Genomic DNA, 246,386 nt, shown 5'->3' with positions numbered 1-246,386 from the left:
CATTAAAAAATAATTTGTTAGTGAACACCAAAAGACACTCAACTGACCAACTATAAAAACTGAAAAGAAATGGAAATAAAACCTGTAAATAGGAGTCTTAAGTATGACTTAAAGCAACCAGGCAAAACAAAGGATCAGCACTGCAAGAATAAAACATTTCATCATTTCAGCAGGTGACAGCCTTGAGCTCAGACAGTTAAACACAGTCAAATCTAACCTAGGCTGAATTTACTGTCATGACATACTGCACTGCCATAGAAATCTGCTGGGGTGGTGTGTCTTCAACAACATAGCCAGGATTCATCCACTGTATCAAAGTTTGCTCATATTTCAAATCCTTTTGCTCTCTAGATATTTTTCTTTTTTTTTTCCTGCTTCTTTATTTATTGGACTACAATTAATTTAGGGAGTTTAAGTTCCAAGTTTTCTCTCTGATTATTTATCAAGGATGGCTACAACATATGCTTCTTCTAACAGCTGTGTTGTGCACAGTGCACACCAAGATTTTACCATTCCAGGAGTAAACTCTCATTAAAAGCACTAATCAGAAACCTAGTTTTTCCAGGCCAGAAAGAACAAGCTTTTATGTTTTGCAGAAGTTTCTCTAGCAGATATTTTCACTATGCCAAAATACGAGGATACAGTAGTGTCTGTAGTAGGACACAGTCTAAGTCTGGAAGTCAACTCTTTGAAAGAAAGACCAGTCATCTATTTAAGCTGTTTTGAGTTGCACTCCCAGAAACGTGGGCCTATAAAAGGCATTTGTCTGTTCTGAAACCATTTCCTTCCATTTTTGCATGAAGACCATACACAGAGACCTAGTGGCAATACCTTCCCCCATTAATTTCTTAGCTGGTATTGATTTAAACATAGGGATAGACAGTCAGTGTGAACTGGCACAGCTCTGAAAACTTCAAATGGAAAACTTGAATGCATAGGATAATTTCAGAAGAATAACCTTTAATTCCTATGGAAGTTTAAATTTTAAACTCTGCAGGATTTCCCCCCAAATATAATTGAATTTGTATGTGTTAAAAGAGAAAACAGGTATAGGTTGACCAGAGGTCTAGATTAGATCTGGCAATGACTTGTGATGAGTCCTAAATGCCTAATCAATTTATATATGCCTATATCATATTTTCTGTTACAATCTCTGCTCAGAGCCAAACCACAAATCATGCTGTATGTGGATACTTTGTCACGTGTAGGCATACCACGCTCTCAGACAAAAGCAGATGAATCAGGAACTGCTTCTTTCCAAGGCAGGAAAAGATTTATGTATTGTGGATATGTCGACACTTTGCAAATAAGAAAAACAACACATCTTCAAATAATTCAGACATAAGGAGGGGGAGAACTCCATGGAGTAGTAAATAATATTTCTCATTTTATTCAGTTCTCATTGTTCAGTTGTAAGGTGATATTTAAATACTGCCTCCCAGAGTGAAAAAAGGAATGCCATGCCATTGTATTGCTGCCTAGTGTTCATAAACAGGCTATTTCTAAAGAATCAACACCTACAACTGCCATGCTTCTGACAGAAACTAATTTGTCTGAGCTATGCTTATACCTCTTTCATACCTTTATTAAACTAAATAATTTCCATTTATGTAAGCCAGTAGCTTTGGGTTTATGTCATGCAGCAGATGTAATCAGGCTCTAATTATGTCTAGACTTAGTTTGAATGCTTGCTGCCTGTTTGCTTGGAAACTTGATAATAATATACTACCTTGCTCATTGTCCTACCCACATTGTATCTTCAGTGCAGAATTGCTCTGAAATTCCTTGCAGAACTAGGGTCAGTTCTCACCAATATTCTGTCAGGGAAAAGAATATTTATACACTTAAATAAGTATGCAACATGGTACATATACTAAATATATATACATAAAGTATAAGTTTATACTTATAGAAAATTGATATCCTCAAAAATCTTACTGTTCACAGAATAGACATGTTTTTCTATTACCAGAACAGAACCAGAACTGGAGAAACCCTACATCAAAGGTTGCTCATAACCCACAGTAGCTCAAACTTTATAGATTTGTTTTTGACATCATTCTTCTAAGTGATGCCTGTTATCATATTCATATAATGGTGTCTATAAGTTTGTTTTGTAAAAATTACCAGAAATCTGATCTTTACCCAGGTTCAGTTAAAATCTAACATCATTTATGAGGACAAGTCACTTCCAGATAGTCTTCTTTTCTCTCCACAAAAACTTTTAAGCGTAAAGCTTTCCAGATCAGAATAAGAGAGTTTGTTTCCCTGTCCATCAGGAGAATGTGATACACTGGAAAAAAACAGCCACAAGCAGTACATAAACCATGCAGGGTTTTTTGGGTTGATTTGCTGGGTTTGCTGTTTTGCGGTGGACTGGTTTGGGTTTTTTGTAGAGGTGAACTGCAGTGAAACATTACTAACTCAACAATAAAATAGGTAATTTTAGGAAAAACAAGGATTAAAACATTAACATTCAGAGAGGAATGTAAACCTTGCTCTGAAAGTCATGGTCAAGAAGGCCAGTAGTCACGGGATGAAATACATGTGCCTCTTGGAAACATTTTGTGTTGCTGGCCGAATAAACAGGTTGCCTATGGAGACATTTCTTTTGCTTCTGAAGCAGAACTTCTTTATTCTGCCATCTGTAACACTTCCCTAGTAGGTGATGGGTAATATCCATAAATCAAGGCTCAGAAAAGGTCTGGAGCTGAGTGTACGATCATAGGTGGCAGCACTGCCATGCCCTGGAGGTTATCACTCACTCCCACGGTCGTCTATGCAGGCAACCTTTCACACAGATAATTTTTGTTCCAAAAACTACAGACAAGGGAGACTATAAAACATGCTTCACTATGAGACAACCAAGTATTCTTTGTGGAAGGAAGTTAAATAAAACATTACAGAAAAGCATTTTAAAATAAGGTTTCTCAATGTTATAGAAGTATTTTGTAAGTAAAGATGAAAATGAACAAAGTAAAAATCACTCTTTTACATTTTTTCTCTTTTAAAACTGCATCTTTTCTGGAAATAGAAAGTTTTAAATTTAGGATTTGTAGTATTCAGAAAGACCTTGGTCACTGGACCAGAATTCTTCACTTTACAAAAATGATTGTATAACAGACGACAGATGTGGGGAGGTGTGTTTTGGAGGAAGACGCATGACACGAAGCATGCAGATGACACAGTCTGCAATTATCCTTCCACCTTCTGCCACCTGGCACGTCTTCCAGGGATATTGGATAAGGGTTCTTTCTCAAAAGGTTACTCTCCCAGATGACTCTTTGCCAAGTATGATCAGAGCCTTCCCCAAAGCAGGCTACTCCATGGATTGATTTTCAGGACTGTAAACTCCCATTGAGACAGTCAGTTTGATACAGATCTACTGCAAACATCATCTTCAAGATCGTTTTTGTTTTGGCAGTGTCACCCTGAAAAGTCTTTATTTATAGAAATATATTGTTGACAGGTTTTGAAGTCAAAAATGTTGGAGAAATTAAGTGTTTCATGTTGCTTCATACTCAAGTCGAGGTAAAGAAGATGCCACCTCACTGATAATCTTGTGAATGTAGAAATTAGAAAGAGAAACCCTTAGTCTTCCATAACGGTTGACATTCATAATCTCTCTGAATTAAAAAAATTGCCTTTGGCATACTTTGTGACCAAAGTTTTCAATGAAATAAATCATAACCCATCACCCTGTATGGATATCAACCCTCATATGAACTCTAAATTACACATGTGTTACAAAATCACTCTGGGCTACTTCATTCACTAAACATAAATCTGAGATAATCATTACAGTAAAAACAGCAAAGTGACTAGTGGCCACAAGAAAATACATGAGCTGAATACATAAATTAAAATGTTGTCTAAGTGCACTATCAACAGCAGACCTGTCCAGGTCCAGGTATATCACACAGGACACTACAGTATCTAGTTTCTTTCATTTTTCCTTTTATTCTTCCTTTCCCTAACTGTAACTCTACTGTAATTCTAACACCACTATCCACCCCAATATAAAGCGTAGGATATTAAATCTGAACACAGTGCTGAACACTGCTCACAGGCAATGAGAGTTGGTAATGAGGATTTGATGTCCATCTAAGACCCAGCAGCCTTGCACAGTCAGTCCAACCCCATCCCAATCTGCAAAGCCTCTGACACAGGGATTCACTGCCTTCCAAGACAGGACCTCACTTTAGCCATGCCTACTGTTTTCTCTCCACTTGTGAGCAGAGCTCTCCTATCCCTCTACCTTTCCTGTGCCAAAAGGTAAGCATCCATGTGCAGCTGACTGAAAAACTACTTCCCTAAAGGATAAGGAATGAAGTCTTCCATTCAGGCATTCTCCTCCCTTCTCCAAATTAACCCTATTTCTTACCCTATTAACAGCTGCATAGAGGTGCAAAGACTTAAGCAACACTCCAGGTGTTTGGATTGAGGTGACTTGCATCTGATTCCCTAATGAGTACCCGGTTTCAGAATTTCTATGCTGAGTACCCATTTTTCATAATTTAAGGTAATGCAGGCAACAGAGTTACACATGTAAAATGTTTAGGGAATTTTCTAAACATACATACATCAGTGAGTCATGAAACATTGTTCATGCTGATAGCAAAAACATGTATCTAAAATCTGCGGGAATAAGGAAAGTAACGACATTTCAAACAATGCAGGAGGCTTGCCTGCCTTACTAGGAATAAAGTATGAAGCACTTAAAATTTATCTCACCTTCTGACCAGTCTTATTTTGAGCATGGGTCTTAAGTGGACTTTCTTTTCCAGTTCCTCTCCCTCTCCAATACCAAAAAAGCCCAGCAAGATGAACTCTTCTCAGTCATTAGCTGTAAGGTACCAAATTTATTATGGTAACAGCTAATCAGAGCCCTTTAGTGGTATGAATCCTAAAAAGGCCTTGATAGGACCACTGTATAGAATATCTGTCCTGGAAGGAGTCTATACTGTAGAACATGGCTGGATAGTTCAGTGAAGCTAGCTATCTGACATGTCATGCATGTCTGGGAAGCTCACAAAAGCTAACAGAATGTGGTAGCCGTGGCCCCGGCAGCTGACTGAAAGAAGGTGGCTCTCTTCACTGAGATCCTGCACGAAGCAACATTCAGTGGGTTACAAGGGCAGAATCAGACTTCAAAATATTTTTCTGAAAGTTTTTTTAAATGATTGAAACATTTTAAATATGAAGCCCTAAACTGACTTTTTCCTTTCAATGGGCATTTTGCCCTCTCCTATCTTACAGAGGTTTGATCCAGTTCCACTGGAGACTACTGATGAAACTGGAAACATATAACTAAATACAGTGGACACTGGATTAGGACTTCATTTGCCATCATTCACATACTATCCAGTAACTGGATAACTGGAAGTAACAACTTCCCTCTTACTGAGAAATTAACCCATCATTTCAAGGATGTCTCAGTGATCTCCTCTGTTATCTCATATTGCCATATCTGTGCATAATACTTCATACTATTTGCAGCTGCCAAGAAGATTTCATACCATCCTGCTGAAAATTGTCCACTTTACTCATACATGAACTCATCAGTGGTTAACTGAACTCTGATGAGTACAGAACGTTACAGCAAGTTCTTCAGCAACGCAGTAGTTAGTGAGCACACCAAGCCTGTTCTTTCCTATAAACAACTTTTCCTTAGTTTATTTTCAGACACACAGCTGTCAGATCCCCAAATAATTAAAAAAGCATTTGGAGGTCTGTGCTGGACACTGCTGGTGACAGCTCCCAGTTGTAACACAGAATAAATCTGTTCTACAGGCATAAAACCTTTCTCTTAGGCCAAATCAAGACTATCTAGCAAATACATGCAGCAGCTGGGATCAGACAGTCCATACACTCCTACTAGAACTAGGAAACACACCCTTTTGAACATGCTGTAAACAGCGTACAAGGCATAAAATTGATTTATTTTTTTTTCTAAAAATACAATTTTTTCTAATAAAAAAGAAAGGAAAAATAAGGCAATTGCATATTTCAAGCACCAGTCAAGTTGTCTGTACTTCTGGAAAACATGTTTATTAAAATGAAGAGTAAGATAGGATAGGACCAGAGAGGGTCCCTTTCCAAAGGGAAACCTGGAAAAAATAATTCAACCAATGTGATTACTGGGGAATTGTTAGAGGCTATTTACATCAAAGAAAGCAATGCTTTTCTGGCTCACGCCTAGGGACCTAGCCGCATTTCCCAGCATCTAGCACACCCAGGCAATGTTTGTGTCATCGGATATACCCAGTGGCAGGCAACTGCATTTTTGGTCCCTTATCAATATGACGGGTGACTCTTAAAATGCCACCCTCAGAATGCTGTAGTAATAGTCATGCTGACTCTGTACAACTGTGGGAGATGCTCCTAAGGAAAGTTAAAAGGTCATCTGCATAGCTAATGGTTTAAATGTTACCTGCACTATGTTGATGTAATGCCAGGAACTATGATGTTAAAGCATTCACCATATTCTGCAAGCTGATTGATACCAGTATAAATTTGATAATGCTGACAGTTTAGATTACGTTAACACAAACTGCAAATAAAGAGCAGCCAGCATGGTATTCAGGGGGAGGGAAGGCAACAAGGCACACAGTTCTTATCAGAATACTGAGAAAAGAATTAGGAAAAAACCCCTTTGGATGATCTGCATCTGTGCCTATCTATCCCTTTGAAATACTGGAACGCATGTTTCCTTACCACAGAGGAGAATGTTAATAGAGAGGTAGCGACTGGATGGAAATAACCTGAAGTGATGTATGTGCAGATCAGGGTGGTGAGTCACGACTCCCTCGAGCAGGAGCATTTAGTCCATGAGGTGCATAAATAACATACTTCGAAAACTGCAAATGGCAGGTTGTAACCTTGTTTTATTTGGCTGTCCTAACTTCAACTGGGGTTTAATAGATCCAATTTTTCAATTTCAGACCATTAGAGAGAAGAAGAAAAGGAGGTTGTAATTTTTTTGTCTTGACTACCTCATGATCTTTTCAGCACATAAAGGTCACCTACAGCAGATATCAATAATCACATTCTTTACAGTTTCCTTAAAGTTCATCATTTTAGTTAACCACTTCACAGGTTACTAAACCAAACCAAATTACTGCTCAGCAAGAGTGAATTGGTGCCTTTCCTATATAATTTTATGTGTTCCCTCTGAGTCTTCTCTGCCTCAAGGCATTCAAGCATTTGGCACAAGGTTTGAAACATGAACTGACTGCAAAGGGCTAGAATTATCTGGAGGTTTCAAAAGTACAATTTTAGATAGATTTCTCCTGGAATGGTTGAACATGGCACACACAGCCTTTTTATCTGAAAGAGAAAATTCTGGGAGTCAAAATGATGTAACTGGTCTCTTTGAATGACTGGGCATGGAAATTTATCCCACATTTTCAGCAGTACATTTGAATTCAGGATATTGGTCAGAACTAGCACCTAATTCCTGAAGGCAATATGGGTTTACAACTCTGACTGATGTCCCTCAGAGCTGCAGGGTCTCACAACCTTTATTAGGCAGCCACATGAAATTACAGACCGCTTTTCAAAATGCAGTCCACCACTTCTTTGAGTCTTTCTCATGGAAAGCACAGACACCATGTCCATATCCATTTACTGTACTTAACAAGAAGAGTAATGAAGGTTTGAGTAAGATTCTTTTAAAAACAGGAAATGTTATGGAAATCTCTTTATTAGTTTGCTTTCACAAAGTCTGATTTTTTCCAAGGCCTTAAAGAAGGTAATTTTCAGCAAAAAATACATACCATCTAGGATTCTTGGCATTAATTTGATTTGATTTTTTAACTTACATGCTTACAATTTAAAGACACTGTGTTTCCATGTATGAGAGAAGGTTAGCACATACATCACTTGAGGTGCATGTTGTAAGACAGTCCAGAACACCCATAAAAATAAATGCAGATATAACAGTTCATAAGTGGCAACAGCCATGCAACACCAGTTTCTTACTCAAATTATTGCCCTGTTCTTGCTGGAACTACAGATGAATTTCAGATGTCTTTGATAACTTCCTTATCACTGTTTCTTAAGCTTCAGCATATAGGAAGCAGCAAATAAAACACAGGGTTTTAGGCTTCCACATAGCATGTCTAGAACAGAAAGCAGATGGGAAAATGGTCCTCCAGCATCTACAGTGGGGGGAAAGTACTTGCCCTCCTTCTCAGAACTTGATGAAAGCTAGCAAGGTCTCTTGTGTTTTCTTGGCTAGAGTATCTTCTGGAGGTTTACAGTAGATCTATTGCTTGATCTGAATATTAAGATTTCACATTTCTCCAGTACTGAATGAACCAATGCTTGTATTTCTGGGAATGAGGAATCCCCACATATTTAACCCTACTTAAACATGTATTACTAATGACTGCCCATGAAATGGAAAACTTGCCAATTCACGCTTCAACAGTAGTTGTGTGAGAGTGTATGTGGAAGTTACAATGTTTCCTATCAATCAGCTGTAAATTGAGGTCTTTTATATTTCAATGAATCTTATTTTTGTGCAGTGAAAATCTATCTTGCGAATAACATGAACTTTTTCCCACCTAAAGTTATTTCAGTTGGTCTCACAACAAAGACATTTTCCATCTCTATTTCACAGAGTGTAAGCTACTACTAGTATGTTAAAATATTTTCTTCGAGAATCCAGTGCCTGCAAACATATTGATGATTATTTGTACAGGTATTATGTGCTGAATATTGTGCAGGTATTATGCCTTGGATAGCAGGGAATCAAGATTTGTATTTGCACCCATTTTGAACTTTTTAAAAATAGGTAAATACATCAGTTAAACTCTACTTTATTCATTCTGTATTTTTGAATGTCTAGGGCTCTTTTACCATGTAGAAACTTAATAAAATACATGTTCATAAATGCCACTTATAACCACTGCAGTTCATTTAGAATATTGGTAATTTCAATGAGTGAAATGAAGAAACATTAAGCTAGTGTGGGGTTTTATGTCACTTTAGGTAGATTGAAATCTTGGAAACTGAATGCCACCATAGTTCTGATTATTTTCTTTTTCAGTTCGGTGACTATTAGATGAGCACTACATTGAAAAATTAATTTTAAAATGCCAATGTGAATAAAGTAATAAAGGATGATGGAGCTAGTTTTTTTTCAGTGATATCCAGTGATAGGACAAGGGACAATGGGTGTAAACTGGAACATAGGAGGTTCCACGTTAACATCAGGAAGAACTTCTTTACTGTGAGAGTGACAGAGCACTGGAACAGGTTGCCCAGGGGGGTTGTGGAGTCTCCTACGTTGGAGATATTCAAGGCCTGCCTGGACAAGTTCCTGTGTGATGTACTCTAGGTTACCCTGCTCTTGTGGGGGGGTTGGACTAGATGATCTTTCGAGGTCCCTTCCAACCCTTGGGATTCTGTGATATTAAAGGTATTACAATAAAGAGTAAACATACTAAAACTGCACAGTGAAACTATGTATTTTACTAAAGTCTAATATGACACAAGATTAAAACAGTTCCTCAGTTAATGGTAAGCTTCCCTTGTTTAAGCTGCTCTTAATATTCCAGCAACATTGCATTGATGATTCACCCATAATTATGTATCTGTTAGTCATGACACAAAAATATTGTTGTACTTATTTGGACCCAATGGCAAACGATTTTAATTGTGCAATACAACATTTTGTATTGTACTGGTTCTTCATCAGGGCTATTTTAACACACAAGCTACACTTTCATGTTCAGCTGCAGCTATTACAGCTTAGCCTGTGGTTATACATTTCACCAAATAAAAAAGCTCCCACAGACTTACTGTGTGGGTATCTTCTGGAGTACATTACAGGAACTCAATCTGTCTGAGATCACTGTGAGTTCACACTTCAGTAATAGTCACAACATTGCGAACAGGAAACAAGCTCCCCTTGGGTATTTGGAAACACTAGGGGGAAGCAGCATTCCAGTGATATCATGAACTGCATCTTTCTAAAGGGTGGCCAGATAACACTGTAGCAAGTCTTCTAGATATCTCTTGTCTTGCCTTAATACTTCCTAGGCTAAATTTCTCATTCATGTTCCTATGATGGTGGACACTGAAATAAAATAAATTCTTCCAGATCTGATGAAAGAAATTCTGAGAGGGAAAAACTGGGGAAACAGAATGCTTTCTAAGATGAACCTCAGACTAAATAACCTGGAGTAACAGTTCAAGCCTATTGCTTTGAGCAGAAACTCATCCACCTTACCAAGTGTCCTGCTACAGTCAAAAGTACCAAGTGCCACTGATACAGAAGACTTTAAAAAACCATCTCATCTTCATCCAGAGTGGTCCACACTGAAAAAGAAAAGCAGTTTATGTACCAGTTGAAAGCCCTTGACTTTACCTGTGACCTTGTAAAGGTTACAGGTGAGGCTTGAGCTTCTTAAACACCTTCTTCTGAGGTGTTTCTTAAGATGTCTAACCTAAAACTTTCAAACTGGTCCATCTTGATCCACTAACTCCCTTCCCATTTTCCTACAGAATAACTGTTTTCTGATTCTGCTGAAGCATATTTAGGCCTTAAAAGTTGTATTATTTTGGTAACATTAACTTGCTTCTGACTTTTCACAAGTTGTTCACCTTTTCCCAGGAGATCTTCTGCAGAGCAGGGCTGTTCACAGTAAAGGCAGCCATGGCCCAGAGTGACAGCTGTCCTGATGATACCCTTCCATTCTCTTTTGCTCTTCAGCAGCAGCTCTTAGCCACATGTTCATCCACAAGAATTGAAATGGTAGTCAGCTGTGCCTGGAGAAGGACATACTTTTTTTTGTCTAGCTATATACTTCAGATCAGTGCCAGCCCACACTGAGAATTCACCTCTATTTCCTCTGCAGTGGTCTACTTGGCTGGAGATTACTATTTTCCTACATAGTAAGCAGCCTCCTGAATTCAACATGCTCTAGTGACAAGCTTTTCAAGATAAACACTTTTAAGTTATACTTTATCAGTTTGAGTCCTAGCTTTTTTTCTCGAATGGTACAGCTATAGTCCAAAACAGTTTTCTCTCTCTCTGCTATCTCTACACTCTCAGTTTGAAACACCCAGAATTAAGCTCATGCAAGCTTCTCACTATTTCTTTGGAAAAGCAATTCTGAAATCAGCTATCCATTCTCCTTCACACTGATTTTGAAGCAGTTAACACACATTTCAGACATGGATAACAAGGCAGAGCATGAGGAAAAAGTGTATCTCCTACTCAGGACTGCTGGGTTGCCATGCACATCCTGGTGTTTACAGCTCCAAGGAGGCTGCTGGCTGGCCATAGATCCAGCAGTAAGATGATCCAGCTACTGTACTTCTGACTTTTGCAAACTATGAGCAGCAGGGGATATTGCGCAAGTGCAGGACCTTTGCCTTACTGAACACCAGCCTGTTTGTCTGCTGCTCCACAACCTTTCACCTACTTTGACTATTTTGGCCATGCCAGGAGCCCTTGGCAGCTCTGCAGCTCAGCTCCTGCATCGGGTAACAGAAAGATGAGAACAGGAAGATATGACCCTTGTTTGTAATGCTATTTCTGTCTCTCTTTTTCCAAACAGAGGGACATATAAATATTTAGAAAATAGAAGTGTTAGAAGATCAAAATATCAATCCAGTTGCATAAATACAGACCCATATGCAGGTGGAGGGTGTGCACTTTACCCACGTTACTGCTCGAAATTTCGCAAAGTGCTATGAATACAGCTCATGCCCTTAAGTCATCAAACCTTACATTCAAAACTTCGTAGCACTACCATTAATTTCCATCCTGACTTACTGCTACTCCTTAGTCATCATTTACTCTTCATTACAAAAGACAAATTAGAAATTACCTTGTCCCTAGTAGAAAATGTGAGTTAGGTTTTCCAAGGGAAAAACCTCCAATAACCTTGCCTGTTCACCTGTTCCCCAAACCATCCCTCCTAACCATTTCAACTTAGTCTGAATAGATAATCAAACCTCCTACAAACTGGGTACAAACTGGCAGATGGTTTAAGGAGAAGATACTCAGATGTTAGTCCACACTGAGGAAAAGGCAGGGGAAACTGAGCCAAGACTCATTCTATTAGAGAGCAGCAGCCCCACCAGTTGTCGTCACACATACTCTGGCTGGTCAGGACAGGACACCCACTCCAGCACAGCACGTTGCATCACCAGTGCTTGTTGGCAGGTGGATTAGGAAGAAGAGCCTTAAATTTGTGTCCTCATAGAGAATAAACAGGGTAAAATAAGCCAAGACACTACTAGACATCAGCAACTGTGGTCTGGTTAGCCAGGATATAGCTCTGACCTAAGTACAGCACGTTATGTCTCTGCAGTGGCGAGGACATAAGGACCATTGAGAAGGGATACAGCTAATTGAGATGGATAGCAACTAGGAGATAGATGGACAGGAATCCTGCTTTCATTCATTTCCACTCTCCTGGACCCAGCCATTGTGCCAAAAAGCAGCTCTATTTTTCCTAAGGAGAGTTGGAAAAACATTAATGAATCCTGAATATACTGTTCATATACCATGAATCCTGATATACTGTTACCTTTGTACCTAAAACTTAGCTGTCTTGCCCAATATTCAGGACATTCTTAGCAATTATTTCCAAGATATATCATTTATATTTACAAAAAAATAAAGTTATGTTATTCAGAACCTACTGCAACACATAACCCATCATAAAAAGAATAAGAAGCAAATTTGCATGATGAAGCAGATATGCTTCTTCCAGAAGCTTGTTGTAGTAATGAAATTGTTAGTTGAGCTGCTGCTATGTAAAATTCTTGTTTTCATTTGAAAAGCTTCCAAGTTTGGAGTAACTGGAGCCTTGCCCTTTTAATAATTGAGGAATGCAAACCACTTCCTATATTTTCTGCAACTACAATTGTCTTGTTTGTTCAGAGGTAAACTGAATATCTGAGATTTTCGTTCACCCCTTATGGCATATAAGTACCAGGAAAGCTACAAAAAGGCAAGCTGCTATAAAGAAAATGAATGTAAAGGACATGAATGATTACTAGTAGACTTTATCCCTATTCATAACAAGTTACTTATATTAAGCGGAGTCAGCACACCATCAGATTAAAATAAATTATCTCAACAAGAACAGAAATAGTGACCTTATAAACTAGAATAACTGCCTCTGAGGAGAACACTCTTGATTCAGATTTTATTGCTAAGCATTAATCTTGAGATTCTTGCTTGCCATTGACTAGCAGCTTCAGGAAGAACATGAAACAAAACAGAAGCTGTCCTACACATGCTCCATAATTCAAACAAATTTGTGTGCTAGTTCTACTCCCGTGCATCATCTGCAACTTGCAGGCAAACAAAGTTAAAACAATCAAAAGCAAACCCCAAAGTCTATTCCCAAATTTTCAACTCCTGGCAAGCACACAAAAAAGTCAAAATTGTTACTTTTGTTATTATTAGATTTTGCTTCATTTTGATTCATTTCTGCCAACATTCAATCACTGTGGTAAAATATATCCAATGGAACAGTAACAGAGTAAGTATCCCAATAAAATAATAAAACAGGGAGCAATAAAGTAATAATACAGAAAGTACAGTTGAAGTAGAAATGTAAGCAGATATAATGACTAGGAAGGCAAAAATAAGACAAAGCTCAAAAAAATCTAATGACAAGTTAAAGTGTTTCCCTACTAAACTAAGTTATGTGGATTTATGATTAGGCATGTATATTCCTTCCCATGAGAAAAGACACACATATTTGTGTGTATGTAGAAACATACGCATATAAAAATTGTCCTGAGTTGTATGCAAATATTAAGGCTATATTATTTTGTATTGGTGCTTTACTGACACATGCTCCTGCTATTATTGACCAAGATTTGGAATGTCAGGAAGTCCTTTGCTGACACTAGCTCCACTCTTCGATGCATTATGCCTTCAGTGAAGTGTACTTGGCAGGACTGACAGGCAGCACCGGAGACCAAAGCTCCCCTCCATGGAGGATCAAAGGTGTGCTGGCTTTCCCCAGCTCAGCTTGAAAACAAGCTGTTCAGCCGGTCACCTCCTGGGTCAGCTGTAGGCAGTAAAAAAAGAGGGTCACACAGCGATCTGGGACCCGTGCGTCACCGAAGCAGCTGTCTCCGGATCTCTGGTCGCGATTAATGCGGGTCACCAATGACCTACTTGTCAAGCATCCCGAACCCCGTGGCTAGGATCTAATCTCGCTCCTTCTGCACCTCCACATACCCTCTGCGCCCACCCTGGCCTTTGGGCAACTTCACCACTAGCACCTCCTGCACCGAGTGCCATGAGAATGTTTCCTTTCGGTTAACCAACAACACCAGCGCTCCCCTCAGCGTCAGGACCCCCGTCGCCATTGACTTCCCCAGGCTGCGCCACCCCCAGTAGCCAATGAGGCGCGGAGGGAGAGCGGCCCCCTCAGGCCCTGGCAAGCCCGGCCGCCGCTGACATTGTCCATTCCTGGCCCGGTAAACAAGGTCACTACCGGGTCGCACACCGGCTGCCCCCGGCTCCCCTGCCAGCTGCCGGCGGGGACTGGGCACGGCAGCGGAGGGGGAGGACCGGCACGGGACAGAACGGGGGGGAGAGGGGGGGGGCGGGGGAATAGATGGGGGTAAATAACCGGGAATCCCAGCCAACGGGTGTCACGAGCCGCCCCGCCCGCGGAATGTTCCCTTAGGGGCGGGAGGGAGGAGAGGGGGCGTGTCCTACCGGAGGCCCGCCCCTCGGGGGCTGTAAATAGAGGCTGCACGTGAAGCCAGTAGCCACAGGTGAGGGAACAGTGGGACTTCACTGAGCACCTACTGGGCTGAGCACCTACTGGGCTGAGCACCTACTGGGCTGAGCACCTACTGGGCTGAGCACCTACTGGGCTGAGCACCCGTCAACCGGATAAACACCGATCGACCGCTTATCGGACACCCACTCACCCGACCGACTGATTGACCGAGGGGCCGCTTATCGGACCCCCACCCGCGGACAGACAGACAGGCTGAGTGACTGACGGACAGAGCCACCTCCCGGGAGCGATGAAGACCGCCCGGATCGCCCTGCGCACTGCCGTTCCGCTGGCAGGGACCAGCGGTGTCAGCAGCAGCCGCGCCGTGCCGCGGGAAGTGGAGCAGTTTTCCCGCTTCTCCCCGTCCCCGCTCTCCATCAAGCAGCTGCTGGACTTCGGTGAGCGGCGGGACGAGACGGGGTGGGTCGGGTCGGGTCGGGGCTTGTTTACCAGCCCAGCGACGGAGCTCAGGGAGGGGAGCGGCGGGACCGAGCCCGCTGGGGACCTGCCCGCACCGGGGGAGGTGGCGGCGGGGAGGCAGATCGCCTGAAGCACCTGCCGGCCCGTTGCTGGGCGATGGTGCGCTGTGACTGCCAGGGTCAAAGCTGAGGATACGCTGCATCTCTATTTTCGGTGGTGTTAATGGGATGGGGGAGGAGGGAGGGGGACCAAGGGTTCATTAGCTAAGGGGTGTTTTCGTGTTCAGCGGTACACGTTAGCAGGGAGGGAGGTGTCATTAGTCTTGTCTTGCTGGAGTGAACAAGCTGTACCCAGGTCTGATTACTGCTTTGGCAGCTGTGAGGTCTGTGCTCGCATGACATTTTCAGACGTCACCCTGAAGAAGCCCTTGTTTACAAAGCCTGGAGTGCCTTTTCTAGAGGATTAAAAATAAGTCCTGGGTCTAAATGGGAAATGTACACAGATTGATGTCTTGCTGTCATGCGAATAACGCTTGGCACAAACATAAATGCATGCTTAGGAGAACTGGCCTAACAGCATGATGACTGCAGAGGAATTTAGTCCTGAACTCTGTGGAAAGACAACGATTTGTAGTTGTATCTGGAAATTTATAAACTTTTTTTTTTTTTTAATTCTTATTATTTTGGATTTATTCATAGGCTCAACTAATGGGTGTGAGAGAACTTCTTTTGCATTTTTGCGACAAGAACTTCCTGTGAGGTTTGCAAACATACTGAGAGAAATTGATTTTCTTCCTGATAAATTACTAAGCACTCCATCAGTACAATTAGTAAAAAGCTGGTAAGTAAGAGCTACTTGAATTCAACCTGTAAAATAACATAGCTTGGGGAATTTTGTTGTCACAGACTTTTCTGAAGAGTAGAAGACAATAACAAAATATACTAGAAATGCAGTTCCTTCATCCAGGTTGAATTGCTAACTGTTGCATACTGTCCTTTTCTGGCATAGTAAAATTAAATTGAAAATTAGATTGTTATTTTTTAATATTTTTCTTTTTTTAAACTATTAATTTGTAATAGCTGGTAGAGCAAATCTCACTTCTTGCCCTTTAAAAAGGGAGACAAGAAAAGGTGTTCTGTTTTCCCATAGCATTATAGACCCTCAGAGCTAAAGAGAAATGGGAAAGCAGGCTATATACATATTTGGTTCTCTCACTGATGTAATTACTAACAGAACTTCCATTTCACAGCATAGTGCCTTTGCCTGTGCAGGAGGTGATTGGAGTTCAGTGCTGTTGGCGCAGTGGTTGAATCTGATTCAACCTTGCTTTACTGGCATAAAGGACAAAATTATTAGAGTGAGATCTAGAAAACGTACTTAATCTAGTAAACAGCTGTGCCTTTGCAGCATGCGTCAAGGCTGTCAGATGTTAGTACAAGAAGCTCAAGTACTTAGTGTGTGCCAAAGCTGATCAGATATGGGAAAAAAAAAATAATTGGCTTAGGTGGTTTCTGATCCATGTTGTCATTTGAATCTCCTTTTGAAACACTTTCCTTCTCAAGAACTGTAAGGGGATCTTGCATACCTAAAGTGACGGTTTAGATTCCTGTGAGTAGCAAGCAGAAGAGACTTTTGAAACTTCTAGGGTTCAGGCAGTCAAGAAGTGTTTGGCTGTGATTCCATACTTGCATGAAACTTTGATACTTCGAAGATACTTGAAACTTCAAGGTGCTTTGTTAAAAGTAACAATTTGGACAAGACAAAAGTCCCTAGACTAATAAAAATCAAAGTAATAGCATGTGTTTCTTGTGTTCTTTTTTAATAGGTATATGCAAAGCCTAAAGGAGCTGATTGAGTTCCATCAGAAAAACCCAGATGACCAAAAAGTCCTATCTGAGTAAGCTTTTCATTTGCTTCTTTGAACTTTTGATCTTACATTCCACTTTTACAGTGTAGTCAGTTTAGATCTAGACAGCTGTCATGACCTGAATTTGATAATCTGTCAGGAAGTGCTAGACAGAACACGCTGATTTAAATTTGTGATAATTTTCAGCAGTATTGTAAACAAGTATGACCCATTGCAGCTTCATTTCAAGGGCATACTGCTCCTTGAACTCTCATGACATAGAAGTATCAATGAGAATATCTGATGTCACTTCTCTGCTTCTTAGCAAGACATCAGCTAGGATTTTATCCCTTTTCTCAGATTCTCCTCTGCTTAAACTATTATCAATAGTAAACAGGCAGTGAATTTGATGTGGAAAATGAGAACACATTTTGCATGAAAAATATTAAACTCTTACGGGTTAGGTCAGCAAGGAATTACTGCCAAAATAATGAAAAAAATAGACTGTATTTTAATATTAAGGTAGTTGTGCACTTACCTGTCCTGCTGCTGGATTAGATAATGACATTGTACAAATCTTGCCATAGAATAGTCATAGAATAATGTTCTGAAAAGATCTCTTTTTGACCTAGTTTTATAGATACATTAATTAGAGTCCGAAACAGACATCATGATGTGGTTCCTACAATGGCACAAGGAGTCATTGAATACAAAGATACTTTTAAAGTCGATCCTGTCACCAATCAAAACATCCAGTATTTTTTGGATCGTTTTTACATGAGCCGTATTTCCATTCGGATGCTGATGAACCAACACAGTAAGTAGAAATTTTTACCTGAGGAAAATCTTCACCCTAATGAGAAACATGTTAACGTAAACATTTCTTAAAACTGTTGATCTGCCACAGATGATTTTGTGGGACAGTAAGAAGTTTGGAACTAAATCTATGACAAAAATAATGGGAAAGTCTTTAGTCTAGAAAATAAGTTAATCGTAATGGCTTTTGTGTAATATGTAGGCACCTCATTCTTTACATATGAAAAGCCTTTAGATACCGAACTACAGAAAAGTCAACCATGTTTGCTAATAGTAGATACAATTTTTAGCTCACAAAAGGCATAAACAACACTCAGAATCTTATGTGATCATATGCTCTGATCACACTGTATTAGTCTAAATTTAAGGCTTCTTTTTTTTCTAATATGATATTGTTTTCATCTCAAACAGCCCTTCTTTTTGATGATAAATCCGGCTCAGGGCACCCAAGGCACATTGGAAGTATTGATCCTTGCTGTGATGTTGTTGAAGTAGTAAATGGTATGTATTCTCAGATCCTTAATATTTCTGTTCATGATCAGTATTTATACCTGATTGCCAGCAGTTTAGGTAACCAATTATGTGTTGTACAGGATGTGGACCTGTTTTTATTGAAACAGGTGAAAGCAGTCTATCAAAACACAAGCTTTTATAGGATAGAATTTAAAATACAAACTAGCAGTAAAAATGTGTTGGAATAAGGCCTAGCAAGTGACAGGTGAGGTAGGACTTATCTGTGGCGTTGAGATTGGCATCACCTACTGATAACTCTAACAGATGCATCTGTTATCTATTAATTTGTACTGAGGATTTGCCCATGCTGCACACGTGTTCTCAGTTTTGAATGTACACAGCAGTTGCAATGTTCTTAGTCCTTTGAGACACAGGCTTAGAGGCTGTAACATCTTAGCAGCTAATGCAGTTAAAAAAATCATACTTTGTCGTGTATTAAAATGAATTTCTACTGTGTTTGATACTACAGTTGATATCTTTATTTAAATATTTCAGATGCTTATGAAAGTGCCAAGATGTTGTGTGACCAGTATTACTTAACATCTCCAGAAATGAAGCTTAATCAAGTGAATGGTAAGATGAGAGCTTTTGTGTCTGTTCTCCTATCAGCAGCCAAACCACTGCTTTTGTTAAATCTAAAGGCTCTCATTTTTATAGACATAATGGAACATACCAGTTGATCTGCTGTGGGCTAGTTCCTCTTCATTCTCTCTTACACCTCATTTACTCTCCTGCATTGAAACTCAAATGTCATAGTATCTTAAATACTAGATTTCTTGAGTTGGTGTTTATGAATTTGAGAGAAGTAAGACTAACCTGTACTTAAAGTAAGTTGTTAGAGAGTAGCTTTGTATCTGGAGTGAGAAAGGTGAGGCTACTGACTGAAATGCTGGTTCTTGTCCAGCCTGCCTGCATGTGTCTGATCTTGGGTGTTCTGTTTAACCTCTGAAATCCCCTGTGTATAAAAGGGAGTTAATATGTGATTTTTTTTTCAGTTTATTTGAAAAGAAAGTGTTATTAAGCAAGTGGCAATTCAGCCTAAACACTGTTCTAAGTTGTTTGCTCATTTGTGTGGACAGGGAACAAAATTGAAGTCTCTTTATCTTGCTTGTTTTGTCATACAACTTGTATCCAAGTCTAGCGTACAAAAGTTGGATACAATACAGAAAAATTCCATCACCCTTTTAAGTCTTGCTTGTATGTTTCCCTTTCTCTAGGAAAACACCCAGGAGAACCAATTAACATTGTATATGTTCCATCTCATCTTTTTCACATGCTTTTTGAACTCTTTAAGGTATGTTGGTATAAACTATTCCTTCCCTAGTAGAGTGAGCTGGAGAATGAATACTTAACCTTTAGCTAGATCTGAATGAAGTAAAGCTTTGCATAGGACAATGAGTTTTCTAATTTTTTATTTGGGGAATAACTTTGACAGTTGAGAGAAATTAGTTTGTAGGGGAGTATTTGGATGCTTTCATGTGATGGTAAATGGGATGGAGTACAAGAGAGACAGTAAAAGTGGGACATGAAGTTGTGTTCACTGCTAGTCACCAGCATTTAGAGATTAAATCTCTAAATCTGCAGATTTGCCCTTGTGCCTTTTTTGTTTGAGTGGATGATGTATCTTGAAGCAGTTAAAAGGTCTCAATTAATGGGGGATCAACATGGGGTATGGAATTCTAGCAGCCAGCCTATAGCAACTTCTGAACTCTGCTCTTTAGAAACTTGGTGACTTTTAAACATACTATGTTATTTATTTTACATTGGCTGAATTATGTTGGGCAAGATGAGTATGATCTTCCAGGCATAGTAGAGTCTTGGCTATGCTTAGTTACTTTTAGGTGTGGTATCACCTCTCTTCTGTTCTGCTAAAATGCTAAGTGTATTCCTTGGAAATTAGGCCCTGATAAGAATAGGGAATAACTGTTCTCAGCCTATACGTAAAAATGGTATGCTTTTAAGTGTATAGATTATCAACATTCTCTGATAATAGTGACCTTCTTCTCCATAGAATTCAATGAGGGCAACTGTTGAATTCCAAGAAGACAGTCCTTCCCTTTCTCCAGTTGAAGTGACAGTTGTTCTAGGACAAGAAGATCTGGCAATTAAGGTATTTTGTTGCCCTACTATCATATGGGTTTAATGTAATCTTTGATTGCATAAGCTGCAGAAAATTCTATTAAAAGAACTTCCAGCCTTTGACAACAGATCAAAGGTAGTATGCGTGAGCATTCTGGCCATAGCCTCCATTTAGTGCAATTAGCTAAATGAAAAATAATATGCTACAATAACAAACGTTTGCATTTGTTACTATTGGAAAGGTTTGTTCAAATAATAGCATTTTATATATCATTCTTAGTATATGATTGTAGTTAACTTTACTCTCTCCTAAATCAGATCTCAGACAGAGGAGGTGGTGTTCCAGTAAGGAAAATTGAGCAGCTGTTCAGCTACATGTATTCCACAGCACCAAGGCCGAAAATGGATGATGATCGAAATACCCCTCTTGTAAGATATTTTCAGTATTCACATTGCTAATAAGGCTGTTAAGTGTTGGACAGACTATTAGGTTAAGGGATAATGAAATGCTATGTTCACCCTACTGCTTTCTGGGATATGCAAAGATTAATGGGCCTCATAAATATGAGTTAATGCTTTCTGAAACAGGTTTTTAATATCTAGCTTAGTGGAAAAAAATGTGCTTTGAAAGGTATAAACAAAGAAAAGCATTCCAATCTGAGTCTAACCCTGTATTCTAGTAACAATTTATTTGGTCTTCACTCCCACTTGCTCTTTGAACTTACAAGTTATGCTAGCTTTATGAAGCCAACACAACTGGAATAGGCTTAGACTGTTGTCTGTCTGATTGGCAAAAGGAGTTTGCAACTAGTAATCTACTAGGAGTTTGCTACTAGTATTAGGAAAAATGGAGAAGGGATAATACAGAATGTAATGTGTAAAAGTGGGACATATAGATAAACCCTCCCTCCTTCATGGAGATTTATTGGGGCTTTTTTGGTTGATTTTGTTTACATTTTCTGTTGTGTTTTTTTGTTTTTCTTGTGGTTTTGATTTTTTTAATGGTCAGTTTCAATATTCTGTACAAATTGATTAAATATTTCTTTCCTCTTTTAAGAGGAAGTGAAAATGACTTTGTAATAGTTTAAGATCTCTGAATGCTTTCCCGCTGTTTAAAAATAAATTGTCTTATACTTTATTTTTAGGCTGGCTTTGGGTACGGGTTGCCAATTTCTCGTCTGTATGCTAAATACTTTCAAGGAGATCTAAATCTTTACTCGATATGTGGTTATGGAACAGATGCTATCATCTACTTGAAGGTATGTGTTTATTTTGGTTAAATAAACAATAAATACCATTAATGCAGTGAGGTAACTACTCAGTATCATTTTGCGGTAAACAAGTTATCTGCATACGAGTAGAAAAGTTCTCATTTTCATTAAGCATTGCCATTGTACAGCAGTGTAACTACTGTCTAGAATTAAAGAGGTCACTTGGCTTTAACTAGTCTACTTGAAAAGCTATGAATGAGAGTCCCCTCAGTTTTTAGGTTGTATTCCAGGAACCAGTATTTAACTAATCTTAATACAGATTACTGGGGGAAAAGTAAAGTAACAAAAAGGTGTGAACAACAGATCTGATTTCTTTATGTGGACATTCTGGTTGTCAGAGTAAACTAATCCTTAAAGAGTCTAGCACCTGGTTCTATTCAACATCTGCCAGGCGGCCTGTATATGGGATTCAGGTATCAGTAATCTTGAATACGTGGCACATAACATGCACTGCTGCTTTTATAGTAATCTGGAAAAAATGACTACATACTCTTTTCAATTCTCTGTGCTTACTCATGGGAAAAACATGCTTTGAATTTCTTCTAGTAAACAACATATTTCCCAACACACTGAAGCAGTGCAAAAGGAAGAGAGAGTTCAGCTATATATGTGTTGCATTTCTATGTATGAGTTTCCCAATAGAATATGATTATTATTCTAAAATAAGGAAGTAGGGAAGGAACATATTTTAAAGTTTCTCCAGAATTTTGTAAATTGAAGATCTCTTCCTCATCTTTCAGGACTATCTTGAAAACAGGTTTCAGGGAAACTCTAAAGCCTATAAATATGATTTGATGTTACTGAATTTGTCCTTATCCGAAGCAGACATAGTTACTGAAACACAAACTACTGCATCTATTGTAGAAACATTTGTGTAAATAAGTTCTGTTTTGTAGAGTCAGTGGCTTATCACTTGAAACATAACTGCATGAATCTTTACCAAGTGGCACTATTGAGAGGCAGAAACCAAGTAACTTTTTTCCTTTTTGATTTTTTTAGGCCCTATCAACAGAATCAGTAGAAAAACTGCCAGTTTTTAACAAATCATCTTCAAAGCGTTACCAGGCTACGTCAGAGGCAGATGACTGGTGTGTCCCAAGTAAAGACCCAAAGAATTTATCAAAACAGAGTGCAGCTGTTTGAAGAGAAGTTGGTATCCAGGCACCTGAAGGGATCAAGCTGGCTTCTCAAAAAAGACTAGTGTTTGGAAGTACTCATCTACTTCCAAACAAGCAAATTCTTCAGTTTTAGGACTGGCAGAAGATAAAGATAAGGCTGTTACAGCTTAGGCTGTATGCTCTGAATGTCAAATCCTTCTGCAGCCTTCAGGCTGAAGAAAATAGGAGCATGTGTCTTTGAAGATCTGTGTATAGAGGAAAAACAGACTATATTTTTAACTATGATCAAAAACTTGATGTGGTAGAGGTGTGCAATTTTTCAAGTCCTTTTTAATGCTTGAATACTGATAAATGTCAGTTGTGCTGGTGTATATTTTTCTCCTAGAATAGTTGTCAGCAATTCATCTTATTTTAAAACTTCTCAGGTAGACAACACCTATGCTTTAAAGATGTATTTACGACGTTTGGAAAGGCTAAGACCCACTTAACGTGGCAGTCTTGTAGCGACATACAAACAGCATTCAAATACAGCCTGACTGGAAGAGAGGGAGGGAGGAAGTGTTTTCCATGTATATTGAAGTCCTGTTTTTTAGAAAAACCCAAACAAACATAATAGTTCTCATGTGACACCTTGCTCTGAGAGTTACATCACCAGAGGTTTCTTTTATGTTAAGCTGTTCAGGCAAAATTAGCCATGGAAGTCTCCTATGCATAAGATAACGAAGAAGGAAATCAGGATAATTTTGAAAAGTACTGGAAAGGAATGCTACTTGGTTATAGAAGCTGTAAGTTTAGGCTACATCTAGCTTATATTCCTGCACTCCAGAAAGCATGTGCCAAGTAAGTCAGGATTTTCTAAGAGCTGAAGTCAGAGATGCAAGTTGAATGGAAAGGTTTTGGTGATCTGTATTATGGAAGCATGATGTGGGAAATGGCATGTTTAAAACATGGTCTTGTGGTTCCTTTTTGTCTTGCTGTTAGAAGTTCAGTGGCTTGGGACACTAAGCTAAAATCTGCCTGTTGTATTTGTGGTCCAATACAAATTTGACACTAGCTCAAAGAAGTACATGGGGCTTCTGCACCCTGAAAGCTGCAAGGAGTGGAAGAGGTCTGTTTGAAAGGTTTTCAGGACAGGTACTGTTGAATTAGAATTCTATTCTAAGAACTGTTCATTGCCGTAGAAAGAGCTTAGGAAATACAAGTTTCGAAAGGTGAACAGCACTGAAAACAACAGAATAATTCTCATGAACAGCAAAACAATGGGGAATTGTCACAGGAGCAGTGCCAGTGGGAGAGAGCTATTAGGGAAATATTCCATTCTCAATAAGCTGCTTCGTTTCCCATCTTTGTGCATTTTCTCCCTTGTAACAACAGAAGTTAAACTATTGGACATTGTCAAACTGGCCAGTCAAAGTTTATCAGGGCTGTATAATATTACTTGAAATTTTTTTTTACTAATTAGCATATTACCTTAAGTGAATATGAGCCTTTGCAAGAAGCTGCATCCTGTTCTGTCAGGTGACAGTCTTCTAAAACAGATTTGTATTTGTTGGACAGAAAGCCACTCCATACTCTTTTATCTACTGTGAATAGCAAATATTTTTAAAAGGAATGTTAAAGATAACATTTAGAAGTATTGGTGATAACTAATGAGTGTAATGACTTCAGTACTGCATCAAGGCTGTTTTTATCCCAGGGAATAAGCTGCTGTCACTAAAAGTCACCAGATCATTTCTGAGCTCAGCTCAGTATATGAAATGGATGATATAAATTAAATACCTTTGTCTAGAATATACAGGTGTGAAAAAGCTGCCTTAACTGCCATGGTATACCTGAGTATTTGAATTGGAATCAAGGTCACGAAAAGATACCTAGGTAGTCATGGTTGTCAAGTAAACTCAAATTACACCTCTGTCTGCACCCTGTAATGCTTAAACATGAGTTGAGGTCTCATGGTATACTGTCTATCTGTAGCATAGCTGCAGCTACTCCAGGTCGGTGCTGGAGCATCTGCTTCAAAGCAGATGAGGCACATGGGTGCTGTAAACGCCTCTGTAATGTTGCTTGCAGTGAAGTTGCAGAACACATTCATGGTGCAGACAGAGGTGTGTATAGCACTTAAGAAACTCACATGGAATCTCTGGTATTAAAAATTTCTTAAGGGCTACCTACCTAAATACTACAGAACCTTTTTCAGCATTTACTGAATTTTTATTCCTGGAAGTAGAGTTGTAGCCTTAAGCCTTTTACTTGGATGTAGATGTTGAAATAATTTTATAATAAAATCTTTGAAATGGTTTTTTGTCTTTATTTTCTTCTCAGAAATGTAGTGCAAGCAAAGGCCTTTTAATTTTAAGCCTTAACAAGAGTTAAGCAAATCAACTTTTACACTGTGTCAATAGGTGTAGCGGGAGAAACACTGAAACAAAGGTCTGCTTGTGCTTAGTGTTGTCTGTTGAGTTTACAAAGTGATTATGATCAGTGCACCACCTCACACATGACCTTATTCTTTCTAATGAGGATAACACTGATCATCAGAGATGAGAACTGAGAATCTTCAGTGCACACTCTATCTTAACTACCTGCTGTTGTTCAACTGTAAAGAATGTGAAAAATCATGACTGTTATTTTTGTTTTATATAACGGAAGGGCAGTCATCATCAAGTCTCTAAATCTTTCCACAGACTAGATGAAAGCCTCTCATCCAGCTCTGAAGCAATGGTACAACTGGCTTTTATCAGCTGATTTGTCAGACAATGGCACTTAGCAGATGCAATGGACTGTGCCATGATAAAACAGTCCTGTTCAACTGGTGCTTTATCAGAAGTGTGCTTGCCTGGGAATGTCCTGTATAAAACTTAATTTTAAGATGACAGAATAACTGTAAAACTGGGTGTACATACTTCACCTGAGAGAGGAGAGGTAAAAACCAGTCAGACTCTGAGTGTCTGGCAGTAATCTACAAGTGACATCCTCATGTACTGAGTTTCTTAGTGATTTTTCACCTGTATGAACAGGGGAGTGAATCAGATGGGGTAAACTTTAAGTATTTTGCAATTGCAGAAATGCACCACTCTGACATACCCATGTACGTCAGGTGTGTTGAGATAAACCTAGAACTAAAGTATACAAGGGATACCAGCAAGCTTACTGTGGAGAACAACTACCTGCTGTGTCTTCCCCATCCACCTTTATTGTCCTGCAGACCATGGAGACAGGACTAGCACATTTTACCTTGGGGTTTTACAAGCAGAAATACATACATATGCATTCTTCACCTTACCCGTGGCAGGCTTGGTAGTCACACATGCTGTATGTGTGAGCCAGGCATGCTGTGGGTGCAGCAGGGATGTACCCAACTTGCTGTGTTGCCCGATGTCAAGCACTTTGCCTAGGAGGCAATGTGTGGTGTCTCCACAGCACAATCCTCACAGGCCATCAGTTCCAGCCAAGCTGCTAGAGTCCAGAAGGTACCAGAGGTTGAAATGGTCTTTTTTTTCCCCCAGTGAGTGACAGAGATCATGTACCCAGCTCCTGATTCAGCAAAGCACCAGAAGTACAGGGCTGGATTGCTTCTAGCACATCAGAGGTTCACTGAAATCAGCGAGTTTACTCAATGGCTAAAAGGCATTCTGGTTTCATAGGAGATAAGCAGATGTTGCTTTTCCTTCCCTTTCCCCCTTGATCAGGACCTTACAAAGCCAGGTTCCTGATGTCAACAGAAACCATGCCAAAGCACCCTATGTTTTCTCTTCCAGATCATTAGCTTAAACACGTACACTGATTTTGCTACTGTGCCTTGGGCACACATCCAGATTAATCTCCCTGGAGCCTTGATACGCAGTTGTTCATTATGGTCTTTTTCCTGTCACTTAACCAAGCCTTTGAATACACCAGACTTTGCCCTTAGCATGCAATAATGTCCTTCCCAGAGCATTATTACAAAACAAGATTTGCTGCCTTGGGTAAGAAACACTAATGGACTGGGAAAATAGGGTTTTGTTGAGGTTTTGTTAATTTTGCTTGGGTTTTCCTTTTTCCTTTATGGTAGCGATGATGGCTTAGAGAACCAGGTTGTAACACCCAAGAATTGTCTGCCCTTACATTGTTGGGCAGTGTTGGCAAACAGAAGGTAGAAATTCGAGTTTAAGGTGCCTCAGCTCAGCTAATCTAGGGGGTTGGAATGGTGAAGAGGAAGGGGCACACTTCTGGGTTAACATCTTCGGTTAATGCAACATCTTTGCATTCCCCTGCACAAAAGCTGACAACAGAATTTTAGATGCCTATATTATATCAATACTGTATTACAGGCCCTATGGTATGCCGGGATGCACATTCAAGGCAGAATGACTGAGTTGGTGCCTTGCACGATGCTGCTCCTCTTTGCAAAGGAGTCAACAAAGAGAAAGCAGGACATCCCACCAAGCAGCCTCAGTGCTTTTTCTCTCCACTCACCTCACAGGGAGGAAAGGGCAGAAAATCTCCATGGGCAGTCTCAGTTCTTCCCTGCAATTTTGAATGTTGGATGGCACAGCAAGAGCTGGAACACAGTCCTGGGTGTTCAGAATATTCTGAGGCTTCTTCATGAGTAATTTTTTTTTTTAAATGAGTAGAAAAATATGTATGGGGTATCAGGAGCTGCTCCTCATCAAGTCTCCTCAATATTCCTTCTGCAGCTACGAAAGAGAACCAAAACAGAGTGCAACAAATTCACCCATATAGAATTTGCACAGATTTTCCTCTGTTACTCCCTTGATTTGCAGTGCATAGCAAGAAGAGGCAAGAAAAGAAAGGACTACCTTATTTCCTGCTGCATGAGAGACCTCAAAGGATGAGCCTTACGCTGCCTTCTGGGAGTCATGTCCAGTTGAAAAACTGGGCAGACTATAGATGAGGAAAATGCATCAAGAGGAGTGACCACCATTCCCACGATTTGGCACTGCAGAGCATCCTCCTGGAAGGTGACAGAGAATTTCTAGTTTAGGATGGCCATACATTAATATGATACATTGAGAAATGCCCTGCCTGAAAGACTCAAATAAGAAAATCAAGTAAAAAAAAAAAGACAATTCTTTTCATTGTTGTTTATGGTTTGGACTTTATGTACTATATTGCATTAGGGGACTGCACCTGAAACCCAAGAGCCTTGGCATGAGGTTTGGCACACCAAGTGCAACACTTTATCATGACACTATGTATGTGTCTGTATGTATGTGCTGAGGTGAGAGTTGGATATCTAAACACCCTTTCTCATGACCAGAGTCAGATACCTAGATATCTATCTAGAGGACCCCAGAAAGCTGTCACCACCTCCTGAAGCAGACACCTATTTCTGGCCAACTGAATAGCTCTCCTGTCTTCAGTGGCAGGGATCAACTGACCATAATGGGACCCCAGAAACTTGTGGTACATGGAAGCACCCGTGTTTAGATGGCTTTAGCAGTAAACTGGCTCCAAGCTAATTCAGCTACCTAAAAATAGACACCCAATGCTATATGAGGAGCCCTGGATGTATTCTTGTCTTTCTCTCATCTGTACCTCCAGAAGACCAGCGATCTTCACAGGTCCTTTGTCAGGTCTGCCAGTTCCATGCAAATACTTTGAAAGGCCATGCTTTACTTTCTCAAGTATCACTGAACATCTGTGTTTACGTAAACATCTCAAGTCCCCTTACTAGTTCTGGGTGCTTGTGCGAGGCTAGGAATACAGAGCCCAAAACAACATCACTGCTGTGTCATAGCTAATGGAACTTCTCCTGCAGAAAACGCCAGTGGGATCATTGCAGATGAACCCTGCTGGCTGCTGGCACAAGCTATGTCAGCCTGGAGCTGCCTCTGGGAAGCTAGTCACCAGTGGTTGCATTTCCAAGCGTTGCAGGTCTGTCTGAGTTTGGGGTCACGGGACTGCAGGAGACAGCATGAGGCTCATCTCTTGGGGCCTTGAGCCACACTTACTCCACCTGGGACACCCAAATACAACTATTGGGTAGACTTTTTACATAAAATTATGAGCTATCTCTAACTCATGCTACCTGTTAAACACCATGAGGCATAGCAAGAAATCAGAGGCATTGAGAGCTCTTTCCTGAGTGTTTATTCTTATGAGTGTTTTTCCCTCCCTAGCAGTTTTACCATCCACAATGTTGCTGGTTGATTTGTAACAAATTAACTGGGAAACAGGGTGGAATACCTGGCAGGGATACTTGCCTTTCCTCCAATCACTGTAGTGTGCCCTAGGATCAGTAACGTGCATTGCAAAGGGTATTGGTGACTCAGAGTCACTCCCCTTCTTACAAAGGGTATTACTGGAGGAATTCAACCTTCCTGCAGGGGTGGATAAGATGGTTTATACCGCTCTAGGTATTTACAGATATGTGTAATTGCTTCACAGACACTAGAAAGCCTGTTTGTTCAGGCATAAAACTTCATTTGTGTTGACACAGAAGCACTTGTTTGTGCTTAGTTAGGCCCTGTTATAAAACCCTCTGAACCCACTGCACAACTTTCCCTTGCTACTAATCAGCTTTGCCTCAGGTTTTACATAAATACACAATGAAGAAAGCTTCATTAAAACTCAGACCAAGGACACTCTTACATTTTTTATTATCCATGTTACTTATGGGGCTGCCCAGAAGCTTTCTGCTGATCCAAATCTCTTTATGTGCTTTGCCTCCATGGCCTTGCCCTCCTGTTCCTCTGTTCTTCCTACTCCTGATACTGGTGCCAGGCTGTGCCTGCTCTGAGCATACCTTCTGTAGCTGAAGGACAGGGACAGTACTTTGGAGGCATGTCACATTTCCAAAAACTTTTGATGATTTTTTAAGGACACCTGATGATCAGTTCACTTGAAGGAGAAAATAAAAGTAAAAATCACAGCACCTTCTGCATATTCCCAGGCTTCTGCCCTTTGAACAGCCACATCCATGTCAGAACAGCTGGAAAAAAATAGCAAAATTATTCACCGGAGTGCCATAAATTAATGCAGGCAGACCTTGAGAATTATATTACAGAGACTAGTATTCATGGCTGACTGAAAAGATGTTTTCATCCTTCTCCTTTGCTCTTCAGCAGAATGATATTCTCCACCTGTAAGTATTGATGTTACAGGAGATGATGTGTCTTGACTTTAAATCTGCGCTACTGCAATCAAACCAAACAGTGAAGAACTGCAGATCACCCCATTTCTTCTTGGGAATGAGCACACACATTGCTATAGGAAATGAGCGTTTTGGGGGAGAAGGTCTGTCCTCAAACAGCACACTCCTTCAGAGGGGACTGTTTCATTTCATAAGAACAGAAAGAAGATTCCAGCAAAGCTGTTGATAATTAAAGGCTAAAATAAATGCTCTTCACAGTTTCTTTAAGGGATAATAACACTGGAGGGTTTGGTGTTTTTTTAAATGTAAACATTTCTATCAGAACAGCAGTATATTGGTGTACATTCTGTTAAACTTTCACTTTTTTTTTTGTAATCATACATTCAGAAGCAGTTCTTGTTCTCATTTTTACAGAATATGGGTATGGAATACAGAATATATGTAATGGATCAATAGGTCTTCTAGAAGCATGTATGAGAACTTCTGATGTAATTCACTGTTCTGTAATGTGCTTCTAACATATGCTAACACTTTATTTTCTTTTTCAAGCAATAAAAAAGGTGTAATATAATGTGGGATCAACATATTACCCAGTGTAAATGATAAATATTAGAGTAGTTATAATTCATCTTTAGACTCATACCATATCCACTGAAATCTGTGACAAGCTTCCCATTGACATCAGTGAACTGTGGACAAAGCCAACATGGTTTGAGCTGCTGATCAGTACAGAAGACACATAACACCTGAAGATGTCTGGAAGACAACAAGCAAATTACTTTTTAACTCTTTCAGAGTGCAAGACCAGACAAGAGGTGGCCTCACTATGCTACTCACCATGCGGTCTGCAATATAGCATGCGTTGTGCTGGAGATATTTATGATCAAGTGACACAGCTGGGGAAGAAGAGGTATGTGACATACATTTAGATATTCAAGACACATTGAACAGAAACGTGTATATGAACATACATCCAATTTAAAGGTACTGAACTGGCTGACAGCCCCTGCTTCAGCCCCATCCAATGCAGCGCAAACCTTATACTGGAAAACCTTGAGCTCCAAACACCCCACACCAAAGGAAGGTCAACTCTCAGGCTTTCTGTACAAGCCAGGTGAGATCAGAAGCCCATTCACACTGTGGAATGGTGGTACAGAGATGCCATTGTCTCTGAGACGTGTGTCCCTGCTCAGCAAAGCTGGCAATGTGTCCTTGCGTCCGTGGCCACTGAGAGCTTGTCGGGGATATAGGGGCTTTGCCCACAACTGGAGACAGAAGGACAGGACTCTTCTAACAGCACACAACAGTGACCAGCCACAGCTTGTGCTCATTTCACATAGCTGAGGCTGTTTTAAAAACAGGATTAAGAGTGTCCAAACCCTGAACAATGAGAGCCCGCTTCAGTATGGCTGGAAGATTATTCCAGCTGTTTGAGGCTGGGAGCCTACGAAACCAAAGCTTGCCTCCCATAGTCAGTGAAGCTCCAGACGCGTGGATGTGAATAGCTTGGTTTAAGCAGAGGGCAGATAGGCAGCTAGTGCTACATAAAAGGCCACAAAACAACGTTGTAAATAAGGAGTGAATTATTATAAACCTTAAAAATACCCTTCAGGAAACCCGTGGCAGCAGCTCAGTTGCTAGCTGCTGGCTCTTTTGTTCCCATTACAGCTTCTCGGCCTTTTATTTATCTTTATTTTTTTGTAAGGACACACACTGGCCGAGTATCCAGCAAGGCCTCCTCCACCCAAAGCAGGCGGCTGCAGGAAGCAGAGGTGTATCTTGGCATTGTTCTGGCAGCCTCTGGAGCCAGACGCAGGGAACCACGGGGACATCATGTTCCCCGCCCGCTGCACCGGGAGCTTAAAAACATGTTTATGTCGAGTCAGCAAGAGCCGCCCACGCGGGTCACGCCACTGCTCTCCCTCGTTTTCAAGGCTGATGGAAGGGGCAGCGTCAAAGTTCAAGCCCACGTTCCAGTCTGTTGCAGGCGCTGCTGGATTCTGCTCCTGCCCGCCTGGATCCGCTCACCTGCACTAGTGCACCCAGGTCACCCGAAAATGAACGGGAGCCAGGGCTGTCCCTCTGCCCTTCTCCCTGCCCTGCGTTGGAAAGGGCAGCTCTCCCTGCGCTTGAGAAGGTGCCAGCCACCCGGCAGGACTTGGTGCCATGTAATAGAAAACCCTCCCACACTCACACCACGTCTGGGAGACAGCAGATAGTGTGTCCCAGTCAGCTGCAAAACGAGTTCCCTCCTGCGTGATCATCCCCAGACAGCATGTTCCCTCTGCAAAGGTCTTGAGAGGATGGCAAAGGGACAAGAAGGTTGTTAGGAGGACGCTGAGTGCATGGCTCAGGTATGCCCCTAAAGGACAGAGATGAGTGCTACATTAAGTGCCCAGCAAGAAGGAGCCACGACGGTGATAGCACAGTGTGCCAGGTACCAGTGGAGTTTCAGCCAGCTGGAAAGAAAAGCAGGAGAGTTGGGTTACAGAGGCGCCCAGCTCCCCACAGCCATATTAGGGTGTCTCAGCCATCTCCATCCAGAGCTTGCTAATGCCATGTGCCTGCCTGGGATGGGGATGTGTACTCTCCTGTAAAGGTCCCTCTGAGTGTCCTCAGCTGCCCCTGAGAAGTGCAAAAGAAAATGGTTGGGTTTGAAGTCTGAACATGCAGTCACTGTAGTGGGAAGCTGCTCTCCATCGAGTGGCTGCCATACTGGTGGCTTAGGAGTCCTTTGTGCCAGGGGTCTTTGGGTGTACCAGGGGGTGAAGGCACACGGGATTGTTGGCTGTGCCCAAATAGAGAGTCTTGTGTTAAAAAGAACAATCATCAGCTTCAAGTAGCAGAAGTCACAGTTCACATCCCTCAAAATGCTGATTCTCATTGTTAAATAAAGGGAGCTTAATGTTTTTGGTTTACACTGCATTTGTTTGGGTTTTTTTTCTAGTTTGCTTTGGACTTCAGCTCCAGACATGCATGACCACTCTCCCAGGTTTATTGAGACACTCACTTTTCCCCATGTGAAAAAATGATGATATTGCTTCTAATTCTAATGCCACTTCTCTTTCTCCCTCAGTTCATACCCACCACTGCTTGGACCAGCTGAGCTCCTATGTCTCACCTGCACAGATCCTGCCACATCTGCCAATTTCCACCCAGCCAGGCTGCACTGGTTTGTCCAGGGCAGAGTGCAAACAACACTCCAGCAGCACAAAAAGAAGCTGCCAGAGATAAATGGCTTTGTAGACAGGGCCTTTGCTGATAAAGCTCAGATATTTAGAGGGTTCTTGTGTCAATAGGAGCCAAGCTCCTACAATAGGAGCTGGTTTGTACTTCCTCCCACACCACTGGAGGATGCAGAATTTGATTTCAGGGGCAGCTGGGAGGGCAAGGAGTCTCCCATGTTTCTGTGTATAGGGTAGGAACCTCCCACCATGCTGGCAAGTGAAATGTGTGAGCACAGCTTGCCTCAGCAAGCTCAGCAAGCTCAGCAAGGCGAGGCACACTGCCTGCCCCCCGATCCATCCAGCGTTTGGATTTCATCCACCTGCCATATGAGTGAGGGGCATTTGATTGAAGGCTTTGTTTCAGTAGGTTGGGAAATCCACACGTAGTGGAGTGTGGCACAGACCCACAGAACCACAGGGGAGCAGAAAGAGGTAGTGGCTCCTCCATTCTTGCTAAAAGAGGGTGCTGTGGCAGATGAGCAGTAGCACCATGTCACATGCCAGAGGCTACACAGCCAGGAGGGAAGGACGCACTGCTCTCATGCTCATCCTCAGGATAATCCAGTGTTACACAGCTCCAAGCACTGCCACTGGCGCTTGCCACCTTCCTCTCCCAAAGCTGCTGGCATTTGACACCTTCCCAAAGCTGAGCACCTCAGTACTGCTGCACACATCCAGAGAAACAGCAAAATAATACGCAAATATTATTCTAAACAGCAGGGCTGGGAAGGACCAAAAGTTCCTGTGTTAACCCCTCCAAACCGTTGCTAAATTAATGCAGTAAAAACAGCAAGGCAGCTGGGTCTCAGTTTTAGACTGGAATGCTGCTATTTAATCTTTAAGGTCCTTTCCAACTCTAACCATTCTATATTCTAGGATATTCTGCAGGTCACAGCAGGCTCAATTAGATTCCTTTAACATCAGGGCAATGCTGTGGTACATACTGTGTGCCATCTACCCAAGAGCTGCAAATTACGCTATCAGTGTATTGACATATAAAAAGACAAACGTTACAGTTAAAAAAGTATTAGTTCCTTTCTTCGCAGCTGATCGAAGCTCCTTTAGTTGAGAAGAGTGACTTTGTTCATGTCTTGCTGCTCATGTGTGTTCAGCCTTGTAATACCTAAAGAGGGCCTACAGAAAATCTGGAGAGGAACTTTTTACAAAGATATGTAGTCATAGGACAAGGGGGAATGGCTTTAAACTGAAGGAGGGTAGATTTAGGTTAACTATTAGGAAAAAATTATTTACTGTGAGGGTGTTGAGGCACTGGCACAGGCTGCCCAGAGAAGTTGTGGCTGCTCCATCCCTGGCAGTGTTCAAGGCCAGGTTGGATGGGGCTTTGAGGAACCTGCTCTAGTAGAAAGTGTCCCTGACCATGCCAGGGAAGTTGGAACTGGATGAGCTTTAAGGTCCCAAACAAAAGCTACCAAAAACTGCTCTAAGGTGGGAGAGAAAGAAAGAAATCACTAAAATTCTGTGTCTTTGGTGGAAGGAAGGGCAGGGCTGTGGGAGAAATGGACTCAGATGACAGACTGTGGTCCAGATTTACACAAAGGTGTAGTTCAGAGCTGCTGACACCAAGAGGTGTGCTCACCACAGACAAGAGGCAGAAAGCATGGCCCTGAGTTCAGGGCAGCCATACACCTTTTCTGCAGCAGTGAACTTGGAAACAGCAAGATAAACTCACAGAAGGGTTGGCTCAGCTTTGGGAGGTAGATGTAATTCAGCAGACTTGGCTCCAGCTGGGTTTTTATGGACAGTTTTACTCTGCATGGATGTTAAAATACCTGTACTACTTTATGTCATGAAATGTCTTTGCCCTGACCACAGTGATGTCTCTTTGTCTGCGCTCTCCAGTGTGCTGTGCACTTGCAATCAGCCCAGGCACTGCCCTGCCCTTCAGCAGTGCCTGCTTTTTTGTACTGTGTGAACCAGTGCCCATATATTTATAGGGCACACAATTCTGTCCCCTCCTTTATAGCATGTTATTATGAAGTAGACTGCCGGTATTGCTGCTCTTTTGTTCCTGCACCTTTTTCCTCAGATCTTAACAGTTATTTGTTCTTATTCCCTGACCAATTAGTCATTTTTATGGGGTTACCAGGAAAGGGGAAAGATCCCTATTTTTGACCAGAATTGTATGGATTCAACCCCCTTCCCTCCCACAAATAAACAGCAAGCTTATGGCTATAGTGAGGTAGTGCAACTTCCCGCTGACAGTTCCTACTGACATAATCTAATTCAGTGCTAACTGAAGTACCAATAGCCTTAGCTGCCATATCAATTGCACTGTTACAAGGTTGAAATGAGGTGTGATTCTAGCACTAGGCAAAAGGGTGATACCAGCATTCCCAGCTAGCCCCAGCCTGAAACAGAACTGAACAGTTCACCAGTGGTGTAAAAATCATCCCACGCCCTGCTACCTTTGTTTCAAACACCTTAATTGTAACGTAGCAGCACTCCACAGGCTGCCTGTGCAACGTAAAGGACAGCACGCAGCTGCCGCTTGCTCAGAAAATGTTAACTGCACTAAAATCAAAGAGGTCATTGGAATGCGTAATACCCATTGTCACCTTTCCACTTTGTGTCTTTTGAAGCTTAAGATGCATTTGGAGAAATAGTCAGAAACAAATTTCTGAGCAGCCAACCAATTTCACCTGACAGTTGCTGTATATAGCAATCTTTTCTGACCCACTCCTCTGCTGTACCACAGGTCCCTGCCGTTCTACAAATAGAAACTGTGGAAGATCTTTCTACTACTTTAGTATAATTCATGGGAAGGTTGAGGTGTCAGATGCTAGCCTGGCTTTGGCATCTCTGCTAATAGCATGTTCTACACTGTCATTTAGTAGAATAGCAAACCCTAGGGAGTACCATGAAATTCTACTGCCATATCCTGAAAGTAAATGGAAATATTGCTATGTCTGACCCATCTATATCTTGCAGCATTTTAGAAAAGCAACAGCAGCCATTCATGATTCCTGCAGACCTTATAGTGCACTGAAAAGCTGGCATGCCTCTTTGGCTTCTTTGAGTTTAATAAAGTTATATAATAACATTGGCCATCCCAGACTGTTTCAATCTTCTTTTCAGTCTTAAAGATTGAACTCTTGCATGTTTAATTTAAACATACTTGTCCCATGAGCAAAATCTGCTGCCAAAAGCATTAAAAGTATTTTCAAAATATAGTCCTCAAATACGAATGAGCTGGGGCCCTGTGATCACTTTAATTGCACCAGCAGTGGTTGCAGCTAAAAGTAAAGCTGCCACCTGTCATGGCAGACCAGATCTTTTCCCCTACCCCACAGTATTTGTTTGTGTTCCTAACATTTAATGAAAATGGTTGTCAGTGTTGCTCAGCCTGGGAGGTTGATAAAAATTCATGATCACAGCAGTTAACTTGGTTCTGTCAAAACTGGTGTATAGGCTGTAAGATACTGTCCCATAGAGAGAAGAAAAATGTTTTTTCATGATGGGAAGTGGTTTTGAATTAAGTAAGAGTGTGTTGATGCCAAAACACTTGTGGGAAATTCTTAGTTTCAGCCCTAATAGGCTGATTTGGGTTGAAAACCTCCAGCTGAAACCAGATCAAAGATTTTGACTGGGATCTCTTTGCAAGTCTTACACATGCACACACACACACATGCACACATGTGCCAGTGTGTACACATCTAACTGCCAGAATCAAAATGGGCATTTCCACACCATTCTGCTTTCATGTAGTCCGGAGTTTTGGTCCAAAACTTACAAGATGATGTAGCCTCATCATCCTCCCTGCAGCCCTAGGAACAATGCCATGCAACAGCATGGAAAGGGCTCAGGCAACCCATCCCCTTTCTCTGCTGTCTTTTCAAAAGCTAAGGGCAGAAAGACTAAGGCAGGCTGCCTGTGCCAGGTGGTCCCAAGGCCCTGCATTTTGGTCTGGGCTTTGAACCCAGATTTTATAATGTAAATTTATCTTAATGCAGTTCACTATCAATCAGAGAAACAAGGAACCAGAATCCCTTCGTGCTGAAGATCCCAAGGCTGAGTATTGCTGCCATTTGGGCAAGCAGTGGTCACTCATCAGGGAGGTTGGTTTTGCTATAGAGGTGAGTGACATTGATTATTGAATATGAACTTAAAATAGCAATAATTAGCACATTAACAAAACATGTATCACACTTTGGGACCAGTCTGTATGTGGACAGTTATCAATACTTATTCAAAGCCATCTTTGTGGAGAGACCTACTTATCACATCTCTATGCCTTGTGCAACGCTTATGTTCTTGATACTATTGCACAAATTAGAAGGCAGCTGAGAATATAACCTTCCCCTGCTGCCACCAGCAGCACTGGGAAACTAGCCTGTCTCAGGGACTAATGGTTAATGTTTTAAAACGCATTGGATGGAGGCTGAGCAGGAACTGGTCAACATTTACTATTTCCTCTTCCAATGAGTGGATGCTTTGGACTCTCTGGCTCCTATTCTTGGCATTAGGCTGGCAGGACAAGCTGAAGTCTTGGTGAGCTGAACCCACTATGCTGCTTTAGGCTCACTGTCCTGGTATCTACAGGAGACCAAATATGAATAGAAGTTTAAAGGTTTTGCAGGACAATACAGTCCTGAACACAGATTTAAGTTTCACCTACATATTCTCTCTGGATAAATTACTGGAGTTTTAAGCCAAGGTGGATCCAATCAGACATCAGGGGCTAAGTTTAGAATTACTGCTAAAAGCACTTTATAAAGCAGATGTCCATACTTCCATAAACAGCTGAATTATGGCTCTGCACTGGCCCACAGAGTATCCCTACCATCATAGATGTGTATCCTGGGTTCAGCAGTAGGAGTCATTTTTTCTCCTTAGTAGCTGGTGCAGTGCTGAGTTTTTGACTTTCAGTCTGGGAACAATACTGATAACACCAATGTTTCTAGTTGTTGCTCAGTAATGCTTACTCTGACCAAGGACTTTGTGAGTCTCATGCTCTGCCAGGGAGGAGGGGAAGCTGGGAGGAAGAAGAGACAGGACACCTGACCCAAACTAACCAAAGAGGTATTCCATACCACAGCACATCATGCCCACTGTATAAACTGGGGGCATTTACCCAGAAGGGCTGGATTGCTGCTCAGGTCGGACTGAGTATTGGTCAGCGGGTGGTGAGTGGTTGTATTCTCTTCCCTTGTTATTTCCTTTATCATTATTATTGCTGGTGGTAGCAGCAGTAATTTGTGTTATACCTTAGTTACTGGGCTGTTCATATCTCAACCTGTGGGAGTTACATTCTTTTGATTCTCCTCCCCATCCCTCTGGGAGCTGGGGGAGAAAGGGGGGGAGTTAGCAAGTGGCTGCATGGTTCTGAGTTACCAGCTGGGCTTAAACCACAACAGTTCTTCTTGGTGCCCGACATAGGGCACAAAGGGTTGAGATAACGACAGATCTGACCAGAGCATGTCTAATTGTATTTGTGATAAGCATTCATTGTTTTGGATTAACAGTAACTCATCACAATGCTGATTTATTGGCTCTCAAAAGTTGTTGCAGTTGATCTCGGAGTTTCAGCCAGTATTTGCTGTTTTAGAGTATATCAGCTGGGGGCCTTGGTCTAAGGCTCTTGTTTACCTGTACTTTATGGTAATGACTTGTAATACAATAGACTCATTGATCATAAAACTGATCTGGCTTGTGTTCCCAGTGTGGTCACCACCTCTATACTGTGGGAGGTATATAATGTGTTTAGCAATTACACACTTTTTTTTTCCTCCTCAGGTGGTCAGCCTATGAAAGAGACATTCCCCCAGCTCCCGGAAGGATGGGGTTATATTCTACACAGCTGCTCACCACTTGCTGACCGATACCCAGCCTGACCTGAGCAGCAATTCAGCCTTTCCAGGTAACTGCCCCCAGTTTATGTAGTGGGCATGGTGTGCTGGGGTATGGAATACCTCTTTGGTTAGTTTGGGTCAGGTGTCCTGTCTCTGTTTCCTCCCGGCTTCCCCTCTTCCCTGGCAGAGCATGAGACTCACAAAGTCCTTGGTCAGAGTAAACATTACTGAGCAACAACTAAACCCATTGGTGTTATCAGCGCTGTTCCAAGGCTGAAAGTCAAAAACACAGCGCTGCACCAGCTACTAAGAAGGAGAAAAATGACTGCTACTGCTGAAGCCAGGACAATGTGATAACTTCTTTTGTCAAGAATGCATGTAGCTTAAGAACATCTCTTCATAGACACCTCTTAAAAACACAAGGACAAAAGACCATAATCTTATTGCTATCTATTGATAAATCAATTCTTTGTACCTATCTGTGCTTTAAATACTCTGATCATCTGTTAAATGCAGTGGAAATGTCTCAAATATGACTACATCTCTACTAAAAAGCCAAATGGCAAAAAGCCACGGAAGACACCAAACAAACCTGAAAACAATGTTCTGTCATTTTAGGTCATGACTAGGTTCAAACGTGCAGTGTAGGGGTGACATCCCAGCCTCTAATTATTTACACCTGCAGCTACTCAATCTGGTGCAGCTTTGAATACATAAAAGCATAATCAGGAGTTATATGACAGTATGAAATTTCAAGGCATCTGCACTAAGCCAGAATAAGACTGTGCACTCCATAAATTTAATAAATGATGAGCTTATTATTAAGTACCATGCCTTAGGTGAGCAACTTGATCCACTGTGTGGGAATAGGGTATAGTAAGAGAAAAAATGCTAAAAGGTAAGAACAATAAGGTTTGCTTGCTGTTGGTCTTTCTAACTCCAACAACAAAAGCAATTAAAGTGCATCAATCAGGTCTTTTATCTGTGATAGGGATGTTCTCCAGTGTTTTTAACAGCTTGCAAATTCCTATGACTATAATCAGTTTGATCCCACTGTGCTCCCTGTCAGATACCACAATGGCTATAATCTGGCACCTGCTTGGTACAAAGCTTGGAAGTGAGGCTGGGTGCCCACAGAATGAAAATTAAGTGTGTTCACTGCAGAGGGGGAGGATCAGTGAGAATTTAGGAACACTGGTGACAGCCTTTTTTCTTCTCTCACAGCAAGAGAGTCCTGACTACGACAGATCAGAAAATGCTGCTATTGTTCTTCCTTAAACCTCCCTCTTCCAGATGCAGAATTTCACTTCCAGAAGCATCCAGCATGGGGATGTGTTCCAAATAAAATCAGCTACCTCCATCTGTCTCATTGTCAGATTGTTCATAAAGCAACACTTTCTTGCCTTGACCAGTTTGAGCTTCGTCTTCCTTGTGCTTTACATAGGTACAGCACCTAGGAAAGCAGTGGGTTTAGATAACCTAAGGTTTTTTTGTTCTTCTGAATTCTGTTTTTCCTCATTGCAGAATTCAGTGATTCACATCCACCTGGAACTGCCTGGATTATTCGGTAGAAAACAAGCCCCAGATCCTGATTGTTGTCCCTGGTAAACTACTGTAGTGTCTCTGATAGAGATATCTTTGCAACACTATAGAAATCCTTCATCAGTTTAGTGAACTAAAAGGACCTATATTAAAACTTCATTCATACAAAAAAGCATTTTCCCATGGTCTGTGTTGTCTTTGAAATTCTCTGTTAGAAACTGAAACCGTTAAATAGCAACCTACATTGCTGCATGGCTAGACATAAACAGACCCATGCATTGGGTCCTCTCCTAACACACTGTACAAGCTTTGATTCATGAAAACTGAGATGAAAAGAAGGAGAAGTGATTTATAACACTAAATAATCTGCATATTTCTTCAAGTGCTGTTACTGCCAGTTTGTAAGACACAAAGCTACTGAGCAGCTTAACTGCTCTTGTCCAGTTGGGAAGAGCCTGAAGTGCTGTGGGCTCTCTTGGAAAGAGATAATAATAATGAGGACTGACAGCTTCACAGCCAGAGATGCTATGAGAAGGCAGGAGTTAGTGGCTCCCAATGGTGGCCGTGGCTCACCTCCCATTTAACAAAGCCCTGAATTGTCAGGGTCTAAAAAAAAGTGGAACAGCTCAGAATGATTGTATCAAACTAAAAAAAGGAAGAAGAATGGGGTTTATCTGTAGGTCAGATCACACACTTGCCTTTGATACGGGATACTTGGTGTATGAACTGCCACTGCCCTATATTTCATCCCCCTGGAATGGAGACAGTAGCTTGGTTGAGAGTAACGTTTTCCTGCTGAAGCAGGGAAACCAGCCCTGGCAGGTCCAAAAGCCTCCAGGACTGCAAATCAGGGGGACAGGCAGGTCTATCACAGCACTGCCAACACATCTGCATCTTGTTAACACTTTCCAATTAGGGTGGTATTCCTCTCACCTGCACTTAGCTACCCAAAAATGAGGTGTATAGTCCATGTTAGCATGCTAGGTTCCTTTTAAAGTCACTAAAGAGAAGGTCCATGTTCCTTCCAAATCCAGTCCAACACTGAGGGATATGTGGATGCTGTTCAGGTTGCAGGAGCAAGTCCATTTTACTTCTATTTCTTGGCACCAGGATATGAATTTATCATCAGTCAGTGAGAGTAGAAACAGAGACAGCATCTGCTAAAAGCTACCCAAGCATGAATATCAACATACAGAAATTTCAGTGCTGCAGATTTCAATCCTATTCATATACTAAGATTGATAATGGAAAAAATTCTTACAATTAAAAAGGGTATTATTATGACAAAGGTTTATAAGATACAGACAGGTGAAGTGAGCAGTGAACTAACATAGAGTTGAGAGTCAGTCCACAGGAAAATATGGAAATTACTGAAATCCTGTCTGTGGTCACAGTTCAAAGCAGTTTGCCCATGTATTTCTGGGAAAGCATTTCCATTACTCTAATAAATGCTCTATGTTTTGACAATACCCTTTCTAATTACAGTGAAACAGTATCAAAGGTTGTGCAGATTGAATCTAATGCTATCTAGCAGGCAGTGGAATAAATACCAAAGGAAGCAGCAGTAACATTTAAGCCAGGAAGTAAAAAAAAGCATGGAAGTATGTGTCCCTGTTTTTGTTTGGAGCAGGGGCCTTCCCCAGCACAACCAGCATCCTGCAGCTGCAATTCCTCGGTGCTGGGAAAGAGCAGCTCCAAGGAGAGTCAGTAAACCCCAGCCCAGCTTCAGGCTGGCCTGCAACTGTCAGAAGTGAAGGGTTGTCAAAAGTCAGGCTTGTGCCTGGATCTCCAGCACCCCACAGAGGCACATGGATCCAAGAAGGGAGATGCCAGTGCCCACTCTGCTGCAGCTCAGTAGATGATTCCTTCTGGTTCCAGCAGCAAATATTTCTTCATGGACAGGGGGATGGAGAGCAAAGGAACGCTTCTGTGGCACCTTTCTGACAGTATTGCCCGAATAGCACATCTGCATAAATGCATGAGTGACCGTGGTGAATTGCTGCACACAGTGAACAGAGAATCATAGAAATCCTTGTGCCGCTGTAAAAGAACACAGCTTGTTTTAGGGCAATAATGCTGTTTTCCTTCCCTCCCTTCTTCCTGCCCACATGCAGCCCTTGGTAGAACAAGGTAAAAAGCACAACTATCCTGCCGCTTGGAGGCACATCAAGCACTAGGGACTTGGTTTAGCCAAAAGCCAGCACAAAATTCTGATGCTTGCCTCAAAGATTTAGTGATAAGTTAAAGACCACAATGAAAACTTTAGGTTTGGTATGTCTTATATCCAGTAGTTGGAGGTGGGGGTCCCTCTGTGGTGTTAGTTCTGACCTGAATGCTCAGGGTTTGTGCCTGTGGATGAGTTAATCCTCTAAACCTCACTGTAGGCAGTGGGGCACTGTAATGCCAGCATTACTGATGCGTTCTCTGTGGCTGTGAACGCAAAGTACCTTTGGTGTTACTCATTGCCCCAGCAGCCTTTTAGTGTAAGTAAAATTGCATTCCCATAAGCAGAAAAGTGCAGATGCTTGCAAATGATGTTGAAATAAAAGCAGCAAACAGTAAATATGCGTGACTACGTGTGGCTTGATCTTATTTTATAATGTTGCTACTTGACAGATCTGGTCACACATATTGTCTGATGCACTTCATGAATGGAAAAGTATGGATTTGTGTCAACAAAAAGTTTTGTTCAGCTTTGTGTCAAATTCAGCAAATAGCTTTGACAAGTAAAATGAAAACCCCACAAAGAAATTGGGCAAGTGTGGAGTTTTACAAATAGGAATTTTCCAATATTTCAGATTTTTTTTTTAAGACAAATTCTTGTTGTTGTAGTTAAGGTGAAAACAAGACATTTCACTTTCAATTTTGTGTTCCCCCAGAATGATTTTTTTCCTTTTTCTTTTTTTTTTTTTTTTTTAATAAATCAGATCCCCAAAAGCCTCATAGTTCCTCAGATGACATAAGTCTGCATTATAATATGGATGGAGTTCCCTAAATGTCACTGGAAATGTATAGGAGATATTGGTTCATGTAACTTCAGCACTGATTTGAAAATTTCAAAAAGGCCTGGTGTAATAAAAAGGTAGATTTAAGCTAGAATATTGGGACTGTGAGGATTTCTGAATTAAAGGGATAGTTATGTCAAAGTGTGAAGTTTGTCCCACAGTTTTGCCTTTTGACAGCAAACATCTTTTCCTCTTTGATCTCTTATTTTTCATTTAACTTCTCTCTTGCACTTGCAGCTAACCAGTCCTGCTTACAGAAACCCAACCCATGCAACAGAACCTAAAGATGCATGGTCATGCCAGGGTAACATGGCACTTTTACAGCATTTGCTGATTTAAAAAAATATAAATATACAGATCAGAAGAAAGACCAAGGACAGCCAGAACCTTTGCACTTGCTGAGGGCAGGGACTGCTGAGCTCCTGCACCACTGCTGACAGGGGGTGTCCATAGGATGCAATGCAATGAAAATTTCTCAAAACCACATCTTTTGTGAGTGAGTGATACACTTTTGTCAAGTGAGTGGTATTGAATGAGCAAGTCCTGAACTCCCTGAGGGGCTCTTCTCTTTCAAAGGCATTCTCACTTTTCTGTGGTGGGAGATGGAGAATACAAATAATGAGCTTGGATTTTACTTGGCTGCAACTGCTTAAGAGCTTACCTCAAAGACGTCATCAGGTATGGCTGCTTTCCACTTTGATGTTGATTTGATATGCTCATAGCTATTGACAACAACCTCCACAGCTCTGGGGTGGGAATGACAGGCTTGTAGCACCTATAGGAAGGATGGATAAAGATTGAGTACCACCAAGGAGCCCGGATACTTGGCACTGTGCAGTGGCATACTGAGGCAGACACTGCCAAACAATTACAAGCAGATAAGGCTGGAGATTCAAAAGACACAAGCCCTGTCTACACTAAGTGCAAGTACAGCAAGAAACCCAGGCTAATGCAGTGAACCCCGATTTAACACCATACACAAGTACTGACTTAGGTCTCCAGAGCAGTGTAGCTTGCTGACAGTGTGTGCTTCATTACCCAGATCTGGGGTTAACTTGTTCATAGCTGGGTTGAGTGAGTCAACACCAGACAACGCCATGCACAAAATCCTTCCTTCAGGTCATGCAGCCCAGGAACAGAAAAAAATCCCATCATGTGAAACAAAAATGTGTTGTTACAGGAAAATTTAAAAGAAGATTGGGAGATAAGACAGCTCAGAAGTAAGGCTTCCAAGCCACACAAGGCCCTGAAACAACTGCTTTGCCCAGTAACTTTAGCTCAGTAGGGAAAAAATACCAAGTCTGTTGTCACTCACACTGAGGGAGTATCAGTTTGCATTCACACCATACGATGCACAGTTTTGTCTGACATGGTCGCCAGGCTTTCACAAGCAAAACTGCAGAACGTCCCTCTGGGATAAATATCATCCTGCATATTTTACAGATGGGCAAATGATGGTTTGGAGGGGACACCCACTCCATGCAACAGGAGAAAGGTGGTGGCAGGAAGAGGACACCCCAGACCTGGTTCTTAAACAAGCTCTAAGGGACTAAGCATTGCTAACTGTTACAGATGGGGCAGCTCATACTGCACTTAAGACAGCGCAATCAGAAGTCTGGTGTTTTGTTCAAAGGTTTCTGGTTGCCCAGCTTGTTAAAGCTACATATGCAGCAGAGGAGATGCAAAATGTTGCTCAGGGCACTGGAAAACAGACACTAAGTCCTGACTATAACAAGCTTGCTTAGTTGTCTGATATCAGACTGTTGGCCTCTTCTGTCAGTGCCTTGGGCTTTGCAGATGTTTAGAAATGCTCTGAGAGGGATCCTGAAGATTTTTTGTTTTGTTTTTTTTTTTTTAATCTTTTTCATAAACTGTGAGCCCAGGACCAGCATTTCCCCTTAATTTCTGATACTTCCTAGGAATAAGCCAAAGCTTTGCTGAAATCCATTTAATATTAAATAGATTTGAATAGACTTTTAAAGGTCAGAAGTGACAAACTGAATCAACTATTCTGATTTCCAGTCTTTGGTAGAGGCCATGAAATACATATTTTGTATAACCCAGTTAAGCCTGTGTGAAGCCAGGTTTGGCAAAGGCATATAGGTTTTCTGAAATGAGAAAGTGAATCAGCTCTGAAAAATTGGGGTTGAACTGGCATTTAAAGTTTGGGATGTCAGTCTGGTTAAGAATAAAAATGGGATCTGGGTCTGGTTTCTGGCATTGGCAACTGTAATTTCACTTCAGTTAAATGACACCACTCTTACAATGGGTTGCCTCACGAGGTTTTGGCCATTCTGGCCAAGTTTACATAACTCCAGAAAATCCAGATAGCACCAAACCCTGAAGTCTGGATCTCTCATCACATTTCTGTTGAAGACATCACCTCTCTCCATATCCCTACTGTTCAAAGCCATCCTTAACCTTGTGGAATTGCAGAGGATATATCCTAGCTGCACCATGGTTCAGTAGCAGCTGGTAGCAGATGTCAGGCTGGGCAGCCGGCCGCACAGATGTCACTTTAATGATATACTGTAGGGGTGCACAGCCATTGACATCCATGATGTTTGCTTCTGCTCCTGCCTCCAGCAGCATATTCAGCAGGACATGATCACAGTTCCAGGCAGCTTTGTGGAGCGGTGATTTGAAATCCTCATCACGAGTGTTCACTTCAGCCTTATAGTCTAAAAGCATCCGACAGATTAGGTGGTGATCCTGGCTGTATATCTGATCCTTATAGTGAAGGGCCCAATAGGCGGCACAGGCCAGGGGAGTCTCCATGTAGGCATTGAGAGCATCAATTTGTGCTCCTTGTTCCATGTAGAAGGCCACAAGCTCTGGGACACCCAAACGTGCAACAACGTGTAGAGGAGTCTCCTCATCTTGGTTGTTAGTTTTTATGTTCACATTTGCTCCTGCCAAAGAAAGATGATGGGAAAAAAATTAAGGCAATGAAATCCTGGTTTAGCTATGTCTCTGCTTGAGCCGTGCTACCCAAGGAGAAGGTGAGGGTGGGCAAGTGGCAGGAAAGACACGTGGAAATGCATATAGCTAGGGACATGGATTCTGCATTTCTTATGTCTACAGAAAAACCTTATAAACTTCAGGTTCCTGGATCCAGCTTCAGATGCGATAGCTTGGTCCAGAGCTGGCAGAAGACCTCATCTGAGCAGTCTATTTTGGAGCATGAAGGTCCAAATCTCTGCATAAAATGCTTTTTTCCCTACGAATTAAGAGCTGAAAGAAAAAGGAGACCTTTACTCTTGCTCCAGAGCTCTGCTCTATACCATGAGCATGTTTCCTGAAGCACCTCGGTAACTGCACACCTGGAAGAAAGGACATTTTATGGTAGACCGTAGGTGATGTAAAAACTCCATTGCCGAGATCCCCATCTTTGGTCTGGCTGCTGTATCCCAGCGGCTCGGAGGGGGCACTGGTGGGACCGCGGTGTCTGCGCCGAGCGGCTGCTGCAGCTGAGCCAACAGCACCATCTGCTGAGCACTGCGGCGGGGCACGGCCGGGGCCGTCGCTCCCAGCTGCTGCCGCTGGCCTCAAGAAACGCAAATTACTGAGGGAATAATCATAGAATCATAGAATGGTTTGGGCTGGAAGGGACCTTAAAGATCATCCAGCTCCAACCCCCCTGCCTTAGGCAGGGACACCTCCCACCAGACCAGGTTGCCCCAAGCCCCTGTGTCCAACCTGACCTTGAACACTGCCAGGGATGGGGAATCCTGTAACACTGAACAGTGCCTTTTAGGAAAGAAGGAAAGCTGGTGAGACCCCACTCCCCAGAGCAAAGCAGGACCATTGGCAGTGTACAGCAGCAGCGGGCCAGAAGGCTAGAGGGGGGTGAGGGGCTTCGTCTGAGGTGGAGGGTGCTGAAGGTGACACAGTGATCAAGGGCTCCTTCAACATGAAGCCCTGGCAAACCATCAGTAAGGTACTCATGCAAAATCAAATGCTCACTGTATGGCCAGCCCTCTTCTCTCTGGGCTGATGAAAGCCTTCACATACCCAAACTTATAGTAAGATTAAGGACTGGGAAGAAGGAGGAGTCAGAAATTACATTTGGGGTGGAATTATTAATGATGTTAAACCATGCTGAGTGTTAAGTCGCGTTGGTTGTTCATGAGAGAGTATTGGCAATCTAAGTTTGGAGATGGTAAACAAACATGGGATCAGTTTTGTTTGGCTGGCGTGTTGCCCAAACCAGAAGTGGTTAAACTGTACTGCCTGAATTGATCTAGTGTGACACCTCAGAGTGGTCAATGCAGGGCGGGACATGTGTCTTAGAGACTTTGTTGGAAAGACATTGAACAAGCCCCTGCTTTGGCAGTTCGGTGGTGCTGCCATGTGAATGTGCAGCCTGCCACACTGTGCTCCAGACCTGTCCCATTTTGTTTGAAGTCTCCATATGTTGCTCTTGCGGAAATTCAAGTTTATTGAGTGCTTTGAGACAAAGCGTGGTTTGTAAAGTATTATTATTCTGTTATTGATGGGTGGGTAGAGAAAGCCTACAGAATACATCATTTCATTTGCATTCATCATATGCTACAATTTATAAGAGTACATTTGACTTTTAAGCTTTTCCATGGTAGAAAACTCAACTCCTGCTGTCGGGACTGTTTGCTTTGGGCACAATACAGCTGGCAGCATTTATTTTCCTTTCTATCAAACAAAATAATATGTAACTTTCCAGCAGAAGAAAAGTGACATGGTTGATAATTTGGGACTTCAGATTACCTTGCCCACAAAGCATAGTTTGGGGCTCTGCATCTCAGGAAAAGCCTTCAATAACAACATATGTAGCAAAACACCCCAAAACAAAACCATTTGTATTTCCCATGGCACAGTGTCCTGAGTCAGCATCCTTGAGTTAAGGAAATAGTGTGAGACACCAATATGTTTATCAAGGAATTACGTGTATTCATAATTTCATTTGTTATGGACGACCTGCAGTGCAATGTACCTTACATTGGGAAAACAAAAATTTTACGTATATTTGCCTTTTTTTCCCCCCCTGTTATCCCTGCACAGATGGAGGACTTTGGCTACTGACACATGAAAAGACAGTGTGAAAAACTGCATCCAGTTTTTCAAGGCCAGGTCTCAAAAGAACAAATGTTTGGAATAATTTTACTGAAATCAAGGAAATTTGGACAAGAAAGGAGAGCGGCACACTTTCATGTGAAAATATCTGAGTAGTTTTCACTGAGATAAAGAAAACAGGAATAAAACAGAGAAATAGAAACTCCCTGTTTCAGAGGAGCTCTTCTGTTGAGGGACTGAGCAAGCAGTGGGCTGGAGGCACTGATAAGGGAAATTGATCCTGGAGTAAGGGTCAGTGGCCAGGGAGAGGGAAGGAGAAATGGGGTTAGGAATTAGAATGGGAGAAACTTCCTCTGATCAAAGAGATGGAGAAAAAGAGTCTAAGATGAAGACATGGGTCAGCTGTAGATGGAAAGGATAACTGCACATGTCCTTTGACAAACTGGCTCCTAAGAGAAACCACACATCATGCCCACCATCTCTGGCCATGCCAAAAGAGATGCTCCAGAGCTTTACCTTACCTCTCAAAATGAGCTGCTGGGCACAAGGCATGGATAGTCGTGTCGTACAGAAGTGCAAGGGTGCCAGTCCACTCATTGAAAAGCAGTTCAGCTTAGCTCCATGGTTGCAAAGGATCTTGAGACATTCAACGTTTGCCATTTCACATGCTATGTGGATTGCAGCTTTTCCATTAGGCCGGCAGTTGATTGTAGCTTTGTGATTGAGGAGGACCAAAAGACTCTCCAGATGTCCATACATGACAGCTAGATGAAGTCCAGTTGCCCAGGATATTTTCAGTTTGTAGCTAGGCAGCCAGTACCCTGTACAAAGCAAAAATGTGTTACCATCCTTGGCACAGACTTGACTTTGGGCTATCCACCTACTGAGAAGAATTCAGGAGGAAGGAAGAGTTGGAGTTTTGCTTTAACTTACTGTAATTTCACCAGCTACAGCATGGTGCGCACAAAGTTCTCTCAAGCAAAATGTCATTTTCATTAAGCATTTTAACTATGTATGCCAAATAGCCTGCCTTTTGGGGGAGTAATTCTCATCTAGATGTACTCTGAAGGCAACTTTTGTTTTTCTTGTGACCTGTGTAAACTGAAAAGATTGAAAAAGGATGCTTAGAGGAATTGAAATGCCACCAGATAAAAAGTATGCAGGAAATGGGGTCTTTGGCATGCCAAAAGCTGAACAAAGATGGCATTGGAATAAGAAGGCATCATTTACTTAGGCCAGTGACTCAACATATAGCTCATCCTATGGTTTCTGAGTGGGAAACAGATAGCAGGATCTTGCATGTCAGGAGCTGGATTCAGAGCTCCAGTGATATATTGCACACAGATGACCCTGGCAATGTGGCTGCAGCTATATCACAGACCTGCTGCCAACTACTGCCCCTGAGGAGCATGAAATGAAGAATTTGGATGCTGATTTAAATTAGGTCGAAGAGCCAAATAGAAGCGGTGATACTTTAGCATGAAATTTGGCTCCAAAATATTTGGATTTTTCTCCAAAGATGTCACAATTATCTTTTTATTTATAAACAGGTGTAAAACCAAATAACACTTAAATATTTATTCCCAAAATAGGACTATATGCTTAATGACTGCACAGAGACAGTCTCAGAAATGATTACTATCACAATTTGTTAAAAAAGCCCAAAAAACAACACAATAATAATGTGCAGAAGGGCAGGAGAAATCTAAAAGTTCTTCTTTTCTCTCTCTTTTTTATTTATTTATTATTTTTTTTTTAGCTATGGCAGCTGTATCTTAGCTAGAATATGCCTATAAAACTTTCTGGGTTTGGTTTATCTATTCCTCCTTGGAAATGTGCCTGGGTGAATACTGTTACCATGTAAAAGGCAGGAAAAAACCACTAAAGATGTATAATGAGCTCACATAAATTCATACCCTCATTTTTGAATCTCTAGTTATATTTAGTTTTTTAACCTTCATGTCTTATACATACAGTTTTTACAGTGTTCATGTGTGTTTTATTGGACAGAAGATGGAGAGGAAGGAAAAAGGCAGGTCAAAACAAAGTGCTGGTGGCAGGGAGAAACTTGGGTTAAAGGGTTTTTTTCCTCCTAGTTAAATTGCAGGTATATTCTGAGATAGATGCCAGTAATGCAGTTCTTGTATGCCTCTGAAAAATGCTGTATTTCCACTGAAAGGTTACAGATATAACAGCAGCTGTACATCCTGCTCTGTCATGGCTACAATGACTTGTTCCTGGTCTATGTAAGCATTTACTGCTGCCACTGTGTGAGATGTCAGGGGTGAGAAACTGTCTACAGACCATGACATTCACTCTAGGACTGAATTCTGGGGATTACCAAACTCAGTCCCCAAGGAACCCATGCCTTGAATAGCAACAGCAGGCAGTCCTGGGGCACCTGAGTGCCCAAGAAGGGTGACAACCTCTTCTGCAACCACTCAACCCCTCTCAACCCACTGACTATGCAGGTTACACTGCAGCTCCAGTAAGACAACGTTTTCATCATATGCCCCCAAACTGTGCACAAAGGAGGTGGGCTACATTCCAGAATCTATGCACATAGCAGAACAAGTTTCTTGAACCACCTCTCTATCTGAATTCACATGTAGTAGTCCCCCTTGTTACTGGCAAGCTGTGGACCATTGCTGGCTTATCCCTCAGAGAGCTGGGCCTCACATTTATGGCCAGATGTTAGTCATGACACCAGGAAAGTGGTCCTCATAAGCCAAGTTACCACTTTACATAGCCACAGTATTCCTGCCAGAGACCACCATTTATTTCCTTTGCCTGTGCTCGCGCAGGTGAGCTGTGATCTGACATGCTGAGTGTGCATCTCTTATGTCCTCTGCCCAAACCTACAGACACCTCTGAGCCTAGAGGGACAGGGACCAGGCACTGAACAGGAAGCAGACATGGCTCCAAGGGAGGGCTCATTCAGCTTGCCTGTTTCTTTGGTTAGAAACACAAAGAAGCTATGGTGCATGATGCATGCAAGATCAGTGTCCTTGGGAGCTCCCAGACTTTTTGGAAGAGAGGAAGCAAAGCCACTCTGTCACCCAGGGCATCTCTTGTCCATGTCATTGCTTGAGGGCTACAGCAAAGCTCTGGCTGTTTGAAAGGTGAGAAGATGGGCTTAATTTTTCTCCCCATTTCCTCCTCAAGAAAATTCCCTTTTCATATCACCCCTATCTAGTGTGATCCAAATTTATCCAGGATTCAGAATAAAAACTTGCATAAGACTTGATATGGTGCCTCCTGCCTTTCAGACAAAGTGAATATAATGCTGTGATTTAGGCCATAATGTGCATTTACCTCTCTACTTTTTGGAGAAAGGAGACACTTCTCCAAAAGAGACAGGTTAATGATTACAGTCAAACGATCTACAATTTAAAACCTATGCATTCATCCTGTAGTCTCAAACCACAACGAGAATGCATCTCAGCCTGCTGAGGACAGAAGAAAAGGTCTTTTAAGATATATTCATCACTGTCTGGCTTAGTTCAGACAGTCCCCAAGGGAAGTACATTGTGACTGCATCATTCCCATCCTAATGAGATCAAATGAACAAGAGCCATCATTAAGTTAGAGGTAAACACAGAAAAGGAGAAGAGGTGGGATGCTGTTCTTTCTTTATGCCACAGACAAGGAAGTGCATTTGCTGTGCTGTTGGCGCTGGGGCTATTTATCATCACATATGATTAACTTCTGGCAGAGGCTGATCATTGCTGTATTCTACCGTGCTAGCGAGTAGGACATGAAGTATGTTCATTTTAGCGAAGAGCAAACTTGGTTTATTGCTTTCAGTTGTAAATTTTTGGTAACTCAACCAGTGTCTGGCTGAGAACTGGTCTGGGGCTTTTACATTCCAAAACAGATGTCTTTCCTGATTGTGTTTTTTCAGATGATTTTTCTGTTTTGATAAATCAGTACATCCTCATTTTCTGGCACCTTGAAAAATAAATCCCCTCCCTTCCAGCAATATCCAAGGTGCACAGGGTTTCATTCCCTCTCCTGAGCTAGGGAGAACTCACTGTACTACTACTGTAAATTGAAAATGGAAGACATTGAATTTTTATATTTCTAAATCACCTGTAATGTGACTGGCTACATGCAAGAAATGAATATACCATGCCTGGCCTGCATGGGTCTATTCTGGGCTTTGCAACTGAGTTCTCTGTGAAGAAATAGCACAAAGCTTCTCTTTCTGGGTTCCCCTGGAGCTGCAGCAGCTGCCTTAGTGGCACAGAGGCTCAGGCTGCTCTGTGGCCTGCCCTCTGCTATGTCTGGTGGGTACAGCTGATAAGCTCCCCTGCTGCAGTGACTGCAGCTCTATGAACCTACTGAGACATTACTGCCTGTGAATCATCTTACTCTGCTTCTCAGCTTCTCAGGAGAGAGAAAAGGCCACAGTTTCTTAAAAATCAATCAAACCCACCTACTTCCTGGCTGGTGAATGCTGCCTCGTTTACCTTGTTTGTAGGATGCCAGAATCAGGTTTTCATCTTCCACTTCAAACACTGTGTCCACGTCTATTTTCTTTTGGCTCAAGAGCTCTTCCAGTGTTTCAAAATCATTGCACTTCAGGGCTTCAAGAAAAGCCTTTTTCACCAACTTTGCAGCTGCAGCTCGAGTAACTCTCCTCTCCATATTCTCTTGCTCCTTGTATGTCTCCTCCAGATCCATTTCCAAACGTATTTGTGCTGTGAAGAGGGATACACTGAGGTCTCTACAGCACAGTTGCATGCTGAAGTTCCCAAAGACCTGAAGGTAATTTTATCACTCAGTCATGCTGATCTGCTTGTTCTATTTATATGAGGAGCAAAATGCCACTCTTAGATATCACCACACTCTTTTTATGAAAGCGAGGACAGACACACTAGCAATAACACCACAATAAGAGTTATTTCCATGGGCTTTAGACACATTAAGCTTCATTAACCACATGGTTACCCTCTGCTCCTGCCATACACTTACATTAAAAGGCATTAGCCCTGGGTGTTGTTTCTCAGCTGGAGAAGCACTCAGATTTCCTTTCAGTTACCATTGCTGATTTATTGACTGCAATGGAATGTGATGCTCTGCCTGTAGATGCCTTTTAGCTAGTGCATTTCAGAAAAAAGAAACTAAAAATCCCCCAGGCACATTTCCATGGGAGGTACCCACCTTTCCCCAGGACAGCATTCCACATGCTAGCCCTGGTTTCATACCTTCAGCCATCAGGTAGGGCACCACAGGAGCCCTCCACAGGTCTCACAGATACCCTGATCTGTAAAGCCCCAAGGGAGCATTATATTGATCTAGCCGGGTTGCCTTAATACCCTTAGCAGCAGGATTTCCTTAGTTTGCTCAGGGGTTGCAAGCAGTGCTCCTAGGAAGGAGAATCATAGAATAGTTAGGGTTGGAAAGGACCTTAAGATCATCTAGCTGTACAGCCATGTTGGGGTAGATGATCTCACACACCGCAGGGGGCTTATATATGAATTAACTTAGGTGCAAGCACAGGAGGCTGCATGGGTCCATAGGGTCTTCTTCCTCTGCCCACCCTTCATCTAAACTGAGATCTCTCTCATAACTGTATCACCCACTGAACACTTCCCCTCCCTCCCTTTCCTTGCTGTCTCTGCCAGTCCTGTCCTGCATTGACAGTAGTCTACGAAGATGCAAATCCACACATGGCTAGCATGAGCTTCTGCCATGTGTCACATACAAGTGGTTCACACCTGCACCCACCTGAGCTGCTGGATGAGACAGTAGCTATAAGACTTGCAACCCTTCATTTAAATTACCCAATGTTGTGATTTAAGCCCTGCCGGCATCTCAGAATCATGTAGCTGCTTGCTCACTCCCCCCTTTCTCCCGCAGCTCAGGAGGGACGGGGAGGAGAATTGAAAGCATGTATTTCCCACAGGTTGAGATAAGAACAGTCTAGTAACTAAGGTGTAACACAAACCACTGCTGCTACCACCAGTAATAATAAGGGAAATAACAAGGGAAGAGAATACAACCACTCACCACCCGCTGACTGATACCCAGCCCGACCCAAGCAGTGATCCAGCCCTTCCGGGTAACTGTCCCCAGTTTATATAGTGGGCATGATGAGCATGGTACGGAATACCTCTTTGGCTTGTTTGAGTCAGGTGTCCTGTCTCTGCTTTCTTCCGGCCTCCCCTCCTCCAGACTCAGAAAGTCCTTGGTCAGAGTAAACATTACTGAGCAGCAACTAGAACCATCGGTGTTATCAGCACTGCACCAGCTACTAAGAAGGAGAAAAATGGCTGCTACTGCTGAACTCAGGACACCCAACAAAGCAGATGCCACCACAGCCATTAAGAAGAAATTTATATTCATATTTATTCTTCCTGGGAGTTTGGCTGCAAGTGGGCTGATTGGGAAGAGTGAGCCAGGTGATACTGGAAGTCAGAGTAAACTGTGTGTTCATAGGGCCAGGCTTCTTGGGCAGCCCCATGAGGATGGGGTGGGTCCCCTGTCCATGGAAATGGACACCAGCTCTCTCCTAGAACCAGTGTTTAGCAAATGTGACTCCACCCCATGCTTTAAAAAAGTCCTGATGCTAGTCTGGCATGAGCACAAGGGACAAGGTTTGAACTGCAGATCTTAGAGGCTTCTTGTTACCTGCACCTTTTTCTCAAACCACTATATTCCTGAGAAGTCACGGATGCAGAAGGCACTGGTATGTGGCTGCAATCAATTGTTCACCTCAGGTACACTTTTTGATTTGAAATGGACTAGCTTTTCATGTATCATCTTTACAAACAGTATTAGATGACACAAGGACATTCAATCTAGCTGAAAGGATCATGCCAGTACATCCCATGCTGATCTTCTTCCTGAAGGTTGAGATGGCCAAGCATGTTGCTGTTAACAGATTACTGTACATCTGCTGATCCATTCCACTTGCTCTTGGCTGACAAGGAAGGTGAAGTAATTTGTGATGGCTTGGCCCTCAGTGGAAGAGAAAGCTGATTAAAAATACCTTACATCCATCATGTTCCAAAAGCATGCACAGGAACAGCACCTCAGACCAAATGAAGCACTAAAACTTGCTAACCTTAGCAGTTTGCATGGCCCTGGTCTGATTCACTGAATTCTTTTTTTAACTTTAATGAGCTTAAAAGAGAGAAAAGAAACAATTAATATATACCTTTATAGTTAGTGTTTCCCTGTAAGCTTCATTTGCATCTAATCTTGAAAAACATATTCACATGAGTGCACCGGTGATTTCAGCACAATATACAAGCATGAGGGTTTATGTTTTACATTGGCAAACAATCTCAAAAAGTTAGATTGACTTTTTAAAGCATGACAGAAAAATGTCTATTAATTTTCCCCACTTATGGTCAAAATATATTTAAGAATACATAAATACTGCAAGTTATTGGTGGGGCGAAGGGACCAGTTTTTACTATGTATCTACATTTTTGCTGTGCAAGTTCCTGCGTACTTCTCCCCCACTATAACACAAGGTGGCAGTCTGATTTTGAAAGTTAAAACTGATGTCATCCAAGCCCCAAGGCTGCCAAATTCTGTACATCTCATTGTGAAACAATAGCTCATCCCTTGTTTTATATAAACAACAGTGCTAGTATTTATGATATTTATAGGTTAGGCTTGAGGCCACTGTGATGGGCAGTGTGCACTCACACGCTGTATCCACTAAGAAAACCTGGTTAGCACATTTAGAATCAATTGCTTAAATTACACAGCTAATGCAAACACACAGCTTTACTGGGGAGACAACTGCTGCCCCATGCTTTCCTTCTGCTCCCCACAGTGCCATACAACACTCTTCTGTGCACAGGGCAAGCCACAGGCACACAAACACCTGCACTTCGTGGGGACAGGATGGATCTGCCCCTGGGAAGTGGTTACAGCAGGTGAGAACCAAGTGTGAAGGGGCACAGCAAGCAAGAGAAGAGCAGACAACACTCTTGGGGTGCAGGCTGCTTTCCAATTCAGGCGATGGGACTGTCATCAGCAGTTTCAGATGGGTTGCTGAGGAACCTCTCCATCAGAGTTATCACAGGCTTTTTCCAAAACCCACCAAAGTCAAGGGAAGTATTTGCACTTATTTCAGTGGGCCATGCCCTGTATTAACTTGGACATCAAGCAGCAGAGCTGAGCCAGGGAAAGCTGCCTGAGGGCGATTGCACGGACACTATCAGAGTGGTATGTGAGAAGGAAAATCGCTTGTTCTGTGAGCAGAAGTCAAAGACAGCCTCAAGGAGAAAATGAGAAAAGATGCACTGGCAGGCTGTGCAGAGTGTGTCTCCTGAGGAGCCAGGGTCCCTCCATTAGCACTTGCTGATATACAGCAAGTCTCTTGGCAGCTGCGTAACTCACATCAGTGCTGGGAACAGAGTTTTGGAGGTGAAAACCAACACCCTGAACTCTGTCCTGGGCTTAGGCAGAAAGCCAGCAAATGGAGAAATGCTCCAAAAGAATGGTGGTGATGCAGCTGGAGCAGTGGGGTTCTTCTGAGCTGCAGTGAAGAAAGCCTAGCTGCCTCCTGCCAACCAGCTTCTTTGCAGCAACCTGTCCCAAAGGCCTTCAGTCACTGGTAGGGGTGGGTATGGAAAGCAGTACCTGCAGCATTATCAGGGCTGTTACAAAGGTTCTCCCCTGCAATTACAGAGGGGACCTTGTAATATTGCCTGCAACCTCCAGCTGGCCTTGCAGCAGTCATCAGGACATCCAGCTAATGAGGTTTCAACTTTGCCTTTTCCTTCCCACAGCAGGTCACTGGCTGAAATGATGTGGAGAAATGAACCCACTAACTGGATTGCTTAAGGAATAGCCACACAGCTCCTGTGATATAAGGAAAGCAAGTGCCTGGAAAACAGGGTTACAGTACTTTTAGCTTAATTTAGGACTCAGAGAACAACGTGTTGTAAGTCTGTGGAGTGATAACAGAATTGAATAGCCCTACTAACATGAGTGAATTATTTCTCCCTGTCCTTCTACCTATCAGTTAGTTTGGAGACAGTGCCTCCCAAACACTTGCTGGCTTCGGATACTCCTTGTCTGTCCATCCTGTGTTGCTTGCAATAATTTTTGTGCAAAGGTCATACTGTTCTAAAACTTTGTCAGCTATCAGAAAGTTATAGATATGGTTGGTTTCAGCTAGTTTTGTGATTACTGAGGCATCCAACTGTGCCAGAGGTGAAAAGTACATTGTGAGGAAGACTGCTTACTTCATCTTGAAGACCCTTGCCCACGACCACCAAAGGGCACTGCACAAGTGCCCAAAGGAGGAGACTCATGATAATGAGTTCCTAGAACTAATTGTAATAGCCCCAAAGTTCTCTTGGGAATCTAATGAATATGCATGTTTGTGTATAATAAATATCTGCTCGCTTATCCCCTCTGTGTGCAAGTTAGGAGGAGCGGTCCCCCTTGCATCCGGTGCTGTAATAAATACACCTGCCTTATAACTGTCCTTGAGTTGTAGAGTCTGATACTGTGCATCACCTGTGTGAAGCAGTCTGTCCTGTTCTGAAGCCTTACATGTTAAGGAGGGAAAGATACTGAGCATCAGATCTGTGGGCCTGAAGTAAAAACGGATCCTTGAATTAATCCCACACTTCAATCTCTTCTGAACAGTTCATATCTTCTAAAAACACTGCTGCAGCAGGGATCACAATCCCCTCGTTTTGTTGTTGCCCTTACAGTGCCTTCAGCATCAGGCCAAGTCTACCACACTGCTGCCCACTCTGTGGGCAATATCCCTGTGTTGCCAAGTATATTCCTTGTTTCTTCTCCACAGCTCTCAGCTCCTAAACTGAATTAAGCACAGCTCTCCTACTTATTCATATCACACATCTTTTTTGCTAATACTAATATTGACATTTTTCACTGCTGTACATCTTTCTGCCTGCTTTAGCCATTACTACATTTTATCTGATTTTCTATTTCCAGGATGCTGACTGTAACTGTGAAGATTACATAAATGCTTCCTGCTTTATATCTTAGTAGGAAAAAAGCTCTTTAGCTATGCCAGGTGCAGGCTGCTTTCTCCAGGTGCTTACCTGTAAATCATCATTTCAGTAAAAGACCTCTCTATAAATTCATCCCCGTGGCTGGTTTACTTGAAACCTTCTTAGTATCGTTAGTTTGGAATCCTACTGTCATTCATTACTGCATTATTTCACTTTTGTTCTCATTTGCTAGGGATGGGAAAAAATAGTCCCAGCTTCTCAAAGGCATTTAGACATAAAACCCTCGCATCACTGGAAGTCAAATTCCTAGGAGCTGGGAATCTATGTATCTGTGGGAGTCAGTGCCTTTTGGTTTTGTTTTCAGTATAATTTAGAAATATGGATCAACTGAGGTGCTTAAACCTTAAGGAATATGCATGTTACAAAACCAAAAGTTTAACACAACACTCCTGAATTTTGTTCTCACGGAATTTCACAACTGAAGACTTCATTGCAAAAGCTTAGCCCATCCTTTCACAGGCTTCATTTTGACTTTTGTGCCTACTATTGCCATCTTCAGCCCCAGGGATCCATTTCTTCATTCCTGCACACTATCCCAGCTCCTACTGTCAGTGTATTTATTAGGATGTCCAGAAGACCAGGGCTGGATTAGCTACTGATGTTAGAGTATTAGTTATTGAATTTATGATGTTTTAAAATAAGGAATAATCTCTCAAAAATTGCTACTAAGTTACTAGTTCGTTCTCCTATAAAAGCCATTCACAAAATGCAGTTACTTTGCAAAACATTTAAAACAAGCACCATCTTTACTGACCCACAATGCTCATAAGGTTTGCTTTGATTCCAAAGGCAAGAGTGTTGTAAATAGGATGCATGTACACAGACAGAAATTCAAATCAGGTAGACAGTATTTTCAAGGCATGGAAAAAACCAAATCTTGTTTATCTATGCTTAGTGGAATATTCTCATGGTTTTTGAAGCTTGATGTCACAATATCTGATAGCATTTAAAACAGTGGAATTTTGCAACCAAACTTAAGATGTGAATGTCTTCCACTTCTTTCCTCTGATGAAGTGAGGCATGGACTATGGGTTTAAATGAAGCCTGTGGAAAGCAGTTCTTTAAAGACAAATGTTCCTTCACAGCAGCAAGACAGAAATAATTCATTGCTCATAGAAAGAGCCCTGCTGGCAGCTGAGTCTCTCCTACCCTCTCTCATGGCCGGCTGCCTGCTGCTTGGCTGTGCTCCCTGGCAGGGCTGGCCAGGGCTGAACTCTGAGAGTTGGCCAAAGATGAGACATTCTCATCAGGCTCTTCCCAGCGACTTTTGCCTTGCCTGCTAAAGTGAAATTTGTGCAGAGATGGGATATGTGAGCTGATTCATATATATCAAATATGTACCAAATAAAGTGACAGGGGGTTTAAGATAGGCAAACGGCCAAAGTGTGAAAGGATCTCCAGTTTTGCAACTGCTCTAAATTGCCAGTCTTTCTTTGATCAAAATACCAATGTATGAAGGAATACAAATGCATTCAGCAGATGATGTGCTGGTATTCTTTGAACAGCCATCAAGCAGCCAGCTGTTTGGGGGTCTAGGGATTAAACTACTCCTGCTCTGAAGGACTGAAGCTGAAGCAATGCCAAAATAAAGCATGCAGAAGAATCAGCTGAAAGGATGGAATGTGTGGGGGAGAAGACATGGTACCATGAAATCAGCAATGCATCACAAACGAGGCTGGATGCGGGAATGAGGAAGATAGGGACAGTGCAGGTCTGTGGTGGCTCCACAATCATTCTGAACTGGTATGCCTGCATCAGTGGGTTTGATTAATGTTTTCAGTCCCTGCTGTTGCTGGTGGTTCCTACCCTTTCCTGATAAATCCATCACTGATACAGAGTGGTTGCTTGTTACTCGTCTAAGCAATATAAGCTGTTCAGCTTGCTCCTTTAGAGCATTGCCATCTACCTTCCCTGAATGTGACAGACCAAGTCCTTAGGTGTAGAACTGACAATATAGCTATGTTAATCTAAATCAGAATGTGCATATTAGATGCTGAGTTTATTGATACCATGCTGTGTAAATCTTTTTCCAGCTGCAGGAACTCCAGGTCTTATTGACAGACATTCAAAATTTGCATGAATGAGAATGACAAAAGGCTGGCTTGTCCTTGATGCTGTTGTGGGGAATGCAGAGCAAAGGGGGGTGGGATACATTTCTCCATCAGAGTGGAGTCTGTATGAACAAATTCTTACTTCATGGAAAAGGGATTTAATATGTTGATTCACCTGAGTCCATTAGTATAAAAGCCAAGAAAACAAAAGCAAGTATTTCCGTTTAAGTTTAGAGTTGCCTTGATTTACACCAGTTATTATTTATGTATATATAAAACAACAGAAGGTATTGCTTTATTCACACTAAATTACACCAGTTGTTACTCCAGCGAAAGAAAATAACTAATGTTACCATTTACCTCCTGAGCTTCTGGATGACTGAACCAGTAATATATGGTAAAATTATCAACATCTTGCAGCTATTTATATTTTGTTTCTCTGCATATCGGTGTTTTTAACATTATAGAGAATACCTATTGTACAATTATATTCACCTTAATAAGGTCTGAGTTCATTTACTAGATCTGTATAGGAAAATGTGCTTGCAGTATCAAAAGCATTTTATTTCCGTTTAAAAATCTGTTGCCATAGTGACCAATCACAACTTTCTCAGTAGCTTTGTCTAGGAATTGGATGTAAGCTTAATTTTTGCTGGTTTGTTTTTTCTCCTACATTCTCTAGCCAAGTCCTCATTTAACTCATTTTTATTATTTTTATAGCCTGTCCTTTTCCAGCCATATTCTCAATTATATCAGTAAAAGTTCTGACTGAGTTAAAAATAAAGATCATGACTTGGGCTCTTCCTTTTAAGTAATTATGTAAGAAACAGGAAAATACAATGCTGCACACTGGGGGCTTTCTTTATCATCAGCAGATCACCCTGACCTAATATAAGAAAGCATCCTGAAGCATAAGTCGTGGGAATCTGATACCTTTTAGTATCAACGTAAAAGTCATGTCAAACGTAAAGTGAATTGCTTCTTAAACTGAAAACCATTTGGAGAAAAGCCTTGATATTTCAAGAAGACTCTTTAAAACCAAATCTTTTAAAACTATTCAACCCACTTGTCACTCTGTTGCAGCCCAAATCTTGTCAATAATGTACCTCCTACTAAGAAATGATAACTTAAAGTGATGGTTTCATTCCTGCTTGAATTATGCTATCTTCTCCAAGAGAACAGGCTAAAGAGCCTGCACATCACTGTATCTTCTTGAGGCTGGTGGAAGATTATTGCATGGGGAAATGCATAAGAACATTTCTGAAGGAAATATAAGTAGACAGGGGAGATGCAGTTACTCATTTTGCCATCATCTTTCCCAAGATCAGATTTTCCTTTCCTTCAGAGGCACAGAGAAGCATAAAAAACTATGCAAAAATAGACACAAGAGAGTGAGATAGTTTTGAAGATGATGTGACTCTTGAGCATCACAGCACTCAGGTCAAACAAGAGAATATTTTTCCTCCCTTGTCCAAATATCAGTACCTACAGTGTAGATATCTGACTCTTGAGCTGGTCAGATTGTCTCCTGGGAGAATCTGTGGAGATGCCTGTAGGGTGCAACTTCACTTGTCTGAGGATTAGAAGTACTCTAGAAATATTAATTTTCCTCCAGAAAGTAAGCCAAATATAATATGGGTTCCTTATAACATCTGTAGGAGGGTACTTTTAAAAGTGAATTATAGATGTTTGTCAAAGGCAGAATTTAATCAATACTTAGTTCAACCAGTTGATTTTTAGAACATGTTTAGTAAATTTATGCAGAAAGGAAAGTTAATCAGCAAATAAGGTATGTGCCATGGTGATATTAAAAATGAATTTCAAATACTATGAAGAAATAGAACATTATTGTTTTTTCTTATATTAGTTAAATTTTACTTATCTAACACTTGAATCAAACTTCCAAAATCAAACATAATCTGTTGTACTTTCAGCAGGCTACACTTTTTTCCTTAATCTAGCGAACTGCTCATCACTGAGCCAATGGGAATTACACTGAAAGAACTAGTCACCACACAAATATGCCTGATTCCTGGAGGAGAGGCATGCAGAAGAAATCAGACAATTCTCTTGTGTAAAAAAATCTTACTTTTCCTTCTAAGGTCTTATTTAAAATGACCCAGTAAAATCCCCACATCCTCCCCATAAAACACAAGACTTCAAGGGGTTGTAGGACTCAGAGCAAAACTAACTCTCAACACAAAACTTCAAGGAAGCAGCAAGCAAGAGCCAGTTGTGTGAGTATCCAGCTGAGGATGTTTTCTGTGCTCTGGCTGGGACAGCCTAAGTGCCCATGGTTGCATCTGATGGGCTGTGCAGAGAAGCCCTTAGGCTAGCCAGATGCTGGCTGACTCATCTGTCCATACTTCCTTAGAGCTTTGTAAAGTACTTACTTCGGTAACACTGCATAACTCTTAAAGCCCCTCTCTGCCTTAAGGAAGAATGCTGAAAGTTTCAACCATGTGCAGTTTTATTGAATTACAAAATTATGACACTAGATTACAAGAGAACATTCAGTCAACAACTTTTGAAGCTACTAGCATGAAAAAAACCACCAAAACCAAACCAAAACAAAACACCCAAACCCACTTATATGGATAATAGAATTAAAAAAATCAGAATATACATATTGGGATGAGACCTCAGTAGTAGATCACGATAATCTTATATAACAGGTGGTACTGGAGTACTCTACAGCCTTCTGATCTTTGTATGCAAGTTTTCTGAAAGATTAACGTAAATTAACTTATTTCTTGTTCATTGTGCTGATATTTATAAGTCAAATTAATGTGATCAAAATTTAAAATACAACATGTTCTGCACTGTGTGTACCTTCACATTGGGATCAGAAAGTTTAAGCTTCCCTCAAAGATGCTAATAAAAGGTTTAAAATATATTTGTTGCTTCTTTCTTCATATTAAATAGAAATTTGCTTTTTGCTTTTAGAACTCAAATTTATGCTCATGGTAGAGCAAAAGGTGAACAATAGAAAGAAATTCATGTAACGTCTCCTAAAACCTGTTGGCAGTCAGAATATAATAGTTTTAATACCACATAGCTCAATCTGTCTACCTGCTGCAGAGTTGCTGGGACCAGACAGCCAGGGCACTCCAAGGAGATGGGGAGAAATAATTTGTGTCTCTGGGTGCCAAGCGCACAACACTCTGCTCTGGGCATCTTCTAGGTCCTGTTTGTGTTTTCCTTGTGATGAAATTAGGCAGAAAACACAAGTCTAGCTTATTTTCTATAATGTCCATCACAGCCTAATGGATTCATGTACAACCTGCTCTTCAGCTGAACTAGGTTGCGAGCAAGATGAATGTCTACACCTGGCTGTGCTCTACAGCATCCCATGGGTGCCTTCTCTATCTACCACTCACATGTTGCCTCCTCCACAGAAGAGTGCAAAAATGGAAGGGATGACGGGGTGTGGGTGGTTTTGGATGCTACAAAGTCTCTGGATCCACCAAAGCCACATTCTTTGCTCTTTGGCATGTTTGCAGAGGAGGAGCTATGATGTAGCAACTCCCAGTGATTTCAGTGAGTGCTGGACTAGTTCCTAGAGTGTTTTTCAAGTTATCTGTTTGCAGTTTATGCTTAACAGTAAAATAGCTTACGAATCCACATGAATAATACCTTTATATATTAATATGAATTATACCTATAAATATGAATTGTATATATGAATATGAATTATACCTATTATGTATATAAATGATATCTTTTTTGTCAGCAACGTGGATTGTGTGTGCCCTCAGCAAGTTTGCTGATAACACCAAGCTATGTGGTTCAGTTGATACTCTAGAGGGAAGGAATGCCATCCAGAGGGACCCTTACTCACTTGTGAGGTGGGCTGATGCCAACCTTATGCAGTTTAACCATGCCAAGTGCAAAGTCCTACATCTGACTTGGAGCAATCCCAGGCACAGCTACAGGTTGGGCAGAGAAGAGATTCAGAGCAGCCCTGCGGAGAAGGACTTGGGGGTGCTGGTCCATGAGAAAATGAACATGAGCCAGCTTCAGTGTGCACTCACAGCCCAGAAAGCCAACCATATCCTGGGCTGCATCAAAAGGAGAGTGACCAGCAGGTTGAAGGAGGTGATCCTGCCCCTCTATTCTGCTCTCGTGAGACCTCACTTGGAGTATTGTGTGCAGTTCTGGTGTCCTCAACATAAAAAGGACATGGAACTGTTGGAACAAGTCCAGAGGAGGGCCACGAGGATGATCAGGGACTGGAGCACCTCCTGTATGAAGACAGGCTGAGAAAGTTGGGGCTGTTCAGCCTGGAGAAGGCTGCATGGAGACTTCATAGTAGCCTTCCAGTATCTGAAGGGGGCCTACAGGGATGCTGGGGACGGACTCTTCATTAGGGACTGTAGTGACAGGACAAGGGGTGATGGGTTTAATCTTAAACAGGGGAAGTTCAGATTGGATATAAGGAAGAAGTTCTTTACTGTAAGGGTGGTGAGGTACTGGAATGGGTTGCCCAGGGAGGTTGTGAATGCTCCATCCCTGGCAGTGTTCAAGGGCAGGCTGGACAGAGCCTTGGGTGACACAGTCTAGGGTGAAGTGGCCCAGCCCATGGCAGGGGGGTTGAAACTTCATGATCCTAGGGTCCTTTCCAACCATAACTATTCTATGATTCTATGACTCTATATGGTTATATGCTGTTATAACAGTGTATACCCACGTATATACTGTTATAACTAAAGTATTTTCAAAGGTAAATATTAAGAACATAACTGTGAAGAGGTGAACTGTCTCTACTTAGCTGTATAACTGCAGGAATTTCTTGGCTTTTTCAGTCTTACTGTGACTATAATTTAGACAGCCTCTTTTAGCGGCATAATATTGTTTTCAGTTCACTTTTATAAAGTAAAACTTAGTGGAAGGATTTTACACTTTATTTGCATCTTAATTCCAGTGGAAGGTGGGATAATCGTACTCTGTGTAGGGATCAGACCTTAGGTTCATACTCTGTATTATTCAGTTTTCTGTCCCACCCAGTATACCCAAAGGATGAGATAATAGGGGTTTTTGTATGTATATTTTAGGGGTGGGGGGTTTGTACAGTATATTTAGTTTTCACATCAGTTTTACCAGAACAGTTTGAAAATTCAGAAAACAAATTCAGACACGGACAAAAACAATCAAACACCACCTATGTAAAGTTCTTCCCACTGAAAGCAATGATAAGGGTATGTTACTCCCCTTGCTTGTGTTTACATAGGCTCGTGGGCTGGGTTTGCAACAACCCAGTTTAACTGCCAAATACCTTTCAGGACTGTAATTACCCAGTGCTGCCAGAAAATGTGAGCAAAGTTGATTCTGTTATTCCTCATGCACTGACTCTTCTGTCTTACTGTCTTGGCCTCCAAACTACTTCCCCTGTTAGGGATAATTCCCCTGCTAAAGTAAATGGCTGCTAGTTGCAAGGCTGCTCTCAGATTTGTAAACACCTTGCTCTGTACACTGGTAATAAAATGAGTGGTGTGGATGCATGTCTCATTTTATCTGTATATATGATCTCCTCACCACAGCAACTTTGACTTCTTTTTGCATCTGTGATTGCCACGCTGGTGACCTCAGTTCAACCTCCCTGAGCACCTTTATAGCACCCCTTACTTCTTCCTATGGGACCACAGCTAAGCATGAAGCTGAATATGAAGCAACCTACACGAGTGTGGCTCAACTACCTACATGAACACAGGGTGATGAGGCCAAATGGAACTACCAAAACCCTAATGCCATCTCACCTGGAGATAAGGATATTAATTTGGGTGTCTCTGCTGCTCCTCTGAAACTGAAATATTCCAGCCACATGTAGCATATAGTCCCAGTCCACTTGTACAGTTTCAGGCTGTAGCCAGCATCCCTCCAATGCAGCAGTAGGAAGTTCTTTCCACAGCATTAGAACTGATGATTACTCCACTAGAACAGCCTGATTTGAAGGTCTTCTTACCTTTGACTCATGTAAGAGCCTCCATAGCCAACATCTATGCTCATGTATTTGAAGCAACTCAACACCCACAGCAGGACTTGGAGCTATGAAATAAGGTTGAATTAATCTTGTTAGACTAGGTTTACACTAATGTAAATCTTAACATAGGCTGGGGTTTACATGTAGGATATTCCAGAAAGTGAGAAACGAGGTGTAGGAAACATACTTAATGAAGAAATGTGCACTTCTGTGTTGGTTCTAGACTTCCATTTCCTCTCGTTTTCTTTATGCTTCATTGTGCTAATACAATTCAAGCCCACATTTTATTTACAAATAAGATTCTTAATCACTCTTGTATTTCGTGTAGCACAATACTTCATAGCACAGTGTGTCCAGAAGTTTTGCTTGTTACTGTATTTATGTCAAGGCTATTTCCTCCCAGTCTTTGTGTTAAATTATTTTGAAAGTCATTGAAGTTCTAAATCTCACTTTGTATCTTTTTACTGAGATATTATATCCTGAAAATTCAGCTTTTGATGTTTCTTTTCTGGGAAATGTCCCTGATATTTGCAATGCATAAATAAATAGGGGCAGCACAGAGTAATGCTTAGTTGAGCATTTTCCTCTCAGTCCTTTTCTGTGTTACTGGGTTGCTCCACTTCAGTGAGAGGCTGTGATGGCACCAGTATGTCCTCCCTACCACAGCAGCCAGCAATGAGCATTCTGTGTTGCAAAACTAATGCTGCAATTGAAAATCAGTGCTGGATACCTGCTTGTAAGCTTGTGTTGGACTGTACTTCACCTCCTACCCCATAACACAACTATGCACAGTGCTTTGCCTCATATATGTGCCAATGCTCACAGCAGTGGAGCTAAGCCTACAAGAGTCTTTGGCAGTGGTTAGTACTTGAGAGTGGTTCAAATCTCAGCATTGAGGATGTTGCCCTTTTATCTGCAAGGGCACTAAAGTAGTGCACACAGGCTGGTCTGAGACTTGGAGAAATTGTTATGTATCACCTGAGAGACCTACTGTACAGAAGAGTGGTGATGACAGGAACATGTCCCTCCTTTACTTGTGTTTGAACTCGGGAACCTCCTTCGTTTCATACACAGATTTAATCCTTCAAAAGCCATGTGGCTCTCTCCCTCTTAGAATGATCTTTATCAATCATGGTGTTTGATACGAAGAAGAATTTCACCTGCAAGACTTAAGCATTTTATTGCTCAGGCATACCACTGGCTCAGCATACTTCTGGGAAAAGTCAGTGTTATTCACTTTATGCTTGTGACAAGGCTGAGCCATGGCAGTGAAATCAAAGCCATCGGTAATATTCTGCACACCCAGCACACTGTCAGCAGCAAAGGGCACATTAGCTGAAGGGACCTCTCTGACTTTCGATTTAGCCTGGCATCTCTCCAGGTTAGCAATTCTGCCACCTATAAAATAATTAAAGCAACTCCCTTCACTTTTGCTTCCAGCTGCAGCAAGAAGCACTGCTGCATAAAGGGCAATAAACAAGAGCTGAGCTAGGACAGCCTTGCTCGGGGCTATTTTTAACAGTGACATATTCTGGCATCTTGTCTTTGCTGAGAACCTTTGCATTACCTCACACCATCATGAAATAACCAAAATATGCTCACAGACTTACTTGGACACCCAAATTTATGCAGATGCCTCTGGGCTGCTCGTGGCTGACAGTGATGGGGTTTTTAGTTAGCTCTGCAAAGGCCAGGTAGAGACATTTGCTTGCTTTGAAGTAGGACAAGCCTGAAAGCCAGACTGCTTCTGCAAGAGCCTTTTCAACACCCTCACCAACAAATCTATTGATGTCATTTTGACACAGTTTTCTCAGCAGTTGAGAAAATCAATATACCTTGCTGTCTCTGCAGGAATGTTTTTACCTTTCCTTTGTAAAAGGCACTCTGCATCTGTATTCTTGAACCCCTTGAAGTACTGTCTCTTTATTAGGCAACTGTGGTGAACTCCAGTTTTCTAGCTAGATGGTGACACTGTATGTATAGTAGTAGGGTGTGAGCAGGGAATTTGCCTTGCCTTGCAGCAGATGCTCAGCAGCTGTAGAAATCTCTGCTCCCTTCATTTGAACAGGGAGCTGAGAAATGGTTTTTAACTCTAGCAGAGCTGAAGAATGAAAGGTTTAAGAAATTGCTGAGGTCTTTGAGAAAGCCATCTGCAATTTCCCTTTGATCAGATAATAGAATTAAAGTGGTTTTAGGCCACAGCCTTTGTAGACAATCTTGTAATTTCTATGATTGGCAGCTTGTGAAGCTTTTTCCCCCATCTTTCAGTATGCAAACCACAGGCTTTGCTTGTGATTCTGCCTTGTTTTGTGGTAAGCAGCTTTCTTGCCTGCCAGTTTTTATTTTTACCTGAAGCTGATGCAGCACCTGCATGTCAGCAGCAATCTGAGGGATGTGCCCTTTTCATTAAGCCAGTCCTAAGATTTGCACTTGGCAAGACTGATGAATTTGGTTTAAGATATCATCAGACCCTCTTTGAAACTGTCGACACTGTGTTCACTTCTGCTTCTTTCTGCAGTTAAACTATAGCAACACTGAGGTTGGTCTCTAGTTGCTTCCACATGCCTGCTTTGTCTTAATGCCCACATGTCCTTTTCTGAATTTGATTCAGTATTTGTCAAGCAGGTCTGGGTCAATGAGTGCTGTTTGACTCCTTGCCAGTTGTTGATCAGATTTGTTCTCAATGCCCTCCCTAGTTTGAGTCCCACAATGCCCTCCATGGGCTGAAGGGTCTAGTTAATACTATCATGTCTGCATTGTAGGCTTCTGCATTTAGTCAGGCCAGCCACCCCACAGTGCTCTAGAGTAGTGATCTGATCTTTAATCTTCAGTGTTAATACATAGTAAATACCCTGGCAATGCAGATATTGATGAATTTACTCCAGATTCACATTGGTATAAGAGAGAGAAAAATCTGGACTAAAAGAGAGTTTCAGCTTTTTAGAAGTTTGTTTGGTAAAATACATTATGTTTCATTAATGACTCAAGCATGATGCATTTTGAAATAGTTTGTTGTGAAATCCAAACCTGTGTGTACATATCTTCTGTATCTTACCTCTTAAAAAACAGATGCTGATACATGATAGAGAAGCACATGTAAATGGCATATCTTTCAGAAGAGACAGATAAAAAAGTTTTTAGTAGGAAAAATCCCCTTTACCTTCAGTCATTTAAATGTTACATTTTATTTTCCCAGCAAGTTGTCTCTCCTCCCTCTATATGAGCTGGGAGAGAGGGAGGGAGATTAGGCATCTACAGAATGCTATTTGTCCTGCTTCAGCATGCTTCCCCAGATGCAATAAATCTCCCCCTTGTACATGTTTACAGAAGGCTTCTTTCCTTTCCTTGCCTGTAGAGGAGTCTAAATAGCTAAATGAGAGTAAGACTTACCCTGTCTCCCTCCTCTGCTCACTGCCTCTGCTCCCAGGCTTTGTACATATCCCTCCATGGCTGATTACGTGTACACAAGCCATTCCTGCTTTTAGTCATTATTCTATGTGGCAGAAAGTAATTCCCAGGTCTCTCCTGAGTGCCCCAAAGGCAAAGAGCTCAGGAGAATTCATAACAGACCCAATTGCAGCCAGTGGGCTGTTTTCCAGCATTGCTGCAGCCATTCAGCCAGGCCACGGGGTGCTGGGGAGGGGAAAATCAACAGATGCTAGCAGTGCCAATGGGCAGACCCCAGGCTGGCTGGGATTGTGCTGAGGAGGTAAGCTGCTAAGAAACCCAGGCTCTTTCTTCAGTCAAGGGTGACTTGATGAGCTGAGACTCCATCTACCTTCAGGCATCCACACAGCAGATTTCTGCACTTGAATTAGTTACTGTAGGTTCCTTTGCAGAGAAATGGCCACTTCTTAGGGAAGATTTCTTGATCTATTTTAGGCACCTTGCATGTGGATTGCTATCTTAAAGGAACTTTTCCTGCCCTGACTATACAGGGTGCCTGGGTAGCTTGACGTCAGCAAAGCATATCGTAAAGCACAACTCAGTTCAAGGGAAGACAGGAAAGTACTTGGAAGATAAATCTGTTATGTCTTACTAAATATGTAAAGATCATATGAAGTTGAAAATAATTAGTAACTGGGAAAGAAACTTGGGGATTTATGCAACTTGACCCCCATTTCTTTACTCTTCCCTATGCTCCTGTCTACTGCATCCATTGGCTGTTGAGCTAGATGAACCCTTGGTCTGACACAGTAGGGGCATTCTAGCAATCTTATGACTAGCTCTGATTTCTCCATCTTCTCTCTAGACATTTACATTTTAGCAGATGAACTGCACCCACCTCACACTAAAATTGAGACCCAGACAGCAAGCAGTATGTGCTCTTGCAAATTAAACTGTGGTGTAAATAAATAAATGAAAAATGCTACGCCAGCAAAGCAGTGCTACAGCAAGCTGAGATAAGAAATCATCCTTGTGTAAGCTGGCAGAATTTGGGGGTATTTGATCATGGGTCAGTTTACACAACACCAAGCTGGCTAGTGACAGACAGGGTACCCCTGTCTCACAAACGGGAAAGGATCTTTGCACAGGAGGTTAGCCAGGTTCATTGAAAGAGCTTTAAACTAGATTTGAAGGGGGAGAGGGATCAAACCAAGCTGGCTAGAGACAAGCCTGGGGGCAGCATGTGGATGTTTGAGGGACAGCATGCTAGGGAAGTCCTTTGTTCTGCCATCTCAGTGGAAGTAGGGGATGGAAATCCACATGGCAGCAAAGACACAAGGGTTATTGATGTGTTAGAAACAACGGAAGCACCTGAGAATGGTCATGTAGGAATTAGGTCTTTTTCCCCTCTTCATTCCCCCCCACCCCCCCACCCCAGGGAAACATAGTGACAAAGGATGAGGAAAGGCTGTGGTACGTAATGCCAGGAAGATTATGGAGCAGATTATTCTGAGTGCCATCATGCAGCCATGTACATGACAACCAGTCAGGGTTGGTTTATGAATGGCAGGTCCTGCTTGTCTAACCTGATCTGTGACGAGGTTATCCACTTAGTGAATGAGGGAAAGGTTGTGGATGTTCTCTACCAAGACTTTAGCAAAGCCTTTGAGACTATTTCCCACAGCACTGTTACGGAGAAACTGGCTTCTCATGGCTTGGATGGGTGTACTCTCCACTGGGTAACAGGACAGGCTGGATGGCTACGCCTGGAGTGCTGGTGAATGGAGATAAACACAGTTGGTGTGGTGCTCCCCAGGGCTCAGGACTGGGGCCAGTTGTGATTAATGTCTTTATCAATGACCTGGACAAGGAGAACAGATGGACCCTTAGTAAATTTGCAGATGATACTAAGTTTTACAATTGTTCATAGAGAAGGCAAAGCCCATGGCTATAGGAGGATTGGAAGCATTATAAAACGCTAGCATCTGAGCAGTGTCTACTGAACTTTATCATCCCAAATATCCACAAACTTTGAACACTGCTACCCACCCACCCCACCACGTACTTCTAGGATTGAAGCAGACTTCATTAGTGAGATTTGTACACACAGGCAAAACAAATGGAGAAACTAAGAATTCCCTCCCCCCAAGAAAACTCTCAGCTACCTAATACACTAAAGTAACCAAGGACCAGAAAGAGGAAAAGAGGTATTCCAAAACTGACAGGGAGAGGCATTTTAGAGTGCCTCCTCTTCCACAACACACTTTACTTGACATGTTACCAAGTGTGGAGAATCTGCCTGGCCTCAAGACCAAGCGTAAGAAGAGCAGGGAAGCGCTTTTTAGTGATTTCTCAAGTCTTTCAGAAAAGCTCAAAGGAATGGAGCCTCGGAGGTGTGGGCATTCACTGTGCAGAAGAGGGAAAGATAACTGCTGAGGCAGGGTATCAACCCACCAAAACCTGTTCTCCAGAAAAGCAGAAACCACATGGAGGCCCGTGCTGCAGCTGTTGCCAAAGCAGCTTGTTGCATGGAGGAGCCCCAGAGCCCCGAAGAGCTCTGTTCCTTCACGGAGAGGAACACTGTTGGCAGGACCGCAGCAGTGAGAGCAGTCACCATTCCCAAAGCGGCCCCGAGCCTACAGAGCCGGCTTCGCAGGGCAGGTTACGCGCTTCCGCCGCCGGCGCGGGAGGGCCGGGCGGCTGTGCTCGGGGAGGCGGGCTGGGGGCGGTGTGCGCAGCGCCGTGCCCCGGGGCGGGACGGGACGGGACGGGACGGGACGGGACCCAGCGGAGCGGGCAGCGCGGCGCGGGGCTGCGGGCGGCCATGGGGAAGCTGCTGGCGGTGGCTCTCGTCGGGATAGCGGCAGCCTTGGTGGTGGAGCGGCTGCTCTCCTTTCGGTGAGCCGGACGGGGCGCGGCGCGGCGGGGGGAGCTGCGGTCCCGGGTGAAGCGGTCGATCACACGGGGTGCGGGCAGCCGGGACCGGACCCCGAGCGGCATGGGCTGCGGGGTGTCGGAGCTGCGACCCCCTGTCACAGCGGCGCGGGATACCCGCACGGGTGCACCCCTCCTCGGCACTTCGGCTCTTTATCTGGGACGTAACTTCAGCGAGGGGCTGCTCTTCCACAGACATGGTTATGGCCAAAGGGGAAGGGTTCATCATCAGTATCATCGCCATCACTGCTAGCATGAAGGGAAACGGCTTTCTCCAGAGAAAACTAGGAACTTGCTGAGCAGTGCTTTTCTCGTCCTCTGTCAGGCATAAACTAACTTCAGGAGCATTTGTCCAGTGGAAATTCCTGTTGTGATAACAGGCATGTGAAATCCTCCCCAGGAAGATGCTGGTGAGAGGGTGCCTTGGGGCAGGGGGCTGGTACCTCTGGTTTTGCAGAGGACTGTGCCAGACCTGGTATCTGCAAGCTGACCTCATCTCCTGCTGACTAGCGAAACAGTACGTGGAAATCAGATTGCCATAAACCTGCGATTTTCTCTTGAAGCTGACCTCTGGATAACAATAGCTCCTGTGTACATGAGGTTTCCGCTGGAGGAGCATGGAATTCTGTGATTGTGACTTGGGACCTCACTTGCTGTGAGCTAAAATACCCAGCTGTATCATGCTCCATATCATATACCTCATATCATGAGGTGTGAATGTGAACACTGTTAGAGCAGCTTCTGTCCTGAAAGCTACTAAATACATCACTGGTTGTTTCAGGCCAGAAAAGTGATGATGAGGTATTGTGTTGAAAGGCAGCTATGCCATTATAATTTTGCTCATGTCCACAAGGACTCCAAATGCCTGACTTCAAAGCAATGACATCCAGTTAATTGGTCTTTGGGTAGATAGTAGTTACAGCTAATTAGAGAAGGAGGGCTATACTTCTTGGACCCAGGTGCTTGGCATGGATGTATCTGCATGTTGCATGAAATCCACCTCAAGCATTCGTGATAACCACAGTGGTAACAGGACCTCTGGAGTTGCGCAAGCTGGAAAACACACCCCAAGCTGTAGTGGTGTGAGCCATTTCAAAGCGCTGTGAAGAGCAGGGGCCTCACGTCCCCTCCAAATCAAATGAACAAATGCAATATTTGGAATCTGATAAAGCAGATAGAAACAGGATCCCCATGTCTCCATAGCTCTCTTGAGTTTTTACTGTGTTGTGTTTTCAGCAAACTGCAGCATCACAGCTGTCTTCAGGCGGTTGTAGAGTTTGGAAACACACAACTTCAGATCACACAGTACTCTAAGATCATTTAACACAGTCTTGGGAGGAGAAACTGTGAGTAGTGTTAACTCCTGCCAGGCCTCTGTTACCCATCCCCCAGAAGGCAGGAAGCCAGCAAAGATCCCGTGCTGTTCCTTCTGAGATTGGTGTATTGGGTCTGTATAGTACAACGGGAATCCCTGAAATGAAAAAAAAAGCTTGAAGAATTGATACAGATCTCTTGCAACTTAGTTCTTCCTATACTGGGTTGGTTTATGCATCTATTATACTGTTGATAGCTACCAGATGCACTGGAGTAGGGTGTGTGCAGCAGAAAACAGGTGAAGTTCTATGTGTTGCAAACTGAAACTGCACTGATTCCTGCTTGGGCATTTTATATTTCTAACTCTTCTTCGAAGAAAGGTTTGAGCTAATTTGTAAATCTTGAATGTGAATTACACTGTGTTTCTGTTTTTCAGTATGCATGTGGTGTTATTGTTCATATCTAGGTATGTATATTTATGCACACAGTGTTACCATTTCATAATGCTGAGTACTGATACAGCTCAGCTTGCACGCAAGGTTCAAAACTGCAGCATGCTTCTAGAAAGATGCTGATGGTTTGAAAATAGCTGGGAGCAAAAGCAAAAGTAGGAGGTGATTTTCATTCCTGTCAGGGGAAAAAGCCCTCAGAGATCCAGGACTGGTTAGGCTAGAGGAGAGGAAAGCTGAAAGAGAACGAGGTCTTTGAATATGCAACAGGTTGCTGCTGAAAGAAAGGGTCTGTGCCCCACGAAGCAGGACAGTGAGTGGAGACTGAAACTGGAAAGAGGAACTGGGTGGGAAAAGGTGCTATGCACTGGGGTGCACCAAGTAGCAAAATTCCTGCTTTTTTTGGACTTGCATGCCCCACAGTTTGCAGGTTCGCTGTGGTTTTGGCATGGCCGGTTAGTTATCTAGGCCATCTGGCCTGGGAGCTGAGGCTGTCTGAGCTAGATAAACTGTCACATTTTGGAAAAGCCTCTGTATATGCTGTAGGCTTGTAACCAGCGTCCTTTTGAATTACTCTCATTCCAGCCCATAAAGTGTTTTGCTGGGAATGCTGTCGGGATATCATCATCCCTCATTGGCTGCTGGCTGAGTTCCTGCTGTGCTTTTGGCTCTGGGTGGCTTGCAGTCTGCCCAGGAAAAGCTGGAGCAAATAGGAAAGGGAAAAGCCCTAAGCAGGCAGCGGTGCAAACTCAGGGCATGATCACCCCAAGCCACCCTTGGGGCCCAGTAGGTTTGGCTGTGCTGGGGGAGATGAGGGGGGAGCTGATATCCCCTCTGTGCTGCCTGTGGGCTGGGAGCCAGTGTACTTCTCTGTCAGGGCTCCTGAGCTGTGGGAGAGGACTTGGGAGAGTTTAACTTGGCTCCTTTCCCTTGCTGTCCTCTGCCCTTTTTACCCTTTTTCTTCCTTTTTTTGTGGCCTTAAGAACCTGTGTCCATGGTACAGCACTGAAGCAATTTACAATTCATAATTAAGCCATTAAAAACCATTCAGGGCTGACATACCATACAGTGCTCAGCTGTATCACATATTTTTCATACCACAAACTGATACTGCTCTTTATGTTTATGCCTAAAACTATAACATAAACATGGCTATGTTTTGCTATGGGATCTTTGCATTCAGAATTTCCTGTGGTTGGAGCAAGTACAGCCTCAACACGTGTGTATGATAGGCATGCGAAGGAACAACTGTGTTTAGTTTAAATGCTTTCTTTTTTTTGGGGAAAAAAAAGGAAGAAATATTCTAGTATGCTAGCTTGACATTTTTACATAGAAATACAACATGTTTTCTTATGGCACTGCAGATCAGCATGGTCAAACACAGCAGTCCTGGTGGTGAGGTGCCTTTCATGTAGAATTGCCAATGACTTGAAGGAGATGGAGAAATAGAAACTCATGTGTAGTTACCTGTCTCTATCTTCTTGTCTAGTAAAGGATGAGCCGGCAGTCAGATTTTGTGGACATTTAGCACTGCTGAAGGTTGATGCGCTGTGTGGGTACCAGGAGAGAAGAGAATGGAGCAGGGTTAATTACTGAAAGTCGTACTACCAACCAAGTCCTAGCTGTTGTTGCTGCCTTGCAGCAATGCTATCGTTACGTTTGAATGTGGACTAAGAAATGAAGAAAGTGCAACTGCTGGTGGCCCTGGTCACCAAAAATAGCCAGTGGGTTGGGGTAGATGGTTGCCCTCTGCTCATCTGAAATGCTGGTTCTAACTGTGGGGTGCTGCTATATTTAGGTGTCTGAAACCTGAAGAAAGAGTGGCTATGTTATTTTATCATTTGAACCACAGGGGTCTTGAAAGACTGTTCCTGAAGCTCACAAACAAAGTCAAGTTCCTGAAGTTACTCAGCATAGGAGAACCACTTAGTCCCTGGACGTGTGTAGCCATCACAGTGATTTGGAGCAATTGCTGTTGTCAGTTCTGGGTTTTGCTTATTCGGTGTTTTACTGGCTGTTTTGTTGCCATGATATGGCAGACATTAAAACTAGGTAAAGCTACGCTAGGAACATTACCTGTTCTAAAACTGGCTGTGTGCTCTTAACCCTGCTCTTTCCTCTTGCAGGAACAGGCTCAATGCCTCACGGGAAATAGCCCCAATCACCCTCCCAAACTGCCGGCTCATTAAAGGGATTGGTAAGTGCTGAAAATAACTGAGTGCATTGCTTTTGTCCAGCCTTATTTTGCAACTGCTTCTGAAAGCCAGCTTCCAAGCCTGATCCTCAAAAGAAAGTGCTAATTTGGCTTTCATTTGTTACTTGGACTTTGAGGTAGGGAGAAACTGCGGGAAGAAAATTGTATTGAAAGCTTAGCTAGTTTGGTATAGCACTTCTTGCCTTTGGTGTTAGCATTTCTGCTCCACGTCTTTGCAAATGAGTACCTTGCACACACTTCTCCCTTGCTAAGGCACTCAGGAAATTATTATGCTTTAGGTGAGGGTGTGCTAGCTCTTCAGGCGGGCACCTACAGGTGGCTGTCAGCTGGTGACAGATTGAAGCCAGGACATGCTGCAAGGGTAGAAGCTTTTGGAAGCGGACTCAGGCATGTGCTGAAGGAGAGGCTGGTAAATGCCAACCAGAATCCCCTGCCTTAGCGCCTCATTTTGCAGAGATTTAGGAGCAGACTGGTGCCACCCCATGCAAACAGCAGGCAGGAGCTCGGTGCAGTTGCGCAATGCAGCTGTGTGGTTTCTAAGAGCAAGGGGTCATATTTGACTTCTTAGTATGGTTTGCGAAGAGGTTTAACACAGTGGCTGAAATGTTGACTTTGTACTGTGGGTCATGTGTTCAGCACACAGCAATGTTTCTAGTTTGCATTTTCTTTTCCTTTAGGATAACCAGAGTATGAAATTGATAGTTTCACAGTTGATAACTTATTTGTGTCTCCCTTTCCTCCAAATTATAATTTTTGAGCTTAACACAGGTTTAATAGCTGGGGGTTTTCTCTTCCTTAATGATTTTTCTCAGATGTCTTGAATTCTGTTGAAATTTGCCTGGATTTTGCATGGGTCATGGGGTGAGATTTGCCTTTGAGCTTGCTGAGTACTGTGTTGATTTCATGAATCCTGCTTCTTCCTTATGTCAGGTATCAAACATCTTTGCAAAGTCAAATTACTGCCATGAATGAGCATGAGTAGAGTTCATTTGCCTGAGGTAGTGCGATGAAGAAATTGCATTTGAAAAAATGTTCCAGGTCTTCTAGATTGAGCTATAATTTACTCATACAAGAGAATGAAAAATTATGGTGATTAATATAAAAATCATTTCTGAGTAATTTGCTTAAGCATATCACTATTGCAGTCTTTACAAGACTTTTTTGCAACTTGACTGTCCTGTTGAGGAAAGAAGGAAAGCTGGAAATCACTAATACAGTTGTGTTTAGTTTCCAGACAGTTTCTCATTTTTGGTGACTGGCATTTACATGGAGGTGAGATGAATTCTGAGAACCTGGCTGTGCTCAGAGGGGGCAGTGGATCAATTTACAGAGCTTAATTTCTGCTTCTTGCTGGGCTCTCATGGCAGTGTTTCATCATATGGGGCTCTGCACCTTGCCTTGCCTTTGCTCTGTTGTTTGCTGCTCCTCAGAAAAGTTAAAATGCCAAAAAATAATTAAGTGGAAAGACAAATAATGAAGGATTTGTGGAAACTTAAGAGTTGCATGTTCATGCAAATGTCTTCCAAAATTCATTTACTGTGGGTGAAGGGGGTTGCATTACCCAAGGAGACCAAGAAGCCCTGAGGTTTGGATGCTGCCTAGGTAGCACTATTCAGACGAGGGGTTTTGCTGTACTCAGCTATGTAAGGTTGCTCCTGTGGGTGACTTTGTGTAAAGATATCTTTCTGCATGGATATCTTGGCCTCCTGGGCCTTTTTCTTTAATAAAGAAATCTGTCTTTATATTTAAAACAGTCCTTCTGAACTGTTAAATGGGACATAGGTAATGAGCTGCATCAGCTCTGAACAAAATAATCTTGCAGTATCCATTTTGTATATAAAGGAACAGGAATCTGGTACAGCCTAGTACAATTAAGTTAAAAGCAATGCATCCATAGTAAAGCAAGCAAACTCAGAGTAGGTGGAAAAATTCTCTAGTGTACCCTTTTCTGTCTGCACAATTCCATCCTTTCTGGATCTCTATTTATTAAGACTCTGATTTGTTCTGCTTTTTGAATGTTGTGCAGTGTATGCACAGATTCAAACACTGGACAAACCAATTAAAAGTTGCAGCTTGTCCTAACCCTCATTTCACAAATAGGTAGGAAACAGGTAGTATTTGTAGAATGAACAGTATCTTCTGAATTTTACTGGTGTCTAATCATGTTACTGGTTAATAATAAAATAACTGTACGAACTCCGAAAGTTGAAGAAGCTACTATAAAGATTGCTATAAATACTTGCATCTTAGAGCAGTTCATGGGATGTAGGTGAAAGTCATTTGCTTTTGGACAAGAAATCCAGGTTGGTTTATTGTTAGATGCACCTGTGGAATACATCATACTAAGATAAAATAAAGTAATTTCTGTGGTAGGCAGTAATTTTTCTTGGTATCTTTTTTTTTAAACATCTCAGATAATCCCATGGATTATACCTCAGTGGTACAATTTTGCAGTACAATGTAAATAACGGATACCTCATCAATCAGGTCTTGGTTCTCTTGTCCCATATAGTGCCTGACACAGCAGCTGAGAGCCCTCCCAGAATGGGGCCCACAGGGAGAGCCTGGGAGCTTCCCTGTGTCCGACTGTGTGTCTCCCTCCCTCCTAGCTGCCTCGGCAGTGCCAGCTCAGTAGGATTGAGCTGAATCAGCGTTTCACTGCTCTTCCAACAGTGCTTGCTCTCTTCCCCACATACCAGGACATGGCTGAGAAGTGGCCAAAATGTACTTTGCTGGGCAGTTTCTTTCAGAGTAGCTGGGTGCAGGGCTCTGGTTATCCCCCTTCCACCAGAAACTTGTGGGTTTTAAGTATCTGCTCCCAATTAGCCTGCTCATCCTTCCGCTTGACAGCCTCACTAATTCAGTAGCCATAAATGATTATATCTCTGTTTATTCACTCACCAGAGTGCTCTGCTAGTAAAAGCTATCTATCCAGCTTATGTCACCATGGCAGTTGAGCATCTCAGCATTTATTTATATTGTTATCTTTGCAGCAGTCCTGAGAAGTGGGGAATTGCTGCTGATCCCATATTATAAATGAGCCCAGACTTGGAGAGACCAAGAGCTGGGGCAAAGAAAAGGAGCTTTTTTGCCGAAGCCAAGGTGTGAGCTAAGCTGAAAAAAACCCAACTCAAATTCAAACTTTTAGTTGGAAAATGCAGGTTCTGAGTGTCTCTGGGCACATCAGTGCACTTGTCTGTCTCCTGCCCTAGCCCAGTCACAATTCAGGACCCAAACCCAGGTCAGCTCCCACCCAAAATGCATCTTCAGACCTTTGCTCTTCCGAAGGCAGAGATGCTCTGCTTTTTAGTGTAGTGGGGTGGAGTAGTGGTTTGCTGAGGCTGAGGAGGAGTTAGCCCTGTCCCTGTCCCTACAGCAAAAGTCATGACACCACATCTCCCCAGAGCTGAGCTGGGAAGGACTTGCCTGGATGGGCGAATTTGGGGATCTGGTTCCTCTGCACAAGGGCTGTTTGTCTGTCCCAGGATGAATTACAGCCTGGCAGAATTAGTGTGGGATAAGTAAGGGCTGCATAAAAGCTAATAGTAAACCAGCTCAAATTTGAAGACACTTCCTTGGGAGGAGGTGCTGAGGTGCTCCATGACCAAGCAGGGGAGGGCATGAAGAGATGGGACAGGCTGGGTGGAAAACCCTTGTGCTGGTGGCTCTGTTAAAGAAAACAGGCAGAACAGTTTCATCCTTGAAGCAATGCTCTGGGTGGGTTTAATCCAGCCACTGTCTGGAAGGTGCTTGTGAGGAATGCTGTTTGTGTTCGTGATTTGGAGAAGAGAGGGTAGGCTTCTCAGGGAAGTGGCAAAAATGGAGGATGGCAAATGTACTTCAGCACCAGACTAAAAACTCTGTGTAAAATGGTGTAGAAGGCCTAAAGTTGTTCTAGTGTTCTTATTGAAGAATTTTATATTTTATAGCTTATTGTTCATAGTTTATATTTTATATTTTATTTTATAAATGTAATTTAATTTTTAAAATTTAATTTACTTTTATTTTCTTTATTTTATATTCCTAGCAGGGAAAACTATTACAGGAACTACAGGAACTGACAATGTTGGAAATTATTACCTGCAATTAAAAGTGTGGTCTAATTGTTGAAGCCCTTAGCTAGCTGTTAAAGATATAGTAGGTTCTGAGTCACTTGAGAGCTTTAACTGAATATTTGGCAATCCATCTTAGTGAAATTTCTCAGCTCAGCCAGGAGAATTAGTGTGTGCAATTCCCAGAGCCACCTTATGCAAGCGTGTAGGCTGAGTGATGGGTATGATCCTACCCTGGAAATCTCATCCTCTGTACTGCTTGCTTCAGAACACTATTGTCAAAAGGGGGTGATTCATCCCACGCTGCCACAGGGCACATGGAGCTGGCTGAGAGACTGGGCACCATGGAGGTACCCCTAAACCCCAGAAAGAGGTGAACCCCAGTACTGTTTCCTGATCTGTATGCTGCTGCCTTCTGCTGCCACTTCTTATGCGATGTAATCTTTTCCACTGAACTTCATCACTTTAGTGATTTCAGAAAGGGATGTTCATGAGAGCTGGAATTGTACTAAAAAGGTGTTTTTTCAACGGCAAATACTTAATGTTGTCTGAAAAATCCTGCTTATCCCTGTCTTGCAGAATGTGGTTCAGAAGACATTGACATACTTCCTAATGGACTGGCTTTCATCAGCTCTGTAAGTGCCCATGCCCCCTCCCCATGCATGGACTCTTCTACAAGACTGTCTGGCTCCATAGGAACAGCCCAAAACTGTGTGACCTTAGGTGGCATTTCTTGACTCACCTTAGCTTGGCTTCTGCTTGAGCAAGTTCACTTCTTAAGTGGTGGTGGTGGCTCTGACACATGTAGCCTATTGTGCTGGCTTAATTGTTCATGTAACCTTGAATTCCTTCCATGTTGCTTCCTTGAAATCTCCCTTGTTAGGATGTGTTAACTCGCTACCTTTAAAAAAAATGGATTTTGTGTATTAATTTGTTTGTTCCCAAAGTTTTCTTTTTAGCCTCCTGGAAGTAGGTTTTCAAGCTTTTCTTTGCAATCAGGATGGCTAGCAATTCCTTTCTAAAACAAAAGCTAATGTTTTGAGTTACATGTTCCAGTCATAACCCAGGGAATGATAATGTTGCAAAGCTCATGCCAGAAATTTGTGAGCTGTCATGATGATGCTGTTCCCCATGGCTTTACCATGCTGGATGCAGTTGGTGGTGCCGTACTTCCACTTTGGCACACAGGAGTACCCACCCAGGTGCTTGGTGGTGCCTTGGGCATGGCACACTGTGCCCTCCACAGAGCTTGCTCCCTCTGTGCTGCAGTTCAAGGCTCACCAATGAGAGCAGAGCCAGTCCCTCTACCTCCATCACATCATGGTGTGCTGAAGCAGAGGGACATCCTGGTGCATGCTTGCAAGCCCAAACAAGACTCCAGCGTTTTCATCCCTGTGATGCTTCCCATTACCTTTGATCCAGGAATTATATTGATTTTACAGGGCTTGAAATACCCAGGAATAAAGAGCTTTGCACCAGACAAGCCAGGCGAAATAATTTTGATGGATTTGAATGAAGACAATCCCAGAGCAGTGGAACTGAGAATCAGCCGAGGGTTTGATCTGGCATCCTTTAATCCTCATGGAATTAGCACCTATGTAGACAAAGGTAAAGAAATCTTGAGGTGGTGGCAATTCTCAGCCTAAAGAGCACAGGCAGAAATCCCTTTGCAACCTTGCACTGCACCCCAATATCCTGTGCTTGCTGGGAGAGAAGAAGGTTTTGGGGCTTTTCATCTTTGCTGGGCTCTTTTCTAGATGTTGGCTACTAAAGCAAACACTTTTGAACGTAACCTAAAGCTGTCTGAGACAGAAGGATGTCCTGTATACTGAAAGGAAAGAAAACGTGGGTTGAGTTTGAGGGCTTGAAAGCAACACAAACTTTATTTTACCAGTTTACATCTGTCTTACCCTGGGGTCAAGGGTTTTGTGGAGACACGTGCTTCACTGATGAGTAGTGATCAGAATGAAGACTTCTGTGGCTAAACAGTAAACTATCAATTCTCTGTACGTTATCAGAATCCCTGATGCTCTGTGGCTAAGCCATGTTCTCCTCTCCAAGACATGTTTTCCTATGGCAGGCTCTGACTGCCAATAAGATACCCTTCATGCTCTCCTCCCTCTCATTTCCCCTGCCCTGTCCTTCACTGGGTATTTTAGCAGAGTAGCTAGAAGTGTGCAGACATTAAGAGAAAGAGAACCACTGCTGCAGCTTCACCTGTGTGCCTGCACAGCCACTCTTCCAGGGAAGGTGGTGGAGAAATCAGTGGTGGCTAATTTAGAGTCTCACCAGAAGGGCTGGGCAGAAGAACTACAGCCTTACACAGGGTATGGGAGCAGGATGGTCCTTCAGCTTTCTCAAGAGATGAGGTAAATAAACCAAAGAGCCCAAAGGGTCTGGGCTACAAGCCCTCCTTCCCAGCTGACTGACGCTATTTCATGCAGCCACTCACTGTGGTGCATCAGATTGTAAAACTTAGTGGCTTGGGTGTGAGGATGAAGCCATGATTTCTTTCTTCCTTGGTAGAAATAGCAAATGTAGTTTACACAGCAGTTCCCCCTAGAGTGAGCCCAGAGGAAGAGTATCTGGACATCTGGGTCCAGTTGCAGAGGCATCCTGCAGTACTTTGGTACTTGTCCTTCCTTTGAAGAGCCCTGAGACAAGTGCACCAGACCCAACATGTGCTGTGTATGAGACTGCTTCAGGGCTGTGTGCTCAGCCATACAGACTGTTGCAGAGAATTCAGCTGTTTCCATTTCTCTCTTTAAGACGACACCGTGTACCTCTTTGTTGTGAACCATCCCCATCAGAAGAGCACAGTAGAATTGTTTAAATATGTGGAAGATGACAATTCTCTTGTGCACCTGAAAACCATTCAACATGACCTTCTGACAAGGTACTGGAGCCAAATACTGTCTTCCCCCAGAAGAACAAGGCTGCTTTGGTAAAACCCAAAGCAGAATGATTTTACTTTTAGGGTATTATTACTATGAGGTGTTTTCTCTTTAACCAGCTTTCCTGTTTCTCTTATTGATTACTTCTTATCTGTGTAGTTGAAAAATGTGTTTCTCCAATCTCTTCTGTGAATGAGATTTTTAGTAGTTGTATCACTAAATCAGCTGTAAGTGCCACTGTGATTGATGCAGTGACTCAGCTTGGGATCCATTTCACCTTCTGTCATGTAACCCACTCTCAGGTCATTGCAGATATGACTCTTCAGATATTCTATTATTCTGAATTTGCCACACTGTGAAAACAAACATGCTTTTAACTTTTTGTTTTGTGGCACACAAAATTTATTGTAAAATAAACAGAGCCTGATAGATGAAGTTCTCACAACTCCTACCTGTTCTCTGGTTCCCGGTTGAATGTAATCAAAAGAGAGAAGAATTTTCGTGGATTTATGGACAGGTAGCCAAATTTCTAGCTGATGCCCTATAGTCCTGTTCAGGTCTTAGCCCTGCAGAGTCCTGGGTCATATAAAGCAAAATAGAAGTAAAAAGGATGTAAATATATATATGTCTATATAAAGCATCTGTAATTACAGCCCCTTTACGTCTATAGGATGACCATGTTTCCCATGGCTGGAATCTGGGCAGTCCTAAAATGCTCCTTCATACCTCTCACTTCATTCTTTTATTGATTTTTCTCCCTCCCTTCTTATTTCTTTTAGCGTGAATGATGTGGTAGCTGTGGGACCAGACAGCTTCTATGCTACCAATGACCACTACTTCTCCGACTTCATCTTGATGTTCTTGGAGATGTTCTTGGGTTTAACTTGGTCAAACGTTGTTTACTACAGTCCTAAAGAAGTGAAAGAAGTAGCAGCTGGATTTTATTCAGCCAATGGAATTAACATTTCACCTGACAGAAAGTAAGTTTCTGCTTACCTTAGGTTTGGTTTGATCACGCAAAAGAATCCTGAAATCCTAGTCTGTACATGCGGTACCTCTGTGGTCAAGTGTATGAAGTGGCTCATGTAAGGCAGGGCACTACCTGTACAATGTAAGTGATACGGAGGGTTTGTAGAACAGAAGTCGTGTGTCTCAGGCTTCAACTAGCGGCAGTGTTTGCTGCTGTGCAGGGTGGTTTATATGCAGTAAGGTCAAAGGTTGCTGCATTTGAACCAGCCAATACAGCAGTTTGTGTATATTGCTTTCAAGGTTTAACAAAGCAGGGTTTGTGCCAAGTGGGAGCTCTCCACAGTGTTAATGTCTGCATGACTGAGAAGTACCCTGTGTTGTGGTGTTGATAGGTGATTGGAATTAAAACCCCAGCATATTTGTGGATCTCACGATCCAAGGCCTGCTTCAGAGTTGTAATGGAAGAACTGGCACAGTGTGAAGCTACAATAGTGTCTCAGCAGGTTGGCTTCAGTTCAGTGCCCTGTGGCCTGCTCACAATATCTGTTGCTGCATGGGAGCTGAGAGCTGGTATTCCACATGGGAAGAGCTGGGCTTGCACAGGAGGATCTGGCTGGTTTTGGTGTCTCCTTACTCATACACATTGCTAAGAGGTGCTTTCTTTTGAAGGTTCATCTACATTGCAGATGTATTCGATCATAATGTCCATGTTATGGAAAAACATGCAAACTGGAATTTAACCCAGGTGAAGGTAAGGTGCTGCTGTTCCATTAATAAAAAGGCATATGTAAATTTTGGACAGATCAGTCTCCATGAGCGCTTTCAGTCTGATCATGTGTGCAGTTCTGGTCTGGGTGGCTCCTGCTGTGGGTTTGCAGAGGTGCTGTGTGCCCCATTAAAGAGCTTCAGGTCTTCCTGAACTCACACCAACAACCAGAGAGGGATCTTCAGATGTGCTTATAGATCTGCAGAGAGAGGCTGGCTAAGTCAGTGTGGGTCAGACCACAAAGCTCTGACTGACACAAGTGTAGGTGTGAATGAGGCAATGGGGGAGCAGCAAGCAGGTTTCTCATGGCACAGAAAGGGGGATGAAGCTTTCCGCAGGAAAAGTAGCACTTGAGGGGGGAGAAAATATTTCTTAAAAGCTCAAGTCTAAGCTATGTCAGATGAGAGTCTTGGGCAAATCTGTTGGTCATATTGCAGTTTACTTCCAGGACCTCTGGTAGCTTTAACTTCCTTCTTTTTCTTGTTTTGCCTCTGTGTTGGATAGAAGCTGCAGCTGGACACTCTGGTCGATAACTTGTCTGTTGACCCATCCACTGGAGACATCTGGATAGGATGTCATCCCAATGGGATGAAACTCTTCTACTACGATCCTGAAAATCTGCCTGCTTCTGAGGTGCCTTTTGTGAAACATCGCTGGTCTCTCGGCTATGACTGTGCCAGAAAGTTGCTTTGTTCGAATCACCCTGGTGTAACTTAACCCTGCATTATACAGAGAAGTGCCTGCCCAGCCTTTGTGAAAGCAAAGACCCAGCTGTCCTCTGGCTTATAGCTTCTGCTCTCAAGTGGAAAGCCAAAACAACATTTACCCACTAACAAACACCCATTCAGATCCTTAGGAGACAACGGAATAATTTCCACACAGTAGCTGAGTCGCTCTGGACTGGCTGCTTTCTGTGCGGCTGTGGCTGTGCAATCACATTTAGATGAACAGTAATTACCGAGCCAGCTTGTCTTTCCAAACAAAAAGTAGTTGAGTGAGTGCAAAGCATGACCAGAAACGTTCACACTGGAATGATTTATCTGTGCAAGTGTGGCTCATCAGTAGGTGACACTGTAATTCTTCTTTCCTTCTGAAATCAATGAGGTACTGGTATCAGAGTGCTAGTACAGGAAGCTGGTTGGTACCTGTTTGATCTCAGCCTTGTCTGAGGCCTCCCATAAGACACATTTCAAAGCCATCGTTTTCCATAGCAGTAGATTTATGGTATCAGGCAGTTGTTTACTCTCTGGAAAAAGTGTGAAAATAAGAAGGTATTAAGTAACTCTTAGGCTGGGAAAACACATTCCTAGTGTCCTGCTTACATACCGAGGTGGAGTCTCTGTTGCACAACCACTTAAAATAATAATCAGTGTTCAGGGACCATGCTTCACTGGAGCAGAATTGTGTCCCTGTAATAGAGGTCACTTGGCTGCAGTTAGCAGCAGCTGGTCAATGTAACCCATGTCTTTAAGTTAACATACCAATGTTCCCTCCATTCTTGGAGAATTCTCACCTGCAGCTGTCTCAGCAGCTGTATCCCCCTCTTCTGGCAGGTCCTGCGCATCCAGAACATCCTCTCGGAAGAGCCTGTGGTGACACGCATCTATGCCGACAATGGCTCCGTGCTGCAGGGAAGCTCTGTGGCATCCGTCTATGAGGGAAAACTGCTCATTGGCACAGTCTTCCACAGAGCTCTCTACTGTGAGCTATAGCTCGCTGCGGTAAGATCTGCTGAAGTGGGAAGGATTTAGTTCCTTGGGAACTCACTTAGTCTCTGCTAGACTTGCTAACAACAAGACTGTTCCAATAAAGGTAACTAGAGTCACGGAAATGTATCTTAGTCTTCCTCTCCCAAATGAGAGTTTTATGCAATAGTCGAGGAAACTGAAGGTGAGGAATTAGCTTATTTGTGCAATGGGAAGGACCCCATGCCAACAACAAAGGGTAACCTTGAAATTCAAGTTCAGATGACAGATGGCTAAACTGTCAGACACTGAATTATCTGTTGCTACTGGAGTTGTGGATTTGGTTTGTTTGTTGGTTTTTTCCCCCCAGAGAAAACTGATTTGGTAAATGAGAATTGCTGACTACCAGTGCGGTGTGCTTTGTTGTCACTGACCGCTGGCCTGGCATGGTGCTGAGGGTTCTTCTTCCAAATCCTCCTGTCAGCTTTTCCTAATGTTTCTGAACAAATTGGAAGGAGAATAAATGTTTCTTCAGTTTCATTTCTTCCCCCTTCAAGGTATTTTCTACCATCACTTCAGTTCCATCAATTTGACTTAATCCTACTGCAAAAGAAAAGGGTGCCGCTTGGGAGTGGTTTCTTACTGAGCCTCCCAAAGGGAGTTTGAAAAAGCCCATTTTTCTTAAAGAGTGGGGAACAACTCCCAAGCTTCTTCAGTAAAAGTGCATGCTCAGTTACTGGCGTCTGTCACAGCACAGGGAGCATTTCTGGGTGCTTTGCCACAGTGACAACCCCCGAGTGTTGGTTACATGTGTTCCGTTTAACCTCCCATCCACATGGAGCTGATTCCCACTGTGCTTCTGTGCATCAGGTACCCACTGCACATTTATCCAGCAGCACTTACTGACAGCATTGTGCACTGCTAGAAGACCTCTCCAGGGTTCCATCAGCTGGTGATTTTAGAATGGTGTTAGTTAGCAATCACTTGTAATAGACTGAATTGTGTGTGTTTTGAAGCTGGAAATTGGCTTTGTGCTGTCCAGTGCTCACAGCAAGACTCCAGTCTGGCCAAGGCCCTTGTTTGAGCCACCACTTGGTTTTGTTGCATTAGTATAGACACCCTTACCCACAGAGTAGCTCCTGCTGCTCTTGTTCATCCTCTGAGTTCCCAACTCTGGTTCTGTGAGACACCATAGAATCGTAGAATGGTTTGGGTTGGACCTTAAGATCATCGAGTTCCAACCCCCTGCCATGGGCAGGGACACCTCACAGTAAACCATGTCACCCAAGGCTCTGTCCAGCCTGGCCTTGAACACTGCCAGGCGTGGAGCATTTACCACTTTTTTGGGCAACCCATTCCAGTGCCTCACCACCCTAACAGTAAAGAACTTCTTCCTTATATCCAATCTAAACTTCTGCTGTTTAAGTTTGAACCCGTTACCCCTTGTCCTATCACTACAGTCCCTAATGAATAGTCCCTCCCCAGCATCCCTGTAGGCCCCCTGCAGATACTGGAATGCTGCTATGATGCTGACGTCTGGCTAAAGTCTTGGTGTCATCGGTGGTGGCTCCCCTGATGGAGTCGCTGCTGTGCTGCCTGCGCTGGCACCTCTCAGAGGCTTGGCTGCCTCTCTGAATGGTGTCACTGGACAGACCTTCCACAGGAGCACCATTCCCTCTGCATCCTTCCTCCCTGCTGTTCTTTTACCCCTGGTTGGAGAAAAAAGCCATGCTGCTTGTGAAGTGTGAGCCCAGGAGGGGAAAGAGCCAGTTCCTGGGTGCTGATTGATGTTCTAGCTTTGCAGTTTCCTCCTGCAATGTGCCTTCACCATCAGCCACAGCACCTTCTGATCATGGGAAGTCCAGTACTTGGAAAATGCAAGAGTGCTTCTGCCTACAAGATAAATAACCTGCAAATAGCCTGTTCTGCAGCAGCTTGAACACAGAGACAGGAACCAGAGTATGTGCTAACCATCACCTGTGTCTGAGTCTTCTGGCTGAGAGGAGGCATGACTGTGGGCTACGGTTTGGGTGAGCAGTAGCCCTGAACAGTGTGTGCTGACACCTTTTGGCTCCTGTGTCATGCCTTTCGAATACAAGCAAGCCTAATGCCTTTCATCCACTGGTATAGAGGAGTTCCTGCTCATTCTGCTAGGCAAAGGGACAGCTCTAAGCAGAACAAGGAGTCAGTGCCAGAGCTCGTGGCTGGGGCTGCATTCCTGTGTGAGAGGGACAGTGCCATCCCCTTCCTCTGCACAGCTGCAGTGAGCTGTGGGTCTTGCCACATCACCTCCCATATCTGGAGAGTATCTGCTCCAGACAGAACCCCTGCATGCTGCTGGCTCACAGGCACAGGCACTGGTGTACGGCACGTCCCTTGTTCTGAGAGGTTCAAGAGCAGAGCCAGTGGCGTGTCGGCTTGATCACTGCATCCTTCCTGATGGCAGCAGCTTCCCACTGCTGCTGTGCCTGGCAGCTCTCACCCTGCACAAGAGTGATGCTGGTATTTGTGGGGTTCTGACTACAAATAGCACGCGCTACAGGGGTCTAGTGCTGGCTAGAGGGGGGAGACTTGAGCATTAGGGTTAACCATGCAGCCAAGTGAGCCAAGTGACCTTGCCTCTTGGGCAAGGCCCTGCATTAGCAGGTCTGTACTCAGTGTTTGTAGCTCCCTTCCAAAATGCCCACGTTATCATGGGGACCTGAGTGCTGCCCAGGGTTCACTGTGTGCCTATGAAGACTGGTGACAAGGACTCATCTGTTCAGATCATGGTTTCAAGTCTTTTGCTAACCATGACATGCAGACAGCCCTTCCACAGAGCTGAGATGGCCCTGAATGAGGAGGGCTTTTGTCTCATGGCTTTGCTGGACCTGCTTTTGGCATCAGCTGACTGCATTAAGCACTTGAAATCAGAATTTACCATAGCTCTGGCTTTGCTGCTCCTTCCTTAGCAACTTCTCTCCCTGCAGGACATTTCCAGCTTGCCTGAGAAGTAGTATAATCTGTGTTCAGCCTCGAGGAACAGATCTTATTCCTAGAGCCCAAGCAGAAAAGGTGCCCTGAGGAAGCTCTCACAGTAAGGAGAGAATGGGCTATTAACTTGTTTGTAATTAGCCATCGTACACTAGCATTTTAGAATAACTATTAGGCTGTTGCCACTATTTGTTCTCAAGTAAATCAAGTGACCCCTTCTAAAGAACTTGCAGCAGTGGCAGTAACAGCTGAAATACCAGCTGGTCACTCCACTGGTCCTGGGTTTACTCTCTGGTTGTAGAAACGTAACAACCAGCATTTCCCTCAGCAGTGGTAGAAGTAACCCATCAAAACATCAATTTCACATTTTCCAGTAGCTTCGAACATCTTCAGATGAGCAAATCTACACGTTGGATCTTTCAACCGTCTACTTTTTTGTTGGGTTTTGGCCTTTCAGAAAATCATGTTTTCATTCATCACTGGATTTTCATCTTTTCCCTCTTTTTTAAACCATTCCTGTACTGGAAGTTTTCCCAGCAGTCTGCCTGCAAACAGAAACATATACAAGCGATTGGCCTTTTCCTAAGGTGTTAGAGAAGAGAGAGATCATAGGTAGGACTTAGTACCTGCTGCCAATGTAATTTTTACTAATAGCAAAACTTTTAATAGTAGTATTTTTAAAATTATTTTGATAATTTTCATAGTAATAATTGTTGAATTTTGAATTGTAACCTGAGGCAAGTAGCTCAGGAGCCTGTTGCCAGCCTTTGAGGGTGTCCCAGCCTCACAGTGCACAAGTGGGAGTTGAAGCTCAGCCAGCACGCATTAAGGTGGTGCTGGGCAGGACACAGACAGCAAGCATGCATTCTGCAGCAACATCAGTGCTGGGTATAGCTTCTACCCCTGAGCATGAAATCACCACTTGGTGAAACTCACCATCAAGCAGTCTCAGTGCGGAAACGGTAATGGAGGAAGATGCACCTCAAGCCTGGCCTCACAATGACAAGGTGACCTGCACAGGGTAAATCTGGGTTTGCAGCCTGGAGGAAAGCATAACCCATCATCTTTTACAAGCTGCCTGGAGCAGTTCTGGCCATTTCAGACACCAAACTGCAGGAATCTGAGACCACTTTGCACAAACAATGGGGACATATGTATAGATAGCTCCAGGCTTAGGAAGCTGCTGAGCAGGCACATTACAAGTCAGTCGTGGACTTACAGCCTCTTAACATACCTATTTTAATTAAGATATAATTAAGGTGGTACCCATATTAGCAGAATGTTAGGTTTCTGACTCGGCCGCTGGGAAACAGAGACTGGGTTAGAGAGATTAAGTGCAGAGTATTTGGCCTAGATTCTGCCAGATGCAAATCCACTGAAATGACAACACAAATTGGACAGTCTGTGCCCTCTGCTTTCTCCAATTTAATGCTTTAATAAAATCAAATAAACAGACATATTAAACATGCTTAGCAGAAGAACTGCTGTTCCTTGAATGTATAAAATGGCCATTATACCTAACCTACACTTAAGTGTAAAACGTTTTTATATACCATAACTGTATACCATAATATATAACTAATCCAGGTCTTTTGAACAGGCAAACATGGACCAGCATCCGTGTGAAGGCAGCCTATTTTTACTGCACACTACTTTTCATCTGCAGATGAAGAGAGAAGGCCATGCCCTTTCCCTACTGTATTTTCCTTTTTACTACTTTTTACATAATTGCAGGTTGTAAATGAGACCCATTTGGAGGCCTGTGAATGGTGCCAATTTAGCCAAGAGCTAGGATTAAACTAATCTTCAGCACTGAGCAGAAGTAAGGAAAGAACAAGCAGGGCAAGGTCCATATCCCCTTTTACCCCCCCCCCACAAAACCCATGCAGCAACAGCTGGCCAGTTGTGCTCACCAGTGTTATTTCTCCTGGCATGACCAGGGGCAGAAAAGGGAGGACTCGATACAAATTCTAATAAAGATTCCAGATTTCTCATTTTATTGCATTCGTTGTCTAACAACAACACTCATTGGCAAGAAATTTATTTACACTAACAAATTAACTTGAAACCACAAGGCTTTGTTGTTTGTATTTAAACTGTAAGAAAACAAAGGGCCACCATGATGGTTTGCTTTGATGTGTCCCAATAACTAATATTAACCAAAGTTATTTTGGGGAAAACGCAACAATCTAGAGAAGGTCATATCAACCAAGCACAAGAGAACAAGCTCAGACATGGCACTACTGTGTCTTCCATGCAGATGATCAGACACCAAGATGTACAAAGAAAAAGTTCAGGATAACATGCACCTCTATACACCTGACCTCTTTAAAAAGACAAATGAAAAAGGAAAAAAATCTGAAGCGCAACCACTTCTTCAACCATGTAAAAAGAAACAATATAAGAAGCCAATTTTTACAGTGAGCACAGTGCATGTGAGTCTTTTAGCTGCCTGGTCTCCTAGCAGTATGTCTAATACTTGTCAGTGACCAGTGAGTTACCATTGCAACATGACTGGAAAATAGGAAAGCAGTTGTTCAGATGGTGTGTATGGGAAAGTATAGCCAGAAGAGGTTCACCGTGCACTCCCCACTTCCAAATGGGCTGATGGCTCCTTATGTCTGGTACCCTGGGATCCCCCTTCCTTCGGGTGCTTCTGCACCGGTACCTGAACCCACTCCACTGGTGTCGGTGACAAAGGTCCCACTGAAAACCTGGCAGGAGGGTGAGGGTCCTGGGTTATGTGGGTTGGACCCAACCTCAGGAGCTGTGAGCCTTCCTCACCCCCCTCCATAAAAAGCAACCTAACTCAGCAGACACTGTGGCTTGTTCTTAACACAGTCCAAACTTCCCAAAGAATCAGGCAGCTCAAGGCAGTGCCGCCAAGCCTTGCAGCAAGGTGTGCATTTTTTAAACCACCCCTTCATGCCAACCTCAAAAGTACCAGTTAGTACTGCTGGTCAGTAACAGAAAACTCGTTTTATAATGAGGGACTGACTGGAAGGCTCAATGTCATGCTGAAGATGTCACAGCTTTGAAAAATCACTTTTACAGGTGGAAAAAGTGCAGCAAGATCCATACAGGAGGTTAACAAGAGGGACTGTGTGATGTGCATATGACCCACACTCCATTGTGGTGAATGTGTTAAGTCACCTCAGGTGTCACTTGCAATCCTGTTCAAAAATGAGCTGCTGAAAGAACTCCAACAGAAATCAAAGTTAGGGCTTCAAATATAAAAAAGGGTTTCCTTCCTAGAATACTGACACTCCAATGAATCAGTCCTGCCAACCTGCAACCCCCCAAAACCACCCCAAAGCCAGCATGCAGAAGGACCTGCAGAGGACCATCCTGTGTGTGCTCTTAGCAAACCTTTAAAATCCTCTGATACACAAAATACATAAAACCCCACAAGTGAGCAAAGCTGCCAGCACAGACAGGGGTGAGAAAAATAGTGAGACTGAGGGGTAGTGCTTTGCTCCTCCAAGCTTGCAGATGGTGCCAGGGCCCACCTTGTCCTGCATAGACCTATGTCCCCCATGACGCACAGCTGCCCCTGTGCTAACTGCTACTAGGGTAGTGGGAATCTGTGTGAATGTCCATGTACGTGCCTTTCTGTGGACACACGCAAAATCATACATAGTTATTTAAAGAGGGAATCAAGCAAATCACTTAAAGATTTCTAGAAGGCCTGAGTTCATTATTTTCAATTACTAATGTAACTAAGCCAACACCATCTAACTGCACTGTGCACTCTGCCCATTTCGACTGTTAAAGACTGACAATTAAATACATGCTGCCTTATCAAATGTCTAGTTTTTCAGTGTTTTGGACCATGACATAGCTTTCCTGAAGTTTTCAAGTGAGGGAGAGCACAGAATGAGGGAAGTGCAAGTAAAAGCTTCCACCCCTCTATCATTTAACTTGATGATATTGCAGGGGACAAGGGCACACCTAAAGAGAGCAAGATCAGGTTTTACTTTTGCCTTGACAGTGTTTTATCTCTGTAAACACACAGCTAAGAAATCAACACAAGAGTTAATCCTTGCAAACTTCCCCTAAATTTCAGCACTGACAGACAGTACAGAGTGCAATGCAAATGCTGTAAAGAACTACAGCTGTAGGTGTGCAACCCTTTTCTTTTGATTTTCAGTGTTGGTACCTGAAATGGTACTTGTTGGCTGTACCCAACTAAATCATAATCCTCGTCTTTCCTACTGCAGCACTGGATTCTGCACTATTAACAGTGGCATTTCTTTCTCTGATTTAAAAGTAGAACACAATTCATTCTCAGAAATCACACATTTTTCATCTCTTACTTGCTAGCATGTGAGCCAGGAGGTGATAGTGGAGCAGCTCAGGAGGACAAGAGGCTTTGATGGAAGCAATGAAGTATGAGGAACCCAATGCTCAGTGTTGAGCACCTCTGAATGTCAATGAGAGTCGAGGACTGGCAAGCTTCAGAGGATAGCTGCTCAGTAATTCTAGTAACAGCTTGATTCTTGTGGTATCCCTGCAGCAGACCACAGTCATAGCACAGTAGATGCCTTTGCAACAGTGGGCAATACTCTGCACTGCAATGAACAGGTTCAGCTCCTTCCCCACACCCTCATTCTGATCTGCTTGGGCTGACTGAAACCGAATTGGGAGTTTTAACAGAAGTTGCGTAGGTGCAGCACCCCAATGTATGGGAAAATACAAGCTGGAAGCGTGTAATGTCAGTATGTCTAGCTGACTTGGACAGAGCAAGCAGCCACCACTCTCGCCATGATTTCAGTGTAAACACTAGGATTTTTAGGTCTAAAGTAACCTGCAGTGTTGTATCTTCTATTTGCTATTTTTCAGAGTTCCATTTTTGCTAACTCTTCTTTCTTCACCCTTTCAGAAGCTCGATATATTCACAACCTGGCAACACCACAACAATGGGCAGAAGTAGAGCTTACAGAACTGGCCTGCCATTGTAACCAGGGTAGTGTTAATTTCCTGTGCTCAGCTGGGTGTAAAATAAGACACAGACACATGCAGAAACACCACAGTGCCTGCACAGAAGCTTAAGGGTGGCCAGGCAAGCCAGCATACTAAAAATTGCTTTAGCTCTGCAAATAAACACACAAAAGTAGGCAACAGTTACATCTGCAGGTGAGCCAAAAGAGAAAGTCCTTCCAGTCATTTAGTACAGAATATTTGTTTCTTCTTATTATGCCAAAACCTTGCATTAGTCTGACTGAACAATGGTTTACCAAAAAAATGATGAGGCATCCATATATTTTGTTTCATATATGTCATTACACAATACAAAGGGGAAAAATGCAACACAACTTTAAAGGTCCTATAGAACAGTAACAAAAGTTTCAAACTGAGCGTTGCATTTGTTATCCAGTGACACTTCTGCACATCCCAACAATGAGTTACCGTACTTAATAAAAGAAACCACATAAATCTCTTTTATCACAGAAAGAAGAGCAAAACTCCTGACATTGCTTGGCTTGCTTAGTTTATGTGTTGGTCTAAATGCATTTTATGGTTTTATATTAAATTTAAACTACTAGGTTTGTGTTTTGTTTTTTTTTTTTTAAGTTAGGTTTTTGTTGGTTGGTTGGTTTATTTTTGTCTGAGAATAACCAAATAACATTACCACAAAGTAATTAAACCCCCCTGGATACATAAAGGACTTAAGTCGAATTACTTATTCTGTAGAGCAAAAACACGACTTACAAAAAGATTAACAAGGTCCTGTTCTAAGCAGCAAGAATGAAAAGTGGATGTATAATGCCAAGCAATCTGCTCAGGTTTCTAAGTAAACAAAGAACATAAAACAGGGTCACCACCTTAGATACTATATACAAGCACTTAAACATTACGACAATGTAAACATAATTTAAAAGGAAAATTACCATTGAATGCATTTATCAACATTGTACTTAAAATATTAGATTTCCAGTTTCTTCCAGATAACTTCTCTTACTCAAATATAAATTGATAACCTCCTAAAATAAGAGAATGCTAGTTTTACCAGGCTATTAAATAGTTGTACAATTTGTCTCCTATGGAGTGCAGAGAGATTCATTGCAATGTGGAATTCTTGTTAGAAGGTATACTTTTCTGCTGGTGGTCTATCTCATCTCAATAAATATATCATAAGCCTTAGAAATATCAGGAAGTTATCTTTTCTGGCAATTTAATTTTTAGATCTGAATAAAATATACATCAGAAACTTGCAGAAATTTGATTTGGAAGGAAAAATAAAGCTAATGTTAAGTAGATCTGTTGTGTATTAATTTTGAATGAACTAGGCTCTCTCAGTTTACAGACCACTTTACACATCAAAGAAATTATTAGGCTCAAAAAGAAACTTAACTATAAACATTGCACCCCAACTGTTTCAAATCTGATCTTCAGAGAACTTTACAGACACAAATCTAAATGCCTTAAAGTACAGAGCAGAAGAGAAGCTAAGCCAAACTAAACCAAACATTTTCTTCAAAAGAATTCAGTATTTGCATTTTTTAGGCCAGCAGACAAAATTTTAAGTTCAAGATTTTAACTTTGCATCAGTATCTTCAACAATTTAAGGATTGACATGACTAGGTGAAGACTGCAACATCTACAATGTGTGTAAGGGAGGTGACTGTATTCCCAACTGTAAATGCTGTGACAGTTAGCTTCCACTATAAAGCAGCAACATAATACCTCTAGCTTCTCATTGTGGATATTTGCCTGTTGTCTGTCTATTCTTCTGAAGAAATATGAAGTATTTTAATACTGCTCTTAAGAGGCAGTAACTCCATGCAGTGTGAGCTATACACTGCTTCTGTCATAGCCAAAACTACACAGCAGGCTTTGCTGCTGGCCTCATATACCAGGAAAACAGGAAACTCTGAAAGATGTAATATGACCACTGCTAAGCCATCAAAACATTCTACAGCCTATGCCCATAAATTCAGGTTTTGGTGGGAATATTCTTTAAACACATCAATCAAAACAGGAATATATGGCAGGCTTTGGCTTTAGTAACCATCACCTCTGTGGCAGCATTGATCTTACCAGCAATGTACTACATTTAATTTTAACCAGAATCTCTTGTCTTCCTCTTCTTAAAGTGCACTTCTGTAAAAACTGAGTATCTTCAGCAGACTTATTTGATAATAATTTCCAACAACAGCTTCATAACAGCACAGCACAAAGCTTATTCTCCCAATGCTTGTTGGAGAATGAATCTGAATATGTGGTGTTTTTTCTGGAAAAAGACAAACCTGAAACAAAATAAGCCCAGTTTCCCATTCAAAACACATGAAAAAGAAAGCAGAGTGTACTATAAGAAAGTTGCCTACACACTGGGAGCACAATGAAATTTATACAGATATATGAGCTGTGCTCTAGTTAGAAATTCATCCTTGCTCAGATATCTAAAGGATAAATGTTATCCTCAGATTTCTGTGTAAACCCACATAATCATTTAAGGCTTTGCCTCCTTCCTGGATTAACTATAGTACAGTTAACAGAAAGAGTTTCACCTCCTGTCTTTTACCCAGGGGGAATATTGACTCTCCTGTCTTTATCTCCAGTGTATAAGAAGTTACTGAACAGTTGTGTTTCCAGAGCAGTGTCACTTCAAGGTATTGACACAAGACGGAACTTACTCCAGTAGACGGAACTGAGTATCCAACCGCTGTAAAGAAGCTGAACTTCCAGTTAGTAAGTTAAATCAACTCTTATCAGACAGAGCACAACTCCTGTTACCCAGCTGAAGCAACGTTCACCAGTCGTTTTGACTGGACGTCCTATTCAGAAGAGGTGAAGCAGTGGACCATGCTCCTCGGCATCATGCTTGTTACTGAAGTGACCAAACACATAGAGCTCAATAGAGAAGAGTAGTTTGGAAGGGAACACCGCCACACAAATATGAAATCTGTTAGCTGTGAACAACAACAAAACAAACCGAGGGGCTGGGGCCGTTTCACATGGCAACAGCAATGAGCGTGAACTGGATATGCAGGAAAATAAAACTACACAATATAAATTTCCCAAGTCATTCTATGTATAGCCCCATTTCTCTGTACACACTGTTGGGTAATGAATACAAGAAAGCTGAAGGGGCACCAGCGTGGATGTGATTTTCTCTTCCCTTGAAGTACCTCCACTTTCCTAACACAGCAGCACTTCTGCTTATCACTGCTCATTAGTGCCCTCTGTTGCATCTGATGAAGTCTTGTCTGTTTTCTTCGATTTCCTCTGCAGTTGCTCTTGTTCCTTCTTTCGAAGCTTTTCCCTTTGCTTTTCCATTTTCTCTTGAGCTTTGCGAGCTTTTTCCAAGGATGCTTTCATTTCCTTCAGCTTTTTCTTTACAATTGCTCTATCCTGGGAAGATGTCATACCAAGAGCCTGAGGTGGGCAAAATAAAATCAACAACAGTTGATCAATAAAAGACAAATAAATTAATATGAATTAATCTATCACATTTTTTTCCATATTCTAAGAATAACCTTTCTTAGGTAGAAGACTGTTAACAACTAAGCAAATTTGGGACAGACTCAGTTACATTACTGATGAGTAAGACACTTCTGTACTGCTTTCCATGCCTTTCACTTCTAGAATATTAAAGAATCCTATTTCATTGCCACCAAAAATTTTATTGATCGAATGAGGCAAATAAAGGTTCAACTATCTGCCTGAGGTCATCTAAGCCTACACAGAACAAGACTTCCCAATTCTCACTGTTATGCCTTAGTCAAGATTTCACTTGTTCTCTTCTAAAGCCCCCTGGTTAGTGAAATGCCAGCAAAAAAAATCTGAAAGGAAACACAAAACCTGGACCTTCAGATCTGATGAGCTTCCCACAACTCCTTCCTGTACTTATTTTTCTCAAAAGCAGGCTCATATTTTCACTACATGAAACAAAACTGGTTTAAATTCTAACATAGTACAATAGCTGTCAGCTTATACCTCCAGTTTCCCACTAATCCACTCTGCAGTTGCTACTTCTGATGTATGCCCATTTACTACCCTCTCTGAATCATCCCTTTACAAAACGGCTGGAAGAGAAATACATGCATGCAAATACCACTTCTACACATGCAAATATAGGTACTTTATGTACACCCAGAGTTTGGACAAAACAAATGCCCTCTATTCCTGAAGCTTCTGAATCCATATGGTAATTTCTTAAAAGTGTTGCTGTGGCTTTATGCTCTGAATAGTTACTCCCTGTAAGATAAACTGAAGGGACAACAATTACTACAGTTAGTCTTGAAGTCCAGACAGCCATTTACCTTGAGCTTACTCCCATCCAGCTGAAGAAGATGCTCCCCGTTAATGTTCTGGGCACTGAATTCTGAAACATACTGCTCAAGGTTCAGGCTCATTAACCAGTGGGACACCTGCTGCACACTCCACTCCTGAACAGCACGACTCTGATACTGACTGTGCTTAGGAGACTGGCCATCGTCAAGGATCTGTGACAAAAACATGCTGCATTATTATTGAAAGGTAACACAATGAGTATCAACATTTCTGTGTACAAACCGCCAGCATCACAGCAGAAGTATCTGTGCTATCTTTACACCACAGTAATAACTATTTCACACTGCTTTATCACATCTGTATCTAACTAGCCATCTAACAATTGGTACAATGTACCCAAAAAGTCTTCTATCTATAAATAGAAGAAGATAAAGGAACTGGCATTCCTTTTAACCCAAACAGGAACTGAAATGGCCAGGTGGCACAATTCAGAACAGGTATGCTTCCATTCCCTCACAAGATTTTTATCCTTCAAATTAGAACATTTCTAAAGGATGCATTGATATCTGCGTTCCACTTCCTGGGCTCATTCACAGACCTTTATGATGTTTTTAAGCTTTAAAGCAAGAAATTCAGGGACAGGGAACCTCAGAAACCAACTCTACAGTTCAAAGTGATGACATCAAACAGCCAGCAAGACTGATACTATCTATGGAAGACCATGAGATGACACAGAGCAGTGGTAAGGAACACAAAGCAATTCCAAAGCCTGGCCCTGTTCTCATCACGTGTCACTGCTGCTGCAGAGGAGAGCATGAACACAGCGCCAAGAGGGGCAGGTGGGGCATCAGCTGCTGGGGCAGCCCCACGTTCCTGACCTGCCACTCTGTTTCACCCAGAGGTATATCAGTGGGGTCTGAAACAAAAGCTACTGTGTCCCAGCCACGGTCAGAAAGCAGCTGTTAGGGGCTGCAGCAGCTGCCTGCTGTTACAGCAGCTTTTACACTGGGTTAGATGATGCTGGGAGCTCTATCAGCTTCTGGCTGACCAGTTCTCAGGGCTGGGGAAAAGACAGTTCAAGCACTATCTTTTCCTTCTCTTATTGCCAGCAGGGGCTCAGTGCAGCTGATTCTTGGCCTGGTGGATTTGCTCTGACACAAACCCTCCTCCCCCTTCCAACATAAGTGCAAAATCTGCAATTTGCTTTGGCCTTGACATCTCCTAGTAGAAAGGAGAGGGGAACTCAAGACAAGCAGAGAGGAGCCAGTGACATCTGCATGTTCTGCTCGAACAAGGGGGTTTGCCACACAACGCCATAAAACAAGGAATGTGTATCTGCAAATGATGTGGTATATTGGCACGCGATGGTCACACGATTCACCACAACAGCACGCTAATATCTCACCTCATCATCAATCATATCCAGGCTCTGAGTGAGGGAGCAACAAAGAAATGGGAAAGAAAAGCATTATAGAAACAAAATACAGAACATGTAACAGCATGTAAAAGTTCAGGCAAGGGCAGCACCAAGATTTGCAAACAGATATGGCTACTCAAAACCAAAGAGATTTCTTTAAAATAAATCACTTCCAGAAGCAGAGAGGTTATGTTGAAAGCTCAGCACAAATGATTTGGCAGCTAAACCTGAGACTGTGTCAGTGAAACCCCTTTAGAGTTTCTACGCTTGACATGCTAGAACCGGTGGGAATCCTCCTGATGACTCCAACTCCAAGAGCAAAAGATCCTTAATTAGAGGAGAAAAACCTTTTCATTTTTTTTTTGCATCTCCTTCAAATAATTATGATCTGCCAGAGAAGCCTGAGTGAAGGAGTGCTTGCAGCAATAGGCTAAGAAAGGCTGAGGGGCAATGCTGGCCTAATCCCCTGCCAGAGTGGTTGTGGAAGCTCCCACTGCAGCTCTTGCTGAAGATGCTGCCTGATTCAGAGGCTGCAATTTGGCACAGAATAGGATGGGGAAAACACATTCATTTTTATAGACCTGCTCAGGCTCAGTATTTTAGAAGTGATAAAGTAGAGAGCTGAACAAGCAAAATGAAAGCATTTTCAAGCTTTTAGCTCAATACCACTGGGAGCAGAGCACTGTCACATTAAAATACGTAATATAAGGAGAATGAAACACGGTAAGAGAATGAAATGTACTACTGAGATAGTATTAAAACTAAATAAAGTCTAAAAGACAACTTTGTAGTTTTCAGCAATTCACAGAATACAGAATTCATAGAATTCACTCTATATAGGAGTGTTTACATTCTCCTATGATATAAATTTTTCCCCTTTATTACCTGCAGGAAGTAACCTCTGAAGAATATTTGGGTTTATATACTTGCATGTTGTCAAATGGGGTTGCATGGAGCAGCTCTCATTCTTTAAATCCATGAAAAACACATAGGCACTAACAGAACAAACCTATCTATCATACAAAAAAAGAGACATATGTACTTCAAGTTTCTCCTCTCTAGTAAAAAACCCTGGCTGCAGCCTCACACAAAAATGTGAAGCTCTTAAGGAGTAAAAGGAGAAAGACACAGGTTTCCTGAGTCCAAAAGACATGTCAGCTACTGTCAAATTGTGCAACTTCACCAACAACTGAGCTACAAAACTAGTATCTTAAGAAAAATATTTTCAATATATTATATTCAGCTCAATTATGTCACCAATTTCCAAGGTTAGGAATGCTTTTTCACATTAACATTGTTTGAAAAAACTCTGGTTTGAAGTAACTGAATTCAAATCCACTGTGCAAAGCAAGCACAAAGAATGCAAAGTGGATTAACACATATACATTCTAACCAATGTACATACATTCAGGTACAGTAACACACATATTATTTTAATGTATAAGGGTAAAAATTAGCCTAGGTGAAAGTGCCTGACATCTCAACTATATTTACCAAACTATACTATATGTTTATCATCTCAAAACTGTCTCAACTATATCTAGTGTAGTGTATGTTTATATCTATCTACGGGTCCACATGTACATACTTTGAATGTAGGGAAAACATACTGAAATGTGTGAGGATATAGCATCTCTTAGGAAACAAATTGCATTCTCCTTTCATACAGTAATACCATAGGACCTTTATCTCAAATCATAATTATATGAACAAGAAAAATAATAATCTAGAAACCAACATTAATTTTCTTCTCACATTCTATTGCCTAGAAAATATTCCTTTATTATTTGAGTAATTAGGAAGCAAAATGCTAATGGAAAGGAAACAACTGTTTCACACCTTAATTTCATTAGCATACCTCATCTGACGACAGTGCTAAGGAGTGTGAGAAACCTGGGGGTTTAGGTTCTGCTCCTAAACCACTCAAATCAGCTGAACTTGTACTGCTGGGACTGAAGTCATCGTTGAACGTGAAATTCTGTGGAGAAAAACATGAATGGGTTTGAATGAAGGCACGATCTCATATGAATATCTAAAAGGGAAATTTGCTTTCTGTCTTCCAGGTTGGCATAGTTCAGGAGTGATTTAATTTACCAGACCAGTTATAATACACATGAGGAAGCCTAATCTTTAGTATTGTTAATATTTATAGAATACACTGTGTGCTTCAAGAGACACTTTTGCCAGGTTAATGAGTCAATGAATAGCACAGGAGTCTGAAAATAATTTCCAGACTCCCTCTTAAGATGCTGGCTCTCATCCTGGAACTGAATTACTGCTTCCGTGGGTTAATCACTAGCATTTTACTGTCCTCCAAATATTTAGGACAAGTGTAGCACAGGCAGTAGCACAAAGAGTAGGACAGAGGATTAATTAGCTGAGAGAAGTGAAAACTGCTACTGAGAAAACAAAGAGAATATTCTGTGAATCCATTTCTGAGTCCAAGTAATTGCCTAGAAAAGTGAAAGGAACCTCCCTCTTTGCCTATTCCTTTAGAAAAAAAAGAAATTGAAAGTATAAGAGGTCTTTGGACATCCAGTGTTATTTACTGAACTAACAACCATAAAACAAACATCACACCTTACAGGAAAGAACAACAAAAGAATGTATGTGTTTTTCAGGAATGTAGCAAAATTACCACCAGAAGAAGAAAAAAATTAACAAGTATTTCATATTAGAGTGAGAACCATAAAGAAAACCAAATCTCTGTATCTCAAAAAATAAGGACACTTTTAACTTGAATACACACTTTATGACAGAGAGACCTCTAATGTCCACTCTAATCTAACAGCTAAATGAATATAAAATTCAATTCACCTTTGACATTCAATTTCAATAAAAGGATCCAAACATAAAAACCAAAAACAACACTAAAAATGTTATCTTTCTATCCCCTCCCCGAAGATATTTCCTGAAAACCAGAAGTCTTTTAGAAATATCAAGTGCTGGTCCTCGTAATGTTGATGGAAATCCAACCAAATACTGGTACCACGCTGTGCTTTAAAAATCTGAATAGCAGTACAGGAACTGTTAATTTAGAGCCTGCAAACTTTACAGAGAACATCAAAATGTTTTTGTAATCAGTTTTCTCACACCTACATTGAGAATTTCTGTTCTGTTTTTCTGAACTCTTTATAGAGGAGAAGAAAATCAGAGCAGCTTCCTTAATATGCAAACTTTTAGCCCCCACAGTGTTCTTAGGCCAGGAGTTCAACAGCTCTACCTCCTGTTGTGTGAAGAACATCTTTTTCTAAGCACTTCGATTTTATTTTCACCTCTATTTTGTGCAAGCTTCAGCTTTACAATGAATTTAAGTTTTTAAAATTTAGTTTTCTGCAGGAAAAACACAGGATAGCCAAGGCCTGCTAATGATTATGATAGCAGGACAATCTGCCCCAAACCCCTCAACCTAATACTAACTGTAAAAGGAGGTGCTTTTTCCCCATTTGAAAACTGGTGAAATTTGAAAGTTACTTTTATACAATGCTTGTTTAAAGGCACAAATAGGATTTACATGTCTAATCCTCATCTTTCTTTTTCAAAACAAACTGGGTAACTGACTACTTTGTCCTTAAATTTCAGCAATTTCACCTGTGGCCTTCTCTATCAGTCTGACTTGGACTGGTGAGCCCTGTGTTGCTCTCCCCACCAGATAACGTAAGCACAGCTATGACCTTACGCACCATGGTGGACAGCAGAAGTTAAGGTATCAACAGCTTGTAGCATCATAAGAGTACAAAATGCCTGTGCAAATTACTATTATGCACATGCATGTACTGGCAGAAGACAGAGAAATTAGTTTTCTGATTCATATTCCTCTACATAAAGTTGAGAACCATATCTGTTTCTTTTTACCAGACCAATATAAAAAGTCAATTCCTGCAAGTTGTAAGAAGATAAAGGCAGAAGAGTATTTTCCAGAAGTGAAAATAAACATGAAAAAGCTAAGTATATTACTAGAACTAAGGGTTATTTAAGGAGTTATCATGCTGAAACATTCATGCACATAGAAAGGAATCACACAGATGTATTAAATTGCAATAGTTCATGTTTACAGTTCAAGCATCTTCATATAGAGAATTAAATCCAACGTCCAGCATGCATGACAAACAGATTTCATTACTGGGGGAAAAAAGGCAGATGACTGACGGCATAGAGCATTTCTTCATTTGCAAACATCTCATCTGAACATGGGTAGGTACTCCCACAATCAGTCCTGAAGAATGCAGAAAATATCCATAACTGAATACACAAATCTAGCATTTGTTCAGTGGATCCAAATGCTAATTTCCACTGGCACCACTTGCTTTTGTTATGATACAGCACACCACAGTTAGTTTACTGAATTAATGTGCATTAAGACAGAGTTAAAAGGTAGAATGGGGAATGGTACAATGACAGAGATGTTCTGTTTGGATGCGCTTTTACGGTACAATGAACACCATGCTCTGTTTATTGTAGTAGTCACATATTGGCTTGTTCTTTTTCCAGGAACATGAAGCCAATTATGCCACTCAACACAGTGGGAATAAGGTAGTTTTTATTTTCTACCTTTGACCCTTTTTTAGCTGGACTTATATTTTCAGAAGAAGGTTCAGTTGAGCTGGCAGATGATGGCAGGTTGCTAGAAGAATGGGATCCCTTGCCACTCTCTCCATACCACGTGAATGGTACACAGTGTGGGAGAGAGGAGGATTGATCTGCTACAGATCTAGCATTTGCTGATTTCTGCAGCATCTCTCTGATGGTCCTGTTTAAGGGAAAGAAGCAGGAATATGTGTTATATTATAAAATAAAATAAAATAAAATAAAACAAAATGCTAGAAGCAGTTAATTGTGAAAAGAGTGACATTCCTTGTAACTGTGACTAAAGAACTGAGTGGCACATGGCTGGCAGGGGCATGCCTGAAATCCCTCTTTTAGCAGAAGAAAAATGTGGATTCATCTGGTTCAGTTTTTTAACTTAAGCTCTCTTAGTCAGCATGCACATAGCAAATGGAGACCGACACCAGCTGAAAACGCCTGTACTCCCACCGTTCAGATGTGAACCTGCTCCACTCAAGAAGCCACATGTTATGCTGGAACTCTTCTGAGCCCCAGTGGTAACTCAGCATAATTAGATTAGACTCAGCACTGACCCAAGTGGGTCCTGACTCCCAGAGAATGTCTGGCCTGGATTTTGAGCATAGGCAGAATGAATCAGGTGCTTCTGTATCCATCTATGGGAATGCACCTTTGTTACAACAGCTAAATACTGATAAAAATACTATTATCTTGAATTTAAAGTTATTAAATATTAAAAATATTAATACAGAAGGAAGAAAGAAACACCTTTGTGATATTATCAGCTCCTCTGCAGTAACAAGGATTGCAGTGGATAATGTGATCAAGGCAAAGGAAACAGTTATAAAATAAAATAAAGGTCTAAATTATTCACTACATATATGTCAACAGTACAGTATGTAAATTAAAAATAACTATGCAAGGTGTCTGCCTCAAAGAACTTCTGCATATGTCATATTCTCCTTTTATTTATATTAATGTATCTGTTACTGTTTCAGATCACTGTACTTCTACTGCTCTTATCAGCCACCAGTAAACTGCACGTATGTAAATCTCCCCTCAACTTCTATCTTCTGGAAGCTTCTAAATCATTATTATCACAATCACTAGACTTCTTTATATTGTGAAGCCTCTTTTTTGTATGGATGACACTGAGGTTGTCAAAGGGCCCTCACCCATGGAAGCAGAAGAATCCTTCCTCCCTTTTAGCTACGTAAGGAAAGGTAGATGTATCTGACCCAGCGCCATACTCCTTCCTTATCCTCTAATCTTGCTTAAAAGTAGAAAGAAAACACAAATGATGCTGCCCAAATCACCTAGCTTCAGGCAGGGGGATATAGGTTTCTTACTTAAATGGGTAATTTTCTATATATGCAACATTAGTGGTAGTCTTAGGAAGTAACTGAGGATTTTATTCACAAATCGTGAGTGCTACTTTTTGGTAATGGCAAAATAACACATGCAACATCCATCTGACAGTGTGATTAATTCTACCTCAACCAGTCACTGTAATGGACATAATTATAACAGGATGCTATCTTTTATCATCACCATCCTTCTTTCAAAGAGCTTGTATAGCACTGGACTGTAAAGAAAACATCCTCCTATTTCTTCTGAGGCAAATTTTGTGGAGTTACTAACAAAGGAAGTGACAACGGGTGTTTAAAAAGCTGTACTGAAATAACAACTTTCCAGTTTACAGAGGCACAGTGAGAATTACAAATGCTCATGAATTTTGACTTTGAAAACAGTATTAAAGTTTGCTTTCAGTAACTGTATCCAAATCCAGAAATATTAAGAAACAATATAAATAACTGGTTTATTAAATGGTCTACTAAGCAATTGACCTCTACACTGAGATCTGTTTTCTCTAAGTAATATACCTGTGCAGTCTCACAAATATCTGTAACACACTACATTGCTATAAGGAATATAATCAAGTTCAAGTATACAAACAAGTATATACTCATTTTCCCCACCCTGTAGCTTGGTATTTAAACGCTATATGATACCTAATACCCTGCTAAGGGCACTAGCTGCCTTACAGCTACACAGGGGGGGAGAGAATTTGCTTTAACAAATCTCTCCCTGTCACTAAGGACATCCAGCAGCAAACACCAGTAACTCCAGGTCACACTGCAAGCAGACACACCAGTGGAACCAAGTGGAATAGATTTTCTGACACTAGCACAGAGGCAATGACTGCTGACTAAGATCGCTGAAGATCCTGCCAGATTTGCAGGATACAAATGTACAGATGTATGCTGAGACAGAACACGGCACTTCAGTAGTGTGCCTGAGGGATTAAGTCAGAAGTCTAAGGCTTCTTTGCTTTTCTGATTTGCTGGAGCTACACAATGTACTTGTCACTGTGTCTCCATATATTAGACTGTCAGCAAAACTCCACAAATTGCTACATACTGGCTTTCTACCACAATGATTTTCTGAGTAGCATTCAAAGTTTGCTCTCTTCTGATAGCTCTTTTATCACTAGGTTTTATTTTGCACTGTTTTATGCGCAGATTGTTTCTGAGTTGCTCTGTTCTTTCTAGACTTTTGGAATGTATTAAGTTAGTGCTCCTGATACTAACTTGTTATTTCATACCTGGAACCAGCTATCACCCCTGTAGCTATGATATTGTTAAATTCACCAGTATGTGAGGAGAGTAAAAATTTACATTAGCTTTTGCAGAGAAGATTGCTTCCTGCCATTTTGAACATTCATTTATTCAGAGTCCAGACACTGGTGATGTGGTCTCATCAGATTTCACAAGGTATTAAAAATTCCTTCCCTAAGAGTTGGTGATATGACAAATGCATTCAGCATTTTTTGCTATCTATTTTCAATTCATGATGTTCACTTTCAGAACCTCCTGAAAGCATGCCCGATGTGAGTGCTGTGAAGCTGCAGTGAACAGCTGCTGCCCAGCCTTGCTCTGGGCGCTTTCAAAAAAATATGTGGATTTGTGTCAACATTTCTGGTTCATGGGCCCTATTAACTGAATGTGCATCCTGTGGGCCAGCTCCGATAACCTATTTCTGCAAATCCCATTAGCGAATGCAGCAGCAGTAGTGACGCCACGATATTATAATCCTCCAAGTATTTTTAGATTGTATGTTAGCCTTTCGTTAGTTAAGACATGTGGGTTTGTAAGCTCAGAAGGTTATCACAAAGCTTAACACTTATTTATATGAAGTCAGTGGGACTGTTAGTGTTCCCATCTGCTAGGATGATTAGGTTTTTTCAGTGTTACTGGCATATCATTTCATACATCCTCAGTGTTTTACCCATACCTACTGCAGTAGGTCACCCTAATAGCTTCTTTCTCTTTCCGCTTCTTGCCCTTGTTTGAACTCCTTCTCAAGGGAGCCCTACAACAATATTAGAGAACATCAGGAAACTTCTTTGAAATCTTACTTTCAACCCTTTTAATGAAAAAAAGAAGCATTTCAAATAAAAAGATGCTTACCCAAGATCTGCAAGTTTTCGCTTTAGTTTCTCTGTATGCCCTAGAATAGGGCTAGTTGTTCTTGCTGCCTGAGCACATGTGGCACCATCTAGGATACATTTGTACACGGAAGAACGTACATTATTATTAATTGCTACTGACAGCCATTCCATTTTCCATCCAGAACAGTTGTGTATTTTTTCATAATTAGATATGCATACATGTACACACATGTGTGAGTACAATTTAATCAGGTGAATTATTCTCATGTTTAAGAAGATAGTGTGAAGTGGAATAAAAATAAATAAATATTTTCAGAATTTTTAAAATACACACAAATCTTATTTTCATTGAAGAAAATGAAAAGCTAATTTTGGCCGAGTCTGAATGGATAAGTAGTAAGTCAAACAATATAAAAGATGTACAGGCAAATATTACAGTAAATCCATTCTGAAACTCAGCAGTAGCCACTTAAGTTTCCTTTTACATAATTCATTTGGTATGTGTGATTTACTTCCAAAATGACTCCTGAAACCCTTTGTTGAACTTCAGAGCCAAGAGTACCTTTTATGATGGACACGCTAGGTAACAGTTATCTGCTTAGCTTGAACATCATTGTTAAAATTAACATCTAACTTGAAATCCAACCATTCTGAATTAAAAAAGCATGAAAAGTAGATTAGTTAATAAATTTGCCCTGAGATGTCTAGCAATTTTTGATCTCTTCTACAAACACTTAACAGCCTAAAGAGGAAACAGCCTGCAGTACCTATAGAGTCAAAACAATGAATCTGAGTCTGCAAAACATCCTGTGAAATCTATATGGCAGCTAAAAGAAAACACACAGCAGCTGAAAAATTCAGACACAGTTTCTGTGATCCTTAAACACTGAGTGTCCCCAAATACTCTAGAGGAAGGTCAGTCATTCATGTCACTTGCAGTTTGGTGACTTTTACAATGTGATCTCAGATGTACAGTGACTTTCAACTGAAAGCACTGCTGGGTTTGTGGATTTAACCTATTGTAGCTGATATAAATTAAGCCTTCAGAATTAATCCAAAATACTGCAGCGCTATCGCATAGTCAACTATGTGTACAGAACTTCATATGGTGCTTTGGGAATAATATTTGGCCAAGTTTTCATTCAAGTAAAAAATTTAATGTGCAACTGCTTCAAACATCACAGGAAAAGCAGGAAAATAAGGCTATACCCACACTCTAAAAGCCACACTGTTTTTACCAACGCCTTATATTAAAAAAACCATTCAAGAACAACTGACAAGTAAGCTCATGCCAAAAAAAAACCAAAAAAAGGGTAATACGAAGAGTGACAAAAGCAAGGAGAAGTCTCCTGAGATGAAACCCATTCCCTAGGGAGGCTGAGGAGCTCACTTTGCATCAGCCCTGCACTTTGCTTTATTTTCACACTAACTCTTTACAGGGAAGTGGGGCTTTGGGTCAGGGGTCAGTGGGCTTTTTTGAGGAACTTCTTAATGACAGTAAACGAAACTCCAAGGTCTGCTCCTTTTGTGGTGGGCAAATAATGAAAGCATTTAGTAGCTGGAGGTTTTGCTGCTGTAGTAGAAGAAACAGTCGGGAAAGCTCAGAAGGGACACATATTGCTACCTGCTATGGCAAATTTCTATTTGGGCTCTTGCATCACTATGCTCCCAGTCATATGCAGCTTGGCCCAGCTGGGTCCTTTGAATAATGACAATTTGCTGGGGAAAATATTCATGCTGGCTATGGGATACAGTGGAAGATAGATAGGCTGGGTCCCAAAATCAGCCTCAGTGGCAGAGTAGATTTGAATCTACAGGGTCTTGCACACACAGAATCATAGAATGGTCTGCATTGGAAGGGATCTTAAAAATCATCTAGTCCCAACCTCCCTGCCATGGGTACACCTTCCACTAGATCAAGTTGCTCAAAGCCCCATCCAACCTGGTCTTGAACACTGCCAGGGATGGGGCAGTCACAGCTTCTTCTGGGCAACCTGCGCCAGTGCCTCATCACCTTTACAGTAAAGAATTTCTTCCTAATCATAGAATCATAGAATAGTTAGTGTCTAATCTAAATCTACCCTCCTTCAGTTTAAAGCCATTCCCCCTTGTTCTATCACTACATGCCCTTGTAAAAAGTCCCTCTCCGGATTTCTGTGCCCACCTGGGATGGGCACATCTTCCCTGATTCCTTCTAGCTCTTCTAAGAGGGTGAGGGAGAGTCAGTTCCTCACAACAAATGATGAAGAAGCTGTTTAATACATCACTTTCGGACTCACAGAGCTGGTGTAAGCAACCTGTGGCTCACGGATGCGAAAGAAGACTAGCTATAACTTTCTCCCCCAGTGTCACAAGAACTGCATCCAGCCTCAGATCAGCACAGCATTGCCATAGGGGTCACCACAGCTGCCTTGGCAAAGGTGCTGCTGCACCAAGCAGGCAGAACTGAAGAAAATAATCACACACATACATGAAAAAGTTGTGCTTAAAAGACAAATAAGCAAAATTCCTCATCATTTTGCAATGAAACTGATCACATGCCACTTCAGCTCTTCCTCCAATACTGCAGGATTTCATAAGGAAGAAACAACAGACAAGTGTGAGCTCACTAACACCCACTTTTGCTAATGAGAGATTAATCAGTGGACACACACATGTCCACAGATATTCTCTCTTTCCATGTTAAAAAAACCCCTTCCTGAACACACAGAACAAACACAACAGCCGTTTTTATTTTCTGGCCTGTTAAGAGATTGACAGCCAAATTAAAAATCATAGAATCAACCCTAACCCTAACCCTAACCCATTCCAGTGTCTCACCACCCTTACAGTAAAGAATTCCTTCCTTATATCCAATCTAAACTTCCCCTGTTTACGTTTTAACCCGTTACCCCTTGTCCTATCACTACAGTCCCTAATGAATAGTCCCTCCCCAGCATCCTTGTAGGCCCCCTTCAGATACTGGAAGGCTGCTATGAGGTCTCCACGCAGCCTTCTCTTCTCCAGGCTGAACAGGCCCAACTTTCTCAGCCTGTCTTCATACGGGAGGTGCTCCAGTCCCTGATCATCCTTGTGCCCCTGCTCTGGACTTGTTCCAACAGTTCCATGTCTTTTTTATGTTGAGGACATTAGAAAAATTAAAAACAATTAAAACAGCATTGCTACAACAGCTGTTGCCACACAACTGCTTGCAGGATATTTATTTTTGTAGGACTTACTGAATGCAAATTTTCCTTTAGAAACTAAATTGCTCTGATTAATTTTCATGTACTCGTCAGAATTTGATACACCCAAAAGCACTGGCTGTTTACTTAACTGTCACAGTAGGGAAAGCATGACGTGATATTTAGACAGAGATTATTTTTCAAACCTAAAATGGAAAGAGTGACACAGTGAGTGGACTATAATACCCTATTCCTTACACTACAAGGCTGGGCTCCACTAAATTGTTATCAAGATATTTTTCATACACTGGTTGGAAATGAAGGATTTACAGCTCCACTGATTAACCAATCATACACTCAAGCTGACGTTTGGAAAGCCACATTCTTATGTTCACACCCTTATTTTTACTTGCAAAACTCAAATACTGACTTCAACTTTGATTCATTAAGAATTATACTATTGGGTACAGTTAAGAGCAGCAATTTCAGAAACCATGTACTAGCCTGTATTAACCTATCCCAAATTCAAAAAACTTGATTAATCTGTACTTTAAGAATCTGTGTGAAAGCTATGTAGGAAGGTGAAGAAAAACAAGTTATAAATAATGGCAAGTCTTTTCAGACACACACAGACAAACAAAAATCCTCAATAAATTGTTCTTTCCAGTTAATTTAAGTAAGGTAAAGTCTGTTATCAACCTATCCAGACCTATTCCCACAGTCCTGACTCATAAACAATTTTTATCACATATTTTGACTGATGTGACAGTTTGAGAATACAAGGTGCATAGCTAAGAATGCCGAAGCTGTGTAAAATGCTGTTTTTCACTTCACAAGGCATCTGAAAAGGAGGGCTCGGTATTCTGTGCTGTATCTTATTGTTAATGCCTTTAATAAACAGTGCCTGAGATGTGCACCTGAGCTGGGTAGGACTGCATGATGTTTTATCCAGCTTAAACTGAATTAAATAAATAACGATGGGGCCACCCCCCCAACAAATTCCTTTGTATTTTTTTCTGTAAATGGAGTCTCCAGACATTAACCTCTTGTCTGATCTCAGACTACGCTGCCTCTCAGCAATTAAAAGCCACAATCTGTTATTCTTGCTTTACACTCCTTTCCCCACCCTCCAAAAAAATCACCTAGCAGTGCCAAAATCACATAATTTGAACTAAGTACACTGTGTTAAGCATGTTTCTAATATAGAAAAGTTCCAAGGTCCAATAATTTTGTTGTTTTGGGTTATTTTTCAAACGAAATATGAGATTTTTCTTAAAGGCAACTTCCCCCTAGCTTTTTCAGCAATTTCTAACAAAGACAAAGCAAAACAAAACAGAAGAGGAAGGAAGCAGTTCCCGATCTCATTTTAAACTTTGTTCTCTTCTTTTACCATCATACAAGGTCATTTGTAATTTTCTGACCTCCAGATAGGCAACAGAAGTTACAAGATGATGGCCCTCTAGTTGCTAAGGTCCTACCACACAACAAAAGTTCACAAAGTAGATTGGAGCAAAACAATGCATCAATTTATTGTAAAAAACAGTAATACCTTTTTCCTGTGTAATATTCCTGCCAGATGGGTGATGCAAAGGAGATGCTTCAGAGCTGTGCCCAGATATTGAAGGAGAGGAAAGTGGAGTGTCCCCCCGAGCATGTGGGGAAAGAACACCTCCTTTGTGGTGCTGTCCTTCTTCTTGGTTTTCAGTTAGGTTGTCAAGTGAGATTGTTGCACTGCTAGCCACGGGGGAGAGGGAGGAAGCACCAGAATCTGATGCTGGTGAGGATGCTCTCATACATAAGGGCAGTGGTGATTTTGAAATGTGCATGGGACTACTGTAACTGTTTGATGGCTGTTGGCATAAGAGATTATAAAGCAGGTTATACCATTTAGTAACCAATCAGAGCAAGGTTTACTTTGAACATGCAGTTATTTTATTCATTATTTAGCCTTCTATTTGTATGAAACGCTTTAGCAATTCATGTTGTTACCTTTCGATATCACACACTGTTGTTTATTGGTATTTGCTTTCAGACAGAAGTCAGAATAGGACAAAACAGCAAGCGAACTGTTAACAAATTAACAAGTAGAGAAATGCACAATTCGAGTTCCTTTCACCTCCTGCATACAGGAAAAGACTCACTCTGTATTATAAAGCACACATGAATCAGAAAGCCCAGGATTCCTGTTGAAGAAACGAACATAAAAAACCCCAAAAACCAGGTGTGCTAACTCAAAGAAGACCAGACTCACACATCACTCAAGGACATTCAGACCATATTGTCCACAGAGGAATAAATACTGCCTGTGCTACAGTGAAAGGACAGAAGATGAAATAACTTATGGGGGAAATCTAGCACACCATAGGAAGCCTGAAAGAGAGGGTAGAGTCCTTCTCACCTTTCGTTCAAGGCTGTCCTCTCCATCAGTTGAACTGATGCTATCATACAGCCTTGTTCTAGAAGGCCTCTGACGCTTGTTCTTCACTGAAAGCTGAGCTCGAGTCTTCAGAGCTTTGGAGTCCAGTCTCTCCGTTTCTGGCACTGCTTCATTGAAATCTGTATGGAAACATGATTTGAAGCTATTTAACAGAAGAGTCTTTGACAACTTTTTCCTAACACGGGACCAACAGCAAATATTTAAAAATTCAAGAAATGATTCCCACTGCTATATGTAACCACACAAAACCAGCTGTGCTAGCCCAGAAAGCAGGTCCACTTGGATTCCCACAGAAGAACTTGCATGTGTATGGTCTGCAGAGAGTTCTCCTCTATCAGGGCATAAAGTGAAGGAATCCTCATCGTACTGCTCTTTGATGGACATTTCCCAGTATGTGGATGAAGATACCAATTTAAACTCAGGGGACTAATTCATTTCATTTATCCCTAAGCCTGCCCTTTTAAGCCACCTGAGGTGGAGGGACTGGATGGCCATTTTTTCCCACAGATTCCCCACAGAGCATTTTCCTTATTACTTCACCAGTTTTGTTGCTATTCCTCAAATTACAGAATAAATATATAGAGCAGTCCTCAGGCTGCCCTACTTTTTAACACAATCAGAATGGCTTACAAATTTATGGAATATGACTCATTCTCTCCTATACTGACTGTCCCCAGAAATAGCCTTGTCTAATACATGCAAAAGATGAGCAAGTGTATCTGCAGTTAGTAGCACACAGAGAGTGACACAGGTAGTATCAAAATAATCAGATAATCATTTGTGATTGGACTGATTTACAGGCAGCCTTTCACAGGATTACAAAAAATGTGTTAAATTAATTCCTTTGGACCTACAGTGAAACAGATTGCTTACTCTACCACTCTATCCCTCTCAGGAAGGGGAGAAAGTCCAATCCTCCACTGGATTCTGAGGTTGTCTGTTGTTCAAAGTTCTACATGACCTCAATTGCTCACCCCAATCCTTCTGTAAGTAAAAGTATCTCTTCCTTAGCACCTGGCACTCATTTCTTACTTCCTCCCTTGCCACACTGTCCTCAGAACCTTTTATTTTCTCTTGCAGATTCTTCTCTTGCATGCAGTTCCTTCAAACTCTTAAAATTTACATAAACCCTGGTAAACTTAAGTAAGACATCTCTGTCAGCACCAACCATCGTGGTCCCTCATACAAATGGATTGATCTAAGTGACCTAACACAAATAGGTCACTGAGCTCAAACAGATCACTCAGGGCACTCTGTTGCCTCCTTGCACTCAGATCACATTAGAAGACAATCTGCCAAGCCCCTTTCCTTAGGCAGGAGTCTAGAGAACACGATCATTACTGTGATTATCACCATCTACTACAGTTGTCTGGTTTCAGCTTTCCATCAGCAACATGTTTTGATAAAATCATTAGCAAGGAAGAACCTGCAAGTACTGAAAAAAATTTTCAATGCAACCAGCTGTTAAGTGATGCTGCACAAAATTTATGACAGTGAAAATGAAATGAAAATAATCCATCCAAAACGTTTACGAAAGGCATCCCAAATCACCGCTGCTCAAGGCAGGAATGGGAAGGCCATCATCTGTACAGGAGTGAAGGGACTCTGGTTCTCCCTGCTTAGAAAAATTACTATACTGTGTGGAGCAGGACATGGACTGTTAGATCTGTCATTATCCTGGTCTAACTGCAGTAAGGCACCAGTAATTATCCCAACAAAACCCAACAAAATGTCACCAGAAGTTTTGGGTGAAAGCCAGGAGATACACTCTTCTTAACTTCTGTAATTTCTGAACATCTGGGGTTTGCACAGATGTTGTTTTCTACCATATATGGTTAACAGAATGAAATGGGGGGAAAAATACCCAAAACCACAGTGCTCCAGTATTTTTATATACCATCAGAAAAGAGCTGGACACTCACTCTCATGCTTATTCACTGCTGCCTTTGTACATATAACTTTCTGCTAGAAAAATCCCCAAAACCTATTTCTTTGGTTTTGAAGGGAAAGCAGCTCCAAATCTTTCCCTTTTCATCTACTGTCCAAATACTGTTATGTCATTCATGAAAACTGGAGAAATATTTCATATAAAAAATAGAACAATAAAATCATCTTGCCTAAATTCAAAGCCAACCTATTTCTGAATTCTTGTGAGCAAAGTATACTAAACACTTCATATACGGCTTGCCTCTACAAACAGAGCTAATGCAACTGCACTTTACTCAGCCATCAATCATCCACTCGAATGAAATCTGAGTATTTCAGCGAGTTTAACATTGCACAAAGCTGCAGTAAGACAAAACATATTTTAAAAGGCGTTTTTGCAGTTTACAGCAGACAAGGAATAGATTCTTTATGGTTTTCACTTTTTCTCTTTTAATCCTCATAGTACAAATCAAACCAGAATCCATCAAACTTACTTCTCTGGAGTATTCACAACACACTAATTAGAAGCCAATCTTACAAGCATTTTTGCTTTAAACAACTATAACCAGAGTAATCTCAGCCTCACTGAAGCCAGTAAAAAACACTGACCAACTTGAGCAAACCTGGAATTCTTCTCAGTGCTTCCCACATCATCCTGACCTTCAGTCTCAGAAAATGTCATTTCACCAAGAGTGGAAGCAACTCAGTGACTTTCCACCACCCAAATGAAGAGCTCTTGCTCTTCCTCTTGCCATCACAAACCACTGGCTCAGAGTCCTGCAGGATTTGGACTGCAGCTTGCTCATTCAAATGACTGACCCAATAGACACGATCCAATTTCAGACGGACACTCTGACCTCTTTCCCTGTTGGTCATTTTCTACTGTTCCAGTCCATCAGTATGCACAGACAGAAGTGTGTAAATGCTCAACCAGGGAAATGTAAGAAGCAGAACCAGATGGCTGGACAAAGGCATGGATGGTGTGGGGTCTGCCATATCAGCAGTAATGATCTGTCAGTTCAGCTCAAACTGTCTCTTGATATCACAGCCGCATGTTGAGCTAGTATGCCTGCAAATAACTGAGGGGTAACACTTCTTCAAGCCCATTTTTATTTTTGCAGATTTATGTCGTCTTAAAGCACTGCAAAGACTTCCAGTACCATGTTCTGCTTTTCTTCCTTGTGTATGAGTTAAATTCTACATTCAGATGACACTACAGAATCATTAGCATTATCTGACTTGTAATTATGCTTCCATTGCAAGTACTTCATATGATAACTGCATGCTGTCATGACTTGAACTGCTTGTATTTGCTCTTTCAGATGTACACACTTCCATACATCCCTTCCTTTCACTTCTGAAATTATGCAAACTACCGACACAGCACTGCAAATGGTTACTCACACAAGTGGTCAAACAAAATACCACCTGGGCTCCCTCCTCCACTGAGCTGGGCTGCTTGCACTCAATGGCTACTCTCTGTTGTGCTGCAAGTACGTGACCATGGTTTGACCTTGCAAAATGCAACTCTCTCAGCATTCAGCAGGGGTTTCCCTCCTTCACACACCACAGCTGCATTTAAACTGGGCTCCCATCATTGGGTCATGTGGATCTGGACTCGAGCCACAGCCCATGAACAGACTTCCCTGCTTGCCCTGAGAGCTGCCTCACCACCATGAGCTTTCCTGGGATCCCAGTTGACCCTGATTTCCATCACTGGACCTGCACTGCTTGCTATGCTTGGGTGCACTGAGACTGGGCTGCTCTTGGGTGGTCTCCCCCAAAGCCACATGTGCTGTCACCCTCAGTCCTAGCTCCCTCTTCTGCAGAGAGCTGCTGGCCCTCGCTGTTCCCCAGCACAAACATGCACCCTGCATGTTTCCCTAGGAATCTTGCAACCCACTGGGAAGCCTTACAAATCTCCCACATAAAGTCCTAACAGGTTTTATATTGCTCTCAGAGATGAGGTAAATCACACTTCCTTTCAGCAGGTATTTTGTCACTTGACTCCAATGGGCTTCCATCTGAATTATTTCAATACCACTGTGGAGCAGGAAACAGCTCACCTGTCCTCTTACTGTTTTTCCATTTACAGGCTGATAGACTTTAAAATCTCCTCCTGTGAACTGATGCATCCCTGGGTTTCCCAAGGCACCCAGAAAGTATAGCCATCAGAGCAGCTTGAACAGGCATTTACACAGAGATGAGCAAATACCGTCAAAGTCAGCATCAGCACTGTGCTATTTAGATTTCAGATCACTGACTTCTTCCAGTAAACAGCTTGATTCTCTACTGCAGACACAGCTCATAATCACTAAACCAGAAAACTACAATGACTTTATTTATTTTTCTGGAATCTCAGAATAAATCATCTATTTGTAAAAGAAACACAGTCCTTAAGCTTCTATAGCATTCCCTAGCAAAGGAAAGGAAGAACTCTGTGTGTGCCACAATGGTTTTGATTTCCTAACTTCCACTGACATTACTGGCAACCCCTCAAACTCAGTATGAAGTTACATTACAGCCTGAGGAGTCATACAGTCTGGCACAATGCTAAACACGGCTGGAGCACTGCAGCATCAGGGACAGCTATGCTCATACATATGCAACTGTCAAGTCACATCCATTATTTCTTCCCAAAATTTATTACCATGCAAAAATGTAATAAAAACCTCAGATCACACTGAAGTAAAAAACATACTTGGTATCATTTTAATCAAAATATGTGTTTCTTATATAACCTGATTTTTTGAGGGAAGACAGACATGCAAACTTCAGAACAAAAATTAGGGGATGGGGCTGTGTACATGCAGTCCCACCCCACAATCCTAATTCCAAGGCCTAATAAAGCAGTGTGTGTTACACTAGATAGACAAAAGCCAGGAAAGAGACTGGAGCACTTGTGCGGATGTCACAGAATGCACAACACAATGCACCTGGAGGAACTCTGCTCACTCTCCAAAGACATCATGGACATCTCCCTGCCCTTTATAGCTCCTCTGCAAACATCCATGGGTTGATTACTAAACACACAAACTATTTGTCACTGGTATTATTAAACAATGGTAAGTCTTTTTCTTAAAAGGCTCACACAAGGGTGATATGGAGACACAGGCTCTTTGTCTGCAGAGCAAGTATCACTGCATTACAGTCTGACACAGACTTCAGAGACTCTGATAGAGAATTTACTGCAAAAGTATATGGAAGTCAAATACTGCTACAGAATATTTAGGGATTTATTTAGCAGAGATTTAATGCTGTACAAAGAATTTTCAAAGTTTGAGAAAAAATGTTACAATTTATTATTTTTTTTACATGTAGAAATTCCTGAATTTCAGCTCTGGAGCCATAGATGTGTGTTGACATTGTTACAATGGTAAGTGTAAACATGAGTTTTGTGAGTCAGGTAAAGAAAACACACTTTCCTCTCCTGATGCAAATTAATGAAAGGGGTTTTGTTCATAGCATTGCTAAGTATTAAATATTTTGTAACAATTACTGAGTCTCTTTGTGGCAGAAATAAAGACTTTCTTGTCATCCTGACCATTCAGGAGGTTTTAGTATAATAAAGACTTGCTAGAAAGAAAGAGCTCTTGGAAACCAACTCAAGGTCTGCAGATCACCTAAATACTGTTTCAGCAGGACTAGCCCTTTTTTTTTTTTACACATATTTTGTTGAAAATGTAATTCATGTCAATTGGTTTGCAGAGCGATATTGTTTGGGTCCACACATGAAATAACTGCTGAAACATCAATTTTATTATAACACCTCTGTGCTTGATAGAAATTAATTTTGCTGTTAATGTAATGCCTTTTTTTTATTTTAACCAGAGAAATAAGAAATATTATTGTTTATTTAAAATCAAACTGTATAGGAATAGAGTCTGGTGGTTCCCTGTCAGAATCCCAACACCTCCGATACCTCATTCCACAGATGTTACCAAACAGACAGTAAGTACTGCTCTTGTTCCAAACAATTTTATTCCACAGCTGTGGACCTAAAATTGGCTTCAATTCTGCAACTACTTTCAAAGTGAGGAGCTACTCACAATTAGAGAACTTTAACTGAAGCTGCAGTTATCTGTATATTTTCACTGGCACAGCCTGAAAAATGGGAACAATCTTTCCTATGCAATAGAAGTAAAGATTACAGTCACCCTACTGACATCTTCTCTCCAGATCTCACTGCTGCAACAAATTGTTTTGGTTCTTTGGTAATGCAGAATGAAGTCTTACAAGTCTTAATATGTAAATCAGGCTGTGCTATAGCTGAACAAGATATTTAAATCTTATTCAGATTACTTAATAGCTTACGCACTAGCAAATAATTTGCATTCACAGAAGGCTCCATCCTGAGAAATGGTGAGTGCCACCCACATGGTTTCTTCTGATGTTTGTACCAAGGTGAGATCAGAACCTGCAGAGATCTGCTCAAAATGATGGATTTAACATTGTTTTTCTCATTCTGGTAACTTTGTTCTTGTGAGACCTTTGGTGGTTGAGTAATTAAGGACAAATTTAGGAACACAGGAGAGAAGACAGTTTTCTCCTACTTTATTAACATATCAGAAGTGTCAAACTAAGCCTAAATGTTGATGGCATCCCACTGGAAGCCTTAAGGAATAAATAATGCTCTTTGCTTTATTAGCACTTAGTAATTTCCATTTCTGTAAGAATATACAATGTACAGCTATTCTGGGACACTGTATTGGCATTATTTGGTATAATCCTGCTATATCTGTCACTAGATAATTGGAAAAAAAAATCCCTGTGCTATTGTTTCTTCTAAATCCTAAACGGTAACCATGCTATTTACATATGTATTAATAAGAATTATAGCTTGGTTCAAACAAACCTTGACTTAATCCATCCAGACACACTTGCTTAGTATCCAGATTTTCCACTGGATCTCCTCTAGAAACTTCTCCAAAAGATGTCTGCCTTTCAAAAATGTTGTTGTTATTGTTAACCTGGCTCCCATTTTGCTTCATTAGCCTGAAAACTTCTGATTCCAAGTCTCGTATCTGAAAGAAAGAAATATAACACAATGTTACCCATAACACACACACCCGTCTACTTACAGATGGTTCCCCCCCAACCCAGGAATATCAGACAGAATTGTCTCATTGTTCAAGCATAACAGTAAATACTACTCACACGAGCTTGTAAGCCTTGAACCTCTGCAAGATGTGCTTTCTCCAAATCTTCTATTTTCTTTCGTTCAGCTTCCTGGCGTTTGATGAAGTCAAGTTCTCTTAGGAAAAAAAAAAAGATGTATTTGCTGTCATCAAAGCAATCCGATTCAAACAGAAAATAAAATGATCTGATGCATCTTATGCTAGCATCAGAAAAATCTGTCCTTAAATAATTTATTACTAATCTAGTAATGAGTATGAAACTACTATTAGGAAAAAACTGAACAATTTAGCTGAAGTGAATATGCTAGGTGAAGATATTAAAATGGTAAGAGGAATTCTTCTGCGTGGAAAAAAATTGCAGTTGTTGTAATTGATAATCAAAACAGTTAAAAAATAAACTTATTTTCATAATCTGTATTTACAAATGAAAACTGTTAGCTTAGTTTGTGCTCTTTTCTGTTGTAGGAAATAGAGAAAATCTCTGTTTTGGTAGGGTATGACTGCATTCCTTCACAGAAAGGACATCCATAAGTTTCCAGGTACAAATCTAGTTTTCTAGTAAGCTATAAGGAGATCTGTAGGGGATCTTAGAAGTCTGAAAAAGTTAAAAACAACTGACTAGACTTTTTACTAATATAAAGCAGAATAACAACAGAAAGGCTATCCAAGCTCATTCTTGCTGTTTTCCATATTTCTTTTTATTTTGAAAATCTAAGATGTTTGTGACAGAGAGCACACAATATGCCAGATAGTTCTGGAACAGTCACAAAATCCCAAGCTGTGTAATGACGTTTTGACTATTTAAACCCCTTTTTAGTGGGACAGGATATTCCCAGTTGTCACTTGACAGTGCTGTACATTTTTGTTTTCTTCTTTAAATGAGCACATTTCAGCAGAAAATGGAAATGTTGCTGCAAAAAAAAAACAAACCCAACAACCAAACCAATAACAACGAGGGGAATGGAAGCTGTTACAGAAATATAAGATGCTATTGTTCTTGCTAGCCAATAGGGAGAGGGGACCATATGAAACAGAGGGGGGCAGGTAATCATCAGTTAGCTCAACTCAGCTCAAATATTCTTGGCATCTACAAAAAGAAAAATAAAATGTAAAATGTAACAAAACAATTTTCTTCCTGATGTACATGAGAACACAGCAGGAGTGAATCCAGCTGACACAATACCAATATAAATTGCTGCAACCTTGACAATCAAATGCTCTTGGTTGTTTGCTATCACATTGAGTATTCACTAACTTTCCAAGCTGGAATACTACAGACTAGGTCTTTATTTGGTTATAGAATTATTTGTCAGTAATACTAAATTAATACTTGAGCACTACTAACATTTTGCCGTAATAAAGAGCCTACGTTTTTCATGAAATAAAGGTGAAAAAATAGTGTTTACCTTACAAGTGTTTAATAGCGAGTTTCATATTTCAAAATACATCACATACATGTTTCCTATATGACCACTAAGTCATTTGCTGAGCCTGGCGTAGGCTGCTTACTTTTGCTGAAAATCCTTGATTAATTTCTTTGCCTTGTTATATTTCTTCTCCAGAGCCTGATACTGGCTTTGCGTCTCCTTGAGGTGCTCATTCACTGTGTGACACAGGGTTTGTGCCTCAATCCAATAACTCTCTAATTTCATCATCCTCTCCTTATTCTCCTCAATGTTCTGCTGGAGCTGGGTCTTCTCCAATTCCCACCTCACCTTCTCATTCTCAGCAGTCTGCAGCTGAATAAAAGAGTAGAGATGCAGTCAGTAAAAAGCTGCAAAGCAGAGCCTCATAGTTCAGGATTAATTCAAACAACACAAAATAGTGAAAATCTGTGAATTAATAACAGTGGAAAGAGCATCCTAGGGCAAAGAAAACAGGCTGACACATACATAGGAGCGAAGTAGAACCTTTGCTCTGTGTTCCAGTGCAGCCCCTATGCTTCTCTGCATTATACTAACACACTTCAAAATGGCAATAGTGGAGTATTCAGGCAAACAGTGGCATTAATCAGTCAGCACTGGGGATGCATTTTGCTCTGAGCATGGGGCTCAGGTGTTATAAAACTCATACACTTCCATAAAATGATGAAATTTTTTATTTTGGGGAGAATCTGATTTTGAGGTTCTGTATTTGATTTAAGAACAATTTAGAAAGCAACAGGAGAAAAAGCCAATTGCAACTAATCTATCTGCTTTTTTACCCGAGTTAGAAATTCTATTGAATTTTTACAATGTCTGCTTTCCTGACATAATCTTCCTTAATCTAGAAAGCCAGATAAAAGATGGAGCATAATTCGAAATTTAACATCAGGTCACAACTTGAGAGTCTTTTTTTTCATTTAAGCAAGCACAGAGTTTTGCATCCAATACTGAAACTATGCCAGAACTATTATGAGGACAAAGAGAATCTGTTACAAATATATCACTCTTGTTTTCTTTAAACTTGCTTACTGAGTTGTAAGGAGCAGATGTGAAAGGGAAAAACGTCCTTGCTGTTGAAGATTTCAGGTGCTAATCCTGCTAAACACAGCTCTGCGTAACCAGTGCCGTTCCACTGATAGTTCCACTGTTTGGCACCAACAGAGCCTTATGATCTCCTACAGGGGACCTCAAAGAAGTCTGAATTTTACTGCTGCATTTATAGTAAATGTTATCTCCTTCACTAGATCGTTTTGTTACAGTTTTTCATGTTAGTCTTCTCACTTCCCAAATGAAGCTAGCTATGGGTTTCAAAGTTTGGTACTGGATAAAGGTAGGGTTGTTCAGCAGCTTGTATATTTTAGCTCCCAGAATTTATAGAAACAAAAAATGCCTTAACATCACTGTTTACTTATCAAGACTGTTTAATTTACTCTTGGCAGTTCCTCAAGCATCATTAATAGTATACACACAAAGAAAATAACTTGTTTTGCATTTTTTTCAGTAATATACCTAAACTAGCCACATTTTCTTCAGCTCTATTGAAAACACTAGGGAAAGAAGTCCAACACAAAAAGGTAGAAAAACCTGAGTCTAGCAAATGGGTTTGCACAGATGAATGTTTACACCCACACATCATTGCCATCAAGTCAGTGGGGCTCGGCACAATCCCAAAGGATTCACCGTGTGGCTCCGATTCCTAGAGAGGAACTGGAAAGCATAGGAAGAAAGATTTCCGACTTTATGAACAGGAACAACACAACAGAAATTGTCCTTACAGAAAATAGTTGCACTTTGAATTTGTTTTTAATGATAATTTATGCAGATTTGACAAAATCTATGCAAATACATGGTGGTTGCAAATGTTGCTAGAAACAAATAATCTAAAATCTTTTTCTGAAGTACAATTTTCTCTTTTTTTCATTTCCTTTATAATAAGAGAAGGATGTCATTATAAAACCTAATATTACTCAACAACTGAATTATCAGTTGACTTCCCATAAAGGTTATCCTAATACAGAAAATAGTATTCCTTTTTATTGCTATAGCAAATTCAATCTAACAACTAGCAATCGATTGTGAGACAATGTTTTCTGTTAAATCGATAAGCTTTTTCCTTTCTAGAGTATCTTTTAAAGAATACTGCAACAATATGAAACAGCACCTTCTGTGTATAAAAAGCAATTTCTATTAAATACTTTGAAATAATTTAGAGAGTTTTTTAAATGTCAAAAAACATGAAACTAGCATAAACAGGAAACTTTAACATCACTGGTAAATAAATAACTTACTAACTTAGACTTGAATATTCAATCCAAATATAATTTAAAAACCTGAGAAAATGCATTAGAATTGTAAAATTATAAATCTGCCATTTAGTCATTATGATACCCCTAAAAATGTACGTTTAATCGAAGCTACACAAGTTGGCAGTTTCTCTGAATAGCAGCACTTAAGATTTTACTTGAAACTTTGAATAAAGAATATACACTGAGATAAGATTTAGCTGAGCTCCTGTGCTTCTTAATCAGCCTTTAATAAAGATGTTGACTTCTCCATCCACATAAAGATACACATGTTCAGATTTGATTTTGCACGAGAGGAAAAAACAGCATGTATGAACCATATATTGATTCTTACCTTTGTCTTCAGCTTCTGAATTTCAGCCTCTGTAACTGCATGTTTGATCTGCAACTAAAATTGAAAATATAAAATAAACAAGTGAAGTCACAGAGAGTACTCCAATATTTTTAAAGCCTGTGCTGCAAGTTGAATACCTTTTACATAGCAGAAGGCCTTGAAGAGTGCTGCACTGCAGTAGATTGTAAATTAAAATGTCTAGCTTGCAAAATGACTCAGTCTGTGCAACCTAATTAAAGTTAGGATGCCGTCTAACCACTCATAATTTCAAATCAGAACATCCAATCTGTTTAGAAAAACCAAATGTCTTCTGCTTAGGGAAAAAAAAAAAAAGGAAAAAGATGTTATCCTGCTGGGCTTTGCTCTCCTCTGATGTGAATGTGAAATACGTCCCAGTGCTGCCAGGAAGTCCCATTGCATTGATAAAAGCAGGCACAGTACAAAAAAGCAAATATGGAAATAAGTGATTTAACATCTCAGGAAGTCGGGAAACCTTGAGGGAAAATTCCACACATTTATTTCATGCAAGAAAAACGATAAACTGATGCTATCCTTCTCCACCATTAGCTGGAGTGATCTGCTCAAGCTAGCTAATCTCAATTGAGAGCTGTTACATGGGGAAACTGTTAAAACCAGCAAACGGTATTCAAGCACACAAAATGATTGCAAGTAGATTAACAGCCCAGGCAGTGCGCTAAAGGTTGTAGTTACATTATAAAACAGCATGCCACAATAGCAGTGGATCTGTACAGTGAAAGGGTTGGTGCTGAGGACTTTGCATCCACCTGCACACTTCCCAGGGGAATTTCTTTTGGACTAACCTATGTTAGCCTGATCCTGTGGAGTGAATACTCCTTAGCTCTTTGTATGTATTAGGAAATGCCAAAATCTTTAGTTTTACCCTAAAGGTCTGCTATTAACAGGCTTCCAGAACACTCTGAAGAACAAATCAGACAACAGCATCAACAGCATAACCCTAATACAAGTGGAAATGATCATGCACATGCACCCAATCCTACTCTGCACCCAAATCCCTGCTGCTCTATTATTTAAAGCAGGCAGTATGGACAAACTTCTGACAGGCCCCCAAAACATTATCTAATGCATTGTTTAATCTGAATGAGTGACTTGTGTGTGTTGGATAAGGAACTGAGGGCAAGGGCAAAACCTGAATTACAGCCTTAGCTGTCACTGACAAAGCCTTCGTCCATTATTTATGAATACCAGGAATAGCTAGGGAAACACATGCTTTACATGGGAGTTACTTCTCTTACAAGACTAACTGGAGCCTTTGGGAATAGTGCATATTGAGCTAATGGAGTACATGAGGCAGTTGTACTGAACCAGAAGTTACCACCTGTGGTGAAGCAATGGTCGTGTTCTTGAAAACCAGGCTGTTAGTGAAAAAATGTACAAATAATTCAAAAAAGAAGTCCTTCTGCAGAAGAGTAATTTTCAAAATAGCAGGAGCCATCACAGAACTGATCAATAAAGGAATCTTTGAGAAAAGCCAAGCTGCTTTTGGAATTCCCTTTTCATGGAGCCTCTTGCACGCACTTCTTGTGGCATGGGAAATGCATATTCTCAGATGCAGTTGGGTTTGCAAGTCAGTCTTACCTGAGGTAGTGAATAAACCTAGTCCTTTCTTGTGGAGAATTACTGAATTTATGCTGGAAGGAATTAAGGAGACACTGATACAACCAGTTCCACCTCAGGAACAGTTTAGGAACACTGTCTCCAGAGGAGGCTATAAGCACTTCTAGTCCCTGGGATCATCTGCTACTTACACTCATTTTTTGACTTTGCATTGAAAATTTCTATGAATCTTCACATGTTCAGTGAGGGTAGATACAAGATTTCTTTTCAAATGAAGCCAGTCACTGAGTGGTGCTAATGGCAAGAAGTGGGTGGTGGTGCTACTCCACCCAGTAGACCAGGAAGCTGAGAAGGATATATCCATTTCTGTAACTAAACACAGTAGAGGAAACTAAGGAGACACTTCAATTAACATTTGCAAGAGGTTACTTGCAAGCTCACTAAATCCAACCTCTGATCTGCAGTTTTCAGAGCTGAGGACTATTTTCTCCTAGCATGCCATTTCTGTTGGTAGTGAAAATTTAGGAAAGAACCATCTCAAAATGTATGGTGTGTATGAAGTGCCCAGGCCTTAATTCTGCTACCTCATTGTACTGGAGTGAGATAAAATCAGGGGAAGGATGGATAAGCTAGACTTTGCCCTTTGCAGAGTTAATGATGAAATCAAAAAGCCAAGACTCAGAGCCTCAGGCTACCTGCTTACAATCCACTCCCATCTCTTCTAAAAGCCCACAAACCCATAAGCAGCACTTAAACAGCTTATTATTACATACAAATAATCTCCAAATTGTTGCATAAATGACAATCTGCTCAGGTACAGATGGTTTTAACAGTTATTTTTATACTCTGTTATTAAGTTAAAAAATGAATACTGAGCACTCAGTCAGATCATTGAATCAGTGCACAGTACAGCAGATCCCACTGAGGCAGAAGAAAAAAGACACTTCCCTGCTGAACAGACAAATGTGTAGCTGGTCATCTACTTTCTTCTTCTTTTCCTTTTTTAAAGAACTAATTATGTTTGCACAATACTAACACATTTATTGGTTAGACTGAACACAGCAAGGTCAACGGTTTGGCAATCAAATCTGGGCACTGTAATTAAAACTTTTCAATCAAGTTTACTAATAGGGGTGCAGAAATACCTTACTCCATGTCCCACACAACAAATTCTTGGCAGTTACTCTTTTGTATTTTTGTGGGTTTTACTCAATGCAGCTGTGAAGGCTTCATTTTAACGAAGACATTTTGAATAATTTTTGGCATAGTTCCTTCTCAAATCTGTATTGAAAATCTGACTCATTTTCTTAAAAACAATAAAACATTTTATAAAAAAATGAGAAAATTATATAAAAATAGAGGAAATTAACTGAATTCACCTAAGACCAAAAGGTAGAATGGAAAGTAAAGCTAGCAGTTGTTAATATATCCAGAGTACACTGGGAAAGAAAGTAATCAATGGAATTTAATAATGTCCATGACAATTTTAATGTATTCATTACGTATTTTTGCATAATAATCAAATTTTCATTTATTTCATTACGATATGAAATGCAACACCTAATTCTTGTATAAGATGTCCCTTCTCTCTACAGATTTTGTTTCCCTTCAATCATCACAGCTAAAATAAAGCTTCTATCTCTTTCTCTGAAAGCAGTCAGGGAAAATTAGGCCCATTTTCCTGGTTTTAAAGCCAGGAAAACAAGAGTTGCAGAAGTACTGTAATTCACCCAGTCTCCTGCGTTGCTTAAACCACGACACCCAGGAAAGCCCATCTCTCTTTTGACTTTCATTCCAGAACCAAGGCATTTCAAATAAGTGAGCTCTCAGAGCATGTGAGCACGTTTTTCATTGCAAAGACTGAATTCAACTAATTAGGTCAAACTATTATGCTTAAAGATTATGTCCAACCCACTTGTTTAATACTTTCATTAATCTCTGGAGTAAGAACACGAAAGAACAGTTATTCTTTAAACACAATTCCAGAAAACACTGTGTGGGCTTGTGCAGCGTGATCACGAACAAGTCCTCTAGTGTTGAAAGAATTCAGGGCAAATACCAAGAAAAATACATGCTCTCACTCTGTAGCAGCCAACAAAAAGCAGCTGTGTACTGTTAAATACAATCACTGAAACAAAAGTGGCATATTCCTAACAGCAGTAACTGTGTGGGTTAGTGAGAAAATCTGCTCTTCTGCAGCAGCATTTTATGTTTTCTTCTCAGGCTCTTGTCTGCACTTGACCTGGAGGTCCCAAAGTCCTTCCACCTGATTTCTACACCAGTGGTTTTAGGTCACTACATAAGACAGGTCAGCAAAAAGCTTCAAGACAGTTTGAACATGCTGAAATATGGCAACAGCCCAAGGTGATGGAAACTCTATTCAGGCATAGTTTGACAGGTAATCTAGTCAAAGGTGAGGGTTCTGCCCATCACTGTATCGGTGGTGTGCAGAGCCCTGGTACACTGGCATAATCAGAATGATAGTGTTTGAGAAAGTATCACAGTATTAGAAAATGATACTGTTCTGCTAATTTGCATAAGAGCCTGGAACTTGAAATACAGAGTGAGAAAATTATTGGTAAAATAAAAAACTTTCAGGAAACAATGATGAATAACAGTATGCATCCAAAGGCTGAAAAAGGTATCTGCAGAAAAGGGAAAGACTGGCTGCTCATTGAATGATTCCTTTTCATACATTACTCCCACTAGAGAGTAGGATATACTTACAGAAGATAAAATATCTGGTTTGAATGGAGGGAAGGGGAGAGGACAGGGGAAGAAGGATAAAATGGGCACAGGTTCTGCTGCTCAAATCTCCTATTAGGTTCTGGATACTTTCCATCTTCCTGTATTTAAAATGTTCTTTATTGTCATTACCCAGCCCATCACTGTGGGCTTAGACAAAGACAGTTGTTTCATGTCTTTATTTGCATCAGAATTCAGGAAAGCTCACAAATAAAGTACATCAATAGCACAACCTAAAATACAGAAGAATTATTTCTCAGTACTTTGGCATGTTAAGTTATATGAATTCAACAACTGCAATGAACACCACAGACTCAAGCTCCAGTTAGTACCCGTGAATGCTATACAAACTCTGTAAGCACAGAATTTAGAAAAACACCAGCTTGAAATATGCCAGCTTCCCCAGTACAGCATCTTTCTAAACACATGGCCAAACATATGACGCTGTTGTACACTGACAAGTTTCTACGTAATGGTACATGATGAGCTCCACATGTCCCTTTTCACTGAAATTTAGCATTTGGTCTTTGGTTTTCCTGATCACTTTTGACTGGAATCTTACCAAAAAAGAAAAGAAAAAAAAACAGACAAAAACCAACCAACCAAACACACAAAAAACCAAACCAAAAAACCCCACCAAAACCCCCAAAAGCAGCAATCTGTGAACAATGAATTAGCAGCATTCCAGTATCTGAAGGGGGCCTACAGGGATGCTGGTGGGGTACTTTTCGTTAGGGACTGTAGTGATAGGACAAGGGGTAACGGGTTCAAACTTAAACAGCAGAGGTTTAGATTGGATATAAGGAAGAAATTCTTTACTGTTAGGGTGGTGAGGTACTGGAAGGGGTTGCCCAGGGAAGCTGTGAATGCTCCATCTCTAGCAGTGTTCAAGACCAGGTTGGATGAAGCCTTGGGTGATATGGTTTAGTGTGAGGTGTCCCTGCCCATGGCAGGGGGGTTGGAACTTGATGATCTTAAGGTCCTTTCCAACCCTAACTATACTATGATTCTATGATTCTAATTAACTTGCACTCTGTCTTCCCGGTCACAAAAAGCAAACTAAGTGCTGAAGGCAGACTAACTTCTTCACTGAAAACTTCAATTATAAATTACCCTGCATCAACACAATCGTCACCTGAAATCTGATGCTAAAAATATCTGAAGAACACTTCCACTTCTTTTAAGCAGAACTTTTAAAGTCATTCAAAAGTACTGAGTATACAAACAGCTAGAAATCAACTCCCATTTACAAGAGAAAAGACAAGCACTGATAATGGGATAACTAGAAATCTAATTCTAGTGAGATATTTCAGGAATATTTTCTGATCTATAACTTACCTCTTTGAATTTGTGAGCAAGCTTGCTGGTGTCCACATCACTCGGGGAGAACATGTCATCATTTTCAGGGAGATCGAACACTTCAATAGCCATGTCACCTCCTGGAAGGACAGGTCCCATGTCGTCATCTTCTTCATCTGTGGCATATTCCCCTGTCTTAATTTTATAGCATTTAAGAAATTCCAGTTATCCTCTTATTAGGCAGAAACTGTTCCAAGAGTAATTAAGCTACTGTGCAGACACAGAACACTGCATACAAAAAAGGTTATCTATTTCTCTGGCTATAATCTCAGTGCTTATGAATTCTACCAGACAAAATACAACTCCACAGTAGTTATTTCAGAATATTAAGAGAGAGAAGACAGTGTCTTAAGCATTACTGTCTTTGTATTCAACGGTTTTCACCCATGTACAAAGTGAGGCCTCTTTTCCATAGGAAGACCTCTCCAAATTTATCTCAGTTAGCAATGAATCTTTTCCAAACAGAAATAAAAGCAGGGCAGGATTGACAGGATCTTGATTAGTCTTTTGTAATTTGGAGGAAGTAGCTCTTCAGTGATATTCCATGTTGAATTTGGAAATCAACTGGTTTGTTCTTTATAAACAAATCAATAGAAAAGTCACATTCACACAGACAACAGCAGGAAAAAGAAACCTGAGTGTCAGAGATAAGTTCAGAGACTGATGTCAGTTTTTACTGAATTTTTATCCTGAATAAGGAGCTGCTTCTCACTAGTTTTAAACAGCAAATGCAGGTGTTTCTTGGGCCACTAAACCATGAGATGTGAACAATTTGTTGACAAAACAGGTTTAAAAAAAATCATAATTTAAAATCAGTATCTCAAGATAAAATAAAAAGATAATATTGAAAAGAAAAAGCCTGCAATATTAATCCCCAGGCTGCCCAAACAATCATTTCACAGACACCTGTGCTCATCTCTGCCCATGCTGAAGGTGACTGGGTACCACTTCACTTCAGCAGGGCTCCCTCTGGAAGCCAGAGTACATCATGTACAGATCACAAAGAGCCTGCTGGCTGTGCTAATGACTGTGCAAAAATAGTATAAAGCGAACACTTCCCTCAGGGCCACATCTGGATTTATAAAGCTTGGGACTCAATAAATACATGGAAAAGGAAGGGCGGGGGAAGGCGTGCAGTCCTTCTCAAGTTTATATAGTAGTAACACCAAATTTGACAAAACTACTCAAGTTTTTATTTCAGTTCCCAAGATGACACGCAACAATGTTATCAGAAGTATATTCCCAATAGTACCAGGATTATCTATTAGTGTCACTTTTTGTCAAAAGAACTTTTAAAAACAACATTTAAGAACTCAAATGTCTGAACAACAGTTTGAATCTCAACTTCCTACCTTAATTTAGTTTGCCAGCTGTTGTTTAGGCTTATGTGAATCTTCCTCAATTAAAAAGCAGTGAATGGAAGCATGCAAGCCCAGGTGCACAAGTACACATAGAAAAGTTATATATATGCATCCAATAGGGTGGTATACTTGCAATAAACCATCACCATTTCTTGGACAAATAGCATATAGAATCATAAACAGTTTGGGTTGGAAGGGACCTTTAGAGATCACAAAAAATCTATATTCTCACTAAAGTTTTAAAAAGCAAAGAAAGGCAAACCGCACAGAAAGCACAGAATGAGTTAGTAAAATCTTCTGATGTTAAAAGAACCATCAAAAAGAAGGAAGTCACCAACATGCACAACATACTTCCATACATAAACATCACTGTTAATGTGAGCCACTTCTTAGGACGGCTATCTCTATCTCTGTTCTATATTCTCCAATGAAATATACAGTTATAATTTATTTTACATACTTTACAACTACCAAAACTAAGAACCTGACTAGTTTTCAGCAAAAATAAAGTTAACAGCTGATTTTACTTCTTTTTTCCTTACTTGAAACAGAAGCAACAGAACACTGAATCTCACTGGAGTTTTCAGGCATGTTAGCATACAACTAAACAACACTGAAATTAAATTGATCATTCTGTATGTGTAGATCTCACACACACAAATTTCTTCTGTTATGCTACAATTGTGGTAACTTCTGTTCCTATTTTATTCCCCATGGCTACGTGCAGTTACTGTCTAAATGGAAAATTAGGCTGCTAACTCTCCTGGCTTTTTCCAGGAGCACGTATCACTGCCTTCACACACCACCAGGGCGATGAGAAGCAGAACGACTAACTCAAAAATCCCAGTGAGATTTCAATAAAATGAATTATTGTGGGGACAAGATACTAGCTCAATCCATGTACTGCCAATTTTGCAGTCACTTCTCTGAAAAAAAAAACCCCAACCTATTTAGGTGGTACACAACTATCATTTCTACACGAAAAAATCATCTTGGCAGGTCCATCAGCAGTGGCAAGGACATCTCTGAAGTATGCGAGACGAGGCAAAATAGGGTCATTAACTAGCAAACTTATGCCCAGCTTATGTAAAAAAAACCAGATCAGCTACATGTGCATTCAAAAGGAATATATTCTATAATTCCATATTAATGGAATTCAAAATTCTTATTAGATTTTCCAGTTTTGGTAAAAAAATAAATTAGATGAGTTTAGTTAAAACTTTGTTCAACATCTTTGTCGCTGGCATGGACAGTGGGATTGAGTGCATCCTCAGCAAGTTTGCTGATAACACCAAGCTATGTGGTTCCGTTGACACGCTGGAGGGAAGGAATGCCATCCAGAGGGACCCTTACTCACTTGTGAGGTGGGCTGATGCCAACCTCATGAAGTTTAACCATGCCAAGTGCAAAGTCCTACACCTGACTTGGAGCAATCCCAGGCACAGCTACAGGTTGGGCAGAGAAGAGATTCAGAGCAGCCCTGCGGAGAAGGACTTGGGGGTGTTCGTCAATGACAAAATGAACATGAGCCAGTTTCAGTGTGCACTCACAGCCCAGAAAGCCAACCGTATCCTGCGCTGCATCAAGAGGAGCATGACCAGCAGGTCAAAGGAGGTGATCCTGTCCCTCTAACTCTGCTCTCGTGAGACCTCACTTGGAGTATTGTGTGCAGTTCTGGTGTCCTCAACATAAAAAGGACATGGAACTGTTGGAACAAGTGCAGAGGAGGGCCACGAGGATGATCAGGGGACTGGAGCACCTCCCATATGAAGACAGGCTGAGAAAGTTGGGGCTGTTCAGCCTGGAGAAGAGAAGGCTGCATGGAGACCTCATAGCAGCCTTCCAGTATCTGAAGGGGGCCTATAGGGATGCTGGGGAGGGACTCTTTATTAGGGACTGTAGTGATAGGACAAGGGGTAACAGGTTCAAACTCAAACAGCAGAAGTTTAGATTGGATATAAGGAAGAAGTTCTTTACTGTAAGGGTGGTGAGGTACTGGAATGAGTTGCCCAGGGAAGCTGTGAATGCTCAATCCCTGGCAGTGTTCAAGGGCAGGCTGGACAGAGCCTTGGGTGACATGGTTTAGTGTGAGGTGTCCCTGCCCATGGCAGGGGGGTTGGAACTAGATGATCCTAAGGTTCTTTCCAACCCTAACTATTCTATGATTCTATGATCTCTCCAAAGACAATAAGAGTACAGCATACAAAAAGAAAACCAAACACATATGAAGGTATAGGTTATACTGCAGAAAATTTCAAGAGCTAGCAATATTCTCCTGGCCTCCAGAGTCTAACTGTTTGAAGATGGTCATTAGGCAGCCATAAATGAACACAAAGGAAAATCTTGCTTCAAATCATACATAGAGTGTCTGTGGGCACAGTCAATTTTGCTTCAATTAATGCAAAAAGTAGTCATCAAAGCAAAGCACTGCAGTTTGCTCAGGTAAAGAAGACATCAGGATGACACAAACACATTACAGAACACAGAAATAAATGGGACTTTTGCTCTCATTTTCAAAAGAAAGCGATCTGATCTTGTAATCACATGAAAGACAAATTAGAGGTTCAAAAGAACCAGTCTGTGCTTTAAGAAAATACATGTCATAAACTACATGAAACACGCTTTCCCTGACAAAATTCTCTGCTGACTTTTGTTTCACCAGAAACTACCAAAAGGTTGTTAAGACCTTGTGCCAGTAAGCTTAGAATGGGAAGGTCAGTGTTTTACAAGGAGCAGCACGGCACAGACAAGAGTTATGTTATTTCAAAACAACAAAGCCTTGTGAGGTGAGTTGTTATTTTAGCTGCCTGAAGTTTATTGCAAAACATTTTGCTTTCTCAGCTGACAACAATAACTTTTTTTACTCGAAAGTCAGTGAAAACTTACATGCTCTTGAAGGAAAATCTTGGACTCTTCAGTCTGTACTGGTGAACAAAATTCATCCATGCAAAAGATCTATTTCTCCTTTCAGTAGTACCTAGGGCTTAAGCTCATCCAACCCACAGCAATAACTTCTGTTATTAGCCATTCAATTTTCCTATATGCTATCACAGCTAATAGCATGAAATTATCTTTATTAGCACAAAATGCAATTTCCCACTTTAAAAGGCAAAATGTGTAACTCCAATTGTTTAGCTGCCTTGTAAATTCTTGAAATGGGCCTAACACTTCCAAGCAGAAAGAAGGAGCAGCAGCACCAGTCAGAATAATGCAGACAGACCTCCCCCAGATCACCATAACAAAGACTGCATCAAGATAAATCTTTTGTTTGTGCTGAAACTCCCCAAAATCAGGGAACACCACTGCAAGAACTATGGAAATAACTCAAGCTTGCCTCTTCATTTGTTTTTTTTCATGACTTTTACTTAATATAGTTGTAAAAATAATATCAATCATCGTTTTTAAAATAGCACTTCATATTAATGATGTTGGAAAAAGTACTCTCTGAAATATTTTGTTTAACAAATGTATTCTTTGGGATTAGACACGCAAACAAATTGCAACGTGTGTGTTAAAATTTTCTTGAGTGGTTCTAATGTTGCTTTGGTCTAAGAATATCCTGATAAAAAAAATAAAAATTAGAAAATATGCAGATTACTATTAGTGATATTAAAATACATTAAAATGTCACTTGCATAAAACTACTTGTCTGTGGCCACAGAGTGAATGGAATTCTGTGATACGTTACTAATTTCACATCCTGCAACACAGTGTGCAGCCTGCAGGGGAACAGGTCATCTGCTTTATGTGGCTTCTTCCATTCACTGTAGAACATGGAGATGAGAACATGTTCAAATCAAAATTCCAGGGAATGGCAGAATTTGACTAAAATGTGCCCAGAACACTGTGTTAACACAGGGGTATCAAAGGTTTCTGTCAAGGATACATTTAGGTCATACTTAATACACAAAGTAGGAAATACAAAGATAGTGCCTACTTCAAAGCCTTTATGTTTTCTGACAGAATACCATAAATTAAAAAAAATGTGGGATTTTAGGAAGCTAGATGAGCTGGTGATGAGCAAATTCTGCAGCAGGTTATCTGGGGGCAGTACCTGAAACAACATACTCTCCAGCTTTACTGTAGTTAGCACAGACTCATATGGAAATGCCAACGCTGCCTACCCTAAATAGTACTTGAGAAATAACTGATACTCTTGGCTCTGTGTGTTCTGTGGGAGCTTAAGAATACATTGTGAGCTTTTGCACATTTAGCCTGCTTGTCTTTGCCCACTGTGAGCATCTCTTTTCTTTAGTGTTTTTCAGTTCTATACAAGGTTCTTTTGTTTGCTTGCAAAGACTTAAATGAAAGAGCATCTGAAAGCATCATGCAACCCTGTGAAAATCTGCAGTCTATGACAACAAGGAGGCTCCGAAAAGCAAGGTTGTAGGGCATTTATATAATAAATAATATTTATTTCAGGATCACTTATGTAGCAAATGATGTATCTGTCTGGAAACACTATCTGTATTAGTAAGAAACTTCCCCAACAAATAACTGTCATGTAACATCCCTGCAAGGAAATGGAATGAGAAGGTAGAGCAGGCTAAAGTTTCTCTTACTTGGTGTCTGACTCAAGCACACTGGCTGCAGAAGCTGAAACTGTTTCAATAATGCTGCTATTTTAAAGAACACAGATCCTTCTCAAACAGCTAGATATTGCTTGGGCTATGATGAAGACTGTCCCTAAATTTCAAAACAGAGATAATCCAGCCAGCTGGTGGCACAACAAAATAAAACACCAGGACTTGCAAATGCCTGGCACACGCTCTCTGCCTGTGATTTGACCAGCTCTACCAAACACAGTCAGGTGCAGCGACTGCCGGACACAAACACAGATCACTGATTTCCTGCTCCGGAAACCTGATATGTTATTGCTGTCTTTGTGGTAAAGTCTCTGAGGCTCAGAATTTGATGGCCTCAATGGAGGGTTGAATAAAGATAATTTTCTTGTTTATTTATGCAGCTCTGTAGCTGGAAATCTATGTTACCACATTTTAAGAGCTGCCTGCAAATGAATAGGACAGTTTCATAGCTCTGAGACTAAGCAACTCCTGTATAATTCTGTGCCACTCAGCAATCCAAATATTCCTGAATTTCATGCACTCAGAATCACTATCACCTTGAGGAAATGGACTTGAAAGAGTAGGGGACTTTGTACATTAGTAGACATTCATTCAGATACTGTAAACTGAGATTTTCTTGCCCAAAAGATGCCCTGCTTACCAGAGTCAAAGAACACAGGGCTGGCAGTGGTCTGTGTCATACAGCAGCAAAAACCCAGCCATGTTTGCCCTCACAGAGCAAGATGAGCACAAAGTGTAATGCTCCTACTTGACAGTAAACAGAGTAGAAGTGCTTGTGGTGACCAAAAATGTTTTTGAACAGCATCTAATGTGCATTAGATTAGAGCTTCCATGATGTCAGTTGCCTGGGAATGGTGCAAGTTATGTGAGTTTACTTGGATGGCAGGTGACAAAAAGAAAAAAAAACAAATCTGTGATGAGCTGTGAGAAGTCTCTTGTCCCAAAGGCTAGAGGGGGTTGTCTCTTCTTGGTAGAGTTCCTTCAAGAAATTAGTTAAGATTTTGAATTTTAATTCTAGACTAAACAGAAGCTAGACTTGCATGCTTCTGTAGTTTAAGGAAGGAACAGAGAGGATATGGATTTTCTGGCCTTAATGGTTTCGCACAGGGACATACACATATGCATCCCTAACACAGACAAGTATGATTTTATTTATATGAATTAAATATGCATCTATGACAGGATTTATTCTAAAACATATTATTTTTATTTTTAACATCAGTAATATTATTAACATTAAAGTAAGCGAAAGCACCACTGGGGCTAGATAGGACTTTTACTTAGCTTTCTGGGACACGTGTTCTGACCAATTGCTAGTTCAACAGTGTATTTCAAAAATCTGAGTGTATGCTGATTTTATCCCAGAGCATTGCTTTTCCTATTTCACTGCTTAGAAGCCTTGTCTCAGTACTTAACCGAAAATTAAACTGAAATAAATGCCCAGCACTAGTTCTCTATCATCATCCCTTCTCTATTGCCCCCTTCCACAAAAAAACACAAAGTCTGCCCCAGGACGAAAGCACACCAATACATGGAGTCTGGAATTTTGCATAAAATTATGTAAGATAATGAAAAATTAAGGTGGTATGTTTGGTCTATGTGGAAGGGGTTTGTTACAACACCTGCCTTTTACCTTAACCCAGCAGCTAATTGAGGATATAACACAGACAGTAGTCTCTGAAAAGGTTCGCTCATGAATCTTTTCAAGTATCTTGGTATTTAGGTATATCAGGAGTTTTCACAGAACAGAAATAAATAATGGAATATTTACTGTATAAAGTTGATAGCTTCAAAACCTTTGTACTGGGACATCAGACACTAATTGCGAATGTCAATCTATCCCGTGGAGTATCTGTTCAGCCAGAAGCAAAAGGCAAGAGTGTGGAAGGAGGGGTCTTACCTGGATTTCTCAGAGTATTTCTTAATGTTCTGAACTAAGAAGAACATAAGTTCTTCCAGGAAAAAATAAAAAAGGTCTAAAACTTCCCCAACCCCTTAAAGTTAGAAGGTGACTTTTACCAGCTTTCACAAAAACTACTGTTTCAGAAGCCAACTTTATTCCCTTATTTCAGAAAAGCATATGCCTTCAGAGGAAGAGCAATGATTACAGCAGCACTGACCAATTTGCTATTTGCTCTTCCGTAACAAAACAAATATTTTAAGTTCATGTGGAAAACTTCTCAGTAACTTTGTTCTTCAAATAAGATTCACCATCAAAATCAGTAAAAATCAGCAGCAGAGGTAATGGAGAGGGCCAGAAGCTGACCTCTGAGTGACAATTAAAAAGAAGGAATTAGGAACAGAGAATAAAACATTAAAAAAGAAATAGTGAAGTATTAATACAGTCTGTTACCTCATCATCATCTGCATCATACTGTGCATAATGCTGCTCCAGCAGCTCTCTCTGGCGGCGTTCTTGTTCTAAAGTTTGGCTGATCAGCTGCGCAACCTCACTCACTTGTCCTGGTTTTTCTCGTCCAATTACAAACCTATACAAAATAGTAGTAAAAAAAAAATTAGTCCTGTTGTTTTACCAAAGTTCTGGACATTTAGTGGTGTCCTGTACAGAGGGTAGCCTTTTCCTCCAAAGATCCATAGCTGTGATTGTTTTAAATGTGCTCTGTGGATGACACTTGAAAGAAAGGCACTGCGTGCAAGACAAAGAGGGATCAGGCCCGTAACCGTGTTTACAGGAGGGTGAAAAAAGCAGTCACTACTAAAACCTTTACTGCAAATTTCAATAAAAAATATTTTCTGAACTTTACAGACACAGACCTAGAGCTGGGTAATTTTTAAAAAATATATCATCAATTCCATTCCCTTTAGAGCAATGCACTTCCTAGAAGACCAGATGCACACTAACAGCATGGACATACGTCTGGCAGCTTGTAGCAAAAGGAATATGCACCAGAGTGCACTTCTTCCCTCATCTTGACTTAGAAGATATTTCTGAGCTTTTATATTTGCCTTCCTTCTGTCTGTAACAGAGAATCTATTTCCACATTTTTAAATCTGACAGACGCTATTTCCCTAATTTTAAGCTGCATTTAAATCCCTCTTTTATTTAATGAACTTCTGTTGCTAAGGAGCATTTTTCTTCAGCGCTAGCTACTGCTGAACACTGTGAGCACATTTTTTTGGCTTAACAAAAGGCAAGGGAAGTGCTTCTTCCTTGGTTGAGATGTACAAGACTGCTTCCTAATCTTGCTTTCAGCAACTGCAATTCAGGCTTGGCTTGGATTGTAACAATTCTTTTCAGCACAGTGGCATAACTATAATTAGATATTTTGCTATCTATAGGATGAATGATAAAAACCCATCAGACAGTACCAACATACTGTAAACTACTGAACAAAAGTACAATTTAAAGACATCAAAATGAAGGAATATTTTCTTAGCAAGCTAGAAAGACAATTAGGTAATTACCGGTGAAAAAAGTATTATGCAGAGCTGAAAAGAAAAGATGACACTGAGATACTGCATATGGTAGATTATTTGTTTCCACAACATTTGGTTCAAATTGTGAATTTAATTTATTATTGGAATGAGAGGTAGAAATGTGCATTATATCCCATGTAAGAAAACAATTTTCATTAGTACTGCTTATCACTGTTGGAAGTCATTTGGGATTTGGCATTCATGTGTAAGCCAGCTTCCCATGAGTGGATGACCCTGAGTCCATTTCCTATGCCAAACAATTTGTCAGACTCTGCAGAATACAATTCGGAGATTATTTCAACATTATCAAAAGATCCAAGTCAATAATTACTTCCAAAAGGATAAGAAAGGTGACAGTGAGTGGCTCCGTTTGATATAACAACACAAGGTGCTCTGAAAATATTTGCAAGGAAGTCTCTTAGCTTAAAAGCATTTATAGAAAATACAGCAGAAATTAGAACTAAATCAAGGAAATAACATTAGCATTTTAATCCCGATAAAAACAGATCATGGTCTGGCACCACATCCTACTATTATGCAATATGACATTGATTCTCAATAATGATAAAGATGTTGGGCTGAAGGAAAAAGAATGTTTCTTCACGGCCCCTATCCTTCACTGTTCTGCATACTGACTCATAGTCGGATCCTGTTTCCTTTGAATTTTAATTTTAGAGCCAAGTATTACAAAGATTAAATGAGCCATGTTTTCAGTCTCAGATGGGAGGAACAATGAACTTCTGATATTACCACATGAAGTAAAAAAGGATTCAACCCGTATTTGCTATGTATTTGTCTCCTGCAATGTAAAAAACAATTTAAAGAAAATATGGAAAAAAATGACTTCTAATTAAACTTCTATTTTAAACAAACACTTTAAGCAACATTATGCATGAGTGTATTATTTATACATGTACTATTTATACACCATAGAAAGAGAATCACATTTGTAAACACATGAGGGAGATCACCTACGTGGTAAATTATGGAACCACACAAAGTAATGTAAATATCATATCCCCTCCTGCCCACTGCCTAATAATTCACCATCCTTAGAAAATAAGACTCAAAATACCTCATATACTTATTTTTGTATGCCGAAAACCTAGAATACCCAGTATGTAATGCATCTGAAGTATGGTAACTCATGACTATTTAGGAGTGGTTTTGACACATTAGACTTTTTTCATCCAGACAAACAAAATTAGGTAGGATGTAAAAATGTAAAAACTTATTGATTTTTTTATTCTCATGCCAGATCGCTCACAGGCTATTGTGATTTTCAAGACTTGAATCATATGTCAAAACGAAGTTCCTCAATGATAGCTGAAGCTGTTACATGATAGACGAATAAAAGCCTCAAAGCAATGACAAAGTTTAAAGCAAATGTTTCCAGAAGAGAAAAACACAAGGAATGTTTTATTTTCCCACAGTTTACCACTTTAAAGTGAGACATTTCCAAAGCAAAAGTAAATATTTAGAAGCATGCAATCTATGACTGATGTCAGTTCTAGGGAAAGAATTGTAAAGTTGTAAAATGGAATACTCCATTGACAACAATTACAGCTTTTACAAACTAAACCAAACCTAAAATCATGTTACATTCCATGACCTTAAGAACACCATGCTGCATATAATTACGTTTGACTTGTAACTAAAACAAGCCATAGATTATAAGTTTTTAGAGATGAACATTTGCCTCAGAAACCCATAAAGCAGAGGCAGTTATTAAAATGCTAAGCACGAATTAGATCTTTATACCTAGAATAACTTTAAATACAAGAACTATCATAATCTGAAGTGTTTAGACATGAAAAAGAGTCGTAAGGTTGTCATTCACTGACCAGAAAATTAGCCACTGTACCATAATATGCACACTTCAACAAAGAAGCTAATTATGTATTTCACTTCACTCTGGCTCACCAAATTAAGCCCATGCATTTAAGACTTGATTAATTAGATTCAAGGGCCAAAAGTATTATAACGGAGAACTATAAGTTCTATCAGCAGTAATATTTTTGAGAAGCTGGTCATGTTCCTAGGTAGGATACAAATGAGGGTTTCAAAGCCTTTAAACCTCATCATGATAATATTCCCCTTAATTATTAAAGCCAGCAACTGCAAAATAAACCCAGCAAATCTATGACGCTGTACCACAAGCAGTCACAGCACTAAATCTCAGGCCATTTCTGGTTATTTCTGATGTCCACAAAAAGAAGAGAGAACATCACAGAAAAGCAAGGCATAAACTGACCTTGATATTCAGGTACACACAGCAGCATTACCAGCTGTGAAATATTCTCTTTGGTGGTTAAAATAAACAGAAACAGAGCTAAAAATATTGTTAGTATCTGACTCTATCTTGGATTTTAAAAGATCTAAAAGAATATGGAGAAACTGAAAATTAAACTACAGTACTGGTGGCTAAGAAAGGCAGTCTACTGAAATTGGCAGCAACTCGTACATCTCCTGCAATGCAGTTATGCTTTAATGTTTTTAAAGCACACCTGATATATGGCTTTCTGCATATTTCCAGCTTTTATTAAATGAGGATCTGCAGACCTATGCCTCTTGTGAAAACAAATAAGAATTTATTTATTTTTTTACCAACTGTGAGAACCAGAAACATTATTATAAGAATTGATAAAACATACTTCCATTTTGAATAGAACTTTGGTATTAGAAAAATGCACAAAGGCACCAACTCTGTGAAACAGAACTGAAGTTCTACAGTGTAGATTTTTAGTGACAAGAGTTGATGCTTTCACCTGAAAACACCTTAGGCATTAAGTGCTCAGTTAAAAATAATTAGCATGGATTCCTTAAATTGAAGAAAACTCCAGTAAGAATACAGCAGACTCATCCTAAGAAATAAAGAATGAGGGGTTTGTGACAACAGGATTCACAACTTCTAACCTTTCCTAAAATACAGTTTGGTCAATAAAAGCGCACAATAAATTTCATCGTATTTGGGGGATTTTACAGTTGGATTTTAAAAATGGTTTTCCTCTGAGCTTTAAAGCACACAGCTTCTTTGTGCTTTAGAAAATAGATTTGTCTAATTTATTTCAAGATGTCTTCAATCACCTACTCTGGCTGCTTCTATTACGCTAATGGTCATATATTAATCCAAAGTGCTAAGAGTGGTGTGAACCTGTAAGCAGGCAGTCTTATTTAGTTACAGCAATGCAAGCTGGAATTTGTCAGGTTTTCACAAACAAGATCAAGCTCTCTTAAAAGACAGCAGCCTCAGATGCAGAAGTCACTGATTGGACATGAGGAATTCACAACCTATGAGCTTCCTTTACACTTCTGCATATAAAATTATTTGAAATCTAAGAGTCATAAAGACTCTGAATCATTGAATAATTTAAGTTGGAATAATTAGGTTGGAAGATCCTCTGGTCCACCCCAAGCCACCCACTTCAAAGCAGGGCTAACTTTGTTATGGCCTTGATCAGTTATGAATCTCTCTCGTGATGGGATGCAACCTGCTCCAATGTTTGAGAAACCTCATAGCACATTTTTCTTTCATATGTGTGAAAATATCTAGTGAGAATTTCCCTTGCTGCAGCTTCTGTTTACTGCCTGTTATCTTGTCCATCTACCAAGACAGTACATATAAAACAGTGCCTACACTGCAACAACACCTGCAGAACCAGGGGCCATTCTGCATCAATCCTACCTGACTGGCATTATCAAGAAGAATACTTTTATGTCTTCCCACTCTACCCCCTAGAGTCCTGTGCCACACAATCATAACATAGTGCGGGTTGAAGGGACCTTTAAACATCATCTAGCCCAAACCCCCTGCAATGAGCAGCGACATCTTCAACTAGATCAGGTTATTTAGAGCTCTGTTCAACCTGACCTTGAATGTCATGAGGGATAGGGAAACTACCACTTCCCTGGGCAACCTGCTCTGGTGTTTCACCTGCCCCATTGTTACAAAATTTCTTCCTTATATCCAGGAAAATCTACCCTCTTTTAGTTAAAGGTCATTATTACCCTATGTCCTATCACAACAGGCCCTGCTAAAAAATTTGTCCCAGTTTCTCTTCTAAGCCCTTTTAAGTACTCAGCCCTCTTCTGGACCTGCTCCAACAGATCTGTGTCTCTCTGTACTGTGCACTCGAGAGCTGCATGCAGTACTTGAGGTGGGGTCGCACCAGAGCAGAGGGGCAATTAAAATTTGTATGCTCCCTTCCATTGGGCAGCCTGTAGTAAGACACCAACCACAAGGTTCCCTCTGTTGCTTTGGTCTCTAATTCCTATCCATAAGCTTTCAACCTGCCTGAGGCTATTCTTCAGAGGCATACTCAAGACCTTCCTTTAATGGCAGTGGTGGACAATCAGCAAAGTAATAGCTGAAGTGCCAAAAGAGCCTCAGTAGACTCTCTGCAACATTTTGGATACAAGGCCCTGGAAAGCTATGCTACTGTCAACACTAAATGGATACTGAGTCAGATGATTAGGAAGTCATGTAAAAAACCCACACACCGATATCAATGCACTTAACTTAATTATTCCCACAGAAATCCATTGCAGTCTAGGGCCTCACTGACACATTAGCTTTATTCAAGAGTACTTCACAATTAGCCAAGGGTTTCAATATTTTGGCATCTCTCCAGGTTCCGCTCCTTACATTGCTCTACTCTTCTGAGAGCAGCTAGAGAACCTATTCCATCTCTTCCAGACAGCCTGACAGTATCACAAGACAATGCTTGTGTAAAGGGTTTCCTTCAATACATGATGATCATTTAATTAGCATTAACTATAGCATCACACAATTCTTATGGGAATGGCCAGCTCAAACACATTCGTATATGCTTTAACATACCTCAATGCAAGTGAAGCACATACATCAGCTCTGTTCAGAAGGTGCAAGTGCTACTTAGGAATGTTTGAAAACCTGACTGCATTTTGAGGTGACATCTGCCTTCCTTCACCCTTGCTGCCATCCATGGGAAGGAAATCCAGGAAGAAAGTACACATGGGCCACAAGTAAGCTGCTGAGTTCAGACCATGTCCTTAATCTGGATGATTAGGTGATCCAGATTCTAGGCTAGCTGGACCATCCCCTCAGCACAGGCCAGGAGCAGCTAAATGCTCTTAGAGCACCTCCGCTGCGGCTTGGTGAGATATCCTGCAAGGATGAATGGTGGCTATTGCTGCCCAGCTGTCACAATGTTCTATCACATTAATCAAGGTGCACCAAAACTGGGTGGGAGCTTCCACAACATAACATCATGTACTTTGTAAGAGTAAAAAAAAATAGCTAAATAAACATGTGTGATGGTATTTTAGTTACAGGGGTAGGAGTTTATGTTTAGATGAAGTGATTCAAAACCCATCAAGTTGTTCCTTTTTCCAGGAAAGGAAAAGGACTCCTAATGAAAACCAGCTCTACTGAAACTTATTAACTCATGTTAGTTAATTAAAAAAAAAAAACTAAAACCCACAACTCTAGATATCTAGCAAAATGGCTTATAATTCAGCCAAAATCTTTTAAATAAAGATTTCTCTATACATTTCACATGCAAACTGTCCAAAAGTGAAAATATTTTGAGGAATAACTTGCCATAAAATTCAGATTAGCAAGATCTCAAGACAGAGGGGCTATGTTTATGCCAGCAGTGCCAGGGAATGCTCTCAAGCACTAGTAATTGATTATCTACACTATTAAATCTGAAATGCTCTCTGGAACAGTTTAGCCCAAGTTAACTAATTTCTACCAATAATACTCAGACACAGTCCAGGAGTTAGCAAAGCTAAGAGTTAGCTTGGATGTTTCCAATGGACAACTTGGATATGGCCACTCTGCTCTGAAAGGTAAGAAAGTTTAACAGCACGAGCCCTGATCACTCAATGCCAGCTGGCCTCAGCACCAAAGAACAGTTCATCTACTACCACAGGCACAGCCAAGGAACATAAACCAGGGAAGCAGTGATGAATGCAGTCTTACCTCACCACTGCTAAAAGGGTCACAGTACTAGTGAGTAATTTTTCAGTGTTCAGCAAGCTACCCCTGGTAGTGTCACAGCACAACTACTAGCACTTGTTCTTTGCAAAAGACCAGAAAGAGAACAGCTGACATTACAGACTCTTTAGTATAACCACAGAGGAATAAACAGGAGAAATTTACACAATTTTGGCACACGGCATGACACATTTATTTTCTGCTGGGTCCATGATTCAGGTTTATCAAAGAAGCAGAAAGTGAACCAAGCACACATAGCTTCTTAAGCAGCCCTGCATGAAGTCCCAGCTCAGTCATCAGCACTGCAGAGCAAAGTGCTTTTCTTTCTTCTTCTTTTTCTCTCCTTGGCATTTGGATTCAAGAAAAAAAAAAACAAAAACAAAACCAAAAAACACAGACAAGGAAAGTAAGAACAAACCCATCACCCCCAGCCAGAAAAAAAGACAACATAAAAATGGACTGTGCTATCTTTTACTTTCGGGTCTTTCTCATAACCCAGGATTGAGAAGAACTACAAATCTCTCCTGCCTCTTTCACAATGTGGATCTGCAGTATGGAGAACACCTGCAAATGTTTAAATGATACAGCTGTTTCATAGGATAAGAACACAGGCAGGGAAAGTAAGAAAGAGCAGGAGAAAATCTGTACATGCATGTGCACTGGAAGAAGAGAATATGAAAAGGGGAAGGAATCACAAAAATAAAGTGATGCTGTTCACTGTTACTGTGAGCAAACAGCATTCCCACTGTGGTATACTACTGCTGGCTAGATCCTGCAGATGATTTCATCTGTCCTCTATACTGTCTTAGTGCTTGCAAAGACATGACTGTATAAATTACCTTTCCAGATGTCGTGATGTTAAACAAAACTATAGCAGGCATGCAAATACCATTTTCTGAGACAGTATATTTTTCATAAGAAAATCAGCTCAAGATGGGGTGACAAATTAACTGAAGAAAGCATAAATGCCTTATCAAGTTTGTGTTAATTAGGAAGTGAGCATTTTCACTTTTCACTCTTTAACTGCTCCTTGTATAAGCCTGGACAAGTTCCTGTGTGAGGTACTCTAGGTTTCCCTGCTCTTGTAGGGGGGTTGGACTAGATGATCTTTCGAGGTCCCTTCCAACCCTTGGGATTCTGTGATTCTCTTATGTAACAGAAACATGAAGACTTCATTTCTGTCTGAAAGACTGCATTTGCAGTACAGTAAGAGATTAAGAAATTAGGCTGTGAACTGGGAGTTGAGACAAAACCCTGCTTTGAATTAAAACTGTCCAGGTAAGAAGAACAAAAAAATGGTAGTAAATGATCCTTTACTGGAACAGAGAATAGTTCATAGTGGATAGCCCCAGGGTTTAACAGTTATAATTCTATTGTTGGAACCTACTCTTCAATGCTCTAGAAGACTAATTAAACATGGCAAAATTTGCAAATTATTTATAATCTTTATTAAGACAGGAAGATTTTGACACATGTCAGCAAAACTTAATTAAAGAAAACCTGGTAAACTCGTCAGTTTAGAATTAATGCCATTCATTACTTTCAAGGTGGTGCAAATCATGAGAAACCAAACTGGTTTTGCACAGGTTCTGTGTGGTTCTCTAACAACTCAAAAACAGCCTCAGAAAGCACCATGAGAGCATCCGCTCAGTGCCTAGCAACGGTTTAGAAAGCTGAGAAAATGCTTAGTCACATTCATAGAACAGGATACGGAAGGAGGACATGGAATTTAAAATTTGTCTCTCCAGTAAAACACTGAATTTGGTTAACTTCTTTAAAAGAAACCTTTCAGAGGAAAGCAGTAATAATAATAGCATATAAGCAGCATAAGAAGGACTGGGATTTTCTGATGACTCTCTCTCATTAAAGACCCTATTTATCAACACAGTAAGTCTTCCCAGGACCATGTCCTCCTTTCCTGGGACCAAGCCTCTCCCAGAGCTGCATAGGCACAAATCTTTGTATCCAGTAAGGCAGAGAAGTGCAGTCCCCACTGAAAGCTCCTGTATTTGTCCTAGGAGTGACAGAGACTAGGTAAAGATGGTAAAAGGACAAAGTTTTCTCTGTAAAAGAACCAGATGTTCTCTCTTGTGGATGTGCTCAAGAAAAAATAGGATTCCCTAAAGGCATACAACTCTCCAAGTGAGCTTTCTCTGGGGAAGACATCCCCTAACACCCTTTCATTATGATTAAGAACAGGGGGAAAGAGTGGGAGCACAGAAGCTTAACATCACTCAAGCAATTTCAAAAACTGCAGATCTGCTACTCAGCACATGAGGTTCAAATGAGTTCATGGGGAGACTGCAAGCAAAGTAACATAGGAGAAGATCTATGACAGATTAGGATTCCCACTGTCAAGCTGACTCCTTATCCTATTGCTTATGACTGTAGCCCCCACTCACAAATTTCAAGTTGATGGATTACATCTTAAATGGGATCAAAAGAAGAACAGAACATTCAGAGATACTAGCCTGGTGCTGCCCTCTGACTGATCCATTTATCTTAGAGCAGGGGCAAGACTCAACAATACTGAAAAAGAACACCCATTTCACAGGAAAATCCCTCCTGTATTCAATCAAATTCTGAAATCTACTAATATATTAGTAAATTAAATTGTTAAGCAAAATTATAAAGAAGACTTGATATTTACAGCAATTGAAATAGCATTCACAGTTGTATTTGCCAGATTAGAGTCACGAGGACACTAATTCTCATCCTTAAAAACAGAAGCCAGACGGGATTATGAAAGAATTCCCTGTTTTTCCTTTGTCTCATAGGCTACCAGAGTACATATGGTGGGTGCTGATTACTTTCCTATAAAACATTATAAGAAAGAATAATTGAATTTATTATCATTGGAGAAGACGAATTGATTGGGTCAGTGATCTTCTATTATGGTATGATGACTCTTTTGAATAGTCCAATACTTCAAACAATTGATAAAATAATCATAGATGCCTATATTTGCTCTTGTTTTTCTCCCCTTTCACCCTCACCGCAACAGTTCAAAAGGTAAAAGCCATGTCTTCATTTTCACAACTTCTTTGCTGTGTCAGCTACAGACAGTCTGGATACATTTTTCTGGCAGAAGCATTGCAAAAATCTATTCCAGGTCAACGACTTCTTTTGTCGGGCTCATTCAAAGTGTTGAGAAGGCTCAAAAGAGAAAAATAAATCACTAAGTATGGGTACTTCAGCTTTCAGCTCCCTGAAGAGGTATTGACTGCATCTATTGCAAAGAATTAAGAAGTAGCTTTAATGTCGTTCTGTTCATGAACGTCCTTTCTTTGCACCTGATCTCACATACTAAACCCTGTTACAAAATCTCACATTCACTTGGACTAGATTAAGGGCAAAATGATTATCTATAGCTAATGCTGTAGGTTATATATGTGAAGTAATGTTAGTGAGATGCACATAAATCTCTGTGTGTACAGGACACCAGGCAGGAGAAAGATGCACAGAAATGCTATGATCACAAAGATAACTATGCTTATTAAAGTAGTTCTATTAAATCCACTAAACTGACACTATTAATTAGCAGAAGTGTGAGCATGTATGTTTTTCTCTTATGAGAGAAAGATTCATGAAGTTGCCTTGCCTTGAATTAGCCTAGGTGTGTGACTGAACATTGGCTATACACTTGAAGTTCAGCTGGGTCCCCCGCCGCAGGAACTGCGTAAGGTATTTATATAGCAACAACGTTTTCCACTGCTCCTGCATCCTGCAGTGACATGGATCATTAATGGCAGCTGCCAGGGGAATGGCACACTCAAACATCAGCAGCACCACTCCTTGTACTACCAAGAGGCAGGAGCTGATGGCTGAGGGCAAGCAAGGGATTTTACCCCAGAAGATTCTCTTATGTTGTCCCTAAGGTTCTAGAGCAGTTCAGGTGCATAGGTCAGCATTGTCTGCCAAAGAGGGTGAAAATGAGGGATTTCTCCATCCCAGCTCCAACAAATGTGTGAGAAAGAGGATCTGTCAGAAAACAATTGTTGTCTCCACAAAACAAGCAGCAGGCAGTGCTGGTTTGTCATGCAGCACAAGGAAAACAGCGAGCAAAATAAAAATATCATTTTCTCTCACAGCTAAATTCATCAGTATTTTACAAGCAAATATTTAAACGTACAGTGAAGCCAAAATATCAAGTATCCTGAAATCTCTATCTCCAAAATACAGCTTTCTGGAAGCATTTCTGATTTTGAGTAGCTAAAACCAATACAGTTCATCAGCACCAGCAGAGCAATGCTGATGAAACTCAGTATTTGCTGGGACAACTCAACAGCTGAGACAACTCAACAGTCCAGGACCTGACCAGAAGCCAGGGAGGAGCTTATGCCACATAATGCTTAGCATCTCATCAAGTCTTGCTCCCAGCCTACCACACCCCAGGAAAAAAATGTATGCATTTCTCAGCTGGCCTGTGTAAAGCAGAAGAGTATTTCTGAGGTTTTTCCTATGAAATTTTAAGTGAAATAAAACTAAGGGGAGTTGCACCAAATTCTACCCATTCCTTTCCTCTAATTAAGACACAGAAATCAGTAAGATGCTGCTAACCATACAGTATGCCAGTGTGGATATAGATTCTTATATATCTGTTTTATTCAATAATATTTTATATTACAATTCCTATTATAATGTATTTTAAATTTTATTTTTAATTTAGCATTATTTTATGAGTTTTTTAATATAGTTGTGACACTAACGCACTGGGCCATTTATCCAGTGGATGCTCAGTATCTTAAGCTTATTCACGAGGAACAATGCAGAAACTCACATATCTCTTCTTGATAAATGAGACCTGTCAGAAGCCAATGATCCCAGTGCACAGGACACGTAGTACACTTGACAATGTGAGCTCAACAACAATGAAGAAATACTTTTTACAGCCCACTATTTTGTGACAAAGGGGTCTAGATTGCAACCAGTCTGACTGTAATTTGCTTCCCAAGAAAAGATTCTGGGAGCATTCTGTGTGAAAATTGTTTTATATTTCTTCCTTCCTTTAAACCCATTATTTTTCCATGGAAACATATTCTATTCCGTAACTTATGCAATAATAATTACACAAGCTAAGCAGATCATAAATATATATAATCATATGTTTATGTCAGTGGTTTCTTTTAGCTAAAACATCAAACACAAAATACACATAGCATTTTAGGCTTGGATTTTATGTTCTAAGACCCCAACTGAAAGAAATCTAATAAAATATACACTATTTTTTATAGTTAACTCGGTAAGAATACTCACAGCATGTGAGAGTCTGCAGAAATAGTACTGATGAAACAAAAATTGCAAATGTTACACAAAAATATATTAACCTGTAATTACACTACAATTTCTGATAACATTTTTCCTAAATAACCTCTTTCAAATCAAACCTTGATCAACCACCCCAAGATTCTCTGCAGAATCCACATTCCAACATTATTCTTTAATGTCATGCAGGAACAGCTATGGAATTACAGTGGAAATGTGCACGCCAGCATACAGAATCACCATCTGAGGGAGACTGCATATACTACCACCAGTAGCTTAGTTATGGTTCACAAGAAGTCAGCTCATTAATTAAAGAATTCAGCTGTATTTCCTAGAGAGAACTTTGAGAGAGAACCCAAGGGTGACTACAGAATAGCTGTTACTTTGCAATATGCAAAGGATATTTATGGATTTATTTTGCAGAGTTAAATCTTTACTGAAATTAATAAGCTATTAAACAGAAAAGCTATGTGACTGCACAGGTTTTTAAACAGAAAACCAGCTCATTTCTAGAGAAACACTGTTCTTATTAATTTACAAAAATTTTACAGACTTTATTTATGTAAGTTTAGAATTTTGTTTGCACTGTATGTCACATTTTCTAGCCTATTCTTTATTGTATAGACTTTTACCATGATGACTTTTAGTTCAGCACAAGAACAGACAGAAACCCAGAGATGGTGCAGGGACTTGGGGAGCTGAGTGAATTAATGTTACTCTCCTCAACTTGGTAGCTGTTAACACTTCTGCATCCAGTACTCTCTTCTCCTGTGTGCTGAGGTGGCATCTGTGAAAACCAGAGTGCTCACGACCTTACTCCTCCAACCCTGGGGCAGTAACATGGCCAGTGTCTCCACTGGGAGAGCAGGGAGGAGATCAGTGGCAGGAGTTTCCATCTGACTAACACTCATGACCTTTACCATTCCAGCTACTACAGTTTGAGGTCCATGCAGACCTAGAGCAGTGAAGAGTCATCTTCTGTGTGTAATCTCAGCTTGTTCCATTGGTCATATTTTAAGAATCTAAGTCAAAACAAAGGTCTGTAATACCATAGCTCATTCCAGTCTTGGAATAAAAGGAGTGAAGATACAGAGAGGCCAAAAAAAACTCTGACTCCACTTGAGTGTACTGACACTCCTATGAAAAAAGCCAGGTAATTTTGAACACTCAATCACAACTTTTTTTTCCTCTAAAATACTCACCTGACTTTCCCTTTCGTGTTTCTAAGAACAGTTGCAGCAAAATTTTGTGTAACACCAACCAGGCTGATTCCATCCACTTCCACAATTTGGTCATTCACTTGGATCCTTTACAGGGAAAACACAAATATATAAATAAATGTGTGAATTGCTAGTGAATTTTCAGCAAAACTTAGCACAGAGAGATCATTTTAGTTTATTTTAAACAAAGACATTAAACAAAAAGTCAGTCATAAAACAATTGAGGTAAATATGAAAAATTCATCCTTCCTTGCACAAGTACCTCTCATAAATCCAGCTTCAAAGTTACCATTACAATTAAAAGCATCAATCATCCAGTCTGTTTCTTTGTATATAAAAACAGCAATAAAACCTCTTAAATTTGTCATATGACTTAAATTAAATGAGATAGTTGAATGGTTCTTCTATCATTCTTTCCTAAGCCAGTCTTGAAAACAGAATAAGACATAGCTCTGGTATTTCACGCTAATGGCAAAAAAATGCAGCATTTAACTAAAACAACCTGCTCATCTGTGAAGAAAAAAGTTTGTGCATCAGACTTACTTGTGACATACTCTGTTCAAATATTTCATCTAGCTTGCTCCAAAAAGATAAATTCCCAGTGTAAATGTGATCTTGCTGCACCCAATAAAAATAAGACCTTCTATAGTTTTAATGAGGATTCTCTCTGAAACCAAACACCCATTCAGAGTCAATACACTGTCTGGTGCTGGAAAAGTTAAGCAAAATAAAGCTTTTATCTGAAGCAAGCACTGCTGCAAAATCCCTAGAGCAGGCACTGGACTCATTTAGATTACGAATACTTGGAAAGAAGACTGCGATACTAAAATGTTCTCTAGAAATGCACAAACCCCTATCAGTTCAAAAACCATTTAAAAAGACCCCAAACCCAAACCAAACACATTCAAAACTAGTCAAAGGGAGCAACTTTCAAGTACTTACATGAATGCTACTGATCCAAACTATACAGTTTACAAGGGGTACAAGAAATAGTTATGGCAAAATTCCATTTAAATTATTCAAATATACCTAAATCAAGTAATTTAATATCTTAGGATATCACAGTGATAAGACTTCTTTTCAAAGAACAACAGAGGCTTCAAAGGAGGGAAGAAGCATTCTGACTTAGAGCACTCATTTCTTTGTCAAGTCTGAGGCAGGCAACTCTTTGCAGTTCTACATGTGTTCAAGCAGTATCTGCAGTTCTTTGGACTCCATTGATGAGTAAGAATACAAGATTTGTTCTTTGGCAGCCTCATACCACAGAATGTCACTGTATTCTGGGCAGGATCTCCCTTCTGTATATGAGAAACCTTGAAAAGATTATCTTTGTGACAGCCCATAAACTCTTATCTAGAAAAGCAAATCAGGCATTTTGATCACAAAATCTTATTTCAGTTTTCACTGAACCATTTCATAAATACACCAGCCACATTAACATCTGCTGTATGTCAATACTGTAAGAAATTATTACACTTTTTCTACTTTAACAAACATGAGGTGCAGTCAGATGGATGCAGAAGTTCCAACAAGAGAAGTTTAACAAGTTGGTGCCCACTGAGTGGGAAGCTGTCACCCTCTTGGCTGAAAACTAAATGGTGGCAGAACAACGGATTCCTTTCTTATGGCTACATAAGTACAGCTACAACACTTTATAGTGTTCTAGCGGTGTTCACACAGATTCATACTTATAGTATTTCAGGTGATGAAACCTAATGTTACAGGGAACTGTTGCCTGCAACTTCGTAGGTGGCTCTATCTTGATCTACTGCAATTCAGTCTGATTCCATCTGTCTTTCAAGCATATTTTGTACCTTCTTCTTTCTTGTTTGTACACCTCCTAAATAAATTTCCAGTTATTTTTTACAGCCACTGTTATCCAAACCTCCTATCTTTCTATACATACATACTTTTAATTATATATAAACATACAAACATATCAAGAACCACACAACGAACTTGATTTTTATTCATATTATATAATTACATGTATTTTAAAAAACAGGTTTCCTGCATACTGCCATACATATTCTGTACTGCGTAAACTGAAACACTCCCACAGCCATATTCTCCTGCTTCCTTCCTCTTCCTCGGGAATTCCCTCTCTAGCCCCATTCCAACCACACCTCTATAAGGCTGTAGACTAGCACAAATCCTCCAGACAAGCCACCCCAAGCACCTTCTAGATCACAACAGTCTCACAGCCATGTTCTGTGGAAAACCTGCCCTGCAGAGTCCCCTCCAACAGGAGGTCAAAGCTTCCTCTGACTCTCAAATCTAATTTCAAATATAAACAAAAAACTGGCTGATGATGGCAAAGCCTGAATTCCAGAAGTTTAACTGCTCTTACCATTAATTAAATTGGTAATTCTGACAATTATTTTCATAACAAATCATTGCCTACGTGAAGCAGCACTTCAATGAGGAAGCAACTACAGAAGTGAACCAACTGAAGTTACTTGCATAATTACTGCTCTGTATGGTGAACTGAAAATTTAACCTATGCAGAGACAATGTCTAGAGTATTTTTCAAGAACTGTGTGATGTTTCAAAACTGTTGTTCTCAATGTTATCAAAATACTTTAAAATGTGAATGACTCATCACCACAATGATTTGAAAGAAGCAGCTATGATTTCATACAGTTAAAGATTTTATTTTTTATCTTTAGTCTAATTATTTATTTCGTATTTTACACACTATTCATAATCTCTTATTACTTATCAACATGCTTGCCTTTGGATTCATCTCAAAGCACCCTCCCTGGTTAAATACTGCCACACAATGCCTTTTGATATGACAACTAAACACTACCTGTTTGTTTGTAGCAACATGAATCAAGCCAGTGGTGCTTAATCATTGAGAAACCTCTTTGCACAGATTTCGGGAGGCACGTCCTTTATATCATGATTTGATGGGTCTTTCAGTAAAAGATGGGTGTTATCATACAGACAGTGTAATGTTTTAAACCATAGTTTCAGAAGAGCCTGTTTGAAGAGTGCTATGTAGTTATTCAGAATATCTGATGCAACTGCTAAAATAAAACTGTATTTTCTGTTAGAAGACTTTGCTTTGCTATCAATGTTGATGATTAACTAGGCTTTTCACAAAGATGAGGTTAACAGGACCCTTTACAGTTGATGCACTTCATTACAGAACCAGCTGCTTCTGACTGAGAGGATTACGTACCCCTTTCCCAAGTGAATGATCAGTCAGGCTCTCAAAGAGAAAATAAGAGGGCTGTTTCTCAGCTGACTGAACATTCAGCCAGTTGAAAACCAACGCAAATATTAGAATGGTCAAAGAAAGCTGTTATTTTATTCTTAGCTGACAAGCTCCTTTCAGATGCCATCTCGGGAAATGAAGGAAGAGACTTGTAATTGAACATTAGCTTCTGTAGCCCACTCAAACATGTAAATAATGAGAGGAACAGAAAATACGTATCATCATATACCAGTAGTGAGTGACTCTGATTTTCAACCAGAGACTTTCACACAGAATGCCAGTTGTGAGCTTAATGCCTTCTGGCTGAGCTCAAGCATACCTTTAAGACAAAAAAATTCACTTAAATTTACAGTAATGGATGAAATCATGACACCTGGAGGTGTCAGCTTCTTCACTTCCCTTCATAATTTTTAAGCCTGTGATAAATCAGTACTTGGCCTTCAACCTGGTATCTTATTGCCAAGATCAGTAAAGATACCTGCAAACCCAATCTAATAGAGAGTATACTTCAGTAGTCTCAGAGTGATGTTATTAAACTTTGCATCCCCCTGCCATGTAGAGTCTTCTGATTTAATTTGTGTGGGGTTTCCACAGCAGAGCAAACTTTTACCTGATTGAAAACTTAGAGGTGCTCGTCAGTAAAGAACATGTTACTGCACTACATATTTTAGAAAACAGCATCAAATTTTTAGAGTTTATTGCTACTCTATTTACTTGTGCTTGTGTTTGGCATTATATATAACTAATATAACAAATTGGTAAGGGTTAAAAATAGAAGTAGAGAGGTGTGTAAGCAGACTTAATTGCTATGTATCAGCTACATAATATGTTATTTGAATGCAAATTTAAAAAGGGTATGTACTAGGACAAAGCAATAAATTACATAGGTTGGAAGATGTTTAAGAATACTTTTCATTATTAAATGATTACACAGTAAAGTGTTTTTCTAACTTTTAATTTGAAATATTGGCCTGATTGTGGCAGGTATCATGTAATACAAAGATAACTCTGTCCTGTATGATAGGAAATATTGTATGTTCAAAAGGAATTCTTTAACCTGCACATACCAAGTAAGCAATTTTAGAAGCAACCACTATTTTTATGATTATCATATAAGAATACAAACACCAATGTATTTCTTTAAAGGGCGAGATTTATAGTGCAGCTTGTTATTTCAATTGATTAACATACTTTCAATGCTGTAGGGGTGAAAACTGAACTCTGGAACAGAGGAATACGCATAGTACGAAATAAAAAGTAATAGCCTGTGTTAGTAAACTTGAAAGGAGGTGTATTTAGTAAGAGTTTAAGCATTCAGATACACCAACTATTTTCCACATGTGGAGCGGAAGTCTTTTTCAAAAGTACTGATTGTTTAAAGCTCATATGAAGTCAAAAGAACACATTGGAGATAAACACCTTTGAAATCTAAGCTACCTTCAAAAGTGATAGCCAATTTTGAATCACCAGCTTTCCTTATGCTAAAGCATGGGGGTTTTAAGTAGTCATGAACACACATCTCTGGCAAATCTGTTCTCCTTAGGAAGACTGTTTAACCGTATGTCTTCTTGTAACCACACCAGGTATTTGGGCCTTACCAATGAAGTCTTCAGATTTTACAGCTTTGAGTTGTCATGACATACACTGAGCAAACAAGTCTTCCCTATGAAAATCATAATTGATACTAATTATTGCTGGGAAGGTTTCCAAACACTGAGTCTGGTTTACCTGCCATCTCTTTCTGCTGCCCCACCTTCTGTTACTGTTTTGACAAATATTCCCAGTTTTTCGAGGCCTGCATCTGCTCCAACTCCCATTCCAATAATGCTTATGCCAAGTCCATCTTCATCTGTGAAAAACACAAGCAAAAGCAGAAACTTCTTACATTTGATTTGTACGGTTATTTGGTAGGTAAACATACATGCTTTGGCTCCTCTTGGTCTCCCATGTCATTACCATTAATAGTATTTTGCTTCCTTTTAAGAAATCTATTTAGTTACACACAAAAATTATCACCTTCACCTTATGAGTAGCTTAGAATGACAATCAAGATTTTTACTCTTCCAGTGGTGAGTGAACATACCACATCAAGCACCCTGTAAAATCATGTGTTAACGGAATGTCACAAAACAATTCTCTTAGGGAAGTAAAGAACTGCATGTCCTGACCTGCCTCTTTAATTCCTTTTTAAACAATTCCTGAAATACAAAAAGCCAACGTGACTAAGACAGGTTCATGGAAATTCAAATTAGGCTCTGTAGGCATGTGTGGAGTTCCTCAGGCTTGCAGATCAGGGTCACAGGAACTGGAAATGTCACACAGACCATGTACCTTTTTCTAGTTCAACTGGGAAGAGCTCCAGTTTTTCCACACGCTTCTCGAGTTCATATTCAGCTGATGCAGCCACTGGGTCAACTTCATCATTTCTCCTGTCATAGTCTTCATTAGAGTATGTGTTGAAAACCTGTGGAAACAGAACAAAAATCCCTCAAACACCTACTCAAAAAAGACTTCCAACTTATGAAAATAGCTACTGCCTTAATCCTGTGATGTTGCAGAGTTTGAACAGGCTTTTCAAAGACAAATTTCTCTTGTTCATTCAAACTTCAGGTTTTTAAATTTGTGCTTTTTCATTCACTTAAAGCACAAGTTTTGGTTGTAAAAGTCAAGTGAGTATAAATGATTGGTTTTTATTGTTTGGGATTATAAATGCAGAAGGTGACACTGAATGACTGAGTCAATCTATACATGTAAATATTTAAAATACTTAACTCATTAAGAATGCACTATTAGTAAAGATCCACAGACATGAAAAAGCAAAATAATGATCTGTATACAATTTCTACTTCAGTCTTTACTCCTAATGATGTTCCAATTTGCATTCATCTAACTAAAGCTAGACCTGAAGATTACTGATCCACATTTACACCACTAATGGATATCAATTGAGATTACACTCCATATTGTGTATTAACTTTTTTAGGGGAGCAACATATACAGCCACGGGAATTTTTTCAACTAACCAGGTTTACAGGTTTATTTAATCTCTAAAGCAGTAATTTTAACATCGACTGCATTAACCTGATTATATTATTTATGCTATTTTCTATCATAGTTTTGTCTTTCACAAACCTTTTACACAAGAAAAGGCCTTCTTCATGTAGTGTACCCGTGGCCTCCTGTTTCTCAAAACACTTGAAGACAGGAAGAATCATAAACATGGTTTTCTATGTAGGCCATATCAAGCTAGAAAAAAACCCCACGGCTCTAATGATGCTAACCAGTATATAGTGAAAAAGAAGTAGGTGCTGGCCAGAAGGCCATCCTATTTATTTCTTGATTGAGATGTAGTACAACTCACAGCAACCATCTCTAACCTGACATGAGAATAGATCAAACCAGTCAGTGCCCACACAACAGTAACAAAAAGCCCTGCAGCATGCTGATGGGTAACTTCCCCTGCAGCTTCCCTTCTGGTTTGCTGTCACAGGTTTGCTGCACATCCACTAAGGGCTCCATAGCCAAACCCAAACTCCTTCATCCTGACACCAAACAAAATAAGGAGCAATCAGTAAAGCCAGACCCAACTAAAACATTACTGAGCAAAGGTTTGACCACAAACCTTTAGGACTGAAATGCAGCACTCATGCAAACAAGTAAAAGTTATAAACGATAGCTGTGAGTTTAGCTTGGAGTGTATAAATCATGATGAGGGTGACCTGTGGAATGTGAAACAGGGATAGATGTCCTCAAGAAAAATTGAGATACAGTCATTAGCTGTTGAGGGATGGCAAGAGAGGCAGATAAATACTGCTTGCTGAAAACAAAGAACAGATGAGGGTGAAGTGTAAGGAAACAATACAGCACAAAATGAGTTTATTTCTGGATTCCTTTTCATTATGTTAACTGGCCCTGTTCTTTTCCTTTTGTTTAATGACTGGCATTAGTGTATTGTGGTAGCAGTTTCAGATTTGTTGCAAAGTAACTGGATAATTTTTTTTCAAAGCATCACATCATATATTGTGCTCTTGTTTGGGATTATCCTACTTGAACCAGATTAGACAAATGAGATGGCTTCTTGAATCTTGCTCACTGCTGCACGCAAAAAGGGAACTAAAGATACTGTTGGTGTTGAACAGAGTTATCATTCTGTCTCCAAATACATTGTGCTACTCTTATCTAGTATCTTACCTAAGCATTCAGAGACTGTAGGATCACTGATATAATCTAGGTAAAATAGTCTGTGTTTCCTACCTGCCACTAACTCACCATCTTTTGTACACTGGTCATATGATCTCGCCCACTGCCTTCAACATATCTTTTGACTAGAGGAAGAAGGAGGATATTCTTGTATGCCATTTACCTCATTTTGCACAATCACATTTAATGGCTGACTGATTCTACTAAATGAGTCTCTCGGTGTTAAAAGGAAGAAAAGAAAATTCGTGCTTGGCAATTTTCTGTCTTTGTGAAACAGTCTATCCACCACAGTAATGAACTGCTTGCTCAGTACAGTCATGAGAAATGTCACTCAAGATTTTACATTGCTAAAAATAAAGCAAACAGTTATAACTTTTTTGTCAAAGTATGGTTAACTTGACTTAAGCAGATCTACTTCATCACGACTGTTGCCCCTGTGTTTCCTAGAGTGTGTGTGGGATTTCAGACTCATGGGAATTCTCCCATTTCCTGTTATTTAACAGATTTGGTTATGCTGTTACAATAGCCAAGTACCCACTACAATGAAGTACACTGAGCCATTACTTAAAGAAAACAGGGTTTTGTTGGTTTTTTTAGGAAAATCTCTGGTTGTACCTCTCCAGCTATTTAGGGGAAAAAAAAGTTTCCATGGAATTCACTTGTGATGTTTACTAGGATTTACGATAGCACTTGTAATCCAGGAACAGTGGAAATAAAACGCCACCAGCAGTGGTGACAACACATCAGATACCAGTGCTTAATGTATACATCAAAACAAGCAAACCCCAAAGAACTGACAGGCTCACTCCAACACTGCTGTTAAAAGAACATACTTCTGTATTCTCCCTCTGGGGAGGGGAGTAGACATCACAGCCACTACCTCACCATAATGATGCCATGCAAGATGAATAAACTACTGCTTTTCCTCAATATTTTCTTATTTCTGAAAATTCAAGATAAAGGTTTTGTAACTCTGGTGTGCTAGAGGCCATTTAGAATGTGATGCTACGCGTGGAGTGGTTATTACAACCTGTGATCCTGACCCAGTCACTGCCATTACTATATGTGCTGCTGATGGCCACCAACAAGCTGAGCTTGACATCATTAGTTAATCTTCAGAAGTAATCTCTAGGTAATGTAGAATTGTCAATGAGCAGAAGATAGCACCTGCCGGCAAAAGAGACTGGTATTACTTGTGTGAACAGTAAACATTAATGAAACCTGTTCTCAAAACTGCACAACAACCTATCTACTATCTACTGACCCTATTTTCCTTCCATCACAGTTCTTGGGCAAGAGAAAGTAAAGACATCTATCAGAGACATCTCCTGCCATGTTATGGAGAACTGTAATTTTCAGGCACACCTGCAGGCATAAAAAAGCAATGCTGTTAGCCTTGGGATGATCCCAAATCCTCTCATTTTTTACAACTATCAAGGCAAGACCAAGGCCAGAATTTGGGTTTCCTGGATCCTTCATGGAACCAAGTTCCAGAAACAGCAGCCACATACTGTAAAGGGACTGAACACGACTTCCCAGTCAGAAACACCAAATGCTCACTCCTTTAGTGCATGATGCTTGCTTTAGTACATATGAGAAGTTCCATGAGAGTGATAATTAGCATTATTAGCCTTCTTGTGTACCGTTTTCAAAATGAAAAAAATTGGAACACCTTTGTTCCATGACTTCTTTGCAGGCAGCGCAGAAACCAAATGGGTCATCTGTCCATACATCCCGGTGAAAAGCCCCGAGAATGGTAAGGTCTTCTTCTGGTCATACCTCATTACTGTGCAAACATCCAACGCAGGAAGATGAATAATCACAGAACTACCTTATAATTTTATCTTTTCATAAGTCATATCCAGGGTGTGCTGTGTATTTGTTGGAGGAGTCACAAAGTACTCTATGTGGAGGGAACAAAACTTGGCACAGCCAGTGTCCACAGTGGATCTTAGAGCACAAACTCTAAACTTTCCTATCACCCATTTTCTTCTCTCAGTGAATAAAATTGTTTGTCCTGCACTGAAACTGGGAGAAAACAAAAACGTACAAACACTAAAGGGAAGTAATCAACCAGGCACTATGAATGCACCTTTTAGCAACCTTAATTATAATAGGTTAATTATATAGATTAATTGTAATAACAATTTCCTCTGAATGGTTCTACCACACGCATCCTGTAGGTTCTGGGAAAGATGAAAACCCAGAGGTTGCCTTTAATGTAGGCATGGATGGAAATCATAAATATTTTTATCAGAAGAATTATTAATTACAGCAACAGCTGGAATTACAGGTAAGTTCTGTTGCGACTGTAAGGAAGAATCTAAATAAGAAACAGTGGCTAAGTTGTTTGGACATTCAGAAAACCACTACAAGTTGTGGATGACACCTTCAGTACTTTCTCAGTTCAGAGAAGTCTTTAAGTCTAGAATAGCACACAACAGCACCTCCCTACCCTCCATGAGGAAGAGCAGGTACCTTTGCAGGGTTGCTGCCAACTTCTTCAGGGCAGTGTTACAATCATCTCTTGTTTTGAATATACTGAACTGGACTGCTGGGTTTCCTCCACTAGCAATGGGGAGGGAAGTGAGGACAAGCCATAAGAGTGCCACAGGAAGAATCAGACATGCTCATGGATGTCACACTGACGTAAATTGTCGTACCTGAAGCTGTGAGGAATACCCCTGTACTATACCCCCTGGGGGCAGGAGACAGGCACAGCACTGGGGATAACCTCTCTGGCTCTGTTCATGAAGCTAAATGAGAGAAAAAATAATCACAGTTTGACCATTCACAACCTTCTGCTTCAAAGTCTCTACAGCGCATCTCTGGGGACGAGTGAAGTTCTGGCACCTGAAACAGGCGCTTCTTTTCTTGTTTGAAGAGTCTTTACAGTATGGTTGCTTTGTCACAGTCAAAGGCAATGAGTCACTGAGGAGAAGCCACCACAGGTTTTCTCTAGCTTTCCTGGCTTTGCTCTCCCCTAAAGCCTGCGTGGGTATCAGCTGTCAGTAATGCTTCACAGGGAAGCACCAAGGAGACAAAACTTCCCAAGAAGCAGGGATGAGACACAGATGGGAATTAGACAGTTGCAATACTGAAAGAAACTGATCATCTTAACACCAAAACTAAGCCTGGGGTTTCCCTCAGAAAGCTTTGTGGAGAAATGGCGGCTTTCAGTTATGATGAGAGGACACACCTGCTCATTCTCTCTGACCTCTCCACTGCATTCACTACTGCTAAATCAGAAGGTCCTTCTGCTTCAGCTCAGAGAGGCTGCAGAGACTGAAAGTAACACAGCTAAAATGCCTGCATCCTTCCAAGAAGAATGCACCAATATACAGTAGTGCATTGAACTGATCCTCCACTACAATCCCTTACCTGAGCATTTTAAAATCTATGCAGCTCAACACCGACATACTGGCATAGATGTGGTCTTCCTGGCATCTTAAATCAAGTAGAAGGTCAAGGTTTCAGATTTCTCTTTTCCTCTGTCATCTATAATTTTCTGCGTACAAATATCATTTTTACCCTGTGTTTCTGCTACTTACTTTGGTTTCAGGTGTGACTTTGTTAAAACACCTGCTTTCATTATGTAAATTCCTAGAATCAGTAAAGTTTACTATTTATTTTCATTTATTATTTATCCAGCTTGTACTTGTTTTATTGCTGATGTACCAGGTTTGTTACAATTCATGTCACTACTTGTCCACATAGCAGAAAAAAAATAAAATAACTGTTGCTGGAAATGATATGTGTGCCCCATGTGAAAACCTCATGCTGTTACTCATAATTACAGGTCAGAGTAATTAGCAAGTACAAATAAGCCCTGGTACTGAAGAATAAAACCAAAGCTAATACTGATCTGCTCTTATAGAGAGATTTCTAAGAATGTAAAAAAAAAATTCCTAATCATTATTTGGCAAAGGCTGTTTCACTACAGATGAATGATATATGACAAAGGAGATTAAGATCTCCTGAAAGTATTTTTTCATATTAGTGTTATCTAAAACCTTGCTCCTTGAAGGTGTCCTGGGTTCAGCAGTAGCAGCCATTTTTCTCCTTCTTAGTAGCTGGTGCAGTGCTGTGGTTTTGACTTTCAGCCTTGAAACAGCGCTGATAACACCGATGTTTTTAGTTGTTGCTCAGTAAAGTTTACTCTGACCAAGGACTTTCTGAGTCTCATGCTCTGCCAGGGAGGAGGGGAAGACGGGAGGAAGCAGAGACAGGACACCTGACCCAAACTAGCCAAAGAGGTATTCCATACCACAGCACATCATGCCCACTATATAAACTGGGGGCAGTTACCCAGGAGGGCTAGATCACTGCTCAGGTCGGGTCAGGTATTGATCAGCAGGTGGTGAGTGGTTGCATTCTCTTCCCTTATTGTTTCCCTTATCACTGTTACTATTGGTGGTAGCAGTAGTGGTTTGTGTTATACCTCAGTTACTGGACTGTTCTCGTCTCTACCTGTGGGAGTTACATTCTTTTTATTCTCCTCCCCATCCCTCCAGGAGCAGGGGGAGGAAGGAGTGGGGGAGTGAGCGAGTGTCTGCGTGGTTCTGGGTTGCCAGCTGGGCTTAAACCATGACAGAAGGTAAGTTAAATTTTTACTTAGATAAGTAGAAGATAAGTATAAATTCTTATAGTAGGGAGCAACACTCAGTTGAAAACATATTATGTGTGCCACTCTAATGGGGATCTAGAAGATAGAAGATGCTCTTTTCTTAGGTTGAGTTTTCCTCACTCTTTAGGAAGGGCTTCTTTCCCTTCTGAAAGTATCCAATCTGGGGACAAAAAAAAAATATTCCAGCAGTTCCATTCTTACAAAACCCAAATGAGTTCTGAGAAGCTCCTGTTCTCCAAATATCAGCTCTCATTTTGACTCCATCAGTGAGCCAGCAGAACTGGTACCACCTTCACACGGAGGAACAGATACCCCTGACTTCCCCTGTGTTTTGTAATGAAGTCTATTTTTCACATTCTCCACCTCCTTCCTCCACAACAGTGTGTATCACTGAGCCAGTCTAAGGCTACCCCGACACAGATATCTCCAGTCATCTGCTAATTACACTTAAAGCCATTGCCAAGCAATACTCCTCTTTCAGAGACTTTGGAACATGAGATCTCCACAAAGCAACAAGTGCTGAGACAACACTTCAATACAGCACTTAGCAAAACAAAACCATTTGAGATGCAGCCTGCCCATCACTACTGTCAACAGCAGTTCAGAAACACGGAGAGAGGGGGTGTTTCCTGCAGTTCAGTAATGAGTTACTCCAAGTGCTTTTAGTGACAGCAGACTTGTGCTACAAGAGAATTGTTCTAGGCTGTAACTTTGACCAAACCAAATTTCATACTGGAAGAATGTGAATTTTCTCATGCTACATCCATTTAGGGTGGATTTAGGGTCCAAAGCCTTTTGGAAAGAAGTGGGATGGTAGCCATATACCACCACCTCTTCATACTCTTTAAGGGACTTGAGGACAACATAAGCTTCTTTGAAAACAAATTATGTACTTGAGAAGCTATACAAAATGCAATGCTGGTCTCATAAACACTGAGGACTCTTATATGACAGCTAGTGTCCCTATTCACAGTCATGATCTGGCGCACACTGGAAAGATGAAAAGTGGAGACTAAATTGTCTCCTATGAGCATGAATCTTTGCAGACTAGGATTACCCTTTGGAGTAGCAGTCCTACTCACATGAAACTTTAGGAACATCATGTCATGAGAAACACAGATGACATGAGCCATTTCTTTCTTTTCTACACAGGCAACAAATTACGGCCTCCAGGCTGCTGAGAGCAAATATGCCTCTTAAGCCAATCCTGGAAAAACATAGCAACCCTAAAACCCCCCCAAACTGGTCACTCATTGGCAAGTATCAAATTACTTCAACACAAAAAGGTTGAGAGTATTTCTCTGCTCTTTTTTTATGAAACTCATTTTCCATACTTTCAGTAAGCAACCCTTTGTAGAATATCTGAACATTAGACTTACCTTTTGCTGAAAGGCAACCTAAGTAACTCAACTTGACCACCCTGAAAGGATCACTCTGGTCAGACTTGAAAAGATTTACTGGTATCAAAACGCGGCTCGCATGGTATTCTTAACTTGCACAGCTAATTAGGGTTGCTGCATTTCAGTTTTGTTGCAGTAAAACAGTGTGATGCACTGAAACCTGGAGCTGACAAAGACATCTGAATAGTCTAATCTGAATATTCCTGGAGGGTTTTTCTTCATGTAAAGACTGGTTACAACTCAGAGGTGTCTTTTTTTCCTTTCCATCCTTCTCACGATATTTTTTTTGTTATAACCATTATTAAAAATGGAGAATTCCAATACCATCCTGTTTTTCTCTTACATTAATGGTACATACTAAATGATTTTCACTGAATTCTGTTTGATGAGTTTTGCAGACCTGGACCTAAATCTTCTTGGGCATTGGATTGGTTTTTGTAATATGGCAGCTTGGAAGCAACGGTATAATACAACTAATAAATGAACAGTAAGGTGACTTCCCTGAGTTTTATTGATCATATATAAATCCTAAGAAGAATTTTTATGCTTTGTGTACTTCACAGGTACACTTCATATACAATTCATTCCTTCATCAATACCTTGCCTTTTTTTTAACTTTACTTTGTATTACTGGGAGTTACTGACAAAAACACTGTTTAAATCTTATACTGTCTATTTTTGGTCAGTGATCCGCAATGTAGAAATAGAGAATAAAGATTAGGAAAAGAAAAAAACAAAACAAAAGCAACCTTGTATTTTTCATGACAGTAGCTTGACAATTCCAGGGAAAAGAGCCAAGAGAGAAGCTCCACCATACTGCATTCCCATGAAGCTCAAGGTTCCTTAGAGAAGTCTCTCCTGCCAGACTTCTTTGACAGATTCCAGACAGATAAGAGACCGAGGTGCTGCAATTTAACATGTTACTGCCTACCGCAGTGCAGTATTGACCTTTAAACCTTAATGGCTTTGGCTGACTACAACTGCACCCGTTTCAGGGCGAAGTAAAAAAAATTGCCTACGCGTTGAGAGTGTCTCCATCCAGTAGAACAAAGAAGCAGTTGCAACAACAGTACATCAAGAGCCATGCTATACAAAAATTATAAAAGTATCAACAAGAATATTTAGGCAGAAAATCTGCTTCCAAGCAGATTTAGTTTATCACTCTTTTGGCAATCCCCTCTATTGCCAAGGTAACAAACCAGCATGCTTAAGGACTCACTGTATCTTTGATCATGGAAATAAGAACGCAAATGGGAATATAGTGAGCTGAGTTTGACAAATTAGTTATAATACAGTAGAGCTTCAAGTCTGGACCTCCGGTGTCTAAACAAGTTTAAATGGATAGGTCAGCATGAAGCAAAGTTGCAGTTTCTGTCCTTAGACATTTATTCCTGAATCTTCTGCAGTATTTCTTCTAGATCCTTGCATTGCTGCCAATTCACATCGTAACTGAGGGCGCTATTTTTCTTCTGCCTCTAAGAGTGTGACACATGAGCCAGCCAAGAGTAAATGCTGTTCTGGTACCAATTAGTACAGACTGCCGTACAGTAGCAATGTCACCATGAATCAAAGTGTCAGTGTTTCTGCTCCCAGCAGTCTCGCTCTCCCTCAGCCTACAAATCAAGATGTGCAAACACAAGGTAAAAATGCCACAAATGTTCTGAGAGGCAAACACCTGAAACGAAACACTGACTATTCATAAGACATTCTTATTTCTATTTAAAATAAATCTCAGCAGAGATAAACTGTGTAACCTGAATGTTCACTACAAATGAATCTACAAAACCAAAACTGCACAAGCAATTCCTTTCATTCATTTACAGATGTCAGAACTGTTAAGAAAATAATTCAAAGGAAAAAAGCAGCACAAGAAATTGATCACAGGCATTAATTTAGAAGATTTGCTGAATACATTATAGAGATAATTCATCCAACTCTAGTTTTACTGTGAACTTACCAACATATTTTATAAACTGAACAAAAAATACAATGCTTTTATATAGAGAGAAATAGATACAGAGAGACAATGTACTATATATAGAGCACCTTTCTATTTATCCCTTTACTTAAAGCAGAGAAGAGAGCAGAGGTAGAAGAGTTAGGTGGAAACAGTGATTTGGTGTCCAATATTCTCAGTATTACATCATAAATACAAATCCTGTTCTGCTTTTTTGTGGTGCACAGATGCAGCTGCCCCAAGGTTTTTATGACTCTCCCATCTACCTTGCCTCATTCCTAGCAGCTACTGCAGTTAGCAATCTTACCACCAGTGCCAGAAGCCAGAAAACTTTACTGCCATGCCTCAGCACAAGGCACAATAAGCAAAAGCACTTGCATGCCAGACCATAGCAGGAGCCTTTCTGAACCTCTAAAGCTGTGCCACCATTACCTTTCACAATAACTAAGTTCATATAAAATGACGAAATTCTTAGATTTTTTTAAATGATAAATTCTTACTTAATGAATTCTTTGACTGAGATTGGATTACTAAATGAAGATGGTTTCATGGTCTAAGATGACTCTTGTTTTCTAGTATAATAATATAATAGTATAGCTCCATTATATTCTATTAAGAAATACTCTTTAAGAAAAAGTCAGAGATGTGTCAAACTCTTCCTTTGCAGAGTGCCAGCGCACAGACTATTCATTACTTAAGTACATGACTTACAAGTTGAAGCATAGCTTAAGTATGACACTAGATGTTAGACAGCCGTTCAGACAGGGGAAGACATCTGTCTGTACAGGGAAAACATAATACCTTGATTTAAGCTGGCACATATTACAGAGGGTATTTATTCAGTTTGTAGTACAAGCAGGTATTTTTCTACACCTACTAAAATGCTTATGACTATAAGGAATCTAAAAGCTTTGGTAAGCTATTGCTACATTCACATTAACATCACCATGCAGTGATATAAGAGACCAATTAATGGAGCGTTGTATTAATCGCTAGGAGTGTTGCACCCACTCCCACCAAAACCCAGCCATTCAGCCTGTTAATGCCATTGCTTGTATATAAAACTGGACAAACAGGCAGAGGCTAAGAGGATTAACAGAAAAGCTTCTGTAATACACCAGAAGGTTTGCTGTATTTTGTAAACATCTTTCAAATGGGAAGTGCAATGCAGCATTCTCAGAGCCAGATCACTACTCAGTTACTTCTATTGTAGACTTACCAATCCTTTAATTGCACCTGCAGGCAGAATTAATTTTGGCTGACTGTATTTTTTCTAATGGTAGTTTCACATTCACACAGTTTAGCACAATGAATTGCATCCTAGTAAGATGTAAAACTGCCTAGAGTAAGCAAAGAACGTTTAGTCATTAAGCATTCATACCTGATGTATTGCATTAGTTACTCACACCAATGCTTCAAAAATCAGACAGTCTGTATTTCCAGAGGAATTCAGTCTCCCTAATGCCTCTTAATAAGGTACATGGGGTAACAGAAACTCTAACACAAGCCAAGAATACGGGCGCCCTCCTCTGACTGCATTACTGGTTCAAATGTGCCAGCTCTAAGTGCAATTTAAAATATGGTATTAGCAGAGCAAGAAACAGAAGGTTACAAATGTGTGCACATGGTATATCCAAACAAATAGACAAAGAGAAGGAAGGATCATGGGGATAAGCTGGTATTAATGGATAATGTTAGGTCAGGATGAGACTACAGCAATAAAGCCACAAAGTGGGGATTCAAGATAAATACATTTAAAGTTACTCAATACACTATTTCTGAACATTTTTCAACTTCAATGTTTGCCATGACATCAGGGAGAAAGCCTGATATTATGCCCTTGAAATCAATAGCAAAGTTGATTTCATCTACCCCAAGAGAAGAAGTGGGAGTCCATATTATGATTGGTTTTCACTCTATCCCTCATACTGTGGAACAACTAAATAAGCATAGAGACCTACAATTAGTTTTGCTCGCCTGAAGTATTTACACAACTCTACTCTTTGTGCTTAAATTTACTTTGCAAATTCAGATTTTATAGACGCTTCCTACATAGCAGTCAGAGATGGATTTGAAGTACTGGAGAACCAAATGAAAAATGTAGCACCCAGTGCTGAGAAAGCGTTTGTGGAGCTCCATGGAGCCCCCCAGCTGTTGGTACAAGGCTTCACATATCTGTGCCACAGGGTGCCAAAGACACTGAGGTAAGGCTCAGCAATGCTGCTCGCAGGGCTCTTACAGCTGTGCCTCTAAAAAGCAAAGCAGAAGACCTTTGTTGACCCCATCTACACCATCTCCTTATACTGAAGAGTGAACACGAACCTTCTACACCGCCACCTGATGGGAAAGTCCTGACTCTTTGTCATGCTCCTGTCATTCAGCATACAGCAATACAACTTAAGGAAGCTACAGGAGTAAAACAGATGAAGAATGGGAAATACATCCTTTTGGCTCTCTCTCTCTTCCAGAAACAAAATGGTTTAATCCTGGCTGCTGGGGAAAATGGGGAGGATGCACTTGTGCATGTGCATTTTGGTGTTCACTTGTAGGGGGGTTGTTTGGTTGTTTTCTTAAAGAGTTCTGGTGTACTTTTTTTCCCCACAGGAACATCCTGCTTTACTATTCTGTGGTTGACCAAGCATCTCCCTGGGCATGTCCTTAATAGTCCCAGCATGCACGGCTCCGTTTGGGCAGAGCACCACGTTGTACACATGCATTACTGGATATGAAGACAGACATGGGGTTAAATTTGAGCCCACTGCTGTCCCCGCCACACGCCAGCAGCAGAGACATACGGCAAACAAACTAGAGACCTTTATAGCTGCCTTGAGTCCTCTGAGTTTTCTGTCTTCAAGAACGCAAGTTTTTTTGCCCTGCTTCAGACAGAAATAACTGAAGCTCAAAACAAATATTCCACCTTCTTGAGGGAAGCTAAAATATAAGGCTTAGCTTTCTGTCCAGATTTGTCCAAGCAAAGGAGGAGAAAGTGCTGTTTATCACGTGCAGAGATGGAGAGTTCTGAAAGCTACAGAAGAACCTCTCTGTATGTTGTGTGAATGTAGAGAACAGAGCAGGGGGATCTATGAGAGCGCCGTTCAGTTATTGCACCAGCTGAAGTGTGCAGCACACAGTTGGTATCACTGTCACTCACAGTTACTGTACTCTGGTTACAAACAGCTGCACTTTGCTTTTAAAAGTAAACCAGACACCATTTAGTGGAAGCTGGACACACTCCAGATAACAAATTAAACCGGGTATAATCTGTACATGACAGGCTATAAACACAATAAAGTAAGCCTTTTTAATAATCCTAGCATGATTTAAATGGCTACTCCAGTCTAACGTAATGACTAAAGAGAACAGACCCAAATATTTTAAGAATCCTGACATTTAAATATTTTTAGGTCACCTAGTCTTTGCTGTCTAAAGAAAATAGCAAGGCTGTGAACCTTGCCTAAACTAAGAGCTGAGTGAACAACCAGAGAAAGACAGCAAACTGATCTTACAAAACTCTGCTAGAACACATTTACACACACAACCACAGCTATTTATAAGAATCCATAAGCAAAACAAAAAGTACATGTCCAAGTTTTATAGAAGCACATCTTCTAAAAGACTTTCATAGCTATGGTTTCAAACACAGCCATCAGTGCTGAGAGGCTTCTTTTCTTGGGCAGTGCTATTATTCTTAATCAGACTTCCAGAGGTTAAACATAAGGAAAAACAGAAAACAACTAGAAGTAATCTCTCCAAGTCCTTTGTTAATATACTACTACTTACAAAAGTTAGTACTAGCTCAAGAAAACCACAAGAGATAACATTAACATTCACTGTGAAAACCACACAGCAGACAATTAGTACAAAGCATATGTAACTTCTGGCTTCTTCAGACCACTAAAAAAACCCACAGTGGATAAAACCACTGTCTTGAATGAGGAAGTTAGTTAGATACAGGCAGTGTGGGAAAATAAGTATGTGGCTGGACATCAAAACAGTCATGCTGGTAAAACTTTAATCTTGAAAACTTCAATTTTAATCTCACTGTTATTGATTAAACACTCTGAAATTCTAAAAAAAAAAAAAAAGCCCACTAAAAAAACTTTAGCAAAAGAGCACCTTTTCTTTGCAAATAAAGTACCTGGAAAATAGCCCAAAATGACAATTTTAAAGAGCCTTTTCCATTGTACTCGTAAACAGAATAGCCACAAACACAGTTCTGTCTATAAGTCTGCTCGAGTTTTAGCTTTTGATTCTTTGCAGTAAAATAGGAATAGAAGCCATGTTTAAAAGGATGCTATCAACCATATTAGCCTTGAAGGGAAGAACTGTTTGTACAGACTATTCAAGAGGAAAACCAATAAAAGTGCATGCCAGTAGGTAAAAATTTATCTAAACATATTTATTGCTCAAGACCAACAGGCTCAGCCATAGATAGAGAGCAGCTGCATGAACATGTTCCTGCTGCTCGAGCACCAAAGTCCATCCACTGCTGGGTGAGAAAGCTGGGCAGAAAAGCCACACACAGGTCATGCAGGCACCCCTCCTGAGTCTGGACCAAATAACATACAGGTTTTTGCCTCTGTGTTTCTTCAGAGAAAAGGGAAAATCTTGTCTCTTTAGAATTCAAACACCTCCAGAAGCATGAGTACTCCAAATGCAAACAGCAGTTACCATAAAAAAGGAGAGCAGCGCACAAAACACTGGAGGAGAAAAAGGCCATTGAGTTTTAAACTGCAACTGCAACATTGTACAGTGTAGGGCATTCATCATTTTAGGTAACTTTCCAAATGACATTTCAACACAAATGGCTAAATGGTTTTGGTAATGCACAGAACATCAACAGTAGGTGGTTGTTACAGAACATGATGCAGAGAACTGGTAATCCTACAGTGACAGTCAACTACAAACTGTCTGACAGTATTTCAAATTGAAAGCAACTTGAATATATCATGCATGTTTTTGCCTACTTAACCTGAAAGGCATGAGACATTGCTTCAAGTTTTCAAAATTATTTTATCTGATCAGGCAAGCCTCATAAAAACAGTATTAAAGTAATCCTAGCTTACCAACCTTTAGGTTAAAAGCCTATCTGTCTTGCCAAAAGGGCAACTATTATAATCTGCCTTAAATTCAAACTTTGGAATGGTGAATATACACTATCTTCCATGCCCTAAGGTTAATTTTATTTCTGATAAATGTCATAATGTGACTCAGTAAAGAAGGCACAATAAAAATACGAATTGTAACTGTTGTATCTTTATGTTATGACTTTCAAGATAACAGGAAGCAAATTTATGGAAAAGCCACTTTTAGAATCATAAAATGATTTGGGCCAGAAGGAACTTTACAGATCACCTAGTTTCAAGCCCCTGCCATTGGCAGGGACACCTTCCACTGGACCAGGTTGCTCAAAGCTCTGTCCAGCCTGGTCTTGAACACTGCCAGGGATGGGGCAGCCACAGCTTCTCTGAGCAACCTGTTCCACTTGTGTTTTATTAACCTAGAAGACTTTTCTGAGTTTTTTCCAGGATAGGTGCTTGAAAACAAGATGCACAAAATGGGTTACATCACATGCACACAACATGCATTTTAGATACAAGAGTGGTTCTTCATATGGAAGCTTTCTTAATTTGTTCTAACAAACTTTTAGCTGACTTACGGTTTATATCTATTTCTGCAAAAACAGATCAGGACAAAAATCCTTCCACTGAGTAGTAAGAACTTAAAGGCTGTCACACTGCCTTTCAAAAAATGCTTAGTTATCTAGGGACTTATGTAGGGAACCAGAATGTAGTCTGCAAGATATCACTGCTACGTGATAACCACCTAGATGAAAATCCTTCTGTGTGTAATGCAAGATAACGGAATCCAGGTTAACCCACCTGGTTAACTCCTAAACTACCTCAGACTGCAGCCATCACAGTCACTGTGTACGGCCCTAAGTGCTAGAAACAATGTGGAAGACCGTAAAAATAATGGCTATGAAAAAAAAACAGTATGACAGGTAGTAAAGGCAAGCAATAATTTTACAGTAAACTGTAGTTTTCACTGTTTTCTAATCTATCACTATTAACATGGTAAAATAAAATACATACCAAGTAATGGCGAAAGAGACAGAAGCCTCAAATATGGCAGCTTGCAGGTATTGACTTATAAAGTAATAGAAATACCAGTATTCTCCATGGAAGTCCCATGTGTCTGTCTTCAATAAGGTCATAAATTATATTTATAAAAAGAAGAAAAGATAATTCAATCTGCTCCAGAGCAAAATGTTTTCTTGCAATGGTCTCCCAAGTGCTGAAAACCCCACAAAGCATGACTTTGCACTTTTAACTTCTTTTTTTTTACCGCAGTTTGGGTATTCAGGTGGAATGAGGTGTTCCAGCAGTTCAGCAATGAGCTTTTGTGAAGCACTCAATAAGCCATCCAAACTCTTCCTGACCACACCACAGATTACAGTAAGGAGACATCCAGTGTGTCTATCAAATAAGTATCTGGGTTACCAGCTAGCAGCAAGACTGAAGGTAGACAGTTAGTACACACCTTGCATGACTGCTCAGTACCAATGAAAAGTAAAGACTACAGATGCACAACTCAGATTTGGCCAGAGGGGATGTAGCAGATCAATTTGCCGCATGAAGATTGCAATTCAAAAGCCAAAATCACAACTTCAAAAGAACAGCAGTGGGGTTTTTATTGGTGAGATTCAGAAGTATCTCTAAGAGAAATTAAATGAGAGAAAAATAGTATATAAGGCTAGCTAACTTAAGTCTGGCAGATGGAAACACATCTAAGAGCAAAAAGACTGAAAGATACCAAAACGTCTTGATACAAAGCTACAAAGTTGTCAATCGCATTTTGTAAACTAGTTCAAAACCATATAGCTCAAATAAAAGTTAAGTAGTTTTAGAAAATTAGTATATAAATATTATTCCCAAAATCCGTATTTTATTAATGATATTCCCCATTACTTAAAACCCAGTCAAGGTGCTACACACTATCTTACCCAGGAAAAGGTATTAATTGGTTACAGATAGTGCAAGGAACAGCTCCAGTTTGACTAAGGCATAGCTCAAGTACATTCAAAGCCCAAGAACACTCTTCTTGCCTGAGGACCCACAGCACCCCTTGCTGTGGTCAGGAAGAGAAAAGCAATGCTCCCCAGAAAGCACCTCTAGGCTGCTGCTGCTCACCTCTCCTGCAAGCAAGAGACAAGGCCTGGTGCCAACCACAGGCAAGGTAGGAGGGAACACTTCGCCTTCCTAATGTCCAAGAAACAAAATGAACCTTATGCTTCTGGACAACTTTAAGCAGAAGGAAAACAAATCCATTATATTTATTCAAATAAATGTTGAAAGGTTAATGCCATTACCCAAGGAGCGTTGTCAACCTTAAATATTATCACATTTTACAATTGTCAAATAAAGGCATTTCAAAAGCAACATTTGGCATGGACTCCAATGCAAGTAATCCATTACCTGTACCACATCCAAAATTTTCTTTGTGCTTAGAACAGGCAAGTGAATGAGACTACCTGGAGAGCTAGATTACAAAAGGCAGGTAGGCATAAGGGTTCATCCTACTTAGCCATCGTTTTGACTGCTTGACCTATGAAGAACAGTTTCAATGCAAAAGCAGCTGCACATTACATCATAACCTCATGCATCTGTAATGAAATTAATGGCACTAACTTCTACCTTAAAAGTTACATATATTATTTTCCTGTAGGATGAAAGAAATGAAAATGAAAAATTTATCATATGCCTTCTGGTCCTCTGTATCAAACTGAACTGAAGAGGTCAGAAGTTTATTGTATTTCATCATGTTTGCATCAGGGATGAGATCAGAACTGATTACAATCTTTTTTTTCTTCTAGAAAAGTCAAATGAACCTTACTTAAAACATTATTGTAGATATACTCTAACAGCGGATGTATAAGAAAACCTGTCTGACAACATGTTAGTAGAGTAGTGTTTCAAAGGAAGCATTTAAAATTGTCCAAATATCAATTATATATTCTAATAGTTCTACATTAACTTATCATCTCCTTTAGCCACCCATTAAAGACGTTATTAAAAAGATTTGTTTCCCTAAACCACCATTTATTCTCTGAATTAAGACAGATCTTTCTACATCAAAAAAGCAATTCTCTCTCATGAGACTTCAGTAATTTATTGTCTGCATTGTCTCCTCTTTGCATAAATATCTTCAAAATATTAAAAAAAACATAGCAAATTGACCATATAATATCACTTTTTTTCTTCAGACTCTTGTAGGATTTAACTGATGCGTAAGCAGAGCATCTTCACATGGGGTACAATGGCAGTCAGAAAGGATGATGCCTAATGCAAAAGTATTAAACCTACTGATAACACTGGAATATGGAAAGTTAAGTGCCCAAAATTCACATCTAAACAGATATATTTTAAGCCAAATCTAGAAAACAAATAAACAGAGGAAGGTGAGAACAGAGCAATCATTGTATTTTCACCCGTGACTCCAGTTATAGCCAGTAAACTCAAAACTGATGCTCACTACTTTTAAAAATCTTCTGCGGTAAAATAACACAAATACAAATGTTGACGTAAATTCATCTTTGATAAAAACAGAATTAAAAGAGTGAGACACCCCTGCACAGAAGTTTTGGTGTGAACTATGACTGTCTAAAATGTTCTTTCAACAGAAAGAATTGAAGTAGGCTGTAGGAAAAAGGGATTTTGGAAGCCACCAAGGCATAGTAAGATACTTGGTTTGAAGATACTCGGTTTGAAGATACTCACCTATTATGTTCAGGCGTAAACTGAACTAATGCTTAAACTACATAAAAGCACACACATAAATACCCTAATAGCCCAATTGTGTCTACAGGCCCTCCTGAACATAAAAAAAAACTCCCAAACCTGCAAAGTGAGCACTTCTTTGCCCAGTTCTCCAAATCTCTCTAGGGACAGGTAGGCAGCCTGAAAATGCAAGGTATAGGTGAGGTGTCCAGGAAGGACACACCATTAGAGGTACAAGACAGAAGAATTCATTAACAGAAAGAGCTAAAATCCAACTTTAAATTGAAAGCAAATAGTCAGTGGCGCATCTTAAAGTTAAAAAATGTATAGGTCTCTGGAATCAATATACCTCTGCTGAGAGAAAGCCGACAAACTGGCAGTTATCAAAGAGCTCCAGGTTTAGCTGGAGGGGATCAGAGTGATATCCAGAGGGTTTCATCATAGCCCTGATCAGACACACACAGCCTAGTAGAAATGGATAAACCAGGCAAGAATCCATAGATCCAAAATCTTTATTTGCTGCCTTTTTGAGGCTTCTTGATTCATGTTGCTTACCATGCCAAAGGTATAAAAAACACTGAAATGAAATGAAATTAACAAGACTTTTTATCAGGCAACCTCAACAGATCTTTCAAAGGAAACAAAATGAGCGGAGAAGAAACAATCGACCAGGCACAGCAAATTTAAAGGCACTCAGAGCTGCTTTCCAAAAAGTCACAGAGACATCTCCAATTAATTTCAACATAATCAGTATAAGGCCAATATCCAGTAGCTGGAAATTCCTACTGCCCTAGCACAAAAAATTGTTCCTATACCTAGGAATCATAGGCTTACACTGAATTGTAAAATAGTAAAGCTCTTCCAAAGGTTCACTGCCTGCTAAGACACCAGTACTACTCCAAAGGTTCCCAGATAAGGCACAGGTACCTCTTTTTAGGGCATGTCTCCCCTGAAGTATAATCAGGCTTTGCTGGTTCACGAACTTCCCTGTTGCTAATACATGAAATGTGAAGAAAAGGTAATAGGCAATTGATGCTCAGAGAAGGCAAGAATGTTGATATACAAAGAGGAGTGCTACAAAGATCTTGACAAACTCCCTTTGGCTGTCTTGATCCAACCATGACAAATAACATTAGTAATTTCTAATTCAGAATATTTTCTGCATTTTATAACACAAAGAGCAATTAAACAAGGTTATGCCACTGTTAATTCTCTTTGCCAATAATAGAATCGTAAAATCATAGAAAGCGTTGGAAAGGACTTTAAGATCATCTAGTTCCACCCACCTGCAATGGGCAGGGACACCTCACACTAAAGCATGCCACCCAAGTCTTCATCTAACCCAGCACCGAACACTGCCAGGGATGAAGCATTCACAACCTCCATGGGCAACCCATTCCAGTGCCTCACCACCCTAACAGTAAAGAATTTCTTCCTTATATCCAATCTAAACCTCCCCTGTTTAAGTTTTAACTCGTTACCCCTTGTTCTTAGTAACTGAAAAAGCATCATGTATCAGTGAACAAACTGATGATCTCAGTTACACAAGCAGTCTTCAAAATACACTTCCAGTATCACAGTGCTCCATTTTTTCTCTACTAACTTCCAAGGAAAACATATTTTCCAGACATAATTACACAGTTATACATTATAGCAAAACAACCTCAACGTTTTCTGTGACAGAGAGGAGATTTATTTAGCCTTCATGTGGGAAAACAATTTAGAGCTCTAGTACCCAACCCTCAACATGCTTCTCTATAGTAAAATATTGACTAAACCTCCCCCAGCACAGTTTTGTTGAAGAGGGCTGAAGGACTAAGTTTAACTCTCCGAATCCTTTTCTAAGGTGTCAGACATCAGCAAATCCTATTATTTCCTAAGGCACCGACTGATTTATTTGGTATGTTAAAAACACCAGATCACCTTTACCCACTAGGCAGGATCCTTGCTATGTTAATGCTGAAAAATAACCTTCCCCTCAATAAATGCAGTGTTGTAGTAAAATGCATGTTGAAGCTATGTAAATGTAATAATATACTTTTATTGTATTAATCTCTAGAATAGTTCAACTCCTTATGTATGCTTGTTTTTTATCCTTTGATCTAGATTTTATTTATGTATTATGTATAAATATTTAGCATTTGTATATTGCTATTCACTACTAATATTATTATATGTCTTAATAAATATTTAAATATGTAATATATGAAATATTACTAGATTTCAAAGTGAAGGAAAATTGTGATAAGACACTAATACATCAGTAATGTATCAAAAATAAAAGATGCTATACTCCTCCTCAATGGATTTTCTGGAGCGTTCATTGTTTTGGCTTTTTTTTTATTTAGAAAGTGATCATTTGAAGAGTTTCCCAGAATGTCCAGAGATCCCAAGATGGAGCAGAATGATCCCCACCAACCAGCAAGGTGCACTTCCAGCAGCTGAAGACGCCAACATACATGCTGAAAGGACCTTGGCTGGCATCACCCAGTGCCCCAACCCTCCTACATGTGGGATTATGTCCAAACCATGCACTAGCTGACAGCAGGCAAGGGCAGACCTCACCACCGTCTTGAACTACCTTATGGATGGGATTAACAACGGATCACAGCTTCCAGGGGAAAGGATGAGAGGCCACAGACACAAGCCTGTGGAAAATTTTTGTTAGAAGTAAGGCAAGATTTCTCTCTGTGTGAATGCTGAAATGTGGGAAAAGGGTGTCCAGGAAGACTGCAAAGTCTCTCTGGCTTAGGGGAGATGCAAAATTGGAATGGGCAGAGCCCTGAACATACTGGTCTGCCTCCAGGTGCTCTGAGCCAGGGGATGGATGAGAGGATGTCCTCATGTTTCTTTGAAGCTCAACTGTTCTGCAATATTATTCTGTACTTCTGTGGAGGAGCACAGGAACTTCTGTATCAATGCCACAGGTAATAGGCATTTAGTCACACACACACAGTCAAGACAATCCCCAAATGAGAATTTTAGAACTTTTTTCTGAAGTTGCCTTGTATTTAACAAAAAAATCGAACACATTAGGGCTTCATGCAAAGAACATCCAGCATTACAAACAGCATACTGTCCAAATCAGAAGACTGATTAGATTAGAACTAAGAAAATTTGTATTTGTATCCTGTAGTTTATTATATCTAATCAGAAGTAAACACAAGTCTATCTATCCTCAGTCTGAAGTGAACCCTATGTGTTCAGTGAAAGGCTACGATATATCAGGAAAGGCTTAACCTAGTCTATCCCCATCTGTTGAGTACCTAAGTGGCTTATCAACTTAGTTCTTCCCACAAGCAGAGCATTAATTATCGTGTCTGTATGCAGTTCTCACAGCACTTCTTTACACACAGGAATCTAAAGATTGCTAATGATCTGTAATCCAGCTATAAACAGAAAAAAAGTGGATAATCTCTTTAGGAGGTACTCTCCTAAATGTTGACAGATGACTAGATTGCACAAACACTAAGATCGAAACCCCAGTGACAGTAAATAACTTCCTTTCTTAAACAAGGGGCAGTGTTACATTGCTTAAAACTAATTAGCACCATTTCTTCATGACAATTTCAGGTAATAAGTTCCCCAATCTACAGATCAAGCTTTGCCAACAAATGGAAATAAGGAGTTTCTAGCATTAGTTCTTGATCTTGACATACAGAGAGGACAAAAGACAAGAATTCAGGACACACTTATTAATTATCCAGTGCAGGTATTCCTGTACTTTTCTCTTCACCCTTGCTGTTTGAAGAGCAGGGGTAGGTGATGCTGTGGGTGATGGAAATACTCTTTCTTAACCTTCTGCAGTCCCTAATCTGCATCTTACATTATCACTGCTCACAGACGCACTGTGTCTTTTCAAACGTCATCACTGCTGGCTGGCTTGACGTCAGAGACACTGCTGGGGTCAAGTGTCTCACATAAAATTTTAATGTTTCCAAAAGCATTTATTTTGCATCATCATCGATGCACCTTCCCAAGAAGCACAGAACAAACCCATATACTTTAATCTTTTCACTAGTTTATTCAGAAAATGGTACCAAATCGAAGCAAAATGTCAGCAATACTCTATCCAGACTAAGATATTCACAGTGGACAGAGGGATAAGCAGTGAGGGCAAGATGTACGGACAGTGAAAACTATTAAATAAAAACTGGACGCTGAATCAAAAGACAGAATAAAACACTGTACAGCATTGTCTTAAGGTACATTGAGAATGTTTTTTTTTTAATCTTATATAGGCCATGTAAAGACTGATATCTTACAGACAGACCTTTCTGATTAAAACACCTAGAAAAGAGCAAAGGCAATCTTTGAGCTGTGCCACAGTTATGACTGGTCTCAGCAATACGCCTCACCGTGGTTTTTGTATCCTGGCAGTTCAAATGCTGACTGTGAGGTCCAGGTCTCCTGAAGTACTTGCAGAACACCACATTCTCTAACAGACAGGCCTGAAAGCAGCAGATTGACTATCTCTGTTTTTAAGAGCTCCTGTCTATTCTAAACCCTGGACATATTCATGGTGACCTGACCTGGAGCTAGTGAAGGTGTGCTGTTCAAACCAACACTGAAGCTGCAGTCAGCATGGGCAGTGCTGCCTTCCTACTCTATCACCAGCTCAGAACAAGGCTGGGAAGAGATTTGTGAGGTTCCGCTCATCTCTAAACACAATACTGCCAGGAAAGGATGTAGACACACCTGGTGACAGGACAAAGGATCTTTGAGTAAAGAACAGCATTAATTCATTCTCACCTCCTGAGTAGATCCATGAACTCTACATATTTCAATTCAGATTTCCATGGATCCATGATCCATAAAGGCTTCTTTAAAGTTTTCTCAAAAAGCTTTCTTTGTAACCTTCTCTATTCATTCTCCTTTCTGGGCCAGCCACATGGAGACCACTCTCCTTTCCCCACCTCTCAGCTCCCCAAAGCTCTTGCAAACATACGCTGGTGACCTGAGATGCCACTGTTGATGGCCACGCTCATGCTAGAGCTAGTACTCACAAAAGGTCTGAGATTTTAGGCTGTATCTATGTTAGTATATAAGTAACCCTGGCAATCTAACGGTACGGATGGATGACTGCATGCCAGCGCTCACACCTGTATTCGAGCCTTGCTCAGTTGCATAGGGTAGATACAGCTTTCTAGAAAAATGCTCCTATAGACATCCAATAGTCTACAGTCATTTAAAGGAAATGGATAGTAGAAGTGTACCTAAGACTTGTCCTAATAAAAAGACATGGGTGGAACAAAAAGTCAAATCAAATACAATTAACTTTCATAAAAGCTAGCACTGTAAGATAAAACAAGAGCTGAACATATGCAGAAGGAATAGGTGTCATAAAACTTAACCTTGAACTGCATACTGCCAATAAAACTAAAGCTGACTTCCAGTACATTACTGTATGCTTCGAGGTCTCTAAAGGCCTTTTCATTCTCTACAATAGTCTACTGTAATTGTCACATGGTAATCAGATCTGTTGAGTATGCAGGAACTCGCTCCCTTTCAAAATGTTATGGTGCTTACAAAGGATTTTATTCATTAGACAGCTTAATAGCTGTTCTTTGAACTCTCTCTCCTTCACACAAGTCTGTGCTGAGTGCCAGCCCAGTGCTGCCTGGAGGACAGTGGAGAAGGGCTTCAGAAACTCACCTGTGAGAAGAGCAAGCTATCATGAAAAATCTTCCTGGGAATCGTAACTGAAAATAAATTCTTGAGCTAACATGATTCTCTTAATTGTTACAATAGACTAAACTTAAAAAAAATCCCCAGTAATAATACAAGAGGAATCTGATGATGATCTTATTCCTTCTCCATCTCCCTCACTTCAGAATCAGATTATTCTGATTTTCAAGTCTATTTTTAGCACACTTCTTGGGTATCATGCAAAAAATATTACAGAAATCTCTGCCACAGACAAGTATGTAAATATCTCATTGTGTTACTTGAATATAACCTAACCACAGGTAATCTGTGCACACAAGGGTGCACTTGTACCCTGTTGATACGTATTCATCATCCAGCTTTCTGGAAAGGGCTGTTAATGTAAGTCACCTGTGAGGGTGGTGAGGCACTGGAATGGGTTGCCCAGGGAAGTTGTGAATACTCCACCCCTGGCAGTGTTCAAGACCAGGTTGGACAGAGCCTTGGGTGACACGGTTTAGTGTGAGGTGTCCCTGCCCATGGCAGGGGGTTTGGAACTAGGTGATCTTAAGGTCCTTTCCAACCCTAACTATTCTATGATTCTCTGATTCTATAATGTAGGCTCCTTGTATAGATGTGAGTTATTGTTAAAACTAACAAAGAAGTGCTTTGTTGCTTTTATGTTTAATGTTTATAAATGTTCTATTTGCAAAACTTATTAAATGGCATTTCAAAATCACAATTAAAATCTACTGGAGGAAACACACACAATAAATTTTCATTTATTCAAGTATAAAATTTTATATGCACTCTTGTGTTCATATTGTTATGGAAAAGAGTCTGAAAAAGAATGTGGAGGCTGTAGATAACTATCCCTCATTGCAAGCATACTGAAGTGCCTACACTCTTTGAAATCTGAATTGAAATATGTATATTAAAATAATTCAAGAAAATGATGCTATTTGGAATTTCCTCAATGTTCTTAAGGTGTTAAATTCATTTATTCTGAATTCAATCCCAAATAAAGGGACACTTCTATTAGAACAAGCTTGAGAAATGTCATTCTAAGACTGTATATGCTTTATGGATGGAGGTTTAATACCTGAAAAATGTAGCTCACTGTAGGATTTTAATTTTTTAACCCTTCTTGAATCTCTAGTGTTATTACTCTGATTTTGCTAGAAGAAATAACATTTAGGGAAGCCTGGGACTCTTGTTTTAAATGAAACTGGACAGTTTCCAGTCTTGAAAGATTAAAAGGTAACACCACCAAAACACTTCACATTACTGTAAACTAGTGGCATTCCAATTTAATGGAATGCCATCTTGAAATGCCATCTGGGAGTTTATTCAATTAATCTTTCCTACAGTTCCCATTAAAGACAATGAAACACATACCATATACATCACTCTGGCAGACCATCTCTGACTGACATTAGCATTACTACGCTAAAGACTTGGCTCAATACTTACAACAGGAGCTACCACTCAAATGATGAATTCATCTCAAATGAATGCAGTCATAATTAAGTATGGACAGAAATCAGACATCTAGCTGATTTACAACTGAACTGCCTATAACAAAATACAAGCAGCTATCACAGTGCCAACAAATATGTAAATGAATGTGAAAGGAAAACTGCAAGCCTAACATCGTAAAACTGGTATTTGAGGTTTGTATTTCTTTATCATTTCTGTGATGATCTTGCTAGATCCATTTACACAGCTTGTGACATGACAAGAAAAAAGTAGTTGTTATTTGCAAAAAAAGTGAAAAAAAAATTAAAATGGACTTTTAAGATGTTTTGTCCAAATGCAAGGATTCTTCCTGGCAGAGCAATGGGAAAGCAGTCTGAGGTGCTACACTGTGGTGTCAGGCTGACCACAAACTCTTCTATGATCATTTGAACACCTGGACTGCAAAGAAGAGGCTGTATGGTTTTATTTCCTATTCTTAAGGGACAATAGCGAGCTCTGCACGTAATAATTAACACTCAAAGTCCGGAAGTAAACAGCAATCAAGGCATTCTGAATGGATAACTCACATCACAATCAAATCCAAGACAATAGCCAGTTATGGCTTCCAGAATAAGTAGAGCAATGACCAACAAAAATAAGGGCATTGCTTTTACTTTATACAACATGTACATAAAATGACAGCAAAACTTTATAAAAAATATCCCATATGCATTACGGGTCCTTTCACGTAGGAGCAAGCATATCCTTACAAACTGCCGAGGGCAGAGTGCTTACACTGCTGGGCAGGGGCACTGTGGAAGGAGAAGGGCTGCTGGACACACCACAGGAGGCAGAAAAACTCCTTATGAAAGAGAATTTGGGAAGACTGAGACAGACCTGTAAAGTACATTTGCTGTCTGATAAGAATTCATTTCAGTTTCTGTTTCAAGTCAACAGGAGACTTCCCAGTAATAAAATGGTTGCTTAATTTCTGCTTTTTGATTTTAATCTGTTTATTCTAAATTAGATCCCGTCTTTAGAATTTTTTTCTCCCTTGAGCATTGAGAATTAAAGGAAGTCTTTAGATTCCTCTTCAAGTCCAGTAATACACTACAACTCAGAGATGTAACGAAAGATAATTTGCCATTTAAAAAATATAGTTACGAGAAATCCTCTCTCAAGCATAGAACGACTAAACCTTGTGAACTGTATTTTCCTGCCATATACATTAACTGTGTCTCAACGAGATTTTCACTTAGTATCAAAACAACCTAAGAGTGGTATCCAGCAAATGAGAAATCATGTCACAGACTGGGAGGATCCTGACAGTGCAAGAAAGAAAATTATGGAGAACAACAGTTTCTGTAAGATAGCTGCACTTTCCCATCATTTCACCGTATGCTATGGTGCTCTCCTCATCCCTTTTCCACAATCAAGTTCCTCACCACATCTTCTCTTTTAATGTTTTTCTCCACACTGAAGCAACAGATCAAATGTTGCGTTTTAGCAAACTTCTAGGAGTGACATTTGGTCCAGTGGAAGATGACATGGGAGAGTGGCTTCCCTGCTGCTGGGAAACAGGCCTGGACCACTCTGCTGGCTGCTGTCCTAGGGATGGACCTGAGCTACAGTTCCTTGAATACAGGTCAGACTTACCCATATTAGTTTCAAACCAGAGGTCTGCATAAGCGTGTTGTACAATCTCAGCAGCAGCAACGAAGCATAAGGTTGAAAGATAAAGGTTTTGCAGGTGTCTATCTTGCCAAAAGCCTGACCAGGACAGTAACCCTGACCACTCTGCATCCAGTGAGCCAATGATACCACCATGAAGGGCTTTCCACAATCAGAAAAACCCTACAGTTAAGCAGCAAAAGAGTTATTTTTGTTCCATCAAAGTTACTTTACTGGCTTTAATTTTCTATTAGCCGTTTATTAATACAATACAGTGTTCAATCTTAATCAAAGTCTAGTGACTTTCATGAACATATTAAACCTTAAATAGCTGAGAAATGCCCTAGCTCTAGTCACTGTTTCTTCTACCCATCCTTGCTCCAAAATCTTTGTTGTTTAAAGCCACCACAGTCACGCAGTAAACATCCCACCAACCAGGCTGACAGACATGCTAAAATGCCTAGAAGCAGCCCACGTTTGCATTACGGTAAGCACTGCAAAACTGCTGAAGGGTCAGCTGGCTGTGGATACACACCCCACATTTTCTTTCCTTCTATTGTCAGCCATTAAAAAAATCACAAAACCAGAAATACATGCCAGAGAAGGATAAGAGATATAACTGTTCTTTTAAGGTAGATAAACAAAGAACAAGGAAGTATAACACACAACAGAAGGAAGCAAAGCAGCAAAGACACCTCAAAATCTTTAACAATGAACTATACTATATTTAAGTAGACAATAAGACAACCAAGCCATGAGGTATAAACTTGGATGCAGACAGTGAAAGACTGAGATATTATTGCCAAAACAAAATAAGCCACTAAACCTTTGGCAGGAAGGCAAGTAGAATCTCTAAACAGGAGTAATTATACTAACAAGCAACTTACACACAGTAAATACTGAATAAAGACAAATAATAATTAATTCTTTGTGACAGCTGTCACTAGATTATAGCAATCACATTAGCACTGTAGCTACTCAGATGCAAAACTACAAAACAGTCACCAAAATGGCCTTTATTTTTCAAATGTTTTAATTAATGTAACAGATTTGGGTACTGCTTAAATGCATTCTTAAATTAATTGCAATTCTGAGCTATGTGTACTTCAGTGCAGGCAAATCTCACACCTCTCATTATGTCAGTGAAATAACAATGGCACTCTTGAAAGCTAATTTAGAAAATCAATTTCCAATACAAAACAGATTTAAACATTTTGGGTAGTTTACTCCCCATACAATGCACCTTTAAGACCTATGCATCAGGAGCTCTGTATTTTCCCAAGCAGTCAGGTTTCTTTTTTCCTTATTTCACAAGATTAAATGAATTTCACACATATTTGAATGTTCTTCCTTAAAACACACAGAAAAGGAATGTGTCATGAGCTCTGCTGCTGTTCTGGAAAGGCATTTTTTACAAGATAATTGCCATACAATAAGCTGAAACTTCATGTTCTGAAGTTTAAGCATCTTACTGATTTGTCAAATTTCATTGCAAAAGCAACCGGGAAAACATATTATGACAGTTTACTAAGTCTAGTAAAAAAAAGAAACTTTTTTTATGCTTCCTGTACATCCTGTATTTGGCTTCTCCTCTGATGTTTGTGAAAAGTGGGAGTTACTGCAGAAAACCAAAACAAAACAGGACTCTCCACATAGCTGATAGATCAACAGAATGGCTTTGTTAAATCCACAGGTCTCATTGAAAGGCTATAAAGAAAACAATTAAAAGTCACACCCATCTTCCAAGGCAGAAGGGGCTTGGTGAGATCTAAGGAAATTCTACTGAGGAATTAACATCTTCAGTTATACTAACATCTCTTCTACCTTTTAGGGACTTCACAAAAAAATGTAAAAAGTATCCTATTAGGAAGAAAGCATCTACAGAAAGAAATCCACAGAAACATCTTGAGGGGATGAATTCTTGCACAGCTTTCAAACTCACCGTTTTACCTTCACAGGAACAAGCTTGAAATTTGTTAGCTTTGCTTTTAAACTCAGGATATTTTTGTTCACTTCTGTAGTATTTTGTTTTTTTTTTCTTTCCTGTCTGCTTGTGCTTTAAATAGCACTTGGTGGCCTGGAAAGATACCGAGTCAGATTTCCTGAAAAAGGACTGTGATTTTAATATCAGCAGCATCTGATCCTGTGTGTTTCCGGCAGATAGAGCAGAAACACCACCTGATTTCTGCAGTCGTGCTCTGGGTGTTAAGAACCATCCAAAAGCCTAAGAGATCAGGAATTTGCTTCTTTGTGCCAGGTAAACTGATCTCTAAGTGTCTGTAATAACTATTTTTTTTTTCAGGGGTTACTTTTTATCCAGGTCAGTCCTGTGGCTCACCTCCATGCTGGGAGCTAATGGCATGCAGCTGCAGCCCAACAAAGGTGGACTGAAACAACTCCCAGAGTGCAAAGAGAGAAAGGAGAAGCTGCTTTTACCACTCCAGCACCTGCAAGAGCAACCCAAGCAGTGCCTCCAGAGCTCTGGGCTTCCACTGGGAAGACCTATCTGCATAAAAGGAATGCTATTTCTGGAATACTTACCAAAGTCTTATACAACACTCCATCAGTTGTGTTATCTGCTTCAGAGACGGCATTGGTGTGTGCTACAGCATGCCTAGAGAACCAGGGAAGATGCTTTTTATGGCACAAACTAAAACCTTAGAGGCCATGCTGCAGAACAGATTATATTCACGAGTCAACACAGCGCCTGATTTCTGAAATATAGTGACAGTAATAATCTGGAGATGATGACAGATTTATCCAAACCCTTGTGTAAACAGGATTCAGAGGAACAATGTTAAATTGACTTACGTGACTTGATACAATCAACACCATTCAAAGTCTAAATGAAGACAAAACACCACAGCACTGAGCGAAATAACTGAGCTCATGCACAGGTTATTCCCCGCACCTTTCGTCAAAATATCAGTCCCTTTGGAAGGTACTAATTTCCTTGCCTGTTTAACCATGCTGTTTAAAAACAACTGATTACCCAGCTCAGCTGGTCTTTCAAAAATCCCAGCTGGCTACCAGTGTTACAACTGATTATTTTTGACAGTAAAAGTTGCTCCTCAGACTGCTGAGATGTTTTTGGATGTCAGTGCTGCAAGATCAGAGAAAGAGAGACCCCTGTGCGAATCTCTTCACTTCCATTCTGCTACTGTCTTCAGTTATCTGTGCTTTGATCTGCATTTCTTGTATCAACTCTGCAATCTTCCACCACTCATTGCCTCTGAAGTCCTCATGCCTTTTTCTCTTTTGCCTTATATTCTCCCGTTCTCCTTAAACGACATCTCAGGGGAGTGTTCACACCACGTAATTTCAGGTTAGGAAGCTAGCTTTCCTATTGAAACAATGGCTGTAGCATCTCCACCCCACAGCTGAGAAGAGAAGCCTCATTAGGAGCAGAAATGGAAGCCCACGCCCCAGAGTTGGCTGTCACTCAGCCCCAGCCCCGCAGGCAGACGAGCCTGCTTCTTGATACCTGAAGGCAGGCAGGCAGGCAGGCAGGCAAGCTCCCACGCTTCAAGCCTACTCTTTGAGCAGTATTTAAATCTTCTTGAACAAGTAAAACCTAAAAAAGGAAATACTGCTGAAACATACATTTTATTAACTACTGTAATTTCAAACGAAGGACTTACTCAAGAGTCTTATCACCTCTTCTACTGCCCAGAAGTGGAAGCTGGCTGAACAAGCACTTGCTTTCCTTAACAGCACAAGAACTGTATAAAAATTAACACAAGAAGGATGTTATGGCAGTTTTCCAACAGGTACACTAAACCTTACAGGTGAAAATCATCCTAGTGCAATAGCAAGGGAGAGCTATGGAAATAACAGGGGAAAGGGCTGTATGGGGCTGCAGACAGGAGAGTTGGGGTTGTTCAGCCTGGGGAGGAGAAGGCTCAGGAGAGACCTTATAAAAGCCTTCCAAGTGCCTAAAAGGGGTCCTACAAGAAACCTGCAGAGGGACTTTTTACAAGGGTATGTTGTGACAGGACAAGGGGGAATGGCTTCAAACTGAAAGAGGGCAGATTTCAATTAGATATAAGAAAGAAATTCCTTACTGTGAGGACAGTGAGACACAGGAACGAGTTGCCCAGAGAAGCTGTGGCTGCCCCATTCCGGGCAGTGTCCAAGGTCAGGTTGGATGGGACTTTGAGCAGCCTGATCTACTGGGATGTGTTCCTCCCTATGGCAGGGGGGTGGAACTGGATGAGCTTTAAGGTCCCTTCGAACCCCATGATTCTATGATTTCTAGGTAGACAGAGACACTGTGTATTGAATATCCTCCTATTTCTTCCACAGAGCATGAGGAGGCAATCTTAGAATCATAGAATGGTTAGAGTTGGAAAGGACCTTAAGACCATCCATCAGTCATTAATTCAAGGCAGGATAAAGCATATATCACTGCCTACAACCACAGCTAAAGAAAGTAGACAGTTTCTGCTTGGAATGAAAGGCGCAGACTTAGCAACTTAGAAAATGAGTCCAAACAAAACAGTCTTCTTTTTTTAGGAGGAAAAAAAAGTTCTGATCAACACATATGCTGCTCTAAGACATGCTGGTCTGTATGATAAGTGATCTGTCAGAAATTTATTTAGAACAAGTTAAAAGGCAACTTCTAAGTCTTAACTATAAAGCAATCACAAGAATGAACAGCTCATATTCAGCTAAGTCCACAACCAGCCACTGAGACTCTTCCACACCATCATCAAAGCACACTGTAAGGGTTTACCTGGACTCTTGGATCACTAATTTAAAGGTAATTATTCTTTCCTACTTGTTTCTCTCCCAGAACATGCTGAGCAAGCAGTGGATCACCTCACACTTGGACCTTAGAACAGGGTTTTTGTAGTTTGGCATTTGCTCCAAAGATTTAGCTGAAATATTAAGAGATGTATTACCTAATTTTTAGTTAAAATAATTTTCATCTGTTATTTTCTAACAGGTCTCAACTGAAATGATTTAACATCTGTTTCTATTGGGATTTCCCAATCTCTGCTGCTTTTTTGAAAAAACCCATTTCTCTGTTGGCTTTCCACCTTGACATACTGTATTATGAATTAGCTTGAAGCAAGTACTCACAGCTGAATTAGTATCTCCTGAACAGAGCTTAAAATGGTTAAATCTGACAAGGCGAAGTTCTAACAGCATCTAACCTTTTCAGCCAGGTTTTTGCTCACAAGTTTGACTGTACCTTCTATGCCCAGTGATTTCCAAACTCTGTTTGGCCTGCATGTACTAGTTACCATCATATGAAAGTGGTTCTTAAACTAACATCACCATTCCTTTTACTACCAGTAATATGCTTCTGATACTTTTACAGGTAAGTTTGCTTGGAATTAAAAACAAGACAGGAAAAGCACATAGTTTCATACAGCTTTTGTCTTCATTGACAATCAAAGGCAAGTTTTTTGCAACAGAAGATCCGAGACTTACATTTTAAACCATAAATATCTTACTAAAATGTTAAAATATTTTTCTCCATATGATCTGGTTTTCTCCTGTACTAAACAATATGAAAATTAATAAAAACAGAGGGAAAAATAACATCCTTCACTATTCACCCTCCCCCCAGAAAGTGAGAAATAAATTACCTTGCAGTAAATACAATTATTTGTGTGGAGTACACAGGGCACATTTAATTTAAGCAAGATCACATTATTTAAGTATTAATAGCTATTGCGCTTGCCCGAAGTCATTTTCTCTCCGTGCACTCCCACACAAAGTCATTAAGGACAGAATGGTCAGGAGCTTTTTATATGGTATTGATCATGGTTGAATACCACAAAAAGCAGTAAATATTCAGGCCTGCATTTAATGCAGAGAATTCTATAAGAGCAATAAAGAGACTCTGGAAAGGTCCCGTTACCATTTTTCTACCTGTTTTAAAGCATAAGCTACATACAGTTCTGTAGTAGCAGATATATTTTTCCAAAGTCTAAATTTTTCCAAAGGATACCATTGCAAATTGTTTTCTTCTTTAGACTTGACTTAGTACTTCAATAAATTTATTATATCACTTATTTTACAGTGCCTTCCAGGTATTTATGTGTAATATACAACTATGTGTAATATACGGCTAAGCATAAGCACATACATGCTTTCTATGCTTAATTTTTCAAAGTCACTCTTAGCATTCCAGTTAAGGTCTTCCAACATTAAAGAGGAAAACTTCTATCATCTCCTGCAATGTTCTTTCAAATGGCCTCAAAGAGTTATTTAGCTTTTTTTCCTTTAATATGTAACAGTTATTTCTTAAAATTTACTATTCTCCAAGATTCCTGGAAGTTTTCCAGCAGATAACTTCTCTTCCCTCTCTTTTGAAGGACTGTATTATTTGATACTAGTTTCTCTGCTACAGGCTCTTTGTGTTCATTCCTCCATCTTCAACCAAAATATATCAGGCTATTAATAGAACAAATCTAAAATCTCACTGGAGAGAGTATTTCATACATACACTTGCTTGACCCCAGCACCTCATCACTTGATGGCAGGCACCCAGATCACTGGGTAATACTGACACGGCTCTCAGATGCTGGCCGACCTGATCACCAGGCTGGCCAGAAGTGTGCTGCTCAACAACCTCCCTTTAGCCCTCGGCATACACACACTGCTCTACATGATGGAAGATCTCCCTGAAGGTTTTCTTTGTCAGCAAAAGGTTTAGAAAAGCAGTAGAGTATGTGAAAAAACTGGCACTGTGTTACTCCTATTTGGGAAAATGACACTGAAGGAGTTTCTGCTGCTTCCCGCTGTGCCTTCCACAACATTTAAAGTACTTTTCCTTTTAAAACAAGATATCAAGATCAAGATAATAGCACATCATTACAGTGTCTACCAGTAGCTATTAGGAACCAGTCATATAGCAAAAGCCAGGGAAATACACCTGATTCATATCAAGAGTCACTCTAGTATTCTAAAATAGGCTCAGTATCCTTCTGAAGAAATCGAAAAGTTCAGAATTTTTCCTTGTTTTTATATACACCTTTTGAAGAACTTGTCCAAAATTTTCCCAGAGAAAGAGCAGAAGACGCCAACCTTTCATTTTGAAATAAGAGAGCAATTCTGGGTGAAAATAAGAAGCCAGATCTATTTTTACTTTTTCAATTACTGGAAGAAGAAATATTGCAAAAGAAAAGGGCTTGTTTCCCAAATGGTTAAAGAACACTGGAGACCTCATTTCATCTACCTGAATTATGACTTACAAAACCAGATGCAAAGCCTTAAAAATGATGAATAGCTGCACTCTCTGAGATCAGTTTTGCGCTCTACATAGCACTTGTCTTTGTTTTTTCATCTCCTGAAAGCCATGGTGACATTTAATTTTCTGGTCACTTGCAAATGTTGTTGGTTTGTTTGGGTTCTTTTTTTTTTAATTGAAAGTTTGATTTAGAACTAGCTTCTTTCTTTCAAAACAATATACAAGAATAGCCAGTAGAAGGTAGTTTTGAAGAAAAAACATGTAATGGAACTGTGTTGTGTTTTCTCTGGGTTTTTTTCCAGCAAACTCCACAAGGAACTTCTGATAGCAAATTCTTCATCCCTCCACATTTATCTTTCCTTTTCAAGAAATAATCTTTCTTCAGAACTTGAGACGCATTCAACAAACAAACAAAATGCAACAACCTCCACAAATCCCTTTGCATAGCAAATGAAGCTGAAGCTTGCCTGATACTTCCAGACAAGCTTGATGAAGATGTGCTGAAACCTGCAAGTTTCTGCCAAGAGGATGCCATTCTCTTTTACCCAGAGCTGTGTATTTCTCACTGTTTCCTCTGCATTCCAACTGGCAACTCTGTGATCACAATTGTGTGATCAGATGTCAACAATTCGGAAAGAAGGGGATAAATTATAGTACTTGATAAACAGCCAGTTCTCTTTGAAAGTGCTGATCTATTGCAGTTTAGGAGGCTGAGCTGCTTTTAGCACCTACAGGTACTTCCTTCTGCTAAGATGTAAGAAAGATGTAATAGCTTTGGAGCTTGACACAGTGAGTATACTTTTCCTTTTCTTAGTTACTCTTTCCATGTTTCCCAGGAAGATCTCTCTTTGAGGCATGCTGCTTTAACACCTCTACAAGACAAAAGAGCAAGTAGCTTGTCTACTATGATTTGACAGCTGCACTGTTAATATCAAGAGTTGTCACCAACCTGTCTTAAAACCTGTATTGTAATCTAGGGAAGGTGCAAGACATGGCCTTACAGCTCTTGCATGAAAATTTTATCAAGACTGTATTATAAACACAGTCCAAAATACAGCAAAGAAGGGAAAAAGCTGTTAGGTGTAAGTGGCAGTTCAAAAATGAAGCAAAAGGTATTCAGTCATCTAAGCTAACATTTAAAAACTTATTCCAAGGAATTAGCAAGATGTCCAGAAAGAACAAAATAACTTCCAATAAAACAGAAACCTTACTGTCCAATAAACTCATTCTATTAGAATGGCTCTGAATTTCAAATAAACCTGAAGACTTCAAAACAGATACATTAACGAGAGTCTTAATGAAACGTTTTACATTTTCTCAAGACAAACTCGAGAATATTGTAAAAATTTACTTCTTTCTGGCAATAACCAGGAGTTGAATTCATGCAGTTTGACTGGAATGTACTACTGGCAATAGTGGAAGATGCTTTCCACTGACATAAATCCTGTCCTGAGACAGGAAGAAATTGCTGCAGTTGCTACACTTGGGTCTACGAAAAAAAGGCATTTCACATGGCATATGACAGATACTAAATAATAATTATAGGCACACACAACCTGGGGCTATATAATTGCTTCTTATAGCATTTCCTCCAGCAAGATGTAAATTAAAGTTCCTTTTTTTTTTTAAGCAATCATGAATTTAATGAACTTTTGCTCCATTTTACCCACGAGAAAAGGCTGAAACAGCAGCAAGCTGCAGTTACACACTCTACTCCTCAGTCTCTGTAGAAGGGCAGTTGTTCTGAATTCCTTGAAACAACCAAATCATGATACAACATTTTAAACCCATTATTTTATGTATGTATACTCCTAATTCAAGAATTGTCTATTATTCTGTGGAGACATTTTAGGAGCATGCTGGCCTAATGAGACAAAGGTACCATTAAACTGGGTCTATAGAAACCTCAGTAACTATTGTCATAGACTCCTCACCTATAATACCTAATAAAATGTTTATAATGGCCACAGTAATGTATTTATCAACAGAATGGCCAGTCTGAAGTTTAACAGAACAAGTACAGTTTTTGACATATACAGTGAAGAACAGAGTATCTGAGCTAAAAATCATACAAAGCCAAACTAAAACTAGCTGAATACTCCAAAGAAGTCCTAAGAAGACACTTTCTAAAATAATGCAATTTGTTAAAAAAAACCCAACAAAACCTTTCTCAACATTCTGTTCTATTTTAAGACCTTACATTTAAATACACCTGGATTTTTCTACATTGTATTCTTCTCTTTTGTTTTAGATTTTTATCTTTACCATTGCAGCCATTACAGTTAAAGGAAGGAGAGTGAAAACATTTCCCTTTGTGCCAGTGGTATTACCCCAATTTTGTACTGCTGCCTATTTCAAATCTCATTTATTACCAGTGGTCATAAAAAGGACTTTTCTCTGTGCAGATCAGAAACACTTTTACTTCTATTCTACTTCATCTTATGTGTTTGGTACCTACTGCTTTGTACTGAAAAATACATCTGCATAGTACATTCTGTTTTACATGACTTTGTAAATATCCAAGACATAAATGCATGGGTAAAAGATTATTGACATTTTTCTTCTCTAAAAGCCTAATACTGAAACTGCATTCCCCTTTGCAATTTGAGACTTTATAATCAGTGAATTCCTGCTTCCCTAAATTATATTTTCTCATGATACAAGTACATAACTTCAGTGTGTAGGCTGCAAATCTGGTGGGGGAAAAAACCCATTTTTTAGAAATGTCGAGTACTATCCGATTATTATTTTGTGGCAAGTTTTCCACCTACATTAAAACCCACAGATAGTAAAAGTCAAAAGGAGCTGTGTTACACACCAGATTGGCTCCAGAGGGAATGTAGTTACTGCTTTTGTACTGAGCTTAGTGGCTTTTTTTAAACCACTTTACATTTCCAAAACTGAACCCTGAAACAACTGTATGTTACACTATTTGTGCTGTGTGAAAATAGATGTTTCACAGCAGCCATGTTTTGAATTTTCCTAGTTACTCTGGATTCTGAATATTCCCAACTGTCCTACAAATGTAATACTATTTTTGGTTGAAGATCAGTGCTTAAAGATATCTAAAGAAATCTTATATATATAAAGTACCACAGGTCCCTGAAACAAAATGTACATGTTTCAAAATGCAGAAGGCTCCTAGTCACGCAGCTTTGTTCAAAGTACACATGAACCTGCCCCTCAGGACTTTATTTTTAGGGGATCTAGGCTAAATCAACTCTGTGAGAGCAAGGTTCAGGATAGATTCTTGCTTTGACTTCTATTATACAATGTATTCTCCTGCAAATAACAGCATTTTTTTCTTCAAGGCATTGCAATTATACATGTTTTAAAAAGAAACCCTTATATAAGCTTTTCACATCGGAGAAAGAGTAATTAACTTGCATAATTGTTAGTTGTGACCTGTAGTTTCAGTAATGCAGCTCAGCAGGCCTTTAAAGTGGTCAGACATAGACTGTTAACTAGCATTTGCTGGGAAAGGATGCAATCACAGAGTTTCACCCTTCTTTTCATGCATACGTGCCCCCACCACTGCAGTAAACAGAGGGCAGATGTAAGCCGAGACGACCTTCAAGAACAGATCTCAGATATCAATTTTATTTCCATAAATTTTATTCCTGCCCTCAAGACAGAACATTTCTCCACGGTATTATGGTTGGCTGAGCAGAGCAAGAGGAAACACAAATTAAAAATCCTGTTAGAGTGGCATACATGTAACTCCATACAATGAGATACAGGAATTTCCATAAGATGCAAGGCTAAACAAGCATCAAGAGAGGCTACAAATGCGAGTTAAAAGATATACGTTAATCCTAGAAATAGACTAGAAAATGTGAATGTAAAAACTGAAATCTGAAGTAACACTGAAAGAAACAATATCCATGTGAAATATTCCTGGCAAAAAAAAATCTTGTCCTATTATTTCCAAATTGACAGATGTTTAGCACTTCAGTTTATGACCCAGAAATGCTCTGAGGCGATGCTGTGCTAGCCGCATTACCGCCTCTCCACCGTACCTTCAAGCAGGAAGGAAGAAAGGCTAGTACATTGAACCGACTGCCCTGGCATCAACTTTATCCCTAACTCAATTGCTCAATTTTACATGCAGTAACTCTCCTTCTGTTTATTCTCCTTTCAGCGCTTGAAATTCGTTTTGACATCTAAATGTATTATTTACATACTAAAGCAGACATACACTCTTGCTCAGCAGCTCTTCTGTACAATTAATTGTGGAAAATGTGGTGTGGAAAAGCAGAACAACCTACACACCAGCTGCTTACCTGCCTTTCAAAGAAAGGTGCAGCCCTACCTCCATTACTGAAACTCTCCTTTTGATAACTAAATCAACTACCTTAAAAGACATATAGGCATGCTATTACAACACTAGGCAGGATTTTGAAGCACTGCCATCCCCCTGCATATTACCCATGCTCAACTAACACTGCTTTGCATTGACAGAGTCTATCTGCCCGAGGAGTTCATCCCTGTAATTGCTCCAGTGAAGTTACCTGGTTCAAACAGTCCCAATACACCCAGAGCTTCTGATCAGTACAATTCCCTGAGAAATCCAGGGCTGCTCTGTCACCTCTACACATCACCACGTTAAAATATGGGATCTTAAACAGAGGTTCTTTATACTAATCTCTGCTAGATCCAAGACCAGTAGCACAAGCCCCCCTTGTGCTGAATCAGGCTGAGCAGCCACAGCCACACAATAATGTGAGGGCACACAGGCATGGTGAGGGACATCAAAGCAAGCAGTTTTGGCCTCTGGTGCTGGCCCTAGGCTTTCATCACTCCTCTGTCCTTCACATCCCCCATGATTCATCCATGCCTGGAAGCCACCCCTCATCCCAACTCCAATTCTCTTAGAGAAGCTGATGCAGAATCAAACCAAAATGAAGCAAATTCCTGTAGAAAAAAAAATCCCACTTCAAATATAGGATTGTATTTTCAAAAGCAGCCTGCCATTTCTGGAGCAACAGCTTTTAAGTCCTCTGCTTGAGACATCTTGAGTGCTATTTCTATGAAAGCTGAACATTTCCAGCTCCCATGGAAATCAGCAAGTGAGGTGGGTGCTGAACATCTCTGCGAGCCACGGCAGTGCTTTTGCAAGGGAAAAATGTTAAAACTGAATCACTTACAATTAGTAGGTACTACCCAATTTTAGAAACCATGTAAAAAAAGAAGGTCTTGGAGTTAAAGGAGAAAAAAAAAAGACAAATTAACTCAAAAGAAAATGTAGGCAAAAAAGCAACATTTGGAAATGCATTTAATTCCTGCATCCCCAGACTCTCGATTCTTCATAGCCTTGGGGATGTGCCAGCATGTTAAAAAGATGAAAGATAACATTTTTGCAAAGGGGTCACACAGACAACATGCTACTAACCATCAACAAAATAATTATTACAATGGCTTTGCATTTATTTGAGCACATTTTTGATTAATAGAGCTCCTTAAAAGGTTGTTAGATATTTTGTTACAGTGACATTTCTACACTGTGTGCAATTTGTACTTTACAAAAGATCTATTTTAACACACCAAGACTCCACTAGAACTGGGTATTTAGGTCATTTATATTACTGCAGTGAAGCGTCAGTTATTTTGTCTGATACTCCCAGACGTTTTGTAATTTGCCAAGAGTAACATTTTCTGTCAGTAAGCTCTGGCAAGTCAATAAACATGGGCTTGATTTGACTTGAACTGGCATCAAGGTTAGAAATCGAGAGGGCGAATGTGAATCTTCATTGTAAAAGTAAATGCCCCTTTTTGTGGATGGTTAGCAGCGCTTTCTGCTCCTTCTCACCACACTGCCAGGTTCCTCTCTTAATAGAGCTAAGGAAAAAAATCATGAAGAAACTGCTTCTTGTCAATGAAAATATCTATTTAATGAATGCTACCCAGTGAATCATGAAGCACCACAATCGGAATACACTGACAGTAAAGGAACAGGAGTGACCACTGAGGTGAACTCTGAGTAAGAGCAGAAAGGCAACAATCACTTGACTTACAGGCACAGAGCAGAAACCAGAATTGCTTCTACTTGCCTCTTTCTCCCCAGAGGGGCAGCTTGGTCCCTGGGTCTACCCTAGGTCTACCCCATTTCTGCCCACTGCAATTGTCAGATGGTTGCCTAAAAACTGTCACAATATTGTTCATAAGTATACAAAAAGAATAAAAACTTTTAATTGCCTCTTCCTTCACACTTGGGGAAAAAAGGATGAAGACATCACTGACAGTATCCTCTTCATGCTAATTTCCAGGTGAGCAGAATTCAGTCTTGCTGGATGGACTAGGGATAATCTTTCTTTACCCCTGTGCTGTGAGAGCTCTTAAGAGGTTCTGGGAAAGAGGTGAGGGCTCCAGCATTCAGCATGTTTTGAAGTCTTCGGGCAATATTAATAGCAAATAGAAACAAACCCAGAAGGTTGGAAATCTAAACCCCTAGGTATCAATATGTGGGTAGAACTACAATATTTATTCTAAAATCTAGTTAATTGTGTATTGTGTTAATTTAAGCACTGTCAACTAAATTTGCTTGTGTCTGCTTTTGGGGGGTACAATATATGGTGCCAAACCACATGTAAGACATGTAGGACACATGTCTGGAACAATTACAAAAACCCAAAAAAAAACATAAAAGAAGCAAGGGCATACAGGGTTATAACAACTGGCCTACAAAGTCTTAATTTTCACTACCCTCTACATGTGAGGTTATGTATGTAAATGGCTGCTATTCTTCTTTTGCTTCTTGTTGCTCCTGTCAGTATCAAAAGAATGGCACATCACAATCTACCTGTATCTTTGTCACTCTCATCTAGCAACCAGACCAATCTATACTGTCATTTCAGCCAGTAAAATTACTCCAAAGCACTTTCATTAATGGACAACTAAAAAACGATTTCTCTCAAGTACTAATACTTCTTGTCATTTTCCAAGAACTCTACTGTTATAAACATCTATGTACTGTTATAAACTATAGTAGCATTGTCGGTAGCATAGTAATACCCTTAATAGTCTTCAAACTGCTTTCTTTCGAACAAGACAAACAAAAGAAATCCATTTGCTTAGACCTTTCATAAACTGCACATTTTCAAACTTCAAGTCAAAATAAGGGGCACAGATGCTATGATCAAAAGCAGCTGCTTGCCTAATCCGTCAGAAAAAGGATTCAAACAAAAGCTTAAACGAGCAAAATGACACGAATTCAAAGGTTGGGGTTAAAATTTTCATTCGCTTTCAAGTAACTGTAGGGAGTTATTTGAAAACAATAATACGCAGACACTATGATGTTGATGAATTCCCAGCTTCAAAACACTCCACTGACAAAGCCATTAGAATTTACTACATAGCAAATGTAGTGTCTTCCTGGTGATTCAAGCTACTCTCACTTCACTGCTGCTACAGAAACTGTCAGATTGTTTGGGTGATGGGATTGGGAGAGTGTAATTTGCTTTTTTTTTATTAAATGGCTTGTGCATCTAATTAGTTATTTCATACAACCAATGGTGCATGCAGCCAAGAGGAACAGGTCTTATTTACTAAATTTAATGAGATCATTTGTTAGGAAAAATTACTGTGAAATGCCTGAAAGAAAAATGCACTAAAATTACAGTGTGAGAAACCCAGGTTATGGTCAGCTCAGACATACAGTATCAAGCAAAGGAACTGAGGACTCTCCCCAGGCTAGCACCTGAATTAGAGAGCTGAGTCCATTGCTGAAGACTACTTTTGTTCCCAGAGACTAAAAAAATAATACCTGTAGCAATGAAAAGTTCATAATTGAATTGCTGCAACTATAGTTACATCAGCAAGAACACACTACACTCAATTTATAAAGTTGACTAATTTCTGCCAGCTCTGTTGATCCTTTTATGTTGTTAGTGCAATGTACAGTACCTGCCAAAATAAACACTCCAACCCAAATGAATGTTTTAAAAACTCTGCAAAATTTGAACTAGAACAGGAAAGAAATCTAGATAGTGTGAGACACAAGTCTCTGCATCCACCGGCATGATGAACACAGAAGAGCAGGAGTCAGGAACATGGTTTGATGAAGACCTCCTTACACTATAAAGCACTGCAGGCACTAAACATTGATAGATGGTATGTTGATATATGCTACACAGTGAGTTTCAGAAGTTACATTAAAAACTACATGCAAGGATGCACTACCAAGAAGGTCTCCCAAAAGAGATCTATTTAAATTTCTGCTAGACATCTTGTCTTCCCAGTGTCCAGTCCTGAAATCAAAGTAGCATATGCAGCATAAGCTCAGTTTAACCGTAATAAAGTAACAGAGGTCAACAAATAATATTTTTAACCATTAACAGTGTTTGGATTTTGAGAACTGGGAAAAAGACTGAATATAAAAATTTCCTTAATGAGCATGACGCAAAACATAGCTAAAAATACTGATTTTTGTCTACATATAACAGTTCAAACAAAAAATACAAAAACATAACATACAATTTAATATTCCTTGGCTGAAGATCTCCTGTGACACTTGGTCTTCCCACTTCCTGACTCACCACAACCAAAGTAGGAATCACTGGGCAGCAATGAATTATTATACCCATAGTCCACCTGTGCAGCCTAAACCATAAGGGAGGAGGAAGACATGAAGCATCTAACCGTGGCTGTCTTGGGACATTAAAGAGGCTGACATATTACCAAATTGATTCCAAAAAGTTTTAACTGGAACTAATACCACATTCTGATATCTTAAATAAAGACTGAAAGTTTCAGTGTCTCCTGGACAGTTCTTTTCAGCTCTACACTTGTTTTCACCAGAGCTAAGTAACTGTAAATTATTTTTTGTGGGGAAGAAGCAGTTTGTATTTTCCAAAGAATGGAAATACTATTGGAAAAAAAAATCATTTCATTGAAAATATAATTAGGCCCAGTTCACAATGCAAAACTATAAATTCCGTAATACACAGTAAATAATTGTGTCACCCAGATTAGCATACTGAAAAAAAAATTACTTGAAAATGGTTCATGCTTCCAAGATTAATGCTCCATCATTTTAAAACTAGCACTGATTAAAACTATCAATAAGCAAAGTTGGACTTTGTCAGAAGAGATCTGTCATCCACCAGAAGACATGGTTGAAGAAACACGATGTGGACACTCTACAAACCTAGAAGCAATTTACAGACCATTCCAGACTGCCTTTAGATTGATCATATTATTAGTTGGTGTCAGCAGTCTTACCTTAGGAAGTACTATGGGTATTACTGTTTGAGATGCAGAATTTGTAGCTTTTTGGAGCGCACACATAAAAAATGGATTTATACTGAATCTACTTTACATTTTTATATATCTTTTACTTTTTTATTTACTTCCAATGCCTGTGCTACCTATATTGAGTGGAAACCTGTGCTTGACCTCCCAGCTACCTATAAAGAAGTCATTATCCCACTCCACTCAGCACTTCTCGGGCCATACTTGGAATACTGTGCTCCATATTGGTCCCTGATATATTAAAAAAGATGAGGACAGGCTGGAAAGGGTCCAGGGAAGTGCCACAAATATGATCAAAGGACTGGGAAGCCTGCCATGCAAGGAAAAGCTGAGTGAACAGTGTTTGTTCAGTCTAGAGAAAAGAAGACTCAGGGGAGACCTTTATCACTAGGTTTCAGTATTTAAAGAGTGACAGAGAATACGGCAGAGACTCCTTTTTTACAAGGATCCACATAGAAAAGACAAGGGGTAATGGATGCAAGACACTCCCAGGGATATTCCAGTTGGACAAAAAGAGAACAATCAGCCATCAGAATAATCTCTCCAGAGAGTGACAGACTCCCCAGCATTGGACAGTTCTAAGATTCGGACGGACAGGGTGCTGGGGAATCTAGTCTAGACCATGCTTTTGTCATGATAGGCTGTTCCAGATGATTCCTGAAGTCCCTTCCAACCTTATGTTCTATGATAATTCAGTACATAATTTATTCAGACATGTAGCACCTTGCAAAAGGTAAAATAAATGCAAGTATGTGGTAATGTAGTAGAGCATATTAATAAGAGAAAATTAATGCACTCTCCCACTCTTGAGGCACTAAAATCATTTTAACTTACTGAATACTGAATAAGTAAAAGTCTTGTGAAATACCTGAGAGAAAACCCTGCTGAAATTATTAATATTAATTTAACACTAGAAGTTGGGTGTTTTTTGTTACTTCTTCTCAAAAGTTGTTTCTGAATTTTGGAATGTACATCTATATACAACCTGTTTAAGTACTTTGGTGTTTTACTGGAATAAAACCAGTGAATGGTTCCAATTACCAGGGAGGTCTGAAGTTGTGCAGAAATGCACCATTAAACACTATGTGTAATAACACCACTGTTGTGACTGCTCTGACAAGCAACTGACATTTAGAAAAGCCCAGCAGAATATGACTTTCCATTTCCCTGTGCATATCTAATCTCACATTAATGACACTTTTCCAATAAGAACCTAGGAATTGAAGAAGTGAGGTCCAACAACAAGAAAATATAATCTCTTTTCAACAGAACTGTGATGTAAGACCCAAATCTAAGGCTTAGAGTTGTCAATGACATAATTTGAAAAAGTCCATGTTAATTTTGAGTTCTTTGGTATCCAGACACTGAATCTAATAACCCTGGGGAAAGAAGACATTTCTACAGCCTGCAATGTTATTGTAGTTAAAAATGCTACTAAAAACAGAGCCATAATGCATCTGAAGTTCATCTTACAGAACAGTATGAACTGTCAAGTACAGAGTGACCTATCACATTGCAGTTCGGTTTTCTTTGATTTTCAGTATTGTAATAGCTAAGGCCAGCTTCACAGTCAATGCAGACAAGAAAGAGGCTCATTTGCAAACTAATTCATCTATCTGTTTCAGACATCTCCCCTAGGATGATATTAATTACACTGACTATACTGACTAAATTGTCATTGACCGTAAACCTTAAAGTGACTACCTCACATCAGCTTTTACCTACTTTCCTACCACATCCACTCCTAGTAAAGTAACACTCACTGTTTTACAATCTAGTGGAGTGTTTTCCTGTACTTCAATCCAGAATACAAAACTAGATGGCTTAGAACCATCTCAAACAAAATGGAGGTATTACACCTGGATGAACTTCAGAGATGTTTTACTCACCTCTACCCATAAATATGTGAAAACTCTGATTTAACAACGAAGAAAAAAATCCTTCCTTCTTTATTAACAGAATAACCTTCTTACTTAGTCATATTTTTCTCACTATTCAGGCTTGTCTGTGACCTGGAGAGACCATGAACCAGCTGTTCAAGATGGAAAGCTGGCCCACAGTGCATTTGCCTAGAAATGCTTATGGGGAAGAATGCAGCAGAAGGCAAGGTTCTGAGCTGTCCACTGAAGTATTTAGCTCTGTACATTGAGGCAGCATCCACTTGTGCAATCACTTCAGAAATCCTGGGTTGCAGGTTTCCTGGTTCAATTTAATTAATTCCTCTGACAGAAAGCCGGATAGCTCTACTGTAGCTTTTTCATAGAGAATGAGCTTTGCTATGCAAACAGAACTATACTTGATAACAGTGGCATTTTACAGCTGACAATTTTGTCAGTTCTAACACATTAGAAAAATCCATAGCTCTTGTGTGATAAAACTGCCAAAATGAAGTGGAAAAGCATGCTTCTGAAAGCATTGATTTATTCTTTCTCTGGCTTGATCCTGCACATAGAGAGAAGCTAAGACATTTCATTTAGGACACTGCAACATGAACAGAAACCAGAGGTCCCTTTGAATTCTCAGACCAAACCCTGCTCCTTCAGGGTACTTTATAATCTCTTCCATGAAATTATTATCTCTTTACATGAATTAAGTCCACCTTTCTATGCCTCTACCTCAGTATGAAGATTCAAGGGGCACTGGTACAGTATTAACAACTGTCCTCTGCTTTTCCATCCTAAACTCACTCATGGCTTTCTTGGATCCCATTATTGTAAGCTCTGTCTACCCATTCATTCCAAAGCAAAGCCAAGTTTCTTAAATGCAAGATGCTGGAACTGTAAACAGTTACTCAGGGTAGGTTTTCCCAGCACTTCACTACCTGTACCAAAAATACCTCACTGTTTCTCTCTAACTGCACAATTGCTTTGTAAATGGTTACACAGCCTCAACAGACTAATCATTCTAGTTCTGTGACAAACAGCAAATCCAGGTAATTTCTCCTTTCTCCTGAGTTTCCAGGAAGTGTCATTCATAAACCAAAAAGTGCCTGACTTCATTGCCCACTGACTGACTGTAATTTCACGTCTTTTACACCAATCTTCAAGGTCAACCAGTTTTTCTCTTTCTATATTGTTTACATCTCAACATTTCACACAATCAGCTACCTCCACAGTTGCCTTTTTTTGGTCAGCATCACTAACAAAAACATTCTTCGGCTCCTGAGAACATCTATCCAGTAATTTAGCCTGACTGCTCTGCTTTAAGCCTGCTCACTGACATAACCTGTTTGCTCAACTTGCTACATAATTTAGAACTCTACAGCCCTGGCAGGAGAAAATGCTGTTATCTATTTAAACTGAAGTTACAGAGATGCTTTAAACAAGTTTCAAAGATTAACAGAATGTCTGTAGGGACCTCTGTGGGTCATCTGGTTCACCCACCCCTGCTCAAGCAGGGCCACTTATACCCAGTTGCCCAAGACCATGATTAGATGGCTTTTTGAAAATCTCTGAAAACAGAGACTTCACAATATCCCTGAGCAACTCAGTGCTCAGTGACCCTCACAGTAAACAGTTATAGACAATGGGACATCATTGGCTCACATTCAACTTGGTGTTCTCCAGGACTCCCAGGTCCTCTTCTGCAAAGGTGCTTTACAGCCAGGCAGTCCCCCAGCGTTGCTTGTCTCTGGGTGCAGGACTTTGTACTTCTCCTTGTTGGGTTTCACAAAGTCTCTGTCCACCCATTTGTCCTATCCAGGTTCCCCTTGATGGTATATCAGTCACCCCTTCCAGATTTGTGTCATCAGCAAACTTGCTAAGGTTACACTCTGCCCCGTCATCCAGATCATTAATGAAGATGCTGAACAGGACTGCACTCAGTGTTGCCGGCTGGGGTACATAGCCAGTTGTTGTCCTCTAATTAGACTTTGTTTCCCTGAGCTCAGCCATTCAGCCAACTTTCAGCCCACCTCATTGTCTGCTCAGCCAGTCCAAACTTCATCAGCTTCTCTGTGAAGATGTTATGAGAGACAGTGTAAAAAGCCCCAGTGAAATCAAGATAGACAAGATAACACTGCTCTCCACTCATCTTCTAGGTCAATTATTTCACCATAGGTGGTATCGGGTTGGTCAAGCGTGACAATCCCTTAGTGAATCTGTGCTGACTACTCTTGATGACCTTCTTGTTTAGTTTAAATGCTTTTAAAACATTGGAAAATACCACATCTGCGATCAGGGCTTTAGTAGATAAAAATTAACAGAGTTAAATTTGCTTTTGTGTAAATTCACCCCTACTGAGAATCTATCATTTCAGTCTACAGCATGTTTTCTCCTGGTCTCAGGAGTCCTTTTTTCCCAAGTAACAAAGAAGTACAAGTCATGCAATTCACACACTTACTTTCTCCCAGAGGAATAGGAAAAAAATAAGAAGTGATTTATCACAAAAGATTCTATACACACTTTCCACCAACATCTTAATTTTTCAAGAGATTTTCAAGCCTAATAAATTCCCCCTCCCTCAAATCCTATCCCCAAATCTTTGGTCACTAATTATTAGAATCTTAGTAGGTAACAGTAAGTAGACTAATCAAACAAGAAAAACTGCATTTCTTTCTAGCTAAGTATATAAATCCTGCTCTCTAATGGTTTTCCTCCCAATTAAACTTGCAAACTTGATAAAGCTTTTGATGGGGAAAAAAATCCTATCAAAAATTCCAGAAACTCTTTTACTCTACCTAAATTTTCAGGATGAAATTTTGCTACCTGAATTCTGGAATAAACATATCTAACAGTATATGAAAGCCCTGATCACCCTCAAGAAATGCTTCAGTGACCTAAATGTGTCAAGAAGAGGGAGAAGCAGATGACCATACTGAAAAAAACCTGAAGGAAAAAACAACAGATCAACTATTTATTGTACCACTGCAAATAATATGCTTTAACCACAATTCAGCATATGTTTAAAATAGATCAATTACTTAAAAAAAAATAATTCATGTCACACAACGAATGATTTTGCTGTATAAACTGTCAAAAAACATTATCTAATATATACTTGAAGACAAAAGCACAGATAGTTCTGCTTAGTAAGCCTGACACAACAGTGAAGTCAGAGCTTTCTCTTACCAATAGCTTAATTTTAAGGAAAGGTTCCCAGAAATAACAGATAAACTTATGTTGAAAAGAAAATATTATTGTGATTTTCAGAGTAACATTATTCAACTTCCATGTTCCAGATAAAACCTGAAAACAATAGTTTAATAAATCTTTACATCCTTGGAATAAACTAACAGAAGATCATGAAGGAAATTAGTGTTTCTATACTGTGCCCACAAAACTGAAGACAACTTTTGGTGTTCGCTTGTTATGTAAGTTAAAAAACTATAACAGTGTGGAGATGAACACAAGACACAGTAAAAACTAAATGAAAAGCTAAAGGAGAATAAAAATAGTATCTTTTTGTTCCTGTCTCACTGAAGACAAGAAAAACACCGCTCTGGTGATAGTCCATTCCAAGAAAGCCTGAGCTGATGTGGATAACAGACCAGAGGCGCAGCCAGCACTCCTCACCAGCACAAATGCCTCTTTGCAACTCTGTGCAGCAGCTCTGCCACAGCCGCACAAAGAAACATTTCTGAGCTACCATTACACAGTTAAATTCTGCTGCTGCACTGATTCAACAGCTGCATGATGTAGCCTCAACCATTACTAAACAGCTTAGTGCCTCTCCCAAACTTTTAAATTTTATTTGCAAGCAGTTGTCTGTAAGACACATTTACATCTTTTTCAAAATACACGATAAGGTTAATCCTCTTTGCCGTGTTTTCGAGGCCTAAAATGAAAAATGAGCACAACATTTTACTTGAACCTGAAAAAAAAGCCACCTTTGAAATTCTGATACTTCTGGAACAAAGAGATTAACATTCTTCAATGAAGACAGGGGAAAGCTTTCTTCAAAATTGATTTGCAGGCAGTATGTATTATCTCATCAGCTCAGAGATTAGATGTGCCGGTAAACTGGTTTCCAAGGTAACTGGACTAACCATAAGGAAGTCATCAGGGTGATAAGTAACTCAAAAAAAGGTACCATGCGGAAATACAAGAGAAGTTGCTGAACTGTAGCTATTTGGATAAGCCTAAGATTTACTCATTTTACACAAAGCATGATAGGATTATTTAGAACAGTGTTTCTAATGTTTAAACTGCAAGTTCCTGAATGGTGACTGAAAACCCTGACGTGGGGCCAGAAAGGGTACTTCTCACTGGGCACTACAAGCATGAGCAGGAGATCAAGCCCTTCAGAGCTCATGCAACCCGAACTGCCTCCCCTGTTCTGCTGTGTGGCTATCAGCTATGGTAAATCCAGGACAGGGATCCTGGCAGCTACAGGGCATCTGAAAAGTGTTTAAAACACAGAGATGGCTAAGCATGAGGCTTAGGCTTTCACAGGTCCCCATCAAGGTTCCACAACAAATGCTGCTGGAAACTGTGAACTCAACAAAATTGAACTTGAAAAGCCTGATGATTTTCTTCCCAGGTTTTAGAGCTTGAGGCAGTGCAATGGCTAGAAATCCAGTTAGGCAACAATGCAGCAAAATATTTTGCTTATTTATGTTTAATTCCTATGTGCAGACTTAAGTATCGCTAAATACAGTACTTGACATTTGCAATTTTTTATTTGGATGCTGTGATTCAGCAAATGTTTACACTGACTGTGCAAACTAGAGGCATGAGTGCTTCAGCCACAGAGAAACCCATCATTTAGAACAATTAAAACATAACAGGAGTAAAAATAGCTGGCCTTACATGTGCCTTTTAGGTGTTGCTCACTTTTTCCTCTTGCACAAATTGCACGACATATATCAATCTGCAGTATCAATCCACACTGCAATGTGAATTCAAGGCAAAACATGAACAATACATGTCTGTGGACAAGTTTTTTTACCTGAAGGAATGCACGTATCCACAGAGGCAGTCTGAATAAAGATGATTTTGTATGCAAAAAGGACAGTTCCTCCCAGCCTGCTGCTACTGGCAGCACGGGGAGGAGAGGACCATTTTCCTCTGCAGAGGTGGAATAGGGGCTTTCTGGAAAATGGGATGAGTTGCTGCCAAGCATCTGCTGTTTCCCAGATGGGGAAGAAACTGACAGGCAGCCAGGGCCCAAAGCGACAACACGGAGGCGGGGGGGCGCATGAGGGACAAAGTCTGTCTTTCTCTCAAGGCGTAAATTGGGTAGTTCATTTTATTTATTTTAAATACATCACTGTGGTGTATTATATGCAATGGTCTCACTTTTGTTACTCTATACTGTAGGGAAACTATGCCGGTTTTCCTTTTCAGTGCTCCAAATAGCATTTCTGAAAGCATTTGAAAAGACTTGGGAGAGAAAAGACCAGCTTATAATATCTGAAATACTCAATCCTGTAAGCTACTTCTCAACTAGAAACACTATAACCTACTGCAAAAAATTCGGGAGGCTTCTGTAAAAATATAAACTGAAATAGCTTTGCACAGCTTTGCACTCATTGCAGAGTCCTAAATCACACCAAATTCTTGTATATTGTTACATGTTTCTTGTATACTAATTTCTTAATTTGCGGTACCAGAAAGAAGTTTGGTAGAGCAGCAAGACAGCCCCACATAATGGCAAAAACAACTTGTGCAAATTCAAACACCAAATCCTCAGTGACTCTTAAAAACTACTTAAAGAAAACAACAAAGAATATTTTCTTAACTATCCACAGAGAGGAAAAAAAAAAAACCCAAACAGAAAACCACCAAGCCCCAAAGTTTTAGCTTGTCTAAGGAGAATTCACTGCACTGGGAGGAGGCGTTAATTTGTTTCTCACTAACAGCAGGATTCTACTATCCTGCTACATCTGCCCACAATTCAGCAAAACAGAAGCAAAAAATCAAATCAAAGTCTGCAGCACACAGTAGCACTAAAAAGACCCCAGGCCTCCTTATCCTGTATGATACTTAAAAAGGCTGGCAGCCCAGAGAGCTTCTCAATGGGATGGAATAGTTTTCTTAGCTTAACATCTCTGCATCAAGCTTCCCAGCACCTTCAGAAGTAGGTTAGCATAGGAAGAGTCGCGGTACTTGCTGTGTAAACATGCTTTAAACCACCACAGGAAAATAAAAAAAGGCCACCATCTGTAGAAGACATAAAACAAGATACAGCTGCCTCTACAGAATGACATAAAGATGAACCAACCATCCCCTCCAACTGCAAGAGAAAAATCTCTCATCCTTCAAATGCTGCATCCTGAAAACAAGCTTACCAGAAGTCTGCGACACTGTCTTCTCGTATATGGAGAATAGACATTTATTTAGTTGCACGCAGGATCCTAGATACTCAATTCAATCATGAAAGGAATTTTGCCTTCAAACTGGAAGCTTTCTAAACTACATCCTTGAATTGCCATATATAAAATTCTGTGAAAGCATCAAGCAAGTTTCACAATCTCTTATTGTGAGGAAATAATTATTAGCAAATTCTATACCCATCCATCAGCAATTAGCATTTGGACAGGCAGGCTCAGTAACGAGAATCTGATTGGCCTATTTTATGTAACACATAAAATAAGACAAAAAAGTATGACTACACTGCAGAGTAAATTAGTCTTTCATTCAGTACCAAAGAAAGAGCTACACCTAGACTGCTTCTGGTACCAACCCATCTTGTTCAATTTTAATTCAGGTACGCCTAATTTATACTGCTGCCTGCAGTAATATATACACCTATTCCCCATCACAGTCCCCCTACTCCTAAATCTCTTTTGTTTCCTGAACATAGCCTGATACCATTATATAAAGGAAAGGAGTACAGTTTCTGGGAAATGTAATTTGTTTCCAACTTCTATTGGCCAAGCATATAATTACATTCATGACAGATGATATTTTCAAACAGGTATCAAGTCACACTGAACTGCTGCAGAGAAGAAAGTCAGAACTATCATAAAAACACTGGGAACTCAAAGCACAGGCTGAAACCACTTTCTTTTACTTCCTCTAGACTAATTTCAGTTTCATTTCTGCTGAAGCTATCACTGACAACAAACCCACTCTCGTCAGCCGGAATTACACGAGGTACAATTCTGTCTACAGTACATTATCCATTTTCTTATGACTTCTGAAACCTGGTTTTACAGTCAGTAGAGAGCTATGACAATGCTGGAGGTGTGTTTTGGAGATGTTGATTGCAAATCAAGATGCTGAAGGACAGAGTAGCGCTGCAGGCAGGAGGTGAGCACTCCAGCACAGGTAGCTGCAGCACCTGGCTCCTTCCCCACATTTCACCTGTACCTCATTTACCTGAAGGTCAGTGTGCACACACAGCAAACAGCAAGCAGTATGTTACATCTAAACTTCAATATTGTGACATCCGTTCACTAGTACCGTAAGATTCCCCAAAAGCAATTATCTCTACATTTTACGACTTTTATTTTCCATCAAAATTTGAAGGTCTCAGTTCTACTACTCTCTCTTCCACTACTCCCAGCTTTATAACTGAGCGTTACCATCTTCCTCTATCTCTCTCTCAACTGTCTTATCTGTTGAGCTTATTTATATTCATTATGCGGACAAAGAGACATTCTAGCCACAAAGTGAATACCTCGATAAGGCCCTCACTGTGTATCAAAACCAGGGCAGCTTCAAGACATGAATAAGAAAGCCTATCCTGGTTATCCTGGCTTTAACATTATTCTAGCTTCTTTATTCATTGATGTTTTATTTATCTTTTTTCCTCCCTTGGGGAATGCTATATGTAAAAGTTGCTTTACGGTAGCAAAGTTAAATGTTAGTCTTTGCCACCTCCAGCCACTACTTTCAAATAGCATAATGGGAATGACAACCTAAAAAGGAAAAAAAAGCAAAAAAGCCAGGTTTTAATTGATATTGCAGCTAAAGAAAACAGGAGGGAAAAGCATCCAGAAGAAGAGTCTGAGAAAATAAAAACCTATTTATTACTACTATCTGGGAACTGCAATACACTGAAGTATTTATGGTCTTGCCAGTTGGTCAAAGCAAAACACAACACTGAAGTACCAACTAAATTAAAAATCTAGAGTTGAGCACTTAAAACCCCCCAAAAATCCAAAGGGAAATTACATCGCGCTAGGGGTGGTACTCCACAAAGCAAGCAAAAACATTGAGCAAGGCCCTGCCTAGAGTCAAGAATCAATTTACTGAGTTCTGCAGTCTGAGTTCTTCTTCCAGCTTACAGCCCTAATAAGAGATGCAAACAGATACCTCTCCTTACTCAGGGCTCAAAGCCTACAACTGCCTCCTGAAGGCAGGTGGCTGTCGTATTTGATCACAAAAGCTGGTAAGATAGAGCGGGTAGGCTTTGTGAGAGCCTATCCAGGAGAGGAAGAGATGACAGTAGTACACTTCATATAAAAGGCCAAGTGGTTGTGACACTCATCCGCTATGTGGGTATTAAAATTCAATTCCCTTTAAGTCAAAGATCTCTTTTTAAATCTAATAGCTCCTTATATATGTCATTTTAACAGATCTTTCAGCACATCTCAGATCCCAAAGCTGCCTGCAGTGCTGAAGGAGAAAAGTCTTAAATCAACACAATCTTATTTGCTCTTGTATTGTTTCCAGTGGCGGGACTGGCAAACTCAGTCTGTATAGACAGTTCTTTTGGTCCCATGTTCAACAGAAAGGGTGGAAGAGCACAGTGTAACCTACAGCATAACTTTTACGTACATTCACTCCTAGAAAATGATGGAAGGAGGTCTAAGTCCCCTTCCTGGCCAGAAGATGGTTATCCTTTCTCAAAGCTCTTTTATTAACTGCATGGAGAAGCCAAAACTGCTGCAAAATTCAGTTATAGCTTAGCAACACACCTGAAAAAGCCGCCAACCTTCATGAGACGATGTATGTACACTCCAAGATCAGTAAGAAACCCCATTAAGTGGTAGCAAAGATTTTCTGAGCATCAACGTGATCAGCTTATACCGTTGTGATGTGATCACACAAAGGAGACTCACTGACTAGTAAATAAAGTCCAGAACAGCTTTCAATTGAAAACACTACACTCTTTCATGAAGCCGATGCCATTTTTTATAAGCTGTTACCCAAATATGCAGAATTTTTTTTCTTATACATCTGAAGTACTGAAAGTTAGGAACTTTAAATAATTTGTTTTCTTATAAAAACAGCTTTCAATTTCTTTGAATGCTACCAGATACTGAAACTGTTCCAAGGAAAGCATCAGCTCATGGTTTTGTTACCAGATCTACCTGAAGTAGATGTTTACTGACGCAACACTTTTAACTGCATGAAGGGGCCACCCCACCAGCACTTAGTACAATCAGACAGCAGACTGCATCAGTGTGTTCAGCACAAAGTTTCAGTCTTCCTGCAGAACAAACTGCCATTCCCAGTGCTGGCCGCTCTGGGAAAACAGAGCAAAGTGTAAAAAGGCCAGTATTCCCCACAGTTCTCAGATTTTGCTTCTTCATCACAGTCGCATACAGCAGATTGTAGACAAAGCTATACAATTTTCCTGAACCTTGATGTGAAGTTAACAAGTGTCCTTGCAGTGCAATCAATGCATCAGTAAGATGAAACTGTAAACCAGGCAAAATACTGCTAAGTCACTGAAGTGGTTCTGCAGACATGCACACATTAAACTTCAACAGTGCTGTGGTAACACCAAAAAGAAAACCCTCTATTCCATGACATAGATGTTGTTATGATTTTAGCTAAAAACTACCCTACAATCTCACTGCTAAGCTTTAGCAGAGGTGGCAAGTGTACTAGCAATACATGCAGAGGTTTCCCCACAGCTTTAATGGTCATAATTATGCTTCTGTCTTTAAGAAAAACTCCCCTAAGTCATCTCAGTTTGACAAGCTTTTTAACATTAAATGCCACCTTATTTTGCTGTATTACACCACTCTCAAGTTGCGTATGTGCCAAACTTTCCCATTCATGCTTGCTTCCTTTCTGAGTGTACTTGCTGCCACACACCCGTGAAAAAAGACCTGTCAGTTTTGCAGCTCTCCTGATGCCCACTCTGTTCAGCACTGCCAAATGTGGTGTAAAAGCAAAAATAATCAGTATCTGTGCACTTCTTTTCTTTGGGTCACTACCATCACCATGTCTGTCCAGTTGCCCTGTTATCAGTGCATGCTGATACCTCACTTTCTATTCCCTATGGGCTAACCAAATGGCGCAGAACATGACACATGGTTCAGTGGTGTTGTAATAATGGGTTTCCAGCACTGTTGTCTGCCAATCTTGCACAGTATAGTTTGTATACTATATGTACTACAGTATAGTTTGGTTTGATACCCCATCATGTGCTGTTAGGAATTATTGCATGTGAACTCAGTGAACTGAGTCACAACCCGCAGTGTAACTCCTGGAAAACTGCTATCAGCACTACTAAGCTAATTTACTGCTCCAGTTCATGACAGTAGCAGGACAAATGGCTGCAAAATGTCAGGAAGTCCCAAAATATCTTATTTCTGATGGTATCACTGATGTCTGCACCAAAATACAGGGGTACGGATATTAGCAGAAGCAGCTGATTCAAAGTAAGATATTTTAAATGCACTTTCTTCTACAACTGCATTTTTGTCACTTAAGATGCTTAATCAAATTTGAGGTCTGAAAAGGGGATGAGGGACAGTCCCCCTTTTCTTCTGCTGCTGGTGTTTTTTTCAGATAGTGAGACAAAAGATAAAATTTTGACCTTCACTTTTAAAGTAATTCAAGCCAGCCATTAAGAGACAACTACTATTCAGCAAGTCATCAAATGATGTTGTATCTTGGAATTCCAGTGCTAATAAAAGACAAAGAATTTGATCTAGTATTTCATGATTATAATACCACTCTTGTTTAAAAGAGAACAAAAAATACCTTATACCAGAGAGAAGTCACACCATGCTTACCCTTAACAGACATCGTTGCTACACCCTCCTGGCAGGTTTTCCTTGCACTGCAAAACTTCTTGTAGCTAAAGCAAGCCCAGCTCCCTTGGGAGCATTATGCTTATTATGTGAGAATAAATTACAAAGTTTTTAAGAAAAAAAATGTCTATTTCAGTCTTCTGACGAATTACTGCCACAGTAATTCATTAGTCAAGTATGTGCATGAACAAGTAAGTTTGTTCTTTTAGCTTGTACTTTCCTAGCTGTACAAGTGTATCCTTTATGATGGGGTGGCAGCATATCTGCCTGAAGGCTGGCCAGGTGAAGCAGATACTCCATACAACACAGCCCAGAGAATACACTTCCTCTCAGGTGACAGCCACAGCTTTAAGGAAAACTGTGATGAAACATATGGCACATCTAGATTTTGTTATCTCGCACAACAAAGAAGGAAGTTATCAAAAGCACAAAGTGAGATTAGATAGAAAGATCTATGGAAAGAACAAGAACAGCCAGAGAATTAACAGCATTTACAGAGCCTCTATGGATATGATACTACGTATTTCACACATTATTTACTTGTTAAAAATAATAATATACGATAAATAAACCCCAAAGATAATGCTACAACAAAATAAACTCAATGGTAAAAAAGCACCACAGCACATTCTTCAGTCTTTTGACTGAGAAATATGCTCTGTGTAAAACAATGACAAAAATCCATAAACTGGCAATTAAGAAAGAAGCTTTTTTTTTCTTTTCTATTTTTTTAATGTAATCCAAAATGTCAAGTACGTAGCCTTAGAAAACTGAGGGTAAAAAAAGGAACTTATGTCCTAGGCGATCAACAAAACTAACTGCAGTCTGGGAAGTGCACAGAATCAATACCGGGGGGGAAAAAACACAACCAGACAATCAGAAACTACATTAAAAAAAAAAAATCTGTGAGGCAGACTACAGTGCTGAGATACTATCAGGAAGTCAATTGAGAAAAAATGGTGAAGAAACAGTTCAATGGCATATTTCAGATAACACTATACTGCAGGACTACTGATGCAGTGGTACGTGGTTAGCTCTTAAAAAAAGGCCACAAACATGCCCTATGGCGTCTTTCAGCCCAAAATGCTACAAGTTCAGAGTTACCATGTACCAGCTGCACTGGGTTATGGAAGCTGGGCAGGACCCTGTCAGGGCAGGGTGCTGCTGAGGCTCCTGGCTGGAGTAGGATACACTCACCACTCCACTACCACACTGGCCGAGCCCCCCATGGCTCTCATCACTGTGCTGCTGCAAGCTAAATCCGGCTTTTCCAGGCTCAGAAACCTGCAGTTCTTAATGGCATGGATTAACTACAGGGGTTCTCCAGGGCTTAGAGACACAAGTGACCCTCTGGTTTAGGAAAATATCATTCATCACATATGGGCACAAGAAGCTTGCTTTAACAGATCTAACTTTATGGCAAAAGAGTGAAGAACAACTCACTTTGTATTACTCACTCAGTTTTAATCCCTTTATTCAAAGTGCTACTCAAAAAACTTCCTGCTAATCTCTTTTATATTGTATAAATCATTGTTGGTCATCTTCAGCCATACACGTTGGCCTCTCTTCTGGGAGTTCTTGACCTTCACAAAATCAGCAAAATGCCTCTATCATTATCAGAAGGATTTCAAAGATAAACTAGATGATGTTAGTAGCTCAGTACATTGTATGAAATAAGCAGTTTTGAGATTGCACTGAAGGTGTACAGCACAGTGTGGAATTACTACCAGTTTGACCAGAGCTTTTGAGTATTTGGCCTCTATTTAAGCTGTATTCAACAAGCTCTTTTTTGAAATACTCATATTTTAATCTCTGGATTGGTAAATCCATGCATGCTTACAATTTCATAAATGAGAGGTCACTGAGTATATTTTGCAAATAATAAAATCAAAATAGTTCATCTTGGATGCAATTTATCTGCTTCCTTTACTGAAGTTCAGGAAAATAGGGAAGATTTTTTATTTTCCTGATATAAGTGAAGCCAAGGAATCACAGCACAGCTGACACTGGAAGGGACCTCTGGAAATCATCTGGTCCAATCCCGCATGCTCAAGCAGGGCCATCTAGACCTGGCTGCCAAGGACCATGTCCAGATGGCTTTTGCATATCTCTAAGGATGGAGTCTCTAAAACCTCTCTGGGCAATCTGTGCCAGTTCTCAGTCACCCACACAGGGAAAAAATGCTTCCTGATATTCAGAGGAAACCTGTGTTTCAGTTGGTGCCTACTGTCTCTGGTTCTGTCACTGGGCAACACTGAAAAGAGCCTGGTTCTGTCCTCTTTGCACCACTCTTCCAGGTATTAGTAAGATCCTCCTGAGCCTTCTCTTCTCTAGGCTAAACAGTCCCAGCTCTCTTAGACTTTCCTCCTAGGACAGATGCTCCAGACCCATTATCACCTTCATGTGCCTTCTTTAGACCCTCTCCAGTCTCTTGTAGTGGGGAGCCCAGAGCAGGACCCAGCACTCCAGGTGTGGCCTCACCAGTGCTGACTAGAGAGTAAACCTGCTGGCAACACTCCTCCTAACACAACCCAGGATACCATTAGCTTTCCTTGCCACAGGGGCACATGCTGGCTCACGTTCGACTAGGTACTCTTCAGAACCCCAGATGCTATTCTGCAAAGCTGCTTTCCAGCTGGATGATGCCCAGCATATACTGGTGCTTTCCCTCTCCAGGTGCAGGGCATAGTACTGCTCCCTATTCAACTTCCTTAAGTTCCTGTCTGCACACCTCTCTGTTCAGCCAGTTTTCAATCCACCTCATTGTCTGCTCATCCAGCCGCTATTTCATCAGCTTCTCTTAAGGAAGTTATGTCCAAAATCTTACTGAAGTGAATGTGGACAATATCCATTGCTCTCCCCCATCTATGAAGCTAGTAATTCCATTGTAGAAGGTTATGAGGGTCATCAAGAATAACTTCCCCTTTCCACTAGTCAAGCATTACTGGTAATGACTGTCTCATGCACCTGTAGTAAACCACAGTAAGTCTTAGCAGTTATTCTGGACCTACAGCTGTTAAGATTGGAAACTGGTTTACTGAACATGCAGCCAGAAGGGGAAAAACAAAAAAAATGCAACCCCTCTATTTAATGGTATTTCCCTCCCCACATCTTAAATTAATGAAAGAAATGTGCAAAACAACTGAGGTGGCAGTTGTTAGTCAACCTATCAGATTAATAGAGGGGAGATAAAACTGAGCAACTGCTTTAGAGAAAAAGGCTGGGCAAGGACAAATAGCGACCTATGTGACCTGGTAGTCTCATGCTCCCAAATGCCATCCTGAAACACTCATGCATTAGTACACTTTGCCACACTCCTAGATTAACAGCTTTTTCAACAGTGCTCTAAATCTCTAGGTTCATGAGTTCTCTCTGGTTTGTCCTTGTGAAAAAATACATTATTTAAGTATTTTGTGTATTCTATTTAAGCAGTCCATGAACAGTAAAATCTGCTGGACAATCACCCAAGTCAACATTACCAAACATGTATCTTTGGGCTCCCAAGAAGGCACAGCTAACAGGTAAATATATAAATATATCAGAATCTACATATCTACAGAATCCCAGTATGTCAGATCCTATGTTAAAGATGAATGCAAGCCTGAATAAAACCTTGGGATGCTTTCTATCAGAAAGGCCATGATCTAGATGAATCAGACAGACATTTGATAGAATGACTTTTAAAAGCCTCTACAATTTAATGCTTTTAAACAAATCATATAAATAGTAAATTTGAAATACAGGTATTTCGTGAATAATAGGCCCTAAGGTCTACATGCAGCATAGTCTGAATATTAAAAGATATCTTTTCAATGTGAACCAGCATCTTATGCCCTTGAGATTACATACAGAATACTAAGGCAGATGGAAACTGCAGAGAGGAACATAAAAAGTTACAGGTGTGCACAGACTAAAAAGTGTAGTTTTATGTGTAATGTAGTAACACAATGCAAATGGGCCTCGGAGATAAATTCTGCATTCACACCTTCCACTGCTTTATCACATGGAAATACCTGAACGATCTGACAGGCCTCTTGAATCAAATCCAGTGAGTAAAATTATCTTCTGTTCTCAGTAGAATACTTTCTACACAAAAAAGGACATCACAGAGTAACAGCTATCCTTTTGTACCATTTAACTACAGGAATGTCAGGTACTTTTTTCAATAGATTATTTGTGGTCTGTGAGTTTAACGGTGCTGAAGGAAATTCTAACCCTTAACAAAATTAATAGTGTGTTAGACAATACAGTAGTCTATCAGGAACACAAAAAAAGAGTGCCTGCTATTACAATTATTTCATCTTAGTTGGAAAATGCTCAATTTCACTTTAAAAGCAGAAAGCTGCCCCTTTGCCTTCAGGGACTTTTTCTTTATGAATATAGCAGAGATGCAACTGTGCTCTTTTTCAGGCTTTCAGTGAGCAAGATACATTTCTTAAGCTCCCTGTTTTACGATAGAATTAACCAAGAAAAAGACAAATAAGAGCAGCAAGTTGCTATAGCTTTTCCTCCAAACCCACTCGCCTTAAGCAGAATCCATCAGACATGTTCCAGATGAAGTCTCCTTGGAAAGTTATAAAATGACACAATTTCCTACCCCTATGAATGATTTCCTACCACTAAGAATGCCATTTTGCTTCCTCACAGCTGCGTCACACCACAGGTTACTGCTGTCATTAGACGCAAACAAGTCACAGAGCAGCTTTCTCCTTAGCTGCCGTCCCCTACAAATGAGTCACTAGTTTACTGTGAAACTCCTTAGCTCATAAATCTATCCCCAGTACTCAAGTCCTCCCAGTCACCCATATTTCCTGTAATCCCATGCAGTGATAAGGCTTTCCCACTTTCCGTCAGAAGCAAATGTCATTAGCGTGCTCCAACTTTCTGAAGCAGAGCTACTGAAATTTTTAACAAGGTCTTCTATCTTACTAAAGGCAGACACTAATTCAGTCTGACATATGCTACCTCTCACAAATCCGCTTACATGTCCTCCACTTTTCCATTTGCCTCCCTGCCTTGGATTTTTTTCAGAGTTTTGTTTTATGGCTTCACTATAGAAAAATAGAGATTAATGATTTTCAAGCTGCCAGACCCACCTTTCTTCTACTTACTAAAAAGTAGCTACTGCACGTGCTCTTCTGCAGTTGAATACCATCTCTATTTTGATAGTCTTCTGTTTGCTTTGAAATGTTTGCTACAAGACTTTCCAAAATACAACTTCTTTCACCCAGCTCTTATAAACCTGAGCACTAGGAACTCCTAGGTTTCCTCTCAATTTCACTTTAAGAATTTCACTTTTTCCATCTGTATACATGTATTTAGCTCTTATTCTTGATTCCATGTTCAACAAGACCAACTGGAACAAAAATAAAGGCAAAATGTTAATATAAACTGGGGATGATAGCTCCGATCATAACCTCATGCTGACTGTATAACACCCAGTTTCCTTTCTCATTTCATTTTAAATGGATAAATGGATTTTTACTATTTGGGATTATTTTCCTTTACAAAGTCAAACTCAGCTTGACTTCTGGCAACACCTTATTCACACTTAAGAGTTCTGAACCCTATGACAATCTTTCATTTTTTGTACAACCCTTTTGCCACTCCTTGCGAGTTCTTGGCTGCCTTTTGATACTCTCTTTGGACACCTTTTCTTCTGATTAGGTCTGCAATTATTCTGCTCCTGTACTCTGCTTTTTCTTGGGACGCAAATCCCAAGCACTTTTTCTAACTCTAAATCAAAGAGGTTCCAAGAACCCCACCGTTACCTCTGTTTGCTTTTTGGTTTGGCTGATTTCAAATCATTTCTCTACAGTTTCTCAGCCTGCATTTTTGAAATTGAAAACCCTTAACTGGAAACCCCATTCAACCTAAACCACATAAACCTCTGATGCCAATTATTCAATCCAAACTCGGTTTCTACAGATAGTTCTTCCAGACTGTCCTCAGCGCTCATAAAACCCAGTTTAAAGCAACATTATTTCTTTTTAGCTCAGTAACAGCGTGTGACTATTGCATCCAGGAAAAACTGGTCCCTAGAATTAGTAGTGAAATGATGACCTATACAAAAGTCTCCATAGCATACTGTGTCAGTCAAATAACTTTATTCCAGCTACTATATTCCAATAATTCCACATATACTTAATACAAGCAAACTCTTTGCACCTGAAATTACAGTGTATGAAGGACTCATCCAGTGAAGGTATGCAATTCCAATCCAGTAATACACTTCACGTACAAGATAACCATGTAGAATGCACTGACCTTTTAATAATGAAAACAGCAACTTGTTCTGGAATACTTTATGCCTTCTTCCTTGCTGTTCTTTGAGGGCATCCAGTTTTTCATTCTTTAATATTTACTTCTTATTTCTTTCCCTGACAAATATATATAAAATATGCTGCCTTTCATAAGAAGATATTTCATTACAAACATGGTTTAGTGGTGGAGTTGTCAGTCCTGGGGAAACAGTTGGACTTGATAATCTTAAAGGTCTTTTCGAATCTAGTTGATTCTATGATGCTATAAATGTAACTGAAATAAAAGACCAGGTTCCAGAAATGCTCTATATATCCTGCCACCAGAACAAAGAATCTGGTTTGACATTGTTAATTTTTACAAATAATCAAAGTTAGCATCACAATCCTTGCAGTACAACACAGTTTGTTACTGCTGAAGTCTGTAGAATTTCTTGTATGTCACAACACCTAAAAAAGTATAAAGACATTTTATGTAGCAGAGTACACACATTTCAAGCTAGCAAAGTAATAGCTCAGTATGTCAAACTGCTTCACAAGTCAAGATTAATGGAATTAATTACCAATTTGCTGCCCATTTTACAGAATGCAAATATCAGCACAAAGGTTTAATAATTTATTCAACACTCCAGGAGACAGAGCCTAAGCCTATTTGATGCCTTGATGCTTTAGCCAAAATTACCATCCACTCCTAATATTGCAAACAAAGCTCAGACACTCGAGTAAAAGCAAATACTTCAGAAAGAAGCTACACATCTTTCTTGATCTGCAAGGTTTCTTAATTGACCATTCAAAAGTGGATAAATTTCTCATATTCTGTAATCACTTTAAATCCTCCAGATCTTTTTGCAAGTCCTGTCTGCTGCATCTGCCTTTGGCAAGTGTCCTAACACCCTCTGGGACTACTTTTTTTACAGATTCATGGGCCACTGAGGTTGAAAGGGAGATCTGGAGCTTATCTAAATCCAACTCCATATTCACTTAAGTAAAACACAATTGGAAGGGGTGGCAAGTTTGGAGCCAGGGACCTGTACAGTGTTTGCAGATGAGTAACCTTCACGTATGACTTCTGCGATGCAAAATGGTTTGCCAACATTTTAACAACAGGTAAATACCATACTAACTATTGAACCAGGCAAAGAAATACTTTCTTTTGCAGCACTAAAACTTGAAAATGTTTCCAGAATACTTTATTTTGATACTTAGCTGACAATAATAATATTTTAGAGTGGAAATTTCCAGAGTTATTACAATGTCAAGACTGTTCCAGATTCTTTTTTTGCCACCATTTACATTCCTGAGTACATTTTAGTGAGAGAAATGAGGAATAACTAAAATAAAGACTTGCTCCTTGAACTGATTCTTTTATTTAAAGTAATCACCATGTAGTTCATAAGATATTTCAAAATAACCATTAAATACAAATGCAATTCCTATTTCACACTACAGTCACGCCACTCCTTGTAAAACCTCTTCAAAGGCTCTCTTTATTAAAGAGAGAGAGAAGCACAAATTCCAGTTCCTGAAGACCATTTGAACAAAATACGATCAGGAAAACTGAGGTGTCTTAGTGTTTAAGATTCAGTCATCCTACATGACAAAACAGAGGAAGAACATACGAGGCACAGGCACTGGTGATCATAATCCCTTTGCACGGAGTTGGCTGAAGCATGGAAGAGCCATTTGCTCTATTCCCTCCATTCCTGTTACCCTTTCTCCCACCTACCCCAAAACCCAAAGAGGCCTGCAGAGAGGTCCCTTCACCAGCACTGCACCCGAAAGAAGCTTTATGGAACCCTGAAAACTGCAGCAGCAGCCTGGGCTAAAACCCCTCACTGCACCACAAGTCACCTGCTGTCTGTCATAAGGTCTATCTCATACTATCCAACCCCTCAGCCAGGTACAGCCAAGTCAGCAGAGCAGAAGGTCACAAAAGGAGGCTCAGCAGGAGACAAAATCGCTGCTAACAGCTTTAAATGGTTTAACCTGTGTACCAGGTGCCAGAAATAGGGCACTAAGCACAGACACAGCCACCAGCTCTCAATATATCAGACATTAAGGATCTGGAGAGAGAAGAGGTGCACATTATACCTCCATTCCAAATCTATCCAGGATAGAGGAAGCAGAGCTCAAAAAGGACTATGATTTGAACAATCAATTTCCATTTGCTAGAGTGTAGAAAGCCATGAATGAATGAATTCTGCACTACTAGCAAACCTTGTCCAATTAGCCCACAATGTTTGGGAAGGAGCATAGAACCCAACCCTCAGGGGTTCTTTTTGTCTCCTTATTTTCTTTGTAGAAAAGAAACCCTGACAAAAGTGGGCAATTTTTTTTCCTCATCACATTTACTTAAATTTTTAACTTCTTCCACTTGCCTTGGGAAGTTTCAGTTCTGCCCCTGAGCAGAAGCACTGTAACAGGCTGATGCTGATGAAGGCCTCTATACAACCCTCATATCAACTGCTCTATCAATGTGCACATACCTAGTTCAGCAACGCACTCATGCCCACTGTCACTAACAGCACCAACTCTTAGGCCCTTTTAGGCTATGTTTTATTGAATACTGCCAAGCTGACTTTATCTTCCCAAACACGCACAACTGCTCACATCAGCTATGCCACACTCCAAATACCTCAAAGCTCTCCAAGCCTGCAGTGGTCCCTGAGCAGCCACCTACTCCTAAAGGGACTTTCAACAGAGATGCAATCAGCAAACAGAGCCCATAATCCCAGAACAGAGTAAATGGCCCATGGAGCATGGGATTTGTGATAGTGAAATTACAGACTGTAACAGAATATAATTTCCATCATTTATTGACTTGAGCCTTTCTCCCTATAGTAAGTTCCTCAATAACTGGGTCTTTTTCCTGCTTGGGAGATGAACAGAATTCAATCTTTTCCAGTTTGATGAGTAAAATTTTATTTATTCATCTTTTTGCCTATACGTTTTTACTTCTCATAGTCCACAGTACTTCCCCTAAAGGGACAGAAAGGATTACCCTTGGGGGTAACTGCAACCTCTTTGCCCTTCAGTCTCAGCACTCTTCTTGTTTACTCTTTACATGCCTACCTAAAAAATCCCCTGGAAAAACAGCTCAAAGGTGTTTAGTGAAACCTGTTAAGACCTTCAAGTAATGACTCTGTGGCAATAACTACCCACTCACCTCACAGGTTACACATTCAAATGCCAATTTTGTTCATTATCTAAGAGCTCAACTGTAGGAAGAGAATGGATGTATGATACCATGAAATTAGCACTAAACATCTAGAGTCTGGGTTGGACTTTCTGCAGCACTATCTAGCAGAGTCATTAAGTGCAAACTGCTTCATTTTAACAAAAGCAAATCACTTTTCAATGGTACGCAAAATACTCCTACATTTCTCTGTATTGTCCTTCCTCCTTGTCACAGTATGCATGACGTTAGCAATGTATTAATGAAACCGCTTTTTGCCCACTAACACACAAAATTACCTAGAACAGAAAAATGTTTAAACAGTTGCAGCCTATTCACCTCGCAAGCATCATCCCTATGTAAGAGATGGGTAGAAGGAGCAACTGGGTAAGTTCACCCACTAGCACTGCCTGAGGGGACAAAACACAAGCCCCCTTGCCCCCTGCACTGCTCACCGATACCAATCTGCCAGGCACAAACCGCTTGCCAGAGCTGTCTGATGACCTCCCAGCAGTGTGCCAAACTGGCAGTGCTGTCCCAAAGGCAACACGGGAGCAGAGAGACTTGCAAGCTGCCGGGGACACACTGGGGGATTCTCCTTCCAGGTCCCTGCCCACAGCAGCACAGCCAGGCAGTGACCTGATGCCAGTGGTGGCCTGCCCAGGCCTACAGTGCTTGGCACTGCTGAGGGAACTCCAGAATGCTGTGGAGGAAAGGGAGGGAGGCTCCAGAAGCAGCTTTTCACTTTCCACGCCTTTGGCTGCACTTCTTCCTCCCAGTGCAAGCCTTCCTTCCACATGGTCTCACTTCTGTTTCCCCACAGAACTAACAGATTGTGTACATTGGAGGCACCGAGGACAAAAGCAGGGGATCTCCCAAGCCTCCCAACCCCTCCTACACTGTTCTCTCACAATGTGGCTTTTATTCTGTTTTCTTCCTATGTACAATAAAGATGCTAAAATAATTAAAGCAACGACTCTTTTACTTTGGATAAGCTTGTTAAGAGCGCTTTATGCTTAAAACCATGACAAATGTACTCTTTTACTATTTACACAAACGACTTCTAGAGCATTTTCCTGATGGACTGTTATTATTACTTGATAATATATAATCTGAAATGAACATAGCATGAAAAACTTGAGAAGAAAAGAAAAATTGTATAACTAAATAATTGAGAGAATACTATTATAGCACTTGGCATGACAGCATGATTCAGACAGATGACAGCAATATACTGAAGTAGGGATGTCACTGTTAGCTCTTTCAAAACAGAAACAGCAGAAAAATCCAACCATCCCAAGAATAAAATCAGTGGAGTCACTTTCTGGATTCTTATCTGTTGGAACCATAATAAATACAATACAACAAACCTCTGCACATAATTGGTAGATCTTTCAGAAGAGAGAACATCATCTTGTCTGTTAGTACAGCCTGAGGGAGAAGGCAGAGGAGAGGGACACAAACTTCTATAATCCTTTGTAATAAAAGTTTTCTCTACTTCATCTCAAAAAATACTCGAGCCAAACCCAGAGAATACCAGCTAGTTTCCCCCATAATGGGAATAATCTAGAGGGAGCACAAACACAGTTAGAATTTTTATTGCATGATGCAAGCCTGAATAAAAATATTAACAGAACAAAATTTAAGAAACCCGTTTTCTTAGCTTGGAATATTTTGTTTCAGTGAAAAAAATGGTCTTTTCAAAGCATGAAGAACACAAGGCCGTTCCCCTCCCTCCAGCCCTCAACAAGCAGATGTGAAAACCTGGTTGCTTCATTCAGATGAGAATTTCCTAATAGAAATAGACATCTTTCCCTAACTTAAAACACAGGTGGTGTAAATGTACATTTTGTGTATCACGTTACTTCAAGTTGCTAAACTCCCACAATGAAAATAAAGTTAATTTCAATTACATATTTTTAATTTTAAAATGTTTAGATTTCAAGTACTCCATCACATATGGCTGTTTCAAGAGCCATTTCTGGAAAAATTACTATCTTCTCAATTGTCCATTTGAGACCATATGCTCTAAAACCAGCTTGGAAGTAAAACGCTTTTATACTTAACCCTGAAACTCAGCAATGAAAAGCTGCTACAACAAAACATGACTAGCCATTCCTTCCTGAACTGAAATTACTTGAGAAAACATTCTTAGCTGCAATGTGAATGTACTTGAAACCAAACCAATAAAAATTCTAAGAGAAACTCAACCTTCATTAGGTATTTCAATCAACTGGCTTCTGTCTTTCTGTAGCACTGAGATATATTAAATATACATATATTAATGTTTGAAAGTTTTAAAAAAGTGACTGTGCTACTATAAAAGATTATACTAATTCAGACACAGAATATTAACAGCCCTCTACTAGCGAGACAGGACCACACTGTATTTCATGACACGGTGTTTAAATGCAGGGACTTTAAAGAACATCTGATGAAAGCTGAAGAAAAGCCATCTGATCTACAGAAGCTGTTATTTCAAATGGAAAAACCAAACAGCACAAAGTCCACCAGATACCCACTTCCACATTCCACCATGTGGTTACAGTTCAGTCACATAAGTCAAAACATGCATGTTAAAATTGTCCAACTTCACAAACCCAGCTGTCATTCTCAATTTCTGCTGGCTTAGTCAGCCATCAAGCAGTCTGGGAAACGACACAAGCTCATCAGAGCTCAGCTTCCCTACTTCGTTTAAGATGATGCTTGCCGACTGTAACAAAAACGCATATCAAAAGATCTTCTGCAATCTTTTCAGAGCCTAGATCAGCTGTCAAGATGTACTTCAAATAAAGTGGCATTCAGAAATGAACCCAACTGCAGAAAAAGAAAGGAAACTTTACCTTAATTGGAGCACGGCTAAACTGTATCTTCCTGTTGGCTGGGATTTCATCTTCATCTGGCAATCCATTAATTTCAGAATATTCCATATCAGGTTCATAACAGTTATTTTCATCACTGTCATCCTGGTCATCCTGTTCTGTACCTGTCTCTCCCCAGTCAGAGTTATATCTCGATCGTACCCGGTATACATTGTAGTCAGAGTGCATGTACACGTGGGAACTCTGAAAATTATTCACATCTTCATGCACTTCTTTTTCACTTGCCTCATCATAATGGGACTCGGTAGCATCTGAAACTGCATCTGTGGCAAAATCACCACCTAAAGCTACATTTCTTGGTAGTTCTGAAGCTTCAGATCTATTCAAGACACCCTCGGCATGTTCCAACTGCTCTTTTTGTTGCAATAAAACCTCTGCCTCTGTTTTTGACTTGCTCCTAGCACAGCTGTCCATCGATCTTTCACTGTCAAGCACGTTGACCAGTTCCTGTTGACTCGTTCCAGAGCTCTCAACAGCATCAGTACTTGCCTCTGTACTCTTCTTTATCTCTTCGCTTGTTTTTGAACCTGCTGAAGTGCCTGTGGAAGTCTTCTGTCTCAGTGCTGAAGACACGCTATTCTGCTGAGAGTTCTCAGCAGACATCCCACCTGTACCCTGTTTGGCTGGGGGAGACCACGTGCTGGCATCTTTCAAAGGACTGAAGCCCTCAAGGTTTGCAACAGGGGAGGAGATATTTGCCACAGTGGAGGAGAGGTTGAGCGGATAGTGACCAGTTACAGAGTACTCTTCGTTGTTCTCTGACTTCTCTACAACGATCACGTTGTGTGAGTCAGTGTTCTCAAAAACCGCACTGAGCTGACTCACGGTTGGAGAGACAGTCTCTGTCCTTGGGCTAAGGCTGTCCAGTGAATCGGTGCTGCCCCTGTGAGACTTGGCACTGCACCACTCATCTGGAAGCTCGTTGGAAACAACTTTATCTTTCTTTGGGGAGTAGCGATTGGAGTGTCCAGTTTCATGAGCGTTTCGCTCAAACATCTTCCGAGTTTCAGTAAACTTGGAATAGGAAGGACCATCATGGATTGTATCAAACCTACTGATCCTTTCCGAGACAGACGATTCCAACTTTACAATTGAACCATCAGCTTTTTCTACAAATTCTTTGGGCCTAATTCGTCTTTGAGGTGATGGAGGACCACCCTTTCCTCTGGTTTTAGGGGTAACCCCAGCACTTTCAGTGGGCTCCATGCCCATCTGCATAAATAAGTTCTTAATCCTATTGACATTTGAGCCATATTTCCTTCCCCTGCTCTGTGAGGCCTCTCCTTCCTCTTTCGCTTTCTGTTCTCCATCTGATTTCGGTTTGTCAAAGGTGCTTTTCAGCGCCTGGAACTCAGTTCTGTAAGCGTTCCTATGAGGAGAGGCACTTCGGAGGGTTGATCTTTCCCCTGAAGACTCCGTTTTCATCATGGTTACTCCAGGAGTGCAAAACCAGCTCACATAGTTTCTGTGGTACTGCTCTTAGTGGTCTCTCAGCTGTGATGCTGCCTGAGGAGTGCCTCAGGGGGCACTGCCCTTCAGCAGGGCCACACTTGACAGAAGATCTGGAGGTAAAGATCTAAATGCATGTGGTCAGTTCTGACCAGGCAGCACAACCGAGGACTCTCAAGAACAAGAACGGATTTAACCTGCAATAGAAGGGAGGGTTTTCTGAATCATGTCAGGTACTCTTACATCTCAAAGTCTAAGCCATTGTCTCCATTTACCATTATTTTACACATTTATAATAAAAATAAAAAAATAAATAGAAGCTAACACTGCACAGACACACAAAAACCTGTCATTACAAACTTTCTCAAACCGACTGTTGCATAACTTGCGATGTATAATATTCCATAGCGCAAGTACGGATTATCGCATCTTACCCTTCACAAACTACCATATGATGCCACAAACATGCACGCAAAGGAAAGGCAATGTGACGAGACAAACGAAGGCACTGCAAGACAACCCCTGCTCCCGCAGATGAACCATCAGAAATACCATCAAACATGATATATTTAGAAAAGGCAAATCAAACAGCAGCTCGAGGGGAATAAGAGAAAATGCACCCGAAGTTAACACCCGCGGCTGACACGGTAAAGGGAGCGAAATTCCGTTAGATAAAGTTGCCCCTCGACACTGGCAGCGGTTTCAGCACCTGGAGGAGCCTGGGGTGCCTAAGGAGGGGCTGCAGAAGCGGCGCCAGCCGCTGGGTCCGCTCCCGGCCCGCCGTGCCCGAGCTCCGCGGCCCCGGCAGGAGCAGCGCGGGTCTCACTGCGATCCGAACCGCTCTCCCTTCCTGCCCGTTCCTCCTCCCCAGCCGCCGCCGCCCTGGGGACGCCTCATTCCGGGCGCCGCTCCACGCGGTGCTTGCCCCGGCGCAGGGGACGCCGCCGCAGCCGCCTCGCGCACCCCCAGAGCCCGTCCCGCAGCCCCTGCCCGAGCGGGGGGCGCCGATCGCTGCGGGCAAGGGCCGAGGCCACGCGACAGCCGCTGCCGCTCCTGCCCGCCGTGCAGGAAGACATAAACTTCCCCCGAGCGCGGGCGGCGGCTGGTCCGCGGCTGTGCCGCCCGTGGGGCTGGAGCCTTGGGGCCCCGGCCGGCAGCACCTTGCGGTGGGGCAGAGCCCTGGCAGGCGCCTATCGCCCCCGCGCGGCCGGGGCCCGGGAAACAAAAGCCCGGTGACAGGCAGGGCTGCTTCCCCGCCGAGCCCGGCGCCGCTCCCGCCGAGCGCGCACGCCGCCTTACCCGGCCGAGAGCCGCGGGGGCTCCCACAGCCTCCCCGCCTCAGCGCTGACCCCGCTCCTCCTCCGGCCCGCGGCGGCCCGGCGCCTCTGTGGAGAACGGCCGCTGCTGCCGCCGCCCGCCTGACAGGAGGCACCGACCGCCGCGGCGCCTCAACGCCATTGCAGGCAGCGGCACCAGCAACGGCGGCGGCCGGGGCACCGACGCGGCTCCGCGCGCACACCCGCGGCGGCAGCGCGGGGGAGGAGAGCCGCCGCGCCCCGCCGCAGCCGCACTCCCGCCCGCCGCCCTCCCCTCCGCCGCGCCGCGGCCGCCGCGCCCCCCGCGCCGTGGGACGCGCCCCGAGCCGCCGCCGCCGCCCGCCTTGGGGCCGCCCGCCGCCGCCGCCGGCGAGTGACAGGTGCCTCACCTCCTCGGCGAGCCGCAGTGGTTCGTTCCGCCGGGGGAGGGGAGCGAGGGCGGGCGGCGGGGGAGGCGGCGAGCCCAGCTCCCGCTGCAGTCCGGCCCCGGGCGGTTACCGCCGAGCGGCGGAGGCCGGGCTCGGCCACAGCCACACCGCCTGCACGCTCGGGCGGCGGGCTCACCCGCCCAGCGCCACCGCCGTGCCAGCGCCGAGCCCCCGGGAACGCGTGTTTGCAGCCTGAGCCCTGAGGACCTGCCCGGCTGGGCTCCTGCCCGTTGCCGAGGAGGGCAGCGGGTAGGGGGTCAGCGGGCCCCGCTGCTTCCCGCGGCAGGAGCCCCGCAGCGCAGGGCGCGCCGAGAGCTCGGTGCGGCTTGGACACGGCGTATTCCCGCCCTCAGTGTTCGGGCGTTTAACACGGCCCACGTGGGAGGTTATCGGGCTGGTAGCGACCTCGGGTAACCCGCTGAGCAGCTCCCGGAGCAAACCCGGTTCCGCGGTTGCTGACAGGGCCGGAGAGCGACAGGGGACTGGCCCCAGCGTACAACCACCACCGGAAAGCCTTCATTGTTCCTTAACTGGGCGAGTTCGCCACAAAAATGCTTTGGCTTGATGCGGTAAATAAAAAAACTTAATTGCAGAACATGAAATCTCTAGGTGATTTGTGAAATTGGCAATGCGAGAAGGTAATGACTGTTAATCACATAGCAGCTCCTCAGCAAAGTTCATTAAACTAATTGCATAAATACCCAGAAAATGGCCTGGGGATGTATGCTGCAAACTCTAAAGACTAATCATTATTCACACAGAATGAAAACAGTCGTGACTGCAAATAAAGACATTAGGTGTATAGGTTCACAAGCTTACTTCATTAGTTTTAATGCGGCTGAAGCATAAGTACTAGACATTACTCCAAGTGTTCGCAGGTGTCAGTGTCTGGTTAATCTAATTTGCTCCAAGGGTATGCAGCTCAAACTCTGCCTCAATAAAGCTTAAATAAGCAGCACATTAATACTGACAGGCAAACAGCAAACCTTGTACAGCAGACCAGACCCCAGCATTTTGATGAATACCTGCACAGGATGCCAGGAACAGAGCAAGCATGTTCCTAGAGCACATTTCCCACTGCAGCAGAACACCTGTCCTGGACAGGGGCACAGTCTCTACACAGGCTGTCACCAGCAGAGGACAGGGGTAGAAGAGGATCACAGGGGGATTTGGGGTGCCCTGTGGGCTGCTGAGCACTGCCATGCCATGTCAGGAGAAAAGGTGATTGGAGGATGTGTATAATGAGCAACGGTACAGGCAGCCCCCAAGATTCAAAAGCAGTTGCAGAAACCTCCCCCTCTGCAACTTTTTCCCAAAGCAGAACAAAGATGGAATGCTGCTTCCCAGCTGACTGCAGTGAGAAGTCCTGCAGGTGATTCCCCATACAAGGACTAAAAATATTGCTACTATCCAGGACATTCCCTATTAAATTCGAAACATAAGATGACACACCAGATCTGAGGCCCAGCGTCCGTGGCAGTGCCTTTCGACTGGTCTGTGGTTCTGTAGATGTGGAACTGGATTGTATCAGAGTGTAGAACATTCAGAGAGCTGCTTGACTTCTGGCGATAAAAATAGATAAGAGAACTTCAAGTGTCATTGAAGAAAAGAGACATAAAGCAGAAATTCAAACATTCTATTTCCTTTGTGAAATTAGGCTAAGCATGCAGGGTGGCTAAAGAGCTTAGCTTGTAACAGGTGTGTAGCAGAGAATTTTATAATTCACATAGAACCATAGAATAGTTAGGGTTGGAAAGGACCTTAGGATCATCTAGTTCCAACCCCCCTGCCACAGGCAGGGACACCTCACACTAAACCATGTCACCCAAGGCTCTGTTCAACCCAGCCTTGAACACTGCCAGGGATGGAGCTGGGCATCTTCCCTGGGCAACCCATTCAGTGCTTCATCACCTGCACAGTAAAGACTTTCTTCCTTATATCCAACCTAAACTTCCCCTGTTTAAGTTTAAGCCTGTTGTCCTATCATTACAGTCCCTAATGAAGAATCCCTCTCCAGCATCCTTATGGGCCTCCTTCAGATACTGGCAGGCTGCTATGAGGTCTCCATGCAGCCTTCTCTTCTCCAGGCTGAACAGCCCCAACTTTCTCAGCCTGTCTTCATACAGGAGGTGCTCCAGTCCCCTCATCATCCTCGTGGCCCTCCTCTACACTTGTGCTAACAGCTCCATGTCCTTTTTATGTTGAGGGCACCAGAACTGCACACAGTACACCAAGTGAGGTCTCACTAGAGCAGAGTAGAGGGGCAGGATCACCTCATTTGACCTGCCTGTCATGCTCCTTTTGATGCAGCCCAGGATACAGTTGACTTTCTGGGCTGCAAGCACACACTGAAGCCAGCTCATGTTCATTTTCTCATCGACCAACACCAAGTCCTTCTCCACAGGGCTGCTCTGAATCTCTTCTCTGCCCAACCTGTAGCTGTGCCTGGGATTGCTCCGACCCAGGTGTAGGACCTTGCACTTGGCTTGGTTGAAATTCATAAGGTTGGCATCAGCCCACCTCACAAGTGTGTCAAGGTCCCTCTGTGCCTGGCAAAATCTTGGAGCAGATTCTCCTGGAAGGCATGCTAGGGCATATGAAAAACAACAAGGTGCTTGGTGACAGCCAGCATGGCTTCACTAAGGGGAAATCCTGCCTGACCGATTTGGTGGCCTTCTGTGATGGGGCTATGGAACTGATGGACAGGGGTAGAGCAGTTGGGGCAGAGCAGTTGATGTCATCTACCTGGATTTGTGCAGAGCATTCGACACTGTCCCACAAGACATCCTTGTCTCTAAATTGGAGAGACATCAATTTGATAGGTGGACCACTCGGTAGATAAAGAACTGGTTGGATGGCCGCATGCAAAGAGTTATGGTCAATGGCTCAATGTCTGGCTGGAGACCAGTAGCGAATAGTGTCCCTCAGGGATTGGTGTTGGGACCGCGGTCTTGTCCAACATCTTTGTCGGTGACATAGACAGTGGGATTGAGTGCGCCCTAGGCAAGTTTGCCGATGACACCAAGCTGTGTGGTTTGGTTGATACGCAAGCAAAAGGGGCACAAGCAAACATTAAATAATCTGTGAAACAACTGAAGCAATTTTAAAGAGGCTAATTCACATCCAATTATGTAAAGTTAATTAGGAAAGTATCCACTACCATATCTACAGAACGAGAGCCAGAAACATGAAATCCTTTTTCTAACAGAAATTTTGCAAACAAAGTGGCCATTTTAACCCATAATTTATATTTTAAACAGTACCCAAGAAAACATTTGTATCATTTCATAGCAGAATATTATACTTCAGTAGAAAGTAAGGCAATGAAATGGCTCGCTGATAGTGACAGATGAAGTACACAAGGAATCTCAAGTTTTCCACAATGAGAGATAATCACAAAATCACAGAATGTTTTGGATTAGAATGGACCTTAAAGCTCATCCAGTTCCAAACCCCCTGCCATGGGCAGGGACACCTTCTACTAGATCAAGTTGCTCAAAACCCCATCCTTGACCACTGCCAGGGATGTAGCAGCCACAGCTTCTCTGGGCAACCTGTGCCACAGCCTCATCACCCTCATACTAAAGAATTTCTTTCTAATGTCTAATTTAAGTCTATCCTCTGACAGTTTAAAGCCATTTCCCCTCATCCTTGTAATATACATTTATGTCCTCCTTAAATGCGTTTTAAGTAGACTGTATAGATGTTCAAGCAGACAATGCCCAGCTTTGATACAGGTTCAGCTTTGGCCACTAACATCAAAGATACTCAAACTTACTAATCACAGAAAATTTTTCAATTTACATCCTCATTTTCTCAGATCCTGTGTTAAAGAATATTATTATAATCTCAAGGACTATTATATTAATTTTTTGTTTTGATTGATATGTCACTTTTCAAGACGAGACTCCTCATGCATGAGCGTGGCCATTGCAGCTAAGTATAGAAATCAGACTTGTGTGGCCTTTTACATTTTCAGTATTTCTGTGACAATCTATTTGACTAGAAAGTATTTTTAGGCTCTTCTAAAGCATGATTGACATTTCTGTTAATTCCTGAGCAACACCAAAATGCAGCACAGAATACTTCAGGGAAGAGAAGAGACCAAGGGCCCCTACTACGTTAGCATAAGTTCAGAGTTACCTCACTGAAGTTACAAAACTACTCTGCTTCCCAGCTTATGGGAATTAGAAATCTATTCAGCTTAAGATTTACATACAGTACAGTACAACTGTTATTTTACTTGCACTGGTGTAGCTCCACCATTCAAATTCTGAATTGATACACATGACAGGGAGAGAGGCCCGAGCTGTTTAATGGGGCAGCATCCCTTCAAATTATACCTAGTATCTTTTAAATTGAGGCAGTCCTCCACCACTGAGAATAATTGATTTTCTGTTATTTTGAGATGTGTGAATTATATTTACTGATAAACGTGACTGTTTGGGTGTCACTGAGGGGTTGTTCTGAGTCACTTCTGTGCTTCTAAGCCACTCAGGTTTTGAGATAGGGATTTATTTGTGTAGCAGAGCAGCAACACAAGTTTTTCAACATGGCTCAGGCGAAAGAAAAACGTCATTCTATCATGTGTCTCCTGTCAATGTCTTTCAAGTCTTCCAAGATAATATCTGTATGTACACGTACAAATGGAAACTATTTACTTATCCTGATCTTTGGCTAAGAAAGCCTCTCTCTGCTATCCCGCCAAACCGCTGGCAGGGAGGAGGTTTTTCTTCTTTATACGTATCACAGCATAAACAGAATTGAGATCTCTTTTTTTAACACTCAGCCATGAATTCTTATTACGTAATCCAATTTAAAGAAAAAGATCTTGTCTGAACAAGATACATACATTCTGGCAGATGAAGAATGTTCAAGCTAGGGTTCCCCTGTACCAGAGTAGCAGGAGACTAAAAGTAAACAGCAAACAGCTGTAATGACAAACTGATAACCTTTAGCTTCAAACATAAGCAACCTGGGATTGCAGTTACGTGTAATTCTTTTCTATAGGAAGTCTTTAATAGTTTAAAAAGAGAGCTCATTAATATCACTCATTTGGCACCTTCAGAAGATGGCACTGGTTTTACACAGAATGTGTCAAACTTCTTGCAAGCTCAAGAATAGTGCTAAAAAAACTTTGTCCTGAAAGATCTGAAGAAAATCTCTGATAATGATAACAAATCTGCATGTTCTAGTAGTTTATCAGAAAGGCAAATATTAGCACCGTGAAGGCCTAAACTCAGACTTGTAATAGCCTTTTCTCAGTTACAGTGAGGGGACTATCACATCCATTCTTAAGCAGAAGCTAGAAATCTTAAGAATGGTCAAAAAAAAGGTGTATTTCACATAGCTTTCTCTCATGAGCCCTCAACACTAAACTCTGAATTGATAGCACAATGTAGACAACTTTGAGTTATCAACCTAGTTAGAGTGATGCCAGATAGCTGCAGAAAATATACGGTCTCACAGGAAAGGAAAAGGCTAAATGTTCAATCTGTTAGGAATCAGAGTCAAATTCTGGCAAACCTCCTATTTCATATTAAGCTGTTCAGGTGGGGAGATTGCTAGGAAACATTCTGCAAAACAGAGTATTTGACAGAATGAGTAAGATACTCCAAGGTAAATGATACCTGTCGTGTACTTCATTCGTCAGACAAGTCTCATATGTAGAAAACATATGAGAAAACTCTCCTTTCCATCATCAACAAGCAAGATGTAGTCTTGGAAGTATTACTAACACAGCTATTCCAAACCAGAAAAGCAGAAATAATGGATAGCTCGAAGTCTTATAATAATTTAATAATTAATACAATTTCTTAATAGAAAATTTTCTTATTCTAACAAATTTTACTTTCTATTGAAAAGAATTCTTTTCTTAATGGTCAGAATCTAGAATACAGAAAGTAATCGGGTTTGGCAGCCTGTGCAAAAGCAATATCCCAGAGTACTTCTTGTGCAGTAAATATCCATTGTTATTCTTAAAGAACACTTAGTGAGCCAAACAAAAACTGGCAGAAGAGGGAGAAGTATACTTGATGTCAGAGCTTACGAGTGTATTTAATGCTGTCAGTATGTAACACACAAATCTGATTACTGACTTTAGCAATCATTACCTTGCCAAATCAGGTAATGTTTTGTGCCCTGAAGAGAAGACAGCAAGTTCAGCTTTCCCCTTTTCCAATGGACTGGCTATTTGAATTCAGAAGCACTTTGGAGCCATTCTGGAAACAGCAACAGGTGACTTCTCAAAGAGAGAGAGAGGCTCAAGTTCACAAAATACAGCACCCTATTGGTACTTTGCAGTGTGCAGTCTATTGGCAAGTGGGAAAAATGTTTGTCTGGATTGTTCCACTATGAAGCTGATGTATATGCCTCTATTCGAACTCACATTGTATGTGTCCCAGGTCCTCCCAGTAACATGAATGTGGGCTGGTTACAGTTATGTTAGTGAAATTTGTTTCTCCTGTTTCCTTAAAAAAGTCTAGTAATTAGAAGAAATACAAATGAGAAAACAGGTGTTTAGATCAAAACAATAATTTGTCACTTAGAGAGCATAGAACCAAACATAGTTTCCCATACTCTGGTTCTCTGCCACATACTTGGATTGCATTTCCCCCTACCTTACAGGTACTGTCTTGCTAGTACACCCTCAGTGAAAACTCCCTCTCAATTCTCTCAAGCTAGATTTGGTAGCCAGTTTAATTTAGTGCATAAAAGCATTAAATACGTAATTACTGTGTTCTGTATAGCACCAAATAATGAACGCAGGCAAGCTAAAAATATTCAGTGATTTTGGAAAAGCTGTGTTTTTTGACTAAGCATAGAAACCACATCACCATGCCACTGTAGAAATACAAGTTACCAATTAGAGGTGTCTATAAATAAGCGTTCTGTGCTAACAATAAAGCACTTGTGCAAAGAGAAAGAGAAATCAAGAAGGGTGACCACTTCATCACACCATGGAAAAGAAAAATGAGAACACTACTCCATCCCTGGCGGTGTTCAATACCAGGCTGAACAGAGCCTTGTGTGACATGGTCTAGTGTTAGGCATCCCTGCCATGGCAGGGGGGTTGGAACTAGGTTATCTTAAGGTCCTTTCCAACCCAAACTATTCTTGAAACACAAAACAGAATTAATGAATCAAAGTCCGCAAGTTTACATCATCTTTAAGATAGGGAAGGAACACTTACATTAAGTAGTGTAGAATTACAGAGGAATACAATTACATAAATATTTGCCTAAAACAGAACAAGTAATTGCACGAGGCAGAAGGGACAAGCTTTGGAAGGATCTAGGCCATTGCCGAAGACAAAAATACACAGGAATAGTTGCTATAAGGTAGCCATCTTTCCAAAAGAAAAACCATCAAGCCACCAGGAGAACAGAGAACAGAAACAGCACAGCTCTACATGCCAAATAAGTGGTCTAATATTAAACTTTCAAGCATGTAACATATATAAAAAATATTAAAATGCAAACATCAAGGTCAGTGACAAGAAGCTCTTTAGCTCTTGCTGTTGGATGACAGAGGCAGTGCCACAGTTGTGGTTTCAATGCCTTTTTGGGAAATAATTTAGCATGGAAAATAACACTGAGTTTCTTTACTGTTCTGAAAAGTTATGTTCCATTAGCTCTTTGAGTACAAATGAAAAGAGCATCATCAGACAAAGGAAAACTCTTGTACTCCGACTACTAAGTCAGTGGCTAAATCCACATAAGATACCTGGAAAATGAAAATATCCATTATTTAGAAGCTCCACTTCCTGTGCTTAGAAAAAAAAAAAAGGATGGCATTCTGGAAAGCTGCATTCTGTTACGATTAGTCTGATGCAATACATATTTCTGGTAATAACAGAGTAGATGCATGCTCTCTCGGAAGGGATGTGACCCATCTCTAGAAGAACTTCTAGAGAAGTTAGAAGTTAGAGAAGTTAGAAGTTAGAGCTTCTCTAACTTCTATCAGAAAGTGTTGGAATAGGCCTGCACAAGGGGTTTAGGCAATGGATCCTTGGTTCTGCAGAAGAAGCTTCTGTCTAAACCAGAGGTAAACAGGATTCTTGCTACCAAGGAAAAGTACATTTACATACAAACCATCCATCCTTTTTCACCAAACAAGTTATGTCTGATTTGGTCATTTGCAGCTTTACTACGAAATGACAGAGACTGAAGAGCTCCAGGATGCATCTGATGAATGGCACTCAGGGCTGAGAGGGCCATTGATTATTCAAGTGCCCCTGTTAAGGGGGACCATTTTCATTCAGTCAGGCATGGAGTCATGCACACTTCAGCATAATAACAAGATCACTTAAGCTGATAGTAGGGCTTGGACCTAAATGTCTGTATGTGCTAGTATCTGAGCAGCAAAAGCAGGCACTGCAAGGAGGCTGCTTGATAGTTTAAGAGAAGTAAACATACCAAAATCAAGACTCTACAAGTGAACTGGAGGGGATGCAGGACCAAGAAGAAATAGGATGCAGAATTTTAACTGTTTTTCCGAGGGCTTTGCATAAATTTAACAGTTATGGTAAAATCTATATAATAACATCACATAAGTAGTTTTTCCTCTGTACTGTGTTGGCATGGCTCTGTGTAATACACCTCTTACAAATGACCAACCTTTCTTCCAAGCACTATATTGTAATCTAAGAAGAATGACTGTAAAGAGAAGGGGAGAGAGGGCTAGACTGAAGGCTGAAGGAAGGAAAGTAGGATTACAGAGATCTAAGCTAGTGTAGACCTACTACCCAGCCGTCTGCATTAGTTTCATGCTGTGCCGCGTGAAAGAGAAAACAGTGTTTAGGAATAGATGGTGAGGAGGTGGAGGCAGAAGGAAATGCAGATGGGTACAAAACTGACAACAACCTGTCAGATCTGAGAAGAGGGAAGTCGTAAGGAGTGCATGAGGAGGAACCTGACCGGTTTTGTTTATCTTTTTTGGATGTAGTGGAATTTTCAGACAGGGAATAAAATGATTGAAAAAAAAAAGAATAAAATGATTGAAAAAAAAAGAAGATAAGGTGGCTGCACATCCATGCCTCTCTACAAGCAGCTTCAAGAATTCTCCCAATGTCTTGACTATGAAGATGAAAACCAGGCTAACAAGCAATGGCATACGAACAATAAAATATTGGAATGCATCATGTACTAGCTCATAAGTGTCTTGGCTTGCTGTAGAATCCAATAAAAAGAAAGAAAAAAGTTACATATATTTATATCTCTACAGAAGCTCTGTCTAGAACACAAGTCTTCTCTCCCGTGTCTGTCTTTCCTATCAGGCATGAAATCATCGGCTCCAGTTGGGGTAGGTTATATGGTAAAGACACCATCTAATCTGTGGCCCAAAATCCCAGCTGTAGATAAAGTTTTGCTTTGTACTTCAGGAGCTCCAGCTTGTCTCATAATTGTAATAGATAAAAAAGTTTTAAAGAAGAAAAAGGAGGGAACCAACTCAGGCAGAGCAACAAGGGAATGATGAGCCTGTATGGCAGTGCTCCTCCCAGGTTGCACAGAGGAACAACTAAGGGCAAAACCCCAGAAACAACAGGCAGTAACTAGGGTGAAAGAGGAGGAGAAGAGCATTTTTCTAGTTTCTTATATTTGAGAGCCTACTCAATCAGCTTTGCACAACTGCTCTAAAAGAGCATATATGGGCAGTGAAGAGACTAATCTTATCAGGCAAAGAAATTTGTTATTTCACTGCAAGAAAAAAGTGGATATTTAATATAGCATGAGATAGTAGTAACTCATGGTGCTACTACTGGTAATGCACAATGCCATTCAGAGAGGGAAAAAGAACACAGTGCACCAAGTCTTCAGAAACAGCTGAGAGAGTGGGAGTTTAGATCAAACCTAAATTCACGTAGCACTCTAGTTTCGCCCATGCATGATGTTCTAAGCCATTTGTAACTGCTTTGGAGGGGCCATCTAAAACTATACATAGATGTATGCCTACAAACGGATACCACATTACTATTTTACTATCTTTGTAAAAAAATAAGAGAATGCTAGGCATAAGTTTAACCATGTTAATTTTTTCACTTCCCACAACTGCAAAGCTGCCAAGTCCCTGCCAGATGCCTGAATAAGATTTGTGGAATGCTGGACGAGTATGCACCAAGTAAGGGAGTTTGAGATTTTGCTTCATCTGGGTTTCATTGCTCTCCCCCCTCCCCAGACAGCAGATGGTAGCATTATCATGGATGGATCATTTGTTAACAAGGATCTTCTCATTACTTCTCAGTGTAAGAATCATTTTATTGTCAGCACACAGGGCACACCAGCTTGGTCTTGTATATTAGCTGTCTGAAGTTTAAAAGGACAGCTGAGACAACTTCCCCCCACAAAAAAAAGGATAAAATCTTTTCCATTACAAAGAGAAAAAACTGAATTAAATTCTGTCTTAACCACTGTAAATTTACATTGTATCAATGCATGAAATTCTGGGGGTTATCAGGATGAAGTAATCAAAATATTCTACAGCTTCCTTGGATTCATTATGTTTAAAAATTATGGGATATTCAGTAACATTGTGAACTAATAAACAGAATGAGGAGCATCTTTCTGACTATACTGAATCATTCTGATCACTGGAAAAGGAAATGTCAGTAAACCTCCCAAACTGTGAAAGCATTGAGTTGTTTGAAAGTTACATTTAGAACTCTGAACCTATACTGTAAAGCTAGAAGTATGGGTAGTACATGCATACAGCTCAACTACCTGGTTTTAGGCAAGCTTCCTGATTGTTGCACAGAGCATTTTCTATTGCTCTTAAATGCCCAAACCACTTATTTTTCTGAAGCTTGCTTTCAGTGCTGCTATAATAGTGAACTTACTAAACATCCAGCAGAATTATCTGTTGGTGGTAGAACAAAAAAATGGGAAATATTGTTTAATAGTGAAAGCAAAAGGAGATTTTTAGGGAAACACAGATGTATATATTACCACTTGGACATTTCTTTTAATATGTTGAGTAAAACTGAAGTTCAGCAGTAGTATGAAAGGGTAAGTAAATTATCCCCCCAAAAGACAATGTGCATCACATATTACTGGGAAGCAGAAAGAGAAAAAAATACTACGATCAAAAGACAGGCTGGACAAGGCATTTTATGATCTCTAAGAGCAAGTAATGCAATGCACTTGCACTCCTCCCTTAATTTTTATGGGTCTGTTCATACTGATGTTTTAGAAGAATTGCTCAGCTTGAGAATGAACAAGCTTATACTGTTTTATACTGTTCCCATTCATACATGGCACTTTCTACCCTTCCAGTCTGCAGTCTGGCAACCAATGCCAGCAGGAATTTCAGGGATTCCGAATCTCGAGATTGGGACCTTCATTTTCATCTGCCTTCTTTCACTAAAACCTTTGCTCTATCAAATCAACTTATTGTGAAGATTGACTTCTGCTACATTGCACTTTTCAGAAGATAAACCTTCTGCCCCCCTCCATTCTTCTGCCTTCCCTCTCAAACTGTCTTAATTGATGTAAACCATTTGATTCAGCACTGAATGGCAATCACTGACCATGTAGCCTTGTTTAGCTTTTTGCCTTTTCTGTTACATTTGTAGTAAGTTTGAAAAGCATAAACTTGAAATCAAATATCCAAACATCTGCAACTACTACCAGAACTGAGATACACACTATTCTCAGACTGAAACTACCTGTAATACCTTGTACCACAGAATATAGAATTATCCATGATACATACCAGTTGTCCTTGTAGTCAGTCAGCAGAGCTAGAAATCTTGAGTTTGATCATGCCGTCCTCATGGATACAACATCAAAAAGAAGATTAAGAACTTGTTACTGAAGAAATGAGAAAGTTTGTTAGGAGATAAGTCAGTAGGGGTACAATCCTCAGGCCACATAGGTGGGGAAGTTCAAGATTTTTTTTGTAGGAATGAGTCATGAATTCTTCACTAACTGATTCATCTGTAACACAAGAAATTTTAAAGAGGACACATACAGAACAGTCTGTGTTCTTCATGGAAGGCTCAAAACTGGAGAAGAATAATAGATGCCCCAGAGGAGAACTGGATTTTTTAAATAGTGTGCTAATGTTGGGCATGATTAAGAGACTATTTGTTAAACTTTTTGCCTTCTGAGAGCAGACCATAACTCATCACCAAAGAGACTGGTTTTTAAGTAAGAGCAATTGTTGCAGACTATACTGCCTTAAAATGTTCTCAAAGTACAGATCCATGTTATTAGAAAACTGTTCAGGTCTCATGCACTACTGCTTGTTCTGTGTTGCTTCTGGAGAAAGGAATTGATTTTTGTATTTATTTATTTTACATACCTTATTTAGGTGCAATTGATTCTGTTATTTCAACCTGTGCAAAAATAAGTGTATAAAGTAACAAGGTCATGGAAGCTAAAAAAGCAGAAGTCTTAAATATTGGACAATGCCACAATTACTTCTATGTACACTTTGAAAGCTGACTCGGTATGTGTAATCAATGGCAGACAGTAGGAAACTACAGAGATGGTGCTAATTTTCCTGTGCTTATTTCTTTGTTTGTACAAGCTTGTACAAACAAATTCAGCAAAGTCCAGACCAGCATCCTGCATGAGTTTTTAACTCTTCTCAAACTTACTGAATGGAAAAGGATATAGATAAAATTCAGGAATTGTGCTGGTGGGCTGTGCCCATGTCAATAGATACATTATATAAGCAAATACCCACCAAAAGACAATACCTTCTTCTCAGTAGGTAGGTGTGGAAACTTGCCTTTTTGCTTGCTACTTCTTAGTTGAACTAATCACAGCTCATAGTAAAACCACAGGGGAAAGCTAACTGCTAAGCACCTCCTGTGGCATAATCTCATCCCACTGCATATGCAGTGGCTTTGCTCTGCATGGATACAGAGCAGAGAGCAGCATGAGAAAAGCTTCTGCACCTCCCACATTGGGATGCCATGTTTATACAGAGAAAACAAGGAGGAGGTCAGCTCCATGCCCCTTGACTACAGAGTCTCTTGTACAAGCTTGCTCATACAAGCGGAGCAGAGCTCCTAGTATTGCTCTCTCTTCCTCTCTTTACCCATGCACACAGACAAGGGTTAGGTACATAGGACCACTGAGGGGTAAGCAGACAAGGAGGGGAAGCAACCAGTGCATTTTTCCCTGGGGCTTCTGTTTAGAGAGGTCAAGAAGGCCTAACACAGTGGTACAATCATGTCTCACAAAACACAGTCATGGACTCAGTTTTCCTAGAGCTCATGTGGGAGTGCTGCATGTGGTGGGTTGACCCTGGCTAGACACCAGGTGCCCATCGAAGCCTCTGTATACTCCCCTCCTCAGCTGGTCATGGGAGAGAAAATACAATGAAAGGCTCACGGGCTGAGATAAGGGCAGGGAGAGATCACTCACCAGTTACCATTAGGGGCAAAACAGACTCAACTTGGGGCAATTAGTTTGATTTGTTACCAATCAAATCAGGGAAGATAGTGAGAAATAAAAACTGAATTGTAAAACACCTTCCCCACACCTCTCCCTTCTTCCCATGTGTCACTCCTGATTTTCTATACCCACAGCAGTGCAGAGAGATGGGGAATGGGGGCTGTGATCAGTTAATCACGTGATGTTTCTGCTGCTCTTTCCTCCTGAGGGGAGTACTCCTCACACTCTTACCCCACTCCAGCGTGGAGTCCCTTCCACAGCAGAGAGTCCTCCACAAACTACTTCAACGTGACTCCTTCCCACGGGCTGCAGTTCTTCCCGAACTGTTCCAGAGTGGGTCCCTTTTGCAGGTGCAGTCCTTCAGACACAGACTGCTCCAGCATAGGTCCCTTCTGTGGGTGCATTCCTTGAGGAACAGACTGCTCCAGTGTAGAGCCCTTTCATGCATGCATCCTTCAGGAACAGACTGCTCCAGTGTGGGAACCTTACATGCGTGCAGTTCTTCAGGAACAGACTGCTCCAGTGTGGGTCTCCCACAGGGCCACAAGTCCTGCAGCAACTGCTCCAGCAGCAAACCTGCTCCAGTGTAGGCTCCTCTCTCCACGAGGCCACAGGTCCTGCCAGGAGCCTGCTCCAGTGCGCACTTCCCACAGGGTCACAGCCTCTTTCAGGCATCCCCCTGCTCCAGCGTGGGGTCCTCTACAGGCTGCAGGTGGAGATCTCCACTATTAACTTCCATGGGTTCCAGGTGGGTATCTGTTCTGCTGTGGACCTTTGTGGGCTGCAGGGGCACAGCCTCACTATGGTCTGCACCAGGGACTGCAGGGGAATCTCTGCTCTGGCACCTGGAGCACCACCTCTAGCTTCTTCTCCATTGATCTTGGTGTCTGCAGGGCTGTTTCTCTCTCTGGCTGCAGTTTCTATTGTGCAGGTCTTTTCACCTTCTTAAATATACTAACCCAATGGCACTACCACCAGATCTGATGGTCTTGACCTTGCAGCCTGATGCTGTTTGATACAGGGGAAGCTTCTGGCAGTTTCTCACAGAAGCCACCCCTGTAGCACTCCCTGCCAGCTACGAAAACCTTGCCACGCATACCCAATACATGTGGGAACATTTTGCTTCTTGAAAAGAGCACAGTACAAATCCCTGGCAAGCTGCTGTGTAAGTCACAGCCATGTTGCCAAGGACAAAATCGTAACCCCAGTTATTAGCCTAGATCCTCTTTTAGCATAAGTCAGCATTGCTTGAGTCACTCTGCATCAGCTTAACTAGCATAACACCAGAGCATCTGCTGAGTTCCTGTGAGCCTAACTCCTCTGCTACGATGACAGGCTTTAACTTCCATGAAATCAGGAACAGATCAGTCCTGGGGAAGGTCATGCTTCCAAATATATCAAATTGCAGTTGTTTCTTGGGTGCTGCTTTTACTTGCTCCTGAACAAATTACTTGCCGGTTGCTCTAGGATCTTCTGGTCTACCAGTCTTTCTTTCCTTAAAATAAAACAGACTTCAGTGAGTTTAATTCAAGGAGTAGTATGGTAAAGGAAGGGCCTGATATTTGTTCAGACACAAACATTATGATGCTTATGTAGTAAAAATAATCCTGGGATATGTCATACACATTGTAATATCTATCTAAAATACAAATGAGTAATGTAACAGTTCAAGCAGTAGCTCTAATAATGATCAATGGGTTGTAATTCTTGAGCTGCTTCCCACCATTGTGGAAGTTGAAGTCAAACTCCTTCAGAATTAAGTCTACTCTTTTCTCCTCTTACCTAACCTTACTTACTTACAATTTTAGGTTTACATTTCATAGATTTAACAACTTCCAGACATACAGACTTCTTTTTTGAAGGATTACTTAGTGGTCACTAAGTTATTTCTTGCCAAATTCTCGAATAATTGCCTCAAAGGTTTCTGTAAGGTAAAATATATTTGGCATGCATAATTGGAAGAGACTACATAAAACC

General features: G+C 40.7%; 4 protein-coding genes across 6 annotated transcripts; 2 read left to right on the top strand and 2 right to left on the bottom strand.

The window, feature by feature from the left end:
* Positions 1–15,027: 15,027 nt before the first annotated feature.
* PDK4 (pyruvate dehydrogenase kinase 4) lies at positions 15,028–25,138 on the top strand. Its single transcript, XM_005152912.3, has 11 exons — positions 15,028–15,175; positions 15,896–16,037; positions 17,023–17,094; positions 17,676–17,860; positions 18,271–18,360; positions 18,868–18,945; positions 19,590–19,666; positions 20,384–20,482; positions 20,770–20,880; positions 21,597–21,710; positions 22,722–25,138. Exons 1-11 carry the CDS (start codon positions 15,028–15,030, stop codon positions 22,863–22,865), a joined length of 1,260 nt encoding a protein of 419 aa, XP_005152969.2. The 3' UTR covers positions 22,866–25,138.
* A 17,228-nt stretch (positions 25,139–42,366) lies between these two features.
* Positions 42,367–53,320, bottom strand: ASB4 (ankyrin repeat and SOCS box containing 4). Its single transcript, XM_005152913.2, has 5 exons — positions 53,042–53,320; positions 49,091–49,390; positions 45,942–46,432; positions 44,182–44,295; positions 42,367–42,555 (listed from the first exon to the last, which is right to left on the bottom strand). Exons 1-5 carry the CDS (start codon positions 53,313–53,315, stop codon positions 42,367–42,369), a joined length of 1,368 nt encoding a protein of 455 aa, XP_005152970.2. The 5' UTR covers positions 53,316–53,320.
* A 19,455-nt stretch (positions 53,321–72,775) lies between these two features.
* On the top strand, positions 72,776–87,686 carry LOC101881932 (serum paraoxonase/arylesterase 2). The gene is made up of 9 exons (XM_005152914.4): positions 72,776–72,904; positions 76,830–76,900; positions 81,550–81,605; positions 82,413–82,578; positions 83,740–83,866; positions 84,644–84,844; positions 85,503–85,584; positions 86,104–86,232; positions 87,153–87,686. The coding sequence occupies exons 1-9, from the start codon at positions 72,831–72,833 to the stop codon at positions 87,309–87,311; spliced, it is 1,065 nt and encodes a 354-aa protein (XP_005152971.2). The 5' UTR covers positions 72,776–72,830; the 3' UTR covers positions 87,312–87,686.
* A 4,542-nt stretch (positions 87,687–92,228) lies between these two features.
* Positions 92,229–229,241, bottom strand: PPP1R9A (protein phosphatase 1 regulatory subunit 9A). Of its 3 annotated transcripts, XM_013130001.3 has the most exons (19): positions 227,775–229,241; positions 158,756–158,888; positions 158,153–158,273; positions 153,184–153,288; positions 139,652–139,787; positions 131,331–131,486; positions 125,652–125,705; positions 123,100–123,329; positions 121,610–121,706; positions 121,308–121,476; positions 114,488–114,645; positions 113,639–113,939; positions 108,945–109,032; positions 108,769–108,846; positions 105,463–105,661; positions 102,770–102,889; positions 100,900–100,923; positions 99,524–99,706; positions 92,229–98,636 (listed from the first exon to the last, which is right to left on the bottom strand). In XM_013130001.3, the coding sequence occupies exons 1-19, from the start codon at positions 229,239–229,241 to the stop codon at positions 98,424–98,426; spliced, it is 4,032 nt and encodes a 1,343-aa protein (XP_012985455.2). In that variant the 3' UTR covers positions 92,229–98,423. The 3 variants fall into 3 exon arrangements, with proteins under 3 accessions (XP_012985455.2, XP_005152974.2, XP_005152975.2); XM_005152917.4 differs by lacking the exons at positions 105,463–105,661; positions 108,769–108,846; positions 108,945–109,032; positions 113,639–113,939; XM_005152918.4 differs by lacking the exons at positions 100,900–100,923; positions 105,463–105,661; positions 108,769–108,846; positions 108,945–109,032; positions 113,639–113,939.
* Between the last annotated feature and the right edge of the window lie 17,145 nt (positions 229,242–246,386).

The sequence above is a fragment of the Melopsittacus undulatus genome, chromosome 1, assembly GCF_012275295.1.
Source record: "Melopsittacus undulatus isolate bMelUnd1 chromosome 1, bMelUnd1.mat.Z, whole genome shotgun sequence".
In the NCBI taxonomy this organism is placed as follows: Eukaryota; Metazoa; Chordata; class Aves; order Psittaciformes; family Psittaculidae; genus Melopsittacus; species Melopsittacus undulatus.
This window is presented reverse-complemented; position numbering and strand designations above follow the sequence as displayed.

What these genes read in the sequence shown, in the direction of transcription:
- PPP1R9A (XM_013130001.3), bottom strand. Translation starts at nt 229,241, where the DNA reads ATGATGAAAACGGAGTCTTCAGGGGAAAGATCAACCCTCCGAAGTGCC. An exon ending in TTCAGAAGCTGAAGACAAAG is followed by an intron (nt 123,330 to 125,651) that starts GTAAGAATCAAT and finishes TCTTTTATTCAG; the next exon opens with CTGCAGACTGCTGAGAATGA. An exon ending in TGGATGGGAGTAAGCTCAAG is followed by an intron (nt 98,637 to 99,523) that starts GTAAATGGCTGT and finishes TGCCCACCTCAG; the next exon opens with GCTCTTGGTATGACATCTTC.
- ASB4 (XM_005152913.2), bottom strand. Translation starts at nt 53,315, where the DNA reads ATGCAACTGTGCTGTAGAGACCTCAGTGTATCCCTCTTCACAGCACAA. An exon ending in CCAGCAGCTCATTTTGAGAG is followed by an intron (nt 46,433 to 49,090) that starts GTAAGGTAAAGC and finishes TTTCTTTGGCAG; the next exon opens with GAGCAAATGTGAACATAAAA. An exon ending in ATCCTCTGCAATTCCACAAG is followed by an intron (nt 44,296 to 45,941) that starts GTTAAGGATGGC and finishes TCCTTCCTATAG; the next exon opens with GTGCTACAAGCCTGTCATTC.
- PDK4 (XM_005152912.3), top strand. Translation starts at nt 15,028, where the DNA reads ATGAAGACCGCCCGGATCGCCCTGCGCACTGCCGTTCCGCTGGCAGGG. An exon ending in ATGATCGAAATACCCCTCTT is followed by an intron (nt 20,881 to 21,596) that starts GTAAGATATTTT and finishes CTTTATTTTTAG; the next exon opens with GCTGGCTTTGGGTACGGGTT. An exon ending in ATGCTATCATCTACTTGAAG is followed by an intron (nt 21,711 to 22,721) that starts GTATGTGTTTAT and finishes TGATTTTTTTAG; the next exon opens with GCCCTATCAACAGAATCAGT.
- LOC101881932 (XM_005152914.4), top strand. Translation starts at nt 72,831, where the DNA reads ATGGGGAAGCTGCTGGCGGTGGCTCTCGTCGGGATAGCGGCAGCCTTG. An exon ending in CCGGCTCATTAAAGGGATTG is followed by an intron (nt 76,901 to 81,549) that starts GTAAGTGCTGAA and finishes CCTGTCTTGCAG; the next exon opens with AATGTGGTTCAGAAGACATT. An exon ending in AACATTTCACCTGACAGAAA is followed by an intron (nt 84,845 to 85,502) that starts GTAAGTTTCTGC and finishes TTTCTTTTGAAG; the next exon opens with GTTCATCTACATTGCAGATG.